Genomic DNA, 286,729 nt, shown 5'->3' with positions numbered 1-286,729 from the left:
ACTTTCTGTACTGAGTATTGATGTTCTGGCGCCTCACTATTTGAATAGAAATGTATGTTATATATATAAAAATAAAAAGCATTGCAAAGAGCAACAATAGAACACAACAACACACAACAAAGCGAGTGATTTGGTTATCGTTCCTCGATGAAATTCTCCCTCCTGAGGTGAGAGGTTTTTTCTGATTGCCTTTACAAATGCCACCTCTTGTTTTGCCTCAGCCTCCGTTTGTCATTTGTCATTTGTCGTTTGTCATCAAATCTCTGTAAATCCAGAAGCACATTTTGAGGGTAAATTATTAGTCTGTGAATGTCATAGCATATGCATCACATCCCTCTGTTCTCCCAAAGGGACCCTGGCTGAAGTGGAAAAGAGGCACGTTGCTCATATTTATGGAAATTACCTGGGTGAGTGCTCCCCTGTTACCGGCGCTCCCAGCATGCGCTATACAAATGCTTATTATGATGGCTTCAGCAGCTGCCGAGCCAGGTTAGGCCTGGGATTCCAATCATAGGGCCAAGGTGGGGTCTCTGACAAAGGGGGGGGGGGGGGGGGGGGGGGGGCCCTGTCATGTTGGCCGGTAGACTGACAGGACCGCAGTGCCGGCTGGGATCCATCTGAGGAAGCGTACCTTAATTGAAGGACAGTTTAACGAGTCTCCCTCCGCAACATCGTAGGGCCCGCAGGAGCAGGAAGGGAACAAGTGCACCATGAAACAAGTATACGGTGGATACAGTGCACAGGTCAGTCCACAATGCACTCCTTGCACTCACAGTCAAGGGAGAACACAGGTTTTCCATGTCCCGCACCAGACTCCACACTGAAATAGCATTAGCACACACTTGCTGACTTACATTTAGTCTGACTCTGAGTCTGATACATCATCTGAACTACAGACATGAAGATTTGTTGGTCTCGTTCTGCTGTTCTCCCACTAAGTTGACAGCATTTGCTGAAACACAATATGGCACAAGTAGTTCGGTGCAGAATCATGTTACAACTTGCCATTAACCACATGTGTACCCTGAGATTCTCATGATAAATCAATTCAAATTTGCTCCACGAGAGGAAAGTAAGTTGCTACTTTCATTATTTCTATTTTCTTCAAAGTTGAACAGTAGAAATATTTTAAATAATAAAAAAAATCTGTATTACCCTCACTTTTTTTGCAGATTGTTTTTAGTGGTACTGAGCATGTGCGTGCATGAAGATTCTTGTTCCTGAGACTCATTGGCTGTGACAGTCCAGAGTTTTAATGACAAATTTGTACTGACCAACCACAGCTGGCAATCAGGCCAAACCTGCGACCTCTGAACCCCACAAATATGGCTGACAACTCTCTCAATTATCAGCAATTGGTCCGAATTATTTTTTCAGGATGAAATGGCTCATTGGTAAAAAAACAAACTTGAAAAGTCTGCAATAAAATTTAAACGTTTCCATTTGTCAGTTTTGGAACACAGGGAAAGCAGAGTGAACCGTGTTTTATACGTCCCCTTCATCTGTATCTATGTGGGGGTTCTTTTCCATTTGATAGTAGATTTTTTTTTCTCCCCTAACTTTGATCTTTCAGCATGATGAATCAGAAAAAGATATAGGATGAAGACTTTCGGTCGTAATGGGGAAGATTTCATCAGGCACTCATTGTAAATTTTGATTTCCTTGTTGGGTGACGTTTAAACAATCCGTTCATTGTGTTAATACAGTTGTCATCCCGCATTTCTGTCAGCGTCGATAACATTCCTCTATTCTTTCTCTAACAATTAGCTGCAGTGCATACCAAAAATTGCACCCAACCCATTCTTATGTCAAACAATGACTTCTTCTCTTCTCCACCTGTGGGAGAGAAAGCTGGACTTCTGAGCACATCAGATGTCCTGAACCACCTGTCGGCAATATCAGTTCCGCCCTCCGACCGCATTGATTAAATGCACAGACAAATGCACATTATTACAGCTTTTGAGTTTCACTGAACCAAATCCTCACTTTGTTTGTTTAGCACCTATTCTATTCCAACGTGGAGTCAAGCGATCTCTTTGCAGTCTTTGTGCTCTGCAGGGCTGTTTCCCGGTTCCAGTCCTAAGGACCTGAAGAAGAGTCTCTTGTTGCTCTGTCTCAGGACAGAAGCCTTTGATTGAACTAGCCAAGGATTTGGCAACAACTTGAATCAAGTGTATTTGTGCCTGGCTGTATCCTCAGTGTTTGGTTCCACGTACAGGGATATAGCATGTCACAGTACTGTGAAATAGAGCACAAAGTGATAAAGTAATTTAGGTGTAACCTCAAGAGCCCGCCTCAGTGTAAACATGATTTTTCCATGGGCACATGGAGTCCATAGACTACATAGGTAAAACTACACATTTACTGTTGTATCCTTCTTTTGATATATCTCAGAAAGGTAGCCAAACTACACCTAATAAACATTTATTAATGGCATTTAATTCTCTGTGCAATGTGCAGTCAAACTTAATGATTTAGCCACATTTTTTTTCTTTCTTTCTTTTTTTTTTGTTTATTTACTGCTTTGTGCTTGAGAATCCTTAAACACACACAGTGTGGTGTATGTGTCAAAGATGAGACAGATACAAAGACAAACAAACCACTGAGGAGACACTGAGTAACTTGGTCTCTCAGAACAAAAGTCAACACAGAATGATTAACTTAGCGCTGTCTCTTGGTATATAACTCATACTGATTTCTCCACATCATCCTTTCTGCCCACATCAGTTTTCCCACTTTTCTGCTCAATTATTTTGCTCTTCGGCCTCACCCATTGTGCGTCTGCGTCGTCTATATCATCATTTCATAATGACGACGGACGCTTTGGTCTCTTATTTTAATGCTGTTCTTCCTTGTGTGCGTCATAACATGTAGGAGTCCAAGACAGTCTGCTTACTCATCCAACCACAATTTCCTCAAACATCTCACCTTTTATACAACGTAAATATTGTTTTAACATATAGAAACAGTTTGGTAAATCAGCATGACCATCCCTTTTTGTTTGTTTGTTTGTTTGTTTGTTTGTTTGTTTAATTTTAAACTTGCACTGGAGCATTTGGTTCCCTGATGTATAACCCCTGCGACCTTGAGACATCGCTGTGTTATAACTGCAACAAAACAATGGCATTTGCCACCAGTTTGAACAAAGCAGTGTATCCGTGCTTAAGTCAGGCAGGAAGCATCTTCAGACAGGGAGTCTTCATGAGAAAGAAGTGGGTTTTTTTGTTTTTGTTTTTTTCTTTTTTTTTTATAGACAGGTTGAATTGAATTAATGAAGCGAGGAGAGCTCAGACCACTGTAGGTCAGCAGGCCTCTGGAAAAGCTATACTAAGGCACTTGCTGAAGACAAGAGCCAAAATGAATATTTACAAAAGACAGTGAATCACTGTGTTGTGCGGGTTTCCTTCAGTGATCTTTATGTGATGTTTAAATCAAAATGTGCCCAATGAGATATATGGGATGAAGTGGGACATTTTAACTGTCTATGGCAAGACAGAGCCAATGGTCACAATGTCTCTATATGTCATTTTATGTTTTTTGTCTGGAAAGGTGCGGCTCAAGAGAAGCTTCTCAGAATCTATGCCTATAAGTTTCAAGAACAGATTGAGATGTTTCAAATGATCCAAATGAATTTGATAAGCTCTGTAGCAAGTCAAAGGTATTTTTCTTTTCAGTATTAATTATATCCTAGTACTCTCTCTCTCTCTCTCTCTTTCTCTCTCTCTCTCTCTGTGTGTGTGTGTGTGTGTGTGTGTGTGTGTGTGTGTGTGTGTGTGTGTGTGTGTGTGCGCGTGTGTGTTTGCGTGTGCGTGTGCGTGTACGTGTACGTGTACATTTGTGTGTGTGTGTGTGTGTGTGTGTGTGTGTGTGTGTGTGTGTGTGTGCAAGTGTTAAACTTGAGAAAGAGGCACCTATGAAAATACAGGTATGGAAGCCACAAACCACTGTGTGTCTGGACCTGTTTCTTTCTCATTTCTTTGCACTCTCACTCTGTCTCTCTCTCTCTCTCTCTCTCTCTCTCTCTCTCTCTCTCTCTCTCACTCTCTCTCTCTCTCTCTCTCTCTCTCTCTCACTCTTGCAGGCAGGAAAGTGCATGCTGGGCAGTGTGAACAAACATCATTGCAGATCCTGTAACCTGAGAAACAGCTAGTTGAGAGCACTGACAGATTTCATAGCTACAATCATTGATTCAGCATAACCCCAGTAGACATTAGAGTCTCTCTCTCTCTCTCTCTCTCTCTCTCGCTCTCTCTCTCTCTCTCTCTCTCTCATTCTTTACAGAAAACCTTAGTGTGCTCTATGCACTTTGTGACATGTCAGATGTGACTAGCTGGCATGAGTGTACCAGAGGTCCCATTTTCTGTACATGCCGTTACATTGTGTTATGTCTCCATAGACCTCACTGTCAACTCTCTCTGAGGTAACCTTCTCGCCCTTTCATTACCCATCTCTGGATCTCCACCCAGAGTAAAGCCAAAGCTACATCTTGCTCACGCCACTGGTCCTGTAAACTGCCTCCACTGATCCAAATTGCTTAAGTCTGTGCAAACAAGACACACCAAGTGTAAGCACCCGCCCCTCATTTTTCTCGGAAGTTCTAGGAGTTGATGTTTACCCATGAATACATTCAAAACCTGCACCTTAAGAAGGTATTATTATATGTATTAGGGATTGTTTAATGTCATGTAGTCTCCAATACGCAGATGTCATCTTTCTGATATGAATTCTGCATCTATGGAAAATTCTCAAGAATCCAAATTCAATCAATCTTGTGGCAGCAAGTGATCAGTCAAACAGAGAACGGCCTTATGATTTAAATGTAGAATGATTAAATGCCAGTTTCGCTTGTGTTTTATGTTTTCACGTTTTACGTTTATTTTGCTAAAGACACTTTAAGTGTTTCTTAATTTTCTTAAATTGTCATACTTTGTAGTGCTTAGTGTATAAAGTGACAGATTATTAGATAGCATATTGTAAAAAGACTACTTTGATGTTTCAATTCAATTCAATTCAAGAAAAGAAAAGAAAAGAAAAGAAAAAATTCTCCATATAATATACCATGCTGAAGTTTGGCTATGTATACAGTATGCCATGCTAAACTTTGTTTATCTGTTTTTATGATTATCTGGTTCAGATAACTATTTATGTATCTTAGAGATTTAAGATATCATAACAGTCATATGTATTCTATGACAACCCGACAGCATAGACAGCCCAGTGGGGTTTGACTCCCTCTAGTGGATAATCAACCAGTCCTCAACCACTTCAACTCAGGAAAGATCAGATTAAGATAGATACCTGATGGTTATACAGGTTTTGAAAAATGTTTGTTTAATTTCCTTTTTTGATGTAGACGTGTCTTTCCTAACAGGCTTACGTTGGCGAGCTTTGGAAAACACTTGGTGATGTCTGTTTCAAGTGCATTTTTACTCATTCATTACCACATTGTGTGTAGTACAGTTTGATTTGTTTCAATAAATAAATGTATTTTATGAAGAAAATTGGGCCCAGGGGGAAGGATCCTGAACTAAATTACACTATAACAGTAAATGCAGTTGAATCCAAGACTAGTCTTAATCTTTATCTCTTAAAAATAAATTTCTTCTTCTGTTGCAATAATTAATTCATCTTTTTTTCACATTGCTTGTTGTTTTATTGTTTTATCATGATCTACTTCGTCAGCATTATAGCAGAATGATTCCCCTTTCAATACCAGAAATATACAGTCGATCTAAAATAGAAGCCTAATCTTTGCAAAACACACAGGCCTTATGACAAACAGAAATTTCCAGATGTTTTATGGTATGATGACTAAAGCAGCAGTAACGTTGAGCACATCAGAGTGTATGAGTGTGTGTGTGTGTGTGTGTGTGTGTGTACACGCATGTGTATGTGGTGTGCCCCTGTGTGTGTGTGTGTGTGTGTGTGTGTCGAGAGAAAGAGAGAGAGAGAGAGAGAGAGAGAGAGAGAGAGAAAGAGAGAGAGAGAACTTTTAGTTTCAATAGCTCATTTCAATCTAAATGAGACACCTGGGGAATAATTAATTAATCACACAACTGCCCCAGCAACTCCAACAAACATCTCATTATGGCGAAAGGGGGGTAACTGATGTCGGGCATATGTAAATTGGAATTAATTTGTTCAGTTACGTCTCACTTCTTTTATTTTCAGTGAAAACAGTCCCTGGGGGGGGGGGGGGGGGGGGGGGGGGGGGGGGGGGGCTTTTAAGAAACAAAAAATTTCAAATCTGTGGCAGGGACCCATGGTGGCACAGAATCATTTCACCTCATTACCTTTACTGAGTATAAATAGAATTCTTTCCACAGAGTCCAACTTAATGACACACGCTCCTTAAACACCCACAATTAACCCCTTGTGACTGGTCTCAATGCCCACCTTAATATTGGCTGCTTTTGTGCACATGGCTCTCCCAGCTCACCTCCCTCATGCTGCTCGTGTTTGTGTTATGTTTTCTTTCCCGTAGGATTTATTTGGTGTCCCATACACTTAAGTACGTGTGTGTGCAGCAGGTACCAGTCACGTCACGACAGTCCACGCATGTCACATGCAGACAAAATTCTACCCAAAGCACAAAATATGTATGTTGACAAGATCAAAACATATGTTACACGTCATTACAGGAACAGTATATTATGTTTATGTTATGTTTATGTTGGGAGAAATGAGAGAGCACTTTAAAAGTGTCTGATACCACTCACAGGAGACAATGTACATCTTTGCTAACTTTGCTAGTTGATTGGAAATCAGCTGATGCAAATGACATTTCTGATAGAAAGACAGATGGCCTTCAATCCACCTCTCCTTTGGCCCTTTTCCCCTACTAAGGCTCTCACATAGTCAGTTACTAGTACACATGAGGTGAGTGCTACCATTGAAACAATGGTCCTATTGGAGAAGCAGTGGTGACACCCCCCCACCCTACCACCACCACCTTCCCTCCCTACCACCCCCCACCCTTTTAGGGTCCACTGGGGTCGTCGAAAGGTGGATGACAAAACGAGAGAAAGAGTGACTGAAATACAGAGAGAAAGAGAGAGAGAGAGTGACTACACACCTAATCAGTAGACATCATCTCATCATCTCACCAACATCAGCACAAAACAATCCAAACCCTGAAGCTGTTCCCACTCGGATGACAGATAATCCTATTTCATAACATTAATAAAGTGTGGCTAGCCTTGGCTCCTTCACTGTAAATAATTCAGTCTAGGGATCTTGTAGGTGAGATTCATTATTGAGAGCTCCGACCTTCATCCTGAAACCGCAGCTTTCCTCACCTAAAAGGGCCTTCCATAACCTCTGTGTCAGATTTAAACCCTGAAACGATCTCCAAAGTTGTTTTTGGAGAGGTTGAACTTTAGCGGTGAGAGTCATATCCTCAATACCAGTAGCTTCAAATATTTCAGTAAGATGTCATCTACCTCAGTGTAAAGAAAGAAAAAAGATCTTCGTGATGAATAGAGAGAGTATTGTCTACAATGTCGTTGCGTCATTCCACACAATCGGTCACTGTCAACTTACATGGACCTTAGCCCAGAATCAAGGCAAGTTCTGGAGAGAAAATTCAGTTCTCCAGAGACAAAAGCAGCAACATGTTTGAATCTGAGGCAAAGGGAATATATTTATTTAAATGAGCCAACACATGAAACATGGACAAGAGACTGTGATAACTGCTGATACTACACAAGGAGCAATACTTTCCTCTCAGCCACGCTTCATACCAGTGTATTTGATTTATCAAACATCTTTAATCAAATTCGTATAGGTGTAGATAATCTGAGTTTGAATGTATTCTAATCCTTCAGTGTCGAGAAACATTTTCCCCATTGTCATTTTTCCTGGTTCCATGTCTTGGGCTGATGATGATTACATTACCATGCATATTGCGGTATTCTATATGACCACAACTGTTTGCTTGAACCCAGGTTTCAGGTCAGAAATGATTGAGAGAGGAGCGGAAATGTTAAAATATTTCAGACTGTTTTCAAATTTAGGTGAAGTATTTCATACCAGGTTTTATAAGAGATCCTGCACTAAAGAGCAAGCATGTGTTTCTGATTGCGTTATGCAGCCCCGTAGAGCTAGGAGCACTGGCGTAAGTTTGAATTCAAACCCTCAAAATATTTTTAAAATTCAAATGTTTGTGAATGTGTAAAAGGCCATTAACTGCTACTGATGGTACAGTGATCAGAAAACAGTCAATCACACAGAAAAGACTGATACCCTCTCTGTGGTCTGAGACAACTAGCACGTCTAGGCAGTATCGCAAGCACCACCACCACCATCATCATCATCATCATCATCATCATCATCACCATCATCATCATCATCATCATCATCATCATCATCTCTCTCTTCTCTCTCTCCTTTGTCCCTTTCTGTCCATCTTCATATCAGCCCTAGAAAACTTGATCACCAGAATTTCATTGTTTCACTGTTACATGCATTTTTGACAAGTACGCATAGCCCCAGTACCCTCGCTCTACAATAACAGTGTCCCTCCCTTTGTGTCTCAGATGCAGCAGATGAGGGGCCCAGAACAAGGCCTTTCACTCAGTCAGCCCTGATGGACTCCATGCCACTGCGCTTGGCCCTGACAGGGCTGCGTACACTCAGACCGTGTCCATGGGAGACGTGTGCTGAATTCTTAGTGTGTAATTACCTTCACATGCGACATGCTACAATGTGACCACGGAAATCACTTTGCCCTGCGTTAATTGGACCCTAACCACTCTTCCAGACCTCTGGCAAATGGTGCATAATTTGGCCACAGAGCCCTGAACAGTATCAGGCTCTAATTGATTTTGTCTTCCTTCATCAGAATTTGAAAGGGAAAACAGTGAAAGAACAAATCCTCTAATTTTAACTATACTTATATAAAAAAACCTCTTAATTAAATAGGAATTCAGAAGGTTTGTGGTACAAATGTCCCGAATTTCATGACATAACAGGTGGACGAGGAGGATGTTGGAATGTAACTGAAATATGACTTGCTTTTATGTAAAGTTTTCTTTTTTCTTTCTTTCTTTACTAAGAGATGCATTTGACATGATGTTTCCAGTGTTTTTCTACAGGTTTCTTTAACTTTCTACCTTAGCAGTGACCGGTGTTGACTTGTGGTTCTCAAAATTGCACTCTGGCTCCAGGTGGTTTAAGTTTCCATGGCAACATTTAGCCTTATCTGCTACTGTTTGGTGGCATCAACAATGAAGTCTTTCATATTCCTGCAGGTTCTGTGCTTTTCCAGGCCCACTTAAAGTTAAAGTTGTAGGCTATTTACCTATACTCATATTTGTATTTGTGAATATGAGTCCTGTTTGCACTGGCAATCGTTTCTAATGTCCCCCTATATTTCAGGGTAGGCTTGCTCTGCATCATGAATTGAACAAAACCAATATATTATTAAGCAGAATTATTTTGAAGAAATGAGTGGGGTAATTTTATTACATTAACTTTTAATCTAACATGTATCTCTGTGTAACTATATATTAGAGTTATTCATATGCGAATGTAGAGACATTTTGCATCAATCTTATAAATTCTCTTAATTGACGTAACATACCAAGCAGGAGAAGTTACACAAATATGGAAAAATGGTATTTTCAGGAAGCAATTTTGAAGTGCTTCAGTAATTTCACATAAGAGAATAAACATTAGCTCATATACGAAGAGGAATAATAGCCAGAAGGACTGCTGAATGAATCTCTTTCCACTCTCTGTCAGGACTTCCCTCATTTGTTGTTTTTATTCCTTTTTTTCATACAATGACTGCAAGCTACTGTTTGGCTAAGGCAGAGCTTTCATAGGGCGAAAGGGATGGGGGGAGGAGAGAGAGAGGGAGAGGGAGAGAGAGAGAGAGAGAGGGAGAGAGAGAGAGAGAGAGAGAGAGACCCTCAGACCTTGAACTTCCACAAATGGCAACTTAGTTGAATGAAACACCCCCCCCCCCCCCCCCCCCCCCCCCCTTGCATTCACTCTCTCAATCCCCCATGCTTGCAGAGTGGAAGTTTCCTGAAGGTGGCTAATCATTCTGAGTATAGGGAGACAGAAGGGGCCATAAGCGGATCAGCCCATCTGATGAATGTGGCATGACTCTTTTTCCCTCTACTCACCCAGCTACCTCTAAAATCAATCAGAAGGATGTGTTGAATGTTTTCCTTGGTCTAACTTTTAGGTTAAAACAATTGTTCAATGTAGAACATCATTATTAGTTTAGCAGGAAAAAAAAAACAGACTGTTCCCCTGTAACTCATAAAATACTTCTCTGAGAGATTGCTTTTAAAATAGTGTGAATGATGTAAAGTATATTTCTCCAGAGTTTAAACGTGCTATCGAATCTAAGAGTGTTCGGTGTCTGCTTTCCAGTGGAAGACTTTTGGATTCATTGATGTCTTTTCTCTCTCCGCATGGTTTGGAAGGCTGTGTGCCCTGTTCTGCTGTTAGTAGGCGTTTAAGCGCTTTTCAGAAGCTTAATAGCTAATCCAGTCTTTGTCTACGCATATGATTTATGGCTGTATTTATTCAAAGCATGATGTCTTCGCAAATTCCGACATAATGAAGTGATGAAACCTTTTTAACGCATATCTATATTTAATCCATCACCTGCTAAGACTAACAGCTGAAACCAGAAGAGAAGACATCTCAACATGTATCCTGTTTGAGAAGATGTGTTTGTACACAGATGCAAGGAAATGATGCAAAAGGTAAAGTGTTGTTTTAGGAGCGCTATTTTGACGTTTTGGTTGCCAACTCTGTGACTGGTTGTGTTGATTTGTTATGCTAGGCTTTGACTGTGCTTTCCTAAGCTGCAGCCGTGGGGGCCAATCCATCTTCACCCACTTTTCTCCTCACTCACTGATCACACAGAGTTCCACAGGTTCACTTCCAAATCTCACAACCCATTCCTGTTACTGCTTGCTTACATGCCAACGGTCGTATTACCATAAAACATCTTCCATAATTTCACCTGCATAACCATTGGTTTTTTGGGGGGTTTTTTCCTTTGTGGCGTGTAGTCCTCAAGTTCTGTCAGGCTAGTGATGTGTAAAAACTCTAACCTTTCAAGGTAGAGGAGTATATGTAATCTGATTTCTGCTCTTAAACTATTAATTTGACTTTAATATCACACAAAATTGCTAAATAGCACAGTTAAAAAGAAAAAAAAAAGTTCCTAAAAGGTGAGATTATTTTTGATTTGGTGAAAACTAGTCAGAGTGGTCACTGACACTGTCAGTTCCTTGTGATGAGATCATTTATTCATTTTAGCTGTGTCCTTGTCAGTCCACATTTGACGGATAATATTACCTACACAACAATCAAGTCTGAGCTTTTTCACATATTGTCCATCATCCTGTAGCTGACCCATCACACACACACATACAGACACAAATACAGACAGACACACCGCACCTGTCAGAACAGCCTGCAGGACACCCAGTCAGACCCAGTGGCTCCGGCTACATGCATTGTAGGGACAACTGCTCTCCTGAAAGATTCTCCAGGGCTGCCACTGTAATAATAGTCACTCTGTGTCAGCACTGCCGTGTAAAAACAAATTAGCCGGATGATTAATGAATGGGAATAACAGTTCACAGACTGTCTGCAGAGATGGGACTCCCAGTAAGAAACCACTGCTGCCCTCTGAGCTGACATTAACCAGTTCAGTGTAAACACCAGTTTTCCCCGAGCACCCATCAATCTGCTCCCGTTGCCCACATAACACACTCTCACTATCTGTGCATTACAGAGCCCACCAAGAACCCCCTGAGTTAAAGCACTCATATTACCAACCCCAAATATAACACTGTTCATTCATGTGAAAAATATCACACACTGTACAAAGTGCCACTTCACATTAGGTGGGCCTAATACCCAAGCTTTGGCACAAACCTCCAGTAAATGGGTACAGCTATGATGTAGGTACAGTACATCCATATACCTTCCACACGGCAAGGATTTAATTATTTTAAATTACCCCAGCTAAAAATACATATGTGAATACTATTTGATGCATTCCTCCTCCAGTGTATTTATGTAAATATATGTTTTATTTAGATTTTTTTGACTACTGTGTGTAAGGAGGAATTCATATCATATCAGTGTCTCTGTAAGTTACGTGCCAAATTTAACTTCAGCCCCCGCATTCCGTGCACTCATTCCTAATATGTTCCTTATGTTCGTATTGATCGTTCGCTGTATGTGTGGTATCGCTTTCTTCACATGAGCAATGAAATCCACACTTACAAAAGTTAGGAAATGTTTTTGTGTTCATCTCCTGTATTCACTTGATCTCCATCCCATCTGTGGACTGGTGAGCACTTTGTGTGCATAAACTCATCAAAATGGAGCCTGCGTATGGAAGAGAGGGAAGAGGCCTCAGGGATGTGGAAAAGTTCATATCGCATTGGGTGCATTCAGGCCGGACAACACGACTTACCAGGTCTGGGAAAAGCTATTCGGCGCTGACAGCCTCGGAAGAGATGACAGACAGTGTGTGTCAGCACTTGGTGCGTCCAGCGAGAGCTATTCCGGTGGCCTTCACGTGGACGTCTTTCTACAAAACAGTCTCTGAGCAAATATACAAGACATCAACTGTACCTGAGCAAACAGAGGCTCCTTACCCTCTATACCAAGCTGTTTTTTTTTTTTTTATACATACTTTCAGAATGTCTCCACCATCTCTGCATTTCACTGACAGACAATTTATAGTGCCTTTCATCTTTAATTACTCCCCAACAGTAACAAACACGCTACTGTTCTTCAGATACCACCTGACCTTCAATGAAAGAAGACGAATAGATGAGGACTAAATTTAATTTTTCCAACTTAAGCTAGGATGAGCTTCCAATTAATAGTAATAAATAACACATTTGGAAGAGATCTATTTAAAGAGCTGTAAGAAAAAGTCAGAAATGTGAGACTAGTCACTAGTGTTTTCTTTAATAAATAGAGAGTGACGTTCAGGGTGTATAGCAAAATCAAATGCCCAAACTTATGAAAGTATCAAGTGATGCTAGTTTTAAGGGCGGGGTGAAAAAAATCTCAGTTTGCAGCAATTACCCAAATTTATCATCAAGATTGAAACAGCATTGCTCCTTTCAGGAGAAATAAAATAATGTAAACATTTATCTTCAAACCAAATACTTCATTATAAAAATGAAGCTATTTCCTAAATGAGCACAGCAGATCAAATGAAAAAGTCAGAAAAGTCACACACTGTAGCAGCAGGCATCAGTGAACTATAGGCTCTGGGCAGGATCTTTATATTTAAGACTGGAGTGGTCAAACTGTTCATAGACATCTCTAGAACACACCAGAGTTTTGTCTTGCTTTCCATGCAGTAACATTTGCTTTAGCTCCGCATTAACCTGGGATAACAACCCTTCATCATACATTCATTGTTTGTCACCATATTTTACAGTTCAAGACACAGAAATAGCAAAGAAAATACATAGCGAGTAATGTAAAGGGTATAAAAATATTGAATATTTAGAATGCTGCAAATGGTATTACACAGGAATAGAAGCCCATAGTAAATTGCTAAATAGGCTTCTATGAACAGGCATATGTTGCTTTACATATATACTACGTGTAACAAATGACACTATTTTATAAACTTGAGCACAAACTGATCCGTGTTTCAGCAAACAAGAGAAATAGCTCCCATCTCCAAGTCAAAAAATGCCATTTCTTTATTTCCTCAATATATTTGAAAAGAATAATATCATGAGGAATTAAAAACACTGTTTAAAAAAAAGCAGTTAATTATGCATAATTAACTAATAATCATACGCAGCTGTGCCAAACTTGGTTACCATAAGGTCCTGTTTGCAGGGAAGGTGAGTGGGCCAGAGTCCCAGAGCTTTTCACTCAGTAGTGTCACTGATGGTCAGATCCCTGTAGTTTCAGGTAGAATAAGTCAATGAGCACTCTCCCCTAAGCAAATTTCACCGTTTGGCAATAATACACAAGACATAAGGAAGAAAAACTAGTGATGGGCTTAATATGAAGGGAACAATTTGCCATGAAATGATAAGTTCTATAGCAAAGAATGAGGAAGCAAAAGAAATGTAAAAGAACACACAAACAGAGAAAAGCTAAAGAGAGTTATGAATGAAACGAGGAGAAACATATAGAAACATGAGTAAGAATTTTTAATATTCCTTATAGTTATAAAATATCCCATTTTAAAAGGTGGAAGCTTTCCTGGACAGACTCCATCAGTCACAGGGGCGTGGGATCTACTCCTCTGTGAGGTGTGTGCCGTCCCAACCCCTCTCAGTTGCACCGCTTGGACATGTTTATTTGGACAGATGCAGTAAATCCCAAACTGCAGGGGGGGGGGCGGGGCAGGCAGACCCGCTGGTGGCGCATGAGGCCTACGCTGCTCCAATGATAATTTGCGGTTTCGTGAACGTTCGACAGCCTACAAAGAGGCCTCAGAACGCCCCTGTCTGGCTGCAGCTCCCCGCTTCCATTAAAAATAAGCCAAGGGCCTCGCTCTTAAGGAGGAAATATTTTAACCTTATTTTCCCCAAATTTATTTTGGCTCTCTTTCGAGAACTGTTTTTATGTGAACAGTATGTAAACCCACTTGGAAAAGGAGGAAGAATTAGAAATAGCACCCCGGCATTACCACTGTGTTTAACTTCCACACTTAAAATGCACACAAGGTCTACAAATATCAAGACAGAATAAGTTAAATCAATGTTTGTGCAAGATTTTCTAAGGGTTTTGTAACAGGGCTTAAATTTGTCACACAGACACTGATGTGGTATAACAAAAAAGGTTTTATTTTCACTAGAATGTGTCAAAATAAGAACTGATCATTTACTGAACATGGTCATAAATATACATTTTTTTTTCTTCCATTTCCCTTAAATTTAGTCACATTTCTTCATTATTTACACATTCTTTGCAACAGTGTTATAAATAAACCTCATGGTGCGTTGTTCTGTTTTTGGGAAATCAAATTCTTTTTATCATTTACTATTAAAGAATGATGGTATGTTTAAGGAAAAAACTGTTTTTGGTATTTCAGTGAGTTCATGTAAAACGATGTCTGGATGTCATTGTGTGACCCGTCATAGGAATATCACTTAACCTTTGCTCTGCTCTGGGTCAAGGCACTCAGGACAAAGTCAACTTCCTTCCAACACAGTTCATCCACTCCAAAATGTTTACAAACCCCCCTCATCAAAAAAAAAAAAAAATGTGAGAGATTTAGACCTATGGCAGTGTCAGCTGGTGAACCCCTATCCCCAGAACTCCGATCGGAAACAGGAGTCAGAGGTCACTGCCAGGGTCTCGGCTTATCAAAGTCCTATTTGTTTTTCAGTCTGAGCACTGACACAGAAGGCAACAAACAGAGAGACAGCAGACTGAAGATCAGATCCGTTCTGAGGATGTGTAGGAAAGACTGATTTGAGTGATGTTTGGTCCCATAATTAGTAAGATGATATCACAACTCATATGCCACATTTGGTGGAGATTTGTAATCAACACCATCACAGAGGTTGTGAATATTCTTACCACCACCCATGCTCGTACACCCCACAGGGGTCTTGGATAAAAGATACACTTCACTTTTACTGGCCATTTTGTTTTATAGTCACACGCTAATAAGAAAAGAGTGATTTGACCTTGATTTGACATGTAGATGCAATGCATTTCGAGACAGAGGGAATCAGGTTTCCCTTTCTCTTCAGTTGAAAATAGTTAAAATTATGAGTGGGATTCCATTGCTATCTCTTTGTTTACATCTTGCAATTTATGACATCTGTCTATGTAAATCCCTGGACTGGGATCCATCCAACCAAATTCTCCACATTTTTCCATTGAAAGAATCAGTATAATGAATTATGTCCCTCCCTGCAGTCACTGCACTTTCATCCTTGGCTGATTTTGGAGGCATCACCAACTCATTAAAAAAAAATTTACATTCCAAAGTTCCTATATAAATTTGTATTTCGTTAGACAAAAAAAAATTGTGTGTCTAAAAAATATGATTAGAAACCACAGCAGTGCCGATCACACTGCCTGGAGTCCCAAAGTTAGCTTTTCTGTGAGATAATATGTCAGAGGAAATATCATTGTATTTAAACTAAAGCCAGGGTTCGAATTACGGGGGGGACTGGGGGTGTCTGACCCCCCTAATTAAAACTTGGAACCCCCCCCCCCCAAAAGAGGTAAAAACAACAGTGGGGGGGGGGGGGTAGTCGAAACATTTATATATCCTATGCTATATGGCCTTGGAGGTAAAGTTGCCCCCTCCCCCCCAAATTATCATTGTATAATTCGCACTCGCAGTGGCAGCCCTACCTCACTGCAGCTTGATCTGGACACCCATGCCTTTACACAAAAACTCACTTACTGTCTCTGAATTCTAAACCTTAGTGTTCTCAGCATTAATTTATACTTTCATACAGTATTTGCTCTGTGTTTTGTTTTCTGTTGATAGGATAATTCAGGGCAAAATGTGTCTGCTTGCATTTTTTTTCTTTGTTTTAAATAAAATTTGATTAATAGTTGTCTGAATGAGTAATAGAATTTTTGATGAAAGTAAAGTCTGGGGCAGAAAAATAGCAACTGCAGAGTAAAGCCCTCATCCACACTTCAGTTTTTTTTTTTTATTTTCCCCATCACTGAAAATGTCAGCTTCACTTTATTTTATAAATGGTTTACTTGTTTTTCCATTGGTGCCTTGCATCTTGTGGATTTCTATTTTCCTTCAAAACCATGTATGTATTTTACTTATTTTTAGTGCATTATTTTCATGTGTATTTTACCATACTTTGGAGACATGGTCGTGTTTTAGCAACCATAAGCAATTTGAGGGAGAAGTTTCATATGCTGTGATATAATGCCTGGTAATCATTTGTCCCCACTATTTTCCTGTGTTTCATGCCTTACCTCTTACAGTTTACAACTGTCTTTGTGAGTGTGTGTGTGTGTGCGTGTGTGTGTGTGTGTGTTTTTCAGGTTTAAACATCATTTAATGTAGTCATATATAGTCATTTTCATCAGATTTCAAAATATAAGAAATGTTATAAAATTCTTACTCATTCTTAGCACTGCATAATATTGCAATGTCCTATTAATTGCACTGTATTTTTAAAATTATAATAGGGAGTGGAACTTAATTATTTATTTATTCATGTACTTACTTATTTATTGTAATTAAGTAGGATATCCTCACAAATCATTTGGGATAACTGTTTTCTTACTTCCCCTAAATCCTTCACACTTTTTGACTTTGGAAAAAAAATTTATTCTGAATGTATTGAAGGTATACTTCAATACATTCAGAATTTTTCCTCCACAAACCACTTTTCCAGGTAAAGAACATAGCATAAACTTTCCGCTACTTCGCTGAAAATGAGAGATTCAAATGCCTGAAACATGATATGAATTCAAAAGCCATCATTCCTGCACAATTGTGGCACTGCACACTCACACACCTACACACCCCATCCACCAGGCCCCACCTTTTCATACTTCTTCAGATTGATTCTTGTAAGACTCCTGCTGGATCTGGACCTTCTCTCCCCAGGTCTGCTCAGGGCTTTTGGCAGCATTGACGAGGGAGGCAGGTTTTTATTATGCAGTGGTGGGACCTGGCTCCCAACCGCTAATGAAGGCCAGGGAGAGGTGTGGTGGAGGGCTGGATAACTTACTCTTTGTGTACACAGAAGGAGGTGAAAGGCAGACTGTGTTAGGTGGCCAGAGGATCACCACTAAGGCTCCACACGTCCTGTTGAGAAGAATCTCTCTGGCTCTCATCAAGTTCATACGTGTCCCATGTCTTCAGTGCTACTGTTCATGCCACTCCTGCGCTGTCCCTGTCCACCAGTCACCTGTTGGTAGTTTATCACCCAGTCTAACCAGGACGGTCTTCGGTTTTGTTTGTTTATGACTATCCCTAGTAAAATGTGTCATTTCTGTGCTTCTGTTTCAGTGTTAATGATGTGTAATAATAAGTTAGATCTAAAAAAAAAATGCAATGCAGTGATTGTAAAAACTGAAAAAGAAGGAAAGAGTGAGTGAGTGAGAAAGAGAAAGAGACAGAGCTTAAAAAATACAAATCATAGCGTAGACAGGCCTAGCCTTTATTAAAGTGCAAAATGTCCCAGACATATTTCTTATTGGAGAGAACATTTTGGGCACATCTGTTGTAAATTATGCCATGCAATGTAAGAACACTTTAGTACCTAAAATCAATGAGGTATAAAGTTATGCCATGTCTACTTTTAAATTCCATCATTCAATAAGGCAAACTAAGCATAATACCACACAGACATCTCCAAAATCCCACAACCTGCACCATGTTCAGATTATCAAGTGCTAGGGAAAATGCAGAGACTGACCCTATTAACCACCACCCCCCACCCACCCTAACACACACACACACACACACACACACACAGACACACACAGACACACACACATACACATAAACACAGAATACTCTGAAGCTTGTTTCTCAATTAAAATCATCTAAACTTTTAAAAAGCCTCACAAAACTTGGCCTCTCTTTCAAGTGATGTCACATTTTTCAAAACTGTCCTCAGCAATAAACATTTCCTCTCAAGAACGTCACAAGACAACGCAGCATCAGACACTGTGTCAAAGGTTTGCTCCTTCTCTGTCAGTTATTCGCTGGGAACATGATCTGTAAGATCGACAAGGGGTCTCCTTTTGCTCAAGGAGGATAATAGAACTCACCTTTGTTTTTCAGCCCCGCATGACAGTGGTGCTGCATACACACTGCTGCCCCCTCGGGCAGCCCTTCAGCACCTCCCATCCCCTCAGAAAGACCCCCTTTGTTCAGTCTCTCCTCCAGACACTTATTCAGTGCTTCCATTAGCTTCAGCAAGGATTGTGATGGGTGTAATACCCACTGTAGATTTAGTATTTATTTAAGCAGGGTTAGAAAATGATCCCCTCCCCAAACCTGCCAACACAAGAACACTTTATGGCTCACCTCAGTCATGCAGGGTTGATTTTAACAAGCGTGATTGATTGATTGATTTCACTAGGTGCTCAAGAGCTTGTGTTTAAGGTCCCTTCGTTTAAACAGATGTATGAAATGATTTATGTATCATCATCATACTGACTGGATTACATGCATTTATTCCACTGTTGTTTTAAAGCTTTGTAAATTTATATTAAAAGAAAATCTTGATTTGCGAGCTCATAACCTGCTAGACATCTTATCGCCTTAGTTTTATATGGATGAACACAAAATAAGAAAGTGGAGGAAACGTGTGCTGTTAAACCACGCTAGCCAGACAAAATTCAAACCACTGAAGTGATAATCATCACTGGTCGAAAAACTGTTCTCAATACCATCAGATCAGCTCCAAGTAACCAAAACATTTGTGCTAGCATCTCACATTTGTGAGCTATTTTAGCTCATTACTCTGTCTTCATGCTTGGTGGGCTGTTTTGGCCCACAGTCCAGCAGAACCACCAGAGAATGTTCCAGAATGTCACTGAGTCTGCATACAGTCTGCCTTTCAGACAGGACCTGGCCAAAGCCAGCAGACACGCTTACAGACAGTCAAGAATTTCATATTTTATTGGAATAGGTCGAAAGGTGTTTTATTGCACATGTAACACTATCCTGTACAAACATAATGAAAGGTAAACTTGAATTTCCAAAAACTGCAAGAGGGAAAGGAAAAGCGACATGTACGATATTGATATTACCAGTTCTATTTTTTTAGCATGTAGGAAAGCTATCCCATCACGATGTTTCAAAATAGCAGTTTCAAAGTGTGCCAGGGTCTAGCTTATTTTCCTTGGAATCCACGACACAGATTCCCTTATCTTTGCGTGCACTGACAATGTCCTAATATGAAGTTTTACATTAATTCAACCTTGGCTGTGGCTTCAAATGTCAATGTGATACAGAGCTTTTGTGCCAAGACTAAAAATACACGGAAAATAAAATCAATTTTTCAAACATCGCTTCTAAAATAAACATTTCCACTTGCTTGACATTGTTGGCATTAGCTTTCATAACCTGTACCTAACGAGAAGAATTTACGTGTCTCTCTCTGTCTGCATGGATTACAGTGATGACCAGTATATTAAACTTGTGATTCCAATGACAATGCTGATATGTAGACTATCTCATGCGAGAAGGGACCTGTTTAAGGATAAATTTCTATGTGGCTTATTACCACAGCCTCAAGGCCTTTGGTGTAAGTACTTTCTACTGTCATCACAAGATCTAGCAACATAACTGATTATTACAGCTCCAAAGAGTTAGTACATACATATTTTTAATAAATATCAGAATGCATAACTTAACTACATTTTTGTAAATTAATAAACAAATGAATAAATAAGGTTTCACCACAAATAACAATTGCAGGCACTTTTCCTGTCTCCTTGTCCTGGAAGTAAGGTTAATGGTTCTCGACATCCATTGGTGTCCACTGCGATTCAGTCACCTGTTAAAATGAGACCAAATTTGGTGGTGACCAAGATGCTGCTCACACACTTAATGTTATATATCCTCTTTCTTTTCCCTATATTATAGAGATAAGCCAGCTATTAGGATAAAGTATACAACTGATATACAGCCAGTCCTTTTCTCCTAATCTGGTAAGACATGCATTCTATCCTGTAAATGTCCTGGTCTAGATGTACCCCTGCTGTGTCTGGGTCAGGGTCACCTCACTCAAGGCATTGTCTCAACACGGTTTTTGTTGACTGTGCAGTATTTCTCTCAAAATGACCAGGCTTTGGCTCCAGACTGATCACAACCCATTTGTAGTCTTTGGCGTCCTTTGGTGTCTGTGTAATGAATGCATGTTCTGTTAATTGTATAAGAATTACAAAATGTTGACATATCTCATGTTGGCAAATTTTACATTCTAAGATGGTGGTTTAGATTTAACTGACCCACCAAAAACTGGGCTGGTCTGCCACCACAGGAAATATTTTGGTTCTTTCTAAAAAACCTTTCCGATAGTAAAACAGGGTTTGTTTATTTATTAGTGGTTACTGGCTAAGTAAGAGCCTGTCAGATGTTGAAATTAAGACTTGTGTTAGTCCAATTAAAGGGATTTAGAAGTCTGACTGGGGCAAGTCGTCCCACAAATTTGGTTATAAATCACAGGTAGGGGATGCCATGTGTGCATTTATCCTTTAGACCCTTACCACACACCTCTCAATGCTTCAACTTACCAAAGACTACCATACTCACTTTTTCCAGTCACCTTTAATTAAAAGGTTGTGAACCTGTAACACATCACAGGCTTTTACAGAGCCTTTCAGACCGAACTGAACTGAGTTGAACTGAGCTGTAGATCTGAGTGTGAGTGTCCACATTTGTCAAATAAATTTCTAACCAAACAAGTGGGTGTAGCAAACTCTTAAAAGATATTTGGTCCTATAAAATGTCACCATGGTAAATAACACAGAAAAAAAGACAAATGCTTAAATATATATATATATATATGGTCATTTTGAATAATTCTCTGTTAACATCTATTAAAGTAGGAATATGTGAATGGGAAATTGAAGTCCTTCATAATGTTTCATGCCAAATATTTCCATCATGAATCCATCTGGACTCCTCTCTGTATTTCACCCTGTGACCAGAGGTTTGCTTGAACACAATAGAGCTGAACCTGTTCACCAAATGGGGTGGTCCTGGTTAATTCCTATTACCCAGTGAGCAGTCAAGGAACAGTGGTACTCATTGTGGTTTTGTCCAGCCCTGCCAGAAGTCTGATCAGATTCTGGGAGCTGCCTGGTGTGGCCTTAAAGAGGGCATAAGGAATGAACAGTCCCAGGCTGGAGTATCTCCTAAGAACATGTGGCAAGGCTTGCCAATACAGCCTGTTAAGCCAAGAGGGGCCCTTCTTAGAGGGTGGGACTTTGGACATCCTGGAGTCCAAGAGTCTGGCTGGACTCCCATAGTTATTCCGTAAGGTCCATTTGACTGTGCAGTTTTAATTGCTTGTCTCTAACAATTAGTGTGTGGTCAAGGAATAAGGCTGGGAGGGATGTTTCTATTGAGTATTTACATAGTGTAGGCAATAATAAATGGATATGTAAAAGTTTCTCTGCTATAAACAGCCCAGAATGTAACAATTACCTTATTATACATTACCTGTAGTGTTACGTTGTCGTTGCATTATAGTCACTTGTGAAACACAGCAGCCTATGAATGATATGAACATCTTCAAGAGAGAAAAAAAAATCTCAGGTCCATCTGAAGCAAGCTTTAAGAAATAATGCCAAAATGCCCAAGAACCATGTTTCACATCAAATGTCCAAAAAATATTCAGAGAAATCCACTGAAATTTTGATGTATTACTGACAATCTGAGCCAGTCAGCCCTCAACACAAAATCTCTAAAATAGGTATTCCACTTGAAAACTCCATGTAAACACTGAACAATTATGATGTATGATTTTAATTCATTAGACTCTTAATGGTAGAATGACAGATAGGTTAGCTCTAATCCATCTCAACCAGAGGTCTCAACATTAGCCACACCAAACCAGTCTCAGTCTCTGTCTACGACTGTGACACTGGCCCCTTCCCATCCTCAGGGAAGACAGCTCACCATCCTGACAATAAAAGACAAGCACACTTCTTAAGAGCAACATGTTTTCTGAACAGCTCCTCCTGTCTGGAGAAGGCAACTATAAATGTCCCCAAAACAAAGAAAAATTTTCTTTTTTCGTACGTGCAGCTATGATATGAGCATTGCATATTTCAGTGTGCATTTCTAAATACAAATACATATCACAATAACATATGTGTTGCTGCAGATCAAATTGATGATCAAACTGGAGCTATAATGTAGTTCTGTTTACTCTATAAATTAGAACAGTCTGGTTATGATTTGGTACAGGGAGCTAGTGTTTCAAATATATTAGTATAAGAGTTCACTTGCTCTCAGGGGTTTCCCCCACCTATGTTAAATGGCAGACTTCAGGTTATAAGCGCTCAACATATTGATTAATGAACCCAGTGCTTGACCCTGGAGGCTGGAAAGAGCCATGGATCCGTATGTCCCCATAGCCCAAGAGATTCATTACAGGTGCGATATTCCAACAGGAAAAGCTCACTGGTAGCCAGTGCACAGTTTACAGGGGTCAGAACAATTCGGAATAGAACACACCCAATTTTTCAGTGGCCCACATGCACAGTAATGCTGTCAACACACAAGGGAGTGCAGGACCCTGCAGGTCGGGCAAGGGCCACAACCTCTGCCAGAGCCTGTCGCCTCCACCCATAAATCGTTTCAGTTTGAGTTTGTGGGTGAATTAAAAGAGGAAATCAGGTGGTTCTGCTTCTTTTTTTTTTTCACTAGGGTCAGTTGCTATGAGATCAATTTAGAGTGCTTCTAACAGGCAATTCAAAATATTCTTGTTTGAGCAAAGTTTGTCCAGCAGTCTGGGAGAAGAAATGAAAAGCTTCTTTTAAGTTTGATTTAATTTCTTTTAAACTTGGTTTACACTATGCAAGTAGTCATTGTACACTTGTACACTTTATTGTGCAATTTGTTTATTGTACAATTTGTTTATTGTACATTGTTAGCTGGTCTACAGGCTTGTCTTTAAGCTACTGTAAGGCTGCATTCGAAAACTGCAGGTTTGTACCAGGATATGAGATGGTATGCAGTTCTTGGCTGGAGCATTAAGTCATGCTTCTCACTAGAGCTGTCCAGACAGGGAGACGTGGGTACAGCAAGCTGGCTCACCCATATTGCCCTTTTCTACTCAACAACCCTAAGCTGGATCTCTTCCCAGAATCTGTTTGGAACCGAACCAGATGCATGTACAGTGCATGCATACTCACCATTTTGCTTGGCAATGTTAAATGTCCCCTTGACTGGAAACTTCACTCACAGAACATACACGTGAGTTGCAAAAAAGGGCTAGTTCCAAGTTGTCTGTGCATATTCATCTTATTTCATCTCACTGGAAAGGTAACACGTGCCTTGTTCTACCTGTGCCTCAAATAATTAAAAAACAATCTGAGTGTTGTTTGTTTTTCTAAAATAAACATCATTCATAATTACTATGTCAATGTCCATTAACCTTCAAAAACAAACCAGAATGCTGATGGAAGCTAGAAGAGTTTGTGAAAGCTATTTGTCAATTCACATCACATTGGAAAAAATAATAGATGATCTAAGAATCCCCATGATCATATTCATTCTTCAAGGGAGAAAATTGGTTCATGCGCTATTAACGTGACCGCAACAATATTTTTACTTTGAGATTCTCATTCATTCTGCATTAGTAAAATGTTTCTTTTCTGGGTTATTTGTGTTTGCAATAAACCTCTCATTTTATTGTGTCTTTGCACTGTTAGCATTGCAGTATGGGAAAAGCATATTGTAACCAGGTTCACTGCTCAAGAACAATATTCCCACTGTGCCTAAGAGTAAGAGACAAAAAGAAAGCTATGTCATTAGAAATAAACAGACCAAACAGACCATCCTGGCAGCTGTTTTGCTTTTGTAGAATAATTAAGCTACTGGCAGACACAATCACTGTGAAAAAGAGGTGTTAAAAGGCTTGCAGGCTTGAAGTGGTGACCTAGCAAGGTGGCAGGTCACTTAAGCTGATAAATAAGTATAGCACAAACAGAACTCCACGTACAGCACCTATAAGAGGGAATTACACCATTTAGTTTCCAGGGCCACCATCAGCACTGACAGCTTTATAGAACTAACAAGCAGGAAAAACAAACCATAGGAAAGACTGGTTCCGCCTAAGTGCATGTGTATGTGTGTGTGTTTATGACTGCGATTTTTTTTTTTTTTTTGTACTCGTGTGCTCATTTGACACACAAAATGATTACTAGCCATTCTGTCTTGTGTGTGGGAAGGTTATGATAAACTCCTGAGATAGAACGAGTACATGAGAGAAAGCACAACCGAGGGCTATTTTGCGTGTGGCGTTATGTTCCGTCATGCTCTGCTCCATAAACACAATCACACCTTAAGTGTTTGTGGTGAGCTCAAGGCAGGGTGGGACACGCTGACCATGTTCCACAGTACAACATACCACCACACTGGAAAAAACCATGCCACTGACATCACCAGCACGGCCCATACACTCTAGCCAACACCTCCAGGGTGACGGCCCCCTGCATGCAGACTCCACTCCCCGTGTGACCAGAGTCACAGTGGACAAAGACACACTTCATGTGGTGTTCACTCGGCCCTGGGGACCAGTTCTGGTTTTGTGTGTCTGGAATTGAACATGTGAGGTTGGCAGCATGACGCCACCCACCCCCTCCCCCTTACCAGAAGCTCCATATTTACTCTCTTGACATTTACTGGAGCTTTTCCTGTCTCTTTTTTCCCAAGGTTACTCCAACTCCTTTAAAATCAGCACATTTTCTTTCTTTCCCAGTGTCACATCACCACTGGTGACTCTCCTGAAATTAGAGAGCAAGAAATGATTCTGAAAGCCAAAAGGCATATTATTATATCTGACAGCCTAGTCAGTGTACCCTACTGTAGACTCATTACTGTCTTGATGGATTTGTTAAAAATTTGTTTGCCTGTTCACTACATCTCGGGACTACAATCCAGTACAGTGTGTGGTAGTGTATATCTCCCTATGTTTCACAGTATAGAGGGTGACTGAGGTCAAGGCTGAGCCTCTGGCTTGAATGGAGAATTCCACTGTCTTGTCATCCTGGAAAAACAAGGACGTGGGGATCCAGTTGCCACGCAATTCATTTTGTTTTCTTAATGAGAAGATTTCTCCATTCTCCTGAAGGTTTTTCCACTCTGTTTGGATTGTAATTGAACCTCCAAATTTCAGTTCCGTTCCACAAGCCCTGTCTCTTCAATTCGCCAGGTTGTATTGAGGCCTGGTGGTGAGCCGACAATATTAATTAAGGGCTAATTAGAGCAAAGCAAACAGAGGCTCAGATTCTTATTTTCTCTGAGAAGGTAACCTTATTAGGGTAAGGGAGAGAGACAGAGCCAGACAGGAGCTGTAACCTCAGAGTAATTAAATAGCACAACACCTCTTGGCTGCATTGGAGGAAGCCCTCTGTGACAAGAGACACATTCCACATCATTGGTTTGTGTGTCTTGGACCTGTTTGGTTTACAGCCATTGTTAAAGCATGACCAGGCCACCCCAGTCGGAGATAATTGCACAAACACTCAAGCATATGACGTGATTGACAAGTATGGTTCTCCTAAACACCCAACAGAATGGCAATGAACCCTTGTAATGTATTTTGACAGGACCGTACTCTTGGGTGTATCAGTTCTGGGGAGCATTTGTTTATATTTCAATGGTATGATTTCTTCCTTCAGTAAGAGAAATTAAGTTTTATAACACATTTTCCTATGTTTTTGCTAAGGTGCAAATTCAGGAGTTTGGAGAGTTTATGAAAAATGACATTTCTGTATGATTTTCATCAAAAAATCTAAAACAATTTTTCTAAAACTAGTACTGTACTGATAGCAACTAAATGTACATTCATTACTGGTGCCTGTATACTTTGCATTTAGGTATTCTAACTGTATTTGACTTTCCCAAATTGACCTTGCTGGTATTAAAACATCTAAGACCTAAACTGCTAGTATTAAACAGTCCCAAAACATCCCTGCACATTCATATCATACAGAATTTATCTTTGTATCTATTTTTTCAGAAACTGAAACGTAATCTCTATGCCATTTACCATATGGTCCAAAAGCATATATGAAACGTAATACAGTAATAAGATCAAGGCACACAAAGGAACTCAAACTCTAAATCTACGCTCTGCTGCCTTTGAACCAGCCCAGGAGAGTAGAAGGACATGGGCAGTAATGCTGATACATCTGTCACTGGGGATGATAAGTAGACCCAGAAGGAAGTGCTTCATCTGACAGAGACAGAGACAGACCCCAAGTTGTTGAAAACTTGTCTGAAGTTTGGCAGGAGTCCTCCTCTGAGGATGATGGTTCTTATCTGACTAACTGGGCACTATATATTTGCCAGAGGAAACGTTTTGGGGTCTAGATTGTTCGCCCACCCTTTGACTGGCGCTGCCATTGACAGACAGACTGTAAGACTGGGTCACTGATTCCAAGGGAAAAGAGCACGTTTTGTGTCTTCATCCTCTCAGGGGTCCAAAAGGTGTGTGGGCAAGCCATTGACAGGACCGAAATGTTCTGTGTGCTGTCTCTATGCTATCTCATTGGATTATTGTTTGAATGAGAGCATCACTTGAGATAAATATGAATGCAACCCCCTGTGACCGTGTTATCTTTTCAGACGACCCAAGTTTTACAATGCTGAATGAATGAATAGAGTAGCTATTCTGACAACCATGCCAAAAAACATTAAAAGCAAAACACTGAAGAGCTGATCTGCATAAAGTTATTCGTCAATCAGTTAATATTGTCAGAAATTTCTTCTTGCAGTGTATATCTAATTATGCAATCCTTCATTTATTTAATTCTTTCTTCTTTTTTATTTTATATAGTTCATTATCTTTACTGAATTCTTTATTCTCTATCATTGTTATATCATAATCATCATTAATCTTTAATTAAACAGATCCTTTTAAAGGCCACTACAATTCTGCTGTTTGAATTACTGGCATTACCTTACAGTGTTTTGTTTTCCTGTACAGCAAACTTGTAGCAACCTCTCAGATGTGACCATAACAAAAAACAAGAAATAATTTATACTGAGAAAATCAGAAGTGAATGCAAATACAAAGTTGATATCTCTTTGTTGTTTTTAATTAGTGGGCATAGATGCAGCCCTAGTTCCTCTGCAAACTCTTGTTTGCCACAGTGTCAGACGACATTTAAACCAAAGGACATTATGCCTCAGTAAACTCATGACCTAATTCTTCCCTTCAGTTCACAGGGACCGCTTACTGTCTGACCCAGTCTCTGCACACCATCACTGCCTGCACTGCTAAATAGATACATTTAAAGTAGGAATCCAGGGCTTTGCAGAAATTAGCAGTAAGCCATAGTAAGAAAGTGAAAGGGAAATGAAGATGAAACGAGACAGAGATACTTCAGGGTTGGGGTGGTGTGGGGGTGAGGGGGTGGGGGGTTGAAGAGGATATAAGTAGCTGTCTGCCTCACAAGTATATGTCTCATAGCTTTTGGCACTAACATTATTACACAACAAAGAAAGAAATGAATGACAGATTCATTTGAGTAGATGTGAATGAACTTCTGATATGCAGTGCAGATGTAGTGCAATTATAGATTTCCCACATATTTTCATCAGCATAAAGATATTCACACAGCTGTCTAATCTTCTCTTGGATTATTGCTGAGATTTTATTTCATGTTATTAGCCTAACAAGTTAAGACAGCTTATTAATGAAAGAAATACAGATCTCTTAGACATGTCTGGCCCAGAACATCTGAGAGGCCAATAAGACTACCCACAAGATGGCTGCAAGATGTCTCCATAGTGGTCGCATTTGCCAAAATCAACGTCGCATATACTGTGCCATAAATACTAATCATAACATCCTGAAATCCCTCTGCCTGATGCATGCCTCACACGATATGGAAACTTCATTCATCAAAAAGCTCAATTGACCTTTGTGATTTCTGCTGTGAGCTTTACGAAGTGATTTTTCAAGAACCTTTGGGGATGCAGCAGAAGTTCACTGAGATTCTTTTTGGGGGATTTAGACAGTTCCAAGCACCAATGAAGTATCAAAATTTTACATTAGCAGAGGAGCCCATCTAGCCCAGCTGAGTCTGGGCTTTTTGTGACAGACATAAACATACAGATATAAAAAGGCCGCCCACAGTCGGGGGTTCACATTCGAAACGACATTGTAGACCGCTGAAACCACAGTACGACCATATAACACACAGCGAGGGTCAGCCCGAGTGAAATTGCCCCTAAAACGCACCCTGGGTCTGATTCTTTTTCACTCACAGCTGAGGAAAATCCTGCAATCCCTAATAATCAGCAACACTGTGTGGTTAACCTTACTTTATAGGAGTCCGTGTTGACAGGCCTCAGCTACTCCGACAAGGCCCTGGTGCAGCAAACCATGCTGCAGAGGTTTTGATTCAAATATAAGAATGGAAAAAAATAGAATTATACTGATTTTTATTAGACCAGAGGAATCAGAGAAGTGAAGTTGTTTAGAGTGAAATGTTGCTAAGTGGGCAAAAGCATGAGCAAATTGTCTTTTAGAAAATGTACGGCATCTGGAACTGAGGCTGAGAGTTGTGGCCAACAGCACAATGTTCTAAAAGCCACCCACAGAATTCTGTGCTCCCCACCAGTGAATATTTATTGTAAAAAGCATAAATTGTCAAAGCACTTTGACGTGTTGTAATTATCTGAAAATATGTGAAAATGCAATGCTTAGCACCAATAACACAGAAATGCAAATGTTAAAAAGAAGCAGCTTCAAATGTCTGCCATTCTCAAGTTTGTCTTGCAAGACCTGGGCCTCATGTGTATGTATTCATGGATAGGTTACCAGGCACACAAACTTCTTCCCTGCTGGTAGCCCACACATCCTCCAAAAGAACCCAAGGGAACTACAAGACACACAGCTACAGATGTTACCAGGGTGAGGGGGCTTAGGAACTTATCTTCCCCTTGTGACCTGCCTCCTGGGCACAGTGCAAGGGTCAGAACCATGAACAAAACACCCTGCTCTTCTATCATAACAGTCAGGAGAGACAGAGGAAACACCAAGACGTTACGGTTTTCATCTCTACGATCCTTTTCAGCTCTTTTTCTTTTCAGGGAAGCTGAGCTGTGTCTTGCTCTTCAGACTAAGAGATATAACAGATCACGATTTCCTCAGGCAATCAAGTCTTTCTGGAAACCAAAAAAAAAAAAAAATGGATGTTGTTCAACACATCTGGAGTGCAATCAGCTGGGGGACGGAGTGGTTGATCTGGACACAGATGTGGGTGGAGGTGAGGAAACAGGGCCTCCAGGAACCTGATACAACATCCCACTCAGGAAAGGAGGTTGAGTCACAAGGCTGCAGATAACACAGCGGTGGAATGAATTGGTCTGGGCTTGTTTTATTTAGGCTCCATGTTTAATTCATGGAGTCTCACTGTAAAAGAACACATGTGTCAAAAGACTCCCATCATCAACACCCTATTTGAGAGATCCGCTTCCGTGGTATGAGTGCCGCACATGAGACCTCCACTCAATAAGGCAGGGGAAATCCAGCTTGACACTAATGAGCTACCAGTAAAATGTATTTGGACTGTGTGAAAGTCTCTTGCCGCATCTAATTCCATAGTTTCGAATAATGAATTCTTGGGAGCTAGTGCGCTCACAAGTGTAACTACTATATCCCCCACTGACCAAATTCAATCCCTGTCAAATTTGCCTGTCAAAAACTATGTGATATATGTTTTAATTCACACACTCTCTGCTTCCAAAACCTCTTACCTCTTATTTGTTTATGTGGCTCCCATTGAGTGTCATAGCATCATCCAGTCTGCACTACATGTTTTTCATCTGTCCTCCCCCACCCATGCAAGTCTGGCCAATCACTTCCTGTTAGATTCTATGGCTACAGTGATTACTTGTGTGCTTGCTTTAACAAACAAATTCATCCTTGCGCTCTCTCAAAATAACAGTTTTTTTTTTTTTTTGCGTTTTCTTTGGTGAACTGAGGGGTCTTCAATTCCTCCCTACTTTTCTTGTTTGGATGATTCCAACAGTGTGCTCATGGGACACACCTCCTCAGCAGGGTGTCACCTCTGACCTCCCCAGGCTAGCAGGAAGTGGGGGAGTCTCAGAAAGCTGTGGCCCCAAGGGCCAATTCCCAGACAGGGAATAGTCATGGAGGGCCATGTGTGATATTGATATCCGTTGTGTAGCTTTACAGGAAACAGAGGTGAGCAGCAGGAGGGTGGATCTGTTGATCATCTGTGATGCTAAACTGTTTGGGGTTCTCAACAGCTGCTTGGTGAGGACATTTCTGCAACACTCCCAAAATTTCACAAAACCTGAGATGTTATTTATAAAGTAGGGTGTCTGAACTTCTAAGTGAGACTAACTTAGATAAGTCTCAGTGGAAAGTGGCCAAAGCCCTGGGTGGGAATCCTCACCTGTGTTGCTCAGAGAGTATTCATTAGGAAAAAGGAAGTGCAGAGCCCTCGAGTACCTCAGGGACAGAAATGTGTGAACATTTCTGCAGCTGGATGCATTCTGGCAGTGCACATTTAATTAGCAGAATTGCCTGCTGTTTTGCCCCATACTGAAAAGGTTACAGAGGCCACAGCTAACAGCCTCATCTCCTCGTGTCCCAGTGACAAAGACAGACAGCTGGTTTACGTTAAACAGTTGATGGAAGAGCTGATAATACATTGCTTTGATCCAAGTGCCGAAACTTATGAAACATATATTGCTACTGATTTTTATTTGGTATCCATTATTTACACAGTAGAACTGATGGTATCTGCAGTACGCATGCATACTTAGCACCTGTGCTGAGATCCTTGATAAAGTAAATGGCAGTCAGCAGTTAATCATCAATTCAACTTCTCCATGGTGCTGAGGGGAGGCATTTGTGAGTTAGATCAGGTGGTCTTTCGGCTGCCTGGTTGAAGTGAGAGACTGTAGACTGTGCAACTCTTTTGAGCCATAGAACTGCAGAGCCGGTGGTGTTTTACACTTGAACACAAAGGAGTTTGGAGAACTCCACTATGTTTTGCAGTAGACCCCCTACAGTGCCTGTCTGAGGCCGAGTCATGCCTGGCTGCAAACACCTTGTCAAAATAACTTTTTTTGCCCTACTCAGCTTCTAAATGAGTCGTGGTGGTGAGACCAACTATGACATTGACAAATGACCCTGTCTACGGAATATGAATTTTATGCCCACAGAATTACAATCTCAGATAACTTTATTTGTGTAAGTGAGTTGACGATAAATACAAATTCATATTAAACACCTGATGAATTCACACAAACCGGCCTGTTCTCTACAATGGTTTCTCTACATTTTTCCAAAGGGAGTAAAAGAGTAACATTGTGGTTTTCTGGCTACATGGTAGCCTGTTTGCTTTCAGCTGCACAGAAACAGATTACTTCTCTGGAAGATAACAAAAGGGTGGCTGTTACAGGCAAGGAAATCATGGCACACGTATGTAACATGATTCATCTGACTTGCAGACTGTGAACAGCAGGCCAATTGATGTTTGTGTGTGGCTAACGATACTGTCACACCAAGACAAGCATCTGTCTCAAGAGCCCTCCGACACATGCCAAGGTAAACAAGCCTCATATGTGTTGTTCTGTAAGTATGGGGTGTCGCAGTCTAGGTCTTGTCAGAATCGGGAGAGACAGAAAGCGATGATGACAAGGTGAAGGTGTCCAAGAAATCTTCACTCTGCCCCCAGGAAGTCCATATAAACTTGTTTCCTGCTTTTCTAAGCTCTAAGCCCAGCGTGCTATGTCTCAAGATGTACAGTATCACCTCTACCATCCCACGTCAGGGCCTCGTAGCTTCACTCCACTGCCCTTCGTCCTTTGATTCCCTGCCAAAGCAAATACTGGCCCAAGAGCAACCACAGCCCCAGTTCCCATGGCGACTTCACCAGGGGCATGGCGCAGGCCTTGAAGATTTGAATCAGTGAGGCAAACAAAGGGGCTAATTCAGAGACTGCTGAGAATTTTGGATGCGGCAGAACTTTTCTGCTGGACACTTTGTCCCCTGTACACTCAGCCCCAAAAATCTGCATGTGCAGGACTTATCACATCCAATCAAGCTACTGATATTAACACGTCCTGTCACTTGGGGAAGCATACAGAACAAAGAGACTGCTTATGAAGGTTGGATGGGCCATTAATGGGAGTGTAATGGGGGAGGATGTAGGTTTAGTAGGTGTAATTACCTCAGTATATTGTTGAAAGGGCCTTGGCACCTCTAACCAAAAACACACACACACAAAAATTACTTTATGCTCTGAGATATTTCAGATGGAAATTATATTAATAATGATTAATACTGATAATTGACCTCAGTCATATTTTAAAAATGGACCAGTTGTTGGATGACTTTTAAATAAAGATCTTTCCAAATTGGATATTACATAACCATTTTTCCATAAACACACTATCGTCCTCATTGATTGACCCTCTATCGCTTTCATTAACACGTTATGTCCATGAGTTCATGTACGCAGAGTTTAGCACTCAAATTGAAGAAATCCAACGTAGAGGTGATTGATTCATCGCTCCTACAAAGAGTACAGCACAGCAATAAAACTGCCTTTTTGAAGATTCTCATAGACGAATTTCACTCGGCTATCTCTAACTATTCATGGTAAGAAAGAAAATTTGTATGAAACTCAGAACATTTCAAAATGACATCTAAAGGGAAATGTCTCTCTGCAACTAAAACCTTATTGTTTTACAACAGTTATCTACTTTCCATATGTACAAGAGTCCTTGTAAATCGATTGAATAAAGTTATGGTTACTCCACACAAACAGCAGGATTACATGCATTTTACATTCATTTAGCCAATGTTTTATTCAGTAGCGCTCACGGGTATTATCAGCTATCAGTTATGTGACAGGTCTTTACTCTATGTGAGAGGACATTCACTGTTGGAGCAACCTTAGAGCATCCACGTATAACATCTTATCCCTGCCTGACAGAGAGTTGAAAAAGTCATTACAGCATTCTGAAGATTGCACAGACACTCTCCAAAACTGTACAATAGCAAACTGCCCTTTACAAACAGGCCATTTTCTTTCCAGCAGTGGCATATTAAAGGAACTCATATTTTTGGCAGGGTTTTTCATGAGCCTGGCCCTCAGTCATTCCAAGATATGCAAATGATCAGTGATTTACCCGGCCTTCCATTGTTTCTTTATCAATGTCTCTGTTTATCTGTGCAGGGATAGAGCATACCACTGGCATGTCTATGGAGCTTAGTTTGCAAACTAATGAGAAAAAAAAAAGATTAAACAATATCCATCCACCAGACTGCTGTAAATGAAATTTTTATCTCTTTTGTCCACAGGGTGTTTTTGAACACAGTTTCTTAACACAGATGGATTCTTTAACATTGGATTAACTCACTTCAGTGTGGGTGTGTACTAAACCAATGGCAGGGGATTAACTTGTACACATGTTAGTGAAAAAATACATTTTCATTTGAACCGTGACGTGATAGCCCTTCCTATCAGCTCAGTTTCAGACTACAAGCAGTTACTGGAAAAGTGACGGAAAATGGGAGCTACCTGATCTATAACTCAACCCATTTGTGCCAAATAAAATTCATATAAATCAACCCGATATTTCAGCCTGGCTCCAGACAGGTATAAATCAGTAGACTCAAAAATAAATGCAAACAATCTTGCCAAGGAACTGGGGAATATGTTCTGCATCAGTTTAATAATGATTAAAACGGTGGTTAAATTAATGTGCATTCTCCAGGGTTCAGGGGTGACGTACACCTCTTTGCGGTAGCACTTGATCTAGGTCTATGAATAAACAGAATCTCAAATGACCATTGAATTACTGACACGAATGGTTTGCACTCCAAAATTAAAATGAGGATGTTATGCATTTTTGCTCTATTATTTTGGTTGAAATATGAATTCAAACTAAATGTGGATTAAGGGAGTTGTATTCATAACATAAAATATTTTTAACTGGCTTGGAACTTGAATCAATGTGCTTTGGTCAAATGTACCGTATAAAACCTTTATAACAACATTATAAGCATTATCTGAATTTTTAAATAGTTTGTAAGTCACACGCCATATAATTTATGGAACTCTCATTATACGAGGTAATAAAATTTGGGATGTCTGCACTGAAATGCCAGAAAAACAAGAAACATAACATTTTTCCAACAAGAAGCTCCATCATGTTTAATACATTAGTAATATGACATCATGCTGAAGGATGTTCTGGATAATTTTTTTTTTTCCTGACCTGTAATACAAGTTCACATTTTTGCAAAGTTTATTATCCAACGTCTTTTATATCTTCATCACTCCAACCACAATATCATTTGACTCTGGAAATGTTTACCCAGTTCAGGTATAACAGTCACTTTTTTCCTTCAATACATCTCTTTGGACTACACACACAGGTATGTCTATAGCTATGTTTATAATATAATCAAGGGAAAACTTGGACTATATAGAGTGACAAATTGTTTTTTTTTCATTCAGGGCCATCTCTCACATGACATTATTTTAGGTTGTCGATTTCAGCTGAACTCATCTGGATATAGGCAAGGTGAGACAGAAAGAGCAGACAGATGGAAACAGAGGGATGGAAGGATAAATTACACAAGGTAATATCTACATCTTGCAGAGAAGTATTCTCTAACTAGCTTGTATTACCACAGGATTGTGAGATGAGCTCTGGGGGAAAAAATGGAGCCAGTCCTGGCCGCTAATTTGTCTTGCTGTTCTATGGGTTCAACATGCCACCCTGCAAAGAGGTTATGGGTCCTAACTGTGGTCAGAGTGTGTGGCTGGGAGACCTGAGAGCCAGTGAGAGAGCACATGTCTTTGCATATTCATTGAGGGTGTGGGCCCACACACTGGGTGATGTTGATTCAATCATTCTGTTCATAAACTGCTCCATTGTGGTTTAATTTGAACACACATGCTCATACAAGACCTGCTGTTGTGGACCTAACTCTCAGCGGATTTTATGGAAATTATTTAATGGGAAATCATTTGCAAAAGTAATTAACATCATATGATTTTTCCATAAACTGCTGAAAAATGAAAGTGTCAAATACTTAAAACCAGCTAATTCATTTAGGTGACACTGTAGCAGACAGGAGTGCCTGATTTCAAAATCAAAACATACATAACTTATTTTGAGTGGTGAACAGAGACTACTATCACATAACTAGTACCAAAGGATAACAGTAGATAAAGTAATGATCTATGCCGTATTTTCACTGCACAGTTAGGTAATGCATTGCCTTCTTTTTTTTTTATTGTCAGTTCAGTTCTGAACTGGTGCTTCCAAAATTGATTTGCCTGTGTAATACAACATGGCATTAAGCATTACATTACAACATTATATTACAACTACACCATTACATTTAATATTTTTGAGCTAAACGGTTATGTGACAGAAAGAAAGTTAAAGTTTCATGATCTTCTTTATTTGTTTGTTTGCTTGCTTGTTTGTTCCTTATTTTCCCTGTATGTTTCATCTTTTCAGATTACATCCTGTGGGTCACATGTATTGTATGTAACATACTCAATGCTTGATAGGAATTCTTGTTATATCATTAGTCTCTGGTTTACTACTTCATGAAAAAAAAGCCGCCTGAACAAAGTGATCTATCTCTTCCTTCCACGCTATCAAACATGCAAGTTATCATTATGCTGAATAATAACATAGCATTATCTCACAAAACTATTGGGACATGTGAATAGTGACATTGTGAAACAAGCTTTTGTAAAGTAATTCTAACAGTCTTACTCTCTTTTTCTGCTGGTGTTTTTTTCTCTCTGTTAACCTGCCTGATGGGTAAAGTTATGACATGAAGATGAGTAAAGCATGGTTTCCTGTGAGATCACTATGTCATTTTTACTTCCCTAGTAAAGGTATTACTGTATATTTCATACTCTGCCTAACTGATAAGGTGAAAAAAGAATACTAATGCAATTGCTATGAAGGAAGACATTGCTTACAAATAACTGGAAGCATGTAGCTTTTTCTGTGCTGCAGTTTTTGGTTGTTAGAGGTTTCAGTCATGGATATTATTATTAACACTGTATGCATCAGTGCCCTGGGTAAAACCAAGTGGCAGATTTCTTTAATGGCCGAGATTTCACTCTCCACGGGAAAACCCAAGCCCAACTACAAACTGTGGTAACTGGCTGCTTGCCGGAGTTGTGATTCAATAATTGCACTCATTTTGGTAATAGCAGAGAATAGCTGTACTGTGCAGTACAGTTTATGAAAGCCCAGGAAATGTTTAACTCTGATACAGTTGTCACTTCTGCTTTTGGCCAAGTGTAAGAGAGTTTTTCTTTTTTTTTTTTTTTTTGGAGTGGGTTGATACATTTGTTAAATCTCTATGTCAGTGGTGGTGCCTGCTAATGTACCTTCAATGCTTTGTGGCTGTTGATGTTTTTTGTAATCCATGACACGGTATGGTTTCAGCTATAAATTTTTGTCCGTGTTCCATAACTCAGAATCAAAAGCTGCCATTTTGACTATGAATACATATTTGCTCCTAATTGTTTTCTTTTCCACCACATGAATATTTCATAACCTCTGTTTTTACATTTGACACACACAGGGAAAATGTGAGAATACGCAATTTTGAAGGAGTAAATGTCAAAATTAATAAGGGGTTATCTGGAAGGAGAAGGTGATTAAACGCACCCACGCCTCAGAATGAGACCACTTTTTACAGTACATGACTTGGCGTGACACTCTCTCTCTCAGTTTAGCTCTGTCTAGACTTTGAGGCAGTGAGCAGAGTTGTCTGGCAGAGACTAAAGTAAGCTGAACTGAGGGATCTCTTCTGATCTGCTCTGATCTCTTTAAAGTCTGAGCTCAAACAAGAAAAAAAGAGCCATAATATGTATTCAGACCATGATCTACTCATTGCAACGTTCTTATCAAACTAAATGCAGTTCTACCATAGGTCACATGTTTAAATATGAACACTCAATTAATCCAAAGTGACTGTGTTATCTTACATCCCACTTAAAGCACAATCATAATAGAATGATTTTTCTTTTATGCTGTTAGCCTCTGCAAATGTTATTTGCAAGGGCCATTAACTGCTTGTGGACCTCAGCAGTGGTTAGTAACAAGGGAAATGAAATTTCCCTGTGAGTTTATTGGTCTGACAGCACCTACCTCCAGCAACCTGCTCCTTCTTGACCTCTGGCTTCACCTGCTTGGAGCACTGTGTCCTGTCACATGCCAGTCACCTCATAAAATTGACAGCAACACTCCATAGGGTGCTAATTGCTACATGTGCCATTCAGACTAATTGCACCCGGCCTCAGGTTGGCGTCATTAATTCATTGTAAAAAAAAAAAAAAAAAAAAAAGTGTCATTGTGAACCCGGTAGCATGGGAACCTAATTTTATTTATTTGTTTTTTTTGTTGTTCTTTTTTTATTTGTTTGGTGTTTGTTTATGAGCTGTTTTCCTTATTCAGTAAGGCCTCTGTTTTGCCTCTGTTACACAGCACCTGCAGGTGTAATTGTATCATTTCTTTTGTCCAGTTTATAAAAGACATTTACTGTTCATTACATGGTGGTCAATCCATGAAATCCCTCAGTGAGATACAACAGTCACCTCACTTTAGAATCATTTGCTTCATGCATTCTTCGCTTAACCTGGGGGTGGAGCTGAACTGCTTGAGACCAAAGCATTTTCCCCCTGCAATTCCATTCAGCTTAATGCTTTTTAATGACTGCTTTGTACTGATTGATTATGTAAATACAAGAAGCTGCAAAATACCTTAACAGATCCCAGACAAACCATAGCCCAATGTTTGGAGTGAGAGCCTGCACCTTTTCAGGTTTGACCCATGCTCTAAGCTCAAAATGCAGCTAGCCCTGAGAGAGGAGGCCTGTGACCCTATGACCTTTCTGGCTTTGGAGAGGAATGTAGGATGTGTTGGGCCCCATTAACTGTGAATCACAGAGAGACCCTAAATATCACTGCACCATGATGGTGGGCCAGGCCATGAGAATACAGACACAGAGACGAGGAAACATACTGACCGCTGCAGGACCCATCAGATGTCCCATTCTTCTTTTAGCTTTAAAATAGCGTGACTGAAGTCAGGTTAACACATTCAGCAGTTTGAAGACTACAACTAATGACACTTCATTTTGTGTCATTTCAAAATACCTTCATAATCTGCTGAACTGAATCCATGCTTTGAGCTTTCTTTCTTTTTTCAGTTCACTATGAAATGACATAGCGATATTGAAATGTCATAGCGATATTGAAATGTCACAGCGATATTGAAAAATATTGTAACTGATGGGAGCTAAGAAAAGAGCCCAATGCAAGAGAATAGTCTCCTGTGGTAAAATGACATTGGCACTGTAGTTAGCAGCTGGTATTTCCCGTTCTTTTAGTGTCAACCTTCCTGCTCTACATTATCTGCTGTAAGTTATACTGTACTCAAGGAAAAGGAATAACATCCCATTCCGTGCCCTGCTGAGGCCAAGGCAGTCGCGCCATAGAGGAAATTAAAATGAAATACATCCTGGCAGTTGGCTCTTGCCTTTCACACAGTCATAAAACAGTACTCAGTGATTGTCATCTTTACAGCTTACGCATCGTTTAAAAAGAAATTTTCATGTAGCAAGATAAATTAAAACTTAAATATTTGAGATGTGCCTAGCAACAACAATCAAACATAGTCACAGTCCTTGACCCTATAATGTTTGTGTGAATGTGTGTTTAACACAGTTATAACTCCCTGGATCACTGGATCTGCGGAGTCAGGCTTGTGAATTGAAAACGGAACACATGAAATGAAATACATTCAACTGTTTCTCTCTCAGTGCATGTGAACAGGCCCAGAGCTAGTAAATAGTATATGTAATCAAACTGACTGACTATGAAAGATAAAATATAATATATACATGGTAGAGATTGATAGGCAACCATTAGGACAGCCCTGTCCTCTGATGCACATGTGATTGTGAAAGTTGGTTTGCAGTGCTAAGTCGCCATGGCAACATTTTTCTCTCCAGAGATACCATTAAAGCTATAACGTAGAGGTTGCCCTGGAAAAGAGTCATAAATTGGGATTGAAATCGCAAAACTGTGAATAAAATATGTGAACCACAAAGAGTTAATGGGAAGTCCAACAGAAACATTAGTTTCCTCTGATATTTCTCTCTTTTCTCTTTTCCATAGAGAAACCCATTTCATTCCTCACTGAAAGGAAATGAAAGGAGCTTTTCATCCTTGACAGAATGAATCAAACGCAAAAATTTTAAGAAAGCTGCTGACATAAAATCAGTTAGAAAAATATTTAGACGTCCACATTCTCCCCAAACACATCACATATTATAAATACAGAATCCCTACGCACATGTGTGCTGTGGGGACCACAGGGCACAACCACTGCAAATCTGCCGCCACCCCACACGCTCTGTAAATAGCCCATCATGCAGGGGTGCTCGAGATGCAACTCATCGCCAGGAAACTGCCAACACCTCCCTCCAGCTTGACGGACAGATGTCCTCCTCACAGCCTCTGTGCCGCAGACAGAAACTCACAAAGCCGGTCCTCATATGACATAAACTGACACACAGTCTCCTGATAGGCTGATCTCTCCTACATTTCCATGGCTTCGACTGCAAGTGCTGCCTCTTGCCCCTTGGCATTTTGGCTGTCCCAAGCATAATTGGTTGTTAAATTTAAGTCATGAAAATACATCGGAGCAAACTGATGTTGTCACATTTAAACAAACAAGAACTGTACAAAATAAAAAAAAAATAACATTAAAAGGACAGCAAGCAGAATGAGATGAAACCATTTCCAGAGTGCCTGCATGTGATTCAACTGTGAGTGGTTCATTTCCTTGTAGGCCTTATAAAATTACAGAAATGTACCACAGTGTAATTCTAACTCACAATCATTCTGTAAATGACTTCATATTCAAAATAAACTTACCCTGATCATAACTTAAATGGCCTCCCAGATTGGGGGAGAACATTAGAGTTATGTGAATTTAGATTCATTCAGAATGTAAGTGACATGCTTAAAGGTAAATATAATACAATTTTATGAAAACATTTGGAAAACCAAGGGACATAAAATCTGAAACAGTGCTTAAAACCAGAAAGTTACTAAAACAATTTACACTTGTTTTCATTTGAAAATGAAGGCATCCTATGTTTAGAAATTTTGCTCGCCATCTGTCGCGCCCCCATGTCCACCACCCTTTCTTCTGGTTCATTTACTCATCAGTTTCAGTGTATTAATAATCCTGGTTGTTGCATTGTCAGTTGTGAAATCTCTCACATACAAGAGTGCCCTGAGCTGTGCAAGTTCAGTTTTGCCTGTTTCCTGGCCTCTTTAACATGTACTGAACATTGTCTGTTTCTTACTTTGACTTTGGTTTGTGTTTTCTAATAAAGTTAGACTGCACTAGCATCCACCCTCTCTTTGAATTCATGACACCAACTAATAGAATCAGCATATGTCGCTTACAAACTGAGTGTGTTTTTGACTTGACTTGCCCCATTTGTTGTAGTAAGTATTTAGATAACTTACCATCGATTATGTTCCGAGTAGACTAGTCTCTTCAGGGCCGCCTGATATCCAGAACCTGTGTGAAGCAGTTCTGCTGATGTATTTCCAAAATGTGATCTGCTCCAAAATGTCCATCTGTGAACGTTCAGAATCAAAAATAAGGTGTACAGAAGTTTCAAAATTGCGATAATGATTATTGTAACCTTATACATTATTTTTGTCAAATCCTAAAAATGCATTAGAGGACAACTACCTAAAAGAAATGAAAAACACATGTCTTTTCAGAGTTATGTTTTAGGAGATTTCCCACCGTTTGTCTTGATAAGATACAATGTGTGCTTCTCTGTTTTACAAGAGCCAGGAAAGAAAAAATAAGCGTAATCTACGATTTAAAACAGAAGTTCAGTTTTATTGATACAATGGGGTTGTATTCAGCTGCCACGGTCCATAAATATAAATCAGTTTGTTCTTGGTGGGGGTAAGGCTTGCACTCTCTACGAAGTCATGCTTGTATTTTGGCAAAGCCATAGGTCTCAAAGGACCATTCTGACTCAGCTGGAGACAATATCTTTTACCAGTGATGCAACCTAGCACCCCTAACACTGTTTCCGGGTTCCAGCCAGGATAAACATCTATTCCTGTGATCTGATTTTCTCACTAAAAAAAAAAAACACCTTAACTATCTAAGCTTGATCTACCACACAAATTTGTGTGTTTACATTGCATTTTGCATTACACTTATTTGTTTAGTAGATGCTTAAGAAGCGACTTACAAGCGGGGCAAAAATACAGTCCAAGCGTGTAGCCATTAAGGAGCTGGCTGTGGCTATAAGTGCCACGGTTTAGTTCAGCAACTGACCAGATACAAATGTTAGTCAATACAATACAATACAATAGTTGAAGGAAATAAGAGTAAAAAGAGAGGTAAAACAGTGCTGCTGAACAGGGCCTGCAAAAGTGTAAGACAAGTAGCTATTGCCCAGTGTGGGGAATAATCAGCAAAAAAGCATTTAAAGATGAGGTCAAAAGTAATGAATTGTCTTCAGCTAGTACACATGTAAATCTGTGTCACTGCTGTCAATGCATAGGTTGGACACAAATGTTCAGTTATATGAAGCTGAGCTGTCTAACATTATCACCCAGATCATAACCTTGTTATTGGTGTAACTACTGGAGAATTCTGGGTTATTTGTAAGTAATAGTCTTCCAAAACCAAACATTCCTATGGATTTAGAAACATTATAAGACATATTTCATCTTACTCATAATTTGCCTCAACATGTTGTACTTGATACATGTAGCATTTCTAAACATTATTAACAGACATTTCTCAGTCTGGCAATTTTTTTCCCCATGAGTAAAGCACCGAAGAGCTATGTGGTACAATGTTAGTCATCATTTTGATAGCTTTCTGGCTCCAATTGTTCTCCAGCTGTCTTTAGACTGAAACTGAAAATAGATTAATTATCTTTAGGTATTTCTTAGAAGAGAATATCCTTTTCCTCACTCTTGGGAAGTGCAAATATGGCGATTGTGAATGCCTTTGAGAACAGTATTCATGGAATAAAAAAACAATTGAAAATAAAATTCTGGTGAAACTAAGAAACCCAAACAGTACTCCGCTAGTTCGTTTTTCTCTCCTTCCTTGAATCATAGTCATACCATCTATTTTGTTTTTAAAACTTTTGAAATGCATGTTTATTAATAGTTTGTTTGCTCCCTTGAGGCAGTAGAAAATAACCCAGATGGCAAACCACAATCCCTAGGAACTGAGCACAAACCAGTCCACTATACTGTTTATACACACAACAAAATGGAGATAGGCATGTTTGGAGTTGGCATGGGGAACCAAACATTTGCAAGATTGGACAATCTCACCCTATGATCACTGTAATCAAGTCCAGGTTACATGCACATGTGTAAGACAAAAATCTCACTGATATAAAACAAGCTCTCCACTCAACTACTTAGCATAAACAACTTTCATTTGAGCTATTAGTAAACAACACGTTTAAAGAAATTTTACGTGGTTGGCCACACAGCATTTATGTGCTTTTAGGGCCAATTTCATTTAAGAAAATGGAAACAAAGAAACAATCATTTGATTTTTGATAAAGAGAAGCATTGCACCACCTCCATTCCCCTTAACTGAATCTAAGGTTATGTTTGGATAATCTGACCATCTGGGCTTGGACCACATTTTTGGGGTAAATAACACTCTCATGGCAATGCAAGTTTTGACCCATTAGATGCAGTAAATTAAATATCTAATAATGGTCTTTAACTGCCAGGAACAGAGTGCAGTGATGTGGTAGCCTGAGGCAATTAAATTCAGCTTCTAAAGCGTTCACTTAAAATCATTTACAATTCAGGCCTTTGACCAAATGTCCCTCAGGATTTTGTACCTCAAGAGTTTGCATTACAGTTGCAAAGTTGCTACATGTAAATATATTTTTTCAGACTCTTTGTCAGTATTTGTCCGTATTTTTGCAATTTCAGTGTTGGATTTATTTATTTATTCATTACTTTTTATTTAAAGGCCTCTGATAAATAAAGTAATGCCACGCTTACCCTAGAAATATTTTAACGCATGTGCACACGTTCACATATACTAGTAATTAAATGTGTTGATTAGAGTTTTATAATACTCAAATGTTACAGCATTTTCGGAAAGTTTTCAGTGTTATAAACAACTGCTTTGTATGCATTGACATTGTCTGCTATTTGACCATCTACTCACTTTAACTGGCGAGTAATGTCGCTTTACAGACACAGTAATGAGTGATGACTCACTGAAGACTCAGGTCCTTGCTTATTAGATGCCATCCTCTTAAACCTGATGGTAGAAATTGTGCCGGATCACAGAGAAGAAAAAAGCTGATGTACACTCTAGCATTAAAGAAGCTAGAGTCTCCACCAAGCTCATAAACACCCAGATTACAGAAGCTATATTAGCGCGGTTTCGGTACAGCCATTGTTGTTTCTGTTGATTCTCATGTTGAACTGAAGAAGAAACATTGTAAAAGTAAAACATTTGAGCCGTAAAGGGTAAATAGTGAAGAACAGTGTGAAAACGCTGTGGAACCATGTGGTTTTAAAATACTTCTACCACACCATGTTTTTGGAATCACTTCCAGCTGCTTCTCAGCCACTAATGGCACCTTAGGCCCACACTGCTTTTTTAACACTGGCCAAATCTCACCCCCTTCCCCTGTCTATAAAACCGAGGAGCTTTTCAACTACCGTTTAACAAATGATTTTAGTTCAGAAGAATCATCTCGCTCATACTGATGCACATGCACACACACACACACACAGAGAGAGAGAGAGAGAGAGAGAGAGATAGACATACAGACCAGTAGAGACCAAGAGTGCAGAGAGCACACGCTGCCACTCACACAGTGACTGCTCACAGCAAGACACACCTGCAACCCAGGTGAGTGGCAGCTCACCACTGTGTTGAGAGGACAGTGTCCTCAAGAACAGATTGATTCATCTTTAATCATTCCACCTGATGACACAACACAGTGAAATATCCCACAGTATGCAAGCGTTTCAAAAGGTCAACATTTTAAACACCCATGAACAACATCTCATAGCTTTATTCACTAGACATTTTTCCTTGTTAAATTTTTCCCTGTGTATATCTAAGTTGTACATGTATATTAAAGTTATACATGACTGATCCCTATGTGCACAGCTAAAAATGCTGTTAAAAATGCCCAGTACGACTGGCTATTAATCAGTCCACTGAGTCCTACTGAGTTAGATAGATGGGTTAGATATCCTGCTAACTAAACACTACAAATCATGGTTTTGGACATTTGCACAACTAAAATTCACCAAGAAAGTGAACTTATTGTTCACCTCTGTCAAACCACTTGGATTTTTGTTATATATTTCTGTTTATTTTAAGAGGAATTTAGTACTCACAGACATTCCCTGTGGGAGGATATCACTGACATCATCAGTCTGGGACAGTCCACCCCCTGATAACCCCCTGACACCATTTCGGAGAGGGTAAGATAGGACTCTGCTCCCTAGATTAAGGGTGAGGCCTGGTTCACCCAAACTACACAGACCTGAAGTCAATCTGACACACACATTCATACCTCAGTGTGACATGTTAGGTTCAAGGTACAATGATTTTTCCAAGTACATTTAGTATTATTGAACATTAAGAAATGTTCAATCTCAAAATTATACAGCCTAATGTACCCTTGGCATGTTTTAGATTGTGTGTTTAATATGTGCCTTCAAAAAAAAAAAAGGGTAAGATTTATTAATCTCAAGTCTACATTTTAGCTGCGCCAACAAACATTTACGCTTGCACAGATATTTTACCTCAGGTCTTCAGATTTCATAATTTCAGCAAGTATTTCCCATCAGTAAATGTTCAGCAAGAACAAGTCTTTATTTTTCCCAGCACGTTTCATGAACATATGACACTACACTTAGTCAGAGTACTCCAGCACCTAAAACTTTGTATGAGGCTTAAGACAATTTGTCCATTCACGCACCACACGGACATGTGATTAAAACAATGGGGCAACAGATTAATTCCGTTTCACTGACCATCTTATCATAACTTTAAGCAAAGGTATGTCCCATTCTGCTGCTATTTTCAGCTCCAAATCAAGTTTTTCCTGTAGAGCAAACGGAACAGGGAGATTCAGCTCGATCCTTTTATTGTGCAACACTGAAATTTTTTGGTCCAGCAACTCGTGTGTGTCTGCGTGTCTGTGTGGGTGTGTGTGTGTACGTGCAAACATGCACATGTAGTATCTGTATACTCCTTTAGCAACTCAGGTAGGTAATTAGCCTGAAACACCTTTAACTCAGATTCCAGCTCAGGGGCAGAGCACATCTGGCATTAATACATTTAAATTACCTGGTATTATTATTTCTCCTCCCACTCCTGGAAGGAGCGTGTCTGGGCCATCGTCCCCTCCACAGCTCCACGCTGTTCATAATGGAGAGAGTCCTTTCACACCAGTGGAGCTAGAGTGCTCCCATTAGGCTGCTGAGGATATTACAAGGCAGAGGGACACTTGTAACTGAGAAACACATATTACAAGTTCCAGAAATAATGAAAGTCTTCAGTGCTCATAGCACCCAGCTGCTGAGAAACCATTTGACTATATAATCAAAGACAGCTTGATTATATAGAAAGGTGAGCTCTGGTTGAAGTGAAGGCATTTCGTGATGTAGTTAGCTGGAGACACTAGGGCTCCTGAGACAGGATCAGTTTAACAGTATGGAGCCTGGCCAAGTAAGAGGCCAAAGGAATATTTGGATGGCATCTTAGGACAAGAGCCCCAGACAAGAGACTTAGGCATACAGTTCCAGTGGGGATAATAAAAGAGAATCCTTTAGGATTTTTGTAGCAGCTCCTAACCACAGAATTCCTCTAAAGAGAAGACTGGTGTTTATTAAAGGAGGATAAAACAGGAGTCCAAGGCTGAGACTGATGTTTCATTAGTCCTGAAGGTGAGGCTGAGGAGGTCACTGCCAACTTAGCTTCAACCTGCCTCACTTCTCTCAGTCATTTTGACAAAGTGCTATTACTGCAGTGATTTAGAAAACATGGAAAACATGGAGTTTTGTCACCATGAGAATTGATTAAGTGTTTTGGGAAATTCGAGAATTAAGAGATGACTGGCAGTCACTGTTTATTTGGTCCGTCAAAACTCGCCCACCCATCTACGATTGAAAACTTGATTTACTCACGCTTTTTCTTGTGTCCAAATAGATCACACAATCTGATTATCTTTTCTATGAGATGTTTAATGCACACAAGTCGCCACTGGCATATTGGGTGCTGAGTGTTTGCTTATTTAAGTCATTAATACCCCTTTAGAAAAACTTGGCGAGAGAGGAAGATAACGATGACAGAATGACCCAGCCGTTCATTTGCCAAGGTCATTTGTAACAGATGTCTGGAAAAGTCTTCTGTCCTCCCTGCCAATGTCTGGGTCATTTCACAGAGCATAGAAATTTCGGTTTCCGAAATTAAGTAGCAATAGCCAAGACTTTCTAATTGTATGATTCACAGTGAAACTGATCATAAAACACGTTACGTGCCAAATCCATCCTATTCAACATTCACTAATAAGGGCAAAATGTGTATCTGCACATTGCAAAATTCTAAAAATTCAAAAGTGTATAGTAAAAATATTTTCAGTTTTCCAAATACGTCAGCAGTAAAATGTATCATTAGTACTCTGTGGATAGAAATAAAATCAACAATTCACATAAAGGCTTCAGGATCTAATGAATTTAATACATGAACTGCACTCTAACAGGTCTCCCACAGGAAGTACAAGTTGAAATAGATATCTGTCATCCAGTGACATTAGCCCTCTCCACCCTGTGCCAGCCCTACAAAGTCCTTACTCTGGTCCAGCCTTTACCTTACCTCATACATTCCCCTGATGCATCTGTAAATATGCAGTCATCATCTGGATGCCTCAGTGGTTGGATTACTGGGGGCCTGTCATACACCAAGCTAGTCGTCATCTGCCATGACCTAAATGCGCATGAATTTGAAACTGGGGCGGGAGGGGCGGGGGCGCGTGCGGGGGGGGGTGGGGGGGGGGGGGGTGGTTGTCACTCTTTGAGTTTTTCTCTGACAGGCAAACACAACTCGTGGACATATGAGTTTAAATGATCTCCACTGGTAGAGCAAATGAATGAAATTCCAGTCAAAGACCAAAAGGGAATAAATGCTTCTAAATAATGACCCCAGAAAGTCTCCCAAAAGATTGATGTGGTCACATGCATGAGGAAGATTTCTGTCGGTATATTTTAAATCAACAGACAGCTATTGCTTGTAATATGAGGACCATTTGTTGTGCGTATTTGTCAAATGTAATTCTCAATAGGGGGATCATGCTTTTCACTACATTTCATGCTTGGCTTTTTTTTTCATTTATGTACACATGTTTATGCTATAAAGCCCATCATAAATATGACTGAAGCAAAGGCTACAATAACATGCTTGGAGCCGCCACGCATGGAGCATGCAGAGTTTAAGGCCTGACTCCACTGCTGTTTTTGGAAAGCCAACAAATGCCGCAAATAATATAGAGCCCCATCCGGCAGGTGGGCAGGCTGAGGCCGGTATGTGTTGAGAGATGAACCAGTGTGACCGTGCTAAGGGAGAGGTCAGGAAAGCCCCGCGGGCCGTGGAGATGGTCAGTGTCATGCTTTGCTAACTTTCACTGTGGGGTTTATTGGGAAGGCATTAGGCAGTTTTGTGGTAAGGGGCATTCGGTAGTGTGAGGGTAAGGGGGCCCCAAAAAGCATCCTGTGGGGCTTCTGGTTTTCTGGTAGAAAACCCCACTAGGTCTCTCTGACAGGGGGCAGGTTGATCTGTCCATTGTGATAGTGCATGTGGGACATCGGGGCATTCAGGAGTAGCCACATAATGACAGATACACAGAAATATGGAGGAACTGAAGACATCCGTCATTATACCCCCCCATACACAATTTCTTTCTTTCTTTCTTTCTTTCTTTCTTTCTTTCTTTCTTTCTCTCTCTCTCTCTCTCTCTCTCACACACACACACACACACCACAAATATAACTTATTCTTTTTTTAAGCTGTTTGAGAGGTGAAAGTGAAATGTCCATGCCTGTTAGTATACTCAGGGCAGTATTTGGGTAGACTTTGGATGGTATGTTTTCATGACCTCCTGCATAGCCATCTGTTTACCAGGATATCTCTCCAAGCAAACAGTCCATCAGCATAGTGCCTGAAGGAAGACACCTCTTTCAGTCCTCAAAGCTGTTCTTACATTGTCTATATAGCCATCCACATATCCTGCACATTTACCAGTCTGATGGTCTGCTACTGTTCTTCCTCTAAAAAAGAACCTTTTCTTTTTGAGAATTTGAGTTTTACTTGTTGATGCGCTCCCAGGGTTTCACAGTTGCATCAATAATTCACCCTCTGGATTGTCTTTACATATGCATCTTGTGTGTGTGTGTGTGTGTGTGTGTCTGTGTGTGTCTGTGTGTGTGTGTGTGTGTGTGTGTGTGTGTGTGTGTGTGTGTGTGCGCGCATGCGTGCGTGTGTGCATGCGTGTGTGCGTGCGTGTGTGTGTGTGTCTAGTGGAGGAGGGGGATTATCTAAGTCTGTTTTTTAGCCTTGACTCAGATGGAGGAGTGTTTTCAACGGTTCCTCCCCTCCTGTGTGTATTCATTCAGCAGAGACAGAAACACTCTGGGTTTCCATAAATCTGTAAAAAAAAAAAAGAAAGAAAGAAATTCTCCCGGACAATATTTTCTCAGTATGTTAGTGATACAGACGAAATCTGAGAGAAGGCAAATAAGCACCTCAGTGGAGTCTCCAGACCACAACAGCTCAGTGATGGGAAATAATGCTACTGTGATTAAAGGCAGCACAGCACATCAGAACTTATTAAGCTTTCACCAGGAAAACACAGTATACAGTAATGGCATTACAGCAACTAGCAAAGGCTTTATAGAAGTCATTCAACAGTTTGAATAATCGTTGTCAATAGAGTAAACAAATACAATTCAATTAAGGAAGGAAACAAACAGGAAACAAGTAAAATCATTAAAGTATACTGATAAGTATGTTGTTTGAAACACTGTTGCTGACCAACTGAAGTATTATAGTCTCCAGCTGAGCTGAGGGAATCCCAAACACAGCCCTCACACAGCTGTTAAGTTCTGTTGTTTGTTTTTGTGGTAGGCATAGTGCTACAGGGTCAGCCAGACAGACCAGCAGGGTCATCTGCTCCATTTGTTTAATCTGCCTTAAGCTGAAGGACCAGCCTGTTAAATGAAGGAGGAATCTGGCCTGTCAGTGATAACACTGGCAATTTACTGCCTGTATCACTTTGAGAGATCACACCAAAGACATTTGTTGCTGATGAGATTTACTTTCATGGGTTATGGCACAAGTTAAGCTTTTTTTCTGACCACAGAGAAGGTAACTTAGCCAGAATGTCATGTAAGATAAATATGGCTTTTTGGCATTCTGTCGAGTCAATCGATTCCTTCTGAGAATTCTGTGTGGAATTTTCTTTGGCTTTCACATGCTTTATTCTGATGATTGTGTGCTGACAAGTTCACATTTACAATACACCTCGACGTGATGTCTATGCGTGTATGAATAAGATGACTGATTATAATGATTATTTTCAGAGAGACCCATTGGTGCTGTGAGTAGCCTGTGGTTGAAGGAGAACTGCCAACTGGGCACTCATCCTAAGACAGCATGAGGAAGTGCCCAGAATTCTGCGCTGTCAATGTGACAGGTGATAAAACGGCCGCGGCTGCGGAGTGTGTGTTAAACACTTCTCTGGCAAGCTCCGTGATTCCTCATTGTCTAGTTATCTGGGGTCTGACCCTGTGGAGCCGTGACGGATGATCCCGTCGGGGGGAGATCGGGCCGTGTGTTAAAGCCATCAACCAGTGATGTCACGCCGGTACCGAGTTCAGAAGGAAATGAAATACTTATCCAATTTTCATTTCATTTTCAGATCATCTCTTGATGCCCATACCTGCTGCTCACTCAGATTTATACTTATTATATTTAACCTCACCTGAACATAATAACACTTTCATGGCTGGGTTTGTCAAACAGGAGTCACATTCTCACATAAACTGGGCACACAGAGTAGGACAACAGTACTCAGACACACCATCCCACATTGTCTCATATAGATCAGTGTCAGAGACCAAATAAATTCAATCCCCTCTGTTTTTTCTGTGTGCTTGTGTGTGTGTGTGTGTGTGTGTGTGTGTGTGTGTGTGTGTGTGTGTGTGTGTGTGTGTGTGCATGTGTGTGTGTGTGTGTTGAGGACAAGAAGAGACAGACAGACAGACAGACAGACAGACAGGCAGATAGACAGAGAGGAAGAGAGGACAGCATTATCCAAAGAAAGACTGTTGAACAATTTAAAATTAATAATATTTTTTAGTTTTGGAGCACATGTGATAAATGGGTCAATTTAAAGTATTTTTTACAATACTAACTATATCATAATATCATAGTAAGAGTGGTAACTCAGGTCCATGTTCTAAGATGTTTTTTAACACAGAAGAGAATCTTGAACATACATAAGATAATAGTCCTTGAATCTGAATGTCCCACTCCCTGTGAAATGGAGTCTTAAAAGTCTGGAGTATATACTGTGCTGATGTATGCACAGTGCTATCACTTAGAGACTAGAGGTCACAGTATCAGGGTGGCCTGTGTGAAGGCTCTCACTCCCCCAGACAGGTCTCTGCAGAAAACATCCCCGGAGATCCAGCACCTAATAGCTACCAGTAAATTAGGCCAGAGTGTGAGGAGAAACAAACGGTGAATCACAATCCTTCCGGCAACTTCCAGATAAGCCTGTTCTGATAACGGCCCAAGTGGCTGTCACAGACAGGGGAGGCTGCCTTCATAAGCACACCATCCCAGCTGCATGAATTACAATATTTTTACATTGTTTCTCAGAGGCACAGTTTTATTCTATTAAGAGTGATGACAGCATTGGCCATCCAGCCAAAACAGTCCAATCAATCCACACAAAAAATCAAACCATCTGACAAATGATTCTCTTTAAAATATCTCAGTGGAGTAATTCTGTTTGAAGTTTGAGACCAAGAATTTCTGGAATAGGACAGAATATCGCACACTGAGACGCTTCATCTCCAGTTATGACGCTCTTGCCATGATCTCAGTCTTGTTATCATTGACAGGCCCCTCTGGTGAGTGTACAGTATACGTGAGCCTCTCAGAGCAGAGGTGGGAGGACAAGGAGACGTGCGCACACACACACACACACACACACACACACACACACATACACACAGCCACCTCCCATCTCCATCTTCACTTCCTCTGATTATCAGAAGCGTAAAGAAAGAGAGAGGCCTGCATCCCTGAATGATCTGTCCCACAGGCTGATAGGGCCAGCTGTGTGTAGGCCATAATTCAGCCATTAGTAGGCTTTTGGACGTGTGCCCGCTACACCGCCTGCGCTGGCAGCCAGGCCAACTATCTGATGGCCATGGAATACTGATGCTCAGCTGTGCGTCCCTGTGTGAGGCTCCCTTCCTCTGCACAACTTCAAGGCCCTTTTTTTCCTCCAATACCCTCTTTGTTTTTCCCCCCTTTTGTTTCTGCTTTTGTTTCCACCACATAAAGGGACCACGCACAACAAAATACATTTTAGCCATTAATTACAGCCAAATGAGGCTTTGTGCTAGGGAACTTTCTTTTTTTGTTGTTGTTTGTTTGAGCATAGGAGACACAAGATAGCATTTGGGTTTGGTTAGCATGCGCAGTTGCGGTGACGGAGGATGTTTGTGTCAGAGCCACAGGCCAAATTGTCTGTTCAGACTTCATCTGTTGTCAACACAGATTTTTCGCAGGGATGAATGTAGCCAGCAATCTTTTCATTGTATCATTAATAATATGGAGTCTACAAAAATAATGTAATGATTGTTTTCATTATCCTCATACACTTTCTAGGTCACACAAAAGGCAAAATAATTCTCTTAAACACAGCAGTGTTTTGGCAGACAGCGCCCCCTTCAGAGAGAGCAGTAAAGAAACACAGTTTACTAAAAGTCAGCTCATTTGGTTTGAACAGCACACTGAAACCATTAAGACCACAAATAAGGCTTCAAGGATTACAAGAGTTAACATTGTAGGATGATATATTGCGACTAATTTTCAAAACGACGTCTGTTCGATCTGTGGCTTTAGGGGAGAGAACAGGAACTCTGGTCATGCTAAAAGAGAGGAAAACAAGCACAAGATGGCATCTGATTTGTCAGTCACCCCATAAATAAAATGTAATTGCTTGTGACCTGACTGTTATCGATTTCTCTGTAAACAAGCCCTACAGAATGAAATTCAAGATATCTTGCAATTAGCCAGTATTGTTTGTGTAAGCTTTTATATATACAGTTTATAAAATCCATAACATAAAGCATTACAAGCTTGGATATATAAAAAGGCCATTTTTCAAAACCAAAAGGTACTCTTTTGGCTTATGTATAAATGGACTGATTCAGGCTTTTCATTCAGTTCATTAAAAACTGAGATTTTTTTGAAATTGAGAACCAGAACGTTTTTGGACCACAGTCCTGATTTGCCTGGAAATATTGCCTCCAATGACAAAAGAAAAATATACGTTTCGTTTTAGAAATCAGAGACAGAACACGAGCATGCTGCCAGAGGCAGGGTGTAATAACGGAATGATTGCCCCTGGCAGGAAATGACACGCGTGTCGTTTCCCGGGCATCGTGGGGTGGTGCTGACTAGACTGGGACATGTCTGCCAGAAACAACAGTTCTGCACAAATCTCCTTATGTGTGTTACAGGTTAAAGAGGCAACGACTGGCTGGAGTCTCTTCCCCTCATTATTTCCATCTATTTCCTCGCTGAAGAAAAAAATAAATCCTAAGTCTTTAGATGCCATTTCTAATAGCCACAGGCTAGTCTACGTACCATGCCCTCTTTGTGACAGAGGCTCTCAAAGATCCAAATTCAAAAATAGACTAAAATCTAGTGTTCTCTTAGCTCCAAAAAGTAAAGAAAATATGAGAATATGTATACAGTACATGTATTTACTTACACATGCACATATTAGTACATTAGGACATATTAGTACATGTGTTTTTTGTTTGGTTGTTTGTTTGTTTGTTTGTTTTTTGCCGAGTATATATTCTGAACACGCTTTAAATTGTTAATGTTCAAAATGTCATTTCACATGATATATTTCTAAGTAACTTATTCAGATCAAGAAACAAAGAGTGTATCAACTGCTGTATGTTAATCTCACTGTAGTACGATGCCACTTGGAAAAATCCTCCCAACATTAGACTGTTTTGGTTCTGTGGGCAACCTGTGTCTCAGAGAGGTTTGACACATTCCAAAACACACTGAATAAAAAAAAAGGTTATTTCAGCTTTAAAACATTATGAGGGTATTGTGGTCTCCTGAAATGCAGAGGAACACAACCTGACTGAGCACCTTATTCCCAGTGGTTTTTCTCTCACCATAATTTGCTCTCTAGAGCAGAGCTTTTCTCCTCAGTATAACAAAGAAGTGTGAAAATTATATTTCTGAGTTGCTGTGCATCATTAAGATTCCTGCCCTTCTCTGAACATTGCACTTATATTTCGTATACAGAACTTACAATCTAAGTTCCATGCTTGTTACCTTTCATCTATTCGAAACATATTTTGCCAAATGACTCACAGTCCAGATAGAACGGGACAAATAGCTTCTTTTGAACAATTGATCAGTGGTTTGAAAAATGTTGGGCTTCACCTAAATCACTTGAACACTTGTTCTTTAAAAAGTTTTCATTTCCACAAACATTTGTGAGGTTGATTTTTGTCGGCACAAAGCAAATGGTTCTCATTTTACTTTGCTGCATGGGTATGCAATTCCCGAAGAAAATATGGAGACACATGTCCACACTTTGAACCAGAGCCTTTACTTGCAAAATGGGTCTCAGCATGTGATACCAGGAAATTCAGTGTAGTATAGTGTAGGCAAGTCTAAAGTCTCTGCAGTCAAGAATCTGTGTCTGCAAAATTGCAATTGTCTGTAAATATTTTGAAGTGTAATTTGAGATGTTGTGTATTTGTGCTGTGGTTGAGGCGAGAGGATTTGGAAACTGAATCCCACTAAAAACCATGACAGCAGGCTAACTGGGGAGGATTCAGGGGTTTTCACATATCCTGGAACTCCTGAGGTCAAGAAGGTCTGCAGCAAACAGCGAACCAGTCACAAAACTATGTAATTCATAACTGAGATGATGAACTTATAATGCTAACTTGTGCACAAATAATATGAAGTTGCAAATGCCTCTGATTATAGCTGTGAGGTTCTTCCTATTGGAGAATTTGAACCTATTTTCATTAGAGAAGAAAAATAAACCATAATCTCCTACTAACCTTTCACTGGATCCCCAACCTTGTGTAGACACACCTCTCATCACTTCCATTGAAAATGACAAGCTTCCCAGTCATGTTATGACACAGGCACCAGAACTAATTACGCAAATCCCCTGGTATTTCAGCTAAATGGAGACATCAGCACCATTATCTAGTCAAAGTTCCAATCTCATCAGATAACAAAGAATTTTAGAACAGAAAGAAAGAAAGAGGATGAATGAGAGAGAAAGAGAGAGCGAGAGAGAGGGGTAGAGAGAGAGAGAGAGAGAGAGAGACTGGGCACAGTTTGATGCCTTTGATTATGTTATATAACGTCCTGCTGCATTTTGCTTGCTGTGTCGGTCTTTCTCTTCCGGTAAACGGTCAAAGCTCTCCCTCTTCTGGACATTTTTATCAGGGTGAAAATAGGTACCGGTGCTTCAGCAACTGTTTATTTATTCAACAAGTCCATCGCTTTACTGGAATTTGAGGTCAGTTATCCTTTTATTGGAAATCACACCCTGTGATCTTTCTCAACTATTCTAAACTGCTGCTTTTGCCAACTTTTCTAAGTGTTCCTTCTGTTAAAGATATTTCACATATTGAACCTGTCTAAGCGGGTTCTCTGTTGAGATAAATGAAGGGGAGAGGGAGTGGTAAAAATACAGCCTTTTTTCTGTTCTGCAGCTCCTAACTTTTGATATAATTCTCTACTGGTTTGTGGTTATCAGATACTGGGATTGAATACATGTGTCTATTGACTTTTAACCTCTTCTCCAGTGTGGCCTGTGGTACTGGGACTCATTAAGATCCCAAATCCAGCAGAACCAACATGCTAAGCCCTAAACACTGGAATCCTGGAAGAGTAGAATCAGCTGAGTTTCTCCTGATGGCTGTAGAATCAAGAGCAGCTGCTGTCAGCTAGACAGCTACAGGGACAAGCTGATGTTGGTTTTTGGAAGTTAAAGGTATGACCAAAGATTAGACGCCCTGAGGGAGAGGAGAAAGATGGATGGCTTGATTGTTTGGATTTAGCAAGAAAAGAGGAAAATATGATATGATAATATATGAAAATTCCTCATAAAAAAATGTTATGCTAAAACAATCCATATTGCATAGGCCACTATATGCTGCAGGGCAGGTTCTATATTTCCATAGATCTGCTGGTCTGAAAACACAGAACAAAGCTGCTCCATTTCAGCACCTCATAAAAACATTGCCTCTTGGCCTTGAAACATGGTGTTCCAAACAGTTTCCCTTCAAACTAAATACAATCTTGATGAATGTGCTAAGCAGGAAAGGAATTTTTTGGAGCCCAAATCCATATCCTGTGTCTACACCATTCGCAAAACAGAAAAGAGTGAGACAGGTACGGTCCTCTCACTTCGTAAAATGTAACATATTACTTGACACCACAGCTCTGCATTACCCTGCTCTTTATTGTTATTTGGGAAATGCTAGACATATTTCTGACGCTTTTTAAACACCGTATCATCTTACCATAACACGCCAGTTCAATATGAAGTCTCACTGCCATGGGGCAGAGGCGGAACTGTCTGTCTGTTGCAGACAGCTTAAGTATTGAAATTCAAGCTCTCGTAATGAAAATGGTGTGAAAGAGGAGTAATATTCCAAACTCAGACATCAGCATCAACAGAAGCCAGCAAGAAAAGATGATTTCTGGTATTTAGATACTGTGTCACACCCGTTTGTCTTGACATTGTATTGTTGGCTTGCGGCTTCTTTCCACCAAACCAGGCTAGAATCATTTGGCAGGAATTTTATGCCAGAATGCAGTATGGTTAAGACATCATCTGTTTATTCTGCCAGTCACCATTCATCTGTCTTACAATTTCAAATAACTTATCCCTCAGACATGTAATGTTTTACAATACGTTCTGATGGAGTGTTTTTGCGTGTGTGTGTGTGTGTGTCTGTGTGTGTGTGTGTGTTAAACACCAGAATCTATCAATTGCACCACCCATACTCACCCAGTGTTACCTCTTTTGTTTTAACCAAAGAATAGAGTGGCTATAAAACAAGCTAAAATGTGAAGCAGTTTGTTTTTGGACAGAAGAGGTTTAATTTGAGAAAGAGAAAGAGAGAGAGAGAGAGAGAGAGAGAGAGAGAGAGAGAGAGAGAAATTTGAACAGTTTGCTCTCAATAATCCCTAGTGGTATGTAACCACTTAACTGGTAATTGTATTTTCTCTTCACATACCTAATAGAACAACATGGCAGTGCTACTCTTAATTTCTTCCTTGTGCTTGGAGGGCAAGCAAAGGATTGAGCAGAGTGAGAAGTGCATTTGCTTACTCCTAATACAATTCACAGATGTGGCGAACTGGCTCATAATGTGTGTGTGTGTGTGTGTGTGTGTGTGTGTGTGTGTGTGTGTATGTGTGTGCATGAGTGAGTGTGTGTGTGTGTGTGTGTGTGTGTGTGTGTGTGTGAGAGCGGAACAATAACAGGCAATTTGAAATACAGTCCTTCCCATCCCCTCCAGCTATGACCCTGCTTCACATACATTTGCGATGACGCTGTGATTAAAATTTACTAATTTGATAATAATGCAATAACAGGAGAACCCTGGAGAGCTAATTTAAAGAAAACATTTACCTAGACTGCCAGTGCAGTGCATGTAATTCCCTCAAGAATATACAGTAGCTTGTCTGGGAAGATTTTTGGGCAGTGGGAAGGCCTTTTCAGCGTTTTAGCGTAATGGTTTCCTACTAACATCTTAGCCTGCCTTCGCAGAGGGCGCCTGGATGGCGTCTACCCAAGTCTGGAGTGATATTGGATCCTGAAGGTGCAAACTTGAAGAAAATCTTGTGCTGTTTTCCAAAGGTTAAGGGTTTCTCTGACCACCGAGCAGTGACAGTTCAAGGCCAAAGATATCTCACATTACCTAGGCCATCATTACTGAGTGTCTACCTCATGGTGGACTGTTTTGAATCCAGGCATTGGTTACTTTGCACACTATGAGGTAAAATCATTACAAACAAACTCTATCGGCTGAATAGGCCTCTTAGTTTATTTCAAAAGTTCAGACTAAGTAGCTGATACTGTTGTAGTTCTGCTAAAGAAATGTCCCAATAATGTTCTTGTTCCCGTACTAAACCATGATTGTCCTTATTGATTACACTTATTTGATTTTCTGCTACGGTTGCTCAGTTTTTCCAGCATCTGTCCTACATCAAAATCGAAATGGTTCTAATAATTTCTTCAATATTTTCTGTTCCTGCAATACTTTATCTGTGTTGGTCTTGGTAACTCATAAGGGACAATTTTCCACATAAGCATATTTGGTATGATTTTGATCCCAAGGGAAAGTATGTGTTTCATCAGGCACGGCCATTTTCACATTGAATTTGTGCCCCAACAATTAAGCTTTATCGAGAGGGTAGAGAAAATGTCAGACAAGCCTTTATGTTCTGTCCTGTGTGTAATGAATTCAGTGACAGAAGATTCAGAGTAAAATAGATGTGAAGAAGCTTACCCCCTGGGCCTCTAAAGCCATAAGGGTTTTAAGCCATAAGGGTTTTCTTTCTTTGAGTATTTCCTAACCAGGCACAGGACCTAGAGCATAAGGTGTCGGTCACAGGTGAATGGAGTTGCAATGCTCTCCTGAGCTTTAGAGTTGGTAACCATGTATTCACGTATCTAGTGCAGTTTGAGCACACAACTCTCAGGATACGGAACAGATAAACCAACACTAAATCATACTGACGTCTCAGCTGAAAATAGATAGAATTTCTCCATAGTGATTTAATCAAATAAAACTGTGAGGTTGGGCAATATTCCACTCACTCAGTGGTCAGTGTACTTATTATCTCAGTCACTTGTGTGGGTGCACTGGGTTGGATAACAATATGGCTTGAATTTGGAAAGGTTTTCACAACCAGAAAATATTATTAATATTGTTAGACCAGGGAAAATGTGGTGAATGGAAAATCTAATTACAGCACTGTGCCAGCTATGTCACTCCAAAGTCTTATCAAGTTCACGAAAAAGACTGATCAGAAACACATTCCTAGGTCCACAGGATAAAAATAAAAAAAACAGAGGGAAACCATGGGAAGAAAAGCACTGGAGTTCTTTCAACTCTTCAGTTATTTGATAATATAAGGAGAGTACTTAATTGCATAGGTTTCCCACTGAGCAGCTCATGGATACATCCAGAGCATACATATGTAAATCATCTGACACGCACAAAAATTCCAATAACTTATTTACGGTTTTGACTATATTTTAAACACTGCTGCCACAAAGTGCTCTCTCTGGTATGTTGTCATATGCTTATGTGTTATTTTCTTGATATTAGAGGTTTCTTAGACACTTAAATTTTGTTATGTTTTTTTTGTTTTGTCATTAAATTTTGAATGTTTTCTAAATGAGGACTAATATAGTATAATGGCAATGCCACTCACAGATGTCATCTATTGAGTAGAGTAAGTAATGTCAGTCTATGCTGAGGAACAGTGCCATTGCCCAAGAAAGAAGGGTCTTAGCTAGTCACAAACTCCAGGACACATGGAGAGAGAAAAAAAGAGAGGGCTTTTATTTTGCCATGATAACATACAACAGAAATTTAAATCGGGCATGGCAGGTCAATTAATAACCTTAATGGTCTTCAAAGCATCAGAACCATGACTGCCTTCTGAACTTTAATCATAGGGGAAAAAAGTTAATAAGGAGTGAATATGTTGTCTTGAAACTAACAAGTCTCTCTTGAACACAATTTATGGTTTCTTTACTGAGATGCAAATCATCCACTGATTTACAAACTGCAAAAACTTGGTCCTTTATGTCAGGAAAAAATAGGAAAAGAGATAAAAGTGCAAGAGTATTCACAGTGGAATATTCAGCTAAGGCAAAGGATCAGAACTACAGTGGTAAGCTTCATAATTGCTCATTTCAAAACATAATTATAACGCTGTAGAGAGATAAATATGAACAGGTTTAGATTCATTCCTCATGATACATAATAACAATAACATCAAGGCACAATGAATGTCTAAATACTGTGATGAGATTGATATTTAATCTAAAGCTAGGAATCTGTATTTCTTGATACAACTGAGTCCCTGAGACCACACTTGATCATATGCTTCAAAACATCACTATATCTCACTAACTGAATAACCACTAGGTAGGATTATTGATTCAAAAATTGTAAACAAATGTTAAATCACCTACTAAGGAAAAAAAAAACTTTAACTCACTAAAAATTGAGAAAATAAAGACTGGACAAGAACATTTGTTTGCTCTGCCCAGGTTAAAAGGTGCATTGGAATTGCTGTGGAAGTCACAGTTCACTTTTTTTTTTTTTTTGATTAGTTCTCCCATTCTGATATCAAAGCATATATCAAAACCAAGCAGAATATTGCATGTCATTGCTCCTCAATGGCATTTTGAACAAAAAGGCACCGCTTTCACATGGCTCTGTAAAACAACACGGATTTTGTTTTTTAAACATTTGTACCAGATTAACACTCTAAAATATTGGCTGCAGCAGCTTCATATGCCTGCGTGGAGGCATGGTAAAAATGATCACTAAGGAAGCGCTTGACATCAAATTTATCTTTGATTTCTCTCCTGTTTCAGGACCACCATGAACTTCCACGCCTCAATGTACTGAGAGAGGAGAATTTCCTCAGGGAAGTGCTCTTCAACATCAGGTGGGACGTCTAAGTCTTTGCGCTCCATGTACGACATCACTGTGTCCCTCAAGCTGGTGTGAAATGGGGACAAAGGCAGATGTTTAGATTAATGACTGAATTAATGGTTGATGAATTGATTTAATGCCTAGACCAGAAGTAATCTTCCAGTGAATTAACAGAGTAAACACATGACAGCAAAAGGCAGTGGGTATAGAATTGGACTGTCCTCTCACCTCCAGTCTGGCTTAAAGGTGTCGGTGGCATGTGGGTTCTTCAGAACCAGCAGTAGAAATTCGTGCATCTCCAATATGAAGGTGTCAGCGCTGGCTTTAGTGAAGAAGCCAGTGAGGAGTTTCCTCTCCTCTTCTCTGAGAACCTGCTTGTACTCCTGAGATATCCCCACAAACGGATCCTGAAGGAGAGACAGCCAGGGTCAGAGTCAATATACCTGACCTATGTCTAATGTATGTCTAATGCATTGTTTTCAGTGTTAGACAGTGTAAGGCAATGTACATAAATGATTGATATGAACCAAATATTACTGAATGTTGATATGCTTCATATGGTTTTGGTCACATTTCAGGCCTTAGCGCTCAATTTGAAGTTGTACCTGAGATTATATTAAGTCATATTCATTGCTGAAAGTGAACCCCATTTAATATCTGAGAAAGCCAACCTTCATCTTGAAATGATGTATGCGCTTGTACAAGTGGCATTTGAAAAAAATCAATAACAGAAGATGGCACATCTGTGAGGACAGCTGCACCGAGTCTATGTGCTCATTTTTAAGATGATCTCAGGTGAAGTGCCATTGCATAATTGTCATCTTATGCTATCGAAGGTGAAAAGGAGAAAAAGAGCCAGTTTGTGGTTTCAGAACTCTGCACAGCTATCTCAGACACCTCTGTGAGGAGATGCTTATGGATGCAGGACAGCAGCCCAGTCTCACTAATGAAGTGATATCTCTTACATGGACAGTTGCACAAATGTCACCCAGGCCACGTTAAGCACTGAACAACATTGATTTGATGATCCATGTTGAATGGCTTGGTATCAAACTTGAAAATGTGGTCCTGTCAGACTTAAAGTGATATGTCGGGGGGCTGATTTTGCTGTTTTAAATACATGCGTGTTATACATTTGGGGAAAAAGAAACAGAAATGGGTAATTTCAGCTAATGTATTGTGTACACTGCCTACAATGCTCAGATGTTGCCGTGTTGGGTTGAGTGTCTTACCCTCTTCAGCCGTAGCATGGTTTCTGATTTGAGGCAGCTGAGTAGCTGCCACAGAGACACACAGTGTTTCAGACAGCTTCTGCCCAAGGCCTAAAACCAAAACAAGAATGCACTCTTCATCCTGGATATTCATCATCATTTCCTGCATCCCCCACAAATCATTAACTTTAAATAAAAACACTGAGTTAAAATATATAGCATTACGAAATAGCCTAATTGTTTTTTCCCTCTCCAAGACCAGTTTTAGCGCTATGATATGAATAGAATATGAAGAAAAGAGAAATGAATGGGATCTCTGTTGAGGCAGGTGTAGGGCTCTGACTACTGTGTAAACTTCCATAGACAGGAGGACGGCAGCCGCAGATAAAGCCAGAGAGACGTGTGTGAGTGTGTGTAAGTGTAAGTGTGTATTCGTGTGACCTTGAAGACATGTGGGGCCTTCTGGTCATCCATCTGCAGCACGTCTTCCAGGTATCTGCCCAGCTGCATGTTAGCTTCTCCTCCTGTCATGGCCAGGAAGCCTAGGGCCAGCTCCACTGTGGACAAGGCTTCACACACATCACTATAGGACTGTAGCTCCCCAGCCAAGGCAGACTGACTGAGAGGAGGCAGAGACTCCTGCAGACAGAGACTCAGGTTAACAAGTTAAAATACCAACGGTTCATGTACAAGACATGATAATGACCCAATGTGAGATTATCAGCACATACTCACATGGGCACTGAAGCATGGTTACTATCATTTTTATGTTTAACAACAAAGTGTTACACAAAAATATTTATACTATACAGATTGGATTAATTAGAATCGCAATTAACAGAAGCATCAAAGAAGCATAAAGACATCTGATTTGCTGTTAGAAACCACGACGTACACCACTTACTTGTTCAATCTTAGATTTCAGATAGTTGAAAAGATTTTCGTAATTCCGGTCGTGTCTGTTCACCAGAGTTGGAATCCCCTAAAAAGAAAAAACGACTGTCAGTATCTTTGGTCATAAGTTCTATTCCATGTACTTGTCTTTTATGGGATGTGTCTCTTGTTCTCCTGAAGTCTGCTGTCCCTCACATTGAGCGTGATGCGGGGCTTGCCCTGCAGGAAACGGGTCAGAACCTGCTGCTGGATCTTGGGCAGGTCATACTCAATCATGGTTTCATGGCCACACTCCATACTGTATTGGCAGTTAGACAGAACCAGGGGAAGTAGATCTCTCTCCACCTCATACCTGATCACGTGCAGATCTGTCAAGTCTGCTGGGCTGACTGTGTAGCTAGGTGTGTAAATGAGAGAGAGTAATTAAATTGTTGGCTGACATGATGATTTGACCTCATAAATCATACATCAGACCTTACTTTTATCATGTAGGTAGTCCCTTTATACCAAAATACTGTAGTTTCTAGTTTTCCTTTAAGACATCCGTCGTACAAAGCACTCTGGCTTAACTTTTACAGGAGAATCAACTGAGATCAAACTACTGATCTCTAATACTAACTCCTTAAAAAACAGTCAAGCACTGAGATATTTCACAAAAAATTCACAAAAAACACAACTTAGCACAAAAAAAGAAGTACAAATGTGTGTCCTTGTACTTTGTCTCTTCTCCAGTGTGCCTGTCCATGGTGTAGACCAGGTCATTGTGCAGGGAGATGAGGTAGCTGACCAAAGCTGTGGAGCAGAGGCCTAATCCCTGACGACGAGGCAGCAGGACCTGGATATCACTGCTGAGATCCAGATCCTTACAAAACTGTTCTGGGAGCTTTATTTCACCTGTGTCAGGACACCAGCAGTTAGAAATGATAAGTGTTTAATGTATAACACATCAGCAACTACTTGATATTCATATAATTCCCACCAGAATTAAACAAGAAATGAAAATTAAGGAATTCATACCCAAGGGCTTGTAGTTAAAATTAGTATTAAGCCATTTCAGTAATGACAGAAACTTCCATGATCAAATATGAAAGTTTACCATTAGTGGCCAGGGACACTCTGAGCTGATTCCAAGTCGACAGGAAAATCTTGATTCGTTTCTCATACCAAGCTGTCAGTGAATCTGCATGAAAGTAAAAAATTATCACAAAACATGTTACAAACCACATCATTTCAGGTTCTGTTTGTTCGGTCATAGACAGTAGTGGCAATACCTGCTTTATGACCCTGGATGAATTCTGCAATGGTGCTGAATGTTAAGTCTGTCATGTTCTGGAACTTCTTCACCAGATCTCTCTGAAGAGCAAGTATATCAGGGAGGAACTTCACCAACCGCAGCTCAGGTTCCTGGAGGGAAAATTAACATAAATCAGTCAGTCAAGCAATCAATCAACTAGACTCAGAAAGCTCAGAAAGAGCTGCCATGCTTCAGTTGGCTCAGAGGCAAGTGATAACCTCGCTAAAGCTTCCAAAATCTCTTAATACCTTCTGCAAGAACCTCCAGAGCACGGGCATGGTGTCCTTTCCATCACTCTGCTCCACAATGTGTGCCAAGCTGACCAAAGAGACCTTCTCCCGACAGCTCCACACAGTGGAACTGTGGATCAGTGATTGTTGTGGCAGAGAACGCAAGAAGAACGAAGGTTCCCCAAACATGAGTTTCATGATGGGGTTGGAGGAGACACGCTCATCCTCCCTGACAAAAGTATTAACCTCCCTGAGTCTCCGCTCCAGATTCTGAGGAAGAGACCGAGAGAGAAGGAGAGACCGAGAGAGACAGAGAGAGAGAGAGAGAGATTGAGGAGAGGTTATTAACAAAAGAGAAATATGTTGACTACTCTTTAGCCCCAGTGATGCTACTGTTTTTGTACTACCTTCGATGAGGACTAACATGAGATTACTGTGGATACCTTGAGGAGAGGGGAGACAATGTCAGTATTAACAGTATTTTCCCATCCATTTCGGCTGTCTTTGGTTGAGAGGAAATTGTCATAAGGTACTGGCCCTGTTGGGAGAAGCATATGAGGGGAAGGAAAATGAATACGTGTCACCCATATTACATTCTTAGAAAGCACTATCCTAAAGAAGATCAAAGCTACATATCTGGCACCATTTAATAAAAGTGAATAGCTCTGAATGACATGAATTCTGTTGAACAGTTTGTGCCAATCTGAGCATACTGTACATCTCAGCAAAGTAACAAACATTTTTGCTGCCATCTAGTGTAGCCAGAACACACAGCAAGCTTTACTCTCAAGGCTAGAGGACTTGAAATAGATTTTGTAAACTTTAAATACTAAGACTTTGTATCAAGACCTTGTTAGAGGAACATTAAATTGAACTCGTATGTCCTAAAGGAGAGAACCCTTACACTGGCTGGGCTGGTACGGCTCTAGCAGGCTGGAAACAGTCAGGTGAGCGGTGCAGACAGTATCATCAGCTCCCTTCCCCAAAGCTCTGCTCAACTGCTCCATGTCCTTCAGCAAATGGGCCATTAAAAATTTACCAGGATCATGGACAGCTGATTTGATGATTTGGATAATATGCTAGAAAAGCCAGAGAAGGACACACTTTCACATAAGGAAAATAGCTTGTTAATAATAAAGTATCCAAGCTCCTCTGGTTTAAACTAAATAAATTAACATTATTAAGAGGCCATTATTCTGGCTCTTAATTAACAAAAGAAGTGCTTGATCTCCTAAATGTCCATCCATTTCTAGAGATTTTTTAGTTGTATTGTGTTAACTACGTTAATCAGACTTGATGAAATGATGGATTTAACACAGGTGAATACACAAGTGAAAACTGTCTGTGTTCAAATAAAATACCTGGCAGTGATTAGAGGTTCCCAGCAGCATGGCCATGTGAGTAAGCAGCCGTAGTAGGGAAAAGGGGGCAGGAGAAAAGTTCTTTGTGTCGTGCATGTCTGGATTGTCCCTGCGACTGGGGTCTCCCAGTATGTGTCCTGACTGAGTACGGTCACCCCTGCAGAAGGACACAAAACAACTGATTCTCAGATTCTCACATGACCCACTCAGTCAGGTTCAATGTCAGTTATGTCATCGCACCTTATGGAAAGAATATACCTTTAAATGAAACAAATGAAAAGACACAAAACTTTTAAATAAGTAACTGATTATTACTAACTGTATCTGAACAGCAGTGAAGCCTTGGAGAGGCCTGTGGTTCTGTCCTCCTATCTGTGCATTGCAGTCTGGACAGCGACTCACTTGCATGGGCTGACCACACTGAGGGATGTGCATAAACAGGAAGAGAGAGAGAGAGCGAGAGAGAGAGAGAGAGAGAGAGAGAGAGAGAGAGAGAGAGAGAGAGAGAGTGAGAGAGCGAGAGAGAAAGCAAGAGAGCACAGATAGTTACATTTCCTCTGGTATGTAAATAAACAGTTAGACAGCTAAACTAGAAGCTGAATAACAACTTAGGATTGTGTGCAATATACGTACCTCACCCACAGTGCACGGATGGCCATTCGGACAGTCTGTCAAAAGAGAGAAAACCCATGAGTACAAGTACGCTCTTAAACAAGAGCAGCACTAAATCTGAATTGATGACAAACTGAAACGGGCATCACTTACGGTACCACTGCAACTGTCCCAATGCCTGTTGTGCTATGGCAAGCATGTCATCTGGCATGGTGGGTATGAAGGATCTCTGCATAAAAATGGGAGCCACATTAGCCACAATGGAAAAACATTACATACAGTTGCTGCTTGGTAACGTTTGAAAGAGATTATACCTGCATGTTGGCTGGGGACATGGCAAGCTGCTGAAGGGGTACCAGGACTCCCTGGTTCCCAGAAAGGAGAACTGCAGCAAGGTGAACTGTCAGCTCCACAATCACATGTTCACCACCAGATGCATCAGGTTGTAAATGCAAAGGACCCAGCCGGTTAAACACCAGTGCTTGGGCAAAGGCTTTCATCTCCGGGCTAGCAAGGACTTTGGAACTCTTGATGAACTCTTCCAGTTTCTGGCATTGCTGAGTGAGGACCAAAAGTGAAACATTATGTTTGACAAGCATCGAGACCAGGACCTTGGTGAATGAATGAGTAATGTCATGTCCGCTTACCTCAGGCTTAGGATGGTTATTTGGACTCACTGGCCTGTAAAGAGACGTGACTTCTCTGAACAGGGCCAGCATCAGATAAACTGGTTTCTTTAGTGGTAGACACGTACAGCTCTGTATAGACAGTCACAGCAAAATAGGTAGATGAACTACACGTAATGTATGAGGAACAACTCATAACCTGACATGTCAAGAATAACACATTATGTCCATAGAAAACAACTAATGTGATCAACATACTTACCTAGATGCAAAAAGAATATGCAAATGTGTTATGAGCATGCGAATACACACATACCTCACAAGCCTCTTCAATTTTCTCCATTTTGCCCTCCAGCATTGCTTTGGCCACAGCATCTCTGATAGTTTTGTAGTGCTCCCCATTGACCAGGAATTGGTCAATCTGGCTGCCATCTTGCCTCTAAATGGAGAAAAAAATACACCAAGCAGATTTTGTGCTTTTGAGTTTGTGTCACTTTAGATAATGGCTTGGCCATATAATGTATTGGAATTCAGAATGTTGCTTTCTTAAAATGGTTGTCATCAAAATAAAACCCACATCCTGAAGAATTTCCTCTGGAAACATCCATCTGAAGTCTGCTTTGTCTAGAAGCTTCTGAACAAATTCAATACCCAATGTACTGCAGATCTTCCTGATGAGGTAGACTCTGTACCAGTCATTCCCACTCCGTTGACACAGATATACCACACTGTTCAAAAACTCTGGGACTGCAGGCATAGTTTGCTCTTGTGTGCCTACAACGCATTAAACAAAATTAGGTATGCACATGCACAGATCAATCCTGACCAGCATACAATCCTGACCAGCATACAATTTTTCTTTTGTTTTTTTGTTTTTTTTTTGCAAAAATGTAACAGTTTATCGATTTAAATGTTATATTAGCACCCAGTTTCATTGCTACTGAAATAAGAATAAAAAAAAGTCCAAATACAAACAAAAGAGAAAAACAGCATTACAGATATCATTTTATTCTTTGAACAGTCACCTGTGACCAGCAGGTCTGCAGCCATGTCCAGACACAGACGGACTCTTGCTACTTGTTGCAGGTGTTCTACAGTGGCTATCTGAGCAGACACCACACCTGACTGTAGGAGGTGCATCAGAAAAGCTGTTTCATCCTGCAGACGGTTCTGCTGCTCTCCCTGGGAGTGCCACTGAGTCATCTCGTACATGGAGTCCTGAAAACGCAAGACATTCAAACAGTCAAGTACAACGTCTTCACTAATCAGGATAATAATTGACAAAGATGTCTCTGTTAAGAACCAATGTTTAACATAATACCAAAATTTAGACCACTTTCATTGGGTAAACATACATAGCCATGTGTTTGTAGTTGATTCAGTTTAGGAGAAAACAAAAAATAAAAGATTTTCAGTGTATATTGTACACAGACCTCCAAGCAGTTTATGTACAGAGAATAGAGTTCAGTTTTGTCCTTTTCCTCAACAATCTTGCTCTGTTCAACTGCTGTCAGGTGGTGTTGTAAGTAACCTTTGACATCATCAAAGCTAAAAGGGCAAGAGAGTGTACAATAGGGACATCTTCAGACAACTGGACATTTACAATGTCAAACATTTACAGGATGAGAAAGGCAGAAACAAAATGATATTCCAACCATTCTCTCTTACCTGTATTTAAGCAGGAGTTTAAGCACTACAGAGCGTACAACAGGATTTTTGTCCACAGAGTCATCAAATGGAGAAAGGGCTTTTGTTAAGAAACGGCGATCACGGCCTAACGGAGAGAAAGCAGAGTTAACACAGGTAGGGACAGAGTCAAGGTAACATAGAGATAAACTAATGAAAGTTTGTGCTTCAGCAGAGCCACTCCAGTCACTGGACAAGAAAAGGGATCAATCTGTACCCTTGATAGCAGGGAGTGAACCTGGCTCCACCATGAGGAAGGACAGCAGGTGCAGGATGATGGCTTTAGAGGGTGGAGAGTTGTCCTTAAAGCACATCGTAGAGACCAGGTTGATGAAGAAGGCATTGCACTGTTTCCTGAATTGTGAATTCTTACTGATGAGGATTCTACAAGACAAAAGAAACATAACAAACAATGAGTCTTTTATTTAAAACTCAATACTAATTTACAACCAAAGACTTCAGCAACGTCCATTTAGAAAAGCTGTTAGCCTACCGAGTGTTCTCCAAAGGCATGAGGTCAAAGTCATCAGGGACTGGTTGCTTGCAGAGAGGACAGTACATCTGACCTGCAATCAGCCACTTTTTGATACAGGCCAGACAGTAGATGTGGTCACAGGGTAAGCTGAGAGGTTCCTGAGGCTCCCCCATACACACAGGACATGGTTGGTGGCCAAATCTAAAGGGGCACAGGAAGATGAAAATGCTCTTTCATTACTTTAACTGATCTGTCAGTCTCCCTGATATAAATGGTACTGACTTCAGAACTGTAAAAGAGATCACATATTACAAACCGAAAAATACGCTCATTTGCTCCATCTTTGCAAGCCTTCAGTATGTTGATCACCGCCTCAAACGGCTGCTTCATCTTTAGGTCCGAGTTCTTCTCCAGAACCTTTGACAGATGCAAAAGAACCATAAGCACACTGGTTGCCAGCAGCAAACACAGAGTCAGGCAAAGAGAGAAGGAATGAAAGTACTGACTTGGCCCAAGCCTCTGGTGTGTTCAAGAACTAGTGGCTTGAGATTCCTCTCAACATGCTCTATCCCCAGCAGCATGTGCTCCACAAACAGAGAGAGGGAGTAGATGCGGCTCCAGCCTTGCCTACACAAATGCAAAAGCAAAGTGAATAAATCTCTCTTGAACTTTATCAGGTCACAGAAAGAACTTAACACATACGCGTTATGGCATTAGTTTCCTTGAATTAGTCACAAGTTCTTAGTTATGAGTCATGGCATAGCTTCGTTTTAATGCTTGATATTAATGTCAATCATTAAGTCTATTTATGTACATCATACAGCAAATTTCTTTTCAACTCACTGGACACGGGAAACCATTGCTTTGCTCCTCTCTCCATAGTGCTGGACACTTTCTTCAGAGCAAATCAGCTCAATTGGCACTTGGAGTTTTTTCACTTTCCGAAGCCAAGCGAGGCACTGAGCGTCTGTGTCTAGAGCCTGAGGCTCCAAATACTCCACACAGGCCACAGCAGCATACACATCCAAAACCTGAGCACATTCAGAGATCGACAAATCTTGAAAAATAACTATACGCAGTACAGGTTCACAGAAACATACCTGCATGTATGTCTCCACACAACAGTCAACAAAGTGAACAACTGTCATAACCAACAGGGGCCAAGTTAGTTTTTAAACTTCTAGTGCATTTTCCATCGCTGATTGATTAAGGATACGTATTTGAACTAACAACTGACCTTTCCTTTAGGGGTAAAATTCAAGACAATACTCACCAGTTCTACGCCTTGTCTGGCATAGGTGTTTCCAAGGAGCACTTGAGCGATCTGTGGCTCTATGGTGATCATTCTGGAGAGGTTCTGCAGGCGATTCTTGTACTCATGGTAGGCAAGATGGATGCAGGGCAGTGAGATGATGTCATTCTCCATGGCTTCCTCCCTCACTCTCATCTCATTAACACAGCAAGTCAAAGCTCCACATAGCAGCTATGGAAGCAATAACACAACCACATTCATAAATATATACATACACAGAAAGACTGCATTAGGTAAAGATATGCAAGCTGAATGGGAGTGATTTTGGAGACATTTAAATAACTTTATCTCCACTAACAGCTGTTAGTGCAAATAGTAAATATCTATCTAAATACAAATTATATGTTAAATTATATGTTAAACAACACATGGTATCCGAGATGTCGTACAACAAAAATATCTAAATGGACAATGTTTTTTAAGCACAGTGCTTGGAGGCTTACCTGTAGCTCAACTTCTGACATCACGTTCATGGTCATGGAGACAAAATCCTGAAGGTACCTTTGAAAAAACTCAGCCTGCATTTCCTCATCAGCCTTGATGTATCTCCCCAGCGCGGTCCGCCAAAAGAAATCCTCAAACTGCCTCTGGGAGTGACCTATGGGGTAGTGGAATTACTACAAATGCTTACAAACAGTAACAAAGCATAATTCTTATTTCACAAAGCATAAATATTAATTACTATGGTAATTCCAACAGAGAGACTTTGGATCTACAAAAAAAGAGATAGAAGAAGACACTGACCTTCACGCTGTAGAGCGTGAACCCACAGCTCTTCCAGGTGATCTTTGATTCGCCAGCTGAAGGGCATGATGCAGCCCATGTTTCTCTCAGCTGCAATGTAGTTCTGGACCAGGATAGTCTTTGACTCTGAACTGTAAGAAACATTTTTTTTAGAGAGAGTGGGGAATGTGCCAGTGGCATTAATTTAGGTGACATTCAAAACGGTTCTCAAAACCACTCACTTTTGCTCAAGTCTTGAGTATGAAATATTCAAAAAATTTTCATTCTTAAAGATTTCAAGCCACAGTTTCTTCACAGACTCCCCACAGTTTGCATCCAGCAAAAGGTCCAAATTACAGTCTCTGTCAATAACTGAGACCAACTGAGCCAAAAATGGAACAACCACAGCTTGCACTCTCTTCCACAAGGTGTGTCTAAAAATGCAATGCAAAATGCAGTTCAGTAAAAAAGAGATAATTAAAACATCATCTAGGAATACCACATTAAAAGATCAACTAACTACAACAAAACATTATGAGTATATACTGATTTGATGTAATGACGCCACCAATCTCTGTAATTACAAAAGGCAAAATGGTATCTGTTTAAAGCAAAATCTATTTGAAAAAATGTAATAAGTTTAATGAGATTGTTGGACTGTTGACACACCTAAAGGTTCCCCCCTCTTGGAGGGCATCAAGGTTGGATGCCTCTTTGAAAACCCAATTCTTAGCTGAGACACTGTTTTTATCATGCTCCAGCAACAGAGAATGAAGACGCTTCTTCACAGTTCTCAGAAATGAAGCTGTTGGAATTCATAAATAATAGATAAGTATACATGTAGTACATTTAATTGTTTCAACGATACATATTTCAACAGATATATCATACTGTTCTATAAACAGAATAAGTGTTCAAACCGTTCAGTTCTTCATTGTCATTAAGCAGCATCAGCAGAATCTCTACTCTCCTGGCACTGCGAGCTCCAGCTTCATTTTGATCTCTGAGCATGCCGACTGCATTCTGAACGCAGCTACGGACCAGTGCTGTGGTATCCACTGCGTTCTCTCTGCCCTAAAAACCATGACCAAAAAGCAAAAAATAACTAAACGTGTTCTAGGGCAAAAGCTATATTCAAGTTCAAACAAAGACAATAGTCTGAGGTGGATGAGAGTTTTTCAACAAATACCAAAGCAAGGGACAAACATAAGGAATGTACACTCACAGTGCTGCCCTCTTGCTCCATTTCATGTGTTTCTGTGTCTTCATACATGCTTTCCACTTCCATAGCTGCAACACAAACATGTGTTAGACTGCTGGTAAAAACAGGCCAGTTTGTTAATTATGAGTTATGTATCAGTCTGGACTGTTCACCTTCAGGTTCATTTTCGTTTTCCTCAAAGAGCTCGCTGATGGTCAGACTTCGCAAGGCTTTTATGTCTGAGACAATATCCTTTGATCGTCTGAGGTCGTCAATGTGGACCGACTTCCACTGACCTGAGCAAATATCACAAATCCATGAGTTTTATGATTTAAATTTCTGAAAGTACATTCCAACGTATGCTCACTTATACAAGAACCTTCTATACTCTCACCTCCATGAAATCCAACATAAGATGTACCACCTTCCATTCTCGGCAACTTTGTTATGAAGTAGACAAACACTTTGTCATCCATTTGCCTGGATTTGTTGATTTCATTAATTGCTGAATACCTGAGAACAGATTTGTGGAAATGAATGCATCAGCCTCACAGAACAAGAAGTAAGCTGAGAGGAACTGAGTATGGACATCAGTCAAGACTCACTTTGCTGATGCAATTAGATTTGAGCTCTGTGAGGCTTCATCAAAATCAGTTTGAACCAAGAGGATCTTGTCTCCACTTGTATGATCCAAAAAGTTTCTGGACAAAGAATATTTTAGTTAAAAGGACAATAACCTTTGGTGATGTTCAACCACAGAGGATACAAAACTTAACACATACCTGATTTTCTTAAGGAAAGAATACTCTGTGTCAAACTGCTCCAATGAGATGAGCTCAACATTTGGAACAATTTCCTGAAGCTGCACAATGTCTGCTGCTGTCAAAAGTCGAGAGAAGGTCGTCACCTGCAGGGATTCAAAGACAACAGATATCGAAAAAAAAAGATATTTACAATTGAGAAGAGTTACTGCACTGTTGAACAAGCGACAAAGTACATTACACACCAAAGTCCAGTAAAGAAAGTCCAATAAAATGACTAAAAATCCACAAGATAATCAAATATTTTACCTCAGTGAAATGGGCATGGCAGCACTGCTCCTGCTGTGTAGAACAGAGAATAAAGTCTGCCAAGGAGCTGTGCTTCTGCTCGTCAAAGTAGACCTTTGCCAGCTCTTCACTCTCTACTCTGGAAAGAGCTGTTGAGTCCAATCGCACGACTGCATCTGGAGTTGCACAATTAAGAAGGATGAGTTTGGCCTCATCCAGCAGTCGTCTGTGGGAATCAGAGTGGTCCATCCCTCCTTTCTGTCTCTCTGTTACTTGAAGGACCACAGATGCACAGGTATCAGAATGATAGCCAATGAAAACATCAGGTGGCAGGTACTTATGTGCCTGTGGAGCAACTGAATGCTGGGTATTAAGACAGATAAACTGCTCTACCCATTTTTCCAGCTCTTTGACATACTCTTTTTGTTCCTTTTTCAACACAGTATTGATGTCCAGGTAATGCTTCTCCAACCTATTGATCAGCGGAATGGGAAACTGCTTGTAGACAATGTCCTTCTCCTCAATGACAATGAGTCTGAAGTCTTTATGCACTCTGCATTTGACCCTATGGGTCCCCAGCCCCAGATCCACATATTTCTGACCCCCAAGGCAGACATAGTATTGGTTGAGTGCATCATATAAACTTTCGTACAAGTTTTGCAAGTTCAGGAGCACAATGGTCTGACCAGTCTCCATGCAAATCTTTACTCGGTTGATGTTGCGGCAAATCTGAGTGTATTCCTGGTCTTTTGGGAAACTTGAGCCAAAGATGATCTCAGGTTGGTGCTGATCAGAGAAGAATGTCTGCTGCAGTATCTGTAAGGCAGCGTAGTTTTTGGTCAGAACAAGCAGATACCGACAGTCCTCATCTTGGCCGATGGCACTGATGTTTTGCCTCACAAGCTCAATAGCACTGATGCTTTCCAGGTTTGGTTTGACTTGAAGCATGTCGATGAAAACCGTAAGAGTATTCACATTATCTTTGCCACTGAAGTTCCTCAATACAGCTTCTACAATCTGCTTATCATTAGGCCTCTGTTGGGAAGCTCTAGCAATGGCAAACACCATCTTGATCAAGCTATAGTAGTCACGTAAGCCAAAAAATCCTTTCCCCTGTTTCTTGGAGATATTAAGGTAAGCCTGGGCAAAGGGCTGAAAGAAATCCCTGACTTTGTCAAGGATCATTTTATCAGAGGAACATATGCCTTTCGCGCTTTCAATCAATTCTGTCTCATCAGGGTCACCACGTGACACAAATATTCCTCTGTTCATTTTTGCTGGGTCCAGTGCCCAATTGGAGATGCCAACGAATCCGACCTTTTTGTGAGGTTGCGGCTGATCATCTATGCAGCCTTCTTCAAGTAAAGGATGCAAAGTTTTCAGTGGCATTTTGGGGGAATCCTCAGCCAAGCCAATCTCATCAAGGACCACAACTGAGATGTATTCATTCAGGTTTTTGCCCTCCTGGAAACGTGCACATTGCTTGAACGTATTGATAATACCCTCTGGTGTAGAATGAGGACTGCACTGAAAAGACACCAGATGAATCTGCTTCAGCTTTCGAAAAAGATCTGAATGGGCTGCTGGGCCCTGCATGGCATCTGCAACCAGAGTTTTAGAGAGTGACTTTGAGCTTCCAGGTTTTCCAACTAAGAAGAGGGGGATTCGCAACTCAATACAAATCACCATCATAAACACATTTTCTTTCAAAGCATTATTTCGAGCAATAGTGTCTCCAAGTGGGACACCACTCAAAAGGAGGTCCTGCATGAGTGAAATTTCCTGCATCAGTTTCCCATGGTTATAGGCCTCTGGAAGGTATTTACTGATTTCTTTCCTGTACTTGTCTTTGTCTTCCAAGCAAGCATGGTAGCACACTCCAATAGCCATCACAAGGGACCAAAGTACCGGGTTTCTTGGAGTGGAAAATCTCTGATCCCTCTCAAACTTGTTTAGTTCTGAAAGCAGCACCGAGTGATTTTTGTAGAACCACACAAAGACTTGCATGCAGCGTTCAACATCCCTCAGACTTACAAAGCTACACTCATCCTTTCTTGTCCTCATGTACTTTTGTGAAGCTGACAGAACATCTGTAATGATTCTGATATAGTCTTCCTGAATTAAATGGTTTTCAACCACCCTCTGGACAATCTGCTGTATGTACATTTTTTCAGTTTGGTCATTGAGTTGCCCAAAGTCCCACACTAGTGGAATCATGCTGGGGGGCAAAGCCTGCACTCTGTACACAAGCTGACGAAGAGGAATGGATCCAAGCTTTTCATCTGTATCCTCTGCTCGTACTCGGTATCCCAAACCCGCAGATTCCAGCCTCTTTATCATCGTATCTGTGTGTTTCCTGTAGGGGTTACATGCAGCAATTATTTGCAAGCCAGTATGTGGCGTCAAGCGTTCTCCCTCAACACTGTTGTCACACAGAACTTCTTTAATGCTGCTAATGGCTTCAGTTGTGTTTGCTTCATCGAAGAAAAGGACAGAATCAAAGTCATAATCATACTTATTCGTGTATGCTATGGTTTCTGCCTCTCTTACTTTGGTGTAAATCATATCTGAGCTTGTCCCTCCATGAACCTTGACAAGTTTCATGTTCTCAGTGGCAACTCCACACCTTCGTAGCTCACAAAGGAATTTGATGAGTCTTGTCTTTCCACAGCCAGTCTCCCCCATAATTATGACAGGAATGCCACACCTGAACCTCATGTGAATTGCAAGCATTTTCAGTATGTTGTCTGTGGTGAGCTCATATGTTTCATCCGGATCAAGAGGCCGCCGAATTCCCAAAACATTGCATATTTGCTCAATTTTTTCCCCTCTTGGGAGCTGATCAAAATCAGTATTGAAAGGGACTCTTTGCAGCTTAAGACTCTCATACAGTTGTGTGGTCATGATGTTCTTTCTGATAACTTTTCTTGTTGATGGATCAATAGCATCAACCCCATTCTGGTTGTTAGGCTGAAGGTGAAACCCAATGAATGTCATGGACATATGGTCTTCATTAAAGAAGATGTAGGGGTGTGGTTCTGATTCCCATCTTTTTCTGATACGGAATGGAGCCAGATCTTCCTCATTAACTCCAGTGAGGTCCATCTGCTGCCTCCCTGGGCTCTCATCTGAGATGCTCAGGGATGGTGTTGCAAAATCTTTTGCCATGAGTATCATGAAATCCACCACAAAGTTTTTGAATCCCTGTAGAATGTCTCCTATTAAAGAAACATTACAGAAGACTGATGTCTCACAGTCACGAAGCTGTAGATTCAGGAACCATGCAAAGTTCCTTAGCTCTGCCCAAGAGGGATCCGTCATACCACAGTACACAAAGAGCATCTGCAGACATTCTGCATGAGTGCCCTCAACTCCACTGAATGTGAAGCTGTCCAAACTACTTCTATTATGGAATCTTATAAGGTACTGAAATGGGCGTTGATAAGCTTCACTTCTGAACTCTTGGTCATCCATGAGTGGGTCTTCCATGTCAGCTAAGGATGGGTCCTCGCGAATTCTCATCTCCAACTCAAGGACTTCTTTTGGAGAGCGACAAAAGATGCTTGGAAACACATCCAAAAAGGATGAGCAGACATCTGTATTCTGTTGTAAGGAAAGAAAAAAAGTATATCACATGTTATATCAGCAAGCTGATGTGTAGAAATATTTGCTTTTAAAGACATCCAAATTAACTCACAGGTCTTGATTCAGTTCTTGACCAGTTTCTACCAGTTTGCAGTATTTCAATGGCATATAGATGCTTATTGCTGCATTTCCACATCCTTCCTTCAGAATCCATCAAATACCCCAATATGAGAAGTCGGAAAAGAAATTCATGGAGGCCTTTTTGCACCTGGAAGTAACACGCAAAAAGAGATACTCAAGAGATCTCATCAAACTGAATTTTAAAAATAAACAACTTACTCAAAGACATACAGCTCTTCTTACCGAAGATGTGATATCAAGATGAAAGACTGTGAGTTCCTTTTCCTTGGGGGTGTTGAGCAAGGCCTGGAGAACAACATTTTCATCAACTCTTGGCTCAATCAATCGGATACACTTCAGGTGTGAGGGCTTCTTTGTACTGTTCTTGAGTTTCTCGTACAGTCTCTGGATGTAAAGTGATTTGCCTAGACATAAAACATACAGAACAAATGATGTTAAGGACATAACTCGTAAATGAATTACTCAGAAGCAAAGGTGTACAGTACTCACCAACACCTGCTCTTCTGGAGGACACTCGGCCAACATAAAGTCTGTCTTTGAACACAGCAGCAGCACTGGACTGATCTGATGGGACAGTGTAGTGCCAGGTAAGATACCTTTGAATGTTGCCAACTGGCTGAAGGGGTACCACATGTAGTCTGAACTGGCTGAATGCTGAGGGTAGGTAGGCATGTTCTCGATCAGAACTACAGATTAAAACCAGTCTGAAGTCATTTCTACTTTGCATCTTGTGACGCTGATAGAATTGTTCAATTCTGAAGCTCACTTCATAGGCCAACTGATCCACATAGAGCATTGTGTATATCTTCGAACCCTTATAGCCAGAAGTCAGACAGCGTCTGAGGAATAGCTCCACTTCTTCATATGGTGTGGAAGGATTGCAGAGAAGTACCTCATCAAAGGTTGGCAGAGGCTCTTGTTGACTGTTCATGTAAACTGATATGCAGGATGTCAGGATTTCTGCTGGGGAGCAAACAATAAGGTTTGGTTGTCCATCTGCAAGACCCTTCGGCAATTCTCTTCTGATGATTCTTTGTCTTTTATCGAAGTTTCCATCCTCCTCCTCTTCATCATCTTTCAGTTCACTGTGTCTGTTAGCCAAAATTTCCAAGAGACTCCCAAGACTTCCGACATCCAAAGAGCTTGGAAAAAAGTTTTTCATATCTCTCATGTAAGCATTCCAAATCACATCTAGCTTGGCTGCACCAGTGGACTGGCCCAAGTGACTGGACATATCATACAAGGAGGAATAAAACTTTGGGTCTTTACTTGTCTCCAAGGGAGTGGAGACTTCAACAAAAGTTTGGAAATCCAAGTCATCAATTTGGTCAGGAGAGTTGGTATGCATCTTATACTGAAATTCATGCCATGTCTGTCTCAGATCTAAATGGGTACAGTCTGGTTTAACAAAGGACAGCAACATGAATGCCTGGTCTTCCAGATTTGTCAAGTCTTTCTGAGTCAGCTGACTACAAAGGTAGACTACTTGCTCAGCTGTGAAGTAGTTAAGGTAGTAATGTCGTGATCTTTGTTTGTCCATGAAGTCTTCCCAAAAGTTCAAGCATCTTTCCATTTTCTTACAAACTTCTGGGAGTTGCTCCACCACATTGCCCTCCACCATAATTACATTGACAACCTCCCCTAAATTGAAGTCCATGACAATGCATGCTTCTTCACTGTTACAATTGATGTTAGCCTCCCAACTTCTGAACAGTGGATTTCCAGCAGTAAATAGATGAATAAAGGCCACGGCTAATCTCTGCACACTAGCAAAGACCTGAAAGTACAAGCATAAATACACTCAATAACGACCAGTTAAGCAAAACATTTCCATATCCATCAAAGATGTCACCACTCTACGTATTGAATGAACACAAACCTCTGCAAACTGATCAACTTCACACTGGCCTTGGTCCCCTTTGCCAGACATGAGCATTAATTTGTTCTGCAGCTCTCTGAGGTCCTCCAAGGAGTAATTTCGCATCTCACAGCCCTCCTCATGCTCCTCTGGTATCTGCAGCTTCAGGACTTTTTCTAGGGTCAGCTAGATGCAGAGACAAGCTGTTATTTATGTTGATTTCCAAAATATTTGCAATATCACTCCAACTCTTAATGTTCAGTATTTCAATGTGAAAAAACAGCAATTTCAAATACTGTTTGAATCCTTAATTACATAACAATCACACCTTTTTTTGATTTTGTGCACTGATAACATATATGCCTTTAGTGTTGATAGCTGAAGTCAATGAGAGAGATGACAGTTCTACTGAGCCATGACTGTCCTTTACAGTCTTCAGCCACTCAAGGTGCCGAGCAGTGTCACGCTGAAACCGGGGGAAAAAAAACTGTCACTTTAAGTAACAACAAACACAAGCATCTTACATTAAAAGCAGACATTTTCCTATAGTATCAAACATAAGTCTTGAATCTGACCAGCTTTTTGGGGAGGTTGCAGTCATTATCAAGTGCCTTCCACAGCTTTTTCAGTACTTCTTTTAAGGCTTTGAATCCAGCCTCTGGCTTTAGCTCATAGAGCATTGGGGCGTAACCGAGAACAGCATCGTGAAAACAGGCCACACGATCCACATCCAGATCATTTTCTCCCGCAGAGATAGAGGCCAAGTCCACAAAAACCTTCAGCTCATTGATATCTGCATTTAGAAGAAAATGTATTGATTACTTTTCCCTCTTAGAAACACAGTAATTATTATAAATGAACAAAAAGGCTTATTTACCCTCTAGAGCCCCTTTGACCCACATAACAAAGCTCTTTCTGAGCTCAAGCTCATAAAGACACAATCTTCGTGCTTCTGTGATTTCCACCAGGACAGTTTTGGCCTGCATCAAGTCATTGTCTATACGATCAAGACATTCCGTCTGAAAGCTGATATGTGACTGAGGACAGAGAAAATTAAAAAGGTTGAGTGAAGCTAATCACTTGAGCACCCATGTATAATGCCTAAGAAATCACAAAACAAGTGAGGAATGATTATGATGCCTTTATATGGTGGTATGTGAAACTATAGCACAAAACAAGTGAGGAATGATTGTGATGAATTTATATGGTGGTATGTGAAACTATAGCACCAAACATCTGAGGAATGATTGAAATGCCTTGGTGTGGTGGTATGCGAAACAGCAATGCATGTAAATAACTGCATTTGATACACAGACAAATTTGTCTTTAACAATAATTAAATGCAGGCATTCGGGCGGTGCATCAGTTAACATGGCAAAATGAGAAATTACACTAAGCACTAAGTTCAAAACTCCGCAACACCACAGACTGCGTCGGTCATCATGAAGAACAGCGCTAGGACCCTTTCTTGGGCGAGGGGAGGGGGTGTCAGTAGGACATAGTAGGTTCCCCTTTAGTGTATTTCACTAAGTGCCGACTCCTAGTACCAGTGGGGTGCCTGCAAATTCACAGGTCAACCTAGGGAAAATAGTGTAGGCCTGAACATGCACTATGCTGCCATGGAGAAGCTTGTAAACTGAGCAGAGGAAAAGAAGCAGTGTCTGAGTTCTTAAGTTTTGGAAGATGTATGCACTAGTCCTCACACTCTTGCGCAGATGTGGTGGTCATACCACTGCAGTGATTTATGATAGTACAGGGAATTAGCAATTCCACATTGGGAGAAACAGCATTAAAAACATGCAAATAAATGCAAAAAACATTAATAACTTCACTTACAACTTCAAGCAGCCTCTCCAGAGCCTTGAAATCTCCTTGGAGGCCCAGGGTCTCCTTGACCTTCATGACCACCTGAGCAGACTCAACAGCCAAATGGAGCTCATGGTACTGTTCAATTTGTTGGACCTTTCTCTGGATCCAACGTCTATCATCGGAAGGATCCAGTTTGCACATTATTGCAATTTCCTCAGCAAGGTCCACATATTTGCCCTTGTAATCTTTGAATATGACATCGACATCTCCAAGCTTAATGTTACCATTTCTAAGGCTTGCATAGATCTCTTTGTACCTCTCTTTACATGATTGAAAAATGTCATGTACTATGTCAGGTGTGGCAATCACACCAACATTTTGTTCAGGTTCTTCTTCCTCCTCTACTTCTGATTCATGATGATCATTGCTTCGTTGGACCAATTCCTTAGCCTGATTTTCCCAACACATCTTGAAAATACAACTCCCGTTAAAAGTGTGCAGAACTTCTGCCATGGATTTAATATCCTCATCAAGTTCAAAGTATGTGACGACACCAGCCATTGGAGGGGAGAGTTCGTCCATTGCATGAACCTGCATTAAGTCATCCAGGTTTATATGCTCAATGTTAATACGTTTTTTTTCTTTCAACCGTGCAAGATCAACTGTAAAAAAGATTAGATTTAGTGTATTTTCAAAGCATTGTAACATAACATGACCAATATGAAGGCTGAACTCACTCACAATCTGTCAGACAAACATACCTTGCACATGCTCCTGTAGTATGTCACACATTGTGAGCAGGACCTTCACAAGGGCTTTCTCATGTTGTATGGCTTTAACTTCCTCCTGTCTCCATCGAAGAAGCCTCTTCATAGAAGAAGTGTCTTTACAACACTCATTTGAGCAAAGACATTCTGCATAAATAGAAGCAGCATATTTCTGTTAGCTGCTTATGTGAGAGATTCACCACAAAATAGAAGCAGCATAGTTCTGTTAGCTGCTTATGTGAGAGATTCATCACAAACCAGACTCAAACCTCTAAAACTGGAATCACCAGCACTTAATTTTTTTGAGGGTCAGAGAGAGATGAGTCTACCTATGGTGCTCACCTGGATTGACTGATCTCTGCAATACAACCCCCTAAACCTCAATCATAGCACCAATCTAAGATTCACCCCAAGCTGCCCTAAAATGACTGACTTTAGGTTAGAGAGTAAGGCAATCTAAATCAGTCACAAGCCATAAGCCAAAAATAAGAAAATAATCCTCTCACCCATCATCATTAGTTCACAGAAAGCTTCCTTCTTTTCAAGAATGTGACTGAGACGCATTAGCTTTATGTTTCCTCTGATTAGTTGCTCAGTGATAGTGGTGAATGACGAAGCTGCGACAGCCATTCTTTTCCTGGCTTCATCCGAGAGTTGTTCAATCAGCTTGTTTTCAGTATCTAAAGAATGAGGAATAGTTTGTAAAGATTTGATGGAAACTACAAGCCTGATCATAATATTTTGGCAGCACCTTCAAGACAAAGAAAATTACCAAGCAGCTGAAAGATCTCTTTTCCTGCTGTCCAGCTGAGTAGATGCTGTACGACTACCTCTTGTTCATCCTGGTAATGTCCATAGTCATTCTTTGGCCAGGTCTTCTGTATGACGGTTGACACAAGCTTTCCAAACTTCCAGTTTATTCCAATTTGCTTTATTCTATCAAAAATCGTCCCCTCAGTTTTAGTCTGTTAGAAACATATTGGAGAGGATATAAAAATATAAGGAATAATAGGCATTATGAGATATTGTTATGCATTACCAAATTCATTTTGTTGTTACAGCCACTTGCATGTATGTTACTATTTTTCAGACATGATAACAAGATCTATGCAGGGGATAATGCAAAGCAAGCAAGTCACTGCTGTAAAATTGAGGGCACTGTTGAGAACCTGAGATGAAGGATCACTGAAGTGATCGGTGACTAGTGTACATCATAAGGCATATTCGATGGCTAGACGCCAAATAAATTACTGTTTATGAAAGTGTTAATCCATTTATGAATGACTGTTTAAGATTTTTAGTTTCTGTTACAATTTCAGTAACTTGCCAACAAAATCTCTTTAACAGCCACCTCACAAACATAAACAACAACATGCTTGCTGGATCACAAGGTTTCTGCTAACTAGCTGATGTGCAGTCACCCTATACATGTAATACTATTGTCTGCTGAAATGAGCCTGTTTATTTTCACTGATGGCAAATTCTAGCACTTGATAGATGATGTCTGTCAAATTGAAAGACAGTTAGGTTATCAGTTGCTACAACATGAGTATTTTAACTGAACTACTTAGGAACAACTTGGATGTGAAAATTAGTTATAACTAGTGGTCATAATACATCAATTATGACCTGAAGGCATATGGAGCTTTGTGGTCTCAAGCTTTATAAGTAAGATGATTTTACTAACAATCTAGAATAATTTGTAAAAGTGTACTAGCACAAATCGACAGCAATGGGAGGAGAGGAGAGGAGACAGATATGGAAAAGATGGGATGGGCTGAATTTTTAAGTAAGAATAGTAAGTAAGAGTATGTTGAACTGAAATTGTAGACCAGTGCATTCTCACAGTTCACTGAATGTTTTCTGTTTGTCATAAAAAAAAACAGGGCTGTCGTCTGCTCATACACGAGCACAATAAAGCTGTACTTTAAAAAAAAAAAGTGCAATACCTGGCACATTGAGGTAACAGCCTGAAGAGCACACTTTTCTATACTTCCGGCCACATGTTTGTGAGAGTCTGACAGCTCCTCAATCTTTGAACAATAGGCAGCAATTTGATCTAAGGGAGTCTCCTAGAGAAAAAAAAATCTGCTGTTTAATGCAAACTTCAGTACAAGTAATTACAATAGATTTGGTTAATATTGCTCCAAGAAGATCATACCTTCTGAAATTTCCCCTCAAAATCTCTGGTAAAAGTCTGTCTCCACTCCTTTGTGAATTCATCACTCTCAAAACTGAGAGAGATTATGTTATTCCACATCTAAAAGGCATGCAAAATATATGCCTAATGTTAATAAACTGAGGGTTGACATGTTCAAAAATATTGGACCACAGTGAAAGCGTTACCATTCTCTGATTTTATCCTCACCTCAATCTCTGATGTGAAACTGACAGTTAAGTAATCACTGGTCAGCAGTCGCCTTCTGAATGTTTGACTAATCCAGGCCCTGACAATTTCTTTCGCATCAGTGAGAAGCTCTAAAGTCTTCACAGGTAGGATGCCTCCCTGGGTGGCCTTGCAAGTTAGATCACATTAAAAAAAATGCTACTAAAATGAAAGTACTGAAAAATAACATTAATGCTGTAATATCATAAGTCCAAGTGAAGCAATGTCATTTCATTCATGGGTCATTCTGCATAAAATCAAACACACAACAGCAGTTTTAACTGCAACGTTTTGATTTCAAAAGCGTTACGTCTATTTGTTGTGGGGATGAGTTTTATGGACTAAACAGACAAACAAACTCAAAGAAATAAGGAATTTGAGGTTGAGTGAGCAAGAAGCTGATATAGGGGTATCCATAGAGGTGATTCTGATATTACTCAGAGATGACTGATTCCACTTGAATGACTCATGAGGTCATCTTGGTTCTATACACATATTCTGCATTTTTCTCAAAATATTTTACTTTAAAACCCATGAAAACAGAGTTATTCAAAAGCATAATTTATCAATAGAAATGATATTACATAACTGTTTTTGCGGGACATTACATGAAAAGAATGTTGTCTACTGAGGTCTACTTCAACACACCTGCTGATGGGCAAACTCCAAAATCAAAATGACCAGGTTCATGCATGCAACAGGGATATCTGAAAAGCTCGGAGAGGAGTTTTTCACTCCTTTGCAGATCTTCTCCAGAAGTCTTACTACTGCTGCCAAGCATTCACTTCCATACTCTTCATCTGCACATCTACAAAGATGTAATCCAAATGGCAATAGCAGTGACTGTTTCAAGTGTCAACTCATTTTATATTTTACAAATCATTTTAGAAATTAAGCCTTTCAGTGACATTTTAAATTGTAGAAACCAATACATGAATATAATAAAAACGCATACATTCCAAAAGGATGTTCATTAATCAGACCAAAAATACCTGAATTTTTGTTCAAGCAGACAGGTTTGAATATGAGAAATTGTATCGGACACTCCCTATGAGAAATAAAACACAGAAAAACATAGCATACTTTAGCCTACATCACTGAGTCTAGAAAGGCATCATTGATCCGAGTATACTGCATAACACTCACAGAGCAACTGCTATAAGAAACCTCAGCTGGAGATTTCAGAGTGAAGACGAGCAGAAGGTCTAAAAGGTCCACTGGGATGATGGTGCTGCATTCCACCAACTCATTTATGGTCAAGATGTACATCCAGGAACGAGATAACAGTCTGTCCACTTCCACCAAATGTCCATTAGATTTCATGAGGTTTAGCATTGACCTTAAATTGAACAAAAAATATTTACAAGCTGACCTTTACACTGTTTGTCATCAAAACAAATGAACCTCATATTTGTTTGTGTTGTATTTTTGTTAAGTCTCTTTATTAAGTCAAAATGTTTCAGAAAAATGTTTCCCCAACACCAGAACCCATGAGCCTGTTAGACCAGAATTTATTAACACATTTTCACACAGGATAAACGCACCTTCTGGCCCGTTCAGTCTCTGACATTGTACTGGTTAATTTCAAGCCTTGCAAGCCAGCCCACCGCAGGTAATTGTTAGAGTTAAACTTCAGCGAAACAGGCTGAAATGGTTTTGAAGTTCCCTTCAGGATGTGTAGCAATGGGACCACGACAATCCATCGTGTCATCCCCTGTGAATTCACAGTGTTTATCAAATCCATCAGCGCGTCACAAAGGCTAGAAAGGTAAGGAAAACGTTAGTCAAAAACAAGAACCATGGGACTGAAGATATCATGAGCGCTTTCCTATGCCTATGCACATCCATGGATCTTAAAACAAAAGCCGAAAATTAAAATTAAATACATTATACATATAAATATACCCACGTTTTTACACATGAAAATGATTGTTCAATGTCTGTCCAGAATGGCAAGAACTCTTCGTTAGTCAGTTTCGGCAAGCAGAGGGCAGTGCACAGCCTGACGAGTTCAGCACGATCCAACTTTAATTTGTACTGTTTCCACACATAGACCATGACCAAAGCAGCCTTGAATGGCTGTTTGATGAAATCACGCTTGCCTTCACCATTTTTCTGCACCTCTGGAATCACTCTCTTTAGCATGAACTGCTTCAGGAGGTTGCTCACCTTCAGAAGAGATTTACGTGTAATCAGATTTTAAGGATAAATTTTTCATATCTTCCAAGATGTACAACACATACTCTATAACGGTAATTTGGTCAGTTTTGCAATATTTGTAGGTATTCAGTGTCATAACAGGATCAAACTAAAGTATTTACTTACATCTTTTTCATCATATTTAAGAGAAACCCATTTTTCCTGTTTATCTTGAAACACAAATGGGTTTCCATAGACCTGATAAAACTGTTTCAGCTGGTGGAGAAAATTCTTGAAGTTTATGTCACTCCAGCTCCTCAAGAGATCAAAGATGTTTTCCAGCATAATCTGTCCAGCTATTTCTCTCCCCTGGATAATGTGTGTTCTCTGATCACGCCATATAAAAGACATAAATTTTTGGAACATGTCCTTAGATGGTTCTGCACAAATGATATCATCATACTGATGCCATTCACCTGAAAAAGGATGAAGAAAATTATTTACCTAAAATACTACATATCGTACTTTTTTGAGGAACACAACATTGAAACATCCAGATTACAGTTAGTGTTGAGAATTTCTATAAGATGTTGATCTAAAAAACATTGGCAGCTGCTTAAGATCTCATTGTTAATACTACTTAGGGCTGGGTGATATGGAACAAAAGTCATATCTCAGTATTTCTAGGCTGAATGGCGATACACAATATATAGCTCAATATTTGCTACAAGGTGCGCAAAATGTTGTAAGCCAAAGCCACATGTGACATGTCACAAGCACTATCGTTAAAATAGTGTGATCAAAATAAAATGCAATGACAGAGTTTCCTTCCCTGATTGAAAATATACAGCTGGAAAATGTGTAAATGAAAAATGAAACAAAGTCAATAGCCTATATTAAATAAAAACAGTTCTAACTCTGGGAATGTTCCTTCAGTTGTTTTCAACAACAATAACAGGCTGATTAAAATAGAGTACAATTACAAGTTTTCCTCTCCTGCAGGTTTTACAAAACACCCAGCTGTGCAAATAACAATAAAAATGTAAACAGAACAAAAATAACAACAGGCCTACCCTGTTTGAAAATATACAGCTGCACAATATACAAACATGTAAATGAAAAAATATATAAAGTAAATAGCCTATTCAAACCATATCAATATAAACAGTATCCAATATCTCATTTGAAAATATATCGATATACCTTAAAAGGTTGATACACCACCCAACCCTAATACTACTAAAGTTAATTTACATATCATCCTCACCTTCCTCATTTAGCAGGCGTTGTTTTACAAAAAGACACCTGTTGGTAAATCCAGCTGAGTCTAGTTTATAGATGTACTCAAACTTGTACTCCTTTTCCTTGGCGTTATACACCACATACTTATAAGGTATGGGCACAGACACTGCATTTGCCTTCGATGTTATCAGTTTGCCATGCACAAGAAATCCATGCTCTCCACAATCTCTGTAAAAAAGATTCAGTTCAATGTAATACTGACAATGAAAAATCACTCAAACAGAAATAAACAGAAAATGACACGTTTGTGCAAGCCCACCGTGATACATAGAGCTCCGCTGAGTCTTTCTTCCAGTCACCTATGCAACCCCCAGCCCTAACAAAGACACGGTCCACATCCGGATCAAATTTGAAGTGCTTTGACAACACTGCATGGAAATAAATAGTGAGTCTGTCCCCTGGGGAAATATGTTGATTTGAAGACAGCCTGAAATACAAAGACAAATATTTCAGATTAGTTGCGATAAGTCATAAGTCAGATAAACTACATACAGCTGATGAGGCTAAGCTTTGCAGGTGGCATCCAGGTGTGATACTGTGCTTGAGAGCAAGAGTCTTGGGCACCTTTTTGGTGGTGGCTCATCCTTGACCTCTTTTGTGGTTTCAACATCACTCATGTTGTCTCTCTTGGATTCAGGAGTCCCAGACATAGAGGGATCATCTCCTTTGGTATCAGTGGCCTGTTGGGTGTGGTTAACACAGTTTTTCTGTGTTAAAAAACAAATAAACTGGCACAGTCATCACACTTAGCCTTATTGTGGACACATATTTACAAAACATGACAGTAAGACCTGTTCATTTTTAAGTTAATCAAAAAAACATTGATGACAACATTCAGTCACCTGCTTTTGGATGGGCTGCAAGCTAATTTGAAATATTCAAGCTGTTTTTTAGCACTGTGCCCTACTAATCAATGTGGTCTGTAACCCTGATAATTATTAGTAATGGTAATTTTATAAACAGACAAAACATGTTACAGATATTGCAGATAAGCTGAGCTGAGATCTCTTATTGTCAGACATCTGTTTTAATGTTTTTTACCTCAGTATGACCCTGAGAGCCAAACACCATTTTCTGTTCGCTAATGAATGATTTCTGATTGGTCAAGACATTTCAGTTAGCATTGAAATTCACACTGGCATGTTGATCCCCTGGAGCTTGTGATTTGTTCCTTTCTCGTTCTTGGACTGGACTTTGTCTTGATGTGGATCAGTACTCTGAATTTGTTCCTCAAGGACTGGAGTGTTGCTGACCACATTATGAACAGGAGTGGGTTCCACAGAAATCTGATGTGTAATCTGTTTTGTTTGAGATATATCTATTTCCATTTTGTCTTGTTTGGTTTTCTCGAGAGACAGACAGGTTTCATCCATATTTACTGAGCTGTTAGGTGGTGTCTTAGTGTTGGGGGGTGTGTTAGGTGTTGGGGGGGGGGGGGGCGTCCGTGATTAGCCCCTCCTCTCCGTGCAGACTCTAAATCAAAATATGATCTATTGTTGGACAAAGGATTGTTCTTACCGCGGAGAAGACAGCTGGCCGAATCAATCCGGAGTTCACAAATGGTTAGTATCATGAACATCTCTGCACAAATTTGTCCAAAACTGATGCATTCGAGTTAACTCTGATAAGTCACTCTGTCTGTGTTCTTAACACAATGCTGCCAATTGCGGAAGCTAACGTTAGAGCTGGGTTGTCGAGGTTAGCACACTGCACACACAGTAACTGCTAGTCACGACTGACTGCTTGTGCAAGTGGATGACGTTAGATAACGCATTTTCTTTATATTAGTGCAGTCTGTGTGTTTTTTCTTTGTTGTTGTTGTTGTTGTTGTTGTTTGTTTGTTTGTTCATTTTGCTTTATCCTCAGGCTGCCCGCTTGAGGATCTCCATAAGTGGACCGTGTCTTGAGACCCTCCCATATGATAGGGCATTGGAATATTTTTTTCAGAAAGCTCCATAAAATAATATGTTTGAACAAAGGGTGCAAACTTTGCAACAAGTAGGCTGTGGAGCAGTCACTTAAAGTGTTAACTTAAAGCACTTAGTCACTTTTTTCAGTTACTTCACACAAAGTGTATATATTTAACAATTAATGTAAGAAAGTGTGGATGTGCGTGCACCCCCCCCAACCCCCACTACCCTGATCAGCTACCAACCCCAAATAGAATCTAATTCTGTGGGAAACACTGACCTGTCTCAGCGAGATGTCCATCACAGATAAGCATTCATGTCCATCTGTCTTCTCTTTTTCGTATTTCTTTTCCATCTTCTGAGAGAATAAATATCAAGACATAAGAATGTAATTAAAACCTGGAGGAACAGTAAATCCTTGTTAAAAACATATCACCAACGGTGAATTTAAGTAACTGGAGAGTGAAACACCTTTTTCTTTGGGTTGGAGTTCCCATCATTTGGCCTTTTTAGAGATGTACTTGATGACTGGCACTCCATGAGTACAGTAGCAGTACTATCGGTATCCTCACCCTGTGCAGTGGGCTCTTGAGATTTTTCTGCTGATTTAAACAGAAGTCAAAGCAATAACAAATGTTATTCTCATCTCCATTCAGACTACTCCATTCAAACTAATTCAAAAGCATTAAGTGATGAAAACACCTGATGCTTTACACTGTACCTAGTTAATGTGAGAGCTTTGTAGATAGCGTTTGTCATATCAAATGTTTAGCAAACATTTATGTGACATATCTTTGGATTATTAGCTACTGAAATCTAAAATCAAAACAGAACTGCACATATACATTTATCCTAGGGCAACCACAACAAAAATTACAACTTTAATTGGGTTCCTTGTAGGGCTGCTCAATTATGGCAAAAATCATAATCGCGGTTATTTTGGAAGGCAAAACCATAACAGAAAAAAAAAAATTGGATTAATCGCCCAACCCTTGTTGAGTCTAGTGTTTTTAAGGGGCAACTACACTTACCAACCACACTGGCTGATGCCTGTGCAGGCAACTTGCCTCTACAGTATCTGCAAGACTCTGCAGTTTTCTCCAGAACAACATGATCACACTTCTGGCACCTCATCCTCAAGGATTTCCTGTAATAGTTACATGATCAAAAGAACAGCTTTTATAATCACGCTCATCTGACAGCGCACATAAACGCCCAGCTCTTACTCATTTCACTTTCGTTTCAGTGAGGTGAGTTTCTTTTTCCTCTCAGTCACATCTGAGTTTCAGTCTGGTAAATCAGCTCATCAGAAACAGAGACTTCATTAATTCTGACACTTTTCCTGCCAGGGTCATCAAACTACTTATGATGCCAGCCTTACTTGACATCGCTCTTGAGTGGCGACTGAAGGTGTGTCTCTTGTTGTTCGATGAACAGCGCGGGGCGCAGGTACAGGGAGAACAGTTCTTTTTCCTTCACAGCTCGTCAGCTGAAGATTCTCGGTGCTCCGTCGGCCGTGAAGGAGTCTTAATTACAGTTCGTCGACGTTTAAGGAAGAAAAAGGGATCCGGTCGCCTTCTCCCTCTTCGAGACTGCGTGGGCTACTGTATAATTAACCGGTTTGCAGTGAAAGTCGCAACTGTGCGAGAGGAAGTACATTAAAAGTTTTGCCAGAGATTCGATACAAACAGCTCGCTTCGTCGTTGGTTGTTTCTCTTCCTGCAGGGTGACGGTCCCTGTCTATGCAGGTGGGATCGACTGCCAGAGAGAGAGAATTTCGATTTCGCCGCGCTTTTAAGGGCGAAATTACGTCACCACATACAGTTACAGTGAAAAATAAGGAAAGGGAGGTGGAGATTACTCGCTACGGACAGGGCAGCCTTACATTCATTGCCATTGTATTATACTTGCATCATAAATACTGTGCAAATTTTCAATATCATTTTCAACAGCAATTAATTTTCAGAAAGATGTGCATCAAAGCATGTCAATAAATGTAATAACTGAACTAAGTGCTGTTTTAATGTAACCTAATGTCCTAGGGAAGCTACAGTAATTTGTCATTTGACATTGCAGTCATTTAAACGTAAATATACAGTATATAGTATAGTAGTATGTAATATAGTATACAGCAGCAAAATCTCTACTACTGTCGTGTGGGGAAAGATGAGGTATAAGTAATTCCTAAGCTGAGACAGAACATTTTGGCCCTTCTTTAGCTGTATAAGCAAAGTGCTTCTGAAGCTGAAATATGTACAGCTGAAAAAGGAATTTCATCAGTTACAGTCAGCTAAAATATCATGACCACATATATATTATCTTCTCTGCATTTCATGTTATAAATTTGAATATATTTCACACTTAACATATTTTGCAATGTTTCAAAATATATTTCAAAACAAATATATGTGAACAACAATGCAAATATATTGCAGTGTATTTACATCATATACCACATATATTTTTGAGACTTTAAATTTATATTTCAATACATTTGTTTTCTTCATGTGGGGCATAGGAACAGCTATTAAGCTACATTAAGACCTGGAGATACTGTAAAGCTCAGATTTTTTTTATGGTTTTGGAGATGAAAATGGAGAGTTTAACAATATCAGGTGTTTGTTATTCTTGTTTTGTCAAAGTGAATTTCAAATTAAACTGTGAGAAACCTTATATACACTTCTCAATACGTCCTCGTAGTAACGTTATGTTAAGTGTGCGTGTGGGAGGGGGAAACAATCGCACTCAAGTTCGGACCAGCAAAGTGGACCAAGTGTGAAAACAGCCTAAGTCACATGTCACATTGGCAGTAGAATAACTGAAATATCACAGGGTATGTGAGGAGCACAATGAGAAATAATCAAAAACAGTAAGTACCCCTTCCATGGCACTGTAAATTGAAAAAACTTAAGAGGTTCTTTCACTTACACCCCCCCCCAGGGTAGCCTGTGGAGTGTACAATACGCTTCTTATGGGGATCTTTATTTTCTTTTCACTGAGGTTTGAGTGATGTCAGCTGTTGCACAGTAAAAACTGGACATGGATAAATTAACCACTACGTGACAAAACAGGTGGACAAATGCATGAACAAATATAGGGGCAAACACAGCAGTGTCTTTCTTCCTCTCTCTATCTTAAAAACACAGCACGACAATGCACTCCTGATTGTCCAGGGCTCTTTGCTAGTTTGCAATGCACAGCCCTTAACATGAACTCAAAATACAGTGAAGCTGCAATGTAAACTTTTAAATAATTATTCTCATGTTTCACAGAATTGTCGACAGTACCCCATTCAACCCAGTTCTGCTGAAAGCTGCAGTTTCGTCCTGTCTGTTTTGTTATGATGCATTGTGATAAAGCGTTTCTTTTTCATAACAACTTCTGCATGGCATGCATTAATACTCATTGGGGTAGATTCTGTTCAAGCTTCTCTTGTCCCCATTGCAGGATAAAGTTCACCAGTAGGCCTGAACTCCACAGTAACACAGTGCTCCTTACATTGATCCAGAAGCATGCGCACCAGCTGATGAAGATCAGGCAGACTGTGACATTTGTGATGAGGACAGAAAGATGTCAGCTGTGAAGACCTGTGTTGCTTGCCTGGCCAGTTTTTGCAGCATACACCAGAAACCACACACTGACAGCCTAGCTCTGACTGGGCACATGCTGTGCTCTCCTGTGAAAGACAGGGAGAAACTGCTCTGCAAACAACACAGGAAGCTTCTGGAGTTTTTCTGCAAGACTCACAGAATTGCCATCTGTAGCCAGTGCTTGGTAAAACACCATAAATGCTCCACATTCACAATAGAGGAGTTGAGAGATGGTGAGATATTAACTTCACCGCAACGCCCCAATTTCCTGAAACAAAATAAAGATAGGCTAATCCAGTGGAAATAGTCATCTGTCACCATCAGAGATGAAATCCAGTAGTGAAATCATGTGCAGTTAAAAATTGTTAGTAAAATTTGTTTAATGTAATTAGGGAATTAGCATCTCTTCCTTACTGTTCTTCTTTATGCACAGTGTTTTAAGAGTTATATCATTACATTCCAGGTTGAACGTGACATGAAACTTGAGGAAATTGAAAGAAGGGAGAAAACATCTTTTATATGGTCTACAGAAAAGATGGAATTGTGGTAAGATCTGTATGGCAAAGATTATTAATGCCAACAGAATTTTTAAACATTTTATTGCTTTTAAGCTTTTTCAATATTTTCAGTAGTATGAATAATAAAGTTTTGAAAATCCTTATATACGTCAGATCAAAGGGTGGGGCTTTCTCTGCGTGTCAATATGCAGCAAAATCACCCTGTGGTTCACAAGCACAACTATTGAGGAGCCATGCAATACAAAGCATTTTAAAACTGGTATATAATTTTGTGTTAATCATTTTCATGGCTAAATATGCTCATTACTAGTCTATGAGTAAACAACAACAGAGTTTTACAGTGCTATAATGACAAACTGTTAACATAATGCTTGATATATGTCTCTATTAAATTTCTCATCACTGAAGAAAAATTCCAGTGCGAGAAGTCTCCAAGGATGTGTTGAATCATAATATGATATGATTCTTCACACATTTACGGGAGCTAAAAATATATTTGTAGTCACAACCAAAGGACTCAGACAGTGGTTAGTGCTGACAATGATTAGGAATGATCAAAGAAGTGAACATTCATATTAAATGGAAATGCATATAAAAGAGAGGAAGGATACCGTCTCATCTTTGAAAAGGCTTCTTTGTTGGGCTAAATATTTTTGCAATAACAATATTAAATGAAGCAATAAAACATACAAAGAGCAAAAACACACAAAAAGATTTTTGTTTGCTTTGAATTCTGTCACATTAATCATGTATCCCTACTATCTACAAAAAGATAAGGGGTTTTAGCTAGTCACAAACTCCAGGACACGGAGAGAGGAAAAAAAAGAGAGGGCTTTTATTTTGCCATTATAACATACAACAGAAATTGAAATCGGGCATGCTAGGTCAATTAATAACCTTAATGGTCTTCAAAGCATCAGAACCATGACTGCCTTCTGAACTTTAATCATAGGGGAAAAAAGTTAATAAGGAGTGAATATGTTGTCTTGAAACTAACAAGTCCCACCCTAATCTTGTTCACTTAGGTTAGTTAGCTTGGATTCATCCCTTGGTCTCCAACAATGCACTCAATTTATTGAGAGTAATTAATGAAGTGTCAAATTAAGTCCGGGGCTTGGTCCACATAAAGGTTGACAGGCAGAAAACACACAAGTCCTTCTACTGTTCACTTAATGGAACTGTCTTATTTTATGTGATTATCTAGTGCATGGCCTTTCACTCTGCTTCAATTACAGTGGATTTTTTACCTCATCCAAGTTTGAGATTCTGTAGGAGGTTAGTCAATCAATTTCTCACCCTTTGCAATCATACCTCCACAAAAAGCAGGTTCCAACATCACTGAATATTTGTTTTATTGAACACAATTTATGGTTTCTTTACTGAGATGCAAACCATCCACTGATTTACAAACTGCAAAAACTTGGTCCTTCATGGCTGAAAAAATGGGAAAAGAGATAAAAGTGCAAGAGTATTCACACTGGAATATTCAGCTAAGGCAAAGGATCAGAACTACAGTGGTAAGCTTCATAAATGCTCATTTCAAAACATAATTATAACGCTGTAGAGAGATAAATATGAACAGGTTTAGATTCATTCCTCATGATACATAATAACAACATCAAGGCACAATGAATGTCTAAATACTGTGATGAGATTGATATTTAATCTAAAGCTAGGAATCTGAATTTCTTGATACAACTGAGTCCCTGAGACCACACTTGATCATATGCTTAAAACTATATACTATATCTCACTCACTAACTGAATAACCACTAGGTAGGATTATTGATTCAAAAATTGTAAACAAATGTTAAATCTTCACCTACTAAGAAAAAAAAAAACTTTAACTCACTAAAAATTGAGAAAATAAAGACTGGACAAGAACATTTGTTTGCTCTGCCCAGGTTAAAAGGTGCATTGGAATTGCTGTGGAAGTCACAGTTCACTTTTTTTTTTTTTTTGATTAGTTCTCCCATTCTGATATCAAAGCAGTATAACATATATCAAAACCAAGCAGAATATTGCATGTCATTGCTCCTCAATGGCATTTTGAACAAAAAGGCACCGCTTTCACATGGCTCTGTAAAACAACACGGATTTTGTTTTTTAAACATTTGTACCAGATTAACACTCTAAAATATTGGCTGCAGCAGCTTCATATGCCTGCGTGGAGGCATGGTAAAAATGATCACTAAGGAAGCGCTTGACATCAAATTTATCTTTGATTTCTCTCCTGTTTCAGGACCACCATGAACTTCCACGCCTCAATGTACTGAGAGAGGAGAATTTCCTCAGGGAAGTGCTCTTCAACATCAGGTGGGACGTCTAAGTCTTTGCGCTCCATGTACGACATCACTGTGTCCCTCAAGCTGGTGTGAAATGGGGACAAAGGCAGAGCAAATGTTTAAATTAATGACTGAATTAATGGTTGATGAATTGATTTAATGCCTAGACCAGAAGTAATCTTCCAGTGAATTAACAGAGTAAACACATGACAGCAAAAGGCAGTGGGTATAGAATTGGACTGTCCTCTCACCTCCAGTCTGGCTTAAAGGTGTCGGTGGCATGTGGGTTCTTCAGAACCAGCAGTAGAAATTCGTGCATCTCCAATATGAAGGTGTCAGCGCTGGCTTTAGTGAAGAAGCCAGTGAGGTGTTTCCTCTCCTCTTCTCTGAGAACCTGCTTGTACTCCTGAGATATCCCCACAAACGGATCCTGAAGGAGAGACAGCCAGGGTCAGAGTCAGTATACCTGACCTATGTCTAATGCATGTCTAATGCATTGTTTTCAGTGTTAGACAGTGTAAGGCAATGTACATAAATGATGAAACTTGATATGAACCAAATATTACTGAATGTTGATATGCTTCACATGGTTTTGTTCACATTTCAGGCCTTAGCGCTCAATTTGAAGTTGTACCTGAGATCATATTAACTCATATTAATTGCTGAAAGTGAACCCCATTTAATATCTGAGAAAGCCAACCTTCATCCTGAAATGATGTATGCGCTTGTACAGGTGGCGTTTGAAAAAAATCAATAACAGAGGATGGCACATCTGTGAGGACAGCTGCACCGAGTCTATGTGCTCATTTTTAAGATGATCTCAAGTGAAGTGCCGTTGCATGATTGTCATCTTATGCTATCGAAGGTGAAAAGGAGAAAAAGAGCCAGTTTGTAGTTTCAGAACTCTGCACAGCTATCTCAGACACCTCTGTGAGGAGATGCCTATGGATGCAGGACAGCAGCCCAGTCTCACTAATGAAGTGATATCTCTTACATGGACAGTTGCACAAATGTCACCCGGGCCACATTAAGCACTGAACAACATTGATTTGATGATCCATGTTGAATGGCTTGGTATCAAACTTGAAAATGTGGTCCTGTCAGACTTAAAGTGATATGTCGGGGGGCTGATTTTGCTGTTTTAAATAAATGTGTGTCATACATTTGGGGAAAAAGAAACAGAAATGGGTAATTTCAGCTAATGTATTGTGAACACCGTCTACAATGCTCAGATGTTGCCGTGTTGGGTTGAGTGTCTTACCCTCTTCAACCGTAGCATGGTTTCTGATTTGAGGCAGCTGAGTAGCTGCCACAGAGACACACAGTGTTTCAGACAGCTTCTGCCCAAGGCCTAAAACCAAAACAAGAATGCACTCTTCATCCTGGATATTCATCATCATTTCCTGCATCCCCCACAAATCATTAACTTTCAATAAAAACACAGAGTTAAAATATATAGCATTACGAAATAGCCTAATTGTTTTTTCCCCCTCCAAGACCAGTTTTAGCGCTATGATATGAATAGAATATGAAGAAAAGAGAAATGAATGGGATCTCTGTTGAGGCAGGTGTAGGGCTCTGACTGCTGTGTAAACTTCCATAGAAAGGAGGACGGCAGCCGCAGATAAAGTCAGAGAGACGTGTGTGAGTGTGTGTAAGTGTAAGTGTGTATTCGTGTGACCTTGAAGACATGTGGGGCCTTCTGGTCATCCATCTGCAGCACGTCTTCCAGGTATCTGCCCAGCTGCATGTTAGCTTCTCCTCCTGTCATGGCCAGGAAGCCTAGGGCCAGCTCCACTGTGGACAAGGCTTCACACACATCACTATAGGACTGTAGCTCCCCAGCCAAGGCAGACTGACTTAGAGGAGGCAGAGACTCCTGCAGACAGAGGCTCAGGTTAACAAGTTAAAATACCAACGGTTCATGCACAAGACATAATAATGACCAAATGTGAGATTATCAGCACATACTCACATGGGCACTGAAGCATGGTTACTATCATTTTTATGTTTAACAACAAAGTGTTACACAAAAATATTTATACTATACAGATTGGATTAATTAGAATCGCAATTAACAGAAGCATCAAAGAAGCATACAGACATCTGATTTGCTGTTAGAAACCACGACGTACACCACTTACTTGTTCAATCTTAGATTTCAGATCGTTGAAAAGATTTTCGTAATTCCGGTCATGTCTGTTCACCAGAGTTGGAATTCCCTAAAAAGAAAAAACGACTGTCAGTATCTTTGGTCATAAGTTCTATTCCATGTACTTGTCTTTTATGGGATGTGTCTCTTGTTCTCCTGAAGTCTGCTGTCCCTCACATTGAGCGTGATGCGGGGCTTGCCCTGCAGGAAACGGGTCAGAACCTGCTGCTGGATCTTGGGCAGGTCATACTCAATCATGGTTTCATGGCCACGCTCCATACTGTATTGGCAGTTAGACAGAACCAGGGGAAGCAGATCTCTCTCCACCTCATACCTGATCACGTGCAGATCTGTCAAGTCTGCTGGGCTGACTGTGTAGCTAGGTGTGTAAATGAGACAGAGTAATTAAATTGTTGGCTGACATGATGATTTGACCTTATAAATCATACATGAGACCTTACTTTTATCATGTAGGTAGTCCCTTTATACCAAAATACTGTAGTTTCTAGTTTTCCTTTAAGACATCCGTCATACAAAGCACTCTGGCTTAACTTTTACAGGAGAATCAACTGAGATCAAACCACTGATCTCTAATACTAACTCCTTAAAAAACAGTCAAGCACTGAGATATGTCACAACAAAACTTAGCACAAAAAAGAAGTAAAAATGTGTGTCCTTGTACTTTGTCTCTTCTCCAGTGTGCCTGTCCATGGTGTAGACCAGGTCATTGTGCAGAGAGATGAGGTAGCTGACCAAAGCTGTGGAGCAGAGGCCTAATCCCTGACGACGAGGCAGCAGGACCTGGATATCACTGCTGAGATCCAGATCCTTACAAAACTGTCCTGGGAGCTTTATTTCACCTGTGTCAGGACACCAGCAGTTAGAAATGATAAGTGTTTAATGTTTAACACATTAGCGACTACTTGATATTCATGTAAAAACAACCAGAATTAAACAAGAAATGAAAATTAAGGAATTCATACCCAAGGGCTTGTAATTAAAATTAGTATTAAGCCATTTCAGTAATGAGAGAAATTTACACGATCAAATATGAAAGTTTACCATTAGTGGCCAGGGACACTCTGAGCTGATTCCAAGTCAACAGGAAAATCTTGATTCGTTTCTCATACCAAGCTGTCAGTGAATCTGCATGAAAGTAAAAAATTATTACTAAACACGTTACAAACCACATCATTTCAAGTTCTGTTTGTTCGGTCATAGACAGTAGTAGCAATACCTGCTTTATGACCCTGGATGAATTCTGCAATGGTGCTGAATGTTAAGTCTGTCATGTTCTGGAACTTCTTCACCAGATCTCTCTGAAGAGCAAGTATATCAGGGAGGAACTTCACCAACCGCAGCTCAGGTTCCTGGAGGGAAAATTAACGGAAATCAATCGGTCAAGCAATCAATCAACTAGACTCGGAAAGCTCAGAAAGAGCTGCCATGCTTCAGTTGGCTCAGAGCCAAGTGATAGCCTCGCTAAAGCTTCCAAAATCTCTTAATACCTTCTGCAAGAACCTCCAGAGCACGGGCATGGTGTCCTTTCCATCACTCTGCTCCACAATGTGTGCCAAGCTGACCAAAGAGACCTTCTCCCGACAGCTCCACACAGTGGAACTGTGGATCAGTGATTGTTGTGGCAGAGAACGCAAGAAGAACGAAGGTTCCCCAAACGTGAGCTTCATGATGGGGTTGGAGGAGACACGCTCATCCTCCCTGACAAAAGTATTAACCTCCCTGAGTCTCCGCTCCAGATTCTGAGGAAGAGACCGAGAGAAAAGGAGACAGAGAGAGAGAGAGAGAGAGAGAGAGAGAGAGAGAGAGAGGGATTGAGGAGAGGTTATTAACAAAAGAGAAATATGTTGACTACTCTTTAGCCCCAGTGATACTACTGTTTTTGTACTACCTTCGATGAGGACTAACATGGGATTACTGTGGATACCTTGAGCAGAGGGGAGACAATGTCAATATTAACAGCATTTTCCCATCCATTTCGGCTGTCTTTGGTTGAGAGGAAATTGTCATAAGGTACTGGCCCTGTTGGGAGAAGCATATGAGGGGAAGGAAAATGAATATGTGTCAGCCATGCTACATTCTTAGAAAACACTATCCTAAAGAAGATCAAAGCTGCATATTTGGCACCATTCAATAAAAGTGACTAACTCTGAATGACATGAATTCTTTTGAACAGTTTGTGCTAATCTGAGCATACTGTACATCTCAGCAAAGTAACAAATACTTTTGCTGCCATCTAGTGTAGTCAGATCACATAGCAAGCTTTACTCTCAAGGCTAGAGGATTTGAAATAGATTTTGTAAACTTTAAATACTAAGACTTTGTATCAAGACCCTGTTAGAGGAACATTAAATCGAACTCGTATGTCCTAAAGGAGAGAGCCCTTACACTGGCTGGGCTGGTACGGCTCTAGCAGGCTGGAAACAGTCAAGTGAGCGGTGCAGACAGTATCATCAGCTCCCTTCCCTAAAGCTCTGCTCAACTGCTCCATGTCCTTCAGCAAATGGGCCATTAAAAATTTACCAGGATCCTGGACAGCTGATTTGATGATTTGGATAATATCCTAGAAAAGCCAGAGAAGGACACACTTTCACATAAGGAAAATAGCTTGTTAATAATAAAGTATCCATGCTCCCTTGGTTTAAACTAAATAAATTAAAATTATTAAGAGGGCATTATTCTGGCTCTTAATTAACAAAAGAAGTGCTTGATCTCCTAAATGTCCATCCATTTCTAGAGATTTTTTAGTTGTATTGTGTTAACTACGTTAATCAGACTTGATGAAATGATGGATTTAACACAGGTGAATACACAAGTGAAAACTGTCTGTGTTCAAATAAAATACCTGGCGGTGATTAGAGGTTCCCAGCAGCATGGCCATGTGAGTAAGCAGTCGTAGTAGGGAAAAGGGGGCAGGAGAAAAGTTCTTTGTGTCTTGCATGTCTGGATTGTCCCTGCGACTGGGGTCTCCCAGTATGTGTCCTGACTGAGTACGGTCACCCCTGCAGAAGGACACAAAACAACTGATTCTCAGATTCTCACATGACCCACTCAGTCAGGTTCAATGTCAGTTATGTCAGTGCACCTTATGGAAAGAATATACCTTTAAATGAAACAAATGAAAAGACACAAAACTTTTAAATAAGTAACTGATTATTACTAACTGTAACTGAACAGCAGTGAAGCCTTGGAGAGGCCTGTGGTCCTGTCCTCCTATCTGTGCATTGCAGTCTGGACAGCGACTCACTTGCATGGGCTGACCACACTGAGGGATGTGCATAAACAGGAACAGAGAGAGAGAGCGAGAAAGAGAGAGAGAGAGAGAAAGCAAGAGAGCACAGATAGTTACATTTCCTCTGGTATGTAAATAAACAGTTAGACAGCTAAACTAGAAGCTGAATAACAACTTAGGATTGTGTGCAATATACATACCTCACCCACAGTGCACGGATGGCCATTCGGACAGTCTGTCAAAAGAGAGAAAACCCATGAGTACAAGTATACTCTTAAACAAGAGCAGCACTAAATCTGAATTGATGACAAACTGAAACGGGCATCACTTACGGTACCACTGCAACTGTCCCAATGCCTGTTGTGCTATGGCAAGCATGTCATCTGGCATGGTGGGTATGAAGGATCTCTGCATAAAAATGGGAGCCACATTAGCCACAATGGAAAAACATTACATACAGTTGCTGCTTGATAACATTTGCAAGAGATTATACCTGCATGTTGGCTGGGGACATGGCAAGCTGCTGAAGGGGTACCAGGACTCCCTGGTTCCCAGAAAGGAGAACTGCAGCAAGGTGAACTGTCAGCTCCACAATCACATGTTCACCACCAGATGCATCAGGTTGTAAATGCAAAGGACCCAGCCGGTTAAACACCAGTGCTTGGGCAAAGGCTTTCATCTCTGGGCTAGCAAGGACTTTGGAACTCTTGATGAACTCTTCCAGTTTCTGGCATTGCTGAGTGAGGACCAAAAGTGAAACATTATGTTTGACAAGCATCGAGACCAGGACCTGGGTGAATGAATGGGTAGTGTCATGTCTGCTTACCTCAGGCTTAGGATGGTTATTTGGACTGACTGCCCTGTAAAGAGACGTGACTTCTCTGAACAGGGCCAGCATCAGATAGACTGGTTTCTTTAGTGGTAGACACGTACAGCTCTGTAAAGACAGTCACAGCAAAATAGGTAAATGAACTGCACGTAATGTATGAGGAACAACTCATAACCTGACATGTCAAGAATAACACATTATGTCCATAGAAAACAACTAATGTGATCGACACACTTACCTACTTGTCAAAAAGAATATGTAAATGTGTTATGAGCATGCGAATACACACATACCGCACAAGCCTCTTCAATTTTCTCCATTTTGCCCTCCAGCATTGCTTTGGCCACAGCATCTCTGATAGTTTTGTAGTGCTCCCCATTGACTAGGAATTGGTCAATCTGGCTGCCATCTTGCCTCTAAATGGAGAAAAAAAATACACAAAGCAGATTTTGTGCTTTTGAGTTTGTGTCACTTTAGATAATGGCTTGGCCATATAATGTATTGGAATTCAGAATGTTGCTTTCTTAAGATGGTTGTCATCAAAATAAAACCCACATCCTGAAGAACTTCCTCTGGAAACATCCATCTGAAATCTGCTTTGTCTAGAAGCTTCTGAACAAATTCAATGCCCCATGTACTGCAGATCTTCCTGATGAGGTAGACTCTGTACCAGTCATTCCCACTCCGTTGACACAGATGTACCACACTGTTCAAAAACTCTGGGACTGCAGGCATAGTTTGCTCCTGTGTACCTACAACGCATTAAACAAAATTAGGTATGCACATGCACAGATCAATCTTGACCAGCATACAACCGTTTTTTGTTTGTTTGTTTTTTTAAAAAATTAACAGTTTATCGATTTAAATGTTATATTAGCACCCAGTTTCATTGCTACTGAAATAAGAATAAAAAAAGTCCAAATACAAACAAAAGAGAAAAACAGCATCACAGATAACATTTTATTCTTTGAACAGTCACCTGTGACCAGCAGGTCTGCAGCCATGTCCAGACACAGACGGACTCTTGCTACTTGTTGCAGGTGTTCTACAGTGGCTATCTGAGCAGACACCACACCTGACTGTAGGAAGTGCAGCAGAAAAGCTGTTTCATCCTGCAGACGGTTCTGCTGCTCTCCCTGGGAGTGCCACTGAGTCATCTCGTACATGGAGTCCTGAAAACGCAAGACATTCAAACAGTGTACAACATCCTCACTAATCAGGATAATAATTGACAAAGATGTCTCTGTTAAGAACCAATGTTTAACATAATACCAAAATTTAGACCACTTTCATGGGCTAAAAATACATAGCCATGTGTTTGTAGTTGATTCAGTTTAGGAGAAAACAAAAAATAAAAGATTTCGAGTGTATATTGTACACAGACCTCCAAGCAGTTTATGTACAGAGAATAGAGTTCAGTTTTGTCCTTTTCCTCAACAATCTTGCTCTGTTCAACTGCTGTCAGGTGGTGTTGTAAGTAACCTTTGACATCATCAAAGCTAAAAGGGCAAGAGAGTGTACAATAGGGACATCTTCAGACAACTGGACATTTACAATGTCAAACATTTACAGGATGAGAAAGGCAGATACAAAATGATATTCCAACCATTCTCTCTTACCTGTATTTAAGCAGGAGTTTAAGCACTACAGAGCGTACAACAGGATTTTTGTCCACAGAGTCATCAAATGGAGAAAGGGCTTTTGTTAAGAAACGGCGATCACGGCCTAACGGAGAGAAAGCAGAGTTAACACAGGTAGGGACAGAGTCAAGGTAACATAGAGATAAACTAATGAAAGTTTGTGCTTCAGCAGAGCCACTCCAGTCACTGGACAAGAAAAGGGATCAATCTGTACCCTTGATAGCAGGGAGTGAACCTGGCTCCACCATGAGGAAGGACAGCAGGTGCAGGATGATGGCTTTAGAGGGTGGAGAGTTGTCCTTAAAGCACATCGTAGAGACCAGGTTGATGAAGAAGGCATTGCACTGTTTCCTGAATTGTGAATTCTTACTGATGAGGATTCTACAAGACAAAAGAAACATAACAAACAATGAGTCTTTTATTTAAAACTCAATACTAATTTACAACCAAAGACTTCAGCAATGTCTATTTAGAAAAGCTGTTAGCCTACCGAGTTTTCTCCGAAGGCATGAGGTCAAAGTCATCAGGGACTGGTTGCATGCAGAGAGGACAGTACATCTGACCTGCAATCAGCCACTTTTTGATACAGGCCAGACAGTAGATGTGGTCACAGGGTAAGCTGAGAGGTTCCTGAGGCTCCCCCATACACACAGGACATGGTTGGTGACCAAATCTAAAGGGGCACAGGAAGATGAAAATGCTCTTTCATTACTTTAACTGATCTGTCAATCTCCCTGATATAAATGGTACTGACTTCAGAACTGTAAAAGAGATCACATATTACAAACCGAAAAATACGCTCATTTGCTCCATCTTTGCAAGCCTTCAGTATGTTGATCACCGCCTCAAACGGCTGCTTCATCTTTAGGTCCGAGTTCTTCTCCAGAACCTTTGACAGATGCAAAAGAACCATAAGCACACTGGTTGCCAGTAGCAAACACAGAGTCAGGCAAAGAGAGAAGGAATGAAAGTACTGACTTGGCCCAAGCCTCTGGTGTGTTCAAGAACTAGTGGCTTGAGATTCCTCTCAACATCCTCTATCCCCAGCAGCATGTGCTCCACAAACAGAGAGAGGGAGTAGATGCGGCTCCAGCCTTGCCTACACAAATGCAAAAGCAAAGTGAATAAATCTCTCTTGAACTTTATCAGGTCACAGAAAGAACTTAACACATACGCGTTATGGCATTAGTTTCCTTGAATTAGTCACTAGTTCTTAGTTATGAGTCATGGCATAGCTTCGTTTTAATGCTTGATATTAATGTCAATCATTAAGTCTATTTATGTACATCATAGAGCAAATTTCTTTTCAACTCACTGGACACGGGAAACCATTGCTTTGCTCCTCTCTCCATAGTGCTGGACACTTTCTTCAGAGCAAATCAGCTCAATTGGCACTTGGAGTTTCTTCACTTTCCGAAGCCAAGCGAGGCACTGAGCGTCTGTATCTAGAGCCTGAGGCTCCAAATACTCCACACAGGCCACAGCAGCATACACATCCAAAACCTGAGCACATTCAGAGATCGACAAATCTTGAAAAATAACTATACGCAGTACAGGTTCACAGAAACATACCTGCATGTATGTCTCCACACAACAGTCAACAAAGTAAACAACTGTCATAATCAACAGGGGCCAAGTTAGTTTTTAAACTTCTAGTGCATTTTCCATCGCTGATTGATTAAGGATACGTGTTTGAACTAACAACTGACCTTTCCTTTAGGGGTAAAATTCAAGACAATACTCACCAGTTCTACACCTTGTCTGGCATAGGTGTTTCCAAGGAGCACTTGAGCAATCTGTGGCTCTATGGTGATCATTCTGGAGAGGTTCTGCAGGCGATTCTTGTACTCATGGTAGGCAAGATGGATGCAGGGCAGTGAGATGATGTCATTCTCCATGGCTTCCTCCCTCACTCTCATCTCATTAACACAGCAATTCAAAGCTCCACATAGCAGCTATGGAAGCAATAACACAACCGCATTCATAAATATATACATACACAGAAAGACTGCATTAGGTAAAGATATGCAAGCTGAATGGGAGTGATTTTGGAGACATTTAAATAACTTTATCTCCACTAACAGCTGTTAGTGCAAATAGTAAATATCTATCTAAATACAAATTATATGTTAAATTATATGTTAAGCAACACATGGTATCCTAGATGTCGTATAACAAAATATCTAAATGGACAATGTTTAAGCACAGTGCTTGGAGGCTTACCTGTAGCTCAACTTCTGACATCACATTCATGGTCATGGAGACGAAATCCTGAAGGTACCTTTGAAAAAACTCAGCCTGCATTTCCTCATCAGCCTTGATGTATCTCCCCAGCGCAGTCCGCCAAAAGAAATCCTCAAACTGCCTCTGGGAGTGACCTATGGGGTAGTGGAATTACTACAAATGCTTCCAAACAGTAACAAAGCATAATTCTTATTTCACAAAGCATAAATATTAATTACTATGGTAATTCCAACAGAGACTTTGGATCTACAAAAAAAGCGATAGAAAAAGACACTGACCTTCACGCTGTAGAGCATGAACCCACAGCTCTTCCAGGTGATCTTTGATTCGCCAGCTGAAGGGCATGATGCAGCCCATGTTTCTCTCAGCTGCAATGTAGTTCTGGACCAGGATAGTCTTTGACTCTGAACTGTAAGAAACATTTTTTTTTAGAGAGAGTGGGGAATGTGCCAGTGGCATTAATTTAGGTGACATTCAAAACGGTTCTCAAAACCACTCACTTTTGCTCAAGTCTTGAGTATGAAATATTCAAAAAATTTTCATTCTTAAAGATTTCAAGCCACAGTTTCTTCACAGACTCCCCACAGTTTGCATCCAGCAAAAGGTCCAAATTACAGTCTCTGTCAATAACTGAGACCAACTGAGCCAAAAATGGAACAACCACAGCTTGCACTCTCTTCCACAAGGTGTGTCTAGAAATGCAATGCAAAATGCAGTTTAGTAAAAAAGAGATAATTAAAACATCATCGAGGAATACCACATTAAAAGATCAACTAACTACAACAAAACATTATGAGTATATACTGATTTGATGTAATGACGCCACCAATCTCTGTAATTACAAAAGGCGAAATGGTATCTGTTTAAAGCAAAATCTATTTGAAAAAATGTAATAAGTTTAATGAGATTGTTGGACTGTTGACACACCTAAAGGTTCCCCCCTCTTGGAGGGCATCAAGGTTGGATGCCTCTTTGAAAACCCAATTCTTAGCTGAGACACTGTTTTTATCATGCTCCAGCAACAGAGAATGAAGACGCTTCTTCACAGTTCTCAGAAATGAAGCTGTTGGAATTCATAAATAATAGATAAGTATACATGTAGTACATTTAATTGTTTCAACGATAAATATTTCAACAGATATATCATACTGTTCTATAAACAGAATAAGTGTTCAAACCGTTCAGTTCTTCATTGTCATTAAGCAGCATCAGCAGAATCTCTACTCTCCTGGCACTGCGAGCTCCAGCTTCATTTTGATCTCTGAGCATGCTGACTGCATTCTGAACGCAGCTACGGACCAGTGCTGTGGTATCCACTGCGTTCTCTCTGCCCTAAAAACCATGACCAAAAAGAAAAAAATAACTAAACGTGTTCTAGGGCAAAAGCTATATTCAAGTTCAAACAAAGACAATAGTCTGAGGTGGATGAGAGTTTTTCAACAAATACCAAAGCAAGGGACAAACATAAGGAATGTACACTCAAAGTGCTGCCCTCTTGCTCCATTTCATGTGTTTCTGTGTCTTCATACATGCTTTCCACTTCCATAGCTGCAACACAAACATGTGTTAGATTGCCGGTAAAAACAGGCCAGTTTGTTAATTATGAGTTATGTATCAGTCTGGGCTGTTCACCATCAGGCTCATTTCCGTTTTCCTCAAAGAGCTCGCTGATGGTCAGACTTCGCAAGGCTTTTATGTCTGAGACAATATCCTTTGATCGTCTGAGGTCGTCAATGTGGACCGATTTCCACTGACCTGAGCAAATATCACAAATCCATCAGTTTTATGATTTAAATTTCTGAAAGTACATTCCAACGTATGCTCACTTATACAAGAACCTTCTATACTCTCACCTCCATGAAATCCAACATAAGATGTACCACCTTCCATTCTCGGCAACTTTGTTATGAAGTAGACAAACACTTTGTCATCCATTTGCCTGGATTTGTTGATTTCATTAATTGCTGAATACCTGAGAACAGATTTGTGGAAATGAATGCATCAGCCTCACAGAACAAGAAGTAAGCTGAGAGGAACTGAGTATGGACATCAGTCAAGACTCACTTTGCTGATGCAATTAGATTTGAGCTCTGTGAGGCTTCATCAAAATCAGTTTGAACCAGGAGGATCGTGTCTCCACTTGTATGATCCAAAAAGTTTCTGGACAAAGAATATTTTAGTTAAAAGGACAATAACCTTTGGTGATGTTCAACCACAGAGGACACAAAACTTAACACATACCTGATTTTCTTAAGGAAAGAATACTCTGTGTCAAACTGCTCCAATGAGATGAGCTCAACATTTGGAACAATTTCCTGAAGCTGCACAATGTCTGCTGCTGTCAAAAGTCGAGAGAAGGTCGTCACCTGCAGGGATTCAAAGACAACAGATATCGAAAAAAAAAGATATTTAAAATTCAGAAGAGTTACTGCACTGATGAACAAGCTACAAAGTACATTATACACCAAAGTCCGGTAAAGAAAGTCCAATAAAATGACTAAAAATCCACAAGATAATCAAATATTTTACCTCAGTGAAATGGGCATGGCAGCACTGCTCCTGCTGTGTAGAACAGAGAATAAAGTCTGCCAAGGAGCTATGCTTCTGCTCTTCAAAGTAGACCTTTGCCAGCTCTTCACTCTCTACTCTGGAAAGAGCTGTTGAGTCCAATCGCACGACTGCATCTGGAGTTGCACAATTAAGAAGGATGAGTTTGGCCTCATCCAGCAGTCGTCTGTGGGAATCAGAGTGGTCCATCCCTCCTTTCTGTCTCTCTGTTACTTGAAGGACCACAGATGCACAGGTATCAGAATGATAGCCAATGAAAACATCAGGTGGCAGGTACTTATGTGCCTGTGGAGCAACTGAATGCTGGGTATTAAGACAGATAAACTGCTCTACCCATTTTTCCAGCTCTTTGACATACTCTTTTTGTTCCTTTTTCAACACAGTATTGATGTCCAGGTAATGTTTCTCTAACCTATTGATCAGCGGAATGGGAAACTGCTTGTAGACAATGTCCTTCTCCTCAATGACAATGAGTCTGAAGTCTTTATGCACTCTGCATTTGACCCTATGGGTCCCCAGCCCCAGATCCACATATTTCTGACCCCCAAGGCAGACATAGTATTGGTTGAGTGCATCATATAAACTTTCGTACAAGTTTTGCAAGTTCAGGAGCACAATGGTCTGACCAGTCTCCATGCAAATCTTTACTCGGTTGATGTTGCGGCAAATCTGAGTGTATTCCTGGTCTTTTGGGAAACTTGAACCAAAGATGATCTCAGGTTGGTGCTGATCAGAGAAGAATGTCTGCTGCAGTATCTGTAAGGCAGCGTAGTTTTTGGTCAGAACAAGCAGATACCGACAGTCCTCATCTTGACCGATGGCACTGATGTTCTGCCTCACAAGCTCGATAGCACTGATGCTTTCCAGGTTTGGTTTGATTTGAAGCCTGACGATGAAAACCGTAACAGTATTCACATTATCTTTGCCACTGAAGTTCCTCAATACAGCTTCTACAATCTGCTCTGCATTAGGCCTCTGTCGGGAAGCTCTAGCAATGGCAAACACCATCTTGATCAAGCTATAGTAGTCACGTAAGCCAAAAAATCCTTTCCCCTGTCTCTTGCAGATATTAAGGTAAGCCCGGGCAAAGGGCTGAAAGAAATCCCTGACTTTGTCAAGGATCATTTTATCGGAGGAACATATGCCTTTTGCGCTCTCAATCAATTCTGTCTCATCAGGGTCACCACGTGACACAAAGATTCCTCTGTTCATTTTTGCTGGGTCCAGTGCCCAATTGGAGATGCCAATGAATCCGACCTTTTTGTGAGGTTGCGGCTGATCATCTATGCAGCCTTCTTCAAGTAAAGGATGCAAAGTTTTCAGTGGCATTTTGGGGGAATCCTCAGCCAAGCCAATCTCATCAAGGACCACAACTGAGATGTATTCATTCAGGTTTTTGCCCTCCTGGAAACGTGCGCATTGCTTGAACGTGTTGATAATACCCTCTGGTGTAGAATGAGGACTGCACTGAAATGACACCAGATGAATCTGCTTCAGCTTTCGAAAAAGATCTGAATGGGCTGCTGGGCCCTGCATGGCATCTGCAACCAGAGTTTTAGAGAGTGACTTTGAGCTTCCAGGTTTTCCAACTAAGAAGAGGGGGATTCGCAACTCAATACAAATCACCATCATAAACACATTTTCTTTCAAAGCATTATTTCGAGCAATAGTGTCTCCAAGTGGGACACCACTCAAAAGGAGGTCCTGCATGAGTGAAATTTCCTGCATCAGTTTCCCATGGTTATATGCTTCTGGAAGGTATCTACTGATTTTTTTCCTGTACTTGTCTTTGTCTTCCAAGCAAGCATGGTAGCACACTCCAATAGCCATCACAAGGGACCAAAGTACCGGGTTTCTTGGAGTGGAAAATCTCTGATCCCTCTCAAACATGTTTAGTTCTGAAAGCAGCATTGAGTGATTTTTGTAGAACCACACAAAGACTTGCATGCAGCGTTCAACATCCCTCAGACTTACAAAGCTACACTCATCCTTTCTTGTCCTCATGTACTTTTGTGAAGCTGACAGAACATCTGTAATGATTCTGATATAGTGTTCCTGAATTAAATGGTTTTCAACCACCCTCTGGACAATCTGCTGTATGTACATTTTCTCAGTTTGGTCATTGAGTTGCCCAAAGTCCCACACTAGTGGAATCATGCTGGGGGGCAAAGCCTGCACTCTGTACACAAGCTGACGAAGAGGAATGGATCCAAGCTTTTCATCTGTATCCTCTGCTCGTACTCGGTATCCCAAACCCGCAGATTCCAGCCTCTTTATCATCGTATCTGTGTGTTTCCTGTAGGGGTTACACGCAGCAATTATTTGCAAGCCAGTATGTGGCATCAAGCGTTCTCCCTCAACACTGTTGTCACACAGAACTTCTTTAATGCTGCTAATGGCTTCAGTTGTGTTTGCTTCATCAAAGAAAAGGACAGAATCAAAGCCATAATCCTGCTTATTCATGTATGCTATGGTTTCTGCCTCTCTTACTTTGGTGTAAATCATATCTGAGCTTGTCCCTCCATGAACCTTGACAAGTTTCATGTTCTCAGTGGCAACTCCACACCTTCGTAGCTCACAAAGGAATTTGATGAGTCTTGTCTTTCCACAGCCAGTCTCCCCCATAATTATGACAGGAATGCCACACCTGAACCTCATGTGAATTGCAAGCATTTTCAGTATGTTGTCTGTGGTGAGCTCATATGTTTCATCCGGATCAAGCGGCCACTGAATTCCCAAAACATTGCATATTCGCTCAATTTTTTCCCCTCTTGGGAGCTGATCAAAATCAATATTGAAAGGGGCTCTTTGCAGCTTAAGACCCTCATACAGTTGTGTGGTCATGATGTTCTTTCTGATAACTCTTCTTGTTGATGGATCAATAGCATCAACCCCATTCTGGTCATTAGGCTGAAGGTGAAACCCTATAAAAGTCATGGACATGTGGTCTTCATTAAAGAAGATGTAGGGGTGTGGTTCTGATTCCCATCTTTTTCTGATACGGAATGGAGCCAGATCTTCCTCATTAACTCCACTGAGGTCCATCTGCTGCCTCCCTGGGCTCTCATCTGAGATGCTCAGGGATGGTGTTGCAAAATCTTTTGCCATGAGTATCATGAAATCCACCACAAAGTTTTTGAATCCCTGTAGAGTATCTCCTATAAAAGAAACATCACAGAAAACTGACGTCTCACAGTCACGAAGCTGTAGATTCAGGAACCATGCAAAGTTCCTTAGCTCAGCCCAAGAGGGGTCTGTCATACCACAGTACACAAAGAGCATCTGCAGACATTCTACATGAGTACCCTCAACTCCACTGAATGTGAAGCTGTCCAAACTACTTCCATTGTGGAATCTTATAAGGTACTGAAATGGGCGTTGATAAGCTTCACTTCTGAACTCTTGGTCATCCATGAGTGGGTCTTCCATGTCAGCTAAGGATGGGTCCTCGCGAATTCTCATCTCCAACTCAAGGACTTCTTTTGGAGAGCGACAAAAGATGCTTGGAAACACATCCAAAAAGGATGAGCAGACATCTGTATTCTGTTGTAAGGAAAGAAAAAAAGTATATCACATGTTATATCAGCAAGCTGATGTGTAGAAATATTTGCTTTTAAAGACATCCAAATTAACTCACAGGTCTTGATTCAGTTCTTGACCAGTTTCTACCAGTTTGCAGTATTTCAATGGCATATAGATGCTTATTGCTGCATTTCCACATCCTTCCTTCAGAATCCATCAAATACCCCAATATGAGAAGTCGGAAAAGAAATTCATGGAGGCCTTTTTGCACCTGGAAGTAACACGCAAAAAGAGATACTCAAGAGATCTCATCAAACTGAATTTTAAAAATAAACAACTTACTCAAAGACATACAGCTCTTCTTACCGAAGATGTGATATCAAGATGAAAGATTGTGAGTTCCTTTTCCTTGGGGGTGTTGAGCAAGGCCTGGAGAACAACATTTTCATCGACTCTTGGCTCAATCAATCGGATACACTTCAGGTGTGAGGGCTTCTTTGTACTGTTCTTGAGTTTCTCGTACAGTCTCTGGATGTAAAGTGATTTGCCTAGACATAAAACATACAGAACAAATGATGTTAAGGACATAACTCGTAAATGAATTACTCAGAAGCAAAGGTGTACAGTACTCACCAACACCTGCTCTTCTGGAGGACACTAGGCCAACATAAAGTCTGTCTTTGAACACAGCAGCAGCACTGGACTGATCTGATGGGACAGTGTAGTGCCAGGTAAGATACCTTTGAATATTGCCAACTGGCTGAAGGGGTACCATATGCAGTCTGAACTGGCTGAATGCTGAGGGTAGGTAGGCATGCTCTCGATCAGAACTACAGATTAAAACCAATCTGAAGTCACTTCTACTTTGCATCTTGTGACGCTGATAGAACTGTTCAATTCTGAAGCTCACTTCATAAGTCAGCTGATCCACATAGAGCATTGTGTATATCTTCGAACCCTTATAGCCAGAAGTCAAACAGCGTCTGAGGAATAGCTCCACTTCTTCATACGGTGTGGAAGGATTGCAGAGAAGTACCTCATCAAAGGTTGGCAGAGGCTCTTGTTGACTGTTCATGTAAATTGAAATGCAGGATGTCAGGATTTCAACTGGGGGACAAACAATAAGGTTTGGTTGGCCAACTGCAAGACCCTTTGGCAATTCTCTTCTGATGATTCTTTGTCTTTTACTGAAGTTTCCATCCTCCTCCTCTTCATCATCTTCTAGTTCACTGTGTCTGTTGGCCAAAATTTCCAAGAGACTCCCAAGACTTCCGATATCCAAAGAACTTGGAAAAAAGTTTTTCATATCTCTCATGTAAGCATTCCAAATCACATCTAGCTTGGCTGCACCAGTGGACTTGCCAAAGTGACTGGACATATCATACAAGGAGGAATCAAACTCTGGGTCTTTATTTGTCTCCGAGGGAATGGAGACTTCGACAAAAGTTTGGAAATCCAAGTCATCATTTTGCTCAGGCGTGTTGGTCAGCATCTTATACTGAAGTTCATGCCACGTCCGTCTCAGATCTAAATGGGTACAGTCTGGTTTAACAAAGGACAGCAACATGAAAGCCTGGTCTTCCAAATTTGTCAAGTCTTTCTGAGTCAGCTGACTACAAAGGTAGACTATTTGCTCAGCTGTGAAGTAGTTAAGGTAGTAATGTCGTGATCTTTGTTTGTCCATGAAGTCTTCCCAAAAGTTCAAGCATCTTTCCATTTTCTTACAAACTTCTGGGAGTTGCTCCACCACATTGCCCTCCACCATAATTACATTGACAACCTCCCCTAAATTGAAGTCCATGACAATGCATGCTTCTTCACTGTTACAGTTGATGTTAGCCTCCCAACTTCTGAACAGTGGATTTCCAGCAGTAAATAGATGAATAAAGGCCACGGCTAATCTCTGCACACTAGCAAAGACCTGAAAGTACAAGCATAAATACACTCAATAACGACCAGTTAAGCAAAACATTTCCATATCCATCAAAGATGTCACCACTCTACGTATTGAATGAACACAAACCTCTGCAAACTGATCAACTTCACACTGGCCTTGGTCCCCTTTGCCAGACATGAGCATTAATTTGTTCTGCAGCTCTCTGAGGTCCTCCAAGGAGTAATTTCGCATCTCACAGCCCTCCTCATGCTCCTCTGGTATCTGCAGCTTCAGGACTTTTTCTAGGGTCAGCTAGATGCAGAGACAAGCTGTTATTTACGTTGATTTGCAAAAATATTTGCAATATCACTCCAACTCTTAATGTTCAGTATTTCAATGTGAAAAAACAGCAATTTCAAATACTGTTTGAATCCTTAATTACATAACAATCACACCTTTTTTTGATTTTGTGCACTGATAACATATATGCCTTTAGTGTTGATAGCTGAAGTCAATGAGAGAGATGACAGTTCTACTGAGCCATGACTGTCCTTTACAGTCTTCAGCCACTCAAGGTGCCGAGCAGTGTCACGCTGAAACCGGGGGAAAAAAAACTGTCACTTTAAGTAACAACAAACACAAGCATCTTACATTAAAAGCAGACATTTTCCTATAGTATCAAACATAAGTCTTGAATCTGACCAGCTTTTTGGGGAGGTTGCAGTCATTATCAAGTGCCTTCCACAGCTTTTTCAGTACTTCTTTTAAGGCTTTGAATCCAGCCTCTGGTTTTAGCTCATAGAGCATTGGGGCGTAACCAAGAACAGCATCGTGAAAACAGGCCACACGATCCACATCCAGATCATTTTCTCCCGCAGAGATAGAGGCCAAGTCCACAAAAACTTTCAGCTCATTGATATCTACAGTTAGAAGAAAATGTATTGATTACTTTTCCCTCTTAGAAACACAGTAATTATTATAAATGAACAAAAAGGCTTATTTACCCTCTAGAGCCTCTTTGACCCACATAACAAAGTTCTTTCTGAGCCCAAGCTCCTGAAGACACAATCTCCTTGCCTCTGTGATTTCCACCAGGACAGTTTTGGCCTGCATCAAGTCATTGTCTATACGATCAAGACATTCCGTCTGAAAGCTGATATGTGACTGAGGACAGAGAAAATTAAAAAGGCTGAGTGAAGCTAATCACTTGAGCACCCATGTATAATGCCTAAGAAATCACAAAACAAGTGAGGAATGATTATGATGCCTTTATATGGTGGTATGTGAAACTATAGCACCAAACATCTAAGGAATGGTTGTAATGCCTTGGTGTGGTGGTATGTGGAACAGCAATGCATGTAAATATCTGCATTTGCATCAATTAACATGGCAAAATGAGAAATTACACTATGCACTAAGTTCAAAACTCAGCAACACCACAGACTGTGTTGATCATCAGAAAGAACAAAGCTAACACCCCTGGGGGGGGGGGGGGGGGGGGGGGGGGGGGGGGGTCAGTAGGACATAGTGTGCTCCCAATTAGTGTGTTCCACCTACTCCTAGTGTCAGTGGGAGTGGGGTCCCTGCAAATTCACAGGAAAACCTAGGGAAAATAGTGTGGGCCTTAACGAGCATTTTGTTTCCATGGAGATGCTTGTAAACTTAGCAAGGAAAAGAAGCACTGTCTGAGTTCAGAAGTTTTGATAAATGCATGCTCACACTCTTGCACAGACATAGTGGTCATGCTACTGCACTGACGTACAGTAACACAGGAATTGACAATTCCATATTGGGATAGACAGGGTTAAAAATAAACAAATAAACCCAACAAACATTGACATCTGCACTTACAACTTCAAGTAGCCTCTCCAGAGCCTTGAAATCTCCTTGGAGGCCTAAGGTCTCCTTAACCATCATGACCACTTGAGCGGACTCAACAGCCAAATGGAGCTCATGGTACTGTTCAATCTGTTGGACCTTTCTCTGGATCCAACGTCTATCATCAGAAGGATCCAGTTTGCACATTATTGCAATTTCCTCAGCAAGTTCCTCATACTTGCTTTTGTAGGCTTTGAATATGACATCGACGTCTTCAAGCTTAATGCTACCATTTCTGAGGCTTGCATAGATCTCTTTGTACCTCTCTTTACACGGTTGAAAAATGTCATCATGTACTACATCAGGTGTGGCAATCACACCAACATTTTGTTCAGGTTCTTCTTCCTCCTCTTCCTCTTCAGACTCACAATCATCCTTGCTTTGTTGGACCAATTGTTTAGCCTGATTCTCCCAACACATCTTGAAAATGTAGCTCTCTTTATAAGTAAGCAGATATTCCGCCATGGATTTAATGTCCTTATCAAGATCAAAATATGTGACCACACCAGCCATTGGAGAGGAGAGTTGGTCGAGTGGATGAACCTCCATGAACGCATCCAGGTCCATATCTTCAGTATCAACATGGTGTTTTTCTTCTAACTGACTAAGGTCAACTGTAAAGATTAGATTTAATGTATTAAACAGCATTGTGATACAACAATAGCAATGATTAATGAAAGACAAACACCCACACAAACATACCTGGAACATGCTCCTGTAGCATGCGACACATTGCGAGCAGGACCTCCACAAGGTCTTTCTCATGCTGTATGGCTTCAACTTCCTCTTGCCTCCTCTGAAGTAGCCTCCTCATGGAAATGCCTTTGCAATGCACATTTGGACATAGACATTCTGCACAAACAGAAATCATTTACTTTTAACACAGCTCAAATGTGTGCCTTGCTAATATCAACAGCATCTATTTTGTTGCAATTCTGAAATAAAATTTTCACCTATATTCAGTAGCTCAGAGAATGTGTCCCTCCTTCCCAAAATGTGTTTGAGAAGCTTTATCTTTATGTTTCCTCTGATTAACTGGTCAGAGATGCTAACAAATGATGAGGTTGCTACAGCCATTCTTTCTTTGGCCTCATCAGATAGTTGTTCGATCAACTGTTCATCAGCACCTAGGGGAAAACAAGACATAATACAAAGAAAAATTAAATAACCTCAAAGCAGGATGAGCTCTAGAGTTATGTCCATGTTGAAAAGGCAACTGAAATTACCATGGAGCTGAAAGATGTTCTTGGCTGCTGTCCAGTTCAGAAGGTGCTGTAGGATCACCTCCTGCTCATCCTGAAACTGCCCATGATCATCTCTTGGCCAGGATTTTTGTATGATTATTGACACAAGCTTTCCAAACTTCCTGTTTGCTCCAGTTATGAATTGTCCAATTCTTTCAAAAAGTCTCCCCTCAGACTTGGCCTGCAAAAAAATATCAATACAAAACTCAAGTTTTCTGCTTTTGTTTTAAGTCCCATTCCATGCAACACTGTTCTTATTGATAGTGCTGCAAAAACAGCAACATTTTTTTTCTATAGTCAGTCCCAATAATGTAAGTACATAAAAATCTGATACCTGGCATATTGATGTAACAGCCTGGAGGGCACATTTTTCTATACTTCCAGCCACATGTGGATGTGAGTCATTCAGTTCCTCGAACTTTGAGCAATAGATAGCGATTTGATCTAAAGAAGACTCCTACAGAAAGAAAACACATTTCACACAAGTCTCAAGAAGTCTGCAGTTCAGAAAATACAGCATATTACAATAAAAACGCACCAAAACCTACGTACCTGCTGAAATTTCCCCTCAAAATCTCTAGCAAATGTCTGCTTCCACTCCTTCGTGAGATCCTCACTTTTGAAACTGAAGGATATTATGTTGTTCCACATCTATAAAATGTCATGCCAACAAAGTAAGAGTTGGAATTTCTTGACATTTTTGGTTGAAATGATAGGATAATCACATATGAAAATCTCCTCACCTCAATCTCTGGTGTGAGATTTGGTGTAGCACTTGCAAAACTTTTGTTCAACAAGGGGGCTTTGAAGGTTTGACCAATCCAGGTTCTCACAAGTTCCTTGGCATCAATAAGCAGATCTGTAGTCTTCTGTGACAGAGTGCCTACACCTTGTGTTGTCTTAAATATTGAAAAGAATGAGACAGTTCAAATTTTAAAAAAAAACAACACAATTTCAGTTAACGCACTGATCTTAACTTGAATGTGTTTATGGCTTAAGTTTCTTCATTAACTGAAAAAATGCCGAGGGCTACAAAGCTGATAAAAATTCACACATACCTGATTAATGTCTAATAGAACAGATCATGTTTAGCTGTACTTAGCTCTTGCATTTTAATAATTACATTTTAAATGAGCAACCATGTTATTTACAAACGATATCAACAATGCTCCATTGAAGCAACACTGCATCAGAAGGAACACATCAACTGAGCTATGTTTCAACATACTTCTCCATGATGAGTCTCAGCAAAGACTGAGACAGAGATCACCATGCTCATGCAAGCAACTGGAATGGTAGTGTAGTCCCTTGAGTAAGTTGGAGGTTTCACGGCTTTGCAGATCTTTTCCAGGAGTTTTAGTGCAGCTGCTAAGCACTCTCTTCCATAATCCTCATTTGAACATCTGCAATAACCCAATCAATAAAGCTTTATCAGTTTTTGTACTGTGGGAAAAATATCGCTTTGCTTTATAGCTGTATCTCTTAGTAGGTAAAAGTGCCTCATGACAATCGTCATTAATACGATAGGGGTCTGTGTTTGCTTATTTACTATATGCTGTAAGAACATATCTGTTTGAGCAATTACTATATGCTACAGGAATGTTTCTGTGCAGCAGAACAAAGAGCATGTTTCATGTAGAAGACAAGGCCTGAGTAAAAGCAATTAGTCTGTACCACTCAGGGAGTGGTGAACTGGGTGTCTGTACCACTTGGGTAGCAGACATCAATTATCCTGTGCTCTCTGAAAGGTCACCTTGGGGCCCACACACATGTCCTTAGATGCCTGTCTTAACAAATAAAAAGCTTAGCATTCCTTAGCCTCAATGAGAACTGCACTTCAGCTCTGAGGTGTGCTTCTGCCATGCACATAAAGTAAAGAAGAAATGATTGATCACATCTGAAGTTTGGTGTTGTCTCTGAGACCTAGCAACTCTCCATACAGGAGACTTCAGATTTCCCTTACAGTACATTAACAACATAATCACTATCCACAGCCTGATCGATTTTCTAAGCAATCAGAATAATGTAACTGGTAAATGAAGTTATTTTTAACTGTAAAGATTCATTTCTGAAACAAATGCAACCGTGAGTTTGCAAAGGACTTACCCGTATTTTTGTCCGAGTAGACAGCTTTGAATATGTGCAATTAGTTCTGACACACTCTATGGAAAAAAAGACAAACACATAAAAGAGACATCATTTCACATTGTTCCTTCCAGAATCTTCCACACCTTAGAGAGAAGTCATCCAATAAAACTCACAGAGAAGTCACTGTAGGAAATCTCAGCAGGAGATTTAATAACGAAGACAAATAGCAGGTCTAAGAGATCCACGGCAAGGATGCTGCTGCATTCCACCAAGTCATCTAAAGTCAGCAGGAACATCCAAGATCGGGGTAACAGTCTGTCAACCTCAACCAAGTGCCCGTTAGATTTCATGAGTTTCAGCATAGCCCTTAAAACAAAGAGAAATACTTTCGCTGGTCAGTTAAACAATACATGCTGTCAAACTCAAGACTGTCAATATCAAAACTGCTGTCAAACTGTCAATATCAAAACCATTTGGAAACAAACACCTTCTATCCTGTGGCGTGATAGTAGAAATGCTGGTTGATTCTATGCCTCGCAAACCAGCCCAGGACCACTCATATCTAGGGTTGACCATTGATGAGACAGGTTCAAATGGTTTTGACATTCCCTTGAGTAGGTGGAACAGTGGAATCACAACGATCCAATGCATCATCCCTCGTGACTTCACAGTGTTCATCAATAACATCACCATTTCAGACAAACTGCAAAAGAAGAACACATTACCCTGAACCCTAAATTCACTGAACATTCATAGACATAGCACATTAAGAACTATCATGTGTGTTTTAGTCCAATCAAATTCCATTTGTGAAATGCATAAATATACTAACCTTTTCACACATGAAAACGATTGCTCAGTATCTGTCCAGAATGAAAGGAATTCTTCTTTAGAAGATTTTGGCAAGCAAAGGGCAGTGCAAAGCTTGGCAAGCTCCCCACTGTCCAACTTCAGAGTGTACTGTTTCCACATATAGAGCATGACAAGTGCAGCCTTGAAGGGGTCTTCAATGAAACCACTCTTTCCATCACCGTCTTTCTTCAATTGTTGAGTCACTTTCGCAAGCATGAATTGCTTTAAGAGATTGCTCACCTTGAGAAGAGATTAACATGGGATCATTTTCAAGAAATGTCCACACACTCTGATCAGTCCATAAGCTGCGCTGGTATTTATTATCATGACGTGATCGAACCGAGATATTTACTTACATCTTTTTCATTGTATTCCAAGGAGTACCATGGTTTTTGTGTCTCTTCATACACAAAAGGCTTTCCATAGATCTCATAAAACTGTTTAAGTTGGGTGAGAAAACTCTTGAAGTTTTGGACAGTCCAGCTTTTCAGCAGGTCAAAGATGTTTTCTAGCATAATCGTTCCAGCGATTTCTCTGCCTTGGAGGACACTTTTTCTCTGCTCTGGCAAGAATTTTTCCTTCAATGCTTTCAGCAGACTCGTGGAGGGTGGTGCACAGATAATGTCATCATACTGATGCCATTCTCCTGAAATAAGGCATGATTTGTTTTTTGCTTTTTGTTTTTACATAAATTCACAGGAAGAAATGGAACAACATTTTTTGTTTGTTTGTTTGGGGGTTTTTTTTGTTTTTGTTTTTTTAATTTAACACAGCCAGATCGTTCTCTAAAGCAGAAAGCGTAAAGCATGTTGTATGGACCTGGAGAAAAATCCCTTTATTTATGTATTTTATTTTTTTCCAGTCAATATCTGGAAGTATAAACAATGGTGTAAAAACTTAAACAAAGTACATTAAACTGTTGTAAGGATCAGGTGCTGTGTAACACACACACACACACACACACACACACACATATATATATATATATATATATATATATATATATATACATACACACACACACACACACACACACACACACACACATATATATATATATATATATATATATATATATATACACATATATACATATAAACAAATAGTATTTAACGTATTCTCACCTTCTTCGTTGAGCAAATGTTGTTTGACAAAAAGACACCTGTTGGTTGTTTTGGTTGAGTCCAGCTTATAGATGTATTCATATTCATATTTATCTTTCTTTTTTTTATACACTATGTACTTGTATGGTATGGATACAGATACTGCCTTGGTCGTTGTTGACAGTTTGCCATTCACAAAATATCCATGGTCCCCATAATCTCTGCAAAGGCAGCAAAGTCCAATTTAATACTGATTTTCAGTTACTCATAAATAACTGAGTAAACACAAAAAATTACTTTTAAGCAAACACACCGTGATACACTGAGCTCTGTCAAGTCAGACTTCCAGTCACCAAGGCTACCTCCAGCTCTAATGAAGATAGAGTCCTCCTGAGGGTCAAATTTGAAGTCCTTTGACAGGACTGCATGAAAATAAATCGTGAGTCTCTCACTTGAAGGAATTTGCTGCTTTGACACAGGAACTCTAAAATTTAGAAGGGAAAAACATATATCAGATTAGTGAAATCATGTGGCAACTCATACATTTCACAGAACTGGTAAGCCTAAATGTGTAGCTGAATTCCAGATATAAATTTTTGTGTTTTGGGGGTTTTTGGACACCTGTTGGGTGTTTTTTTATCCTTGTGTTCTTTTGTGCCTTCTGAGCTTTCACTGGTCTTCTCTGTCTTAGATTCCGAACTCTCAGAACCAGAAGAACCATCCCCTGTTTCACAAGCAGAACCCTGGGTTTGTCTCTTTTCTACTGTAACTGGTGGATCTACACTAGAGCCCTTGTTCTTCATCTGTGTAAAGAGAAAAAAAGCAGGGTCATAATGCATCATAATTCATTCTTATTATCAGTGACACTAAGCTTGAGCTTTCTAGTGTTGTATTTTAATTGCAACATCATTAGGTCTTACTTAAAACAGAATTCAGCCACTGAATTTCTGAGGAACTAAAACTGAAATATGACGTGTTGTTTCACAATGCCTGAGCAAAAAAAAGTCGCCGTTAAATTTAAATAAGCAAATACTTAAGAGCCTATGATTGGATAATTACTGCAGTGATTAATACGTTTCAGCTGGCAACAACTCTTTTAACCCTAACTGATGTAGTGAGTAGCTTCTCACTTCTTAAACAACTATGTTGGAGGACGCACCCTGTGGTCGTGGAAAAGACATTACTGTGTTTCAGAAGGGTCAAATTATTGGCCTGCATCAAGCAAAGAAAACAACTCAGGAGTTGGGTAAGTTTGCGGAGGAAACGTGGTTGGAAAAAAATCTTGAATGATCGTGATCGGAGATCGCTTAAACACGTGGTGAAGTCAAATCGTAAAAAACTGACGGTAGAATTCCCGACTATGTTTAATAGCAAAGGTAAGTGCATTTCTACACGCACAATACGAAGAGAACTCACAGCATGGGGACTAAACAGCTGTGCGCCCACAAGAAAACCACTTGTTAGTGAGGCTAATCTAAATAAAAAAGGCTTCAATTTGCTAGGGAGCATAAAGATTGGACTCTGGAGCAATGGAAAAAGGTCATGTGGTCTGATGAGTCATAATTTCCCTATTCCAGAGTGATGGGTGTGTCAGGTAAGAAGGGAAGAGCATGAAGTGATACGCCCATCGTGCATAGTGCCCACTGTACAAGCCTCTGGACACAGTGTTATGATATGGGCTTGCTTCAATAGGTCAGGTCTAGGCTCAGCAACGTTGTGAGGCAATAAAATGAAGTCCGCGGACTACCTGAACGTACTGAATGACCAGGTTATCCCATCAATGGATTTTTTCTTCCCTGATGGCAATAAATGGAAATAAATGTTGTGACATTGCATAAGGTTGTCAAAACAATGCCATGGTGAATGCGCGCCGTAATCAAAGCCAAAGGCGTTCCAATGAAATATTAGGGTGTGCAACTTTTTTTTGGCCAAGCAGTGTAGTTTTTTTTTTCTTTTTCAATAAGATGGAAATAAAGTAAGTAAATAACATTTTAATAATTTCTTATTCAAAAGTTATTCTTAAAGCCTTTACCTCAGCTCTGCTCTGTGGGCCAAACATCATTCCCTCTCCGCTAAAAGAAGATTTCCTGCCTTGCAGATCCTGATGAGCATTCATTTCTTGGTCATGTAAACCACTCTGGTTAGCATTCTCATCCACATTAGCATTTTCATCTGCTTTGGCTTGCAGTTTGTTTGATCGGTCTTTTTTGCCTTTGTTGCCTTTTGGGTGAGCCTGCTGACATGTATCAGTGCGCTGGTTTTGTTCCTGTGAGACTGTAGTCTCACTGTCCACATCAGGGACCGGAGTGGATTTTAGAGGGGTCTGGAGTGTATGTGTCTCCTTGCTTTGGGAAGCAGCACATTCCACTGTGTCCTGAGCTTTTTCCTGAACTGGAAGTTGGGTATTTTCTGTGTTGATTGTCAAAGCACTGTTAGGAGCTGTTTGAGCGGCTGTAGTATTCTCTGGTTGACTGGCAACAGATTCTTCTGCAGATGTGTTGCTCTGGTGCTTAGACTGATCAGATGTGTCAGACAGAGAGTCTGGTGTCTCTTCCATTGCACAGACTGAACTCTCACTTTCAGAAGAGCCTGCTTCTTCCTGGTCATTCTCCATCTGTGTTTCAGTTAGTGAGATGTCAGAGAGATTGGAGCTCAAAGACACAGGACAATCCTGCCCAGTGGTCTTTTTTTTGCTTTTCTTTTTCTTCTTCCTCTGGCAGGGCAAAAATCAATACACACTAATGTAAATAAAATTAAATCTGCAAGAGGCAATTTCTCCAAGTAAGTATGTGCCACCTTTCAGCTTTGCAAAATAAATATCTGTGGATGCATTTACAGTCAGGTATTAAAAGTTTTTGGAGTTTGTTAAATCAAGAGACAAACTTGGTTACAAAACTACTTTCCACTACCATTACAGTGCTCCCAGTTGATGACAGCTGGCAAAACTCTACTTCACTCAGACGAGAGGACATGAACGCAAAGTCTTTTTTAATGCATTCACAACTTGGGGCATTTTGTAAAATAAAATGACATATTCGCCATGACAGTGTGAATTATATGATTTGATTGATGGAACTGATGGAACCTGATCAACTGATTAACTTCATAAAATCTTTAAAGAGCTTGGTCTCTGGAACTCATTTAACCCTTTTGTGGAAAGTTAAACAGCAATAAATACATGTTAGTGATACACGTTTTCCACCAATAAGCCAAAATCATGTACATGGCTACTACAATCAGTTGTGAAAATATGTGAACTAGTTTTTTGGCTGTCTGAACTTACATTCAGGATTAAAAGATTTTTTTCCCAAGATACATACATATAAAAGTGTTTTTGATAATAATGAATGGTGAAAATCTGGTAGAGGACAACTTATAGGTATCTCCTCAGCTTGAGCCAGGGAACAAGGAAAAAGGATTCTGGATCTACACTGCATAATTCAGCAGCTACTGTTTTAGAAAATGTATACTTTAACAAAAAAGTAATAACACAAGAGATGTGAAAAAAAATGCAATAACAGTGATGAAGAGGAATCATAGTAACACATCTCTATGACAGCAATATGTCAAGAAAACAGAAATACACACTCTAGCACTGAACATACTCTGTCAGAGAGAATTCTGCTGTCATCCCTCACCCCAGTGTTCTTACAAAATTCTTACAAAATTGGAAAGCAGGAGCTCTCTTGAAAATATCCTAAGCAGGGATAAAATTACAGCAAATGAAAAACTGAGCACCTTTTTCTTTGGGTTACAGTTTCTCTCTTCATTTGGCCGCTTGGGACTTGTAGTTGATAGATGACTGTCCAAGCCAGTAGAATCAGTTTTAGGTTCAACCATCTCTGTATCACCAGTCTGAGAAATGACTAAGGGATCTGGAAGCTTTTCTGATGGTGAAGCCAATAACAGAGGTCTCAACAATACAAATATTATCATCATACCCACCCATCCACACTGAATGTAAATATTCCATTGTTTGCATTCAGTTCATAAGCATTAGATGATGAAACCCAGTGAAGACTTTTTACACACTAGATTATTAGATTATTAACTAGTTATGGTGTACTTTGTGCTGTGGCACACTCATTTCAGATGTACAGTAAACATCCCTTAAACATATTATTCACCACAGTTTAAATAAAAGAGACACATATTAACTAACACATATTACTTGGCAGACATTTGTGGTTTTTCAAGTAAAAAAAGAAATACAGTTTGGAAGAGGTTCATGTATGGGTCAGAAGGTGTCATAGGACAACATTACTAACCTTTTACACTAGCAGAGGCCGGCACAGACAACTTATAACCACACTGGCTGCAGAACTTTGCATTTTGCTCCACAGCCACATGATCACAGCTTGGGCACTTCATCATGAAGAGATATCTGTGATATTTAGATGAAATGCACAAACATTTTTCATACATATCTATTGAAAAATCTGTAGGATCATATTCTTCCTGTTCCTTTCACTTTCATTTCATGAGGCAACAGTAATAGTGTTTTGCCCTCTTAGTGAATATGCATTTCCTGGAAATGCAACATATTTGTTCTTTGAAATAATCAATGCTCTTGGACAAATTATTCATTAAGAAGTAAATCATACAGAAAAGTGTTGTGTAAAGCCACCATATGTTCTGTGTCAAAGCTGAAAGCAACACCCTGACAATGTTAACTTAAACTTTACACTGATGACAGTCAATGAACCACAGCTATTAACAGTCATTGTGTTTGTCAGAGGTAGAAATATTACGGTATAGGTATTAAGTTACATTAAGAATTGATGTCCTTGTTACACAACAGAGGAGGAATTAAAAGGGTGGGCTTCAAAGAACAAGCACCATACAAAGGACTCTTATTCGTGTTTGGAATCTTGTAAGGTTTAACTGTCCTTAAAATCTCTCAAAGAAAATGTGTGTTCTACAGACATACATTTTGAATAAACCACATTTCTGAAGAGTTGTTTTTTTTTTTTTTTTTTAAGATTTCCTTTTAAAATTAAAGGTTTCAACAAATGACAGTTCGGGGACGACCACAAGAGGCCACTGTAAGAACATTTATCGAGCATGCGCACAAAAAGATCTACCGCCATTCAATGTATCCCTGACACTTCCTGATCAAGTGCTCCAAACAATGTTTCAGTTAGCTGAGATAACTGACATTAAGTATACTTTCATAACTAATTCCATCCCAAGTATGCCATTTTCAATTTTTTTTTAAATTTTCTATATAAGTCTTCTTATAGTGTACTACTCTGCCATGATGAGATGAACTCCTCGCAACTGCGTAGCTATCTTCAGAACGTGAAGTTATGTTTCCAGTCAACTGAACTTATACACAGATGGAACAAACTAACTGAATGTCACGTGAACAGTAAAACATAACGTAGGCAGTCTCCCCCTCAACAGACGGTGACTGTTTTTTGGGTTTCATTATGACCATATTGGAACGGTGCTGGGGAGCTAAACTCGCTAGCGAGCTAGTTAAAGCACACATATGAATATTATAGCCCAGTAGATTACAGGTAACGCTCGAAGTATAGCAAAATAATGTCTCAACGATTCTTACTCAGTCAGCTTGCTAATAAAGTTGTCGTGTTTTCAAAACTGTTTATTTAATATGCAAGCCATGCATGTTTTGAGAACATATCTTCATAGAGCATAACTTACCTTGCAGGAAGCTTCCCTCTTAGATCCACCGACTTGTCATAACATTGCTGGCCAGTTCAAAACTGACCACTCTCGGCTCTACAGCAACATTGAAACGCTTCCTAAAATTGGTTGAACAAGCCCGCGGGACTTTCGTTTCATGAGAAATGGGCGTGAACTTGATTGGGTTTTGTGTGTGCTGTAGACACCGCTTGGAGAAAACATCATCAATACAGCCCAGTTATTTTTACGGTTGCACGTACGGCTAAAACCCTACCCGGGGATTTCCATTGATCAAGGACAGTTGGCACAACGGTAAATCGTCCAGCTTGTCAAATGGGTATTTGTTCATTTTAATTTGACTTTGTTCTGGATATGGATATTGATTTGCAGTTTGTGTACTGTTATTGTCGTTATTGTTGTTATTGCTTACTTTTTACCTGACAATGAGAGTAAACGCTATTTTTTCTGGTGCATTACGGTACGTGACGTTTGAAGTGTAAGGACAGGAGTTCAAAGTAGGCTGCTGAAATGTGAAGGGGGTACTTAAGGGGGTATGGGCATACCTTAAGACATGGGTCCTCCGGGATGACGAATTGAGGGCTGCATACTACAAATAAATAAATGTATTAATAAATAATAGCAGAACATGCACCCTTCGACGTCCCTGATTCTGATAAGCACTTTCTACTTGCCCAAGGAATGAGGCTTTCTGAAAAAAGATCATATGTGCTCAATAGTTTACAACCCAGTGACAATACACTGCTGAAAAGCGCAGTTCTCCGTATTGGATATATGTAAATACAGTACAGTTATCTGTCTGAGCTAAATATCTGGCAAGATGTATTGTCCGGCTGTGCTGAGTGCATATTCAGGAAACAGAGCCATTTCAGGCCTTAGAGCCTAGAGCAATGCCCCACCCAACATATGTGTGCAGACTGACTGTGTGTGACTAAAATTTGGTGAACAATGTAGACATCAAAAATCCCAGTCTGGCTCACTGTGGCTCAGCCAATGTAGGGCCCACAAGACATACTTCTGTGTTGCTCCAGTGTTGGCATTTCTAACTTGCATAAATCTCACACTGGCACACTGTGGATCAGCCAGTGCTACACATCACTCCATATGTCTATGTTATTGAACTGTGAACATTTCATGGATGGTGAGGACAGTATGTGTTTCTTGTCACTGTGAAATGCAGTTCTGTTTAAAACTATTCATCCCATTTCAGAAGCTTGAATTTTTGTAGCCTGTATTTATGCTCATGAATATTATCAAGACATCATGTCGGTTACTTTAATATAAGAAATAGCTTATAAGTTATTCCATGGTGTGTGACAGTGCCTTGTAATGTGTAATTTGCTATTGTTTATTACAGTTTCAGTTATAGCCAGATTTGTCAGAGGAGGCAATGTTTTCCCATTTTCCACTTGTACACTGCTGGTGGTCATGGGTCAACTGGTACTGTTTTTTCTTGCTATTAGCTAACAGTAGTGAAAACCCCATGGGGTCAAATGGGCTATAGCCCATTCACATGGATCTTGTGGGAAATTCCCTATCATGGGTGTTTCAGTGTCAAATGCTTTACCCATATCACTGTGACTCAGCAAGCTGTCTAAACCTAGCTCACGCTAGTGCCTCACCAGAAGCTCAATCTATCATCCCTACAAACCTCCAAGGAGAGGAAGACACATCTAGTCAAACACTATTGACAACAGAATAGGTGGAGGTCACTTCAAAGTTCACACCTCAAATGATAATTAACACCTGTGTTGGTGAAAGCGTCCAGTTTCTATTCTGTGGTTTGGTTCTGTCTGTTTTGATGGGGTGCAATGACAATGCTTCTTTCTGTTATTTTTTCATAACAGAAATGAACAACAAGGCTTCTCTCATCCCTCTGATTCTCGCTGAAGATGAGCTTACGTGCTGCATTTGCCGAGATCTGATGAAGGATCCAGTGACCATACCTTGTGGTCACAACTTCTGCATGGCATGCATTAAGACTCATTGGGGTAGATTCTGTTCAAGCTTCTCTTGTCCCCATTGCAGGAGAAAGTTCACCAGTAGGCCTGAACTCCACAATAACACAGTGCTCTGTGCATTAATGGAACATGTAAAAAAAGTCAGGGTTGATCCAGAAGCATGCCAACCACCTGATGAAGATCAGGCAGACTGTGACATCTGTGATGAGGACAGAAAGATGGCAGCTGTGAAGACCTGTGTTACTTGCCTGGCCAGTTTTTGCAGCATACACCTGAAACCACACACTGACAGCCTAGCTCTGACTGGGCACATGCTGTGCTCTCCTGTGAAAGACAGGGAGAAACTGCTCTGCAGACAACACAGGAAGCTTCTGGAGTTTTTCTGCAAGACTCACAGAATTGCTATCTGTAGCCAGTGCTTGGTAAAACACCGTAAATGCTCCACATTCACGATAGAGGAGTTGAGAAATGAGCGGAGGGTGAGATATTAACTTCACCACAACGCCCCAGTTTCCTGAAACAAAATAAAGATAGGCTAATCCAGTAGAAATAGTCATCTGTCACCATCAGAGATGAAATCCAGTAGTGAAAAATTGTTAGTATAATTTGTTTAATGAGTATAATTTGTTAATTAGGGAATTAACATCTCTTCCTTGCTGTTCTTCTCCATGCACAGCGTTTTAAGAGATATATCATTACATTCCAGGTTGAATGTGACATGAAACTTGAGGAAATTGAAAGAAGAGAGAAAGCTGCCAATGCTGCTATGGTTTCTGTAGACCATATAAAAGATGGAATTGTGGTAAGATCAGAAGCTACATGATGTGCTCTTCTGTATGGCAAAGATTATTAATGCCAACAGAATTTTTAAGCACTTTATTGCTGTATCCCATCAAGTAGAAAACATGTAACCTACAATCCTAAGAGCAACATGTTGTTTATCCACAGGCTACTACTGAGCAGCTCACAGAGGACTTTTCCCAGTGTTTTCAGATACTAAGAGACACCATAGACAAGGCTGAGGGTAGAGCTAAAGTCTTCCTGGAGAAAGAGAAGGAGGAGGCCAGTCAGCAGCTGGAAAGTTTAGAGGCAGAAATAGATCAGTATCTGAGTGAATTGCAGCAGGCCAGAGCGAAACTGGAAGAGTGCAAAGCTGATGCTTCCTACTTCAACTTTGGTGCAGTAAGTCTAGAAGTTTTTAAAAGACAAGTTCAGTGAAATCACTGGGTGGAATATCTAGAACATGTCTAAAATATATTTTTCAGCTGCAGCTGCTGTTACCTAAAGAGGTTGGCCAGCTTGACCTGTGCTCCACTATTCAAATAGATGGTCTGGCTGTCAAACAGATGATGTCAGACCTCAGCCTCCTACAAAGTAATCTACAGTCTCAGCTCCATACCATTCTCCAACGTAGAGAGGAGCTCCAAGAGAAAGGCAAGGCACAGGCTTGTGTAATCTAAAGTGTCTTTTTTTCCAAATCAGTATATAGATTCACTAAACTGTTGTATATGAATTATCTCAATTACAGATTTGATAACAGATGATTTCAAGGTGATCTGTGGTCAAAGTAAACGTCGAAGCAAGCTGATGAAGTGTAAGTTAAACACATTTTCATTCTTAGGACTCCTAAATGGCAAACCAAGGAAAGCCACTGTTTAACATTGTAGAGGGGTGGCCTATATCAGGGATTAATTTATTAAATCCCAGTTGTTCTGTATTTGGCAACAGAGTCGACAGAAACAACACTGACCAGGTTCCCTTGGGAAGATGAGACAACTAAGGTTCCCCCTCTCTCTCCCCTCTACTCAGCAGTGGTTACTGTTGGAAGTTATGAGGTTTTAATAAATCTCAGTTCTTTGGAGAATGAAAAGGAGTCACACAAGCTTGTCAGGACTGTGCTGTATATTTCCAAGACGGTATTCCCAAAGAGCACTCTAAGATTCTCAGAGGTTTCTCACACAGTGTACCATCTTAATCTAGTCTTAGGAATTTGACCTTGCTTCACAGTTGTGACCCTAGACATAAATATTTGCATGCACAGACCTCTTTCAGAATGTGTTAGTTATGTTACGCAAGTATTCACAGACAAGGTAACTGTACAGATGTATTATAGTTATGTGTATATGCAAAAATAAAGGAAAAGTAATCATAAGAAATATGAAAGAATAATCACATCCCCAGATCACACTTTGAGAGGAGGTATATGCTAATCTCACTGGCCTTGACTGAGGTGGGGAGACATACAAGATCCTGCACGACGGGAAGCCCGTACTCAGAGAAAAGGGGAAGGGGGTTAATATAAAGAAATTTAGGTCTTTAGGTAACATCAGATGGTAGTGGGAGCAGGAAAGATGTTTTTGGCCCAAAAACTTTGGCCTCTATGATGCTTAGAAACCAGACCAACCAGACAGGAGTTTCTGCTGAACAGAGCTGAGTATTGTCTCATATGGTAGGAGAATAGACATTCTCATCATATCCTTGAAGTTGACACATGGTTACTATGAGTATCCTCGTTGTTTGTAATATAACAGAACTGTAGAATGAATGAAAGTGAATATTAAGAATGAAAGTTTGCTGGAAGAGATCCCCTTCTAATGACTGATGTATTTCCCCTTCATCAGTAGTTTAGTATTGCTCTCTCATAAATTAGTTATGTGCAAAGGTGGCAGAAATACAGACATTCTTTACTCACATAGAAGTACAGATACTTGTGTAAAAAAGACTCTGGTAAAAATAGAAGTACTGATTCAACTTCTTTACTCAACTTGTAGTGAAAAAGTACAGGCTCTGAAATGTATTCAAAGTATAAAAGTAAAAAGTAGCCATTTAAAGGACATTTCTACTGGCTGTTTCTGTGCAAGGCTAACTGAACCTCACATCATATTAATGTAATTCGAATACTATTAAACCATTTTAACTTCAAATAAAATAAATAACAGTATACTGAAAATAATGAACATTAACTCCGTTCCAATGTGCAAATCAGTTTTCAATGTCAGCAACAGAACTCAAAACATTATGATCAACACTAGAACACACTTCATGTCTAATTAAGCCTTAAACTCTTTTTGTTAGAAATTCCCTCATCTCTACAGGAGTCCTAACAAACGTTTCAGAGATGGGGAATGTCTTGCTGCTCTGAATCTGCTCTGCTGGCAACTTGTCTGGTTCATTTTCATCCATGTTGCTATTAGTTCTCCCTGTGACCGACATCACGTTCAATAGACGCCTTTTCCCTGCAGTCGAGTCTCCCTGTCTTGTATGTTTCGACGTGTTGCGTCTTTTACATCATTTTCATCTTGATGCATCTGTCGTGCGTAATATGCACTGATAGATATACCAAGAGATCATCTTTTTTATGTGTTGATGTCCCATCCATTTAAGTTGAAATCGGTCTTAATGTTGGGAAGGCACGCAATGATGCAAGATAAAAATAATTAATAATTCCCCTCAAATGCATTAAAACTAAAGTAACAAGCCTCTTTTGAAAATGTAAGGAGTAAAAAGTACAGATGTCTGTGTTAAAATGTAGGTGGTAAAAGTAAAAAGTTGTCAGTAAAATAAATACTCAAGTAAAGTACAGATACCTGAAAACTCTACTTAAGTACAGTAACAAAGTATTTGTACTTCGTTACTTCCCACCTCTGGTTCTATAAGACGTTAGGATCTGCATTAACTTGTATTTTGGATTCTACATTTTTCAAGACAGTGACCAATGAACAATGTACCCTCTGATCTCTTTTTAGATGCCTGTAGAGTGACATTTGACCCTCTCACAGCCAGCTCCTCTGTGCTGCTGTCAGAAGACCATCTGACAGTGACAGTGGAGTCCAGTGGTCTGCTGGTCTGGAAAGACTACCAGGCCAACTCTGACATGGGTTTCAGGGTGCTGTGTTCTCAGAGCTTCACCAGAGGGCAGCATTACTTGGAAATTTACCCTCCTGAGGATAAAAACTGCAGCTGGGCCATTGGTGTGACCTATAACACTGGTCAGGACCACTATCGCCCTTTAGGCCAAGACAAAAGCTCTTGGTGTGTCAGGTGGCAGAGGGCAATGATGGAGTCAGAGGAGGACAGGGAGGAAGGAGGACCAGGGAAGGAACTGTTAACAACAGCACCCAAAGAAGGAGAGCCTGAGAGAGCTGTAGGGAGAACCAAGAAACCACAGACAAATTTCGAGAAGATAATAAGAAGAGTGAACCCATTACCGGGAAAAGAGCAGGAAGTTCCACTGCAAACAGACAGGGGAAGAAAGAATTGCCTTGAAGATGATGAGTCAGGTGCTATCAGACAAGAAAAGGTTGAAAGTGCAGAAAATGGCGAGGAGAGAGAGAAAGAGATGAAAGAGAGAAAAGAAGAAGGAGTCCAAAATCACATACAAGTGACTGACTGCACAAAACCAGACAAAGCCATTACAGGATTCTGTGCCTCCCACGATAAAATGATCCACTTTCTCTCCCAGCACCACCCTGGCATGATCGGAGTGCATCTGGATTGTGATCGGGGTTCTGTCTGTTTCTTCTCAGTGTCTAATAACAGGGTCAGGCTGTGCTACAGGTTTGAGACAGTATTCTCTGCACCCTTACACCCGGCAGTCTGGATGAGGGAACCAGACAAGATGATGACTATCGGCTGAGCATGCCAAATGTCAAGGAAAAGGAATATGGTGTGATTAAAATGGTTTTAAATTCATTTGGTGCCTTTAAATCTGCTGTTTGCAAAGTGGAAATGTCCATTTCGATTTCAGTATGTTAATGTTAGTCTAAAGGCTAATTGGGAACAAGTTTTAAATACTTTTTGTATGTCCTGTATCCACATGTCTGTAATGTTTTGATATATTCCCTATCCAGGACAAGCCATTTCTGTTCTTTGTTCCTCTGTTTAAGCTTTTTCAATATTTTCAGTAGTATGAATAGTAAAGTTTTGAAAATCTTTATATACGTCAGATCAAAGGGTGAGGCTTTCTCTAGGTGTTGATATGCCGCAAAATCAGTCTGCGGTTCACAAGTACAACTATGTGTATTGAGAACCTATGCAATACAAAGAGGTTTAAGAAACTGGTATATAATTTTTGTGTTAATCATATTCATGGCTAAACATGTAAGTAAACGAGTTTTACGATGCTTTAAAGATAAACTGTACACACAATGCTTGATTATATGTCGCCATTAAATTTCTTGTCACTGGAGAAAAATTATCCAGTGAAAAAAGTCCCCAATGATATGAGATCATTTTTCACATATTTACAGGTGCCAAAAACATATTTGCAGTCACAGCCAAAGGACTCAGACAGTGGTTAGCACTGACAGTGATTAGGAATGATCATAAAAGTGAACATTAATGTCAAATGGAAATACCTATAAAAGAGAGGAAGGGTACAGTCTCATCTTTGAAAAGGCTTCTTGGTTGGGCCAAATATTTCTGAGACAGCAATATTAAATGAAGCAATATAACATACAAAGAGCAAAAACACACAAAAAGATAATTGTATGCTTTGAATAAGATAATCTTTCACATTAATCATATCTCTCTGCTGTCTACAAAAAGGACCATTTTGCAGTAAGGTAGACAACGTTCTGAAGGCTGACATCCTATCTACTGATTTTCTCTTCACTTTCACATTTTCATTCACTTTCACTTTTTCCCTAGAAAATAGCTGTGCGCCTGTGTGCTGTGTGGCTTGTATAAAATCGTGCCAAGTGGTCATATTTGAAAGAAGGTGTATTAATATAGCATTTTAAGTCTGCATAAAACAAGTAGTATGTAGTCGTTTTGATGAATCAGTAAACTGCGCTCAGTACATACCATGTAAAGATTGTCAGAAAACGCGCACTGCTGTGCATTAGCCACATGGCGGCACTCCTATATATATAACTCATCTCGCAGAAGCATTTCGAACAAGCGCGAAAATGAAAGAAAGGTAGAGATAGAGGCTCTACCAGTGCTTAACAGGAGTAGTGGGAATTTTTATTACCTGTCGATAATATGTTGAATATCTAAAGATAAACCTTAAAACAGGAATCTAATAGTTCTCGGTTAACATTTAAGATAAAGCTTTCCCGAACGGGTCAACATGTGGAAAAATGTCAGTTGCCAGTTCAGTCAAGGTGTTTATGTACAGACCTTATTGTATGTTCTAATTTACATTACACAAGTTACTTAATGAGTTCATTAAGAAAGAAAGAAAGAAAGAAAGAAAGAAAGAAAGAAAGAAAAGTTGCCCATGACTTGTGAGTTGAGAAAACTGTAATATTTAGCGAAACTTTTAAATAGACAAATTAACTATACACCGTTTTATTGCCCATTACATTTACCGTAAAGTTCTCTGCAGAGAACTTTAACGAGTTCACAAACGCCACAACCACAGTGGTGTGACGCTGTCTGAGCGGAAAATAATCTATTCACAAAGGAATTTTGTAAAACGGAAAGGTGAATCATCCAAACCGATGAAATTGACGAAATGTGGATGTGATCACGGGGTCTCTATATAAGCCCTGACCTAGAGAAACTGGTGTAAACTGAAAAGCGCAAAGAACAGAAACGCAACGCCGTCCAGAAATACGGTACCTTCAATCATGCAGAAATTCGACAAACTAGCTGTGTTTTTGGTTATTTCTGTATTTGTAGTTTATAATCCAGCAGACGCGTGGTACAAACAAGCAGCAGGTCCAAGTTACTACTCTGTTGGTCGAGCATCGGGCTTGCTATCAGGAATCCGGAGATCACCATACATAAGAAGAGCCGAGACCGAGTCGCTGCAGAACAGTGAAGAGTCCTCGGAAAATTATGTGCTTCCCGAGGCAAGCAATGGACGCAAATCTGTCCTAAAAAATATCGTAAGTACCGCCAATTAATAACAATAAAGATTCAGCAATTTATAACTCATTTTAATAACAGTATAATATTGCGAGCTCTGGAGCAAAATTGTCTCCAGGACACAAGACAGAGCAGTAGTCCACTCAGTAGTGATACGTTATTCTAATAGTTTAAGTACATTGAACGTAATAAAACGGACTATTGAAGTAACGAGACAAAACAACTTGTAGCATTTTATTGCGTTGAATACCTATCGCTCTACTGCTCTGCTGAGACGAGACTAAGGAGAGTTGGCAATAGCTGTGCAGGCACTGTCCATTCAGCACCAAGTTAGCTGAAACCTGAAAAAGTAAAATAAAATAGAAAACTGCGGAGCTACAGTCTATGACCCAAATGACCAAAGTGTGTGTGTGTGTGGGGGGGGGGTGCATGTTTCGATGGATATGAATAATAACTCGTAATCAGTGTCGACTATTTTAGTTTGTTAGTGGTAGTAATAACCAGCTATACTGATTCAATTAATGATTAGCAATGCAGCCATCACATATCTTGCAAACTGCGGGAGACATTATAATAAGTTAATTCCTTGGTTTTCTCTCCACAGCCAATTTGTGTGAAAGACGTATCACCGAATTTGCAAAGCTGCAGACTTGTCCAAGATAGCCCAACGACTTTTCATTGCGAAGCAAACGTGGTCGTCTCTCTCGACTCACAAGACTGTCTCATCGCTTGAGAGGCACTTTCACTTTAGACAATGGACGGTTCTATCTCCGTGTCACGGATGAATGAAATAATCTCGGTGTTTGTAACTTCCACCGAGCACACTTCTTGGTAACTCAGTATACAAATAAGTGACAGTCTTTCGAAAAACAAAGTGTACCTGAAAAATTTGATTAATGTAAAACCAGACCCCAATACGGAGCCGAGTTTTCATGATATCACAGACAATATTTCTAATATTTTGTCATTAAACGTTAAATTAACGAGATGTTAACGGGACTGTAAAAAAATAAGTGTTTTTGTCTTTCAGTAACTCTTGTGATTAAGAATGATGTAAGTGTGATGGAAGACGTTTATCTGATTTGTATAAGATACCCCCTAAACAATAATGCTTCAAAACAATACTGGACAATGCACAGCATACAGGTTTTATTTAAAATAATTTATTAATTAAAAATACATTTGCACTCTCACTCTGTCTGTGTCTCTCAATGTCACGTGCACAAAACAAATTTTATTGGACAGGTTCAATGTCCAGGAAATAAAAAGTAGTCCTTAAAATTAAGTTTGAGTTTGCCATTTCAAGACATATTAGTATGACAATGCTAAAACATACTCCTGAAATCATGCTTGGGCTGTATTAAAACAGAGATACAGCCTCAAGGTTCTCCTTGACAACCGTGTTCATGACAACCTGAAAGACATCCTGCACATTGCGGGTATCTGTGGCGTTTGTGTAGTGGTGATACACAGGCTTGTTTGGTATGGTGTTACATTCCACAAACAGGCCAGTGATGTGGTAGGCTGCAGCATTTACATCACAGTCAGGTCCTGTGACAACACAGACACACAAACAGATCACCTCCAGCTCAACATACAATCAAGAAGTGTACAGTATAGTTGCAGCACAGCCTGCAGATTCATTTTCCACATGGGGGACTTCAGATACTCTTTAGAATAAGCTTCAAGAATAATTACACATTCAAACATATAACATGACTTGGGGTCCAGACAAATTGTCTAGTGCTACACTAAACATGACACTAAACATGAAGAATTAATAACCGAATTTATACAATGAATAAAACTTGATATGGTGAAAAAAAAAATGTTGAAAGCAAGAGAGGCAACAGATAAGAAAGAGAATAACTCCGCGCTGAACAAACAACCTGAATTCGTCCTTATATCTTTTTTACTGCAAAAATACATGTGTATATGAATAAAACTTCAGACTATGGAAAGCTCTCAGGTTGTGTTGTGGAGTTACATATGGATTACTCCAGAGACCAGAAAGCAGCAGCAGACTAAGGCTTTAGCCTGAGAGAGTTGGAAAAAGAATACAACATATCAGAAACACTGGAGAGCCCAAGGGGAGCTGACAAAAAATAATAATAATAAAGAAAAACCTCTCACATATGCAAACACATCTATAATGTATAACATGACCAAACTTTGTGACTATTCTACTAGCATCTTTTGCTCAAACATAGATCAATAAGCTGACCGTACCAAAAGCCACTGACAATAATACACCTGCTTCCTTCCTGCTCTTATGAAAGGTAGTAATGGTTAATTGGTCACCTCATAATAACAGGAAAATTGCTTTTCCATGACCATCCTAGGTCAGGCTTGATGAAGTAGCAATTAGTTGTTTCTTTAGTCTCAAATATAAAGTGTTATTGAATAAGAATCAAAACAAAAAAAAATGCATCAACATGACCTAATAAAAACATACTGAAATTGCTTTATTTCTTATTAAATAAATCAATGTTTGATAGTTTGTATAAAAATGACTTTTAAGCAGGGTCAAAGAATTAAATTATTCTATTCATGTTTTCACGAGAATATTAAACTGCCAGTAGAACGTTCAAGCGTCAGAGAAGTCTGTTTAGTTTTTCCATTCGGCATTCAATTGAAAATGTCAGTTATTTTATCAAGGAGCAATTTAGCATAAAGGAAATCAAAATGCAAATTTGTCACAGTTTTGAGCAATAAGGATCCATTCCTATTATTTAATTTAGCCACCTTCCTCAGGCAATTTTAAACACAAAGACATGAGATGAAGACACAATTACCATTTTGGTGAACAAAGTGAAAATGATGCTACCTTTAAAGTCTGAAAGATACAGTCTCAAGTGTCTTCCAGAATGTGTGATCTTCTCTTGAAACAGGTCTATTTTGTTCATGAATAAAATCTGTATTAATGCAAAAAAACCAAAACATGCATTTATTGATACGGATATCAAGATTTCAAATGTCTTTTGGTCATTTTAACATGTGCAAGTCTCAGTATGGACTGATTTGACTTCTTGCACAAAAAACAACAATACAAACAATGCATGGATATACTTTTTCTAAATAAATCTACACTGGGCAACAATTCAAAGTATTGGCTTTTATGTACATACATGGTATTATATGAAAGGCACGTAAATAATGTATTAGATTACTACCTACATTCTAGCTAGAATGATAGGATTACAGATTGGATAAATAGATTAATTACTAATTAACTATAAATTAAAAGATAAAGAAAGGAAGGTTGGCACTCGGTACCCAGTTTAAGCCTGATATGCTCTGAACACACTACAACCACAACCAATGGATCATGCTTCTACATAAAGTGCACATAATCTAGATAAGACCAATTAAACCAGCTAATTACAACCTATTTCAAACAAAGACTGTGGCCTTTGCACTTTCTGAAATTACAACCTTCACCAAATTATACTTTCCAAGTTTATTATGGATACCAGAGGCAATTATATTCAGTTGTGCCAGGGTTAGTAGGCAGGGCAGAGGGGACTGGAGAGAATGTGCCAAGAGCTTTAATCACCTAGTGCATCACATTTACTGAGAGCAGCCGCTAAAACAGACCGGGGCTGAAGCCAGAGGGAGAAACAAGTCTCCCACTCTTCTAGATAAGGGTTTGTTTGTTTTTAGACTTGGAGATGCATCCAGGGTATATTTACACATAATGTGTGTGTGTGTGTGTGTGTATACAGATAGATAGATAGATAGATACACACACAGACACACACACACACACACAGACACACACACACACACACACACACACACATCATATATCAATGATGTTGATAATTTGTGAGTAAATACCCTAAGGAATTGTTTCTAAATTAAAACCTAATTATCATAATTCCCATTATCAGTTACATCATCCAGCTCCAGAATGTCCAACAGCAAAAGTACAGCTCACCAATGAGGCAGCTCTGAAGATTGTGTTTTTGCAGATAGAGGTGAAGAGCTCCAAGCTCTCTTCCAAACAACTCTAAGGAGAAGAATACAGTCCAGATATTGGAGAGGCAGGAGCCACATATGTATAAGTTTCTATCCACCGACAAAACAAAAAATGGAAGAAATTTAAGAGAATGACAATCACTGTAAGCTCTTTGATGAGGACGAATTCCAAATAATATCATTACTTGAATTAAGCCATGTCCATTATTTATAGCTAATAAGTTAAGTAAGCCATTTCTGCCAAGCTTTTAGACGAGTCATATAACTCTAATTCTTACCTTGGAGGAATTCTCTTTAAGCTTACGGTCATATCCACTAAGTGGCACCACAAAGAGAACAGCCCTTACATAATCAAAATAGCTAAACCACTTTCTCCTCTCAGTACGCTGGCCACCCACATCATATAACCTGCAAAAAAAAAAAAAAAAAACAGACTCAGGATCAAGGATATTTTAATCAGAATGGGTGAAAAACATGGATTTTTGGTGTGAAACTTTTTCTATGGACAGACTTATCCAAAGGAGAAACGGTGAATGTTAAGGTTACGGATGAGGCAAAATAAGATATGGGTTTGATTCTGGATTCACAAAAAAACTGTTCACAAACCACACAAACAGATGAAAGATATCTACATTCTGAAGAAGGTTATTCTGGATTACAGATCCGTTTTAAATGTCATACAATGTCTTGCCAAGTCTATGAAGTCCCATTATATCATCATATTTTTGTATTTTGAATTATTTTCAGACTAATCTGTCCTGAAAAGACAAAATATATATGTAAGAAAAAAAAAAATCTGATAGTACTCTTCACAGCAGAAAACTTGGTTCAGTACAAATAAACAAACAAAAAAAAAGCACACCAGGAAAAAACATCCCTTTCCATGTGTCAAGTCATATTTACACAGAAGCAGATGGCATTGCCTTTTCATGCATCCTCCAATACTGCACATAGGTGTGAAGGACAGAGGGGAAATAAAGACCACTAAATCAATGCATCTCCTCAGTCAAACACTCGGTCAGACCAGCGTGATACCCTTTCAAAACCCTGAGGGTCCACAAACCCATCTAACAAAGTGAAACCAACAACACTTGAAGCTTATACAAAAAAAAAGTAAAAAGACCACATAAGAGACCACACGCACATATGTCACAGAAAAAAACACAACTGTTTTTGAGGTCAGACAAATTTCGAAGCTCAAACAAAAACAGTTGATGAAAATGATCGTGTTTTTCCACTGGAAGAGTAGAGTGATTTGGGTTTAACTCAAATATAGTTTAAAAAAGGGGAGAAGAGTCACTCAGTATGGATCAAATTCGACGATGCAAACACTTTGTTGAAAAGTGATACACAGAACTAGAGCCTTTATATCTACAGCACTGACAGCACTACCCATAATGACTGTTCCTTGCAGATGTTGCTCTAGGCCTAGCTGACAGAATAATTATTATCCTAATAAATGCTAGAGAAGCTTCAATGTTGCCATCGACAGACATACCAATTGTGAACAGAATCAATGCTTTGCTGAAAAAGCAATGCTTAAATGTAATTGAAAACCAGAAGTGTTGTCACAACCATTCCAATAAGGTCTCTCATTAAATTTCCTGCGTGTATTTCTATGCATGCCGCATTTCCTGGTTCTCTCATGCTGACTTCTAAGAAAAAGGTGAGAACATTGCTTTTTTGGCTTATCTTTTCCTGGCAGGCACAGGCAGGGTAGAGAGTAGGGTGTGTTCTGCAGCAGTGTGTTAGGGTGTCAAGAAAGCCAAGAAAACATGGGGGCAGGGATACAGGTCTCTCTGTTCTTTATCACCCTCCGAATGCAGGGATGGATTGCAATCAATATTTCATGGCACTGATTCATACATCAGTGTGTCATACAGCTCCAGCTGTGAGGAGGTGTCGTGATTTCCCCAGCTCCCCTGGCTGAGCCGAGAGCACCAGAGATGGGAGAGAGAGCCCCCCGGGACCACCAGCACTGCTCAGCGAGTCACAGCTAGACTAAAAGAAATCTTCATCTTTGAGCTTCTCATTAACACCGAGAACCAAAACAGAGAAGGATGAATCGCTGCATCATTCATCACTCTTTTGGGGGTTTTTTTGGTTTTTTTTTTTTTTCTTAATGTCAGTTTTACTGTTATTTTGAACTGTCAGCTTTTGATGATGGATAAAATTTTACATCTTACATCTAGACATGGCTTCCCATGAATCTGCAAAATTCCTGGAAGAGGTTGTTTCAATTATTCACTTCATGAAACATTTGGCTGCATAAATAATTCAAATTGCTTAAAAAAAAAAAAGTTTCACACTGAAGTAGTGAAATCTGGCGCATGTATATTTCATTGCAATTTTAAACTACGTCAGACAACTTTAAGAAGAGATTTACATGAATATTTATTCTTACTTACAGAACTAATTACTTTAAAACAGCTAGATACACAAAAACAGACGCATGTTAGAACACAACACAGTGAATGACCCCTTATGGAAGATATAGACTAAAACTCTACTTACCAAAGTTTGTCCCAATACTCACTGTGCACTAATGTGAATGGAGTATTTAATTAACAGGTTGACAGTCAAAACACATTTTTTTAATTGAGCTTATGAGTTTACGATTCTAAAGGACATTCACAATACCATAACATGCCTCTTTAACTCAATAGCTTTGGACAAACCAAACACAGTTAACAAAATTGCTTTGAGGCTTTTACTAGGTGTTGTCTAGTCTTAATAGAGACCAAACAGTGCTTCCACAACATTTCCTTAGAGCAATGGTCGAAAATGTTTTACCTGTTTGCTCACCAGGCAATTTTAGTCAAACTGCCACAGAAAGCCAGCCAGCAGAATATTTTTTGCATTACCACTGGTGAGTAACTCTGAGAGACTGTGTGGGAGCCCTAAAATTGGTCATCACCCTTTTTATGTTACTTTTTTGTAGAGAATGTCTCTCTGAGGTGTCTTACCGGTAAAGCAGGTTATTCACTCTGAAATGAGTTTCAATTATACCATTGGTCCTCACTCGAACCCTCAGTACGTCACGCTCTGAAGGTATGTAGCTTGGAGCAATAATACGGTTCATGTTCTCAAAGAAGCTGGAAATACAAAGAAAGCAAAATTGTCAGTTAAAAGATTTTAAGTGGAGAGCCTATATCCTTCCCTCTCCCCAAAGATAAATGGCAACAATTAGTTTCTAAGAAAAATCAGCACATCAGGTGTTACATGCTTCATGTTGTCCTTACTGAAATGGACCCATGACAACTGAGGGTAATTAGCACCACAGTGGAGTGACAAACACCAGCTGGAGCATTGTGCTGTGACACAGAGGAAGAAGAAAACAAATACCAACAGGAGGTCGGACTCCTGCCAGTTCCTGACCTCCCACTCACTACTTTTCTCCTGTACCAAGTCAGTGACATCTTGATCTAGCACATCAGACTAGCAGGCTGACCAGAGCATCTTCAGAGTGCGCAGCACAAATCTCAGCCCACTTGGACAGTGTTTTGCAACTCCAGTTCTCAGGACCCACTTGACCGCACATTTAACCCTGCACTAACACAATGAATTCAAGCTGTCTACTAATTACCAGGCTCTTGATTTATTAAATGAAGTGCACTAGTGAGGAGATAGAGCTAGAAAGCACAGGATCGATGAGCAAATGACAGGGAGTGTGTGTAAAGTTATTTTGTTTCGAGTTAAATAACAGGTGTGTTTCAGGTGTGTGAAATACTTGCATGTGGACCTAACAGTGTAGACAGAGTTGAGGTCAGCTGCTGAGTGCAACAGAAGGCTAAATCAACGTGCCATGGTAACCTCCTAACTGACGCTACTCGTGCTACAATGACATGGCTGATGTCGTAGTTTGAGGAGCTACTTCACAGCAGTCCTTCACACAACAGCCTGTTTTCTGATGCATTGAACACGCACAAAATGCTTTGAAATATTCAGAACACTGCTTTTTTTGGGGCACTGATTTGTTAGAGCAAGACAGTACTGCCTTAGAGACAAACCATAAAACACCTGAATTTCATATTCGCCTCAACAAACATGCATTTGCACAGACGTACATTTGCTCTACAGGCCCACAAAGTATCAAGAAACTACTCGTTGTGCAAAGTTATTTCTCTTAGCATCTGGACTGTTTTCCAGTAACAATACAGTAGTGTACAAAATAATGTTCCTGTTAGTACAACAATAGTGAAAGAAAAAAAAGGAAAAGCTTAGAAGTGCCACCAAACATTGTATAAAGCAATGACAAAGCATCACAACAAAGCTCATCAGAAATGTCAAGAACTTCAAGTACTGAAAACTAGTGGGTGAATAATCTGCAAAAAATTGGCAAAACTTCAAGCTCCAAGATAAACAGACTCGTTCTTAAAGCACAACTCCAGAGTCATTTAACACTTGAGTAATTTTTGCACAGGGATGAACAATTCATCATTTTATGACAGCTGTCAGGGCACAAACATGATGAAACACTTGTCATTAATGCTAAAACGTCCCTGAGAAGAGAAAAGATAATGCATCAGACTAGTATTGAATGACAAAAATGATAATGAAACCATTTCATTTTTACACAAATCGTTTTTGAATAATTGCATCATTTTCAATGATGCTTGTTGTATCCCACACATGGACTGACTGTAGCTTTCAAACCAGAGCGCTATAATGGTCACTATGACAGCAGCAACAGAGCCCAGTAACACAGCTCCAAGACTGTTCAATAGGGTGAGAGAGAGAGAGAGAGAGAGAGAGAAAAGAGAGAAAAGAGAGAATGTGTGGGAAATCCTTCTCATCAATGTCATATGGAGAGGCAAACAGTTTAGCAGAGAATTGATAGGGTCTTGGAACATCCCCATGGAACTGATTTTAACTGTCAGGCACAGAAGTGTGCGGTTTCAAAGATCAGTATGATAAGACATACATGCAAACTATTATGTGTAGCACCCAAAGCACCAAGTCCATATCATTCAGGCAGTCTCGCTAAAGTCACTCGTTTGTCATTTAGACAAATGGGTGACTTAGAACGGGTGCAGTTTGACTTGAGGCAGTAATTATTTTTGCCTGTTCATCTATTCCAGCCCCATTTAGCGGGACATCCGCTAACGACGCATTTTAATAAGGGAGCAGTTAGGAAGCTCTTCAGTAAATGTCAGGAGAGTCATTTCCTGAAAGCAATGTGTTAATACAGCGGCAACATCCCCATTCTGTATCGACAGGTGAACAGCCCCGAGCTATAACCAGAGTCTAGCACTGTCAAACAACGGGTGATTACTCACTAGAGGGCAGAATCATTGAGCTGAAACTCACAGCCCCTGGACGCTGCTGCTCTCACCCCCTGGTCAGCCCACAGACTGCACAGTGCATGGGCCACAAACGGAAGCAACTCCTGATCTTCCCCAACACAGGAGTCACAGGACAGGATGGAGCGAGCATGCACCTGTAGGGACAAGTGGAAGACAGATGCATGTGCATATCATTTAAATTACATTCATATACATGCAATAATAAACAATTTCACCCCCCACCCCCAAAGTGAAAAGCTACGAGTTCATATGAGTAAGAGCATAACAATGTGTAAATTGTTATAATGTGCAAAAAAAGAAAAAAACAAACAGTAAAAATGACTAAGGTCTTTGAAGAGGATACCTATAGTTGTAGTCTGTAGTCTGTTGACTAGGCTGGTACAGACTATGATTCAGAGAGGTGATTTATGTCTGTACATGTTTAACAAAAGTTAAATGCTAAATGGAAGGCACAGAGAATGGCTCAAGTGAGTGAGGTTCAGAGAAAACACCTTTCCCTCTCTCTGTCTTTTTCTGTCTACAGCAAAATGAACTGAAACAGCAAGGCATTTTTGTTGCAAGCAATGAGGGATGAATGGCTTGAGAATCAGCTGATGTGCTGGCAGGTTTGTTTTGGAGTGGACTGGCATGGTGACTCACCCTGTTCTTATGGTTGGCCAGATTAATCCGCAACATGCCCATGCCAAGTAGGACAAACTTCATTGATGTTAGAAGGTTATCCAAAACAGCAGGCTGTGAAATGAGCAAATTTAAAAGTGACATTTAAAGTGACTGTGACTGAATTAGTTTCTCTCTCACTCTCTCTCTCTCTTTTGCATTTGATATTTATAAATGGCTTTACACAAAAGCCATAACAAATTAATAAAATGAATAAAATCATCTCCCCTCAGTAACCTCATACCATTCCTCGGATGCCTTTCTGACCCAACAAACAAAATTCTATATGTAAGGATGCCCTGTGGCCTAGAGGCTTTTTAAAGTATATTATAACAGTGCACGCTATATCTACAGAGACAAGCCAATACCATTGAGTGCTTTTCTGTGTTCTCCTATGCACTGCCATTTCCTTAATCCCACTGCTTGCGTCATTAATTGACTGCTCTGTTCCCCTGAGTTTTCCCCTCACATATTTATCATGAGACGGAACTAGTTAGCATGTATGCTTAAGTGTAATCTTAACAATTCCCAGATGTCACACAGCAGGAATCCCTGGAATACTGAGGATTCCTTGCATCAGGCTTTGTTGGAGAGGAAACTCTGGATAGCAAGTAAAACACAGGAAGTCTATGAATACAGTCTAAAGCACAACATACTGACTGGTTTAAGATAACAGCTTTGAAACATGAAATGGTATAAAATTTATGCACATATGGTGGGTTTGTAGGGGAAACATTGCAGTTGCAACATTACAACTGAATGTGAATACAACATTATGAGTAGCCTAGTGATGAAGATAGCAGAGCAACTAGAATGGTACCTTGAAGTTGATGAGTTCCTGTCTGGTAAACCCATGGCTGTGAATGATCTTTATCTGTTTAACAAGAGTGCTCTTCCCACTCTCTGGGGTGCCTTTACACAATAACAGACAGAGTCAGACATTCCTTAAACTTTCACACATGGGGACCAAAAAGGATATGGCAATGATAATGCTGACAACATCAAAGTAAAATAGCAACAAATGTAAAGCAAAACACTACATTACACGTCTAAGAAATATTGCTTTATTTATGCAGTCCTTCATTCAAATTACCCGCTGAAGGAAATGGTATATTCATCTGTGTGATTTGTTTGTTGTGACAACTTATTTATACATGTTCTTGTCCGTGCGGGCCACCCAGGACCCACTACAACCTCACTTACTGTTTCATATCACTTACCCAACATTAAAATTTGAACTGTGTTCATCTCATACTTGGCTTGATCAAACAGATCTCGGTCAATTTTTGCACTCACGGTGCGAGCTTTTTTCTCCTCCTCTGTAGCCTTTGACTGAAGACACAGTCGCACTGACCTCATGCAAGTCTTTGGTGAGGTGCACAAACAAACAATCGAAACGTTTTAGACATTATCGATTATCGTTGCAATCACTGATAGCAATGCACTAGTTTACTCTGTCCTTTGAAATAACTCCACGCTAGTGTGGAGTATAATTTGGTTATTACCTGCAGAGTTTCCAGCTCGAAACACCGAAACATTGTTTTTTTTCCTAAATAGCGACAGTGGATCTTTTGCAAGCATGGCAATTGTGTGAAAGAACGTGGGCATCAAATTAAAATTCAACTACGTTGAATCCGAGATGACGTGGCCTGCAAATTTCTTGACGTGAACTGTGTAATTTAGAACAAGTGGGTGGGGTGGTGATGATGTAACATTTGAGGACCCAATATACAGAGTCGTTAAACTGAATAATTGTTTTAACATTTACCCAGCACAAATATTGAAATGTTTTCTCGAATTATAATTTCAGTGTTTTGTCGTTGTTGCTTTTAATTTTTTGTTTTTATTTATTTGTTTATTTATTTTTAGATTTTTTTTTTTTTTATCTTGAACAGAAATACTACACGATTTCGTCGCTGGTGTCTATGGAGAATGTGAATTCTTATTTGTGATGCAGCAAAATTCCATATTTTCAGATGATACCTTCTCTTTTCCACTGGCAAACCTGAATAATTCAGAATGAAAATAGCACTTCCTTTTCATTCAGGTTTGTATATCTCTTCAGGTTTTCAAACAATGTTTAAAATGTTGACAAGTATATCAGGATTGTGATCCAACTGTGTGGACTTTAATATTATCAAATACAATTCTGAATACGCTTAGACATAACTGCACATCTAATCACATCTAATTTACTTAGAACACCTGGGCTATGCTAGGTAGAAGTCAATTAAACAGACAACCTGGGGAATGTTGTCCACTGAAACCATATGCACCACTGATCTCAGTTATTATACATGGACCTGAGTAGAAGTTACTGATGTGTCAGGAAAATGAATTAGGTTGAATATAGCATACATGGAATATAACATATTGAGTACTCCTATGTATTCTAGGTATACAGTCTTCCATGAATTCACCATTTCCTTTGACTCCACAATAACAAATTTCATTACTGATCATATGTCGAAAGCTATTTACAGCCCATGTTAAATGTAAACTAAAAACCTCATAATGTTTATCCTATCTAAATGGTCAGTTTCGTATGGACTTACATTTAATTAGGGCAGAAAGATGCAATAACAGAGACAAAGAAACAGATGCTGTTATTTTTGTTATTAATAGGGATGGTATATTGTAACAAATTACACACCTTGTAAAACTGATGTATAGGGGTATACACAAAATACATTCAGACATTACAGTAGACCGTACCATTTGAAAACAGAGTAACTGTATAAGGACCAACAACAAAAAAACAAAACCCCACCTGCTTCTCCTTCAGAAGAGGACACGGGTTCTCTAAAGAGGAGAGCATGGGTTCATATTTTATTCTATTCCCATTAGTACTGTGTTACTCCCAGTTACATCCAGCTCCTCAGTTCTTTATGGAATTTGATTTATCATTCACCATCAAACAACACTGTGTTACAGTTGTCGGCATGATTAAGAATACAAAACATTGGCAGGCTGTATTGATGCCCACACTGAACAAGGAGTGTAAGTCCAAAAAAACTAATAGAAAACACTTCAACACATGATCAATTAAATGCTATATTCAAAAAACTGGATAAAAAGTCAACCATTAGCAGTCTTATTATACCAGACTCCCTGAAGCTACTGCAATACTGATTTAGCTGCTTTCAGACATCATTTAGTTATAGGTCACTACTGGGCTGTGTTTATAGATTGAACAGATTAAGAAATAACAAAGAAATCTGAATAACTGAGAATTTACTTCTGATATTGAGACTTTAACATTAGGACAAAAAAGTAAAAATTGTTGATATTGGCCAAAACATGTTCACATATGAATTCAAAACAGCACGTATCATATTTAGTCAATTTAGATCTAGTTATGCAAAATTATTGACCGATCTTCAGAACAATTAAAATGACCTAACATTAAAGCAAACTGAGAAATTACAGGATATTTCTTTCTCTGCAAATTAGACAGCGACCTCTAGTGATCAAAGTACAGTACTGCGCTTTTAATTTTTTGTGCAGTTGGGTAGTGATAGCTGCTTATGACAAGATAGAAGTGTGATTGTCTCCAAACAGAATTATCTTGGATGGAGTGTCACCAGGAATGCCATTAACAAGTTTCAAAGAAATGTCCACATGTGTCATATGTACACAAGTGTGAAACAGTCACAGACATCTTTTTTTTTTTTTGGACCGCACTAAGCACTCACTTTTCCTGCAGAAGGATACCAGAGTTCAGTTTTCATTCATATCCATTTAAAACAATGGAGGCAATGTCTTACAACTCCTGGAGCAAAAGCAAGCAATTAACTTTCAAAGTAAAATTAAGAGGCAAAAGTATTTTACACTTGAGCAACCATACAACACTTGCTTTTAGCTTCATACCTGTTAGTTGCTTGTTTTGAGTTGTTTTGTTGTTGTTGTTGTTGTTGTTGTTGTTGTTTAAACTGAGGTTAAGACGTTGAAGGTTTGGGCACCACTACTGATAAAATTCACCCTCTTGGCTAAGGGAACTTAGTGTACTTAATGTTAGCAAGGCTGAAATGAGATGGACTATTCTAGCTAAAACACCCTGATAATTACAGCTTATTTTTCTATAGATATACTTCATTTAAAATAGATACATACATACAGTACATATTTACAGTGCACGGGAAAATCGTTGTTAATGTTTAGACCACGAGCCTGGATCAAAGGCACTATCTGTGCCTCACAGATGACAGAAAAAAAAAAAAAGCGCATGTTTCATAGATTGACTGAGGAGATGAGGAAACCTGATGATGTCATATAATGCCCTCTCACGTCCCGTTCATTACACGTCACACCCACTTCTCTCCCCTCGCTGAATCAGTCCATTACGTTCTGACAATACACCCAGATGTCACTGAATTCAATGAACAAAATTAAACTTTCTGGTCTTTGGATCTACTGAAGGAAGTCCATTTTTTTTTCCAGAGAATCTGTCCAAACAGAAAATTTCTTCAGTCTTGCATGAGTTAATATTGGTTTCTGTATCAGTGCTATCATTTCCCTCCCCTTCTCCTGAGTTAACTAATTAAAAGGGAGAGAGGTTCACAAGAAAGAGTTTACATGAAATCATTCCATGACAACATAACTTCCACACACACACACACACACACACACACACGATTGGCCAAATCAGTTACAGAAACAAAGGAAGGATAAACTGAAAAAAAAAAAGGGGTGTAGTCTCCAAAAGCATCGTGTTCTTTCCAGAGGGTGGAGGAGTGAATGAGACCATCAGAGACAGGTGGTTGACTGCGAAAGCATTTGGAAATATTAGGTTTCTGAGTCTTTGATGGATCTGAGGGTGTGCTTAGGGTCCTCCTACACCACAGCCTGGGCTCTCTCCTTGGCTTTTTCTTCCTCTCGTCTCTTCATGGCCTGAATTACGGCCATTTCTTTAGCCTCCTTCTTCTGGTTCCTTTCTTCAAACAGCAGTCTGACAGAAACATGTACATACACAGATTTCGTAAACACATACTAATTTCAGCAAAGCTTTATCTGAGCTTGCCATAACAACTGTCCACGTGTTTGGGCAGGTCTCTTATGCAAGGATTAAGTCTAGTAATGAACTAACTTGACTTTTGAATGGACAAACATATTACATTCAATAATTTACCTTTATATTTCACATCCAGTTTATGGATTTAATGGAATCTACGTGATCAGTCCGAGATCTAATGAAAAGGATAAACTGCATGTCTGAACTAGGCTGACATGTTACCGTCCAGTGTCACTCCCTGACAATTAATTACTTACTCACCTGTTTTTGATTATCCTCTGTACTATGTCATCAGTGGTCAGGCTGTTTCCACTATCCACAGTTCTCAGTATACCTTGTCTTCGAGGCTCCTGAAAACAGGGGGAAAAAAAACAACAACACATGTACAAACACCCTCAGGTACCATTCAGTGGAGATGGCAGAATACTGAATAGTTGTCAGAGCGTTACGTACAGCGTAAGGGTCTGAGCCATCCTTGTCTGGAAACACCTCTGTCTTCCCATGACATACCAGGTCCACCTGCACAGTGACAGAGGATAAGCGTACTGCACCGGAGCACTCAGTATGTGGGCAGTGGATTTGTGCATGCCCTCTCAATTTAATGGTCTTGTATTTAAGTGTGATCATACCTTGAAATGGTCCAGTAAGTCTTTTGTGACTGCGTAAGGAGCTCCTATCACGACTTCAGAGACGTACTAGTGAAGACATCACACCGATTAGACTTCATTCAGATATAGTCACCAGGCTCACGACAGATATGCAGAAACTCTGTGTGTGTGTGTGTGTGTGTGTGTGCGCGTCTGTGTGTGAGACAAAGAACCAAAAAGCACTCACTCTGCAGGCCAGCACACTCAGTGTTCTCTCATGGATATTCATGATGGGATAATTTTTCCCTTTATAGCGATTCACCTCCTAAAACACAGCGAGAAATGATAACCCAGAACTAAAAGCTCTCAGTAACCAAATAATCAAAAGCTCCCTTCCACCAAAGACGTCTGCACATAATAACAAAAGCTAAACTGACAAACACGACTGACATATCAAAGCCGTGTATAATCCTCAGTACAGACAGAGACACCAATCCTACCTGATCAAAGTGTAACCCCACAATCACATATGGCTTGTCTGAAAGTTTGTACACTGCCTCCAGGAAATCCACATGGCCAATATCTGTTTAGAAACTTGTCAAGGCACACAGCAGTGTAAACTCAGAAAGAAAAGACAGTCTTTCGTCCATACAAGACTTAGCGATCTATTTTATCGAAACCTGCCCGGATGTCTTCAGCTCTACTGTGACAGGATACGAAAAAGGTCAAAGGCTCCAGCGACATAGATGATGGTGTCTCCAGGCTGTGGCTCCTTCCCTGAGGCAAACTGGATGATTTTCTGGGATGTCTGTAAGAACTGGGATACTCCTGTCCATGGACTGTGGCCTTTTGGACCCTGTGGGGCCAACAGCAAAGAGAGTTACCACAGTGTTCAGCCAAGAGGGTGTCCGTTCATGTCTGCACTCCAAGAGACAGACCTCTATATTTTATGTCATACTTTTACAGCACATTCTCATATGACAGCAAATATTTGATAATGTTCATAAGGTAATGTTCATTTCCCTTTCATAACAGTGATGATGCTATAGCACCTCCCAGTGGTTAGGAGAAAATTTCACTCTATAAAAATCCCCCTAACAGCGCTTGCACCTTCAACATCTTTTCTTTTTCTGGTCCTTGAAACAAACATACAATAGCCCAAAAATATCTTACGTAACTAAAATAATTACAACGTGTCCTCTCACATCCATCTTAAGTAACAAAGAGTTAATTCCCTCAGTCAGTCTGAGCTGGGCATACAGAGATGGTATTCATTAGTTCCTGGCTGTGACTGCTGTTCTGGTCATAGATTCAGGTCACAATCAAGTCTTTTGTTTTAGGCAGCCTGGCCCTGTATGTGAGGGCAACTTTGGCAGATGGAAAAGAGAAGTGGCTAGAGAAAAACATGAGCAGGAAAACCTGACATCCAAAATGGCAGTCTACAGCACCAGAGCAGATTTTTGTTTGTTTGTTTGTTTGTTTTTCGCCTCTGAAGTGATATGTGGAATTTTCATTACATTTAAAAAAAAAGGAACACTCGTGAGGCCAGACAAAAAAAACAAAAAAACCTCTAAGTTCCATACCAGTCAATCAATAACCTGAATTGAAGCCACAGTTATCTAACCAAATGATGATTATAAACAAGAAGTCACTTTGATTTATTTGAAGAGATAATATTTTGTACATGAAAAGTGTGCTAGCACCAAACATTATGAAGAGGTACCGGAGCGATATGATGATCTGGATCAAGAAGAAGGCATCTGACAGAAATGAAATGACACTTACCCTTCCAAAGTTGTCTGTGTGCTGCTGATAGTCTGAACTGCCCTGTGAGAGACGAGATAAGAGAATGAAATGAGACATCGTCCTGACGGGGTTTAGAAGGGGTGAAGTAAGGATGCGTATTAAAAGGAAAAAAAAAAGAGAAAAGAACTGACGATGTTGCTGTGGTGGGCCTTCGTCATCAGCAGCATACGGCCGACCAGGTCTGTGGTGGAGACTCCCTGAGTTCGCTTGCACTCTCTATAATCACATCAATTCCCACGAAAAACGCATTCATAAAAAAACCAACCAATGCAAAGATACTGTTACTATTATTTTGCCTTGAAACACTCGATATGACTAAATTGTACCTGTATCTGCCTGACTTTTTCACTTCTTCATATGTGTCCTTCCCATCCACTGTTAGAGTGATGTCATCTGCAGAGAGAACATTGGAATTGTTGTCAAATCGTTGTAGGGGCGTTTATCTGGGTCACTATCCAGAATAGTCACACTACAGGCAAATGTCACAAACCCCCCTGTGAAAGCAGTGCCTTTGAAGCATCCCACAGTCAAAACACATTAAAAATGATCTGCTGTCCCCTTGTGAGGTCGCCCGATACCCATTATTTACAACAATATTACTTGTGAGACCATGCATACCACACGAACCATGTTTATTGTAACAAAATAAAGAAATATGACCGGATCAGATTTTCGTCCACCGGAGTTCACTTACAATATCACCGTGAAGACCCCCCCCAAGTGCTGTGGGACTCACCTCCGTGCACACAGAAGTTGCAGTTGTATTTGTCCAGAGTCTCCAGAGTGGTGACGTAAGGTGCACCCTCCACTATCTCATCCACCCATTTGATGGCACGCACCATCTTGTACCTCTCGGCTTGAGTGAAAACCGGAGGGCCCTTGTGCTTTGAAATCTCCTCTGTAGACAAAAAAAAAAAGAAACAAAACCCTATCAGTAACGCTTTCATTAACATTAAGAGTGGATTGACAACGTCAGTCGGCATTTTTAAGAACAGAATGTACGATTATTTATCTGAACGTTACTGCAGCGGAGCGACTTTTAGTTGACAAACATTATGAAGCAGGAACATAAGGTACTGGTGGTTGTTCGGTATGTTTATCCAGAGACTGACTGAGGGTCATGTTGTTCCGTGGTAACGTGAAAGTCGTGCTGTTTGTATAAGTCTATTGCTGTGCGTCACAGTGTCAGTGTGTCCCTGCCTCTGAGGACAGAAGAGAATACACAATCTCTCCTGAAATAACTCCTCATTTTCTCAAACATAGCTCAAGTATTGTAGTGACCTAGCAGACCAGGACTTCAGCTGCACTGTCCTAGTGTAGACTGGTCAGGGGGGTGCGTGCGTGCGTGTGCGCGTGTGTGCGTGCGTGCGTGTCTTCACCGTCTGTATGCACTCCTACGATGAGGTAATCCCCCATGGCCTTCGCCTGCCGCAGTTGATTAGAGTGCCCGTAATGGACCATGTCATAGCTGTGGGAAAAAGAAACAATAAGCAATAAACATGAACTGTAAATAAAAACAGGATGGATAATATCCACACAGGTGGCGCAACAGCTCCTCTACAGACTTTTAGATTAATCAGAGCAAAGCTTATTACATAATCTCCTCCTGGCAATGCGTCTGTTGATATTCTGTGAAAGCCATGAGAATTTGGCCTCCTGTAATACCAACAAGACTTGGTAGATACAGCACACTTATGATATACTATAATATATACTAATCATCCTTGATATCTTAGCATTAGCTCCCTCAAAAAATATTTCCTTATTGTGTGTCATGACAAAGGAAGCAGAGAGACAGAGAAGCAACAAAACTTTAGTGCCACTTTAGTGACAAGACTGTATAACTGAGACTAGTTTTGACAGAAACCTTCGGGGAAAAACCTAAACAGACGCAGTAATAAAAAACACAGCACTGCCTTAGGTTTAGTATATCCCTTATAATCTTACACTACATACAATTACCAGATTACCTAGCGCATACTTAGGGATATTAAGCTTGCATGTAATCTTCAAAAGGAATGGTTGACGGATGGACTGCAGTCCATACTAAACCGTACGCAGTGCACCTGAGTTTAGAAACTTATTAACACAGGATATTACAAACAAACTTTTGGGTGATTAGGAAAAATTACTCAAGCATGACATGTCAAAGGCATGCTGGTACAAAGTATTATTTCAAAAGTTGTGCATTTTCTCAGCAACGAAATATGTTTCAGTGACGCGTTTTAACTGAGATATTACTTGTTAGTATCAACCTAATAGTTCTGAGAGGCTGCAACAATACTTTATCTTGACCCTTTGATCTTCTTTTTCAACCTCATTAGTACTGCACAGTTGGAGAGGAAAAATAAATGTGTCAATTTAAGTGGAGAGATAAAGCATGCACCAGACTTGTTTATCCTGTAAATGTAACTGATGGAACGTCATAAAACTACACAACTCATAAGCAAGGACAGCAATGAGAAATGCCATAAAGGTTAACTGATAACAAAACAAAAATAATGTGAGCAAGGGAGTGGTGCCCATTCACAATCTACAATCCTTAACAGGGGAAGCGTAGCATTATTCCTTCAGTAAAACTCCTTTGGGCCTTTCAAGGACAGCATGTTCAACAGAACGTCATTGAGTCTGTGATTAAGAATGACTTTGAAACAAGAAGCGTATCCTGAGTGGCCCAATCAGTAACTGATTCCCATGACAACGCACTAATGTGACCAATTTCCCTTTGCTGTAATATCATTTCATGTTTTTACGACCGCCTTGAGTAAACCTTCTATGTAGTCCGGGGAAGACAGGTTTGATATATAGCTCTCTATTAAGACCTTTTTGTATGTCCTCAAGAATCCAACAGTCTCTCACCATACTGTTTGGAAACACAATACAAGCAGAGCTAGATTTACTACAGCTAGAACAAAAAAAAAAGAGATTGTTTGGAATTGGATATAACAGAAGATGACTGGAAGGTCTGAATATACTTTGACAAATTACAGGCAAAGTTGCTGGTTTTGCAATGACTAAAAACCCCAGCGAACATGAACGTCTTTAGTAAATTAGGCCCAGTGCAGCTAAATCAAATCTCATGACCTGAATTCATGATCAAATTGACCCAGCATGTGAAGGGCTATTAGAGCTGATTCGGCTCAGCCTGCAGATGGTGGATCCAACCCCATGTGAGGGGGCCATTTGGAGGTGAAGACTTGGAGGAATGGCTGATACTGACACTTGGTTACATAACACAGTGGGAGAGGCCCTCCAACTGTGTGTGTGTGTGTGTGTGTGTGTGTTTCTACCCTTGAAACTGAGGAACAAACTCATAACAAAACAAATTCTGCTGTTTCTTTAAGCAGGCAATGATCAGAAGAGTCTCAGAGATCAGACAATGAAATATTAACCAGTGTCGCTGGTTACTAGACACCCAAACACCATCTGAGCTCTTCACCTCTCATACTAGGGCCAAAAGTATCACATGAAAAGAGAGCTAACAGAAAGGACAGCACACATTTACAAGAAAATTTCAACCAAAGAAATTGGATTACTGTAAAGGCTTCATACAATTTACTTTTTAGAGAGGGGACTGGAGTGAAGAACATCCTTGTGGAAGTCGCATGCCATAACTTCAACGAAAGAAAAAAAAACCCTCAGTGACTGTTGACCTAGAGGCCACTGATTGGACATCTTTTCCATGTGGCTGAATTATTAGGCAAAGTGGAAGACAGCTGTCGACTGGCAACCACAGATCCATAAGCAGATCTATGCCTTAACTAAACGACAACTCTCGCAAAATTCCATCAACATATGACTACCTTTCTGTTTGTTTCTGAGATACGAGACAGTTATGATGAGAGATCATTTCTAACCACATGTTCAGTATCACGAGCTGTTTAAACACGGTTTCCAAAGTGTCACTATCATAATGACGCGGAGAGTTTTTTCCCCCAGTCATAAAGATATAGAAGGAGAGATAATCTTTTCATGGTTATACACACTCTGTTATCTTAGCACTTTGTCCTGATGACAGTGTGACAAACAGCTGAGAGGTTGGAGGGGGACTTCAGCATAACCTTCACAAGTCTCTGCAGCGATGCTGAGATGAACCTTGATTTGTCCTCCCTTGCCGCTCATTACCTCAGACTAGTCATATTGCTTAACTGCAAAGGACTTTTAATGAAACACTTAGAATGACGTCAGGCTCTGAAAGTACCAATAACCATAAAAAGAGGCTTTTTCAGCACAAACCAGTGTCACTACACAGAATAAGACGGGGACGCGTGCGGGATGATTGGAGAGTTTTTCAATGGGGAACGAGTTTGTAACGGATGGATGAAAACACAAGCGGGGCAGGTGTGAGCTGCAGAGGTTAGGGGGGTTACTGAAACACGGTGTGTTTACTCTAGCTCTCTTTGGGAGCTCACCCCACCGCTTAATATTCTGGCATCCCAAACATTCTGCAACATTCCATCAAACCACAGTCAGGCAGCCGGACAGAAATGGCTGGAATTCTCCCAGAGAAAGGCACCATAATCCTGGTCTACATGCACAAGAATTCAAAGCTTTTACTTTTTTCCCCCCTCACTGGTGAAGCCATACACACCAGGGGAGGTTTACGTTTTTAAAGGCAGATATGGTACACCTTTAAAAGATAAATGATATTATTTTCCTCGCCACGTTTTGGCATAAGACAGTTCTGAGAACAATGGTACATTTGTTTTTGTGTTTGCTCTGCTTTATAGGCATGTTACAGCACAAAGCCATGCTGTACTCTACACACTCCTACAGTGCTCAGAGCAAAAGCCTGGAAGCCTTTAGTGGCATCTCTAGGGCTTGGTTCTTCCCAGAGGTGGAAGCATCTTGGAGGGTTCTGCACACTGAAGGACTTGTTACGACAAGTGTTTATATTTTGATGTTTCAAAACTGGAAACTTGGCTTACTGAAAGCTTTCATGGGTTGACTCACATGCATTAGGGTGTGTGTGATAGAGAATGTGAAGTGATGAGTATGGTAAAGAACACTTTAGCTGAGTTTTTGCTTTTTGCCATCTTAAGTGTGTTAAATGAAATGCACATTGTTGTACATGACACTGAATCTGCAGTTAAGAATCAACCTGTTTTGCTTCACAGCTTTAGCCATGTTTGGTCTTATGGCACTGCTTTTTATCAATACATTGTCATCCAGCATTAAAGCACAGTATCTATGATTACTTGAAAATTAACTTTGCTGAAAAAAACATACTTGATGTCGCTGATTTCAGCGAGAACCCAAATGAAATGCCTACTCATCTCATGGCTGATTTCTATAGGGAGCAGACGTCCGACTGTATATCCCTGTGCACTCTGTGACCGACCGAGTCAGTCACATCTCACTGACCACGGTACAGTAAAGCACGTTTTCTTTTATGTCGTGGGAAGGATGAGCTGGCTTTTGTGTGCACATAAAACTCAAGGACCGTGTTATTACTACGGCATTGAGGAGGGATCTTCGGTTCTGCGCTCACACTCAGCTACTGAGAAGTGTCACGCGAAACTGAGGGCTCTCGTGCATATCAAGGTGCAGTGGCCCACGGCAATGTGCCCTCTACTCACTGAATCAAGGTATTAGCGAACCAAATCCATCTGATACGAATAACAAATAAATTGTTTTCAGAGAGATCAATAAAAGTGACAAACTTAGAACGAGAACCTACAAATAGCCAAAATAATTTTGACAGGTGCACTGGGCACAAATGAGGTCGTAACGACAGCAAATGAGGAGGAAAATTAAATGCAGCGCACGATCTATAATATAAGCGCTTCATATAGATCACTTCATCACTGTCAGTTATGTAATATGAGAGTCTTATGCGAACTTATCGAGAAGAACATCCACTAAGTTAACCGACGCGTTTCGTTTTGCAGCATCCACATTAGTTCCACAAGCAAAAATAATAATCTCATTTAGTTGCACTACTCACCATCCATCGCACCACACCCGGACGATCCGTCTTCTTTTCTCGGGACTGCAGGCTGTTGCGACTGGGTTCGCCTCTGCGTCTTTCCCTGGCTTTTGCGTTTGGTGATGACCGTTCTTGATCATTTTGTGGACAAACCGACAAATGGCCTATCTAAAAATAGTTAAGTGATAATCAAGACAAACTAACTGAAATGACGAAAATACAAAACACAAAACCGCCAGTTTTTCAATTGCTGTTCTAAAAGGTTACGCAGTCGTACGTCCCTTCTATGGATAGCCGGTTTCTGCATTAAAGTGACGCTTCAGCATCGTGGGTCAACGCCTCCTCTGCCGGGGAAGTGGCGTCATCTGGTATCGAGTCGTACGATGAGTACTCTCAGACAGCCGACATATTGTTACACAATAGCTGTTCCACTGTCATGTGACCACCAATCGGCACACTATTTCCAGATGTTATTATATGTAGGTTACTGTGTAACTGTATTGCTCCGCTCAAATTGTTACCAGTATGATGAAAAAGATTAATTTAACAGTACCACAACACTGAGGGGACATTGTATGTTCTTCAACAGAGTTCTGTGTCTGTGTGTCTCTTGCATACAGACATAAGTATTGATCCATGTCAGTTGAGTATTAGACAACAGCCTATGTGCGAAAGCACCCCCTCAAACACACACACACACACACACACACACACGTCCTAAATGAGAACAGTGCGATATTTATGCTACTAACAGATGCGAACATGTCGTCATTCTTGCCACTGGGTGTTTTGTGAATGTTGTTTTTATACAGTGATTCCGTACAAAATATTTCGTATCACGACATTAAACAGCGACGGCTACTGAAATGGAGAGCGAAAGCATGCTTTTTGGACTTGTCTTTCTACGTGAATAATATGACATGCATAATACGACAATCAGTACAAAAGTTCAGGAACAATAGTCTGAATAAAAGTAATCAGCATTACCACCGTCAACACAGCATGTATGCTTCAAAATAATTGTTACGTAACATCTGTAAACGATAACCTCTGATAGCTCAGTCAATAACTGTGTCCATATGAATGGTGAGAGTCAATACGCTCGTACATTTCTCACTGTCAGGCTCTCCGTGACGTTTTACTGATCATTTCAATCATCGTCCATGACCACACACAATTCTTGTTACAAATGATTTGGCGCAACCCTGTGGATATAAAGAAACTTGACAAATGTAAATTGCTTCCTTTCACAAATCCAGCAGAGGGAGCTATGTCCAGTAAAATCCTGAGTCCTCCAGGCTAAATAAATAAATAAGTAAATAATAGGGGGAAAAAAATGTTTTTGCAGCTTCTTAATATGTCTTCATTCATGTAAATGGCAAATTTAAGCAGATCATACAAAGCTTACTGATGAATCTGACAAGGATCTCTCTAAGCTAAGAAAGCTGAGTTGGACCCACTGGAGCAGCAAAAATGAATACATACTTCGCAAAATTATACCTCAGAGACTTGTTCATCTAATATAAAATGAGAGCTAGTGGCAATGTGGGTACGGGGAAAATGAATGCCCAGTTGATGATGGCATAGGCCACATTAATTATGCTTCGGGCTCCAGGCTGAGAGATCTGGGGCAGGCACCTGCTGCAGAAGTGGGCAAGAATGACGAATGCCGTCCTACATCGCCCATCGGCTCACCTCTCCCCATCCAGGCCAAATTAATCAAACGTTGAGGGCACTGAGTAGTCTGGGCTTTCCACTAGAGGAATAGATTCTCCAAGGAAACCACGGATGTTCTACAGACGGGTCAGAGGCACAGAGAGTGAGCGAGCTTGTCTTAATGTAAAAAGTGAAGGGAATGGATTAATAGGACCCATGTAGTGAAATCAGTGGTGTAGATGTTTCAGTTGCCTGAGGGAGTGTTAAATATCTTAAATTAAAGATATTTCAAAATGTTGTGCGAACGTTTCTATTGATTTCACATGAGTTTAAGAAAGTTGTTTGTTTGGCCATGCGCGTTACTCACTGACGCAGACAAATAATTTAGGCTTTTAGATATTAGAGAATAATTTTGATTTTAAAATAGAAAAAGGGTAATGTCTCTACTCCAGAGGTGATGTATGGACCAGTGGAGCTCTTCAAGACCAGGGGAAATGTGCCTCGTCTGCTCCTCGCCCAAATTTAGGACAGGTACACCTCAGCATCCCTCATGACTCGAATGTTTTACTCATGTCAGGCCAAAAATACGTCCACAGAGGTTGCTCAAATTGGGTCGACTGACGGCTTTTTTTGGATCACAGAGAGAAAAATCGTGCCATCGAAATCATCGCAGTCTCCTAAAACCTACCCTGATAGCAAAAAAGCCTTCCCCACCAATTTATTTTTACAGACATCAAACTGGGTCAATGACAACGCCATAATACTCTAAAACCCAGTTTCTAAAGCATCTGGCTCATTAATGACAAGAACTTATGGACATTTCTCCAAACATTTTTATTGGTCATATAGAAAATAAAGTAAATGTATATCAACAAACATACAGTATATACAATACATCAATAACTTAGACACATCTGAGAATGATTTAGTTTACCGTTAAAATCCACAGTTGTTATATATGAATACATCACTTATCTACACATTGCAAAAAGTACAATAATTTAATAAATAGTTACAATTCACCCATTTTGTTACCGTGTTCATACAAAGTACTGCAATGTATTTTATTACATAAAACCCATACATAAAAATAACAAAACACATCCTATCAATTTCATTTACCAATTGTAAACTTGGCTGTCATAGCGTCACTTTTATTTATTTTTATCTTTTTTTTTTTAAACACATCTGAGACAAAGAACTAATCATCAGAGGAGCAAGATATAAAAACCAGCACAGTCATATGCTCACCAAACATGTGATATGATGAACTGAGCCTATTAGCCTAAAGCTAGTACACTGTTGTCACACAAGTGCTGCTAAGGATATCACTCCATCAATCTCTCTTGTTAAAAAAAAAAAGACCATGATCATTTTGAAAAAGGAGTTGTGGAGACGATGTGGAGACTGATAAGATCCATCTCAGATGCAGATAACGTCATGGCTTCTGCTTTAGCTGCTAATTGAACTACGCCTTGTGCTGGCTTACAGCAAAACAGAATGAGGATACTGTTGTACAAATCACAGAAGATCACAGCAAGAACCCACAATCTTGTTTTTGTCTCAATGAGAGATGACTATACCCCACCTTAATATCCCTGCCTCCTGCAATCCATTTTACGACAGTGCTATTATAAGAACCTCCACAATCATTACTGTGAGAAATAGCTCCGAGTCAAGACAATCAATAATTTATGTTCACAAAAGGATACAGTGAGGCATTTGTCCAAAACCTCCATTCAGCTGCCTCACAGACAGCTCTGTGTACAATATCTATACAATCAAACCTCAGTATCCTGGGGAACAAGCCTCAAGCAGATCCTTGACTGAGACTGTTAAAATGAAAGAAAAAAAAAAAAGGACTAAAAAGTGAGAAGCGGATCATTTTAATATGATTTCGAGTGGTCAGTGGGTCAAACAAAAACCCAAGTTGCATGTCTTTTTTTTTTCTTTTTTTTTTAAACATTGCAGCTTACTGCAATCTTCTGTGTATGACCCATCCATTGACATGAGACATCTGATTTCAGAAGTTTATCAAGAACATATTTTCCCACGTGAAATGTGTGGTATGATATATAAAACCGCCTCTGAATGAAATGACTCAGTGAACTGAGGAGTATAATCCAACTGAAAACTGTATCCATTTCATTACTACAAAGCAATGTCTCACTCTCGTACGGCAGTTGTTACCTTGGTTACCATTCTGACCAAACCTCCCTACTTCCACTATCTGCTGTATATGTGATTAAATATTTTTAGGAAGATCGCAACAAGGACACTTTGCTTTTTTTTTCTCAAAGATCAGTCAATAATATTATTGCCCTTTAAAAAGGAGTGTAATTTTGCACATTTTGATAGCAACACACGCTATATGCAATAGAATTTTCCTCACTGAAATAACTTATGCCTTTTACAGATTGGAGTGCAGCATAAGCCAGTGAGAAAGATCCTGCTTCACAAGAGAATTGGATCAGTCTCAGGGTTTCATTACAATCCTGTAAAGATCACTGCCCATTGAACCAGAGAATTTACTGCCCGGAGGTCAAAAATATCTCAGTGAAACACATCGCTTTCTGTACATCTGTCCTGAGCAAATATCAAACAGGTAAAAAGCATATTAAAACAATACGCCTGTCTAATTAGTGCATTTTATACTTTACTGCAATCGTTAAAATGAACCTGATCTTCTCACATGATCACAGATTCACATGAATTCATGTGTTCTTGGGTTGCTGGATAAGAACTGCAGGCTTGAACTTAGAAAATACACGAACATGTCATTGATTTCTCGTGCCTCACTGCTTTTATGTAACTACCCAGGCAAGAAGGGGTTTCCATGTCTTTTACTGTACATCTCCCTTATTGCGCAAAAAAGGAAGTCTTGACAAATGGAAGAATGTAAAATAAGGCTTTGATACTAGTGTACTGTAGATCTCAAGGTCTGTCACTGGAGAAAAGAGAGGGGGAAAAAAAAAAAAGTTGCTGTGATTCACAAAAAACGTAAATCTTCTCTTCTAGACACCAGTATGGAAGTTCAGTGGATGGGGTCTTTGCTGAACTTAGCTCAAATGGTTTAAAAAGTAGAATTCTGAGCCAAGAAGAGATATGGAAGCAGCTGATATGGATGGACGACTGATCCCTTTACATTGACCTATGTTAGTTCTAAAGAATTATTAAAATAGAACAGCATGACATCTATACAGTGAACGATACTGCCACCTGATCACTTACACATCACTTCACGCGCTACGCCACAGCACGCGCCTAGTCACTAGAAAAGCTATCAGACTTCAATAATAAGCCACTTTTGGTACAATTGCAAAATCGATATCAAATGTATTTTTTTCTTTTCTGTTTATATAATAAACCAACGATGAAGGAGTATTCTTCAAAAAAAATAATTGGTTGGACAAAGACATCATAGTGATAATAATGATTAACAGTAAAGGTTGGGTGGGTACATTTTTAGGAGGGAAACGTGATGTCACACAACAAAAAAACACAAACAGCATTATGAACAAATCATTTACAACTCTACAATTCCCGATGTAGCCCACGCTGTCAACGTTACTGTTTTCGTTTTGTTTGTTTTTTTTGCCTCTACGTATTTTCAAAAGCAAATGCAACTCCCCTCTCCCACTGACTGAAAAACAAGGAAAACATTTTGCTATATTTCATGGAAAGGCTCCTTCAAGAGTGAAACTTAACTAAACTCCTGTCTGCAAAGCGTGAACATCACACTTTGAGACAACTCAATTTGGATTTTTTTTTTTTCTATTCCATGCATAAATAGTGTTTTATTGCCTTTCCTGGTCATATTCCTCAGAATATAACTTGTAAACATCATTCCACATATGGAATTCAACCCAAAAAGAAAAAAGAAAAAAAACAAAACAAAAAAAAAGCCCAACTGATTTGCTAAATGATTTTCTGTTTCTTTCATGAAAACACATGAACTAGTTCTCATGGGAAACTCCTCTAGTAACTTCCCCCTCCAAAGTCCTCTCAACATTCAGTTGTTTGGTCAGTGAATAACATCAAGCAAAGGACTTTAGATGAATAATCTCTGCAGACCGTTAACTTCAAATTTAGCCACAACATGGTGCTTTATTTCTCTCATGTGCAAAATGTTGATGGAAAGTAAATGTCAGTAAAAAAAAAAAGAAAAAAAAAAAAAAGAAAAAAGTCAAACATGAGAGAATGATACTTACTAAAAAAAATGAACGAATATTGATCCTAATCTTTTGAGTGTCTAAGTTTCCTCCGTATACAGCAGAGTGTGTATATCTGTGCTTCTGTAGCATGCACGTGTAGCAGAGACACCAGCTTATGCTAAGCTTTTTTTTTTTTTCTTTTTTTTCTTAAATAACAGCCCGAAAGGAAGGTCCTGCCCGAAGAGAGCACATTCAGCCTTTTTCCAAACTAAATAGGAGAACAAGAAGCGCCTGTGCTTGACAATCATACACTGACCAATGATGCTCATCCGATGCCACTCCCATCCCTCCACACCCCAACCCCTTACGGTGCATTACGACCTTGCTTCTGTTTTGGACTTCACAATGGTGATAACGCTAGTTGCCGCCACCTTGCCTGGAATTAGAGGCCCGATAACAGAAGTGATGGGGCTCCTGGCAGGGGTCACGGGGCCACGGGCCACAGTCCTGGCAAAGCTCTGGAGGGCCTCGTATTTGGAACGCAGCACGTCTAGCTCCACTTTCATGCTGGCGTTTTCCGAGGCGAGTTTCTCTACCTCCTGCTGGAGCTCCGCCTTCTGCTTCTCCAGCTCCTCCTTCTGGGTGACGCGTTTGACGCGGCAGCTGGCGGCGTAGCCCCGGTTCTTCAGTGTGCGCCGCCGTTGTTTCAGCTGCAGGATCTCTTCCTTGGAAAGGCCCCGCAGGTGCTGGTTCAGCTCCCGTACAGACATGGAAACCAGCTCATCATCCGTCAGACTCGTCCCATTCTCTCCAGGCTCCCGCTTCACCTGTTGGGGGCGGGGGGGGGCAGAGATGGGGAAAAAGAGAAAGCAAGGAGACATAGAGGTAAAAATATATAAATAAATAAATGAAGGACAAAAGCGTGAATGGGGGAGTTAGGGGGGGATTACACAGACGCAGAATTAAGCAAAAGCATGAGATCTAACACTTACACATAAGCAAAGATTTATTTATTTTTTTATGGAAACTCACCTTTAGTGCCTTGTTTCCCTTGTTTGTAGTAGTCATGCCACGAATACTGCTTTCACTGTTGGATGATTTCTGGAGAGAAGAAAGAGAAAAAATAAATGAATAAAAAAAACGTACATTATTTTGTAGGTCTTCCTTGGCTTTCACACATGACTAGTTTGGAGGGATGTTTTCAAGCCTGGATGTGTTTGGTGAAAAATTTTGTTCATTTGATAAATGTGAGAGTTTGAACTACACATAAAAAAAACACTGGATTTTGCTTGCAGATCCAAAGTGATCATTAATTGAAAAAAAAATGCTATGATTTATGTCCACAGACAACGGACTGCAACCAGAGACACTGCTTAACTTAAAATAACCAGCTCACATTTGGTATAATTACCAACCAAATTAGCTGAGATAAATGCAAAACCCAGAAAGCTAGTGCAAAATGTGGCATCATATCCACAGTCATTAACTAAGGAATTTCTCTTGAGATGCCACACACACACACACACACACACACACACACACACACACACACACACACACACACACAAAGGGAAAAAACAGAACAGCTTTGCAAAAAAACAAAACCTGGCCAGAATATTGCACCAAAAAATATAAAGCTGTACCATTTTCATCCAAATAATGATCATTAAAGTCTTGCTGATTTATTTCATTCATTTGGTTTGTACTCTTAACTGCTGCATTATTCCTGCGGGTTTATGCTGAGTAAACAAAAGGTCAGCAGAACTGCAGGTACTGTAGGTCCTGTCTGGCCTCTGAACAAAACTCAGAAAACAGTGACCCAGCAGAAGCAGTGTATGTGACGGGTTTCACTGGACGGAGCAATAGGGGAACAGAGATGGAGCGGAACCAGCTGGGCCGCAGTGGGAACAGCAGCAGCAGCCCTGGCTACATACACAGCTAGTGCTGGATCAGCAGTCTTCAGTGTCCGAGCATGTGTTTGCGTGTCTCAGCACGGCCAACACCGTTGTTTATGTTTGATAATAAACTGTCTCGTGTGTCTGTGTAAGTACCGAAGCTTCGCAAAACGCGCGCAACCAAGAACTGACAAGTCCAAGGGATGACCAGGACATCGCCATGGTAACAGAACCATTTCAACAGGTGTGTAGTTCACCTGAGCCAAACGAGAACAGGCAGCAGCTTGTTAAAACTGACCTAAATATGACATCACAACATGAAGAGATAACAACTCTGGACGACAGAAAGATTCATATTACTCATGCAGCACAGTCTTAACAGGAGGAAAAAACACAGTGAGCCCAAAGTGAAAAATCCACTATGGGCAAGGCAAACTACACGGAATCACAGCTCCACTGATGGATTAATGGTTTTGTTTGGCACATGTACAGATGACAGGGTAAGCTACAATGTCCAAATACAGGTAATCTAAATATTTAATAACTGGAAACCAGGGAACAACCAATGTCCAATTACCTATGAATAGAAAAAAAAAAAAAATCAACAAACAGAGGGATCCTGTTGCACGTTGACAGGCAGTCAACCCAGCTCTTGCAGCGCAAGACATTTTGAGAGTCCCCAGTGTAAGCTCTTACCCACAAGCCTCTGCACTCACCCTTTTGTCAGTAAATGACAACCCCCTCCCAGACACATTCCCCTTGTTTTTTTTCAGAGATGTAAGCGAGGCTGAGAGACGTTAAAAGGCAGAGACATTCGTGTGATCAAAGGCAAAATACTCAGAGAGTCAGGTTCATATAGTCTGTCTGCTCTTTACAAGTCTGTAAGAGCTCCATGCATGTCTTATTGACATAGACTCAAGTTCACCACCTTAACATTCACTTCAGATGACACAGGGCAAACATCTTTTCCATTCGGGCCAGCGTACCCATAAAAATTATTTCACTTTTTTTTTTTTTTTTGTGTGGCTGTCAAGCAAGGTTAGCAGAAGGCTCAGGAGACCAGGGGCAGTGTATTTGGGGAGGAGTTCGCGACCATCTTTTGCAGGCACAGGCTGAATTTTTATGAATCGTCAGTAAGAACGCTGACAAATCATAGCTGATTAGTTGTAGAGGAGAGACATCACACCCACAGGAAAATAGAAATCGCTGAGTGTGGCTGTTGAGTAAAAGGAGAGGGGGAGGGAGAGGAGAGGAGAAAAAAAAAAAAAAAAGACGGCCTTGTGAAAAATGCATCCTCAACACATTTGGAGGAGCTTGCAAAGAGAAGGGTGAGAAAAAACCCTGATCTCAGCAAGGACCACGACCAAGGCACCAATTAGGAAGTTGTGAAGTTGAACTAACACGACCAGAGCCATCATTCCAACCTTCAAACACCACCCGTGGCAATAAATCTTAAGGGTGTTTAGGACTGGCAAGGTCTACAGCTACATGGAATGATAAATAAATTATATGTGTATGCAATAAACGCTGAGGCAACATGATACTGATGGCCTTGGGCTATAGTGTCATGCTTTAACCATCATATCCTTCTGCGAAGGCCTCAGAGAGTCATCCAAGGCAAGAAGCCATTAGGTGGCTCTGTGTTCTGTAAAGGTATGGTTCCCCAACACCATCCGGCGTTTCTGATGAATATTTATCACTGTCACACTCCAACAGGGCGGGGAAGTGGGAAGAAACAGATACAGACATGTTGGCTCGCGCATACACACACACACACACACACACACACATACACACAAAGGGGCTTCCTGCAAGCATGCAACCACAAAATCCTCTCCTCCGCTGGGTTATGATAGCTATGGCTGAGACTGCTGTCAATTCTCCACCAAACAGCGCAGTAACAAGATTATCAGAGCCTTAATGGCAAACAAAAGCCACCCATCAACCTCTGGGATGCAGATCACGGAACCATCAGCACTCTGAATACTGAAGAGTGTGAACTGCGTATGGTAAAGGGCATTAACCGTGTTGAAATGCTAGAGACAGACTTAACGGCTGAAATGCTCTCATTGACTCACTGTGCCCTAATTGTCTCTGGGTATTAGGTGAAGGAAGCACAGAATGTGGCATGAACTGACAAGGAGCAAAAGGAATTAAGAGGTTCCATGCAGATTAAATAAAAATTTGCAATGGCAGAGGGAAAAAAAAAACAAAACAAAAAAAACAAATGGGTAAAAATCCCCTAAAGAAAACATCTGTGTGAATATGTGAGTACAACATAAATCCCTTTCAACAGCCTACTTACGGCTTACTAAATTGGACCTGTAAGGAAATGGATCGTACACTGAGAAAACACAAAGCCTTTTGAGGTGTAATTAAGCTTTTTATGTTGCTTTGTGCTGATGCAAACTCTGCTCCCTCTGGGCAGCCCTGCTACATTCCTTCATTAGGACCGCACAACGCGCATCCAACATTGCAAACAAGTCCATTAACAAATGCCATGGCGCTAAAGTCAAAAGTTGTTGCCGATTTTGGTACCAAAACATTTTTTTTTTCCTTTATTAAGAAAAGTCACCCAGGGAGACTCTTTCATCTAGCCTGCTTGTAAAAAGAAATAAGCAGTGATGAGATGCACTGTTAAAATACAAACACGAGACATCGGGCCACAGTGACCAGTGTGAAACTCGCAGACTAAAAGTGTAAGATCAGTTCTTTTCCATCTGCGGCAAGTCATCATGAAACTGAGCCGTCTTTTTTTTTTTTTTATTTCCATACGTGTTTTCAGTGTCATAACTGTTCAACGACTGTGACGGTTTTTCGGTTATTACAGCTCCGACTCAATCTCTAACCTGTGGAACTCCAAAGTAACTCTGACTCCTTAATAAAAAGAAAAGCAACAACAGACAGTCTTAAACTTTCTGTGTTTAATTTCATGCATGGTCTGAACCTGATATTAACATGGAATTCACTTCCTTCTCCCTTCCCCTATCAAATTTGAAGATAAGAAGAGAAAAAAAGAAAAAGAAGGAGAGAGAAAGAGAGAGAGAGAGAGAGAGAGAGAGAGAGAAAAAGAGAGAGAGAGAGAGAGAGAGAGAGAGAGAGAGATGATATTCAGATCTAATCATTCCTCCCTTCCGCTGAGTGAAGTCAATTATCAAACAAGCTGCATGTGTCGAGCGCCATTTAACTGCAAATTAAAAATAAGATTCCACTGATGGCTTAGGCTGAGGAGGCTGCCGTCAATTTATGTACAGAGGTACACAGCACACAGAGGGAGGCCAAGGAAGCCATTAACTAGCAGGTATTCAGAGCGTGAAATAAGAGTGACAGAGAGAGGGGAAGCAAATTATTCAGCTGTTTTCAAAAAAAGAAAGAGAGAGATGATGTACCACTAATGGCAAAAACAAAATGTTAACACTCACTTGTTACTGGCTAGGGTGATAGGGAAAAATGTCAGCATGCACGTTGATTTTGCTAGGTTGCACATGTAATTTTTTTTAATATAGTAAAATATTTAGGGAGGGGGAGTAAAGGATTAACCTGAGGTAAAGGAGGATCTGGAATACAGGAAAGGAGCAAGTAGGAGGAATTTATTACCTTACAGAGCACCACAGAAAAGGAATTGTGTGTCAAGACTCAATAAAATATGAGGGGACTGGGAAGACGGTATGAATATTTGGAACCAGATTTAAACATCGCTTATAGATATCAAATATCCTTGTATTTTCCGTACCGATTCCATTCAGCAGCAGCAGTCCTAAAGGCTTAAAATAAAAAAAAAAACAAAACCAAAAAAACAGAGACATGGAATTGGTCGTGAACACAGAGTGGAGATTCAGGCAGTCCATGGTGACGGAACATCGTATGATATCTAACCGCAGGTGTTATGAAGGTTTACCGAGTTTGAAACCTACGAGTGGTTGTCCTGACCAGGCTGTAATAAGCTGCCATGTCCACCTTCCACCTTCTCCCAGACTAACCAATCAAAGTGAAAGCAGGGCAATGGCCTGCAGCATGATAAGCGCAGTGGGATATGACATGAGCTCCACAAAACCTTTCAAACACTCTGCCTCGAGGACTCAATTGAGAGGGAACAGACCTGGATAGAGAAGAACCTTGGAAAAAGAATCTGTGCTTCCAACCCACACACTGGCAAAACAGATTGGGTGCTTCACTTTAGGCGTAGGCAAATTTTGAAGAAAATAACATGCATCCCCTAAAACAACTTTTAAACAGTCCTGTAACCACCGCTCACACACTTTCACAAACGTCATATCAACTGGCGCTTAATTAAAATACCAAAATAAGTTGCTACACAAGGCAGTGCCACAAAGAGTAATATCCGTTCGTGCCAGTACGCATCATCGTTTGAAATAATCCCAAAGAAATTCTCCCTCCCAGAGTACCCATTTATTCTCATTCATGTAAATAGTTTAATCTCATCTGTTGACACTGACATTTGAGCAACATACAATAAGACATTCAGGATAACAGATATGTGAAAATAAAGTATCTGAGATCTATGAACACACAATATCTGAGGAAGCAATTACAACACTTGCTGACTATTGACACATGCGACAGATACTGTGAACTTGGTGTATTGGATGAGTATTATATGAGTGACATCTAAAACGCACAATGTCTCGTCATAACAGAAAATGACAGAACGAGCACTTGTAACATATACATTTCTGTCCTCTAATAAAAGTCGTGTTTTACTAAGAAAAGAAAAAAAAAAGACAAAACAAAAGCAGGCAACATAGCAACAGCAGTCAGAGAGACAGAAACACAGTGAAGCTCTCACTTGCAGAGAATTTCATCACCACTTCCCCTCCCTGTGCAACTGCAAAAAAAAAAAAAAAAAAAAAAAAAAAAATCCTTCTGATCTTTTTATGTCTTATGCTCCTCCAGGATTTCAGGTTTCCAATGCAGACTGAGCTGTTGGTTCCACCGTGCTTGTATCCCTAACTTGTGTTTTTTTTTTGGGGGGGGGGGGGGGGGGGGGGGGGGGGGGGGGGGGGGGTATTAAATTGCACAGTGTTGGCATTAGAACTTAAGAGCGTGCGGTATTAATCATACAGGATTGCGAAAGATGCTGTCCAGCTCTCTGAAATCTTTCACTGTGTTTCATCAACTTCTCTCACCCCTCTGAGCAAACAGCAGCCGAAGAAGAGAGCCAGCAGCTCCGCGTCGCCAGAGAGCAATCGGCAAAGGAGCCCCCCTTTCACAAGCACATCTACAACACACCAACTTGTCACACATTAGCCCTTTTCCTTGTGATGGACCATAAATCTATTGGCCGACGTTCCCTGTCGGCTCCCCTAACCCAAGGCCCAACTGATCTACCCCCCCCCCCCCTTCCCCCCATTGCCATACAGCCTGGGTGCTCATCTGTTCTCGTTACCTGCTGTGGCAGGAGAGAGAGGAATTACAGAAGCTAGGCTGAGCCTTTGACACAAAAGGGCGTCCTAATAACTATGAGGCAGATTTGAGCTTGCTTTGAGCATGGAGGTCTATTTTGAGCATGGACATGCAAAATGGACCCTAGAAGATGTTTAGGTGATGTTAAAGAACATGTTTTTGTCAGTTTCTATACCTGAATGCTTGTTAGTAATAGCTTACCAGTCAAGAGTTGGATGATCCCAAAAACCAAGCACTAAAAATCAGCGCTGTTCTCTTCATACATTTCTTCCATTCAGTCACTAAACCTTTAGTCATGTATGACTATCTGCCAAAAAAGACAATGTGTTCCCCTACCTACCTACAAGTGCTGCCTTTGAATTGGTTATTCACTCACATTCTACTTCATGGTCTGTGAAGAGGAGAAAGCCATAGGCAAGCTTGAGGACTCTGTACCACTTAAATATTTGATGCTTATTCTATTCGTTCAAAGAAAACAAATTCGATCAAGGACACTAAAAAGGTTTATAACAAGCGGTAGTTGTGTTTGCAATTTTGAGCAGTTGTCACTGTCAGCACACGGATCGCTGATAAAGGTGTTCAAACAGCGAAATGCGAATGTAATTGAGGCAGCGTATTGATAAACGCCGCTACAGTCACATCCATTTCAAATTCAAACGCTCAGACGTCGATTATACGCTACACTGCATTCAAACAGGTACCTTTCCAGCTCTTCTTGGATGTAATGCAACAATGCCATCACCTAAGTCCTATTTTGTATTTCACAAAGACAATGGATATGGGTATAAGCGGATTTTAAAAACATCCTTTGACAAAAGTAGGTTTAAAATCCCCACTTAAAATGCAACCACTAGATCTCCATGTCAAGGAAAGCAAACTGTAATCGATTCTTCCCTAGCCAACAGACCTTTGTCCGCTCGGTTTTAACTGTGCCATGAATGGAGCGGCTTCCAAATGGCACCGTTATGATGAATCAGCACCTCTAAGAAATCATCTTGTACGATTTTTTAACTCAAAGAAAGATTAACCATTGTCTGTAATATTACAAAAAGTATCAACCATAATAACCGGTGAAAATAATCCTTTCGCGCTCCGAACAAGGTTGGCAGACCAATTAACCTTCAGTAGACAGCAAGACTGAGCGTTTAAAACGTGGGGTCAAATTGTGTGTTGCCAAATGTCAAAATTTGAAAAAAAAAAAAATACACTTCAGTTCGAACTGAGGATCCTCAGACTACCAACGAATAACTTGATGTTTTGAATGCGAATAGGTGTAATTTTATATAGGCTATGTAACTCGCATTTTTGCAAGCTTCAGACCAACAAACAAACCCTACCTACCTTATTTTGCTCTCTTTGAAGCGCAAGAGGTTCGGCTCTCGTTCGATTCTCTGGACGCAAGGTGAAACAGCAGGTATGTAAAGCTGTGATGAAACAGCAGGTTTGTAAAGCTATGTGCATGAGCTAGCAAACTATCCACCTATCTAGTTACACATTTCTCGACAACCCCCTAGCTGTCACTATTCGCTCGTAATTTCGACTCAGCACCAGATGCTCTTCGCTGGCTCCCGCCCGTCCCGACAGAACGAGGGAATCCCCACACGTAGCTACTATCACCCTAAATTAGGGTGCAACCCTTGACCATGTTTGCTCAAACTGCGCTCTAAGAGCACAAACAACAATTTGAGATGAATCAGCGTATCTGTTTCTCAGTGCTTGTTCACAGAAGTGACAACTCAGGTGGCTGGCAGGCTAATGCAATGAGCTCATACTGGGCACAAATGGGAATGAGTGAAAGACGTGTGTGCACACTCAGCATAACAACACATTTCCCTCGCATTTCGACATGAAACTTCGATTCGACTCACCAGACTTGCAGAGAGGTGCTCCTTTATGTCAAGACGTACACAGGTCACAGATCACAGTTGTGGTTAATGTTAAATAATGAAGCGTGTGCATATGGTATTTTTGTGCGCGTTCGTTGTCCCCTTGTTGATTCCTTTTTCTTGTATCGAAGCCAGACGTCATATGATGTTTGGTCACATGGGTTCATTCATGAGCGATCTACGCAACTGGCTAATTTAAAGGAGCAGGTCAGAGGCAACGGAACATACGTTGACATCATTGGTGGGACAGCTATTTTTGGCACAGTACTTCTGTAAGTGGTCATTCTCTGTATTTTATGATGAAATACAAAGGGCTATGCACGAAATGGGTTAATTACAGCATTTAGGGCCGCCACATTATCTTTTCCCCAGCAGTTAAAACTCGATTATTTATTTCATGGATAGTGTACGAAAATTTCTCAGTGAACAGTATCAGACGTGTTTAAATTTAAATTGAGGTTAGTTTTATGAGGGTAAGAGAAAATACTTTAGTGAACTCTTAAACATAAGTGAGTGTGAGTGCCCAGCAACAGTGGCGTAATACAAGAGTGACAGTCAGAACAGAGGACATCCACTGGTGTCCTGTCACAGGGAGTATGTTAAGTATAGACCGAGGCAGATGTCAGTTGGAATGACGAGGAACTAAATAAAAGTATGATTCAACTCAACCTGACCTTTTACTAGCGAGCTAACAATACTCCAGAGAGGCCCTGTCTGTTTTTCTTCTGTAGGATCCTCTTTCCCTTAATGCATTATCTGGGTATTTTTCTTCACAGACTATAAAACTTGCACAGTAATAAAACACCCCCCTCCACCCCCAAAAAAAAGTCAGAGTCATGTGTCATTTTGTCTGTGGAATAAACTCAGTTTACTTTTCAAATGAAAACCATATTAAAATATCAAACCTTTGGAGACAGAGGTTTCTCCCAACATTATTGTTTCAAAAGAACTGGTCTGTTCTTTTCAAGAACGTATGACATTTTTTGAATACCTAAAAGTTTTTTTTAAACATTTTTTTGCTATGTAGTCAGTAGCATAATGACAATAAGTCATACAGGCTTTGTCAAACCATGACATTCTTCTGTTCTCAAGGAGGAATAAATGCATTTAATATTTAAATTAAGAGTATTGCCTGACAAAACTAGGTAAAGTTATCCAAAAGGATCCCACTGCAGCTGCTCTTCAAAAAGGGCATATCTGTTCACAGTTAAAAGTATATCAAAACAGCAGTTCTCCACATACCTCTTTATTTTTGCATTCTAGACTGTGACTTGATCTTCAGACAACATGTAAAATATGGTAAGTCCAGAACACTAATAAAATACCTGCACTCAGAGTCATTTAAAGAATAGTATACTTTTATCATATTAAGTAGAAAATGAGAAAATAGATTTGTAGCCAATAATCATTGGTCCAAAACAAGAAAAAAGTAGGGTTTTCAAAAGATATAAAAATCGTCTATTTATCTCTCCCTTCTACCTCTACAATAAAGTCCTTTTTCTCTTTCATACATACACACACACGCATACACACAAAAAAGCTTAACTACCAGTGAATGGGCATGACTTCTTTTTCACTCAACAGTTTTTGTTTTGTAAGATAAATCCAGAGCTCTACCTGGCTCAGTACCTGTCTTTGTGAGTATCCAGTAGTGTCTACTAAACTGACTGGGCAATCATTGGTTTCTCTGTGGGAAGACTCAGTTCTTCTTCTGTTTGGGGTTACTGCTGTTGAAGAGATTGATTCCAGTCCTGACACCAACACCAGCCCCAGTCACCCCTGGCTGCCGCAGCACCTTATCAAGTGTTGTCTTCTTGATGGCAGCAGGGGAAATCTTTTCTTGATCAGCTAAGTACTGCAGCTCCCTATCAGTGAGCAAAAAGATAATGAGGAGAGACAGCAAAACAGAATGAGGCATCACAATTCTTGGGGTGCACAGATTTACTGTGCCTAAAACACAGGTAAAAAGCATTGTACATTAGATGAAGATGATGAGACTAACTTCTGAACTAATTCTAAACTAAAAATGAGAACACCATGAAAACCTCAGCTAGTAAAAGCTATCAGACAAATATGTCTGACTGTGTCCAGACACTTCAATGCTCCCAAAACCCCCTGTGTACCTGGTTCTTATGCAGGACGCCTCCACTGCATTTATAAGCAGGCTGCGGAAACCACCGCTCTCCATGACGTGCAATGCATGGATGGTGGCGCCCCCTGGTGAGCATACATTGTCCTTCAACTGACCGGGATGTTGCTCTGAATCAAGGAGCATTCGGGCTGCCCCCTGAAATGAGACACAAAATTGTACTTCACTTGTTAGATAAGCTTAACCGTCCAAGCAAAACCACTAGCTACACACATAGGGGTGATGCTGGAAAATTCTGCCCATTTAAACAATGCATCTTTCTGATGACATTTGCAGTAACCTAAAAGGTATATTATTGGCAAAAGTCTAACCAAGGATCCTTTAAATATTACGCACTTATATCAATATCATGAGTAATTCAGTGACTGCTCATGATGCACTAGCTCTCACCAGAAGAGCCTGAGCTCCCAGTCGAACAGCCAGTCTCCTAGGCAACCCCATCTTTACCCCTCCATCAGCAAGAGCATCAACAGCAGTGAATGCCTGAAGACAAACACACACAGAGATCTTACAAACTGCAATAAAAACAACTACTTCACACAATGTGTTACTGTAAAACACCATTCTGGAGCTCTTGACACTGATTTTACTGAGTAAGATATCTTACTCAGATTCGAGGGACTCAAATGTCCTTTAGAAGGTAAATGACTTGAGAAGCAAACAAAAAGAATTCAAAGCGCATGTACGTCCCATAGCTGCAAATACAGCTATCTATTATATAAAATATATGAATACAGCTATCTATAAACACGCTATGTCATCAAAAAATAATAAAAACAAAAGCTTTTAACCTGTAACAGTGGATGCATCACAATTTTCAAAAAAACAGAATAAACAGGTTTATAACCACGTGAGGTTTCCTCTGACATCAATATGTATGTAACTGAGGTCCAAAGCCTCACGTACATAAGCTGGGCCACTGCCACTCAGTCCTGTGACAGCATCGATCAGGTCCTCCTCCACTTCAGTACAGTATCCCACACTAGCCATCAGCTGCTCTAACAGCTTCCCATCCTCCACCTCCGCATGGGTACCGGTGGCATACACCGTGGCCCCTTCTCGTACCACCACGGGTGTGTTGGTCATACAACGCATCACCTTTGGGGATGGGCGGTACTGCAGAAGTTTCTACAAGACCGAGAGAGACGTCAGAGACTTATGACAGGATACACTGAAAAACCGGTCTAATTTTTTTTAACCTTTATAATAATATCTTGTAACTAACAACTTAAATAATAATTCTGAGTGCAAATCATGAAAGGATAGGTCTTGTGTAAGTGTCTGAAGAGGGCAAATTCTGGAAGATCTAGTTTGAAATGCTGGAAATACTTTATCACATATAGGAAAATGAGATGAGATACAATTTAATCGCCATCAGTCTTTCTATCGGCTAATCTATTGATCTAACTGCATTTGCCTCTCAAACTCTGTCAGCTCTTCAGCAGGCACCAGAGATAAAGGAGCTACATGTTGCAACATGGCTGTTTAGCCTGAGGGGAGAGAGTGCATAGTCTCGCTCTTCATGAAGAAAATGACTGACAGGAACTGTATCACAGGCACACTGACCTTCTCAATAGAGCTGATGGTCACACCAGCTGCACAGGACACGATTAGGTGGCGGTCTTCAATGTCTGGCCCAATTTCATCCAACACAAATGGGATGATATGCGGCTTGACAGCAAGAAAGAGAACGTCACTTTTATTCACAGTCTCCTTGTTGCTGGTGGTCAGGTTCACCCCCATTTTCTGCAGACGAGAAGAGGTCATGCCTTATTGAACATGCTCCTGAGCAGTCCAACAACGTCACTGCCTGTCAAACAGTGAAATGCACTCACCCTAAGCCCAGTGACTGTTGGTAAGTCTGTGTCTGGAGAACTGGCTGTTATTCTGTGAGAGGCAATTACACCTGATGACAGAGCAAAGGCACCTACTTAAAATCTAAAACCAACAGGGAAATGCTACATTCGATAAGCAAAGGTTCCTACTGAAAGAAGACTATTTTTTTCACTCTGCCTGTTGTACTGTTCTAGCTGTCAGACATTGTCCTACCTGCGGCGGTGAACCCCTTCACCAAAGCGTGAGCCAGTTGGCCCGCTCCGATGAAGCCGACACTCATTTCGTTTTGCCCTAGAAAGAAGAGTTGATTCACTCTTACACTGTTTTAAACAAGTCTATTTGTGTCTGAATACCCACGAGCAAACGGAAACTCTGAAAGCGCACCATAACAGTTAACAAGACAAACCGCTGATCTCATTGCAAAAACAACCAGACTTGTTTTGCTGTGTGGTTTGAGGGCTTTTCCTGATTGCAGAAGTAGTCAGAAGGCTCTGATGCTTCCTAGTTCCTAATTTACGGAAATCGCATAGCCATAACATATTCACTGTATATATATTATCCATTACATATTTACTTACTTGCAATCAGGCGTCAGAATATGTTGCGTTCGCAATCTAAGGTTATTTAAAACACTGCAAATTTGTTTCTCCGCGACAACGTGGCTTCGCATTCATAAGTTTATCACGTCCCCTGCACACAGTGAGTGGCGTGTTATGGAACCAATCGTGTAAAAGTATTGCTTCAACAGTAACCAATCACAGTAATCGTACGTACCAGGTGAGAACGCGGAGGCTGATCCTGAACTTGGCCTGCCATATCAGATGGAGGCGAGGCTAGTTGCATCACCGTGCTGAATGAAATATGTAGGTCAACCCATAAGCAGGCTTTTCCAGCCTGAATCACCCGGGTTGACAAAGCTTCAACCCGCAGTCTTGGATCAGTATAACCTGGGTTAAAATTCTCTCTCTCTGACTGTGTGAATTTATGAACTGGCCACACGGGTGTGAGGTGAATGCTTAAGTGATTTTAGTTTCCATGAACTTGTCACTGACTCTAAGGTTCACTGAGGTTTATCCAACATGTAGTGTTCATACTGGACTGGCGACCTGTCCAGGCTGTTTCCCTGCCTTTTGCCCGACGAATGCTGGGATAGGCTCCAGCACCCCCTGCGACCCTAATTAGGATAAACGGTTTATATAATGAGAGGGTGAGCGTTCATAGTAAATCTATAGATAAGACAGAACATGTCACTTTTCTCATCAGCTCTAGCTAGTTTCAGTTTAGATATGTGGAACTGTATAAAATATCTTAAATGACCAGAATAGTCTCTTTCACTAGGTTTGCCCTTCGGTCTTACATGCTATTCTCTCTCTCTCTCTCTCTCACTCTCTCTCTCTCTCATATACAAGCACATCCACCCACAAAGATAGTATGAAAGATAACATTTCATACAAAATATAGATATTTGCTTCAAGAGTCCCCTAACAGAACATTTATCACTGTGCAGTTGAGTGGGGTTCCATCCCACTGAAGAGAGAGGAGCGAGGGGACAAAGGAGAGTACAGAGAGATAAATTAAAAGGTATCTGACAACAAGGTTGCTCTGTCCACAATATGCAGGGATAACAAAAACAGAGAATGAGAATATCAAGAATTCACAGAATTAGTTAAACGTTGTATTTATTGAGATTATGAAGTATGAATACAGATTTACATCAAACAGGCTTAACCGATCAACCAAAGGTGGGCAAAACTGAGACAAGGTAAAAGTAGTCATCACACGGTACATGAATTCAACATTAAAGAGAGGATATAGTATTACAGATGATTCAATGGATACTGAAGTAATAAAATTGTTCAAATATGAGACTAGGAGGTAAATTGATAATCTCCTCCTTCAAGACATACTTGGTTCCCCCTCTTTTTTAGTATTTACCTTTTAAATCTTTTGATAATTTACCTTTAAAATACAGGTTATTTTCTGCAGTGAAAGACATGAGGATATTCCCTTGGAGAACTGTGCAGTAGTCAGCCTCGGAGGTTACACATATCTGTTCATATATTATTATCATTTACAATATCTGCATCATTAGGGTGGAAATCTAAAAGCAAAAACTTCCAGATTAAAGGTTAGATTTCAGAGGTCACCTGGGCTATCAATAGAGACACACTTTTACAAATCCCCTTCCCTTTTTCTCACTTCATTTGTTACAGCTCAGAGAAATGTTGAACAATGCTAAAGTTGCTAAAGTGGTGTTTGTTTGGATCTAAGATGTCAATATCCATATGTAAAAGATGTATTCTAAACATAGAATACACACACGGGCATATAGAACATACAGAGTACCACATAATGAGCTAATAATGGAGTATTTTGGTTCTGACTTGGAGATTTTCTCTCAGATCTTAATTCAGACTGTGAGGAGTTGATTTGAACTGAAAATATACATTGTGTGGCAGATAAGTGTTGAAAATGGTGTAATTTGCTGTTTACTGATGAAACAGTACTAAAGCACTGCCCTTTGTCTAGCAGTGGATGTTGGGCTAAATGTATTTATCACCAATTACCTAAACCAACGCATTTCATAACAGAAAAGTAGATTATGTCATTCAGGGCCCTGTTTACACCATAAATACAAAACAGTGTCAAAGAAAATGGCATGGCATGAATTCTTATGTTTTTTAGAAACAGGCTGGTGTTTCTCAGGGATGCTCATAGCATAATAATGCTCGTGGGAAACCTGGTCCAGACTGTTTGTAGAAAGGATGAGGCAATTGTGGACTCATCCTGAGCAGTCTGCTGCAGTGCAGTATGCTTTATTTGAGAGCAATACAGTATGCTGTGCAGTGTGAGCTGGACTGCATTTACACGAACTTCAGCAATATGCATTTGACTGTCTGAATTGACCTGACATTTTCAGTGCTTTTTCAGTAATGTGTCACAAAAAATATCAAGTGTATGACCTGAGCAGGAAAACTCTGCCAGAGACAGATCTCAAGGTGCATTAATGCTCTCCCCATCATCTCCAGTGAGGTGTTACTGTGTGTCCGACGGAGAGGAGCTGATGCGGCCTCAGGCGGCAGACTGCGAGACAAAGCGAATCCTTTGGGAGTAAACCAGATCAGTGAAGTATAAGACCAGGTTGACGTGTGTAAACACAGCCACCACCAGCTTACTGTCCCATGGGCACTTCCCCCGTGGGCAGTTGTCAGGCCGACCTGGTGTGCCGTATTTCTTGTCAAAGCTAAAGACAGGCCAGACCACGGCAGTACTCAGATACAGCAGCACAGCCAGGAAGGTGTAAATGACCACAAACCGATCGAAAGGGAACCTCAGAGCAGACGTCCTTCCCGATACGGTTATGGCCACGACTACCACGGTGACCGCAAAGCACAGGCTGTAGACCACCACACAGTACTGTGTGGGTATGTGACGGTTGTACTCGCTATCATTCGCGAGGGCACCAAAGATGATGCATGCCACAAAAGCCTGGACGACCTTGAGAAGACCTGACATGGTGGCCATGTATCCAACTATGTGACCAGGCTTAGCCCTTGTGATAAAGACTTCGGCCCCATAGGCAAAGCAGCAGACGCTAGAGCAGACGGTAACAGCAATTCGGTAGTTCCTCACTTCACAGCCCTCAGCCGGGCATTCGGAGTTCAGGAAATAAACCGGATAGACCACGGAAGCGGTGACATACATGAGCGTGGCCAGCATAGCGAAGGCCACCGTGAAGTTGTCCCAAGAGATCGGCATGCAGCCATGCAAACGTGTCACATCCAGCGTGAAGACCAGCAGCGTCACTGCAAAGCAGAAACACCACACAAACATGCAGAAGGTCCCGTATGTGGCGCTGTACCCGGCGCTGTGGGCCACCAGAGCCATGGTGGTACAACCCAGTAAAAGCTGGAACATGCGAGCGGCTCCCAGCGGCGACAGCACTGCCTCTTTGTTGAGGTAATGTCCTCCGTGGGAATCCATGACCAGGCCTTACAGGGGATATGTCAGGTCTGGCTGAGTCCGAATGTCCTCGCAGTATCTCAAGGCTGACTTTGGAGGCCTCGCCCTTTGCCCAGCTCTTTTTATAGATAGACTTAATTACAAATCTCCCTCTGTGCTTTCCTGGGCTGCTTTGTAATTACGGCAGTGTGCTTTGGATCAGATTACATTCAACCACTGTACTTCTTGTCTTTCTCTTCACTTGAGGAGTGAACTTCAGAACGAGTCTCAGATTTTAGATATATATACGATTTTGAACAAGTGTTAGAGCAGAGAAGATTTTACACAAAAACTTGGTTAGAAGTTAATCTTACTATTGTTTATGTTAATGAGGTTGAAATAATACCCCACGTCATCCGCCCTGGTTACCTTGTCCCTCAGCAGTGCTCGTGCTACCATCAACACTCAAGGAAAATTCCTTTGAATCTAAAAGGACAGTCCCATCTCGTGTTGTGTTGCCTCCAAGGTCTTGGCACTGTTGCTGTCCTTCACAAAGTAAAATCTCAAACAACAATTCCAAAATTCACCATTCCAGAGATTCAAAAGATACGAGGACACTGGCAAATCTCTCCGTATTGTCCCACAGATGTAAAACGGTAAAAGATGTCTCCAACAACGATCTCATTCAGAAGAATGAGGGTGTGAAATCATACGCCCCCAATCTCTTCTGTCACCTTTTTTCCTACTACTGTGTGAATCCTTCCATCTATTTCTCTCTCATTCTCATCCTTTCAATCCTCTTTTATGCCTTTCACTTACTCTCTCTCTCTCAAGCTGTCGTCGTCTTTGTGTGTTCAGCACTGAGGGAGAGACATTTAAATGACTGAGTATTGCTGAGCTCAAGACCAGGGACCACGCCAGGTCTAAAAATAGGGGTCTATATTCCACAGCGGAATGGGGTGGGAGTCCACATGTGCATGTCAGTGTGGGGAGTCAAGTTTCTCAGGGTGGAGAGTGAGGGGAGAGCACATATTTGCACAAGGTAATAACAGGGGATGATATAACAGATACTCATTCAGCTAGGGTTTAACAAAATAAATTACATGCGGAAAGGCTGGGATAATTGTCTATGTGAATTTATGCACAGGCCACATGGGTGTGAGGTAGATGCCGAAGTGGTTTTAGCTTCCACGAACTTGTCATTGACTCTAAGGTTCACTCAGGTTTATCCAACATGTAGTGTTCAAATTAAATCAAAAGATAAGACAGCACATACCTCTTTTCTCGCCGATAACTCCGACTCTGATAACTCAAGATCTTGTCATGTCAGATCTAGTTTCAATTTAGATATGCGGAATTGTAGAAAATATCTGTACTGCTGTACCAGTGAGAAATGTCTGATTTCACTGGCCATGCACAGAGTTTTGCCCTGCAGTGTTATATGCTATTTTCCCTCTCTCTCTCTCTCTCTCTCTTCTCTCTCTCTCTCTTTCTGTGTGTGCTCGTGTGTGTGTGTGCTCGTGTGTGTGTGTGTGTGTGGGCACTGAGTTTGTTATGGTAGTGTGTACATAGTTTTGGAGGAGGAGACTAACTTATCTATGAATATAAAAAAGGCAAAAACACTTATGAAAATGTTTCTTTGGAGTAACTGTAATATGTCCTTTCTGGTAGAAATACATGCAGTCAACACAAGAAAAAACAGTAGAAATATTTACAATTTACAAAGAATCAGTTCTCTGTGAAAACAGCACTTATAAATATGATTTACATAACAAAATAAATATGTAAATTACCAATGTAGCTTGAGCTTTTTTTCTGTTAAAAAATATGGTACAGAGCAAAATAAAAAAATTAGTAATACCTTTCCTTCTCTTTTTTTGTGAAATAGAAGATATTTTTCATTATTCACAAGACTTACTTAACAATGTTACATAAAACATAAACATTATATTAAAACGTGATTTTCTAAATATTAAATAGTTCAACAGTCCAGAGTGTCTTCATCTGAGAAAAGTCAAAAGTCAGTCAACCTTTGAGGAAACCTATTGTGGATACTCCAATACACAGAGCCACTGTCATAAAAAAAAGGTGTGGAAATTGCATTGAATCAACAGAATTCATTACATAAAAAAACATTTTGTTTCATTAGCTTTGGATGTAACATGAACATTACAACCTTAATAATGATAATTTAATATTGCTCACTGGATACTCACAAAATTGTATTTAAAAATGTGGGGCTAAGTTTTAATATTTCTATAGAGAAAAAGAATATTTTCAGAGGGCCAACCTGAGTCACATTCAGTGATGATTCACTAAACTGTGGTTTTAACTGTATAAAAAGATGATTGATTTTTACAGTGCTTTTAATACTCCAGACATTAGGGTAATAGTGTGACAGCTATCAAAGGTGATTCATACAATTATAGCACTGTTATTATCAACTAGCAGAGCCAGCAAGATAACCACCTTGATAATGAGGACCCATGTTTTATCAGATGAGCAAACCGATACAAGCAAAATGATACGAGCAAGAGGATACTCATAAATACTGTGGTTGAATTATTATACATGGCTAATTACACATTAAAATATATATATATATATACCGTATACATTATTAGAGATATACCTGGAATAACTGGTTAGACACAAGAGACCAAGTGTCATGTGTCTGCTTTCCGTCAGTTTTTTTTTTCTTCTTTTTATCCTTCCACCTTCAATCTTTCCTCATCTACCTTTCAGAGGAGTGTGGAGTTCAGTCCTAATACCACGTATGGGATAAGTGATCCAGTGCTTTTGACACATCTGTGTGCCTGCCTGTTCTTGTCTTAAAGAGTACACTCCATTTGATACGATAAGATCCTCCTTATGAAATTGTGGATACTAACATCATCCTGTCTGTGTACTTCATAAATCCTATATAAACGATATCATTTTTTCATATAATGTTCTGTAATTTGACTGTCTTTCCTTTAAAATGGACATATCAAAATCTAAAGAAAAAAAAACCCCATCATTCTTAGAGTTACTAGTAAAAATGAGCAAATAATAATAATAATAATAATAAAAAAAAAACAGACCAAAAAAAAAAAGTGGAATATCCGTAAAACTGGATTACATTCGTGGTGATTTTTTTCTTTTAGAACCAAAAGATAAGTTAAAATGAGAGAAGCAGAGAGGTGTGCATTGTCCTGTTGACATGTAGCTTTCAGTACTTTTAGAAGTACCATGTTTTGGGAGGTCTTTTTTGGGCTATCACAGTGAGTTAGCCCTTACATCTGAGGTGAAAACTGAGCTGGATTTGACCAAGTCCCTCATTCCAAAACTCTTCAAAAAGCAACCTGTTGTTGTCTCCTCTCCTTAAGAATTACTAAGCTAAATATGGAGTGGATGAAGGAAGTCAGAACTGAGCTTTTTCCATCAAGACTGATTCCTCCTATCTAGTCTTTAGGAGAGTCAAAACTAACCATGTAGAAGAGGCAATGTAAGGACACTTATTTAGAGTTTTGGAACTAAGGTCGAATTAGGGCTGTGGTGTAGGGTCAGAGGTCAGAGGTTAGGGGTGGAGGTATCGGACGGTGAGACAGGGAGGCTATCCGTGCTGGGAGATGTCCCCTGCCTGTCTGCGCCGTTTTAGCTGCCGCTGCTGAGCATGCCCAGTAGCTTGCTGGGGTCCATGCCTTGCTGCTGGGCCATCTTTTGCACGTCAAAGCCCATGTGCATGAGGAATTGGATCACGTTCATCTCCTGTCCTGTTGACTGATCCCGGATGGTGGGGCACGTGGGGTTGCAGTGAGGCCAAGGACAGCTGTCAATTAAATGAATAGGACAGCCTTTGGGTGGAGTTTTGTTGTTCCTGTTGTTGTCATGGAGACTGCGGTCCCAACAATGCAAGGCTCTGGGCAGAGAGGTGCCTTTCACCTGAACGTCGATCCAGTAACTACAACAGACACAAGAGGGTGCTATAGCTCAAAGTTGGTTCCACTCACAACCTGCATACCTCATTCAACTGCCAAAATTAGAGCCATCATGCATTTTAGCTGATAGCTAAAGATGACCAAAAAAAAGATAAGAGATAAAGGAATGAACAACACTTACTTCCTTGTGATGATTTCATGCGACAGGCAGGCTGGAGCAAACATAGCCCTGCAGATTAAAATCAAGAGAAAACTCTTTTAAACAACAGCTTATTGAGACCATGTAAAAAAAAAAAAGAATCCACTAGTCCCTCAGTCTGATAAAACATTTGTTTGTACATACGGGACATCTTTCAGTGTGTTCCTCAGCTCAATGCCCAGGTTCTGAATATAGCGCCATTGCCCCTCCTGCACAGGCTGGCCAGTCAGATGGATGTTATCCACCGTCAACTGGGCCTCATCAAACAGCCACTGGACCACAAATACTGGACCTGTCAGAACATTTAATCAGCACCGGAAATATCAATATCATAACAAAATACACAATTTTATAATACATTCCCTCTCTATGTCCACATATACACATAGAAAGACACACACACAGCACAAATTTACTAAATTATGTGCGTAAATGTTTGCTAAATTGCATGGACAGATACAAATGCACACACGTAGACTTAATGAACACTCACGTCTAATTGTGGGATAAACTCTGTATCCAAAGAAACAGTTCCACTCTTTTCCTTCATATGCCTGTCTGCATCGCTCAGGAACTACGCCACCCCAATACCTGAAGAGAAAACATCAGATGTCCTTGATCTTAAAGAAATGAATGATGTAAGCAAGAATTATTAAAAGTATATTGTGTAGATACAATGGAAAAGTTATTGTCATCAGAGATGTAGGGCTCAGTCAAAACTAAGTTTGATCAGATGTGTTGTGGACAAAGGGAATGGGTTAAGTGTCTTACTGGATTCCTCTCTTAATGGCTTCTGTAGGAGCACAGCTGATGGTGTCCACGCAGTCGGTGCAGCGATACTGTTTGTTATCCAGAAACCATCCGGAGTCGGACAGACCTCGGACCTGAATACTGGAATGGCCCATTTCCTCCAGGAGCTCTGCCACAGCATCCACGTTCAGAAGCACCCCTGTGCCCCCAGCACTGCGGACCACACAGAGAAACACACATTTAGACCAGAGCATCAGATAACAGGCCTAAATTCTTACAAACACACACTAATCACATGTAAACGTGCGCGCACACAAACACACACACACACTCTTACAAAATCATATGGACAGAACCAGAGAACATGTTGCGACCAGAACTTTGACTCACCTGCTCCCGGCTAACAGCAGCACCTTAGCGTTGTCCAAACCCTTCGTCAGTAATTCTTTCACCACCTCTTTTATGATTAAAGACCCCATGAAGGCGTAGTCATCTGCACACATGACGGCACAATACACAATAAACGCTTTACACAACCACAGACACGAGGCACTCCGAAGCACAACAGCTACATGACGAATCTCTCTTCTACATGTAACAAAAAGTATAATTGATGGCTTACTTTCATCTGTCTTTGGAGAAGCTCCACTCCAAACATCACTGGAGCAGTAGGGGATGAACCTGAAGAAAGAGTGCTCCATAAATCAGTGCTACTCCACAGTCACTGCCATATTGTTACTCTTGGTACACTTGGACATTTATATGCAGTGCTATCTGGATGATATTCTTTTTTGAATACTCTGTTTAACTTGGTTTAACACTTTGTGCAAACAGAAAAGGACATATACGGATAAAGCACTTACACCATGTTGGCATTCCACCAATGGGGATTTTCCTCTGGCAGAGGAGACAGAATACCAGTGCCTGGAGAGAGAAGAAAATTATGGACACAACAATCATCAGTCATCAGCATTCACATTTGGATCACCACATCAATCTTAACTTCTAACAAGAAATGGGAAAAGGGTTTGGAATTATACAGAAATTCAGAGAATTGAACAACATTCCCCATTTTACTATTTATAGTTGTTGTTGTTGTTGTTGTTTATTTTTACCTGTCTTGGTCTGTGGCCATTTGGAGGAGCTCATGAGCCTTCTCATTGTCTCATATCTGCTGTCACAGTTCTCTTTGTTAAAGCAGTACCAACCACCTACCAAAACAGAGAGGTTGAATATGGAATTACAGTAGCGTTCTTACAAGCATGACGTGGCTAGTTTTTATGTTTGCAATTCTCTGGTCACCTTGGGGAAATGTACGTACCCTCCAGGAATATCAGCCATCTCCGACTCCCTCTGGACTCCTTCAGGTAATACCTATAATGACAGACATACAGCCATAATTTTCCACAAAGTACATTCATTGTAATTTTTTGCTTGTTTGTTTGCTTGACGGTTAAATGGCTTTTTACACACATGTATCTGTCATTTAAAAAGTGCAGGTGAAAGTACAGAAAATGTGCTTTACCTGTAAAAAAGACAAGATTTTGCTGATAGATAGGTAAATAAATAAATAAATAACCTACCTAGCTACAGGATGGCTATAAACATTCTGTTAAGTAACACTCCACTAAATATCATTACGGCTGACAGCTTTAACTGAGAACAGTGATTTTCTTTCATGTTAACAGTAATATTGCACATGCAGGTTGATCTGCCACACAGAAAACAGTAAACATTTACTCTGGGATAAGTGTCCTTTCCTAGCTATCTATTCATACATGGCTGCTAAGATGTACACTCCATTCTGTTTTCTGTCCATGATACTGAGCCCCTGTATTGTGTTGTACAAATGTTCAAACCAGGGTTCTTTTCTACAGACACACATTTCAATGCAATGACCACAAACATTGCACAGGGCTCTACACTTGCTTCAACTGAGTCTGATATAAAAAAAAATTTGGTGATAAAAGTGAGACTGGAGATGCTGATGTTGCACTACTAACACACAGCTGTGCCTATGGCCTGCAGCTCTGAACAGGACGACACTCTAATTATCAAGCCACTATACCATATCCGATCAGGGGCACTAGAAACAGGTACCTTGATTCCTAGTAGAGAAAGGGTCCATCAAGCCTTGTACAATGTTTAAAATTTTCTTACCTGACTCCAACCATTACATCAAAAAAAGACTTTATTTGATGTGAACTTTGTAATCTTACACAATCTTTGTAATCTATAACAATCTCATTAATGACCATTTAAATATAGGCCTAATTTGTGAAACAATAATACAAAAGTTCAAATACCAGTACCTGGAAGAATGAAAATAACCGTTGTTACTTGGTTTTAACTTGTAATTAGATTTACAGCTATTTCCTGCGTGCACTTTAATTGTCATCTACTGTTGCCAGGTTTTTTTTTCTCCTTTTTATTCCAGGTTTATGAAGTAATGGAAAAAAATCCAGATCATGGGACTGCCTTTACATTCCCTATAATCTTATCCTGTTTACGGTGTGCGTTACATTCAATCTATAATCCAGGTCAATCATGGGTCATCAGGGTGACTTCAGAAAAAATCTGATATCATCAAATTGTCATTATAAAAATATATCTGTTGAAATATATCCGGTGAGTATTTTCAGTCTTCAGAGGCTAGTTTTGTAATGTTGCTTAGGAATGAATGAGTCATTCACAGCAACCCAGTCTCTGTAAATGTTACTGATGCTATTATATGCTGGCATGGACTCGAGAGATTGAGATAAAAACACACTGCTCTCTCTGAAGTTGTTCACGAACCTGCAGCTCAGATGACCTCATTACATCAGTCAAATACAGTACACAAAGCAAGTCCACACACTGAGCGCTGATCTCAAACAGCTATCTTTCTGCACAGATAAATCAAACACATGAAACAGCATGACTGAAAGCAATAGTAGTGCATTTGAGTCATACAGCATTTAAATGGGTGGTCTTAATGCTGACAATATAGTGACAGGCTGTGTTTGCACAAAGAGAAATCATCTCTAGCTTGGCTTTTCTTGGGATTACACTGATAATTATCAGTGATCTTGAGTTTGTTTTCTTGTGACTATCACCCTGTTGCTGTGAGATCATCATTTTCTAAATGCAGAATCGTCCAGAGACTTTCATCTGACCCAGAATCAGACTACAGTCCCCTCAGTTCTCAATCAGGGAATATGAAAACGCTGATAAAACATGAAATATGATACAGGCATGGATGAATATGGAGGTCCACGCATGCAATACAGAAAAAGGACAGAGTGGCACATGCAAACGTGCACGCGCGCACACACACACACACACACACACACACACACACTTCTTTCTCCAGTGACATGTTGCTAAGTTCATACAGACATAATGAACTCTGAAGGCAACCACAGACCACAATTCATAGGAAGCTTTGCTCATTCTGAGATTTTAATGAAAAACAAAACACCTGTGTCCCTATTGTACCAGCCTGAATGAAAAATCTTCTGTCCACAAGAGGGCAACATGATCGTTAAAGTGTTTACTGAGAGAGAATTGCAATGGACCTATTTCCAATACACACTACACATTCTCAGTATTCTGAAGAACACATAACCATATTTGAATAAAGTGCTTGCATGTGCACCAGTCTGAGAAATCAGACTGAATCTGCTTGACCTGATATTACTCCTGTTTCAACTGAGGGAATGAGATGGATTTAAATTTTATGTTGTTCCACTCTGCTCAGAAACTGAATTTGAAAACAACAGCTGACCAGTATTTTTTTTTTCATTCTTATAACAAGAAACTACCTGATCACTGTCATTCAAATTCTTTGTTGGGATCTTTCAAGATCTGTCTCTACAAGGAGCCCATCAGCCCATGATACATGACAAACATCAACTCTCTATCACCTCAGGTTTGTCACAATTAGAAAAACAGCAGTCAGCATTTTTACTAATGGTCCAAGTCAGGGATTAACATTCAACAGACTTCTGTGACATTATAGAACATTTCCCTTGGTCCAATAAGAATGTATAAGCACTTAAATCGTGTGTGTTGTGTGTGTGTCTGTCTGTGTCTGTGTGTATGTCTGTGTGTGCATGTATAAAAGAGGAAAGACAGAGAAACAGCTAGGCAGCGAGAACGAGAGTGTGAGAGAGAGAGAGAGAGAGAGAGAGAGAGAGAGAGAGAGAGAACACAGAGCTCGACACACAGGAGCCCTTGCTTGCAGCGTAGCAACCGCAGGTCTGAGTGAGAACTCGGGCGCCTGCCAAAAATATCGCTGCTTCAAAGGGGTGAAACAAGCAGGAGGCTGAATGGTGCATGCTGGGAGACTCACTGGCTCTACTCTGCACTAACTGCCAGGACTGATGCTCCTGCTGGGAGTCATGGAGGACACAGTGCAGTCCACAGTCCACAGACACATGTCTGAACGGGTTGTAGAGTGGATGCTATACACTGTCATAACAATGACACCAGTTATTCAGATATGCATTCTACAATGCATTCACTGTATATACATTTTTGGCCCATGGCTAGCCAAATCTTTTCTATCTTCATGATGTCATTTCAAACGCCTGACTCCCGAGGACTGCTTCTGATCAGAATGTTTCATAACTATGTGCTGGAAACAGAACTATACTCATCCAACCACAAAACAAGCTGTTTCCTAAACTGGAAAAAAAAATAAAATGAGTTCTAATTTGGATTTCCATTTTCATCTAAAATACCATTTTTGGGAGACAGTGGTTTGTATAACAGCTATGAATAAAGGTCTTTAATCTCTTGTCATACACTGTTTATTTATGAGCAGATAAGCAACGTCATATAACAACAATGTTATATGTCTATTTATATAAAAGCACAATAAATATCATCGCTTCGTTTGAAGTTGAATTATGTTGTGACACTGAAAAAAAAAAAAAATGGCATTAAAAATGTGAGAGGGATTTTATACGTTGATCTGTTTACCTGTGATGTGACAAACATGAGATGGTGTAACCCAACAATAAACTCTTTAAGCGTCATCATTTGGCAAAAGCTTTGTCTAATAATGATTTATTTAAAGAAGTTAAGACATGTAAGGAAGTAAAGCCACGTCCACGGTGTCGCACAAAGCACAACAGCTCTCGACACGTGACTCTACGACAAGCTATAAAGCAGCTGATTCTACTATTAGACTTAAAGGTGACGTGAACAGCCATCTGACAACTTTTTCTGAACCCGTGTCATCCTGTCACTTTCCTCGTCAGCTGACAGATAAGTCGGATCAAAAAAAAAAAATCTGACCTCTGCATGGCACTTTTGGGTTTAATGTAATACTTTTTCATGCTTTTAAACTTTAAGAGAGATTTTCACAACTACTTGGCCTCAGCAAGACTGTATAAGCCACCATCGTTTTTGGCCTGAAAAGATGACGTAACAAAATGTCTTATTTTGTAAAGTGCACATCAGTAAAGCCACAGCATCATGCAGTCACAAAACTGTTTTGCCAACCTCACCTTCTAGTAGTTTCTTAACTAAAGAAGTGAGTTCAGATGTGTAATTTTAAGTGTCTTCAGTCTATCAAAAAAAAACTTTAATTATGAAAAATGAGCATGCAGTTTTGAATAGCCTGTAGCTGACACAAAGACAGACATTCGCTGCTATTACAGTCTACAGGGGAAAAGTTGGGGCCCTTTCTGAATGTATCGAGCGCTAAATCCTTGCAACAAATATCAAAAAGTCACCTGTTCCGTTTTTCCAGCTTTCAAAGTGGAATTTCCTTTTGAACAGAAAGCAGCTTGGATTCTTTTATTAAAGTTCATTGGTTTTAGACAACAAGTTATCCTAAGTATCGAACACATATATCGTCATTATAATAAAGCTATAATTTTAGAGAAGAAAAACCTAAGTCACATGAAGGACTCCTTGTAGATCCTGCCCCGCCCACGTTTTCCGACTGAAATTGTATGTAATGCCTTCATTTGAGTGATCATTTTAGGTTTCGGTAATTTGTTTGAACACTCAAGTCAAGTTAACCTCTGAAATACGCTTAGTTCGATTTATGAAAGACCTCCAAAACTGTTGTCGGGTGGATCATAAACTGAGGAAACAACTGTTGGATGATACAGTCTGTAGGTGCGGTACGATACCCAAAGTCATTGTCCTAAAAAAATCATTTTTAATATACAGCTAAGTGGGACTGTTGCGATTGATTAGGCTACCATAAAGTCTTAAGAAACCAATTTTAAGCGAGGAAACGCAAGGATTGAAATCTTGATTGGAATTCACTAAAGCTATAAAACTACTGAAAATGAACAATTTTGGGACTACAGACTGCACGAATTTGGCAGGCAGCGCAGATTACATAATAATGATAATATATTTTTTAAAACCACAAGGGAAGATCTCAACTCTGTCAGGTTCACCCCTGCTCACATGAGAAAACTCACCCAGCTGGCGTTCCGTCGTTGCACGTGACAGAGGTATTCTCCAGAATATGCAGCTTCATGTCATAGTCAAGCTTCTGGGCTGAACATGGGTAGAGCGACTGAGCTAGGTTCTTCACCTGAGTCATGAAGTTGTCCATATTCTCTTCAACTGCTGTGAAGTCCAAAGAAAAACTTTCGGTAGTGTCACCTCTGTCCCGGTACGGCGTGGAGGGGAGTGCTCGTCTTGGCTGCGGATTGCGCCCACCTCGGAATCTTCTTGCGCCAAGAACTCCGGTTTGCAGCAGCACCAGTAACAGCGCGGAATGTATCACACTCATCGTTATCTTTTTGTGGTGTCGTCTGAAGTTCATGCCTTCACCTTGATGTTCACAAGTTTTTAACGTATACTTTTTTCGTCCAGAATATCTATTTGAGGAATGAAAGGCACATTTAGTGTTACAGAACCGAAAGAGATTAAACAACCGTCGCCTCACCGTTGCGTGCTGAACAGGTGAAATGTTAAAATCAGAAAAATTCCCCTCTGGGAAACCAATTTCAGTGTTCACCGAAGAGACGATTTTCACTCTTTCAGTTAAACCTCTTTCAGTGCTCTCATAAAATCAAAGACAGAGTTGCAACGGCTTCTCTTAATAATGTTTCCAATGGTTAAACTGGAGCTTGACTTTAAGGCATGTGTCGGTGAAGTTGTTATTGCATTGTCGTGGCTATTCTAGTTGGCTACCTGTATATAGCAAAACGTCTGTTATTTATTCAGTTTCTCCCCTTTTGCCTCCCCACGTACCAATCGTTGCAGTGGGCAGGACATTGGGCGTGATCAAGCGAGACAGACCTCCATCCTTTTAATTTATTGAAAAAATGCCCTTGCTTTGCGCCCTTTGATCCACAATGTTACATTTCATGTGGGAGTTTTTACTGGCTTTGAAATGCTTCCTAGTCCACATGAATTTATAGAGTGAGAATAAGAATCTTCTGACACATTCGCTCAGCTCACTGGGGGAAAAAAAACACTATACAACAAATACATCAATGCCGACACGAATATCAACAGAGCGTTTCTCAGTGAGCACAAACGTTGTTGTTGCACAAAGTCAAAACCAGCTGAAAGTATGTTCCTCCAAACTTAACACAGGGTATTGTGCAGCAAAATGTTGTGATAATAAACTGATAATAACTATGGTAATAACCGTAGCCTAATCGTCACAGTGATAATTTGTTCATTATGCTTATTTATTTATTTATTTGTTTATGTTTTCTGTGGGTAATTTTGCTTTGTGCTGAAGTATGAGCTTATTTTCTCTCTTCCACCTGTCAAAATAGGCTACCGGCCTACTCTTAACACCTGTCCTTAACTCGTTTCAGCAGTATTTCTGAAACAGACGAGATAACACCAACAAAATGGGGAAAATGATTAATATCATGAAATAACAATCATGAATACCTTGTAACAGGAATGAATGTGACACAAGCCGCGCATACATTTGTTCAGCGAATGACGTGTAGTCAGTGTAATATTAAGTCATTTCATAAGTAGTAATGCTGTGTTTGTAAATAACAACAGCAGCAGTTACAACAAACCATAAACAACAACAGCAATGATCATAATTACAATGAGTACCGATGAAAATAAGGCGAATTTGCTATTTGATGTAATGAAGTTGTTGAATAATGCTGCACAATAGACGTATTTTAAGTGAAACATCTAACGCACAACGACAACATTAAATGGAGTATTTGTCTGTAAAATGTCATTCTTCTGGTGTTACGTATGCAATTCTTAGAACATCCTAAGTCTCGTCAATAATGTACCGTTACCGCTTACCGTTTGAACCTTTATTCTCAGCGAACTTAAGCTTCTGTCGTCTTGTTGTGCAGTGTAGCGCAGGTTGTGATTTTAGTCAGTATGTGGGGACGCTGACACTTTTTATCTAGCCTACAAGGGGCCCCCAAAGATCAAAGCAACCATCACTCCTTCACTCCCCTCCCTCTGCCGCCCCTTCCAAACTTTCCCGCTCTACTGTATATTTTGAAGAAAGTTTTGTATCCTGAAGGGAAACCCGCACCTTAATGGAATGTTCCTTTGTGGTTCCTTAAAATTTTCCCGGTTGCGCGCTTCGGTCCAACCTGCTGTCCAAGTGGGTGAAACCGCCACTAGAATAAAATTACTAATGATCCTTGCTGTTAAGCGTTGGTAGAAATCATCAGTTGTACTGTCGTCTTAAATCGGAGGACAGTGTTTCTGGGTTCATTGTATGGTTGTGAGTTGTAGCCTATGTCTGATACACTGTTTTAGTAGGTAATATTAGCATTAAAATGGAAATTTGGGGACAAAGACTTGTATTCCTTGCCTAAATGTTCCATGATCTGTGTAAGGAGCCTATTCTTTCTCTGTATTGTCACTAAAAGCCGCGATAGTGAATGTTTTGGAGTTAATATGAGATTTGTAACCACAACGAGGCTATAGCCCATACAAAAGTAGGATGATTAAGTTATCATAAATGTCAAAAATGCTTCCCGCGACAACTGTTGCCAGAGTAAATTTGTGAATGTAAAAACAGAACAAAATAAAACCAAAGGACATAAATTACCGTAGCAAATTCACAAAGTGCAGTCTCGTCAAAAGCAGCGTTAATTACAATGGTAAATGGGTCATTCCCGCTATGCGTGAAAGTAGGACTAAATATGATGTATTAATTAACCGTTTCGTGCAATAAACTCATAAATACATTAGCGCTTTACAGACTTTCTGGGATGTCCTTTGGGATTCATCGGCCCCGTAGCGGCGAGATGAAAGAAACATGAATGGTTGGCGTTAATGGGACACTTAACTTTGTTTCTTCACGCCACTAGTCTATCCTTTATTTATGCAAGAACGTGGTAACTGGGGAGCCCCCTCCCCCACCCCCCTTTGGCGGCGATACAATGAGTGCCTTACTACTAGAGTCCTTTTGTTCAAATGCTAAATACGTGTAGAATGGAACATTCTCTATTCAGATATAGATACATCCTCACACTGCATCACTCAGCTTCTCAGCCTACACATCAGTTTTCAGACAGTGGGTATCCTGAGCCCAAGTGAAGTTCAACGTTTTCTGGAGGCTTGGTAAAGCCAAATAATATGGAGAGATGATCTTGTTTTTGAATTTTGATAAACTGTGTGTGTGTGTGTGTGTGTGTGATTGTGAGAGAGAGAGAGAGAGAAAGAGAGAGAACAGGAACAGGGCAGGAACTGTGGGTTGGAACAATATCAATAACTATTGTATGAATAAAAAAATACAAACTAGATTCAGCCTAAAGTTCTTATAAATCAAAATTCTGTTTCCTCTCTGAAAAGAGAAGGCATAAAGCATCTGTGGAATCAGCCTGTGGTTTACCAGCATATCAAGGGGTTTCCACTGCTCAAATGGTTCATAGCTTACTCATCCCCTCATGTTGTGGTTGATGTTTAAAAAAGAAAATATTTAAATATTTGCATTTGAGTACTTCGTTGTGTGAATCATCTATTACCTGAAGGTGAGGAAGGAACTATGAGTCAAAACACCCAAATAGTTCAGATGTATGAGCAACTGCAAAGTTTATCATCACAGGGAAGAACTAGAACATAATGCACGTAGCCGTTTTCGTTGACGATGATGGTTGGTTTATATCGATCTGTTGAAGTGTTTGGATCTTCTTCGCCTGCAAGGTCACCTGCGGTGTGAAATCCCACCAGCAGGAATGATGGGATTTATTGGGGAACTTCAAACAGATGTTTGTAGAGATTAGAACATGTGGTAAGCTCAGGAGAAAAAAAGGCGTGTCCCTGGTGGAGTCTAGTCACATTGACCCACACCTCACGTTTTTATTACACGTCATCCCTGAAAATGTAACCCTTAAATCTCTCACAGATGGACCCTTGCCTCTGGTATGCATTGCTGGGGGCCCTTGTTGTATGACACATAGTAAAATGTCAATGTGGGTAATCCTATATTTGGTTCCCTCAAGAGTTTCAAAGTATATTGTTCAATGACTTACTATAGTGTGTTTTTTCATATGTACCTTGTTTGAACTCAAGGTTTTAAGCTTTTTCAGTCTCACCTTCTCACTCTCTCGTTCTCTTTCTGTCCATGCAGCGACTGCAAAAATATCCACCGACAAACTGTGTATTTGTGGTTTAATCCCAGAATTAGGTCATTCGAAAATGACCCGGCTGTTCCAGTGGCAATGGTTTCAAAAGTGCCCCTATTGCCCCCCTACCAAAAACTCCAATACCCCCCCCCCACCCATGAAAGTCAAAGCCTGTCTTTCATCTGTGATCAGTTACATGTGCCCTCACGGAGCCACAGGTTTTACTGCTTAACTCTGGGCTGGCAATGCTGATCATGTGACTCTTATGCCTAGTGTGTTCAAACATATCGCAGATATGAGAAAGAGAGATAGTGTGAGAAAGAGGAATCGAGAGAGAGAGAGAGAGAGAGAGAGTTCTGTCTGCTCTCCTTCACCAGCTCTTGTCACACACCTCCTCATCTCCTCTCTCCCCACATCCTCGCTTGTCCTGATTCACACATGCTGCTGTTCAGGACCCATCCGTGATCATCAAATCCTGCTAGCTGGAACTGTTAGGTCAGGTTACATCAAAGAGATCAGGAAGGATCAGAGTCTTGAAAGGGACAGGCTGTAGCTCCCATCATCAGAAACAGGTGTAAGTCCTCATTCCGAGAACAAAGCAAAGATCGCCATCTATAAAACCTTTGTAATTCGCAGGGTGAATTTCTTTACGTTTTCTTTAAAGTGGCACCCACTTTTTTTTTTTTTGTTTTTTGGATCTTGTAAGGACCTGACCTTAAGGAACCACCTTACGGATCATGAGGGTATGGGTTCAGCTGTGAGAGTAAATCATTAAGCCTCATTGTCATTTCTTGTGAGGGTCATTCCCCTCTCTCATAACCTCACTGGGCTTGTGCCTTTAAGCTACAAAGCATGAAGTGAGGAAATCCGAGAAAAACCCATAACCAAAAGAGAAACATAACTCTGATTAGCAAGGTTCAAGTGTTGTGAATGAGTGGTAATAGTACTGATAATTTCCTAATATTATGCAGACAGATCTGTTACTTTTAAAATAGATCAAATCTCAGTACTGTGCATTTTTAAACTCAAAATTCTATTGATGGTAGTTTCTTTTTACACAGATTCTGAGTGATGCATTTATATGTACTATGACCGTTCCATTCCTGCTTGGAGATATTTTGAGAGCATCTTTGATTTTCTGGTTTGTTACATCATTACACAGAAAATTCCTCATCAGACTTTTACAATGTTGAAACCAGTAACGATGTAAATACTGAAAACAATCTGTATTCATGCAAACAATTAATTAATTTAGGCTCCTTTTTTAGTCCATTTAACATATCATCTGTTTTCTTTCTAAAGATTAGAAAACAGCCCTGACCCTGATATGAGTCAAGAGGTGCCATCTAGCTGTGGACTAACAATCAAGAGAAGAGGTAGGAGACATCTGTCGAACAGGCTCTCCTTTTGTAAGAAGAGACCCTCTATTGGTTGCAGATGATGCCCTGTTTGATTGAAAAAAAAAAGTATCCTAACTATTTCAAGACATGGTAGTTTCGTTTGGGGTTATGTGACACAGAAAGGTCATGAAAGAATAGGGTTGACAGGTTCTATATTTGGTGCAAATGTGAGTTAATAGATATGTCTACGGGATGGCATCAGCCCATGTTTAAATATTGCCACGGCTGATTCTCAAAATCATGCATGTTACCGTTAAATAGATATCTGTATTTTATTTCATTCATTACATACTTGAATACATATTTGAAAACGACTCTGGATATGTGTTTGTTTGTGCGTCTGTATGGGTGATCATGTAGTGGTTAAGACCTTTGACTGAGAAGGTTGATTAGAATAAGACAAGTGCTGTGTACAGGAGAGGTCCTGTGTTTCCAAGGGAACCAAGCACGCAGGGAACAGGGACTTCCTCATCGCTCTTACAAATACCTAATAAAATGTGCCTGTGTGTGTGTGTGTGTGTGTCTTTGCGTGTGTGTGTGTGTGTGTGTGTGTGCATGTGTGTGTGTGTGTGTGTGTGCATGTGTGTGCCTGTCTAAGGGAGGCAGCTGCTTCAGAGGCACCAGGGCATAAGTCTGGGGGCCCTCCTCTAGAAGTTTCTACTCACGCCCACAGACTGAATCAACCCCCTTGCCCTCGCATAGGTAGGGACAGGGGAAGGAGCGGAGACCAATTATCAACCACGACATACTGTTATTATTTGCCCTCTGTTCTGTCTGAGCCTCATCTCCACGGAGACGCCTGGATAATCATGCTCTCTTGTTGTGGAAAAGTTTAACACCATCCAGTGTTGCTGATTTGTGAAAGGAAATACCTTAGTCACAGGTCACGATTATGGGCATTTGCGATTTTTCTCATTTTATCTCATTCATTTTATTTAACCTGGAGGGAGAGCCAAAGCTGTACTTTATATTTTACATATACTCTTGCATTCTGACATCATAATTTTGCAGCTTAATGACTTCTGTAATTAACCTCAATTTTGATTTTTTCCTTCTGTTTCAACAAAAAAAAAAACCTATGATGCAGGAAAAATGATACATAATTTTTGATGGTTTATTTGTGAAATCAGACCCAGACACATTACTCTACTCTCCTGACAGATGATACATTATCTTGGGTTTTCGGTTTTAGTCTTTGAATTATGTTCTCCCTGAGATGTTGTAATCAAGATGACCAGTGGATTTTGTCAGCCTCCTTTCCTAGCTTGGCACCTGCTTTGATGTCATATTTCAGTGTGATGTGGTACAGCTCATGCCAAAGCATAACCAGTTCAGCCAACTCTCTGACACACTGCTTTTCATCAGGATGACATCATAGAGCCACTTGATTACTTTCCACTGCTGCTTCCAGGCCTGGGAATCTGCTCTTAGAATCCTGGAATAAAGCATTTCACTTCTTCACTTTTCCCTAGAATAAAAGGGATTTTCCTCCACATTTGCCACTTCTCTTTGGTTGAGAGAATTCTCATCTTTTTGCAAACAAGGTCATACTTGCGGACAGGTTTGGTTTTGTCATGTGGGCATCACTTCTTTAAATGTTAAACCATTGTATGAGGGTTGTCATTACAAGACCACTTCAGAGGAACTTTGCATGTATGACAGAAATAGCTGATATACTGTCTAGATGACTATTTCCATACATGGGGGGGGGGTGGCAAAATTGAAGTTCATATTTTTGAAATGTTGTTGTGGTGTAGAGCGAACTTAGAAGTGGAATTACACTGAAAGATCAGAGTTGTTTGCTTTCCTTGGAGATTGCTGGTTATAGAGAATATTTAAAGACCTCCTTGCCAGATCAAGCAAGGTGTTCCCCTCTGCAAAAGGCAGTGGTCTTCTGTCTGTCCTGGAAATGGGAGAGAGCCAAGGCTCCTCCTTAAATCATAAGATATATTCTACAGAGTTATGAATTTATAGATGTTTATAGCTTGGGTGTATCTGAAGAACTGACTTAAACTTAAGGTATTTAACGATCTAAAAGATATCTGTTTAATGATATAGTGCCTTTGTTTTGGGTAAAAGGCGAGAGATAGGATTCCTTTGCTTAGTATAATGGATAAAAAGAAGTTGGCAAGTGACCTAACTATGTTTAAATTTCTGTATTCATTGTGGGCTCTAGAACTGGAGCAGCAGAATTCCAGAAGTATAGTCGGGTACCTGCTATGTAGATTGCAAATGTAAATCTTCAGTAAAAGACAGCTTAATTCCACCCATATACCTAAGCAAAGCAAATCGTTATGTTTCATTTACAGAGCTTCATCCATTAGTTTACTTGAAATGTAGGAGGGAAAATATTCAGTTTAATCTAATGTTCTTCCTCACGTAAACAATGATTTGAAAAATCTTCAAGTATGTTGCTGTGTTTCGGAGTTGGCATAGAAATCAGAGGCTGATGGGTTGTTTCCCTTCAGTGCGGACCCCGCAGTAAGCAGGTAAAGGAGAACAGTATTGCAACCGACCATGAAAGCATAGCCTTTCTTCAGTCCTAGCTCTGAAACCAGATGAGAGTCTGCCACGGTCCTTAAGTCATCCCTCCTTCAAAGGTAATTAACACATGGCTTTTGTTTGCACTCAATGAGCCTCAGGTTGTGAAGGTACAGATGGTCTGGTGAGGGCTAGACGACAGAGACGAAGAGCAAGGTGTGCTTGGACGTGCTTTCATGTCAGCAGGAAGTGCTTGACCTTTGGCCCTCCTCTGACCTCAAATCCAAGGCTGTCAACACCGCTTCCTTGAGTGGTCTGTAAAGATTAACATGTGGACTAAAGCAAGGGACTTCTGGAACCTTTTTCCTGATGAGAGAGCAGACCCACCTGGTAAACCAACCGCTTACGCAATATCTCACCACACTCTGTTTAGTTAATCATCTCAGAATCAGAGCCATAACCATCTGACAGTTTTTGTCTTTTAAATCTACCCAGAATAAACACATTTTTAGTTCAAAATGAACAAAGTGCTGGATGTTCTGCAAAATAAGACATCAAGAAATATGAGCATATGCACTCATTACACTGTGCACAGAAAACTTGAGTCATAGATGGGTGTGTTGATTATACCTATGTAAATATTGCAGCTTTTTTTTTTTTTTTTTACTTTGATTTGAGTAATTAAATCATTTTATTGCTGCCAAAATATAAATGACTGCTGTGTGAATGCATGCCAAATGGTACATTTCTTTGAGTGCTATAATGTATATGAGTACATTTTTTGTTAAGCCGTTAAAGACAGGGAGCAAGATTCTTGCTCATGGGGTCAAAGAGACCCCGTTCCATTTTACAAACTGATGTTCCAACCAGTGTCTAATCAAACCACTATTAGTAGTATTCCAGAACATCTTTCCTTCTCTCAGTTTCAATCTTAGGGGTGAAGAAATGAATTTATAAGAGGCTAAGACTAAGCTTAATGACTGTTTTACTGTAAATATGCTTCATCAGAGTATTCTTCATACAGGGAGATTACAATAATAATTATTTTTAAATGAAATTATTCAGCTCTAGTTAATTGTGTAAATATTACTTGTATAAAATGGTTATTTTTAGTATACAAGATGTATGGGAATAATTGTGTGCTTGTGCTGGTGATTCAGAATGTTGTTAATCATCATTTATGTATTAGTACAGGAGACTTTAAATTCAAATTTTCTATGTTGCTGAAATATAGGAAATAGATGTCATCTAAGGGTGGTTTTTTTAGAGTGCTTCACCAAAAATGTTCCATGATATTAAGTCTGTGTCATGAAGGTTTAGAAACATGACACTAGTATTCACCCATGCAATATAGTTCTTCATTATCAAAAAGATCCATCTTTCAAATCATGTCCTGGTTTAGTTTAGTAGCTGTGGGAAAATTCAAAATGCCCACTGATTATGCTGTTACTGTCATAATCCCCACCTATATTACTGATAAATTTGTAAAGAAGCCTCATATTGTCATGTGTTATTGCATTACACACACACACACACACACACACGCACACGCGCACACACACACACACACACACACACACACACACACAGATAGACAGACAGAGAGAGAGAGACAGACAGACAGAGAGAGAAAAAGAGAGAGAGAAAGAGAGTGCTCCCCACAGTTTAATATGAATCATCTCAAGCAGACACTTGGATCTCTAGGTCAGTGGCCTGTCTCGCGGGAGCGTTTGATGATGCCGTTTTATTGTTCCTGAAGGTCAAGTTCTTCAAAGCTCTCCTTCTGTTCTCCTCAGGATGCTCGAACTGCAGCTGTCAGCGTACACTCTTCCTTTTGTTTTTATATGACAAAAAGGTAGGTCAAACTTACACTCAAAGTAATGTTTGCATTGGGATAGACACAAAGTGAATATTGTGATATTGTTACTGCTCCCCCCCCCCCCTCCCTTTTTTTTTGTAGTTGGAGGTTTGGGGGGTGGGGCATGTGCATCTGAGGGACTTGAGCATCACCTTCCCCACATTTTTCTCTCCTCGGATAACGCCTCAGTCTTTATGTAAATCTAGCATGGAGACCACAGCAGCATCTTCTCCAGAGATCTTGTATAATGTCAGCGGAATTTTAGCATGTGATTGTCTTTTAAATTTGTCCAGAATAAACACATTGTAGTTCAAAATGAACAAAGTGCTGGATGTACTGCGGGAAGCCTTTACATCATTTCATTCTCATGCAATCTTTAGGAACTGTAAAATTCCATTACTCTAAACAAACGTTAGTGTTATGTCTTGTGTATTAGCTGTAAGAGTTTAATCGTTCAGTGAATCATGATTTCACAGGAAAGGCATTCGGAGAGAGGGTAATTACTGAAGAAGTCAAAGATTGATGTTTTTGAGACCACTGCTTATACACTGTTTAGACAACAATGACGTTGACATCATCGGTGAAAGTAAACTCCAAATGGACTGAGAGCAGAGATGAAAAGAAGCACACGGAGTAGAAGAGAGGTGAAAAGATAAACATTAGAGTAATGTGATGAGATTGACATTGATGTGGAGCGAATGGTTACGGTGCATTTCCAGCAACATGATGAAAAGTTAACTTTCAATGACTGAAGCCGGACTGAACTACACCCAACATTGTAAAATATTTATTCCACATGTCTTAAGTTATTTTAGCATTCCTGACAATCAGCTGGTAGTTATACATGTATTAAAATGTAATTACATCATTTAATGACTCAGTGTTGTTATATAAGCGTTGTATCGGTAAGATGATTTGTAAAGATGATTTGTTTCTTTAATGATTCATCTTTATATTTATCACTCTCAGAAGTGACACTCTGTGGAGAAAGCAAGCAGGAAGCAAAAATCGATTCCACAGGGTGGCATCAATCCAAAATGAACAGTTGTTAGCCTGAGAAACCGATGTTGTTGTTTTCTAATTGCTTTAGCAGAAAAGGGGAGGTGCTGGAATCTACAAATTTGCCTGACAGTTCAGCCACCACAGTGTGCCAGTGTAGTAAACTTAGGGTGTGTGCTAACTGATAAGAGACTACACTATGATATACAAGCCAGAACTTGCCCCCCTCATCCCCCCCCCCCCTTTCAGTAAAGTGCCACAGAAAAGAAAGGTGGACGTTAGCCACAGTTCATGAGAACTTATGGCACCAAAAAAGAGGACAAAAAGGGGCCAGAGTGCTCATAAGAGCCTGGAGGAAACTTCTGGATCACCAAAGGCCCAAGAAACCTTGACACCTGGAACCAGTAGCTTTGTTCCCTTTTCAGGAACAGGCCACAGACTGGGAGACACCACAGGACAAAGTAACAACCAAGAGCTAAACTCCAAGCCTTTCTCCTCATCTGCTTCCAGAGCTACAGGTCCATCCAGACCCAAAAGAATCAAAGTCAGCCCCGACAGTCAGGTAAGACAGAGGAGGTTTAGTGGCAAGAAATATGCCATTTTTGATCTACATGAAATGCAGGCCTCCAGGATGGTCCACCCTTACTCTACCCTTTCTCAAACAGGGATTCCGTGCCAACCTTCACTTTCATGCTAACATGCTGAAGAAGGCCTTTTCTATGCTGTTGCTAAGTATTTACAGTGTCACGTTACGAAAGCATACAATCTTGAAAAGGTCTGTGGTTCTCGCTTTTGATAGCTGGAATGTTCTTTTGGACGTTTGAGCGAAAGGCTTGGTCAAGACACACCGGAACTTTTGGATTTATTTTCCAGTCATGCCTGCACATGGAATAAGAGTGACCTTGTTTTCTCTGTGTATCTCCCCTTAGCCTTTAATGTTACACTAATAACAAGCCATTTCAATTTAGCAAGTCTGTCGAAACTGAACCTTATTTTCTGTTCTGTGAATTTCAGTAACACAGTAAACCAACAAACAAAATATTAACTCTGAACTAAGGGACCATCCAGGATGAATTTTGTTGTTTTCGTGCAAAAACTGAATGTGTAACAGTTCTGTTCACTGTGCTGAGTCAAGTCATATTGGAGCCATGTGGAATTTGAATGGTGTACAAGACAGAGAGAAAGACTTTAAATTCCTCTGGGCAGCCCATAACATGCAGGACAGAGCTGTCTTTTGAGGCTCACCAGAATCCTCTCAGTTCTGACTCATTGTTCAATTTGTCTGTCCTCCACTCTTCCCAAAATCGTAGGAAATTGATTAGCTGAACGAAATGATTCTAGGGGTTTAATGATACACTGTATGTCTCTCTCTTTTTTTTTTTTTAATGTGACATCTGTAAAGCCATTAGAAATGTATGACTGCACGCTAAAACACAGACACAAAGACTCACGCGCCGGACGTGCCCACATTCACTTCAAGGACTTCGCGACTCCCTCTTGTCGTCTCTTCTCGTTGTCGCGCAGATTTGATTTGATTTTTTTGTGTGTATTGATTGGTTGTCGAGTTACACAAGATCAGTAGCCTAGCCTGGGGGAGGAGTTACAGTAGCCATCAAGGATTCGAACTCAAACAAATGCTGTCACTTTGATCATATCCTACTAGTCTTTGATCTTTAGTTTTGTACAAAAAAAAAAAAAAAAAAATCTGATAATGATGTTTAATTGATTATGTGAATTGAAGGCGCTCTGGTTTTGTTTTATATTATTTCTCTTTTTGTCGTTTCGGTTTTTTTTTTGTTTTTTTTTTTAGTTTTGGTCTCCGAAAAGAAGATCACTTGCATGCCATGTTGCCCCTTCCCTTTCTTCTTTTAAAATAAATAAAGACATCAAACATCAAAGCTGCTCTTGGTTAATAAAAGAGGACCTCAAATATTTTCCATTATGTTTGACATGGTTTTGAGTTTCACCAACCAGAGGAACAACAACAGGACGGAACAAGATGATGCTTTTTTTTTTTTTTTTTTGTTGCTCCGTCTCTGTGTTACGGAGGTTTAACAGACCAAACTGGAGTCTTCCCTTTGATGTCGGTAGCTCTAATTATTCAGAGCTAGTTTCTCTTAAGTGGTACTCAGTCAAGCCCTTCAACCAGCTAGAGTTGTATTCCTCAATATGTCCACTTCTTCAAGCACACACACACACACACACACACACACACACACACACACACACCCCTACTTGCTTCTCATGCATTCTTTTGAATGTGACCCGCTGAAGGACAGAATGAAGGCTGTCACTTGGGCTTGTGCGTGTCAGTGTGTTGTATCCATGTGATACTGATAACACTCTGACCTCTGGTGTTAGCTGATTACTTCCAAGACAAAACTGAGCAGAAGTGACTGTAAATAAAAAAACGTTTGATATCTGCTTGAGGAAGGGTGGGTCAGTCTGGTGGTTACATACACATACACACACTCACACACACACACACACACACACACACACACACACACACACACACACACACACACACACACACACACACACACACACACACACAAAGCCACAATTAAATTAACACAAGGACAAGAGTGTGACTCATGATTCCCCGATCATAGACAAGAGCAGTTCTTTTTATATTTTTTTTTCTTTCCTTGTCTTTGTTTATGTGTTATTAAAGTCTAGAGACAGCTGTAATTTTAAGGAAGATGTCTATGAGGTATAGGCATACAAAATACTCCTCACAGAGAAAATCCTTGCATTCATTAAGTACCTCCTCTTTCCATTTACCTCAACAAAGTTAGTGGTTTCCACTCCAGTAGTTACAAGAAGCCTCCTCATATGCGATTGCGAGCCTGTCCAAGAGCAATTATTTGTCTTTCAGCATGACCAATAGAGAGAATTTGTGAAAGAGACAGACTCAGTGTCTGAATCCTCTGGTATTACTCTATTCCTCATGCTGGAACGGTTTGTTGTTCTCTATTAGAAACAGTAGAAGATGCGTCTGTGAATGGTTGGGAGAGACAGGAACAGATCAGTCACATACAGTGATGGCATTGGTGGTTTGGCTTTGTCAGGTGTCTTCCTCTGAAATGTCAATTGATTTACATATGAGAGAGAGACAGAGTGTGTGTGTGTGTGTGTGTGTGTGTGTGAGAGAGAGAGAGAGAGAGAGAGAGGAAGAAAGAAGAGGGAGTGTATTCCCATTGCTTGCCCAGTATAAAGATGTTATTATGATTCATTAGTCTTGGCTAAATGGATTTAGATCTTCAGAGAATAAAATGAAAGCACAGAGAGCATGCCATTGGTATATTTGGTCATTACTGAAATTACTGTTGTCATGTCCTGTTATATGAGAGCAAAATAAACCACAGTCCTCAGGGAAAGACAAATGAAGATGAACAGATTAGAGGTCCTCAGTGGCACTGCCTCACTGTCCAAAAGCTATAATTATGGTAATCTTTTCCCTCTGTACCCTCAATAAATTCTACTATTTCTTTTAAAGAGAGGAAAGGAAAAATTGAAAGTCAGAAGATGTTCAGTTGTTGACAAGAATTTCACTCTTAAGCCTAGAAATAGTAAACATAGAGGCTTGTAATTTTCCGAATGCTTATGTTCCTCTTACCTCTAATTTTTCTTTCAGCACCCGACGAGATCCAACGAAGACCTGGACGTACAGAGGGAGGCTGAGTTTCTTGAGGTAAAATTTGATGCTTTCATGTATTTAATAAGGGCAAGGTTGGCAAGATTGTGAATGAAAATGCCTGTTGCCTAACCTCAAAACCAAGTCTTCACTTCTGTTTGGTTCTACCAGATGTAGATCAACTACTCTGTAACACCACAACATCAAGTGTCAATTTGTCAGATTCCCCACAAAACCCAGAATTTATGCCTGGGAATCCCATGATATATCATTGTAAGGAATAGTGTTTGAGTTTTGTTTCAAACTTCTATTCATCCTGTCATCTTGGGTGTTATGGAATTCTTTTAATATATAATTAACGTATCATTTTCAAAATACATAGAGCAGCGTGGCTTACTCGAGCCAGGGACTTATCAGAACATTACATTTCAAAAGTTTGGAGCAGTGGTTGCATAAAAATCAAAACAATATGTTTTTTTTTGATGAATGGTGGTCAAAGCAGAACAAGCATGTTCTTGTGCACTTGATAAATCTTAGCTTCCTGAGTACCTGATAAATCATTCTTAGCGGCGAGATCAAAGTTTAATAGAAGCCCTAACGTGTTACCTCTGACGCTCGAAAAAAAAATCCCTAAAAATCTGAAAAAAAAAAAAAAAAAAATGATGCTAGCTTTTTTCATTCCCCACATTCAAATTGAAAATAGCAGACACCTGCAAGTTGCAGTGAAAATGAAGCCGCCGCTGTAGGCTCCCGGAGTTACCTCAGGGGGGAGCTCTCAGTGTGTAAGGCCCTCATGAATCACATGCCAGTGGAATTAGACAAATATGCTGTCTCCAGCTTTATCTGATGCTTATGTTTTGTGTCAGTAGACTTCCTTCTCTTTCTGTAATTTTTTTTTCTTGATACCTCTGCATATAATTAGTATAATTACCATTATTTGTATTCCTTTTATATGTCCTGTTCTTGTCTGTGTGCAGCCTGTGGAAAGGGAGCCGCTGGTCTACCACATGGACTCCTGGGAAACTCAGAGATCACACTCTGGTGACCTGACGGAGGACTTTTTTGAGTTGACAGTTGATGATGTGAGAAAGCGGTTTGCACAGCTCCAAGCAGACAGGTAACAACTTCATACATATGATGTCAGATGACCACAGCATCTGAACAGCAAACGGTAATTGATTAATAGGCTCAGTCAAGTCAGCTCAGTCTCATATTGATCAATAAGCTCTATTACATCTTTGTGATATCGTTCAATAGGGCAGAAACAGGGATGGCTTTGGACAGCAGTTTGCTGCAAAGAGGTATTTCAGTAAAGACATTTCACGTCGTAGGGCGCTGCTGTCAATATTACACCATGATTCTCTTGACCGGAAAATGATTGCAAATCCCTTTCCAGACCAGAAATTACACCCAAATAAATTCTTACTGCTGACTACACGCTGGCATTTAGAGAGCCCAAGTCAAGCTCACTCTAAAGGAATCACAAATGTAGTGTGAAAATATCTTTTCTATTCCTTAAAAGAAGAAAGACCACCCCTTAGCTGTCTCCAGAGAAAAAGAATCTGCCAAGCTTGATTTTGAGGGAGCTAACGTAGGAGGACAGAGTGCCAACACAGAGGTAGATTGGCATAGTGCTTTATGAAAGCCATTAAATGTCAGCGTTTGTGTAAATAATACCTGAGTTAAGGCTTCTCTATAAGGTTAACATTCAAGATGGATAGAGATGAAGAAGCTAACAATTCCCAGATATTGAACTCAAGGTGACACAGTTCTGAAAAGCCCTTTCATGTCATGGAAAACCGATGAATCTCTGTTGCATTTTATTGCCAGTTTGATTTTTAAAAGCATCCCTCTGGTTCTTTGAAGTGAGTAAAGGTCTGTTTCTTCTCCAGGGAGGTGTCAACATGCTGCTGTTGCTCTGTTTCTCTTCTCTGATTGGATCAGAGAGAACGAAAGCTCTGTATTAAAGCTAAACCAGGCGATAGCGCACCAAAGTTAAAACAATTTAACACTGTAGAGCATGTTGGGATTATTTTCCTCAAGAGTGACAGTTTAAACGACGTCAGCGTCGAGAATATGATTAAAGTACATCTCTATGAATCGTTTAAAATTCAAAACAAAACAGAGCAAAATTTACCCACACTGTCATATCTCGGTCACTCAGTGCTAAAGTTTGAGATGAGAGAAAAGACCAACATGAGCTGTAACCCATATGAAACCACAGAGAGCTCAACACAAAGTCCTTCAGCCTATACACTGCAGTCTGTGTAGTCTATGATGTCTTTTAAATGGGAAGAAATGAGCATAGTTTGAAAAAGCATGTCTACCAACAGCAAACTTAACCAACGCCATCCAGAATCAGAAACCCATCATATATTAGTCTTCCTTCTACTTCAGGGCCCAGGCCAGGTTTCAGATGCTACTGAAATACAGTTTACAAAATTAAATGTACAACCAATCATTTTCTGCAGTCTATAGCGAATACCAAGCCTACAGACACTATGCCTTGGGCGACTTTCAGCCTTCAATGACAGGGAGAACCTCTATTCAAACTCCTTCATGAGTAGGAGAAAATGTCCACGTAGAGTATTGTTGCATCTTCATTCTCTAGTAATTTTCACTGGCATGCCTTGCTGATGCCAAAACTGCTGGTTCATTTTGTTTTTATGGTGTATTCTGGTCAACCTCGAAGCTGCGGTCATCCACATCCAACTGTTTCTCTAACAGCTTTCTGTTCTTTTATAATGTGATCCAGTATTTTCAGAAGAAAAGAGGAAGCACTTTTGTCTTCAGAAGATCATTTTCTGATTCATGTGTCTTTTTAATGATGCATTTACCATTCATATGTGTGTAAAAATAGTAACAAAGAAATGTTTTCATTGCATTTATAGGTTTCAGCTTGTAAACATGTTTACTGCCTGTACATGTAATATTAGGAAAATACTAAAAGAGAGAGAGAGAGGGAGAGAGAGAGACGCAAGAAATTTTTGATTTCCTTCCAGTAAATGTTTGGAGTTGTCATAACTCTAAGAGACACAGTTCATTAGTGTTTCATGTGGGTATTTTTTCCCCTGGAATTCCAGTACAAGTGACTGTTATTGTTTGAAGTCCTCTTTTGTTTAATGAAGTGGTAATCTGTCTACACGGAGGGCCACCCTTGTATCTTAAGTTCACCGTGTCAAGTTTTTAGTTTATAAACTCCTTAGTGCCACTAATAAAGTTGACTTAAAAACGGTTGCATGTCATCAGAATAAGTCAATAGCATAGTGCGTTTGTAACTGTGGGAGTGTGCTCTCATGAATGTTTGCATGTTGGAAGCCTGCATTTGCAGCATGTCCTACTGAATGTACAAAGCACGAAATGTCTCCTGGTTGTGGGTGGGCAGCACAGATCAGACTGACTGGAGGGGTTTATGTTCTGACCCTGTCGTGTTTGTGTATGTTCTCTTTTTTTTCTTGTCCTCCCTGGACCCCCTTCTTTCCCTTTTTTTTTCTTTTTTTTTGAGGGTGTTAAGGATCCTCTGATCAGTTACTTTAGACTGCTTCTTTAATATTAGAAAAACAACATTAACATGAATGTTGTTATGAGGAGCCTCAAAACATGATCCTCAGCTGTCTTTTTGAAATGTTAACTTAGGAAAACAAGTTGGTTAATGGCTCTATATTTATGTATTTTCCTTTGATCCTTTGAAGTGAGGGGCCACACTGCTTACTGGCTTGAATCTGCTTTCCAACCGGTACCACGACAGCAACAACTCAAGAAGACTTGATTTAACCTTTAACTCTTCATTGATTTTCAAGCAGTATGTGTTTCATCAAAGCAAAGGAAATGTTACGTATGAAATAAGGATAATGAGATTTACAGATCTGTGTAGCTCTTTGCCTCAAGTCAACCTTTACATTAGAGAAAGTTCTGGGGGAATTGCGATAAGAATGTTGATAAAGACCATGGAGACAACAAAGGACCTGGACCATTTAGCCTCCAAAAACAACAACGAACAAAGAACTCTGAATTTAGTTCTGAAATTTTTTGCACTGAAAAAATAGTGACGTCTTGTCTGTTTGGCAGGGTTTAATAAACCGCTCTTTAAAAAAAAAAAAAAAAAAAAGTTCTCTAATTCATAGAACAGCTTGTCCTTTCCAAAAACATATCTCTTGTCTGATCAGCCCTTCAAACAAATAGAGTCTCAAGTAGAAACTGATAAAAAAAAAAACATTATAAAAATAATTAAACTGCATCAAATAATTTTTTACACAACCTACCACCCGTTTAACTGGCAAACATATGTGCCAAACCAGTAGAGGTTGCTATCCTGACTGATAATTAGAAATAGGGTCAAAAATGATCAGATATTGAGTCCCGTCCTAAGCTGAGGCCATGTCGTGCTTCTTGCCTTCAGTAGAGTCTTAGAGGAAACTCCCCTGCTGACTGCAGCCCTGCGGGAGACTTACATGGTCAGGAGGATGCAGAGGTACCCAAAGGTATGAAGTCACGAGTGTCTCCATCTTTCATAATCTCTAACGTGAACTACTCTCTGAAGTGTCGGGTTTGCAAGTCAACGACAATAACGTTTTGCAGTTAAGAAAACACTTTCATTCATACTTCATTCATTTAATGTGTGTAACTAGTTTAATTAGTATTTTAGCTCCGGTGTTAGGATAAAACATGTACTTCTGTAATATCGTTCTTCAGTATACCGGTCTTCTCCAGGTGGTGATAAGGATCCAGTTCCCTGACAGGCATGTTCTTCAGGGATTCTTTCGTCCTCTGGAGACAGGTCAGTATCACTGTGTAACTATCTCACTGTATAACTAATTATATCCCTATATAACTATACATGTGTAACTCTGTGTCTTACGTCAAATGCCTCCCTAATGCCTTTTGCTTACCTTTCCATCTGTGTGCTGTGTGTTTAGAAAAATAGATACATATGGGGGAAAACAATAGCTAATATATATATATATAATATATTATATATAATATAATACAAGTAATAATAATAATATAAGTTTATTTAGAGCCCAATATCACTATTTATAGTCTCAAAGGGCTTTACATGTCCATATCAAGGTCAAATCCAAATTATATTATCCATAAGTTAGAGAAAATAGATAAGTCTTTAGTTTAGTTTTAAAGTTATGAAGAGACTTTGCCTCCCTAATGGTCCAGAATCTAGAGAGCGCAGGGTACGAGGGAGATTATAGGGTGTAATTAAGTCAGATATGTAGGCCAGGGCAAGCCCATGTAGAATTTTATATGTTAATAAGAGGACCTCAAAGTCTGCCCTTGCATGAATTGGGAGCCAGGACAGGTGTAATGTGGCCAAACTTCCTTGTTCTGGTCAGGATTCTGGCAGCAGCATTCTGGACCAGCTGAAGACTTTTGGTAATAGAGGCAGACAGAACAGAGTACTGAACATTGCAGTAATCGAGTCGAGACATGACGAATGTGTGAACAATGGTTTCTGCATCAGCCATACTTAGAAAGGGTCTAATTTTAGCGATATTACAGAGGTGATAAAAGGCTGTTTTGATTGTTTTTGATATGAGTCACTAGCAAGAGACTAGAGGCAAAAATCACACCAAGGTTTTTAGCTGTAGAGTTTTGGAAGATGATGCAGTTGTCAAAATTTCGGTTAAGTTCACTAAAAAGATGCTTATGCGTAGGGGGACCAATAAGCAGCATTTCAGTCTTGCCTGTGTTAGGCATCAGGAAATCTGAAGACATCCAACCATTAATAGCACAAAGACATGCCTCAAGGTTAGCCATTTCAGAGTGGTCATTGTGCTTGATAGGTAAGAAAATCTGAGTATCATCAACATAACAATGGAAGTTAATGTTGTAACTACGAATAATGTCACCCAAAGGGAGCATGTAAATAGAGAACAGGAGAGGGCCAAGGACCGACCTTTGAGGAACACCATAGTTAAGCTCACGGTACTCAGAGGTCACAGTATTATAGTGGACACACTGCTTTCTCTCAGAGAGATAAGATTTAAACCAAGAGAGCGAAATATGAATATGAAATATTTAGAAATAATTGCAGCATTAATTTAATTTGTTACCTCCCTATTTATTTAGCAAGTTAGCTTTCCCTGTCTCTTCTTATTGACAGGAAGAAAGAATGTAGAGGTAAGACAAAGTGAAGCAGGGGACAGGTCAGTCATTTTGTGGCTGTAATTACGATGAGTTTCTACCTAAATAGTTCATGACAGTCATACATGCTTTAACCCTGGGATCAATAGTTTATCTCAGCACCAAAAAAATGTACATTTTGTTGGTTGGAGAAGTCATCCTTAACTTGGTTGAATGCCCAAACTTGGTTGAAACAGTAGATATATAATGAGGAAAAAAAACTACAGCAGGGGCAGCTACAGCTCTTGTGTAATCCAGGTTTGTAGATAACTTAGCATACTTATACCTCAGCACAGGACCGCATGGAGAGAAGTTTGTTCTTTTTTTTTTTGAAGTAAATGTAAATTTACTAACATTTATTAACATATTAATGCAATACTTTAGCTTTTCAGTAAATTTATTTATTTACAATGTATTTATTTATTTACACCCATGGTTCTCTTGAGAATTTTTTATTGCATGTAGCAAATACTATGATAACTGAAGCAATAATGGACTGCATGCATGCATGTGTGTGCATGTGTGTGTGTGTGTGTGTGTGTGTGTGTATGTGTGTGTGAGAATGTGTGTATCCACATGAGAGAATCTGTGAGCCTGTGCTAAAAGATCAGTGGTCTTTGTTAGTTTCTGCGTGGTCTTCCTTGTTCTGTGGGCCATCTGTGTGTTGCGTGATGGGATTTGAGGACGGGCTGCTCTGTTAGTGGAGTTAAACAGACACAGTCACGAGCTGTCCCAGACGCCACAGGCGCTAGTGTCCCTGTCTCACTGAGGTTTCACACACACGCACACACACACACACACACACACACACAAACACACATATGTACACAGACAAACTCCAAAATACACACATAGCATACATAAACTCTCATGGAATCACACATTAAAGACATACAGCACACTCATTACCACCAGATGGAAGCTTCAGCAGGATCAAGAGTTAGGTGACTGTGGCTTGTTCCCTTGAATTGAAGATCCAAACGTTTGAAATGGGAACGTGGAGATGAATAGCTGCCAAGGAAAATGCTTGAAATGAATCACCAAAACCGTTACGATCTTTAGATCCCACCCAGACTGGCCATGTCTCAGTGAACTGCGAATGAGCCGTCTCAACGCTGCCAGAATCCCAGTCTTTAAAGGCAAACGAGCCATAAATGCAACTTCACCAACACCTAACGTTCATTTATCACCGGCGTTTAGCGTTTTCCTCTTTGCACGGCAGCCAAAATCTCAGCTTTAATCTTAATGCGTGGCTGTCCGGTCTTTTAATAGCTGCCCCATTTTTACGGTTATGAATTTATTTTATTTACACAGGGAGTGGGTATCTGTGTTTGGGCGTTTATCTTGATTGTACCCATTTGTCAAAGTGCTGGCTAGAGACTTTCACATACAGTGGTCGTTGGGTTTCAGGAGCTAGATGTCCATTACAAGAGTGAACGATCCTTTCTGAAAATACTCGGGAGCCCACAAAAGACATGTATCTACAGCTGCATAAGGTAATACTGGCAATAAACTGATCATCTCATCATCTCTCTTAGACTGCAGACAGGGGATGTGTACTCTTTTTGGCTGATAGATCGAAAGTGTCTCTGACAGGAGGGGGGGATAATGAAGACCAGAGTGTAAACGTTCCAGAGCGATGTTAAAAAGAGAATAAAAACGAAGGGAGATCAAACAGCTTGTGTAATTCCACTGGACTTTGATGTCTGTCTTCTTGCGTCTGTCTTGCAGTGGTTTGGGTTTATTAGAATCTTCCACTATGCAGCTACAGCTCCTCAATCCCGCCACCTAGTCCTTGTTACTGAAATGGGCTGTCTTTACTGGACACACAAGTGGGCCCTACACGCAGGCACATCTAAGGACTGTGTTCTGAACTACATGTACCACCGTTCAACCATTTACACGTGTTCAAAATTTCAGGCAAATTTTTGCATTCCATTTTCATATGCAACATGATATCACATACATATACTGATAACTAATTAAATTGTGTAAAATGAATTAACCGGACTAGTATTTGTAAACTGGCATTTTAGTCATACAAACTACTAGACATTACAAGTACATTAGAGTCTATTTAAATCTAGAATATTGCTCTCATGAGAAACTAGGTAGGGCTGAACTGTAACGCTGAGAAAAAGTTTCGAAGTTTCCCCGTGGTGGATTCAAGATGAGCGGTCAGTCCCCATACTCCTTCCTGTACGACAGCAAAGCCAAACCAACATTACAGAAAGACCTCATGACCCAGCAGAGAGCATGTTCATAAGAAATGTATGGCAGACTGTAAATAACAGATAATTATCCCCCACCCCCCTTATTATCATCTTTCATTAAGTTCATAAATTATTGCTATTTAAATATTGCAAAAGCTCACAGGTTGTGTACTTTATTTACAGTTGGAAACTTGAGGGAATTTGTGAAGAGCCATCTGTCTAACCCTCAGCTTGAATTCTATCTGTGTAAGTATGACCAAACACACACTTACACGCATTTAAATAGTCAGTTCTCATACTTGACGCTTAGATAGGCAAATTTATGGATTACTGGTGCTCAGTGAACATACATTAAGGAACTTCAGTCTTTGAGGAATGTTCTCGGAACAGACAATGTGTCATCTCCAATGAGGATCAGAGGAAGGAGGGAAGGCTACGGATCAGACACACTCTTTGACTAAATTTAAACCACAAGTGGGTCAATGGCATTCTTGAGAGCAGACAAAGTGAAAAACAAAAATGAAAGCAAACAGATACAAACGTCAAACTTACTGTAAGTGTAATTTGAAGAAAGGGCTTGGTCACCTCTGTTCTGTAATTAGGTTTTTTTTTTTCTCATTTGGTCTCTCTGGAATTAAAAAAAAGACTATTACGACTCTGGCACAAAGATGTTTTTATGTGTCTCCTTTTGCCTGTGGTGAGGGATAAAAGGCTGATGCCCAGCCCAAGTGCTCCTGAAGACTGTTTACCCAGTGTAAAAATGCAGAAAAACAGGCAGATGAGTCTTTCAACTCCTCATTGTCTCATGCCCTCTGACTACTGAACCAAAAAAAAAGAAAAAAAAAAAGGGAAAAAAAAGAAAGAAAAAAACTGGGCAGTTTTAATTCTTTCTTTTGCACTTTCCACTCATGCCATGTCTCTGTGTTTTTGTCTCTTCTTATAAACAGTCACAGCTCCAAAGAGAACCCGACTAATTGACCCCAGCACCACGCTCTTTGAGGTAATAACAGAGACAATGCTATTGGCTGACAGTTGAACAGGCTTCAATGTCATGCTATAAATTAAAGGTTTAGGGCTATTTTGTTGTTTATGTATCAATTATTATGTTCAATGAGGTAATTAAGCTCAGAACATGGAGTTTTTTGATAGTTCTCTTTTATCTCATCTCAGCTGTCAGCAGCAGCCAGGCTTCTACTGTTAGTGAATTTGGAATGACAAGCTTATTCAAGTATTTCACTGAGTGAAAATCTGATGACAGTAGTTGAAACCAGTGGACTGCAAGGCATTAGCTGTGGTTCCGTGGTTTTCTCCCTCAAAGTACAGCTTCGGGGCAGCTCTTCAGAGTTCAATCACAACTTGTGTGTAGCTTCCAAGGCGATGTTTGAAATGACAATGATACACTGACGTCAGAGACCGATGTTTTGCTTAAAAAGTAGAGGAACAATAATGATACAATAAGACGGATCCCACTGATTTTCCTGGAAGACTGTCTTTATCCAAGCAAATACGCTGTGTCTCTCCCACTCTCTCTCTCTCTCTCTCTCTCTTTTTTTTCCACCAGACATCATGTCTTCCCAATAAGGAAGGGTCTGCAACCCTCTTCAAAGTACACTTAAGATGTATAATTAATAACAGAAATACGTAATTTGAAATTACAGCAGAACACTCACTGTTTTTCAGTCTGTCAAATCCCTGTGTATAATTCATGGACCTTTAATTAGAATGGATTAAAAAAGGGCGGAGTCCGTCTGTCTCTTACTAACTGAATACCACAACCACCTCCACCATCCCACAAAAAACATATATATATTTTTTTTCTTCTTCTTCTTCCTTGAAGACAAAGACTACTAATTTCTCTCAGATGTTAACCAGGAACACTCACTCAACGTTTTAGTTCTAGTTTTGTCGTTGGTTTATTACTCCAGACACACTGATCGCCATGTGAGGTCAACCACTCTGTGTAAACCCACAACCAGTGACTTTCTCTTTGGATCAAGATATGTATAAATCAATAATTTGGAAGTCCGTAGGAAAGCCTGAAGACAAGCCTTGAGTGTGTGGTCATGTTTGAAGGTTTATTGGACCAAGACCCCTCTCTTTAGAGCACATGCTTCACTAAACTCTGCCAGCTTTGTTTACCTCTCTCACCCCTCAGGAGAGGTAGGGGGTATGAGAACAGAGGGAAGGGTGCAGTCCTAAAAATAGACAGAGCCCATCATTATCAGGATCATTTGAGAAAGGGGTTGTTGTTGTTGTTGTTGTTTACTCTTGTCGTTTTGTTCCATGATGTTACATGTGGATAAAACAAACAATGACATCCTCAGAAATTGGTTGTTAAAGTGTTTGTGGGGTTGCCCGTGTGGTAGTGCAGGTGTGTGTGTGTGTGTGTGTTTGTGTGTGTGTGTGTGTGTGTGTGTGTGTGTGTGTGTGTGTGTTTGTGTATGTGTGTATGTGTGTATACATGAATGGAAATAGCTGAGAGGATTTTGGCACAGGCCTCTGACATGGTCAAAGTTGCCAAGGCTACCCCCTGTGAGGCAGGACAGGAAGAATACCAACAGTGAATCATGTTTTTTTTATGGACTCTACCTGTGTGGTCTTTGGAAAGTTGTTTAATTTCAACTGATACAATATATGATTACAATTCTATATGTCTCTCTTAAGAGAAGATGAGGAATATTCCTTTTCCCTGCACCAGTCTCTCAAAAAATATATGAATTTATCAAAGAAAAGAGGAGATCTTAAATATCCTTCTCTTTTGTCATCTTGATTTTAATAGGTAGGCCTGTAAGCTGATATGTGACACTGTTAGCATTGCAACATCTCCCCTCCACCTATCCATTGCAATATTAAATGCATGAGAAAATCAATATGAAAGAAGAGAGAGGATTTCAAACATTCTGAGGCTGAAAATATGAAAACTGGACCTCATCTTATGGAGAAGAACATTGTCGCTATTTACTTCCTTTCTTTCATAAATTTGTATTTCTTGTTTGTTGCCTTGTATGGATGATTAATGAGCTCCTGACTCATTGGCTGACTCAGGAATGTGTGTTTAATGGCTGTGGAGATGCTATTTTGGAAATGATACATAAAACCAGCACCTTGACAGGGAGTAGAAAGGGGAAGTGAGCAGGACCCCATAAAATCTGGGTTCAGATGACACAAACCTACAGTGGAAAATTGGAAAAAAAAAAAACAGGCTGTATATCATGTAGATGGTTGACTGCAGCCAGCTTTGGGAGTGCCAGCTACTTTCCACCACACCCAAACTTTAAAGCCAAACTCATTTCCAACTGGAATACTATCTTCTCTTATTTGTCACTGGTTTTGACAAGATCCATTTGGAGACTACGGAATTTTTCCCAGCACTTTTCAAAAAGAAAAAAAAAAAAAAAAGTTAACAAGCAGGTGCACAGTCACTTATTCTTTGAAGGATCTTCTGCTCAGATTAAGGATGACACAAATACCTCTCCTATCATTGAGCAACTGTACAAAGAGTGCTTGCAAAAGGACAAATGCCGCACCCCCCCCCCCCCTTTCCCACCCCCCTGTCCCTGGGCTCACAGATGGACACTAGATTCTCTATTTCCCCCATTTCTAAGTGACCTCATCTGTGTTTTATTTGTACCCGCTTGGAACTGGCACATGGGGTTAATTGAGAGGGCTTTGATCAACTGTTCCAGGAATAGAACATCCTTATCTTGTTTGTCTGATGATGGTCCCTTAATACTTTGGGTAGCCTTGATGTTTGGAAGAGAGCTGGAGGACAGAGGGAAGAAATCCTTGATAATGACTGGAGGTGAAAGGAAGACATTGGCAGATGTGGACTCGTTGGACATCAGAGCTTTGACCTTGCCTTTTTCTCCACTAGCACTTATCTCTTCCTATTCAGATGGTCCAGCAAAACAGCCTCCTCCACGAGGTTTTTTTTTTGTATTTTTTTTTAATCATGGTGTGGCTCTTTAACGGTAGTCTCCATCCATTACGATTCCCTTTCACCATTTAAATAACGTTGTCTTTTTATACATTTGTACTGCTCTCTTTCTTTTGGCTTGGTCACAGTATGATTGAGAAATGCCACATTTACCATCACTGCCTGGAAGTGAGCCTCTCTCTCATTGGACAGGATGAATTGTGTGTGTCATCAACCCAAAATGGTCTGTTTTGAAATGGATATGGGGAAGGTGGATTTAGATTTCCGCTGTTTTTTTTTTTTAACATCTCATTTCACCGACAGAGGCTGGAGGTCAGAACCAGACCTGGACATTCCACGGATGAAAAATTAGGTCCCTAAAAATGAAAGCCTTCCTCTACAACGCTGCAGCCTCATTCTAAAGAGGCCATTTTGATGCTGTTTATTTTTGCAATTATGTAATTAAGAGCCTGGTCTATCCAGACCAAAGTAACCAGCAACATCTCCTTCTGTTTTCTTTTCGTCCACCCCTTCTTCTTCACCGTATCTCTATCCCATTCCAACACACATGCTCTCTCTCTCTCTCGCTCTCTCTCTCAGCCTCATCATTATCCAAATCCTCTGTGTGACCCCTCCTGACCTGGGGGTCTGTTTGATGTGGTCATGGCTAGGAATGACTGAAGTAGATTTTAAAGTTTATTGTTTAAAGGGGAGATTTCCATGATTAGGCTTATGGAAATAAACTTTCCATCTCCATTGCCTAAGGGCACATGGGAGCCCTCAGTGTGAGTTTGTGTGTTTCCTCGTTTTGTTCATTTTGGAAAGTGTGTGTGGTTCTGGGGAAGATGGAGGGGGGGGGGGGGGGGGCAAACAACATGCTAATAATTTAGGCTGTTAAACTGTGGTCTAATTCATGAGATTCCTCCAGTTAAGAACCAGGCATAAGTAAACAAGCTCACACATGTGGTTGTAATCCTGCTATGATGCAGAATGGGAAGTGTGCTATGTGGGACTCTCAAACCTGTACCCACCTTGCCACGTGATGCTGTATGACTTTGACACAAAGACATACTTTTACTGAGACATGTAACATCGTGTTAATCTGTTGTCAGTCACCGTGGCAGTGTCATTTTGACGCTTTAATATATGTCTCATCAATTAAAATGATTTGTCTATGAATAAACAATAATCTATAATGACATTAAGGCAATTTATACCAACAAGTTATAATCACAGATCCATTTATAATTAATAACCCATTATTTACATGCCTTATGCTGGAACTGAGAACTCAGGGGCTTTGCAGATTCTCTCTGACAGTGTTTTTCCTTCCATTAGCTGGCCGTTGACATGTCTTTTCTTTACTCGACACATCCGTGTTTTTGGTATATGTTTGTATCCTGACTCATATCGCTCCAGGAAACCGTTAATATGGGCTTGGTCTTCTCCAAACACGACACCTCCTCTCCACTCTCCGGAGCACCACAAAGAAGAAGTGTCTTGTTTTTCAATGGGCGGTTTTCTGAAGCCGCACCATTTGATGTGGGCTTCCCTTAATCGCACAACATACTCTCTAAACATGAACAACATTAATCCTCTCCCAAGGGCTAGCAGACATTTTTTCCTGCTGCCTCTTTTGAAAAAGTTGTTATGCAGTCTTAATATAGTACCAAGACAAGACAATGGAGGAGACTTTAAATGAAGTTATTATTTTTGATGGTGTGTGTATCCACCACTTAGTCTACAAAGGAACGGGGAGCCTCTAATCCGGGATGGGACACACACACACTTTGTAGTCTTAATATCTCTCTTCCTCTCTGTCCACATCACTGCTTTATGGGCTCTGTGTCAGTATCAAACCAGGGCCTGGAATGAAGCCTACCATTAAGGCTGAAATGGTGTGTGCTCTTTGAGGTCTGGACTTTTAATTACAAGCCATGGCCGGATGAAGGAGCGTCTCCGTCACTCTGAATAGAGGGCTTGCACAACTCTTGCTGGCGACCTGGTGCCAGGGCTCCACAGCCAGCATCTCAGGCACCGGTTTGGTATGTTAGGAACCGTCTCACGAATCTGTGCTCAACAGGGTCTCAAAGGAAGGTGGGATGAAAGGACCAACGCGTAGGCTTTGCTATGTCATCCCTCATTTAGCTCCAAAACAGATCTGGTCTCTTTCTAAGGACCTTCTAGTCTTCTAACAACCAGTTTGACCTCTTTCTTTACAGGACAGAAAGGCTTAACAATCCGTGTCCTTTTTCTGTTTTGTATTCGTGGAAAACATAAAGAAAAGAATTAGGGGGAGGGCTGTAATTTGGTCTTTATCTCTTTATGTGCTTTAATTATCACATTGTAAAACATGTAATGGTGTGATAACTCTGTTTTTGTTTGTTACCATTAAACTGAAGGTGACCCAGAGTAGTACCTTGATGCTCACATTAATGATGATGAATGACAGCTATTGAGTTTGTCAGCACTTGACCACAGGATCATCTTTCTTTCTTTCTTTCTTTCTTTCTTTCTTTCTTTCTTTCTTTCTTTCTTTCCACCGTCCCTCACTTATTGAAGTTCTGTCATGAATATCCAACAAGTGCTTTGGGACCTCTTCATGTTTTGTTTGGTTTCATTTTGTTTTTCGGGTGCTCCTCACTTGTAGCCTGCAGCCCTTTGATGTTGTTGCCTGGGTGCTGGTGGACAAAAGAGCCTCCATCAGCTGGACTTAAGGACAGGGGGTGGTGATTTAGAGAAAAGAAAAGGCATGCAGAAGAATAAAGAATCAAAGCAAAAGCAATGCTTTTAGGGGGCGGAGGACTCCATGTGAAACTGCGAACCATGTGGCCCATCTTAAATCCAGCATGATGTCATAGGGTCTCTGTGTATATGTGTGTGTGTGTGTGTGTGTGTGTGTGTGTGTGTGTGTGTGTGTGTGTGCGTGCGTGGTATTTTTCATTTTGTGTGTGTGTGTGTGTGCATTTGTTTACATTTGTACACACCACACTGCACAGCACATAGCCAGGTGACATTGAAGAGGTTGGTTGTGGAAGTTTGAGGGTTGTGAACTTATCTCTTTGCACATACTGTATCTGCATGGGCTTTCAGCACAGGCCGTGCTGTGAATCTTTCTGCGCCATGCTGCTATGGTTATGACCTCCTCCAGAGGAACAGGGAGCATGCCGCTCTCCCGGGGGACTTTATGTTTAGTCTAGGACCCCTGCACAGAGAGGGCGGCCGACGCAACTACAAACCCCATTGAGGGGGATGGACGGATACAGTCTCAGTGCCCATCAAAGCCCACCAGGAGTACTCAAAGCCAGGGGAGATGGATTCAGGAAGCTGCCTTTGGTCGAGCCGTCACAGCACCAGCCCTTTAGTGACAACCTCATTAAACCTGAAAACATCTCTATAGAGGCCATTTTATTGTTCTGGTTACTTGGTGCTAAATGGCAATTAAAACCATCACCGGGCTGCAGATAGTGACCTCTTAGGGAAACAACAAAGACTTTATAAGAGAAAGAAGACAGTTGACTATTAGCTCAAAGTTGAAAGTTGAAAGCACTATGTAGGATTTATTACTAGAGATGAGGGTTTTTTTTTTGTTTGTTTTGTCAAAGATTGAAGACTTGAAGACTTCAAAGAAATATTTTCCGACGATAGTCTTTTGGCTCAAATGGATATTGTAAAGTTTTACAGGGCACCACATTTATCTAGATTTCCTAGGTTGACAGTTTATATAAAACGTGAAAATAAGCATGCCCACCGACACTACGTTAATACACAAACGTGTAGCATTTTTGTCTTAAGATTTTTCTCTCGCTGATTTATGGTTCATCAAAGCTCTCATTTAAGATGGAAAATTCTGCTAATGCAGTGAAATGAAAAGGCAGTTGTGTGCCAGGTAACTTTCCACAGTAATTAGAAGATCAAAGTAGGAGGTTCATTTACTCTGGTTGCACACTCTTTTGCCTTGTGCCTCCATAGTAATACCCTCATTTTAAAAAGGTACACGTTTTCTAAGACCACTGTTCAGAATGAAAAGAATTGTTCTCTTGTTTTTCAGCACCCCTTGCCCTTACCCTCTCTCCGCTTTCACTCATTTGTGCCCCAGAACAAAAAAAACAAAAACAAAAAAAAACATGAGCGCAGAAAATATAATCCACATGTGGAGTCTGCTGTGATAAACAATTGTGTTACCAATTGTGAATCAAAATTTCACAACTGAATGCTAAGTGTGTAAACACTAAGAGGCTGATAACTAGACTGAGTAGTAGACTGAGATCAGAGAATCTGTCAGCGCAGAGACATGAAAGCATGATTAAGTCATATTTATAGTCAACAAGCCAACGTCTTATCTGATGTCTCAGAGGTTTTGACACAGCCGGGTTGAGAGGACAATAAGAAATAAGCGGCAAAGACAAGGCACCGTGTTTTCAAAAGCACGTCTTAGCATTTGGTTGCCGCTGAATTCTGTCAAAGCAGGTCCTCTGTGAATCGTTTCCAGGAGATTTTTATCAACTAAAGGGGGATTAGGGGCGTAGAAAGTGCAGAAATTGAAGTTCACCAAACTTATTTATTTTCTTCTGGACTTCAAACACTCAGTGAAATAACAAAAGGAAGTCTGGCAATCAAATGTCACCGTGTTTGTCTATCTCTATCATTACCATATTTTTAGGTTTTCCCATCTTGAAGATCATGTCTGTGATCATACATTATAAGATCGACTTAAATAGTTTACTCAGCTGTAGGTGGACAGGCCCTGTTTCTCATCTAAATATCGTAGATGCAATGAGGAGTAAGACTGCTCAGATGGCTTTGTTTTTACATTGTTGGACAGTGCCAAGACTTTTAATATTACTTCAAAATTTCCCCAATCAGGAGAGATTGGGTAAGAAGATATAGCTACTGTCAGCAAATACTGAGCTGTTTATCCTCAAAAGCTGCCTACAAGTCGTCTTTGTGCTTTTTCTTTTCTTTTTTTTTTTTTTAACGCAATGGTCAGCAGCACTACTTTGTGGGAAATTTCATTCATAAAAGTAGAGAGCGTAAAAACAAAAATAAACTCCCTTTTCCGTGACCCGTGAGGAGTCTATGAAGACTTCTGTTTGGCCTGCCCTGGGAAGAGGTTAACTGTTTTCTTACTGCAGTTAGGCAAGAGTCGTCTTGACAAGGACAGTACAGCCAGTACTTCTCCACACAGAAAAAGTCAAAATATTCAATGTGGGTTCCCCAATACAATTAAATCAGCATAACACGAAAAAAAAAACTCAAATACAAGCTATATTAGTTATATTATATTCACTTCAGTGGAGTCATCAAAATTTTCTGACACAACATTTATGACTTTTTTTTTTTAGCTTTGTACCACTGGAAAGAATAGCGTTTTGAGGGGTTTTTTTTTCTAATTTGATGCTGAATTATTCTGTCTGTGAGGATGTGAGCCATCAAGAACAATTTCTGTTGATTCCTCGATTCTTATTGTAACCAACACTGAAAGAAAATCACTGTAATTCTTCCTTCCAAAATAAGAGTGAAACAACAAACGCAGTGAGTCAACAACAAATTGTAGTGTGTGATCAATCTAACTCTGAATGTTTTGTGCCATTTCGTTATAAATGAGTAACAGCAGCGTGTCAGTACATTAGTGTGTGGATATTTTCTCCATTAGATCTATTTAATCACATCACTCTGAAGCATGTCCCTGAGTGCTTTGGTTTTTTGGAAGTGCCTTTATGCAGCCCAGAAAATAGAAAACAGCAGCAGGCCATAGAACCCAAAAGTAAAAACAGATTTCTGTAGCTTCATATTATCACTCCAGCTATTACCATTATTTTTTACTCAAGTTGTTCCTGCGGTTTTTGCTTCAGAATTCAATCAAAAAAAAAAACAAAAAAAAAACCTTTGATGAAAGGGAGGGTTCTGTTGTTCACATCAGTGAGTAAGATTTAGACAGGTCTATGTAACACTTATTTAATCTGATAGATATTAATTAGACCTTTTCTCGAGACAAATGGAACCTGATCGTTTGCTCAGGGGGGAATAGGTGCCCCGAAAGACTGAGGCACTGTTTCCACTCCTAAGCCTGAGACCCTTCTCAGCGTCTCTCTACACCTCAGTGGGCAGAGTTCCTGTGCCAGGGGTCACAGCGCGGCGGACATGGACAGTGATATAAGGGGAAGCGATGGTCTTTTCTTTTTGGTCAGTCAGACACACAAGCAGGAAATTGGGCTTCAATTGATTTCCTCTCAGGAAACTCCACAGCAAACAAAGGTGTGGAAAGTGTTATCATTAAAGCTTTTTGAGCGTTTAATAGTGTTCATTAGTGAAGGATGTGTAGCTAGGAGGGGTTTTTTTTTTTTTTTTTTACAGGGATGTAGGGTGTCTCCTAGATACGGTTAGGCTAGTGCAGACGGAACAATGTGTGCTCTTTATGCTTTGAAAAAGAGAAGAAAGAAAAAGAGCTGGACCTGGTCAGAAAACAGAAATTCATTTGAGTTATAGCATCTGCATTCCTCCCACGGTGGTGTTCCTACACTTTGATTTGGAGCCCAGATCACAAGCTCTGGTGCAAGGCAGTGAAGGCTGGCACAAACTGTCTGTCGGGCAACTCTCAGTTCTTCGTCATCAGCGTGATCTCAGTGCTTCTGGAATGACTACTACCATCTGGCTTAAAGAGAAGAGAGAGAGAGAGAGAGAGAGAGAGAGAGAGAGAGAGACCGTGTGCCCTGGACAGTTCTGCAGACAGACAGCAAATGACAGTCCCCCCCACCCCACCCCACCCAAACCCACCCCATCACGCACAATGAAAGAGGCCCCTCGCTCCTCTTCTCTCCTGCTCTTTGTCTCAGTGTTCTGGGAGAAGTTTTCCATGGAGGACCAGTCAGTGATTGAAGTGGTGCTAGACTAGGCTGCGGTCCCTTTGTTTTATGCACAATAAGGTAAATGCTCGTGCGGCTCCTTTGAAGGCAAACGCAAATTTATCGCTGTTTTTCCAAAAGGAGCCGTTTTTTAAATTACGGCTCGTTGAGATTTGATCTGCTCTGGTGCTGTTTTTGGAGTGGGTTTACTTTTCATGTCTGGGAGGGAGGAGAGTACTTGGATCAAGGAGGGGGCAGAACGTTAGGGAGTATGGTGCCTGTATATGAAGGTTATGGACTTTTCTAACTCTCCCACCCTCCTCAGGGTTACCTTGTCTGGCTTTGAATTCTTCATCTGTCTGTTCTCACAGAACCAACTTTGTCACACCATTGTGCTTATTTCCCAACACTCTCAGTTGAAATGTTTGCCATTATATGTACACCATTAGAGATACATTTATCACTGTCAAGCCAGGCCCTGAATATCCTTTGTTGTGTCTTAAGCATTTCGTGCTGTTCAGATCTCAAAGTTGGCACACCAGCGAATCTCCTAAATGGTGGAATCCAAACCTCAGGGTTTCTATGGGAGCGCTGCAAAATGCCATGTCAGTAAAAATGTCTTTTTCTCCTGCAGGCCAACCTGTTTCCAACAGCTCTGCTTTATTTTACATCTGACGAAAAGACAGGTTGGTAAATCAGCCTTCTTCCTTTGGTCTTTGGTGTGTGAGATTTACTGCCTTACAGACTGAATAAGCATTGTATTGCCCACTCCTTTTTCCTTTGCCATAAACAAAAAGAGCAGCCTTGCCTTTGAGCTCTGCAGTTTCTCCTCATTAACCAGAGGCTTTCCTAGTTTTCTTTGGCACTTGTTCTACCTCTTCAGCTGCATGACGTCTTCAGTGCTGTGGGCAACAGGTGTACCGTCCTGTGAGCAGAGGGGCTTCTCCTCGCCTCTTGATCTGAATGTGTTCGCTCAGCTAAATCAAACACCACCGTTATTTATCTAGAATATGTCCTTCACTTGCTTTATCAATGTCATGTTGTGTGATAACGTTGTAGAAAAAGGAATATGTGGTGCTAGATGAATAATATCCTCATTTACCTGAATATTTTGAAATATTCTTGATATTAAAAAAAAATAATACAAGGACATACTTGACGTTAGGTCTCTCTTTGTATTTCTTAGTTTTATTTTTGTAGTGGAAAAAAAACACACATCTTGCTCTTTTTACCGCTTCAGACTGTTACTTAAAAAGCCAGTGGGTGAATTCTGCAGTTTCAGTGTTGGAGGCCAACCAAGCAGTTGCAAGGTGAGTCTCATCTTCAAGTCTTGTCCTAAATCACTCTGCCTGACTTATGATCCGTACTGGGCAGTCTTAAGGCCTCTGTGACACATGTGGTCTTTGGCTCATTGTCATTGCACACATTTAGGTATACTAGAGGAACATAATCATGGTGCTACAGTAATGATAAATAAGATTTTGTTGAACACTGATACAGGTCTCTCTTTTGCCAAGACTATGAATCCAGGAGATGCCAGCTGAGATCTTTCTCAACTACAAAGGATTATGGCATATGTTTGTGGAGTTCCCCACACAGGAATCCTACTTTAACACCCAGGCGACCCTGGGCTGTAAGACTGCCAGGGTTTGCTTTGGAATCCCGTCTCCCGTGAGGGTGCATTCAGTGGGGTCAATGTGTGGTTCCAGGTGCCACCCTGTTCTCCAGGAATCATAAAAATTTAAACAAGGCATCCAGGCCAAGAAGTCAGAGATGTGAGACGAAATATGTGAACTGTAGCACAGAGAAACCATGATTAATTGGGTATTGGCCCTAAAACTTCCCTGTGACCTTTCAAAGAAGAGTTTTATTTTACTTAGGCAAATGGATATTCCCTCATAGTACTATGTACTGGAGACATGCCGAACATGCCAGAAAAGCTCAAGATTGAGACAGACTCTCACAACCCCTGCTAATGCTGCCTTGTGCCAGGGTCTCTTCCTAATAACCGCGGTTTAACAGAAGTGCAACGCCACACTGTGCTTGCCGCAAGCCCCCCACTGGCCTCTAAAGGGATTTCATTCATTAGTTGCTCCTTTTTAAATATCATCAAGGTATTACCCCTCTCATGATCTGGAGCACATGACGTTGCGATGCACAGCCTCCCTAAGCTTAACGGACAAGCTAACAGAGAGCCCGCACAAAAGGGTTTTCAAATCGGTGCCTTTGATGAGCCTAAAAATAGAGCTGCTCAGCTAACCTCTGTGTCTGGCTAAGCCCAATCGTCCCCCATTTGGGTCGCCCCAGTCATTCCCCCAACTTTTTGACGTCACCTTGGAAAATGCCACACTTTATTTTTAGAGGCTTCCCAAAATTAATTGATTGGCTGCTATTTCGGGCCTGTGTTATGTAAGGGGATTACCCTTTTGTTATTGCATGCGCCTTAAGACATCTAGGCCTCAATGTCTAGGGGGTAGCACAGGGGTTACAAGGAACGAGAAATGAATGGCTCCAGAAATAACCAGACCCTCATCCTAATTGTTCACCCCTCCTGCACTCTTTCCCTCCTCAGCTGCATGCCAAGGTCACCAACCCCATCATCCACCTCACTTGTTCCGGAAGAGTCTTTTCCGCTCCCTGCGGCTTCCAGAGTACCAGCCAATCAGCAGAGCACAGCAGATGGTCAGCCTCAACCACAAACTAAAAGCCAAGCGCCAAAAGCAGTTAGGGGTGATCCCAGCAGAGTGCCCAAGTGGTTGAAACTGCCAGGTATGTTCTTATCAACACAAGAATGGAGCCTGTTGCTCCCTACTGAGGTACAGTCTCTGAAGGAAGGCTTCTCAGTGTCCAGACCAGGCCAAAAGCACTCTGTCTGTCTTCACCTCTCTATGCCCTTTTCTTTCTAACATTCCCCAAATACTCTGACACAAAAAAAATTGTGTTAGTCCAAAAGCAATTCAGGAAGACATAAACAGGTTTATACCTTGTGTTCTGCCACTGTTGAATCAGGGTTTTTCTCTCAAGGTGGCATTTCCAGAACCCAATGATGGAAAATAACAGCTGACGAAGATTGTTGAATCTGATTTTATAAAGCATTGAGTGTATTGTATGTTTACTGGAAACAACAAACCTAATGTTATATTACCACTGTTACGCTTGCCTTCTGAGAAGTCAGAGATGGTGCAGTGTTTGGGCTATAAAATACTAATCAGTCTAATTTTTCTATTCAATACGGCTCTGCACACAGACATTGATATAGAGAGACAGATAAATGTGTAGTTGTAGTGTCTGTCATATATATATGATTTTACAGAGGGAGAGAGAGAAAGACAGAGAGACACAGAGAGGGAGGGAGAGAGAGAGAGAAAGAATTAAGGCTGATAGTAATAATGCTTGACTCATAAGAACAGTTAATGTTGACTCACACTTGATTCCAGAAAGGCACCAGGGATAGACATCAGCCCAGATGAAAACATTGAGTCAAATTACATATAGATGACACATTTGAATCTGGTTTCAGTTATAACACGTGTTCTATACTCTGTACTCCAAAAAGTCTCGAGTTGTGTAATCGTGTCATTTTTTCCCCTAAGTTATTTAAGCATGACAGTTCTGGACCATCATAATAATCCTGTGGCTTTTTTCTACTTTCGTTTCAGGCAAAAAATGAAAACACTGCTCGGGAGTCTACACACAAGTATACCGGAGCCTGTACATCAACCACCGACAGCTGCTGTGATGAAAGATGCAGTTACGCACATCGGCGTCACTATAATAACTCTATTATTTTTCGTTAGCACTACCTGTTACTACAGTTGGAGCCAAGAACAAACTCAACACCAAGATTTACATCTTTACCGCCCGAAATCCAGGCCCAGTCCAGCCTTTTACTTCCAAAAAACCCAAGCTACTAAGACCCAGAAGATCCAAACTTAGATCCAGACTAGAATGCTGAGGCAATTTTCACCCTTGCTGACATATGGGCTTACTTTATCAGTTTCCTCCTCATAATAAAATATTAGACACCAGTGCCCCACTAACTGAAACATATGACTTATTCCAACTCTCCTACATGCTTTTGGTCAGGTATTTGACAGTGGATGACAAAAAGACAGCCGTTGATGCCAAGAATAAAGATGAACAGAGAGGTCTGCAGGATATATGAAGTTACATGGTTTGAGAGCATAACTTTCCTGGAAACAAATGCACTGTGAGAGACGCCTCCAATATGAATGTTCATACAATATCTGCACAAATCAGTCCTGCTTGTACCACATCACGCACAATATGGAAAATATTACCCTATGAGAAACAGGGCTATGGAGTGTTTGTGCATAATTTATGTAGCCTGATTCTCACTACATGTATGTGTTTTTATTTAGAATTTTTAATTAAATTTGCATTTTAGATGACAGCCCTCTTGAGGTACAAATGCTGAGTTTTATAAAAGGCCAACATGCCAAAAGGAATTTACCACTGTGAAGAGCAGTGGTATATAATCAAGTATAATTTTGTCTCTCATCCTCTCCCTCTGTTCTATTCTGACAACAAAATTATCTCAATGTGATGAAACACACAAACAGAGGGAACAAGGAATTATCAACGTGTTCAGTGTTACATCTGCCTGATAAATTCGGATACATACGCCTAGAACTTGCTTAGAAGCAAGTCTGAGAAAGACTTCAAAGGTGAGAAAAATAGCTAAGTTGTTGAGGTTCAGTGACATTAAACAATCAATCAGAATCAGTCAATTTACAATCAACAAAGTTAGAAATTCTGATGCTTTTGATGGCTTTTTGAACGTTAGTGAAAAATCAGATATTCAGGACCATTTATGTATTTTCAAAATTGTAGCAAACTGAATATTCATCTGCAAATCTCCATGCACAATATTTTATCTCCAGTACTTTTTACTGCTCGTAAGTTATGGAATTTGGAGAAATTACCCTTGGTTGAGAGTGATGCAATAAAGGGGGTTTTAACTGGGGTTTCCATCTCTCTCTCAGTAGTCCCTAGACATTTTGACTAGATCCACTGTAAATCTGAATATTAAAAAAAAAAAAAAAGAAAAAAAAAAAACTGTGATCCTGTTCAAAACCATATGCTAAGACCCATGGTCAGATACAGACTTCAAGACCCCAGATCCAGACCATGACACTGGGGTCTAGACCCAGTCTGATTTATGTGGTTTAAAGACCAAGACCACAAGATCAACCCTCAAGGCCTGTTTGCATTGAACACATCACAGAGCAAAGTCTTATGCACATAAAAAATATATATATACCAGGCCAATTTCCACAAAGGCCATTCAACAGTAGTAAGTGCCTCTGTAACATCAGCTCTGATTTGTGTGCCCACTGTATCACTAGCAGCCACAGCAGTGATCAGGCTCCGGAGTGCAATGTCGTCCAAGCTCAGGCAGCAGATTGGAGACTGATCAGTCTGTCTCTGGTGGGAAACAGTTCTCCACAGCTCCTCTAAAGCGTCTGGAATGGCTTTCGACACTGCCTGCCTTTTATGTAGGATCAAGAAAGGCTTTAAGTCATTAGTCTCTTCAACCCACCCCTCAATTCTTCTCCTAAGTGCTTTCATATGTTTAATATTGCTGCTTTCAGATGTCATTTGTTCCACAGAGCTGAGCAATGGGAGCTAGGCTGCTTAGAAATACACAAGCTAACATAAAAGTACTAAGTAATTAATAATATTGATTAAATGTGTAGTGTAACATCATGATGATGTAAGCAATACAGGAGTGTTCTGTTTTGTGTCTCCCATAAAGTGTTACAGCTGACTTTGATACTGAGCTATTGAGCTTGATGCGTTTTATTTGTCTTCTTGAACACTCTTGCTTTCGTACGTTGTGTATTTCAGACAGATTTTCAGATTTTCCATGTGTTTAAAGTTTGACATAATAAGGTGACTTTAACTGGGCTTTCCATCTAACCCAATATATTGCCTACATGTTACTCAAAACATAATTACTCCACCTGAGATCAAAGCACAGACTGTCATTCTTTATAGACGGCAGTGCTCTTCAAACAGTGATCATTCTGTGGCTAAGCTGTGTGTCAAATGGAGGTTAGAACAAGTTAAAGCAAGTGACTGGGGCACGAGGGACCAGAGTCCATCAATCGGAGCCAAAGATTAGACAAAGCAGAGGCCTTTTTTTGCATGGAAGACTTGATTGTTATAGTGGTATAGGCACTGATCATGTGACAGTAACAGGTCAGTCAGCCAGACAGTTTGTACACCACCCAGTTCTTAAACAGAGCCACGACAAGAATCAATTTAGTTGTTAAGGAGTATTCATTTGGCTTAAAAATTATATAAAATGACAAAGGGTCTTAAGGTATCAATGCAAAATAGAAAAAATCCTGTATAGAAGAGGTTACAGATGAGCTTAAGTGACAAGACACTTGTATGTAACTGCTCTCCCTTCCCAAACACATACCCTCAGAAAACTACATTTTACTGTTTAGTGATATCTGCTTACTGGCTTGGATCTGTGCCGTTACGCAGAGCCCTAAGACATCTCAACAGCCAAGGTAATATCTGGTAATTTCACGGTTACACATGTACAAATGTATAGCTTTGTGGGTTGAATTTTTTTTTTTATCAGTTTGAGAAAAGTCTCTGCTGACTCACTGAGAAACCACGCAGGCTTCCCCGGTCTGGCGAAAACACACGTGGCAGGTTAAAGTAATGTGAAGGGCACAATTATCCAAGCACTAAATGCTTTCCCTTTGCCGTGATGAAAGAGCGGGAGCCCCCTTGCACTCCTTGGCTCCTTGTTTATTTACCTTCAAAATTACACCCCTCTCTTCCTGTGTCATGTTCCTCTGTTCCAATTTGTTTTGTTATGCTTCCTCCTAAAAGAGAACATCTATGCGTGTGGTCGCCCGAAATGACGGCAGACTGACACACAATTTCTCTTTGCTAAACACACACACACACGCACGCATTCTTTCAACTCACTACTGAGAGGACCGCCCCACCCCCAACTTCCCCCATCACCACCATTCAGTGCCCCCTAACCTCCGTGACACCTCTAACTAAACCACATTGCTGGACGGTCGGGGGGGAAGAGAAAACTTCAAAGTGGCCGGAGGGGGTGCTCCTTTTTCCTGGCACTTATCATCCGAAGGGCTTGCTGCTTCCCTTATTACTCTAATGACTTCCAACTGCTTCAGCAGGCTTTGATGGGGGGAGCAAGGGCGCATGCTGGAAGCACCTGCTGCTGAAAGGAGCACAGGTGGGCTGCAGAGCCCCGAGATCGAGAGAGAGGAGGAGGGGTTACCAAGGCGACACTGTATAGTTGCTATGCTCTAGCACAATAACAGGAGAGTTCATACAAATGACAGCTTGAGTGTCAACTTGCTGGCAGTCAGTAGTTTATGAAGAAGCTTTATTAAAGAAGAGAAATATGACATGAGGTACGCATGTTCAGCTACGCTATGGCTCCATCTAGTGGCACCAGGACAGGTATTAAAAGTCCAGAAGCTGTAAAGGAAGGTGAAATTGAAAATAAGTACATAACTCATCAACTGAATAATACACATTCAACAGTTGCTGATCACCATCCCATGCTAGGGCAGTTAACGGTAAATAGTTTGGTGGTAAGCATATTGTGGATCTTGCTTTAATTGGAGATAACACCCTTAACAACAACAAAATATTTAAACACAGTTTATAAAATTATAGTCTACATTACTAATTGCTGGTTTACAAACATAAAACATACCAGTTGTGGAAGGATTTTTTCAAAGTGCTCTATATCAACCCGGTCACAGTCTTCACTATCAGCCTGTTTAACTGCTCTGCGTGCAGCTTCTGAAATATTGACAGAATAATAGTTTGAGAACAATGCTGTGTTGGCTGCTAGTGTGCTTTGAATTTCTGTTGGAAAACCTGTGACGTTTACCTTCCACAAACACTTTCAGCATCTCGGCCATAAGACTGACAGCATCGCTACTGACTGGAAAAGAAACCGATTCAAAGTCCTAGATTAGAAGCGACATGATAAACAACCATTACTGTGAGATTTGGTGCTTGAATCTTTGCTTTGTTACCTGTTCCTTTTTATGAGAACAGTAAAGTGATTTTAACTATTCACTCCTTGGCATTAACGATATTGAAAATTACGTATTTCACTTCGACAGCGATTACTAACAGAGCCTTTAATGGTGAACACAGCAAATAAATTATTTTCTCACGTTTCGTTTTGTCCTCCTTGAAGAACTGAATCAAGAGTTTGCTTACTGTCTCCTGAAATATAAGATTCATATAAACAGATAAATAGGTGCAAATAACTACACTGGAATTCCTCCAAAATTTCCTCTGCTTGGATTAAAAAATATATCAGGAAACTTCACTTCACTTTTCCGCGATTCGCTTTACCTTCAATGACAGAAGAGAATTTACCTTTTTGAAGACTATTTCAGTTGCTGAATCCGCCATTGTCTGTCCATATATACGCGCCTATGATACCGTTGGCTAAAATGGTCTTCTTCTTTCGCACCCGGTAAACTAAATTGTATTATACTGCCATCTAATGTGGTGGAGTGCAACGAATCAGATTTTGTTTAATCCAGTGCAAGTATTCGTTTTGGATTACCTGTATCCATAAACAAACAAGTAATGACACCATTTAAAACACAAGCAATATAGAGGCTGGGTGTAAACTCTAAAATTGAAGGAGGAGACTTAATCAAAAGAGTGTTGTCATTGGTAATGATGTCTCTGCACATTGAGCTAGTGGCAGTTCATCATTTTGCAAACCTGGTCCACAATAAAGCATAGCGATCCAAGTCTGTTGCTGACAGTAACTAACTAGCTGAACAGCAACATTTTACTATTATAGAGGGTTATCAACTTTGTGTTGTACGGCTAATTATGGTGACTATGACCTTGAATTCAGACTTCTCCAGCTGACAAAATGTACATGTCACATTGTTATTGAGATAAACTGCTGATCCCTCCTTTTTGGAGTTATAGTCAATAAATGACTCTCATTTCTGTGAGTAGAAGCTACAGATTAACCTCCATTACCCAAAGCCACCTGAGCTGTTTACAAAATGATAGAGAGAAATGGTTTGTCAGGCATTGTCTTGGGAGAGCCGGTGCAGTTTGTTTTCGCCTTCGGAAAGGCAGTCAGAAAACTGACAAATTGTAAAATAATTCCACACTACTGTAGTGGTCAGTTCGCCCACCTTTCACGTGGAAAGACATGGTTCTGAAATCCCAGACGGAAAAAATGTGAGTTGAGTTTACTTATCTCATCCTCCACCTACAATAATGGTATCTTTACCTGTTTAAGCACATACGTGTCAACTGACAGCAGGTACACATTGACTGTTCTGTGTTTTTAACTGACCCCCAATTCTCACAATTTCATTAGAAAATTATTTGAATCCACAGAATTCTCAGCCCGTATCAACAGACCCTGTCTGACACAGTATTAACAGAGAGTAGATTCAGCATTTCAGGGTTTTGTTGTTGTTGTTGTTGTTGTTGTTGTTGTTGTTGTTGTTGTTAGACAGAACAATCAACTACATCAGCAGGGTCACTGGAGTGAGTCTGATAGATAAGACAAAGCAAGATTAAAGATAAAGTAAGATTTACTTTCAAACTGAACCTCAGTTGCATACTGCACAGGCTGGTGAAAGGCAACATAAGCCATAAACAACACTTCTGCTAAAATCTTTTTTTCAATGTTTTCCATGACCTCACATGAACTGTAACGAATGCAGAGGACAGAAAGAGAAAAAAAGAGATACAGCGAGATACATCAAGCAATCTTTGAATGATATCAGGGCAGATTAAAAAGCCATGTAACTCTATCTAAATTCTCTAAAACAGTCTTATAGATAGATAGATAGATAGATAGATAGATAGATAGATAGAAACTCATTAAAACTCATTTTCAGCTCTAAAATACAGCTTTCCCACAGCTAAGACAAACTAATAACTTTTCCAGAAATATGTAACAGTGCCCACTTAAAAACAGTCGATTCCCGATTTCCTTTTACTAGTGAAGGGAGGGAGGATATAAATGGGACAAAAGTCCTGCTGCGTTTTTAATTTATTTTATCAACACTCATATATACACTTCTATTTACACATACATCAGCATTTTTCATGTTAGTGATCAAAGAGATGGTACAAACATTTACATTCTGTATTAATTATATCATTGCACATTAGATTTTATGGTTCATTCAGTTACCCACAAGTAAACATTTCTTTACAAATGAGAGGTAACAGTATATGTATAAATATACCGATATACAGTATTGGTTGATGCGGTTAAACAGGTACAAACACATAAATTGTGTAGCATGACTTGTGTTTCCTTCTGTTTTACTTCATGATTTCTATTCTCTGTTTTTGCTTTGCCAAAAGTACACACTCTGCAAAAGTACAGGTCTATGCTTATGCTTCATTTTGCCAAGGATTGTAAGTCAGCTCCTGATCCATGATTGGGTTCATTCCATGTTTACCTAAGAGCATTGGAATGTTTTCAGGTTCTTCTTCCTTTCCAGAAAATAGAAAGCAAAAACAAAGTGAGGGGAGAGAGTACACTGAATAGAAAAATAAAACTTAACTAGCAGGTTTTGCTCTGTACAAAAGTCAAAGCATACACACGGCTCTCACACCACATTGCTATGACAACTCATAGACTACCCCCAATAGTTCAATATCAAGTCTAGTCCATATGCTCTCTAAACTCAAAGCCAAAATTATACCAAGTGTGGACACTATGGGACAACTCACCTTTGGGCTAATGACTTTCCGGACCTGAATCTGAAGGTGTGCCAGAAAATGAGGGCCAGCTTCTTGGGCTTCTTCTGCCTCTTCCTGAGAGGAATATCTTACATATCCCAGACCAATTGGGAATTCAGACGGCGAGATTTTCTTTACCTGGACCGCCATGACAAGCAATTCAAAACACTCATACTGGCACAGTAAAAACCTTTATCTCAGCGCTACTGTTATTGACACAGAATGTTCTTTTGTAAGAAATCGGATTCAAATGTGAGCATGTAATGAGGGCGTTGGAACATCCCAGAGGTTGGCTGTGTTGTCACAGTGTCTCACCTCACATTCTGTAACTGTCCCCCACTCCTGAAAGTAGGACTGCACGTCATTCTCACTCAAATTGGGGTGCAGACCTGTAATAACAAGTCCATGATGCTGTTGGGTAGAAAAAAAAAGCAAATAGATGTAAGAATCTTTTCAGGGGGCAAATTTTAAACATTGTGTAATTGTGGTGTACTGACTAATATCAAGGCACTATAATCCCTCTACCACTGAATTTTACTGTAAATGATTTGAACAACAAATGTTGGTAAATGTAAAGATTTTTGAAGTACCCATTCATTTAATTTTTCCAGGGATTCCATATGTATCTTTGGTGTGGAGATATAAACCCTTTTCTTAGGTTCCATTGTTTTCTGCAGTGCAAATAGCGTGACCCTAAAAACAAGAGAACAGGGTATAGAAAATAAACATTTTCAGAAAATGTGAATATTTCTTTCATTTCTCTGAATCACAGATTCATGTGCGGTTAAGAAATGGTGATCAACATACTACTAATATGTTGGGTCAGTGTTATAATGTCATAGGCATATGTAGTTTATAAGACAATACTGAACCTATTTTTATTGCTCATCATCCATATAAAGTAAACTTAAATGTCTAAAATATCATATCTACTGTACCTTCTTTAAGAAGACAAGTAGAGGCAAATATCTCCCAGTGGGCAGGCAGACTGAAAATGAGTTGCTTAGGCTTATTTTATAGGTATGTGAGAGAGGAAAACCTTCCCACAAGGGAAGCTTGAGGGGGTGTGGTTTGCTAAAAGTAGACAGAAGTGGCACTGGTCTCTCATTGAGCAGTGGTTTAGTGCATTTTTCTTCTTGTACTCAGAATATTTTTCCTTGTAGCTATAATGGGAACTTTTAATCCTATGTCAGTATTAAAACCATTTTATGGCTGTCTGATAAAATGAAGGCACTAGACTCACAGCTCTTGTGAGATATTTTAAAATATACTGGTAAACTCTGTACAGATATGATTTGAAATTAATGAGTGTCCTTACGAAATTAATGAGTGTCCTTGTTTGTTGTCTTTTTGTTGTCATTATTTCACATTAAGTACAGCTGAACTCAGCTAAACCTATGGTCAAATGTAGAGAGACTAGAAGTCAGGACATCCTTTTCTTTTGTTGTCATTTAAGAATTCAATGGGAAAATTGAGCTTCACCAAGTTTATTTCCAAATTGGAGGTCTTAAAAGCAGGACCTTCTAAAGCAATTACTCTTCCTGAAGTTCCAGTGAAAAGCTTGTCATTTCTATGTATGGCAGGCATTGGCTCACGTGGGTTGTGTACAGTTTATTCTTGGTGGCATGTTGGCTGTTCTTATGAATGTACATGGAATTTGATTCAGTTTCAGTTTGTACTCTCCTGAAGAGTGTATTGAAACAGAGCATTCAACATCTCTTCTGGGTCACTGGAGTAAACCTGTTGCAGGTTTTAGTGCTGACAGTTTAGATAGAGGAGAATACATGACTGAGGCAGTTAACAGACCATCAGGAGGCATAAGCCATGATCAGAAGAAATCACCATGGTAAAATATTTTCATGTTGATTGAACAGCCCAGTAATGTTGCACAGTTTGAATTGCTCAGCTGAGCACCACAACAAAACTAGATGGAGGACAGACAGAGGCACTCACTGATCAAAACACCAAATAAAGGCCAAAAATCAAAAGAAACTCAACTATTAGCTTGGGCTACAAACAGGAGAAGGTTAGGCTTGTGTTCGAGTTGAGAGACTCACCTGGCCTGTCTGTCCAAAATGCCAAGGCCAAAGTTCGTACAGGACACAAGTGGAATGCAATGCAGACAGTAGACCAGGCCATCAATCAACGAAACACCAGGAGATTGTTAGACTGCTGCAGCAAGGCAGGGCTGGTTTTGGATGGGCAACAGCACCCAAGATGTGGTCCATAGCCACAAAGAAGGAGCGGAAAGATCTTATGATATCCAAAGTTGTGAGGATGGAAGAAGAGAGCTGTAAAATCAGGGCTGTGAGCCAACAGCAATAAGGGAGCTGGGCAACCTGGGCGGCTGTGATCAACAGGGTCGTTACGTGGGCGGATATGTGGAGGATGCCTCAAGCGAGGCTTAGCTTCCTCATTAGGGCCACGTATGATTCCCTTCCCAGTCCCTGGAACCTGAACCTCTGGTACAGTCAGAGGAGACCGGCCGACTCTGTGACGCCCAGAATCCGAGCTTGCAGCGCATCTTTTCTGGCTGCAAGGCAGCTTTGATGCAGGGCCGGTACAGACGGCGCCACGACCGGGTCCTGCATAAGCTAGCCGAAATCCTGGAGGCACACAGGCTGGAAGCAAACAGGACCCATTAACATCTCAGCGGCTGATCCAGTTTGTCAGGCAAGGGGGCGATGCTCAGAGCAGCAGCACGAGGAAGTGGTTCTTCCTGTCTCTCAAAGGCAAGTTGAACATGAGAACTGACCTCGACTGCCTGTTGAAGTTCCTACAAGAGATCACCACAACCTCCCTACAGCCAGACATCGTGCTCTGATCCACTGCTACTAGGACGGTCATTATGGCCAAACTGACTGTGCCATGGGAAGAGGGAATGGAGGCTGCCTTCGAGAGACAGAAGGAAAAGTACACAGAGCTGGCAGCTGCATGCACAAAAGCATGGTAAAGGGCATTCACCTATCCAGTGGAAGGTGGTTGTAGAGGTTACACTGGAACATCCACCCAGTGGTTCCTGAAGTGTCTTGGGATCACAGGCTCCAAGCTAAGGAAGGCTATCAAAGGCCTGGCAGAGAAGGCAGAACAAGGGAGCTTCTGGCTCTTGCTCCGAGGAAAGGGCAAGGCGTGGGGAAAGCAAGAATCCTATGGCTGGCTGCAGGGGGTGGTGGGGAGACGTCCCCTGCTGCAGCTCCGCCACCTTGAGATGTTCTGGGATTAAAGGAGCGAAACATCAGTGAAGGGTGACTCCCGGCTTATGATCCTGCAGCCAGCACAAAGGCACCGCCGGAGGTGTGTCGGGCAGAAATGCCCAGCAGGTGGACTCACCTGTGCTTACATCTATCTGTCCCCTCAGGTGGCTTTGTTGGCCAGGTTAACATGTCTCTTGTCATTGAAGGAAGTGTCCCTCTAAATTACCTCACCTAATGAAGAGGTATTCCAAAGCACAGACCCAGGTCAGTACTACACAGTTTACCTTTAGTTTCTTGCTCCAAATTTTGCTATTTGAAAAACGACAGGAGTTAAATGACATTCTTTAGAAATTGAGCCTATGTGTTTTATGGTTTGTAACTTGCACACTGCATTGTTCTTATGAATTCACAAGAAGATTATTTGAAATTCTCCTGTGTGAACCTTTACCCCCTCAATACAGCTAAAACTTAATCATAGTAACTCAGTATCACTTTGGTTTCTGTGGAAGTATTACAGGATAGCTCAACAAACATATATTCTGGCTCAGTTGGGTGAATCTTTCACTCTAAACTAAAAAGCTAATATAGAGAATATAGAGGTCAGTATTCATTTTCTGTGGTAATTCTTAAGAATTCAAATGGAAAAATGCTGTTTGGCTTAAGTTTCAGGAAGTGCCCTTTGGGATTAGAGGTCTTAATGCAGGGATATTCCTAAGAAAAGAGAAAAGAATCTGTCTGTCTTTTGTTTGTCACTGCCACCTCTGCTATTTGTAAAATGATAGTTAGATGACAACTCAGCAAAGAACAAGTATTTAAACCAGTACGAAGTCAAAGTACAATTACAATCGGTGGTTTGACCATTTCTACATTGTGATTGGTAAAGGAAATGTCCGTCAAATCTTTTAAGAACAGAACTGTGTCTAACAAGAACAAAAAGGTCCAAAAGGATGAATTCCCTAATACGGGCATGCATGCACACACATATACACATGCACACACACACACACACACACACACACACACACACACGGGCACGCATGCATGCACACAAAATACATATACAACTACATTGTATAAAACAGAAAATGCAGTCAGTTGCCCGTGAATCTTACTGTGAACTATTACAATTAGTAAGGCCCCACACTGTTTCACAGGAAAATTCTTTGAATTCCCAGCTTTCCTTAATGGACATGTGTCAACAGACTATTTTTCAAATAGACTGCAAGGAACTAGATTCACTATCACTTCTGACTGCACTGTATAGTTATCTGAGACCGAACAATCAACACATTTTAACTGTCGCTGGAGGGAACCTGTTCTTCTGATGTTTTCAGATAAGCAAGATTAAAATAAACTGAACTTCAACTTTTTTGAAATAACACAATGACTCACCATGACACAATGACAAACAGCCCAGTTACATAGCATGCAACATAAGCCATGAGCAGTCATCCTGATCAAAGCTTTTTTCATGTTTTCTGTGGCCTCACTGAACTCAAAGTCTGTGATGAATATGTAATTACTGCGCTCAGAGAGACAGGAAGAGAGATACTGAGGGAATTAAGAGTAAACAGAATACTGGATATTTTATATTCTGAGACACTGATGCATGACCCATGATTCCTTCAAGCCATTACTGAATAGTACCAGAGCTGGACAAACTCATGTACCACTGCCTGAACTCAGTAAAAGAGTCTTAAAAGTATTTTTTATGAATCTTCTAAGGGAGGACACTGGCACACCATTTTCAGTGTCTAATGTCATTGGTTAATATTCCAGGGAAAGTTTTGAAATCTAAAATTCTCTCGAGAATTAAGAAATATGGCAATATAGCAAAGGAATTAAGAAATGTACTATAATGAACTATATATTTGTCTCTTCTTACTGTATGCATTTTGCTGGTGCATATTTCTTCTCCTCCTCTGTTTTTCCTTTCAGCTGTAAATCTAAATCTTTTATCTGTACTATAACCATTTTACACCTGTCTTACAAAATTACAGTGTTGAACTCATGGCTTATGGCTCTTTGTTTACGGAAGTTTATTTCAAAATTAAAATTCTTAAGAACAGGATATTCTGAAGCAGTGACATGTCTTGAAGTTACAGTGAAATGTTTGTCTTCCCCATGACTGGTTGGTATTGCCTTACCATGGCTGCATCCTTTATTTTTAGTAACTTGTAGGCTGTTGGTATGAATTCCCTAAAGAATTTGTGTCAGTGCTAAGATGAACTGTCTGAAATTAGTTTCACCACAGACAGGCACTTATTAATCAATGCAACAACAAAAGCCAGAATTACAAAGGAATACAACTGGCTATGTCCCCTTAGATGACTTTGTTTGCCAGGTTCCTTCTCTTTCGCACTATTGTCATTTACACTCAGGAGCCCAAACAGTTGTGGATAAGGTTAAGTGAACTGTACTTTTCTCTTCTCTGAATGTGTTACTTTGTTTGATGTTGCAAAGAAAAAAATATATAGTTTCTGGATTCTCCTGTAGCAGAGGAAGCATCACCTTCTTCATGTACCAAAGAGTCAAGCAAGAGGGAAAATTATGATTACAAGTAACTAGGTATTCCAAATTGGGGAGAAAAGGAGAAGAAACTTAAAGTGCTTTAAAAGTCAGTCTTTTGGGAGGGAGTTGATGTTCCTCGGATGCCCATCCATAAATTTTTGGTCAAACACTGGTCTTCTCACAGGAAACTCTAACAGACCTAATCATGGGACCCACAGTAATACTTAAAAATGGCTGAATCTTGAAGTTGAATGAGGCAGATTTATGAGGCAATGCATATCAATTATTCCAGTAATATCTCACACAGTATGCTTTAATATTGCTTTGAATTCAATTTGCATTCAATACAGAAGCACAATCTATCCATCAATACCAAGGAAAAGAGCAATTAAACAATCCATAACTCCCTGGATCTGGCCTTTTACATTTTTTTGAACCAGCATTGTTTGTATTGTGCCTGTCTTGGAAGTTGCTTTGGATAAATGTGTCTGCTAAATGAATAAATGTAAGTGCACAATAAAATTGAACATAAAAAATAATACAATAACACTACTCATTAATTAATTTGTAATGTTAATATGGATACAGACACAATACCAACAGGGTAAGAACGCAAATGAAACAAATAATACTTTTTTAAAGTTATTTTTAGCATTAATTTTTATCAGTATATATATAAGCATGAACATATTTCATATGTTCGTACAATAATGAACATATTTACTTCTGCATTTAAATGTAACTATTTGCTATGCCTAGAGGACATAAACAAAGGTACTTAAATGACTTTAATCAGTATGCAGTGTTGCACGCATTCTGACAGTCAGAAGAATTTGTGTTGTGTTGACTTAGAATTTGCAGTAAATTTTCTGTTCTTTGGCTTCAGCTGTCATCTGTTCTTAAGCTTCGGCTAACCAAGCACTGTAAGCAAGCCTGTATGCCAGACTCTGTCCAGTTTTAGGGTTCTGGAAGCGTGTTGAGACATTTTGGTATTCATCGACCTGTCAAGAACATAGAGACAGAGAATGAGAAGGTGGGAAAAAGAAGGAAGAAGAGAGGGCATCTCAGTTTTGTACATCTCTTACACTGCTGTTAATCATACAAACGACACATTCCTACTATGGAGTGTCTTTTCTGTCCCTGGAGAAAGAATTCTTTATATTTGTTGTTACATGTTTAAAATATTTATTTCAGATCTTCTTTACCATCTATGGATCTTAAATATAATGTTTTTACTTTATTCATTTTGCTTTTGGTATATTCAGCATTCCTTATTGCAATGACACCAGTTGCAAATGATCACCTCATACAAGAAATATAAGACATAATACAGTTCTCAAAATATGTCCTAAATATTTTAAGGATCCAGTTAAAATTTCTGTTACTAGTTTATCATTGGAAACTGTAGTTAATTTATTGTTTTTATGATTCACTGCTTGTCCCAGAAATCATTTTCCACCCTGTTAGTTTTTAGGTTTTTTTATTCAGCCTACAATGGTGCTGGCATCAGTTTCAGAAAGTGACAGGAACTGACATAATTTTCTGGACAGGCATTCAACAGAGGAAAGTGAAGTGAAAATAAGTGTTAGGATGTAAAGGAGTTAGGAGTTTCATATAAAAGTTGCTCAAACGTTGCAAGTTATGTTGGCTAAATCTTGACAAGGCACAAAGCTATAGCTAACATAGTTTAAAAATTCCACCCTGTTAGGTCCCACCCTGTTGGGTATATGAACTTGTCAGGGTGGAACATGCATCCTGTTGTGAATGAATGATGTATAATAATACGCATATATCTTATACTTTTAGATGGTATGATACATTATATACATAAATTGTGTGATAAAATAAAAATATAAGTCATAAAAATATCAAAGAAAGTTACTGTTCAAATTGCAAATGTTATGCAAGCTTCTAAATTATCTTGCAGATGTAGAAGGAATTAACTGTGAACATTTTTCTCTAAATACTGTCACTGTTCACCACTTTTTTGTTGTCGTTGTTGTTTTGGGTGGGCACAAAAAAGTGCTGGTTAAAAAATAAACAGTGCATGTATCACTCAGTAACAGTTGTTCCATAATTATTTGAATGCACATTATGAAATGAAGAATACATTATATCTAAGAAACTCTAAATATACTTATACACTTGCATTATTAACACACTGGGATATTTATGTATATCTCCACAACAGGGTGGAATATTCTCCATATCCGCCCATAAATATTAGGATTTAAGCTCCTGAGCATAGCCTGTATGTTTTCCTGAGAGTTAATCATGTCAGTTTTATGACAATATCAATGACACGAAAAACTGATACATATTAAAGAAAATATAAAAGAATCACAGAACACTGTACAAGTAATTAAAGTAATGCATTCAGTTCAAATGCCCTCATAACGCATAGTCAGACTTGTTTCACATGCATGGGGGATACTCACTTTTGGAGTCATGACTCTCCTGACCTCTGTGTGAAGGCCTGCTACTACATGAGGGCCAGCTTCTTCAGCTGCTTCAGCCTCTTCCTGAGAGGAATATCTCACGTATCCCAAACCGACTGGGTGTTCAGATGCCAAGATTCTCTTTATCTGTTTGATTAAAAGAAAAGAACAGAAAAGAAAAGGAAACATGAGAGACAAAGTTCTTTATTTTGCCAAACCAGGAAAACAATGCACAAATAAAGCCATTCCAAAAGAAGATCTGATTTTTGGACATGATCTGATGGTAAATGGAATTAGACTGAGCATGTCAGAGCATGACTGTTACACTGCCTGTTCTGATAGAACTGAACAGTGGTCTGTACTGTCACTTTACCTCACACTCTAGAATTTCCCCCCACTGCTGAAAGTAGGACTGCAGATCACTCTTCGTCAAATAAGGATGGAGACCTTTAACAACAATTCCATGATCCTGTCAGAGACAGACAGATTCAAAAGACAAAGTAAGTTTAACTCTGAACAATTTAAAGAACTCTTCAGCAGTAAGCAATATTAAATCCTAGTGAACATATTCACCCAGTCATTTAATTGCATTAAAGATTGCATGTATGTCTTGGGGGCGCAGACAAATAGCCTTTTCTTGGACTCCATTGTATTCTGAGTAATAATTAAGAAAGAAACCTGTGGATAAAATAAAATGAATAAAATTAGAAACTGGAAAATAGACTGGTTCAAAAGCACAGAGCTCTTAGTATTGGTAATATTGTATATTTCATGTCTGTCAATGAGAATAACGCTGTGAGCAGAGCTTTGCCACAGTAAAAACATGAGAGCTATTTTTAGTCATTCTTGTCCATATAAAGTGTAATAAAATGTGTAAATGCTAGTTACTACTGTACCGTTTCAGATGAGTAGAAACAAACTGCTCCAAGGGATTAGGCAATGAGTAAGTGAAGAACAGCCGGAAAATATATAGGCTTAAAGACGTGAAGGCGGGGGTAAAACTCATCATAAAGAAGCATTCTCATCTGCTTCTGATCATAAAGACACATTGTCTTCTACTCTGTGGCAATAGACAGAGGCATTTTTTCCAATGTCGCCTTCAAAGTTATTATTACTTCTTTAGCTGTGGGTGTCAAAGGCAGCTCTCAGAGAATATTAAAATCCAAAACATGTTACATAGTTCATATTTTAAATATGTGTTACGTAGCTCATATTTTGACTTTACATAAGTTGACAGTTCTAGCTATTCTTGCTGATCTTGTTATTGTTCAGGCCATACAGAGGTTTATCATTATATATCTGTATTTGGATGAAAAACACACATAGAAAAAAATAATTTATTGAATTAACACAGAGGCATTATTCAAAATTAATCATAAAGCTAGTGGAAGGCAGAATATTTTCAAACACAAGACTGAGAGATTTCACAGTAACGACTCTTTCATATTTGATATTACATCTATCATGTCCATCATGATAACAGTTTAATGAGCATTTTCTCAAACATAGGTTTAGTGCATTCTGCCACATCTCCAGAAGAAAATACAGTTCTCCTGAGACCTCCTCTCAACAATAATTAAATATGGTGTGACACAGCCAGTCACAGTATTGTGCTGTTTCAGTCACAAATTCATCCCTGTGAATAGAAAAACAACAAAACAAACATCTATGTCAGAGAAGCGCGTCTATGTTTACTGACCATTTTCTTAAAGACAATATCTGGATATCTCAATATTTGAATATAAGAAAAAAAACATTTCCGCAATTTGTGTCAGTGAAGCACTCACCTCATAACCATGGATTGATTGGAACGCTATCTTACGGTGAACGCGGTGCTTGTTCATTGAGGGCCTGCAGTCTGGTGATGAGGAACTTCTTGTCCTCACCTTCCTTAAAAAAAAAATCAGTGAATAAATACACAAAGCTCTTCATGTGAAAAGCACAAAATTAAGAATATATGGCATTACTAAACCAACATTGTCAATTTGCTCCTGTAACAAGGCAACGATCCTCCTTTGGCCATCTATGATTTGGGTGTAGATATAAATGACAGATCTGAGGGTAAAGAAGAGAGCATTGTCAGGGCAGAAGAGAGATTCCTCAAAGCAGGTCTCTAGTCTTCACTTTGCATGTATGTATGTGGATGATAACTCACAAAAAGACCCCTGCTATGAGAAATAGAAACAGTGGATAATCCACCAGGTGGGTGTAAATCCAGACAAGCCAGGCAAGTCCAGGGCTTCCCTCCAGCTGCTGGATCCACTGTTTGCCTGATATGAGCATGGTGGGGTGACCATTAAATGGCCCACACTCTGAAGACGGCTTCATCCTGGGAAGAGGGTGCAAGATAGTGGTTTTAGTCTGCTCACTCTGATTTCCTCTTCCCTTTATTTTCCCTTCGGTTAATTTACAGCAGCTAGTTTGCGACTGCATATACTCACGTCCATAAGGTGTATGCAACACACACAGCTGCACCAAGAAACGAGGGGAAACAAAGCAGCGTGACAAAGAGCGTGCTCATCTGGGTGGCCCTCCATGGCTTAATGGGAGCTTGGAAGTTTGCCATCAGGCTAGTCTGTCACAGAACACAATAACAGTTTTAGATCCAGATAAACCAACTTGATGAATCCCTTTTTAATACAGCCTAAACCTGGACTAAAAACACTACATCATTACTTGTGTATTCATTTTATGGTGAATTAACTGAAGTGTGGCTTTAGGCTCATGACTCTTAAAACATTCTTTAAAATTTACTGAGAAAACATTCTCAGGCTTGACATGAAACAGCCATGAGGCTCTAAAGTTTTTGATGAGTTTGCAATTAAAAAATTACAGAGCTGAATGAACCAAAATGTAAGTTTGGAGGAATTTGAATGTCTATACTTGCTTTCCTTTGAGTGCAAATATGTACGTGTTCAGTTAAGAAAGCATCTTTCAAACTAAAACAGGTCTAAAAAGATAGGTTGGCCTCAAGGAAAGACACTTGTATCAAATGAGCATTCGACACCATAAACAAACTTTTATGCAGTTGCTTTCCAACTGCAATTTGTTACAGCACTCTCTGGTCTTTCACACAGAGAAACCTGTGCACAGTTTGGTTTCTTCAAACATTTGACTTTCTCACCCTCGCTGGTTTTAGAAGAAAATTACTAGAATTCTTTGGCTTACCCTGTCAACTCCCTGTCAACTCTCTGAGACTGATTCATTACATAATCCTTATTACTCTACACCTCAACAACATTTTGTCAGCATTACTTCAACATTACTGCAAGACTTTCAGGATTAAAAAGAGTGTCTCTGTAATCTTGGCCAGTTACATGCTAAGGACCACAAAACATGATAAGTATCATCTGTAGAAATCATAATGGTCCAACCTTTTTCAAGTAGAATAAAAGCAGCAGTTTGATAATCTGAACTGCTGGAAGTAAGGGGCTAAAGAGCACACCAAGCCTATGGGGGTAGAACAGACGAGAACATTCAAACACTCAATACGAACAAATAAATAAAAACAGTCTTTTAATTGCCAAAAATAAAATCATTTATATACTCAGAAGTTTCTTTACCAGACAAGAGTCTGTCCATAGATGAGCTCCAGGACATTTCGAGCAATGTCGAATACCAGTTTACTCTTTCTCCTGAGTATGCATTTGGAAAAGAACCTATGGGCAGAACAGACATGTGATTGACTGCACAAAGCTTCACCACCTGATGCAACATTGAAAATATCCAGGAACTTACCTCCAGATATATTCCCCAAAAATAGTGTACAGCACCGTAAAGATTAAATCCAGGAGGAGGAAACGATACAGCTCCTGTCCGACATATGTTTCCCAACACTGTGCATAAACAAAAAGCAATGAGTTGTTTTTCATCACTCATAAGGACACGCAGTTGACTGTCATAAAACTAGCAGAGTAATGTTAGGTTGGTTAAAGTGTGATTTATAACTTCATCATTTAAGGACAATATCTAATAAGAAGTATCAATAATTTATAATAAGCAATAATTTACACACCAAAAAGAGAATCTCAGTAATGCTACAGTGCCAAAGACTCCGGTATTAATTGACATACCAAAAAATAATATGTCTGTTTACAGTTCTACAAACTCTATAATTCATAATTCATACCATCACATTCTATAAGTTTTCATTTGCAGTTCAAGAGTTCAGACTGGTTTAGCAACAGACAGGTTTTTTTTTTAGAGACACTTACTGGATCTTTCTCTACCCCTGCATAAATTTTCACCCTCCAATGGTAGCACAGCACAGCAACAACGCTTACCTTTAACAGCAAATTCCTGTAAGAAACAAAGTAACACAGAAAATACACGGAAGGTTCCTTTCAAATTCAAATATGTGCACACACACGTGCATTGTCAAAAGAATCTTTAAATAAGTCAATGAGGTTATAAATCCACTCTCCAGAACATTGTAAGAAATTCATCATCTAACATTTAAGAAGTGTTACTTTTAGAGACCTTGTATGTGTAGAATGCATTATTCTCGTGTACTGTCAAGGTTAAGTATACGCGTCATGATTATTGCTCCCTTCATCAAATATGATTACGCCCATGTGATGCTGTGAGTTATGTAATATGCATCACACACACGCACGCACACACACACACACACACACACACACACACACATATATATATATATGATGCTGTGAGTTATATAATATGCATCATATATACACACACACACACACACACACACACACACACACACACTTACATACATACATACATACATACACACACACACACACACACACACACACACATACATACATACATACATACATGTAATTGACTATGTGCTTAAAGCTGAACTGCGGGAAACTACATGTATTACACTCAAAACAAAAGGCAGTACAGTGATGATTTCACACATAAGCGATTCAGCAAGTGAACACTGTGAATGACACATGTGGGACTTCCTCAGAATTAACACGAGTGACTTTTATAGTGTTTCTCCAGAAATGAGAATCAGGTGTGAGGTCAAGAAGCGACATTTTTTTCTCTGGCTGATGAGCAGTGCAGCCTGTCTGCAGTCTCTCAGAAACACAAGCTAATGACAACTATGATTCCTGAGGTCAAAGTGCAATGTGTGCACAATCATTTCTTCATTCGCTGACGAGAGTGCACGCTTTGCAAAACCATGCATCCATGTCAATGTAATATAGTTCATAATCCACACAACTCATAAAAAGTTTTATATGTCTTCTGTAAGTTTATTGTTTTTTTTCTGAAAGCAACTTACATTTAAATGGTTAATTTATGATAAATTTATGATTCTGGAATAATTTCCAAACTACTAGCTGCATTACCAGAATATAATCCTCATTAGTCTTTAGTTTTAATGAACAGTCTACAGAGGCTTTCACTGATGAACTTCCTTCATGCTTTAAGGAATTAATGTAGCTCTTGTTAGTTGCTATATAACACAGTCATACCAGAGGCAAAAAAGTGGTGATGCCTTTGCTCACCTGGAGATGGAGACATAGACCTGAATGCTTGGTGAATTGTAGTTCTCCATCCAGGCAACAATACTGAAGAGATCAGGCAGCAAAAGATTTACACTGGACACCAAGACAGGCAGGGCCAGCAAACGAATATCTTGACCCAAATTATACTGTGATGCAAAGTCATTCTTTAATGCAAAGGCACTCACACACACACACACACACACACACGCCCGTATGCACACACACACACACACACACACAGACACACACGCACGCAGACACACGCACGCACGCACACACACGCACGCAGACACACGCACGCACGCACACACACGCACGCACACACACACCAGTATCCATCAGTATTACAAGAGCAATTAAACCGATAAAAACATTTCTGTAAAAAAAATTTTTAATAAATTTAATTACAAACTTCAGTTAGCTAAATTATTTCTTATCATGTCATCATTAAGTTAATAAGGCGTTGGCTGATTAAAGTTGAAGCTGGTCAAAGTTGAACATTTTACCCACTATGATCAGACACACAAAACCTCAAAAGGGTGACTGACGTATTTCACAGTGCCCATACGTAACACGCAAATGACCGGTTTCCAGGTGCTATTGCTATTGATCTGACTCAGGCGGGTCCAGATAACACGCACAGGCAGCTGTGAAGCTCTCAGATCCTGTACGACTGACCTCAGTTAACATTCACCTGTTCAATATATTCTGGGAAGTAGAAGATGCTTAACACGCAAATAAGCGTGCTGCTCAGGCAAATCAGCCATGCCAGGGCATGCATTACTAGGCATCTTAGCACCCCCTGCACAGTCCTGTGCTCTTTTTTGCAGTTCAGTTCTGACAGCAACTCCTGCCAAAGATTGAAGACAGAGTGTCAAAATAAGAATTTGATACTGAGACATATACAGAGAAATTGTAAGACAGGTAAAGACCTGGAGTCATTAAAGTGTTTTTCAATTAGTAAACAAATGAGCAACAATCAGAAACTACGTTTAATACCCCTAAAGCATGAAAACTGCTGTCAACATTTAGTGTTTATAGAAACTTGTTGATTTCTGTGCTGAACTGATCACAGCCTGTTCATCTAAGCCAACAGTTAACACATTAGTGAAACATTTTGAATACGACTGTGGTATGATTTTAACTCACAATAACCTCTCTTTTGTCAAATCAACATGTGCTTTACTTCGTCTCCCATGCGCCTGATTGTGTTATATCAAATCTTTTTTTTTTTTTTTTTTAAAAAAGCATCAATAACCCCCATGTTCTTTCCTTCATTTTCACTCTGTTCCACACGCCCATGTATGAGTTGGATCTGTTCCTACCTTGAGGTGGGTGCAGATATTCTCAGACTGCCGTTTGATAAATGCCTTCTTGCTGACTTTAAAATCCCAGCTGCAGAAAACCTTAAGAGCTAAGTTCCCGTGAGATTTAAATATCCGGAAGCTTCTCCCAAAGGACTTGGACATGCTTAAGACGAATAAAGGACACAAAAATACTTCAGATGCTGAATATTTTTATGATATAAGAAAACTGATCAAAATTTTACCAAAAAAGGGCAAAAGGTCAAACCTGTACACCAGTATAGTACAAGTGACAAAGAAGGCTATCGCAATGCTGGAAAGATAGGCCAGTGGTATGTTGTACATCCCTTTTTGAGCTGCACAATCATCGTTCTGTTTAGAGTTGCAGATCCCCATACTGGTAGAGTTGGTGTAGTACCCATAAAACATCAATGTATCTCTGAAAAAGCCCTGACAGGAAGGAAAAGACAAAAAGAGAAAAGTGTGAGAAAGAACATTAGGTCCATCTACTACGTTTAAAAAAAAAAAAAAAACTTTTTTATAAATATATTTTTATAAATATTTCTATAAAACTCATCTTAGAGACAGGAGGAGAAGAGGTTCAAATTAGAGATGAATTAAAATTAGAGATGATTAGAGATTCCAGTTTGCATACTAATATCTAGCACTGTTTATAATCACCAAGGTCTTCTCAAACTATACCTCTCCAGTGAGCAGATCAAGCCAAGAAAAGCTATTCTGATTGGTGACATGAGCAGGGAGTTGAAAGGCCTGCGGTATGACTACAAAGAGGCCATTGATGAGGAAGAGGAAGATGTTGTACTGTAGTAGAGTCCTGAGGAAGAGGAAATAAGACAGGACTCCAGTGCCAAAGCGACCGCCCACCCTTTTGAGGTCAGCATGCCAAAGCCGTGTAGAGCTCTGAACAAACAGCCCGACATGACTCAGGCACTGAGAACACACACACACACACACACACACACACACACGTTGCGATATTAAGCAACACCGTCTCTCCCCTCTAATTCTCAAGTTTTGCATTGTCAGCAAAGTCAAAAAAAGTTTTAATGTTATTTCAAATCATTTAAAATGTTAATACTAAGGACAGAAGGGGGTTTGAGAAGTTTATCATGCTCATAATACAAATGCGAAAATACCTTCGTAAAATTGACCTTAAGCCAACTGCAACAGGGCACCCTATCCATGGATTGGGTTTTTCCTCTTTTGCCCCTGCATGCCTGATCCCTAGAAAAAGACCTCCACATGTCAGAAAACAGAGAACTGATCACAGTTCATATAGTATCAGTCTTAACAGAAAGATCTATGATTGTGTATCTCACCATTAGAAATGTATTACATTTCTAATATGAATGCTTTATATTCTTGTATTCACAGTTCTGAATGGCTATACCTGAATTTTCTCTTCTCAGTCAAGCTGAGAGGCATGGCACGCAATGTACGCACACATTCCACATCGGTCATGCTCTGTAGACTCTTTAACAGCTCCTCCCTCTGCGCCACTGTGACACCCACACACACACACACACACACAAATACAAAGAGAGGATGTTAGGAAAGTAAACTTCTGAGATATGCGGTTTACTCTCATTTTGCGCCAAACGTCAAATATCAAATTCAGAGGAATGATTATGAAACCTTAGAGTGTTTAACACTGATTGTACGGATTGCATATGAACCTATACATCTGAACATGATGTGTACCCTCGTCACTGAACTCCTCAGCCATTGCCTCTGTGCTGTGGCCTCTGGCGGTCGATTCAGAGTCCTGGGCCTGCCAGCGTCTACGGCGCTGCGTGGCCCGTGTCTGATATTTATATACTGAAGCAGCAGGGCCTCTTCGGCCTGAGGGGAGGAGACAGTGAGTGTTCAAAGGCGATGACCTCAATGCAAACACACAACACTGCAACAGTCATTTTTAATCGCAGAAAAAAAAAAACAAACAGCGCCCCTTAAAAGCAGCGGAAAGCGTTCTGTAATAAACTGGACAACAATTTGAGCAATATTTTCAAACGTATTGTGTATATGTATTTTACTGGGCTTTGAAAAAGTATTTGTCCCCAATTTGATTTTCTCTGTTTCTATATTCAGTAAATAAATGTAGTCACCAGATCTTCAACTGAATATTAGCATTAGGCAGAGGAAGCCCATATAAACGGATCGCGCGAGCATGTACTTATTTTAATAAGGAAAGAAAAGCAACACCAAAAAACATTGCATGAAAAGCAATTGTTCCCTTAAGCCAGTGACTGCTTGCAGTTGTAGTGACTGCAGCTAAGCGCTTCCTGTAACTGCTGATCAGTGTCTCACTTCGCAGTGGGTGAATTTTGGTCTGCTCATCCATGCAAAACTGCTTTAGCTCAGCAACATCTGTACGAATGCTTCTTTTCAAGTCTTGCCCAAACATATCGGGTAAGTCAAGACTTGGATCTGGCTGTACTAAAACTTTTATTTTGTTTTTTATTTGTTTTTCTGGTCATTGCGAGTCTGGTTCTTTCAGTGATTGCAGTTTGTCCAGATCCTGAGGAGGCAAAACATCCTTACCCCGTTACTCTGCCATACACTGCCTGAACATTTATGTTGTTTTTAGAGATGGTGACCTCTGCCCTGCAACCTTCTCATGAATACCATCTCTGTACACTGTAATTTCTTATTGCAGAGTCAGGAGCACTGTAGCTATGGGATAAGTTGACTGTAGCTGCTTGGATGTTGCAGACCTATGCTTCTTTCATCACCGCCATCCAAAACTTTCTCCATTTGGTGAATATGACCATGGCCATGGTTGAGGTTCAAAGCCCAAATAAAGCCTGTTTACAAGTGAACTTTAACAGCTAACCCTAATTAACCCCAGAAGTACATAGAAATGGAACTCAGGAAGGGACCAAATACTTTCTTCATGCACTATATGTATGAACAGGACACATACAAACAATTTAGCAATTTATTGTCATAATTTCATAAATGACAACAATACTACTCTTAGTGTAACTATGTGTGATGTTGCTTTAGAGCTTTGCGATGTGCTAGACCAAATTTGAATGTGTCTAATTATGACTCATTTTCTACCAGTGTCACATTTACAAGGGTACATTCACATGTATAGCAGCTTCTAAACCACAGCCACCCAGCCCCCCCCCCCCTTCATTCTGCTATCTTGTTTTAAAGCACTGAAAATGTGTGCAATGTCCCTGCTACTTATAACACTGTGTTGCTATTTGCATCCTTTTTTTCTACTAGTTGACTTCCCCTCTTTTGCACTAAAGTGGACTTCCCCTGCTGAGATGCCACATCATCTAGACTATAACAAACAAGAGAAACAAATAATTAATGTCTAACATTTAAAATGTTATTGACCTTATGAGATTCATTGAGACATTATGAAATTCATTCAAACTGATGACCGGACAAGTGCCTAAAACTAATCTGTATTTCAGATGGGGATCTCACCAGCAGACCGACTGGGCATGGAGGACAGGACTCTCAGAGTGGCAGTAGACCTGCGATTTCTGCTCAAGACATCTGTAAGATCGTCTTCCTCACTGCTCTGCTCACTTTGCCAATCCTGTGCTTCTAATGAGGCTGTGACTTCATTTACAGTGCCAACACAAGAGAAGAACACAAAGTCATTCATCAGGAAGATGCTGTAGATATAAAGACAGTTACACAAGCGCATGCTGACACTGTCCATCAAATTCAAGTTCAAACTTGATTTTAAAAATGCTCAACAGAATCTTTGTAACTATATTACAATACCTAATAAAAGAGCGAAAGTCTAGCTCCTAAAAGTAGTTAACGTATAGTAACATCAAACATATATATATATATATATATATATATATATTCATTTATTTATTTATATATATAGACACACTACTTTTTCTGTAAAAGTTAAAAGGTTAAATCTCTGTTCATACACGTAACAGCGCTTGTTTTCTCCCTTCTGAGTGTGCCCATCTCAGTCGCTTCATGGTTGCTGTAAAGTGTGGGGTTGTGGATACCGATCAACTGGAGATTCCTACATGTGGACAAGAAAGTGCTGTAAACTTCACTTAATACAACATGTTCACTGAATAAAAACAAATTGCACACACAACATCAACAAAAAAAAAAACCCAAAACGTCTGAACCATGCAAAGGCTGATATCACATATATACAGGCTTCTGAAATGTTAGTCTTGCAATGTCAAAACATCACAACATTTTTTGGGGCTGTGAAGTAATGCAGTCTTCAAACTTCATCTGTACGCTCATCATGTATTTCACATGGTATCATGCAAACTACACAAACAGGACACAAAACAGCACACAATAAAGTATTTGTTACGACAAAAAAGTGTATAATTTGGTTAAGCACTTGCCAAGAAACAAAGCTTAAAGATTTAAAAAAAAAAAAAAGAAACTGTAACATCCAAGTGTATGGGCAAAGTTGTTTCAGATCCTTGTGTACTCATTAAACCTCTGAAACAGATTTAATATTGTAAAGTATTTAAATGAAAACCGCAGAACATTTTTGTCAGGTCTCACTACTTACTCAGATGATTCATCGGCTTGATGTACATTAACATCAACGGTAACACAGTGAGCCATCTTCCTTAAGTAACTTAGACTTTACATGTGCCTGCTGTGTTGGATTTAGCTTCTTTCGTCAAGACAATCAGCCACCTGAAGGGAAGGAACAGACCTCTATAAGCTGTGTGCCATTCAGAGATATGCTCAAATCTGCAGATAGGGAGACAAGCTGTGACGACAGTCTCATGGGTAACCATGTCTCTGTAGGTGGAGCTTTATTAGCATCCCTTGCAAAAAAAAAAAAAAAAAAAAAACAGCTCTGTCTTCAGGGTGCAAATACAAGTTCTAGTGGAAGCCAAAACAAATGGGAGAATTTGGTGTTTGGGTAAGCAAGACTTTCTAATGACACAATGGCTTTTTTTTAACCGGTCACATATCCATGCCAGATGTCTTTTTATATCACATTTCAGTATGCAGTTGACATAAGGTGCAATATGGGGAAGTGAAATTCCAAATGTTACAGATGGAAATGTAATATTGTCGAGGCAATAAAATATAATAAATTTAAAAAAATAAAAACTCTTAACAGTAGAGAAGACGGACTTTAATGTTTGGTGTTGAGCCACAACAAGCTGCCCAGAGGGCTGTCCAGAGGGTTGCCCTGATTTAAATTAACAAATATCATCATGAAACTTCAACCACAATTATGTTGCAAATATATGTTCAGAAGAGGACAAGCAATGCTAAATAAAACAATAGTGATGTACAAATTATATATACACAGACACATATTCAGCACTTTATGCCTTCATCTGTATCTGATTTATAACCAGACCCTCAGTCAATATCCACACTTATACATTCACTAGTCTTACTGTTTATTCACTTTAGCTGCTGTGTGTTCATGTACCTGTTGTCATTTGTATTTTAACGTATCTGGCTGCTATGACAGTTTAATTTCCCTCTGGGCATTAATAAAGTCAACTTTCTATCTATCTATATTGCTGTGCTATTGCTTGGTATGGGGCACATTTCATTTTTTAACCTCACAGAATAAGTTAGCTGACAAGTGTTTGTGCTTCCTGTAAATAACCAGAAGTCATGTGAGGCTTCCACTTCATAGGTCTCGTCATTCACAGGTTAACGTGCGTGTTGAGTGTTCCGCTTTTATTAAATGAGATGCCTTGTAGCATACCGCCATCTAGCAAGCAGCACTAGTACTACAAATGTGCTCTACACATCATCCAATTTCGTGTTTTCCAATGAGCAATGAGCAAGACATATCACAAACCTAACAGATATGACAGTACAAGCATGGACAATAACTTACTGTTCTAGACTAACACCAACATCAGTGAAATCTTACAGTTAAAGGAACCTACATGTGCTTTCATATCAAATCATACAAATCTAATCATTTAAATCATTTTGCCAAACCTACTTGGTTGGGGTTGATTCTTTCATGTTGCTGAGATATTTAAGTCACGATACTATAGTTAATCTAGAATGTAAAAGTGTGTCATTAAGTGTAGGCAGACATAACAATAAAATCATTATTGTGAAATAAGTGTGTAATGATGACTATCATAAAACCGCCACTTTGCAGTAACTATGTGATTGCTGCAGTCCAGCAGAGTAAAGGGAACTTGCGCATGTGTGCTACTTCATTAAAGTAAACGATACATTTTAGGTTAATTATTGCACAAATGAATAACTTGGTAAGTAGCCAGCAGAACAGGACCCACCTTTTGTGCACAGTGGTGTGTGTTAAAGGTGTGGAGGTACCTCTCCATTCACAGCTTGTGTGAAATAATAGATTACACTGTAAAAATGCAGTTAGTTACGTGAATGTACGGGAATCCTTGCACAACAATACCTGTGCATACAACACATACTGTCATAAACGTAACCACATTAGTAATATTTCTATCAAGAGTTCAGTGAATTTCAAGATGTCAGGATTAGTGCACCCATCTACAAATTCAGAGGTACTTTGAAAGTACTGAAATGTTAAAAGCCAGTGTGAAATTACAGAAAATTTATAGATAACCCCTGTACTGGCCTGCCCCTTCGAGACCCTGGAAAGCCTACAATTAAACCTGGATAGTATTCCAGCTGCACTGGCTGCATGGTCTGACGTGTACTTCCCTCAAGAGGGCGGTTCATTCACTTTCAGGAAATAAGTGAAAACAAACTGGACATCCTGATTCGAGAGATCATCCAACGAACTTTTCTCGTTCTTGCAACGTTCGAAAGTAGATTTACGTTGCGGAAAACAAGCTAGTGCAATGGCGACTAATGTATATGGGGCCTCTTTGGCCGGAGGTACTTTTGACTTTGTGAGCTTTGTAAAGCAACCTCAAACTATAGTGCGCGTATTGAGCTGGGTAAGTATGTTGGAAGTCATCACTGTAGAGCAAGAATGCCTAGCCGCTTAGTCCTGCCTTATCAGCTGAGGAACACAAATAAAACTTCAGTTAACGTGGTCGTTTAGCCGAAATACTTTTGTTTTACACAGTACTGGGGCGTGTCATTTTGTTGGAGATGGTGGAAGTTTCCAGAAGTACTGAAAGTTGTGGGTTCTCTTTGGTAGCCATTTTGCTCATTAGATATGTAAGCTAGTAGGGAAGGCTCCTGACGAAACTTGTTCAGCTTGCTAACAGTACTCCCTCGTGACGCAGGAGTACACAAGCTATTTAGTTATGCTTAACCTTTCCCCGTTTTCATGCTGGTACTGGGTCTCTCATAAGCTAAGTTAACAACTGCCAAGAATATTAACTTAATCTGCTGTCCCTTTGTAGAACGAACAGTTGACATATTTAGGAGACTGGTTCACCTGGGTCGTTAAAAGTGTAGTATATATAAGTTAAGCCTGTTGTGTAAAACAGCTTCGTCAATTAGCTGAGAACATGCTGAGGATGGAATTGCCCATCGTTTAGTTCGCTACGTTGTATTTGCATATTCAGTCAAATGGTAAAAAAGTTTGTCAGATAACCGAACCAAATGCAAATCAAAACGTTTTGCCCAACCAGAGAGACTTCTTCAGAATGGGAAATTCAGTTGTGATGCATTCATGCTGTCTCAGAAGACGCGATATCGTGTTACCTGTTACTGAATCCAAGGCCTTTCCGAAATTATCTCAAGGGAGGGCATTTCAGTTTACGAAATTGACGATATCGACAGGTCGACCTTAGAAATCACGTGACTTATAAATCACCAACGTTTATTAGGCCTTTTAGGCTGCCTGTGCGTGCTACTTACAAACGATATCACGCAATATTATCGGTATGGTGATCACTGATTACTGTTTCTTTTTTCACAAAACACTTTTTCTTCCCCAGCTTTGTGCTATCGTGGTTTTTGCAACAATCACCGGGGAGGGCTATGTCAACCCATCAGTCTCAGGTGAAACCACATGCATGTTCAATAAGAACGACAGTGCCTGCACTTTTGGAGTTGGCACAGGAATTATTGCTTTCCTGGCATGCGTTGTCTTTACTGTGCTGGATGCTTACTTTCCACACATCAGCAGTGCCAGGGACAGGAAAAACATCGTCATTGGTGACCTTGTCGTATCTGGTAAGGTTGGCTATTTGTCATTGATTTATTGCATGCATTTGGCCTAGAGTCACAGCCCCTCATTATAGTTAACAAGCATGCACTTATGACATTTCTTTTTCTAAGAGGATATACGGTGCTCATCACAGACTCAAAAATCATCGTTGCCCTTTATATTAAGACCAGTGCAGGGATCCTCTTCATGGATCTCTCTCCTCAGATGTTCAGTGGTGTGGCCTTTTCGATCCCTTTAGGCTCTAATGTTTTTTGTTTTTTTTTTCTTTCCCGTAACAGGAGCATGGACGTTCATGTGGTTTATCTGTTTCTGCTTCTTGGCCAATCAGTGGTCTCACACAGGCACGGACGTGATAGCAAGTGCTGCCAGGGCAGTTGTGGCTTTTTCATTCTTCTCAGTTATCACTTGGGTGAGCTTCATTTCCGTCTCTCACACCTCACCATCAAACGTGTTCATTTTTCTATGAAACACAATTTTTCACACAAAATAATACTGAACCTCACCAAAAATATTGGTTTGGGTGTTAATATTTATAGCGCTGTGATTTTTTTTTTTTCCCCACCCATAGGCACTACTGACCCTGTTTGCCTTTAAACGATTCCGCCAAGGTGTGGGTGACATAGACCTGGGCTACACAGATCCAGCTAATGACCACACCACTCCATACCCTCCTACCCATCCCTATACAAGTGGGCCTCCAGAGGGCTACCAACAGTCCCCTTTCACCCCAAATTCTGGATATTCTGGAGAGGGAGGTTACCAGCCTCCAGCGTACTGAGAGACTAAGATCAGGTGATCTGATCTGATCTGATCAAGGTTGGTCAGACATTTATCCCGAAGGCTCATCAGTGTGGATTTTGGCTCTTGCACTCCATCGTGTGTATGTGTATGTGTGTGTGTGTGTGTGTGTGTGTGTGTGTGGGGGGGGGGGGGGGGGGGGGTTCTTTCTTTCTATGACATTTTAAATTAAGGCTTGAGCCTGTGACTGGCAGTTGGAGTGCTTACACTAACTGTGTAATTTCATGTTCAGATGATGAATATTCTTGTTCAATGCCCCCATTAATGTGTTTGTCATATTTTGTTTTGTCATAATCTTGATTTAAGCACAAACCCAAAAGTATAATAAGTTCTGCAGCAATACTTTTACCACTGAAGTTAGTTGATTTTAAAATATATAACCATCAGGTCATTTACTGGGAAAAGCTAAGTATGGAGACTCTTTGCAAAGATTGAAAATTAAAGTGATGTTCTGTGTAAATGCCAAATGCTGCAGTTGAAATTTAAAGCACAGTGTTGTTAGTAAGTTAACGTTAATGGATGGCACTCTAGCCTCAGGTGTATTTGTCTGTAGGCAGAAAATGCACCATATACATACAGAGTGATTCAAAGACAGGAGCAAAGAATAAATTGTTCCTCTGTTACAGTGTTTAAATACATCTAACATAAAAACTGATAGTATACAGATATACAGAGCAACCTCTTTTTAAATGTTAAGTAAAGGATCATCTTTGCAAAGATCCTCTTTGCCTTAAGTATATTGCCAAAAATTTCACCTTTGCTGGAAAAAAATTGATCTTACTGTAATGAAACCACCTAAGCTTGATGTAAACCATTTTGAAAGATGTAAACTACTGTAATCAAGTGCTTCAACTTCACTTTATCACTGAAGTCAGTGAGCTGTCTTTGCACTGGATGTGCCTTGTGTCCTTTTCATTTATCTATATTTTATTCAACTTTTCTTAAAGGTACTCAGCTGTTCGATGCGATGCAAAAACTTCAAACGATTTTATTGTAAAATTGCGTATATCTTTGAAAAAAAAGTGTATTGTTCTGTACAACCAAGCCAAGTGAAGTTATTTGTAGGACTTCTACCTCTGGTTGTCTGACACATATCTAGAATGCGTGTGAAGTAACTGCTTGTTTTGGTTTTGCATCCTCCAAAGAACCTGCAAAGTGCCTTTAAATATACTTGTTTGTAGACAGCAATTTTTGCCAAATGCAGCATTTGTAAATATTGAAAAGCCAAAGTGATTGGGTTCAATTTATCTATTTTCATTCCTTTTTTGTTGAAGACAAAAACAAAAAAAAAAATACAGCAACATGTCAGATTTTACAAGGTCTTTTCGTCTCTGCCAGCCAAGAGGACATGTTGGTTATCAACTACACTGAATGGAAGTCTGCATTGAAAATGAGATGTTCTAGCAGTGGGCTAAAGCAAGTTTGATTGTAATGAAGCTTCTTTCCTCATGTCACGCCTTAGTAATTTGTCTTCCCAAAAGATAACTTCTGCATTTTACTGAAACAACAGGCACTTCCACATATTTGGTGTGCGTGTTTTTGCTTACTTCAAGACTTTTGCCAAATGGAAACCTGTTTAATCAGAATTCAACAATAAATGCCTATAAACTGCTTTCATTTTTATGACAGTAGTGTCATTATTTTTTTGTTGGTATTCTAAAAAACAATTGAAGACATATTATGCACCGCTAGTAGGGTATTTCACAAAATAAAGCTTCTCAATCAGTTTGATGAGCATGTTGTCAATCAGATGTACAAAAAAACAGGAATCTTCCTCGATAACTTATTTTCATTGCACCCTCGTCATTGTAACGCTCCATTTTTAGTTAATTAAAGACTGTTTCGTTGTTAAGATATTTTATTTTGATTTTTAGACAGTTTATGTTCAGCTCCACCATATCATTGTCTTCTCTGAGCAGACCACGATGAACAAAAGAATGTCCAAACTTTCTACTCTTGTTTTCTTCCTAAACATCCTTCCTTAACAATAGAGATACATGACTTCTTGTACCAAACTCCAACATGCCCTTTACTCTATGCCCTGTTATCTGTTGCGAGCTGGACCCTTAACGGTACGACCCACATCAGAAGGTGCAATGTTACAAGAAGTTATTCAGGTACCAAGACACTACGGGTTATTGTGGCCAATGCACCCTCCAGGTAGTGTAACTCCAGAATGGCAAAGCAAAGGCAGTTGACGTAACAGTAGTGTACACTTCATTGTTTTTGATGCTTGTAACTAGTATATTTTCTAAGCTTGTGGCACAGGGTTGGGTTAAGGTTGGTCGTCTGTTCAATGAAGTTATACGAAAAAATCTCGACTCGATTCTATGCTCTCCAGTCGCTTCCTGTAGCAGGGAAAATGCGCAAAACGTACGCAGATATGACTGCCATAAGAAACTGACACAGGAGCAGAGAAGTTGGCGTTCAGAATGAGGAAGTACGCTACTGGCTGCATATGTACGTTTGCTATCTGGGTGATTGAAAGCAAATGATGGAGACCTAATACATTCATTATGATGACTCTGGATTAGCTCGGTCTTTGGCTCTTACGTAAGTATTGATTGAATGTACCTTAGCTGTAACATAACCCTGCCGTGTCATGTGGTACAGCGAGCCTGAACTGTGATTCTAATGTAATCTATCTAGCTAAGGGGTGTTCGACTGTTTAATAGAGGCCACATGATCATGATTGCCTTATATTCTCTGTCAGATACGATCAGATAAGAATGCTGAATTGCTCAGTGACATTTAATTAAGCTTGTCGTTTTATGTTAATCGGAACATGTCGGTACTTTGAGCTGTCCAGTGTTTCAGTGTACAGTAGTTTACTTTTCTAGCCACCCTCAGCATCCCTACAAAATCATTTCGCTATTAGCTGGGGAAGAACACACGTCACCACTCCAGAAGCAAGAGAATTTTGGCAGCATCGTACTCATGTCAAAGGATACATTTGTCCAGACCTAATTTGAAGGGTTATACAGTACGTCCTGTAGCTAAAACAAGATTCTGTGAAGACTAATGCTGTGCAGTGGCTAGTTGATTTCAGCATTAGTTGATCAATCGTAGATCAGATAACTATGTATGAAGACACTTCCCTCTTAGCGTGCATGATCTTATCTGTATGTGGCATCGGTTTAGACAGCGGGTGCCTGAAACTCGATGCTTCAACTCAGGGATGCCATATAGGAGTAAGTGATAGTACACATTCTCGCTTTGGTAGGCTCTATGTTAATGGTGTGATTCACGGAGTGATTGGCATGTTTCAGGACATTTAAGGAGATAACCGAAATTAACATGTTTTTTTATTAGTCGTCAGGTCTGTGACAGAAAATTGGTTTTAGGGGTCAAAATGGTTCATTTTTGTCCAGAGGTTTCAAGTATTGTCACTAATATCTAAGTATAAAAAGACCTTATTTTATGAGCCACCTTTATTCATGAGCAGTGGCCCCAGGGCACTGGAATGTACTAACTTCATTACCCAACAGACACTACTACTTGCCCTATTGACCCTCCAGTTTAGGATGGCTTTTTATCTAGGCCTCAAGGTAAAGCAGTTCAGTGAGATCTTTGAAGTTTTTTTTAGTCAATAAATGTTTCGTATGTTCTCATGTCCCTACACCTTATCTCTAAGCTGTGTTTTTAAAGATTATGCCTCTGTAGTCTCCATAATCTCATTGGTATGGATTTTGTCCTTTAAAATAAAGTGATTTCACATCATTTCGACGTCATGTTCATCAGTTCCATGATGACCATTCTTTATACTCTGTGTTCTACATGAGAGGTGGAATTCTGTTTCTGTGGATTCTGTAGTACGCAGTGCATTCCTCTGAGCACACACCTACAGTTTTTCGCTTTATTGCAGCATCATGTCGTTTATCTTAATGGAAGCTTGGTAACTTGACAATCATTCCACGAACTCATTCCCTAAAGGGGAGTGACAGTTTCACCTGCATTAGCATAAGTCTGAAAAGGAATACCTCAAAGCAATTCTGCTTTTGCTAACACTCACAGATGGTGAAGTTAACTTTTTTTTTTGTGTTCATTCATTTTTCATCGTTTGTTGGGACAGCATGAAAAAAAGAACACGAGAAGCTGTTAAGGTTGTAGAGCTAGCGACCCTTTGGACCTACAGTTAATCAATTGTAAGCTTCCTAGTGTAGGTAAAGTTCACAGGAGCTCTTATCCCCCTTAGTCACTGCTGTAAAGCATGATTTTGGCTCACAGAAGACTAAAGCTTTGCACTAAATGGTCTGGTAGAGAAACAGGCCTGTGTTTCTTATGTAAAGGAGTAAGATGACAGTTGGTCAGAAGTCAACAAGGAAGAGGAAGAAAGGTAAACAGTTTGTTTTTATGTGAAGAGAGTCGACCAAAGGCCTTTGGTTTCAGTTTGTTGAGTTTGTAGTGGTTGCACTGTAAAAAAGTTCAACTCAAAAGCTGGGCCCAAAACTTGAATGTACATACAAAATAGAAAAGCTGTGAAGTAAGTTGTATGATCATTTTTTGTTGACGTAATTTTTCGTTTTTATCATTGTGAATAAACCTAAGCATTTCTGGCTCCTCTTTGATGGTCTGAGCAACTGGTTTCTGCTCCGGAAGGATTTTATCCAAAGGTGCTCCTCAGTTGTGTTTGTAGATAAAGGTTTGGGTCAGATCTGTATTTGAATACAAACTGACCCAATTCCAATTCAGTTCGTGGAATCTGAATATGAGTTGGCACCAGTCTGTAGGATTTAAAATACGAGTTGCGGGAAATGGTTCAGTTCAATGAAATTCCAGATTGGTGAACAGTGTTATCTGCAGTTAAAACATATAAATGACCATTGATAAGAGTCATTCTGAGTATGCTTCTATATATTATTGCAGTATAGCTGTGAATGCTTTGATGACAAACTTTAATTGTGTTAAGAGTCATTGAATGAAGAACATGCCCATGCCTGGTATAATCAGAGGAAGCATATGCAAAATGTGTGTTTGTGTGTGTAAATATAAAGGGAAGACAACTGAAGGAGATGAATGGTTAATACCTGAATGTATATATACTGATATAGAACATATTGTGATAATACTGTGGTAGTGGTTGTCATTTTTGGTGGCCTATATCTTTGCCATTCTGTTAATGAGCCTATGGCAAGAAAACTGTCCGAGTCAGGGAGACAGCATGGCTGTTCTTTAATGCATATACTGCAATTATGAAATACACCAGTGTCCTCTGTCTTACATCTGAGCTCAGTCGACTTCAACTTATTCAGTTATCTTAAGTGTGCATAACAAGGAACTGGTGTTACTCAATGTTAAAGACAGTATTATAACTCTACGGTCACCTACACATAAAAAACAGGCTACCGCATTTTTGTTTCTTTTATTGTTTGACTGTGAATTTTAAATTTTGTTTTTGTTCGTTGCAGTAGTTAGGAATGTTTTAGCCAGACTGGGAGCCAAAATTGTGAGGACTTTCTCACTCATAGCAGACTGTGTGAGATGTAATAGATCAGAGGTGAATTCTCGAGTCTTCTCTGGTCTATGCTTGGTACTTTCAGTATTTCCTGATTTACCTGTTCACATTATACCTCCCTGTGTGGAGCTTAGAGGAGCTATAAGCCACTCCTTTCCACCACGTCAACACTACACCTGCTTCCAGGTTACTGACAAAGTACCTGTCTTTGGATCCTGCTCCTTAAACTCTTACCTGTGGTGAATCTATTCTGTGTTCTGGCAACTTCATGTTTGGGAACTTGTTTTCTGTAGGTAACTCACAGATATTTTTCAATGGGTCTGAGATGATTTTGAAATATAGCACCGTGAGTTAAGCACAGTTTGAAAATATGAGACATGTGTATTCTATGTCGCGTTTTCCACATTGCCTGTTGTCAGGGGGTGAAAAACGTTTTATTCTTGAAACTTTGATAAAGAAAAATGAGCAAGATTTTTGTGAACAATTAAAATATTACTTAAATATTCTTAGCTTACTCTGATGGCAAATCAGACTGCAGTAAGGAAACATATGGTCTTGCAGTCTGTGGGGGTGACACTGCATTGTAACTGGTACATTTTGTTTTGTGCTTGCAAAGAAGCAGTTAAGCCTGTAAAAGTAGTTTGCTGCACCCAAAACTTGAATGTACACACAAAAAAGAAAAGCTGTGAAGTAAGTTGTATGATTATTTTTAATTGACGTAATTTTTCGTTTTTATCATCGTGAAAAAACTTCAGCGTTTCTGGCTCCTCTTTGATGGTCTGAGCAACTAGTTGCAAGGCCAACAGGAGAGGCATGATTTGTTCTTCACTAAGGCCCCTGCTTGAGGTTTACATTAATAATGTCACTGACCACTGATCTTCTAAAGAGTCATTCTGTGCTTTCAATCAGTTCATACCTTTAATCACTACACTACACAGGGAAATATACAATAGACAGTTATAACACAAAACATGTTGAATTGATCACTCTTTCACGTTTGTGGCCTTTTAATGTGAATTATGTGATCATTTTTAGTATGAGCATGCTTCTATATATTATTGCGGTATAGCTGTGAATGCTTTGATGACAAACTTTAATTGTGTTAAGAGTCATTGAATGAAGAACATGCCCATGCCTAGTATAATCAGAGGAAGCATATGCAAAATGTGTGTGTGTGTGTGTGTGTGTGTGTTTGTGTGTGTAAATATAAAGGGAAGACAATTGAAGGAGATGAATGGTTAATACCTGAATGTATATATACTGATATAGAACATGTTGTGATAATACTGTGGTGGTGGTTATCATTTTTGGTGGCCTATATTTTTGCCATTCTGTTAATGAGCCTATGCCAAGAAAACTGTCCGAGTTAGGGAGACAGCATGGTTGTTCTTTAATACATATACTGCAATTATGAAATACACCAGTGTCCTCTGTCTTACATCTGAACTCAGTCAACTTCAACTTATTCAGTTATCCTAAGTGTGCATAACAAGGAACTGGTGTTACTCAATGTTAAAGACAGTATTATAACTCTATGGTCTTGCGAGTTCATATAATAGATAAATAGCTATTGAAATAAGGTGATATTTTTGAAGTCAACTTTAAAGCAGGTCAAAAAGTTATATTAATGAATCTGTTCTTTATTACAAATAGGCACTTACTCCAGTGAATTTCTGTGTTGGCCTGATCGTCTCTTGCGTGAAATACAAATACAGCACGTTGAAAACTGACATATAAAAAACAGGCTACCACATTTTTGTTTCTTTCATTGTTTGACTATGAATATTAGATTTTGTTTTTGTTAGTTACAGTAGCAGGGCGGCATGGTGGCGCAGTGGGTAGCACTGTCACCTCACAGCAAGAAGGTCTCGGGTTCAATTCCCGGCCGGGCAGCCAGGGTCCTTTCTGTGTGGAGTTTGCATGTTCTCCCACAGTCCAAAGACATGCAGGTTAGGTGAATTGAACACTAAATTGCCCCTAAGTATGATTGAGTGTGTGAGGACTTTCTCACTCATGAGATGTAATAGATCAGTATTTCCTGATTTACCTGTTCACATTATACCTCCCTGTGTGGAGCTTAGAGGTGCTATAAGCCACTCCTTTCCACCACGTCAACACTACACCTTCTTCCAGGTTACTGACAAACGTACCTGTCTTTGGATCCTGCTCCTTAAACTCTTACCTGTGGTGAATCTTTTCTGTGTTCTGGCAACTTCATGTTTGGGAACTTGTTTTCTGTAGGTAACTCACAGGTATTTTTAAATGGGTCTGAAATGGTTTTGAAATGTAGCACTTTGACTCAGAGTTTGAAAATATGAAAAATGGATGTTCTGTGTCATGTTTTCCACATTGTCTGTTGTCAGGGGAGAAAAAAACGTTTTATTTTTGAAACTTTGATGAAGTTTTTTTTTTGGAGAGTTAAAATATTAATTAAAATATTCTTGGCTTACTCTGATGGCAATCAGACTGCAGTAAGGAAATGTATGGTCTTGCAGTCTGTGGGGGTGGCACTGCATTGTTACTGGTACATTTTTTTTTGTGCTTGCAAAGAAGCAGTTAAGCCTGTAAAAGTAGTTTGATTTTTCATTCTCAGCTGCAGATATGGAAATGAACTACTGTAATGGTTTATATAGAGGGAACATTTATAAACAGAGGGATAACATGAAACACTTCGTGCAACGTATTATTTTTAGTTGTACTCCGCTCTTTTATGTGTTCCGAAGTAAAGATGGTCAAAGGAGGGTAAAGATGTAAGCAGACACTATATAAAAGCCTATATCTGGTGTTGTAAGCTCTGTAACCGATTTACTCATTTTATCATTCTAGGTCGCTCTGCCGCTACCTCCTCCATGCCTGTTTCTTCAGGCTATGCCCGTCTGGAGAAGAATGAACCCATGAACTCTTTGCGTATCTCTGTCGGAGGGCTCCCAATGTTGGCCTCCATGACTAACACCACAGACCCGCGCTTCCGCATCAAGTGGAAAGCCATTGTGGTGGTGACCACCACGTTGGTCGTGCTGCTCTTTATCTACATGCAATTGGGGTCTTCTCGGTCCCGACCCAGTGGCAAACACAGCTGGAGGTTCGAGCAGGCCGAATTAGCGGGGGAAGAACACTACAATGATACGTACCCTCTCAGTCCACCGGAGCGCACCTCACAAGGAACGCGCTATCGGATAGGAGTCATAGCCGACCTGGACACAAACTCACACAACGAGAAGAAAAAGACGTGGTTCAGTTACATGCAGAAGGGCTACCTTCTGGTGTCTGAAAGTGGGGATACGGTGGCTGTGGAGTGGGACCGGGAGAGAGTGGTGCTGGAAAGCCACCTGGCTGAGAAGGGCAGGGGTATGGAACTGTCTGAGTTAACAGTCTTCAATGGAAAGCTGTACAGTGTGGACGACCGCACGGGAGTTGTGTACCACATTGACGGCACCAAGGCAGTGCCGTGGGTCATCCTGCCAGACGGCGATGGCACTGTGGCCAAAGGTCAGTATTCTCAGCTTATACACAGCTGTTGCAATGAGCAAGTTTCTCCGCTCTCAGTGTAATACATGAAAATCCACACAGAGACATCCATAAGAGCTAAAAGACCTCACTCACTTTCAGCAGAAAGAAACATCTGGAGTGACTACTACAATATAAATACTAAGTGTGTGTAAGAAGTATAGTTTATACAATGCACACAGCCTATGACTGCGTAATTTGCCCTGAACTTCACTTTATGTCAAGGATCTGTGTTTTCCATTCTGAAACATTTTCCGTCCTCTTTGAACTTCTTTTGTCTTTCTCCTGTGCCAGGATTCAAGGCTGAGTGGCTTGCTGTGAAGGATGAGCATCTCTACGTTGGGGGGCTGGGGAAGGAGTGGACCACCACCTCTGGAGAGTTTGTCAATAACAATCCTGAGTGGGTTAAAGTGGTTGGTTTTCGAGGAGACGTCCAACACCAGAACTGGGTTCCTCAATACGAGTCTTTGCGGACTGCTGCCGGAATCAGTCCCCCTGGTGAGCACAGTGGAGAAAGTTCTTCCATTTTAATCTGGAGCTGCTAGTGCTCTTTCTACGCTCTACCATAGTATCAAGTTTTTTACCTGTTCATATGATGCTAAAAAAAAACATAATTTGTGACTATCTCTAATTTACTTGTTTTTGTGTTTCTTTTCACCTGAAATTCACTTACGGCATTGGACTTTTCTTCAGCATCATGTTCTTATGGTTCTTTGAAGCATTCTTCATTGTGCAGAGCTCAGTTGGACAGATTGATTATGGCTGATTTGTGCAACAAGATGTTTTACCGATTCCCATCCAATAATGCTGTTTCAAAAAAAGATATTTTTTCTCTTTCCAATCCCTCCATTTCCCGTGGCTCCACACAGGCTACCTCATCCATGAATCAGCGGCCTGGAGCGATACTCTACAGCGCTGGTTTTTCCTGCCGCGTCGTGCCAGCAAAGAGCGCTACGAAGAGACAGCAGATGAACGGCGCGCCACCAACATCATCCTCAGCTGTTCTCCGGACTTCAAGGACATTGTGACAAGTCGGGTGGGTGACCTGAACCCCACCCATGGCTTCTCCTCTTTCAAGTTCATCCCAAACACGGACGACCAGATCATCGTAGCTCTGAAGTCAGAAGAAGATGCAGGCAAGATAGCCACCTATATCCTGGCGTTTACCTTGGATGGGCGAATTCTGCTTCCAGAAACCAAGATTGGTGACGTGAAGTACGAGGGACTTGAATTCATATAGTGTCAAAGTAATGAACCAGAGACATTGAAATCAATTGTTTTGTTTTGTTTTTTCTTCAGGCTGTTCTTGATTTTCAGACCTAGATGTGGGCATTCAAGTCTCTCTAGGCTGAAGGAGCATGAAGGACTGACACTGGTCCTATCTGGTTTGTGATCATATTGATACTTTTAAGCTCCATGATTCCTGAAGCCAGTAGAATTGAATTATGCCTTTGGTTTAGCCTAAAGAAATAAACACACTGTTCTGCTCTTAATCTGTATGAAACCAAACTGTGCCCAGAGCTCACTTGAAGAACCCAGCCTTTGTGTCCTTTGTCTCCTATTTTTTTATTTTTTTTTTTTAATGAAGCATCCACAACTGTGACCTGGTATGGTCTCATGCCAGTATTGCACTGACTGCATTGTGAATGTATTGATTGTGTGAGAACAAGAAACCATAAAACACAGCTGTCATAGTCACAGCTGTTTTAGTCATTTTTGAACCTGCGTTAACTTTATTCTGAGCAATTTCAAATTTTCATGCAGCCGTTTTCTAAAACTCATGTCATTTCGCATGTCTCCTCTGATTGTTGTCTGCTCCCGGACACTTAGCTTTTTCTGATTAAAAAATGGCCAGTGTTTTAATACCACAAATTAAATTAAATTTGTTAATGATTTTAACTCCATTCTTTTTTATGGCATTGTACCTATTTATAGTTGGTCTCAATACATTTATGCGGTAGAGAAAACAAATCAAACCATTTTTTGGACAGTTATCTGAAGAGAAATGTGCATACACACTTGTTTTTGGGATGATGGCTCACTCTTGATGTCAAGTTTCATATTTGTCTGGTAGTTCTTCTTTACTCAATAAAGTCCTCATTCTCACTTTCATTTCATTGGGGTGGTCAGTTCTGCTGCCTGACAAACAAGGCCAAGGATAAACAGAGGTTTCAAATGTAAACTTGAACAATCGATAAGTGATACGAAAGCAAATAAATTTTTCTTCAAAACCCTCACCCTTTCCCTGTTACATGTTACATCTTGCGCAAGACTCTGGAGCAGCCCCATCCAGTTTTCTCTGAAGGTCAAACATAACTGCAGGTTATACTTTCTGTCTGTCTGTTGCTCCCCGTGCCTGTGTATAAGAGGTAGTGCAACTGAGAATTTTAGGAGGAGGGTTACACACCTCTGCAGGTTTTTGATGGTAAGAAATGGTCCAAAGATCAATAAAAATAACTGACAATGACCTGCTATCGGTGCTTATTTAATTATTGTTGCTCTTTTTACTGACTGAGGATTATTAGGGCGGCATTAATAATACATCTGTTTAAAAATATCTTTGTTTTGCCATGACTCTCTTCTGTGGAGAAGTTAAACTAAACATGTGCAAGTACATGTTTTATGGGGAACAGAAATGCTTGTTGAGTGTTCTGTAGCAGTTTTTCTGCATTTTGTTTTTTTAGTGTCTCTTGCAGTGTTGGAGAAGGGCTCTCTAAAATGTTCGTGTTTAGAACCAGTTCCTCTTTGGTTCTCCTGCTGTGCCTCCATGTCTTAGCAGTGTTCTCAGTGCGTCTGAATCTTTTTGGTGAGTACAGTAAAAATGAATGAGTCTGTATGTGCTGTATCTTTTACAGCTGGGCAGAAATATATGCAGTACTGATAGCAAACAAATCAGAAGAAGTCACATAAAAATAAGTAAATACAACATTGTGCATGCTCCGTTGACTCTTCAAGATTTTCTTTTAGGACAAAGGTCATAAAACCACTCTTTCCTGATCTGTCCAACAGGTAAGAGCCAGGAGGTTGTGGCCCAGGAGGGGGCGCTGCGACTCGTTGGAGGCAAACGCTCCTCAGAGGGCCGTGTGGAGGTGTACCATGAGGGAGAGTGGGGGACAGTCTGTGATGATAACTGGGATTTAAAAGAGGCACAGGTGGCCTGTCGTCAGCTGGGTTACCTCGGGGCAGTTTCAGCTGAAGTAGCAGGGAAATATGGAGAAGGTGAGTCTCTCATAATATATATATATATATATATATATATATATATATGTTTTCCTTACTGCTTTATCAATAATGTGATTAGCCAAAAGAAAATTCTCTACCTTTTTCTTTCCTCTTCTGTATCTTCTGTGCCTACTCCCATGTCCTGTTTGTGATTTTTGTCAACCTGTTTTGCATGCCAATATCTGCATGATGTGTTTTAGGCACTGGGAAAATCTGGCTGGATGATCTAAACTGTCAGGGAACAGAGAGCTCCTTGTCCAGATGTGCTTTCAAAGGCTGGGCCATAACTGACTGCTCTCATAAAGAGGACGCTGGGGTAGTTTGTGAGACTGGTAAGACCTCCACAGGATCTAAGTGGAACTGCACAACCCATTACTCTGTAATGAAGAAACCCAGTTTTTTTTTCTTTCCATCAGCTCGTCTTCTGTGCTTGTTATTCATTCCCCATCAAGAAGTTCATATAGCTTTTATTGAAACAAATTTTTGTGTAATAATCACTTTATACTTCCTCAATCACTGAAGCTGATTGATTCATTACTACATAAAAAAGCACACATGATAGCCACTGACACTGTCATGAGTTCAGTTCAGTTTCACCAATCAGTACCACAGACAGTGAGGAGATGTTTTGGGGAATGTGTTCATTTTTCATTATTCATGGTGGTGGGGTTAAGATTAAAAAGCCTCAAAATGGGAAAAAATACCCTACACAGATCATATGGTAGGAGAAAGTCTGGACACCTTATCCATAATTTCTTCCTCCATATAATTACATGAACGCCTTTGTTTTGAGGATTGGCAGACATTTACACCGTAAACAAAATGCATTTATTTAATGAAAATTCTATATGAAAACATATTGTATATGAATTTGTTCATTGGAACATTTGTCTCTAAATTAGTCATTTAATTTTGCTTGATATTATTCCATGTATTTTTTTTTTTTTGTTTCTACTTATTTTTTATAGGTGAAGAACCAGGCGGTGATCGTGAGTATTCACTGGACCACAGTCTAGGTCTGTCAGAGGAGCTTGGGGCCCTTTTCGACAGTGGTGAAGGCTGTGACTTCCACATCATCATCACTGGTCCCGGCCAGAACGCAGATGTAAAAGAACAGAAGATCTGTGTCCACCGCTTAATTTTATCTCTCTATCCCCAGCTCAAAATCACAAACTCCAGCAGTTTCACAGTGGAGAGCAGTGAGGCTTGTCACCCTCATGTCTCCAGCTTCATCAGGTACACCCATTAACACCACCTCTAAGACCTGTTTAACAAACACAGTCACTTACATCCCACAACAAACAGAGGGTTTTGTAGTGTTGGCCAAGGAATAGCATACTGTATTCCTATAAGATGGTTAAGAAGGACAGATGAGCCACAGATGTTTTATTAGAGTAAAAGAGATAAACATGCATAAGCTGTTCACAGTGGCTTTTTGAGTCTGTCACTGAATGAAATAGTCCACAAACCTGCATTAGTGTCCAAGACCCAACAGCAGAACAAGAACAAGAGATATGAAATCTGTGCAGATTTAATATTTAGTTCTTAACATCATACACAGGTCCAGCAACAGAATTAAAAAACATCTACAAAAGTAACTGCATACGTAAATGTTAAACACGTATCAATGATGGCAAGTGTGATATGTAAAGAAAATGAACAGAACAAATAACTGTAAGAAACACTCTACTCCAGGTACCTGTACTCTCGCAAGATTGATGTCACCCTGTCATCTGCTCAGTGTTTCCATCAGCTGGCCTATGTCTTCGGAGTGAGGCAGCTTCTGGAAGAAGTGGGCAGGGTCTTTACTTTGCTGCTTCCAGAGGACAGCACCTTCAGTACCCAGGTGTCTCTGTACGAGTATTCTGTTCGCACTGGGGACCTGGTGCTTCAGGAGAACTGTCTACAGTACCTCGCTTGGAACTACGAGGCCCTGATAGACTCAGCTGCTGGGAACGAGATGTCTTTGCAATTGATGGAGGCTCTTCTGGAGCGCTCAGATCTGGTGGTGAGAGATGAGGGTTACCTCCTGCAAAGCCTAGAGTCTTGGATTCTGGCAAGGGACAGCACGATCAGTCTTGAGGAACAGAATTCCCTTCTGCGGCACATCCGCTTCCCAATGATCCCCGCCGACAATCTGTACGATCTTCAGTTTACTTCCAAGTTGTATGAAAGTCAAGAGGCTTTCTATCGTGATGGCATGCTGCAAGGTTTTCAGTTTAATGCTCTCTCTTTCTCCAAGCTGAGGAAGCATGTGGACAATGGGACAGAAGAGTTTCTGCCAAGGGTATACACAGCTGATCCATGGAGTGTCACCCTTAACACCACCACTCGCAACTGGAATCCCGGATACGGGCATTATGACTACAGATACAACTATGGCATAACTCAGTCATTCACAACACCTGCCTTTAACACCATGATTTTTAAGTCCCGCACAATCAGCTGGTATGCACAGGTTTTTCTTAACAAGTACGAGTGTTCACAGCATGGCTTTATATGTGACTCTGTCCCCGCAGCCCGTCTGTACCCACAGAGCTCTGTCTCTCAGTACAGTAGCAGTATCCGCTTCAGCAACAGACTGCTTCTGAGGTGTGGAGATAACAAAGTTTTCCACGTCCAGGATTTCAAAAACAACGTGGCCGTGGTCCCCACAAATGACAGCATGGCCATGACTAACCCATGCCCTGACGCATACAGCTTTCGCTTTGTTGTGCGTCCAGAGTATATCTGACAGTCGTAACTTTGTCTGTGTCAGATGTTAGTCTGGTAGATGCTTATCATCCTTATGATGATTAGTTAAATCATTGATTCCTTTTACTGAATCTTTTCAAGATCCTGAGCATATCATACACGAGATTGATTTAGTTTAACAACAATATATTTTGAAATCTTTTGTCCAATTTCAGTTGATTTTGTTTTTGAAGCAAGAGCTTCAAAAAACAGAATCTGAATACTCAAACATTTACCCTGCAATGTGGTACTTTTAACAATGCTTACAAATGAATAAACCTGTCTCTCAAAATCTTGTTGGTCTCACTGTCCCAGTAATGTTTCTGCACCTTTGTAGGATTTGACTTGTTTACATTACTACATTCTGCAGTTTGTCCACTAGAGAGAGCTCAGAGACAGTTTTCTTCTGAGCCACAATACAATAAAGTCCTCTGTGTGGTATCTGTGGTGTTCCCATTATCCTCTCTCAACCCGCTCATCTTGTTAGAATTCTCTTTTGAAACCGAGACACATATCATCAAAATGCAAAATGAACAAAACCTGATGAAGAAAAACCAAAACATTTCATGAGAAATTTTCTTCTTTATATATATGCAGGGTCAGACTCCTTGTGCCAATATTTCTTGTGTTATGATGAAACTTCTAGACTTGATCCTCAATAATAAATACCATTGAGAGTTAGGACAACACACATGACTTATGGACATTAAATATTATGATTAACATGATTACCATGGTTATAAAACTTTAATTTTGTCAGGATTGCTTTGAATTAAATACCACTGATCAAACAAGAACAATTTTCAACAGTTCTATCAGGTATTCGTCCCTCAGTACCATCCTATGTTTGGGAAACTTTGAAATCAGCAAGTAAGTGACTTAGAGTAGACAACATAAATCTTGATTTAACTGTGCACACATGGCAAAAATGGACCCAATGAATGGAAGTCCAGAAAGCCCATAAATTGAGAGGTACATGATAGGGGATAAAAAGCATCAATTATGTGTAAATTATTTAGAGTCTGTAGTCATTAATAGAGCTCGAATCCTACTTGAACAAGAAAGATTTTGAAAATGAGGTGACAATATGTTTATTCTAAATGTATTAAATCATCATATTGATTGCGAAAATCTCAGGATAGTGGTAACAAACAACAAGAGAGCATGTCAGCAAGTCAAACATATCCTTAAGATAGAAAATTCCAGAATTCCCAAGTCTACCAAGAATGAGAAACTCCAAGGACAGTCACCGTATCTGTCTCTGTCATTCCTGTCTCCAGGCCACAGGGCTCAACAATTTGTCTGGGCTTGTGCAACTTTACTTATGAACTATATGCCTGACGACTCACAGAGGTTTCAACCTGAGGTAGTTTATAAAATGTACGGGAACTATTCCACTGAAATAGTAACATAATTGATGACAAATAATGACATAACTAACAAAACCCAAAGTATTGTTAACACATAAATGAGTCACAAAAAGCAAAAATGAAACAAAGGTCGTGTCTGTTCTGAATAATATGCTGGTTAAAACGAGTATTTGCTTTAAATGTTTGCAGTGTCCCTCTGCTGTGTCCAAACACGCTTGTCTAGCCAAAACTCATGCAATGCTGGGACATGTTATAGCACCTGATTATCAGTGAGACAGCTCTATCTCACACTGTGGTTACACAATGTAAACATTCCTTTTCCTGAAAAGGAGAGTACACTGTCTGCTCATTCTCACATTAAAACAGCTGTTCCGAACACCCGCTTGCTACACATGTATTTCATGACCTCGTGCTACATTGTAACCACTGACTGAGTAGAAATTATGACATTGTTACCATTTCATTATTAAATGTAAAATGGGATTACAATGTGACCAAATAAATTTACATAACAGTTTCTTTGATGATATCTAGGTATTGTGGGAATAAGCAATTGTTTTAAGTTAGTTGTTGTTGTTATAGATGTCTATGCACTGAGAACAGCATCATTCATTTTCTTGCGAATTAAAGTTACCCTGTTGTTTGCATTAACTGTTGGACTGGTGGACGGAAATATGGAAATTTCCACTAGTGTACAGTTGTAATCAGAAATATTCAGAAATATTAGATTTTTCATTTGAACTCAAAGTTAAGTTAATTTATGTTCTCAAAATAACTCAAATATGATTCAATAAATATTTTTTTGTTCTTTAAAGAGTCTATTTGGAATATATTTTCATTAACCTCAAATCACATCACTATAACATCTTTTGAGGTCAGGGGGTTGAATATTTCTGATTGGAACCATACATATTTTACTTCTGTGTCAGAAGGGTGACTCAATTCTGAGTAAGTCTTTGATAAACTGATATTACAGCATGATGGGCTTTTTCATCAGACAACATGTTTTCTAGATCACAGAGAGATTCTAAGTTTTTGACATTTTTTCATGATAAGACAATTGTTCACTGAACAGAATACAAAACACAGAGACTGACAGCCTAAAATGGGCTGCTGCTTTCAGCATGTAGGTGGAAAGTATCTAAAGATACAACTGTTATGCGCTCTGGAGACAGAATGTCTTCATTTTCAGAGCTGATTAGTATGCTTTTGCTGTCATTTACTGACCCATCTACAAGTTAGAAAAATCTGTACATTAACTCTACCAGTCAATAGGACTTACAGCTTCACAGAGGTAAATACATTTCTCACAGGAGAACCAATTACAGTTACTCTTTTCCGTGTATACTGTTAAGCAGTAAATCGTAAAACAAAATCATTTGCCCATACCAATAAGGCAAATGATGAAATTAAGAGTATCACAAGAAGCAAGATTTCTTAATATCTACAAAATTTATTTTCAAAATATTAACACATTTCTTTGAAAAAAAACCCAAACAAACAGATTCTATAGTACTGTTTACTATATATGTATCGTACAGTTTATTGCCACTGTATATTGAGTTATTTATTCATTTTTTATTCACATTAATGTGAATTTCTGAAATACTTGGCAGTCAGTAGGTTTTCTTTTCCTCAGCCACATGAAAGCATGGGAGACATGCTGAGAGGTTTACAGTGGGCTCTGGATTGCAGGGCAGGAGCTTCTGGAAAATTTTTGAGGAAGCCTCCAAGAAACCGTATAACACATCATCAGAGAGCTGGGTGTTTCAACAGGGGTCGGAAGACCGCGGCTGGATATAGACACATCTGGGTTTTTTCCCCCTTGGTCTACAGTGAGAATAGCGTAGTATTTTCTTTACTTTCTATCTTTGAATGTGTCATTTCCTTTCATTTGTTTTCATTTGCCTCTCCCATCTCCCACCCCAACCTTTCACTTAAGCCCACTCCCTGCTGCGGTCTTGTGCAGCTAATAGTGGGGAAGATTTTCATTTCAAAACTATTACTTCATTATTCACCAAAGAAAAGACATGCGGTAAATAATTGTTCATAGCAATGAGTCATTTCACTTAGTCTGTTTCGGTAATGTCCTTTCTTTGTATTTTCCTGCGAAATGTCTGTACTCTCTCCTTCAAGTCTTAATATGTCTTCTTATCTCTATGTTCTGTGTATGTTTTAAGCCCCTACTCCATGTGAAGATGTAGTCTGCTGTGTTGTGCTCAAGGGAAAAAGCAATCCAGCAAAAAAAAAAAAAAAAAAACTCTAAATGTGTGGAAATATTTGATGGAGATTCCAGACTGGTCAGGGCCAGCAGCCAAATATGATGTCAGCGATGCGGACAAGGCGACCACGGCAAAAATCACAGATATGGATATATAGATATATACATATGCTTTTTTATTTACCTCTTTATCTTTATACAGTTCGATTACTGAGGATAATGAGGATAATTACTCCACTTCCATATCAGTGGAAGAATACTTGCCGAGTTTTCTCACGGATCGTTATTTGTATTCGATAAACATGGACAGTGACGAAAACTGACACAAAACCACATGTGTGTGGAACAGTGGGCATGGTTGGGAAGGTAAGGAGATTTCCCTGCAGGGCGAATTTAGGGCATATTGAATCTATTAAGCTTAATGGGATGATGTCATACCTTCCCCCAACTCTCCTCATCTCCATCTTTATTCAATTCCATGGCCAAGCTGTGTCACTAAGTCCTGTGCTGGCCACATAAATTTATCAGTGGCCACCGTTTTGTTGTCTTATCGGGCTCTCTTTCCTCTGTTTCATAATACATACGTGAATACCAAAGTGCAATGACACTGCAAAGACGTGACCGTGAAATGAACCAGTGAAACTGTGGCATTTAAGACATCTCTTTATTCAGTTGCTCCATCAACTGAAAACCCAAAATGTTTATCTACGTTGATTGAGAGGCAAAATATCATTGCGATATAATGAGAACTCATTGAAGCACCCTCAATTAGTCACATGTTGAAGCAATTTTAATGTCGTCTTTGTCTGTATTGTGATATAATGTTGACTCACACCTTACCGTGTACACTCGTCACACAGCAGAAATCTTTACACAGATCACAGAACGATCGCCTTGCAGTTCCCCAATGACTCTGAGGGAGGGGCCCACTCGCAGCAATAAAATGCAGCTGTTCAGTCAGACGGTACAGATCTACCCAGAGTTCCTACTGGAGACAGTGCTGGCCTAAAATAGGTACAGTTTTGTGAACTTTGTGCGTTCTCTTCTGTCCGTTCTCGTTTTCGACTTATGGTAATCAAATTACATTTTTGTACCGTTTCATTTCTTTCTGGAACTTTAGAGTGTTGTTCTTTATTTTGTTTCTGAGATCATATTTCCAGTTTGTCGCCAATTGTACTTAATTTTCTAAAAAAAACCAGACAGAAAACCGGTCACAAATGACTAACCTGGGCATTAGTTTTTCTGCTACATTGCTCGTGATACTCCTTTGGCGAGCGGAAGATTTTGCAGAGGCTTGCAGCTGCTCCCCTGCACATCCTCAACAGGCATATTGCAATGCGGATGTTGGTAAGGAATTTCTCATCTTTATCGTTAAGTGTAACCATACATGTACTGTAAATTAATCCTTCTAGAGCGTAATCGAAGAAACTAACAAAATCTTAATATTTGATTTGATTCTTGGAGTGAGTTGCCTGTTGCAGCTAAGGTCTTGTTCAAGACGTTGCTATTCTGGAGTTATTGTAAATTGCCTTGAATTACACTACAGCAGTGAAATGGAGAAGTAAGACCTCTCATTTGTGTTACAGCACAGACAGCTCGGAGTTCTAGGCATATTTTGTAATTTCCCTGTTCACTTCTTGACACATTTCCCTTTAAATGGTTGTGTTTGCAGCAGGGGTCTGCCTTCAGGCGCTTGGCAATAGCAGGAAGAGATGACAGTTGGCCTGTGATGTTTTAGGATAGCATTAGAGAGCATCAACACATCAACATAGCGCTAGTGTTAAGAAGTGTGATGTCCACTTCACTGTGTCAAAGGAATGTGGACAGATTGGCCTTAGATATGACAATAGTAAGGCAACATACAGTTAGTGCTGGCACTAGGCTTGCACTGATTTTGTTGTCTAACGGTCTTAATTTGGTATGCAAAGACTCTACCAGGTTTACCTTGAATCAGCCCATTCCTACCCAAAACCTATTTCCAAATGTAATTAAACAAGAGATGTAGTCTGCCGAAACTATGGGGAACAACCACAACAACAACAAACTTATCCTTTTGCATGTACCCTAACCTACTGGTAAAAAAATGTGAGTCACAAGTGAGTTACTATTCAGTTTTTAATGAAGGATTCCAGTTGTCCGAAGTTGTGAATATATACCGAATGTTTCCAAGTAATACTCTATGTTCCTTCTGTCAGGTAGCTCTCTTTATGTTCTCTTTTTGTTTAAGTTTTCTTTAGACTTAATGCACAATAGTTCACTCCACCTGAGATGATTCACATGGATGGCTTGAAAACCTCATTTCAACAAATATGAAGGATACACTTAAGTGTAACTTAAATACACAAAACACCCTTTCCTTTGACTGTTGTCAGGATTCGTCTGGCTTCACTATCCCTTGCTATTTCCACTAAACTGCTGGTTTAGCCCATGACGTGGACAGGGGAAAAGATACACACATGGCTATGTCACTGCACTGTATGCAGATAAAACAAGGAGACAGCTTTGACAGAGAACTGGAAAGGAAAAGTATTCATTTCAATTTTGGTATAAGTGACTACTTATGTCTGACATATATTAAGAGAAAGTCTCTTGCTTGTGTCCAGACTCAATATATAAACAAATCCAAATGAGAACTTTAACAGGGACTGGCTTGTCTTACAGAGTTGGTGTTAGAATATGTCTTGGCTTGTTGGAGTGCTTTTTCATTTTTCAGTGGACTGGTTTAAATGGAGGACTGTGAGAAGGACCATGGAGGACTCCATATTAAGTTTTGTGTTCTAGATGTGGTAATATTCTAGATGTTTTGTGTTAAGTGTGGTAATGTTTTGTGTTTTAGATGGGTTCTAGATGTGGTAATCACTGCACCTAGGTAAAAAGTGTGTTTGAGTTTATGATGTCTGTATGGTTTATGGCAGTAAACTGTACCCCGCCAAAGTTGGAGAGAAACTTGTCAGATCAACTTTGCAGCTTTGATGTAACATTTCAGGGCTCTGACAAGTTATGATCCTGTTTTGTTTTCTGGGGGGTTTTATATAGATATCAGTGGGTTGTTTGGATGACTAAAAGTATCATTAAAATAATTTTCTTCCTGAATGTGAGGTAGAGATTCAAGTCAACCACAACATAAGGTTATACTGCCTTGGGCCTTTCCTGTTTCTGAGTCTGTCATAACCAAGTAATTTAAGGAGGAGGGTCTTGTTCAGGGCACTGAAGGCCATTTACTGGTTTTGACAAGGACAGAAAGACTCTGGGAATGAGTACTTAGCTATATTTGTCTGTATGGTGTAAATTCTTTCCAAAAAATTCACTTTAATGCCAAACATTTTTGTGCCCTTGGAATAACACCGAATTATACAATATGGGTGTTTTCCTCTCTGAGTGTTTGCTCATCAACCCTTCAGTTGCATCTTTCAATAATGTAATTTTATTGCAGCACCACAGTGGAAAAAGCATTGCTTCATCCACAAACCTCAATAGCCCCTGGTCTTTCATCAGTCTACCATCTGGTCTATCACTTTCATATGATGTGGTTTTTCTGTGGTGTTTCTAACACAGTTTTATATTTTGGACAACTAGATTGGTTTGTAAATACAGTTAGCTGCAATGACAAAGCACCATGACCATCCGACCACTAGGGTTTTTTTGTTTAAAAATTAGTCATTGTGACAGGACATTTCTTTATACAGCAAAAGGGTTTTCCATGTGAATTTAAGAGACCTGGACAGGGACTTACTTCATCATGACCTTCTTGCAAGGAGGAGTTTTTTGCACAAGTCATCCTTCACTGCCAATTATATTCTGGATTATCATTGTGGTTACAGTTCAGTAAAAACCAGTATGTGCCACACAATTTAGTGGTGGTGTGTCAAAAGAGCTAGTATAAGCTTTTTACTGTAAGTTATGTAGTACATTGTACAAAAGCTATTGTAAGCTTTAAGTTAAAAGGTAGAAAAGTTCTCAATGGACAACGGTGACGTAAAAGTAATTTCTTAGCATTGCATATTTACATCTTTCTTAAGAATGGTGTTATTAATATATATTTGTTAAGACTGACAAACTTCATCAGACTAAGCAGATAGTACCTTTTCACTGGTATCATTTGTAGTTCTGCAATGTAACTTACAAATTAAGTCCACTCTATCTACCTTTTCTTCCATACTGAAATTGTCCTACATCAAAAACGGACAAGTTTGTTTAAAGAGCAGAGTCTGCTGTACACCATTGTTATTTTGTGAAATGAATGACACTGGAGACGACTCAGAAAAGGGGGAAGAATGTAGGTTAACAGCTGAGGAGAGAGAAGCTCTGCAGGGTTTAGACTCCAGAGTAGGGCATGAAGCCTCATTATTCTGGACATGCACACTGCCAAAGTTAGACATATTAACTGAAGTGAGTGGATAAGAATATAAATGTCCTTTTGGCACAGTCATACCAACAACGCTGCCCATTGGTCAAAAGGACTTTTTTTTTCCATCTCTTGTATTTAAACCGTGGTTGACAAATCATTTTTTTTTTGTAAGTATAGATGCAGGAGGACATGACATCTGAGTGTAAGAAAACACTTCCAACAGATAAATTATCTTTTGAGTTTCAAAGGTTTGCATTGCTTTTGCATGTGAACATTAACAGATGATCTACTGCAGCTGAATTATGTTGTCAGTGACTTGTTCATTTTATATACAAAGCCACAGAATTTCAAGTACTGAACTGAAATGCACTGTGATCACATAAAATTCATAGATCATTGCTGCACATGTGTGGAGAATTTCACATGACCTACTTTACACAGCCGTAAAAGTGGCCTGCGCTTGATTGAGGAGAAAAGATTCTGCACACGCAGGAAAGAGAGGTTACCACCAATCCTCTTGTAACGTAAGGATTTGGAGAGCTTCCCTTCCTTTCCTCCTTCCTGCGCCCCCCCCCCCCCCCCCTCCCCCCCCCATACCTGGAGTAGAAACAACACTAGCTCTGTGTGCCTGAGCTTTACCTCGGAATGGAATGAATGTGTGGAAGAAGAGAGTCTGTGATTAAAACAGTATAAAACATTACCACTCTGTGTGTGCAGTCACTGATGAGTGTAGCCTGCCTGATCTCAGTCTAGGCTCCCCTGAGTGTAGCTGGCATTCTGAATGTGTGGCCTGGAGAAAAGACTCTCTGTGCTGCAGTTTGAGTTTGTGTAAAGCATGTATGGGCTCTCTGAGAAGTACCAAGGTCACTGAATAGTCCTGCGCTCTCCCTCTCTCTCTCATTCTCTCACCCTCTCTCTCTCTCTCTCTCATTGTATGTTCTTCAGGAAGTATTTATATGGTCACATGCTTAACACTGTATTTGTGTGTTTGGAAACATTTACTTACCTTTAACTAAGGTTCCTCTGGAACAGTGTCAGAACCTGTTAAAATCTGGGGCATTAATGTAATGAAATCTGTGGAAATCCATGGAAAAGAAATCTGTAGAAAAGGAGTGGGGTGAAGGGGTCCAAACAGACTGTTTTAGTGAGACTGCTGACTGACTTCCTGCATGTCAGGCTGGGAGCCTGGCAACAGGCAGAGCACATTCCTTTCACTGGTTGCTGCTAATGAAATACTCATGTTTGTGTTAGAAGATTTCAAAACCAAAGCATTTTTGATCTTTTTTTTTCTTCTTTTTTACCTCTCATTAGTTATCAGAGCTAGGGTGACTGGAGTGAAAGAGGTGAATTCAGGTAATGACGTCTACGGCAATCCAATCAAGAGGATGCGGTATGACATCAAACAGATCAAGGTAGGTGGAAAAGCAACACTGAACTGAAGACCATAGAGCTTATGAGAGACATACTGACTAAACCGTTGGTGGTACTGAACGAGGATGTAGAGAATTTCCCTGAACACTAATATCATCCCCTTAGATGTTCAAAGGCCCGAATCAGGACATCGATGCCATCTTCACTGCACCTTCCTCTGCTTTGTGTGGAGTGAGGCTTGCCACCAATAACACGGAATACTTGATTACTGGTATGTTTTTTAGAGACATTCATTTTTACACTGATAGGTTATCCAGAGAGTAAAATGATTTGACGACTCCACAAAAAAACCCCCCCAAAAAAACACAGTAGTGTTCTCAGTTTAGCATTGTTTAGTATATCACAGAACAGAAGTTCTCCAAACTCCAGAAACATAGGGAAATGGAACTGACCTATTTTTCCTATGTAGTTTTTAACCAGCCTGTTCACTGCAGGTAAACTGGAATCTGACGGATCCATGCATGTCACTTTGTGTGACTTCATTGAATCCTGGGATTCCATGAGTCTAACACAGAAAAAAGGTTTGACTGAGCGCTATGAGATGGGTTGTGAGTGCAAGGTATGGAACTGACTTATCAAATGTGAAGTGCATGGAAGTGACTTAGCTCTTGAGTTATACTTTTAAAATGTTTGTGACAAAGCTTTGAAGTAATATGATTATTTTTAGTGTTCACATCAGAACTATGTAGTTGTGTGTTTATTTAAATTTTTTGGAAACTGCAGTATTGAGCACATAATTCATTCTCTCCCGCTCTCTCTCTCTCTCTCTCTCGTATTGCTTTGTCCAGATCATCCGTTGTTCCTCCATCCCCTGTTCTATCAACAACCCAAATGAGTGTCTATGGACAGACTGGATATTGGATTCAAGTGTCAAGGGACACCAGGCTCAGCACTACACCTGTATCAAGAGGAACGATAATTCCTGTTCCTGGTACCGTGGGATAGCTCCACCAAGCAAAGAATTCTTGGACATTGAAGACCCATAATTCTACATCCAACCAAATGCACATTTGGGGATTTTTTTGTTACTGTTGTTGTTGTTGTTTTTTTTAGAAAACCTTTACATACCACAATATCTAAAAATCTAAAAAAAAAAAAAAAAAAAAGAAAAGAAAAGAAATAACCACACTATGATAATTTTACTGTAATTCAGGCTCTAGAACAAAAGTAAAGACACTTATTACCAGATCAAATGATGAATGATAATATGAATTAGTCCATGTGTCTCAGCATTATGAGGAAAGCACT

At 40.0% G+C, this 286,729-nt stretch overlaps 17 protein-coding genes across 22 annotated transcripts; 7 read left to right on the top strand and 10 right to left on the bottom strand.

Moving 5' to 3' along the window:
- Positions 1-60,619: 60,619 nt before the first annotated feature.
- On the bottom strand, positions 60,620-89,924 carry LOC115826015 (E3 ubiquitin-protein ligase rnf213-alpha-like). Its single transcript, XM_030789700.1, has 65 exons — positions 89,856-89,924; positions 89,665-89,742; positions 88,039-88,181; positions 87,734-87,901; positions 87,440-87,642; positions 86,359-86,648; positions 85,943-86,202; positions 85,578-85,793; positions 85,180-85,372; positions 85,026-85,081; positions 84,682-84,841; positions 84,016-84,153; positions 83,809-83,907; positions 83,597-83,719; positions 82,420-82,612; positions 82,154-82,327; positions 81,642-81,794; positions 80,908-81,542; positions 79,949-80,108; positions 79,647-79,864; positions 79,400-79,537; positions 79,093-79,257; positions 77,703-78,990; positions 77,436-77,617; positions 77,185-77,340; positions 73,509-77,090; positions 73,221-73,345; positions 73,044-73,139; positions 72,833-72,951; positions 72,612-72,734; positions 72,463-72,527; positions 72,158-72,311; positions 71,907-72,042; positions 71,480-71,671; positions 71,259-71,389; positions 70,958-71,112; positions 70,476-70,685; positions 70,046-70,233; positions 69,709-69,829; positions 69,519-69,619; positions 69,221-69,403; positions 68,945-69,111; positions 68,710-68,815; positions 68,475-68,589; positions 68,061-68,259; positions 67,619-67,815; positions 67,358-67,480; positions 67,063-67,173; positions 66,730-66,972; positions 66,569-66,644; positions 66,437-66,471; positions 66,123-66,223; positions 65,804-65,960; positions 65,347-65,521; positions 64,886-64,980; positions 64,461-64,712; positions 64,190-64,322; positions 64,015-64,098; positions 63,635-63,812; positions 63,114-63,315; positions 62,929-63,006; positions 62,466-62,663; positions 62,046-62,135; positions 61,042-61,220; positions 60,620-60,879 (listed from the first exon to the last, which is right to left on the bottom strand). The coding sequence occupies exons 1-65, from the start codon at positions 89,922-89,924 to the stop codon at positions 60,726-60,728; spliced, it is 14,787 nt and encodes a 4,928-aa protein (XP_030645560.1). The 3' UTR covers positions 60,620-60,725.
- Positions 89,925-95,469: 5,545 nt separating this feature from the next.
- On the bottom strand, positions 95,470-126,756 carry LOC115826014 (E3 ubiquitin-protein ligase rnf213-alpha-like). Its single transcript, XM_030789699.1, has 67 exons — positions 126,691-126,756; positions 125,292-125,407; positions 124,762-124,910; positions 123,056-123,736; positions 121,645-121,826; positions 121,337-121,507; positions 121,045-121,244; positions 120,277-120,566; positions 119,901-120,160; positions 119,556-119,771; positions 119,242-119,434; positions 119,087-119,142; positions 118,209-118,383; positions 117,724-117,879; positions 117,533-117,631; positions 117,315-117,437; positions 116,963-117,161; positions 116,690-116,863; positions 116,439-116,588; positions 115,710-116,350; positions 114,863-115,022; positions 114,561-114,778; positions 114,314-114,451; positions 114,006-114,170; positions 112,616-113,903; positions 112,349-112,530; positions 112,098-112,253; positions 108,422-112,003; positions 108,134-108,258; positions 107,957-108,052; positions 107,746-107,864; positions 107,525-107,647; positions 107,370-107,440; positions 107,071-107,224; positions 106,820-106,955; positions 106,393-106,584; positions 106,171-106,301; positions 105,872-106,026; positions 105,394-105,603; positions 104,964-105,151; positions 104,627-104,747; positions 104,437-104,537; positions 104,139-104,321; positions 103,863-104,029; positions 103,628-103,733; positions 103,393-103,507; positions 102,982-103,180; positions 102,564-102,760; positions 102,302-102,424; positions 102,006-102,116; positions 101,673-101,915; positions 101,512-101,587; positions 101,380-101,414; positions 101,112-101,212; positions 100,793-100,949; positions 100,336-100,510; positions 99,875-99,969; positions 99,438-99,689; positions 99,167-99,299; positions 98,992-99,075; positions 98,612-98,789; positions 98,107-98,308; positions 97,922-97,999; positions 97,459-97,656; positions 97,039-97,128; positions 96,029-96,207; positions 95,470-95,861 (listed from the first exon to the last, which is right to left on the bottom strand). Exons 2-67 carry the CDS (start codon positions 125,395-125,397, stop codon positions 95,708-95,710), a joined length of 15,663 nt encoding a protein of 5,220 aa, XP_030645559.1. The 5' UTR covers positions 125,398-125,407; positions 126,691-126,756; the 3' UTR covers positions 95,470-95,707.
- A 2,113-nt stretch (positions 126,757-128,869) lies between these two features.
- Positions 128,870-133,287, top strand: LOC115826013 (tripartite motif-containing protein 16-like). Its single transcript, XM_030789698.1, has 5 exons — positions 128,870-129,130; positions 129,328-129,453; positions 129,600-129,833; positions 129,917-130,085; positions 132,398-133,287. The coding sequence occupies exons 1-5, from the start codon at positions 128,870-128,872 to the stop codon at positions 133,285-133,287; spliced, it is 1,680 nt and encodes a 559-aa protein (XP_030645558.1).
- Positions 133,288-135,226: 1,939 nt separating this feature from the next.
- LOC115826959 (neuropeptide B-like) lies at positions 135,227-136,200 on the top strand. Its single transcript, XM_030790913.1, has 2 exons — positions 135,227-135,487; positions 136,072-136,200. Exons 1-2 carry the CDS (start codon positions 135,227-135,229, stop codon positions 136,198-136,200), a joined length of 390 nt encoding a protein of 129 aa, XP_030646773.1.
- A 627-nt stretch (positions 136,201-136,827) lies between these two features.
- Positions 136,828-146,770, bottom strand: LOC115826011 (guanine nucleotide-binding protein G(o) subunit alpha-like). The gene is made up of 9 exons (XM_030789697.1): positions 146,632-146,770; positions 146,232-146,323; positions 145,394-145,486; positions 144,728-144,888; positions 142,415-142,543; positions 139,727-139,856; positions 139,408-139,479; positions 138,295-138,382; positions 136,828-137,018 (listed from the first exon to the last, which is right to left on the bottom strand). The coding sequence occupies exons 1-9, from the start codon at positions 146,768-146,770 to the stop codon at positions 136,828-136,830; spliced, it is 1,095 nt and encodes a 364-aa protein (XP_030645557.1).
- Positions 146,771-148,012: 1,242 nt separating this feature from the next.
- LOC115826133 (ethanolamine-phosphate cytidylyltransferase) lies at positions 148,013-159,036 on the bottom strand. 4 transcript variants are annotated; one of them, XM_030789829.1, is made up of 14 exons: positions 158,763-159,036; positions 154,195-154,283; positions 153,552-153,713; positions 153,142-153,208; positions 152,947-153,031; positions 152,789-152,836; positions 152,672-152,705; positions 151,727-151,867; positions 151,510-151,592; positions 151,257-151,334; positions 151,052-151,117; positions 150,876-150,941; positions 150,684-150,772; positions 148,013-150,359 (listed from the first exon to the last, which is right to left on the bottom strand). In XM_030789829.1, exons 1-14 carry the CDS (start codon positions 158,882-158,884, stop codon positions 150,245-150,247), a joined length of 1,245 nt encoding a protein of 414 aa, XP_030645689.1. In that variant the 5' UTR covers positions 158,885-159,036; the 3' UTR covers positions 148,013-150,244. The 4 variants fall into 4 exon arrangements, with proteins under 4 accessions (XP_030645689.1, XP_030645690.1, XP_030645691.1 ...); XM_030789830.1 differs by lacking the exon at positions 152,672-152,705 and having other exon boundaries at positions 151,727-151,865; positions 152,795-152,836; positions 158,763-159,033; XM_030789831.1 differs by lacking the exons at positions 150,876-150,941; positions 152,672-152,705 and having other exon boundaries at positions 151,727-151,865; positions 152,795-152,836; positions 158,763-159,034.
- Positions 159,037-164,646: 5,610 nt separating this feature from the next.
- On the bottom strand, positions 164,647-173,799 carry LOC115826639 (transcription factor MafG). 2 transcript variants are annotated; one of them, XM_030790519.1, is made up of 3 exons: positions 173,742-173,799; positions 165,587-165,655; positions 164,647-165,381 (listed from the first exon to the last, which is right to left on the bottom strand). In XM_030790519.1, the coding sequence occupies exons 2-3, from the start codon at positions 165,620-165,622 to the stop codon at positions 164,929-164,931; spliced, it is 489 nt and encodes a 162-aa protein (XP_030646379.1). In that variant the 5' UTR covers positions 165,623-165,655; positions 173,742-173,799; the 3' UTR covers positions 164,647-164,928. The 2 variants fall into 2 exon arrangements, with proteins under 2 accessions (XP_030646379.1, XP_030646380.1); XM_030790520.1 differs by lacking the exon at positions 173,742-173,799 and adding an exon at positions 173,215-173,230.
- Positions 173,800-174,632: 833 nt separating this feature from the next.
- Positions 174,633-178,411, bottom strand: pycr1a (pyrroline-5-carboxylate reductase 1a). Its single transcript, XM_030790163.1, has 8 exons — positions 178,323-178,411; positions 177,958-178,035; positions 177,744-177,814; positions 177,475-177,654; positions 176,815-177,036; positions 176,299-176,391; positions 175,883-176,046; positions 174,633-175,624 (listed from the first exon to the last, which is right to left on the bottom strand). The coding sequence occupies exons 2-8, from the start codon at positions 178,022-178,024 to the stop codon at positions 175,459-175,461; spliced, it is 963 nt and encodes a 320-aa protein (XP_030646023.1). The 5' UTR covers positions 178,025-178,035; positions 178,323-178,411; the 3' UTR covers positions 174,633-175,458.
- Positions 178,412-180,816: 2,405 nt separating this feature from the next.
- On the bottom strand, positions 180,817-181,728 carry myadml2 (myeloid associated differentiation marker like 2). Its single transcript, XM_030790946.1, has one exon. It carries the CDS (start codon positions 181,726-181,728, stop codon positions 180,817-180,819), a length of 912 nt encoding a protein of 303 aa, XP_030646806.1.
- A 3,594-nt stretch (positions 181,729-185,322) lies between these two features.
- notum1a (notum, palmitoleoyl-protein carboxylesterase a) lies at positions 185,323-193,153 on the bottom strand. The gene is made up of 11 exons (XM_030790870.1): positions 192,984-193,153; positions 187,877-187,929; positions 187,671-187,766; positions 187,419-187,479; positions 187,178-187,236; positions 186,946-187,048; positions 186,577-186,768; positions 186,293-186,396; positions 185,950-186,097; positions 185,788-185,835; positions 185,323-185,629 (listed from the first exon to the last, which is right to left on the bottom strand). Exons 1-11 carry the CDS (start codon positions 193,118-193,120, stop codon positions 185,323-185,325), a joined length of 1,308 nt encoding a protein of 435 aa, XP_030646730.1. The 5' UTR covers positions 193,121-193,153.
- Positions 193,154-204,126: 10,973 nt separating this feature from the next.
- On the top strand, positions 204,127-232,011 carry LOC115826010 (tether containing UBX domain for GLUT4-like). The gene is made up of 11 exons (XM_030789696.1): positions 204,127-204,387; positions 207,466-207,522; positions 208,443-208,582; positions 211,865-211,946; positions 212,176-212,242; positions 215,997-216,059; positions 216,761-216,813; positions 227,209-227,260; positions 227,815-227,884; positions 229,147-229,343; positions 231,944-232,011. Exons 1-11 carry the CDS (start codon positions 204,127-204,129, stop codon positions 232,009-232,011), a joined length of 1,110 nt encoding a protein of 369 aa, XP_030645556.1.
- Positions 232,012-243,960: 11,949 nt separating this feature from the next.
- LOC115826009 (heterogeneous nuclear ribonucleoprotein A2 homolog 2) lies at positions 243,961-246,147 on the bottom strand. Its single transcript, XM_030789695.1, has 4 exons — positions 246,124-246,147; positions 245,873-245,968; positions 245,500-245,646; positions 243,961-244,062 (listed from the first exon to the last, which is right to left on the bottom strand). The coding sequence occupies exons 1-4, from the start codon at positions 246,145-246,147 to the stop codon at positions 243,961-243,963; spliced, it is 369 nt and encodes a 122-aa protein (XP_030645555.1).
- Positions 246,148-247,317: 1,170 nt separating this feature from the next.
- On the bottom strand, positions 247,318-255,986 carry LOC115826008 (transmembrane channel-like protein 6). Its single transcript, XM_030789694.1, has 17 exons — positions 255,761-255,986; positions 254,018-254,158; positions 253,707-253,815; positions 253,453-253,540; positions 252,998-253,216; positions 252,564-252,745; positions 252,317-252,461; positions 251,686-251,841; positions 250,992-251,155; positions 249,714-249,798; positions 249,238-249,335; positions 249,063-249,158; positions 248,874-248,949; positions 247,941-248,074; positions 247,655-247,828; positions 247,476-247,554; positions 247,318-247,389 (listed from the first exon to the last, which is right to left on the bottom strand). The coding sequence occupies exons 1-17, from the start codon at positions 255,984-255,986 to the stop codon at positions 247,318-247,320; spliced, it is 2,244 nt and encodes a 747-aa protein (XP_030645554.1).
- A 3,027-nt stretch (positions 255,987-259,013) lies between these two features.
- Positions 259,014-261,295, top strand: syngr2a (synaptogyrin 2a). Its single transcript, XM_030790324.1, has 4 exons — positions 259,014-259,209; positions 260,164-260,401; positions 260,675-260,805; positions 260,965-261,295. Exons 1-4 carry the CDS (start codon positions 259,111-259,113, stop codon positions 261,172-261,174), a joined length of 678 nt encoding a protein of 225 aa, XP_030646184.1. The 5' UTR covers positions 259,014-259,110; the 3' UTR covers positions 261,175-261,295.
- Positions 261,296-263,674: 2,379 nt separating this feature from the next.
- cant1a (calcium activated nucleotidase 1a) lies at positions 263,675-272,268 on the top strand. 2 transcript variants are annotated; one of them, XM_030790672.1, is made up of 4 exons: positions 263,675-263,747; positions 269,476-270,138; positions 270,451-270,654; positions 271,026-272,268. In XM_030790672.1, exons 2-4 carry the CDS (start codon positions 269,499-269,501, stop codon positions 271,394-271,396), a joined length of 1,215 nt encoding a protein of 404 aa, XP_030646532.1. In that variant the 5' UTR covers positions 263,675-263,747; positions 269,476-269,498; the 3' UTR covers positions 271,397-272,268. The 2 variants fall into 2 exon arrangements, with proteins under 2 accessions (XP_030646532.1, XP_030646531.1); XM_030790671.1 differs by lacking the exon at positions 263,675-263,747 and adding an exon at positions 265,416-265,530.
- Positions 272,269-272,839: 571 nt separating this feature from the next.
- Positions 272,840-276,407, top strand: LOC115826949 (galectin-3-binding protein A). The gene is made up of 5 exons (XM_030790900.1): positions 272,840-272,962; positions 273,166-273,375; positions 273,579-273,710; positions 274,347-274,614; positions 275,074-276,407. The coding sequence occupies exons 1-5, from the start codon at positions 272,875-272,877 to the stop codon at positions 276,110-276,112; spliced, it is 1,737 nt and encodes a 578-aa protein (XP_030646760.1). The 5' UTR covers positions 272,840-272,874; the 3' UTR covers positions 276,113-276,407.
- Positions 276,408-280,919: 4,512 nt separating this feature from the next.
- Positions 280,920-286,467, top strand: timp2b (TIMP metallopeptidase inhibitor 2b). Its single transcript, XM_030790438.1, has 5 exons — positions 280,920-281,049; positions 285,362-285,462; positions 285,587-285,692; positions 285,916-286,040; positions 286,270-286,467. The coding sequence occupies exons 1-5, from the start codon at positions 280,920-280,922 to the stop codon at positions 286,465-286,467; spliced, it is 660 nt and encodes a 219-aa protein (XP_030646298.1).
- Positions 286,468-286,729: the final 262 nt, after the last annotated feature.

The sequence above is a fragment of the Chanos chanos genome, chromosome 13 (genome assembly GCF_902362185.1).
Source record: "Chanos chanos chromosome 13, fChaCha1.1, whole genome shotgun sequence".
Classification (NCBI taxonomy): Eukaryota; Metazoa; Chordata; class Actinopteri; order Gonorynchiformes; family Chanidae; genus Chanos; species Chanos chanos.
This window is presented reverse-complemented; position numbering and strand designations above follow the sequence as displayed.

What these genes read in the sequence shown, in the direction of transcription:
- LOC115826639 (XM_030790519.1), bottom strand. Translation starts at nt 165,622, where the DNA reads ATGACTACTACAAACAAGGGAAACAAGGCACTAAAG. An exon ending in AGGGAAACAAGGCACTAAAG is followed by an intron (nt 165,382 to 165,586) that starts GTGAGTTTCCAT and finishes CGCCCCCAACAG; the next exon opens with GTGAAGCGGGAGCCTGGAGA.
- LOC115826014 (XM_030789699.1), bottom strand. Translation starts at nt 125,397, where the DNA reads ATGATGAAGTGCCCAAGCTGTGATCATGTGGCTGTGGAGCAAAATGCA. An exon ending in CTGAGACTCATCATGGAGAA is followed by an intron (nt 117,880 to 118,208) that starts GTATGTTGAAAC and finishes TCAATATTTAAG; the next exon opens with ACAACACAAGGTGTAGGCAC. An exon ending in ATGCCTTCGGAGAAAACTCG is followed by an intron (nt 104,030 to 104,138) that starts GTAGGCTAACAG and finishes TTTGTCTTGTAG; the next exon opens with AATCCTCATCAGTAAGAATT.
- pycr1a (XM_030790163.1), bottom strand. Translation starts at nt 178,024, where the DNA reads ATGAGTGTCGGCTTCATCGGAGCGGGCCAACTGGCTCACGCTTTGGTG. An exon ending in GAAGGGGTTCACCGCCGCAG is followed by an intron (nt 177,815 to 177,957) that starts GTAGGACAATGT and finishes CTCTGTCATCAG; the next exon opens with GTGTAATTGCCTCTCACAGA. An exon ending in TGGGAGCTCAGGCTCTTCTG is followed by an intron (nt 176,047 to 176,298) that starts GTGAGAGCTAGT and finishes GTCTCATTTCAG; the next exon opens with GGGGCAGCCCGAATGCTCCT.
- cant1a (XM_030790671.1), top strand. Translation starts at nt 265,491, where the DNA reads ATGACAGTTGGTCAGAAGTCAACAAGGAAGAGGAAGAAAG. An exon ending in AACAAGGAAGAGGAAGAAAG is followed by an intron (nt 265,531 to 269,475) that starts GTAAACAGTTTG and finishes TTATCATTCTAG; the next exon opens with GTCGCTCTGCCGCTACCTCC. An exon ending in CGATGGCACTGTGGCCAAAG is followed by an intron (nt 270,139 to 270,450) that starts GTCAGTATTCTC and finishes CTCCTGTGCCAG; the next exon opens with GATTCAAGGCTGAGTGGCTT.
- LOC115826015 (XM_030789700.1), bottom strand. Translation starts at nt 89,924, where the DNA reads ATGGAGTGCCAGTCATCAAGTACATCTCTAAAAAGGCCAAATGATGGG. An exon ending in ACGCCTGCTAAATGAGGAAG is followed by an intron (nt 86,649 to 87,439) that starts GTGAGGATGATA and finishes ATCCTTTTTCAG; the next exon opens with GTGAATGGCATCAGTATGAT. An exon ending in TTGAGGGGAAATTTCAGAAG is followed by an intron (nt 83,720 to 83,808) that starts GTATGATCTTCT and finishes TTTTTTCTCTAG; the next exon opens with GAGACTCCCTTAGATCAAAT.
- LOC115826011 (XM_030789697.1), bottom strand. Translation starts at nt 146,770, where the DNA reads ATGAGGTCAGTGCGACTGTGTCTTCAGTCAAAGGCTACAGAGGAGGAG. An exon ending in AGGAACTCATCAACTTCAAG is followed by an intron (nt 145,487 to 146,231) that starts GTACCATTCTAG and finishes CTCATTTCACAG; the next exon opens with CCTGCTGTTTTGGATAACCT. An exon ending in GTGAATAACCTGCTTTACCG is followed by an intron (nt 139,857 to 142,414) that starts GTAAGACACCTC and finishes TTTTTTTTGCAG; the next exon opens with GTTATATGATGTGGGTGGCC.
- notum1a (XM_030790870.1), bottom strand. Translation starts at nt 193,120, where the DNA reads ATGGACAACTTCATGACTCAGGTGAAGAACCTAGCTCAGTCGCTCTAC. An exon ending in CTGCTGTTAGCCGGGAGCAG is followed by an intron (nt 186,769 to 186,945) that starts GTGAGTCAAAGT and finishes TGTGGTCCGCAG; the next exon opens with TGCTGGGGGCACAGGGGTGC. An exon ending in GCCATTAAGAGAGGAATCCA is followed by an intron (nt 186,397 to 186,576) that starts GTAAGACACTTA and finishes TTTTCTCTTCAG; the next exon opens with GTATTGGGGTGGCGTAGTTC.
- LOC115826008 (XM_030789694.1), bottom strand. Translation starts at nt 255,986, where the DNA reads ATGCGCTTGTGTAACTGTCTTTATATCTACAGCATCTTCCTGATGAAT. An exon ending in TGAGGAGTTCAGTGACGAGG is followed by an intron (nt 253,816 to 254,017) that starts GTACACATCATG and finishes TGGGTGTCACAG; the next exon opens with TGGCGCAGAGGGAGGAGCTG. An exon ending in ATATCTGCACCCACCTCAAG is followed by an intron (nt 251,842 to 252,316) that starts GTAGGAACAGAT and finishes AATCTTTGGCAG; the next exon opens with GAGTTGCTGTCAGAACTGAA.
- myadml2 (XM_030790946.1), bottom strand. Translation starts at nt 181,728, where the DNA reads ATGGATTCCCACGGAGGACATTACCTCAACAAAGAGGCAGTGCTGTCG.
- LOC115826010 (XM_030789696.1), top strand. Translation starts at nt 204,127, where the DNA reads ATGGCACCAAAAAAGAGGACAAAAAGGGGCCAGAGTGCTCATAAGAGC. An exon ending in CTTTCGTCCTCTGGAGACAG is followed by an intron (nt 212,243 to 215,996) that starts GTCAGTATCACT and finishes CTTTATTTACAG; the next exon opens with TTGGAAACTTGAGGGAATTT. An exon ending in TACATCTGACGAAAAGACAG is followed by an intron (nt 227,261 to 227,814) that starts GTTGGTAAATCA and finishes TTACCGCTTCAG; the next exon opens with ACTGTTACTTAAAAAGCCAG.
- syngr2a (XM_030790324.1), top strand. Translation starts at nt 259,111, where the DNA reads ATGGCGACTAATGTATATGGGGCCTCTTTGGCCGGAGGTACTTTTGAC. An exon ending in TAGTGCGCGTATTGAGCTGG is followed by an intron (nt 259,210 to 260,163) that starts GTAAGTATGTTG and finishes TTTCTTCCCCAG; the next exon opens with CTTTGTGCTATCGTGGTTTT. An exon ending in TCTTCTCAGTTATCACTTGG is followed by an intron (nt 260,806 to 260,964) that starts GTGAGCTTCATT and finishes CCCCACCCATAG; the next exon opens with GCACTACTGACCCTGTTTGC.
- LOC115826949 (XM_030790900.1), top strand. Translation starts at nt 272,875, where the DNA reads ATGTTCGTGTTTAGAACCAGTTCCTCTTTGGTTCTCCTGCTGTGCCTC. An exon ending in AGTGCGTCTGAATCTTTTTG is followed by an intron (nt 272,963 to 273,165) that starts GTGAGTACAGTA and finishes TCTGTCCAACAG; the next exon opens with GTAAGAGCCAGGAGGTTGTG. An exon ending in AGCAGGGAAATATGGAGAAG is followed by an intron (nt 273,376 to 273,578) that starts GTGAGTCTCTCA and finishes GATGTGTTTTAG; the next exon opens with GCACTGGGAAAATCTGGCTG.
- LOC115826959 (XM_030790913.1), top strand. Translation starts at nt 135,227, where the DNA reads ATGCAGAAATTCGACAAACTAGCTGTGTTTTTGGTTATTTCTGTATTT. An exon ending in AATCTGTCCTAAAAAATATC is followed by an intron (nt 135,488 to 136,071) that starts GTAAGTACCGCC and finishes TTCTCTCCACAG; the next exon opens with CCAATTTGTGTGAAAGACGT.
- LOC115826009 (XM_030789695.1), bottom strand. Translation starts at nt 246,147, where the DNA reads ATGGAGTCCAAGAAAAGGCTATTT. An exon ending in AGTCCAAGAAAAGGCTATTT is followed by an intron (nt 245,969 to 246,123) that starts GTCTGCGCCCCC and finishes TGTCTCTGACAG; the next exon opens with GATCATGGAATTGTTGTTAA. An exon ending in GGGAAATTCTAGAGTGTGAG is followed by an intron (nt 245,647 to 245,872) that starts GTAAAGTGACAG and finishes TTAATCAAACAG; the next exon opens with ATAAAGAGAATCTTGGCATC.
- LOC115826013 (XM_030789698.1), top strand. Translation starts at nt 128,870, where the DNA reads ATGGCAGCTGTGAAGACCTGTGTTACTTGCCTGGCCAGTTTTTGCAGC. An exon ending in AGTTGAGAAATGAGCGGAGG is followed by an intron (nt 129,131 to 129,327) that starts GTGAGATATTAA and finishes CTCCATGCACAG; the next exon opens with CGTTTTAAGAGATATATCAT. An exon ending in ATATAAAAGATGGAATTGTG is followed by an intron (nt 129,454 to 129,599) that starts GTAAGATCAGAA and finishes GTTTATCCACAG; the next exon opens with GCTACTACTGAGCAGCTCAC.
- timp2b (XM_030790438.1), top strand. Translation starts at nt 280,920, where the DNA reads ATGACTAACCTGGGCATTAGTTTTTCTGCTACATTGCTCGTGATACTC. An exon ending in CACGGAATACTTGATTACTG is followed by an intron (nt 285,693 to 285,915) that starts GTATGTTTTTTA and finishes TGTTCACTGCAG; the next exon opens with GTAAACTGGAATCTGACGGA. An exon ending in AGATGGGTTGTGAGTGCAAG is followed by an intron (nt 286,041 to 286,269) that starts GTATGGAACTGA and finishes TGCTTTGTCCAG; the next exon opens with ATCATCCGTTGTTCCTCCAT.
- LOC115826133 (XM_030789829.1), bottom strand. Translation starts at nt 158,884, where the DNA reads ATGATCAAGAACGGTCATCACCAAACGCAAAAGCCAGGGAAAGACGCA. An exon ending in CAACTTCTGTGTGCACGGAG is followed by an intron (nt 153,209 to 153,551) that starts GTGAGTCCCACA and finishes TTCTCTCTGCAG; the next exon opens with ATGACATCACTCTAACAGTG. An exon ending in ACAAAATATTATCTCTTCAA is followed by an intron (nt 151,868 to 152,671) that starts ATAAATCAAAGT and finishes TGTTGGCCCCAC; the next exon opens with AGGGTCCAAAAGGCCACAGT.